The following is a 288,358-nucleotide window of genomic DNA, read 5'->3' on the forward strand; positions in this document are numbered from 1 at the left end:
TGCAATTGTTCTCATTAAATTTGTTATAACGCAGTGAAGCATTTAAAATACAAATGTATGCTACTTAAAAAAATAAGTTATTCTGCGTCCCTGTGTATGAGGATTCCAATACCACAGCAAGGCATAAATGTAACGCAATGAAGCATTTAAATAAATGTGTGCTACTATTGACTTTACTTTTTATGTTTTTGTGTATTCCTGTGTATGAGGATTCCAGTCCAATGTGTCGTTGTATGCAAAACCTGACATACAAATGTATTGTTTATCTCAAAATTAGCAAGCACTTTGCAATCAGTATTGCAAAGCACTTATTTTTCTGCTTAGTGGCAAGAAATATATTGTAGCGGACGGCTATGTGCAGGGGTTCTGGCGGTCAATGAAGAGACAGACAACAGGGTGCAGCGAAAGCAGTGAAACTGTTTGTTTTTTTTATCAAATCATTTTCACGCTGTTTTATTCAAAGGGCCTCTCTCTCTCAACTGTGTAATGTCTGTCTCGCTCTCTCTCGTGTTGCATGATGGGAGTGTGTGTTGGTGGAGTTGCTGAGTAAGCGTGAGCTGCTGTGAGGAAGGTCTGTTCTCTGGTTTACTGTTGCACTTTTCCGATTTAAAAACACTGGTTCTTTTATAGTTTATAGAAAAGAAAAGTATAGTATAGAAAAGTAACTATTTCAAATGTACCGTCTTTTGTTCGTAATGAAATGGTATAGAGGGAGTTAGCCAGGAATGGAAAGGTAATGTCAGGGATTAAGAGAATTCCCCGGGGCTGCAAAGCCCCGCAACTGAAGCACATTGTGTCGTTCTAAAGACAAGTTTACATGATACTGAACTGAATAACATCAATGAAGATCTTAATATATCATTAAAGTTCAAAATCGAAAATCATGAATACGTACTATTTGTTACTTCAGAATCCATGAGGTGTTTCAGGTGTGGAAGTGAAGGGCACGTAGTTAGGAAATGTCCGGAGCAGGAGGAGAAAGAGCGGGATGAAAATGGGGGAAGTAGCGAGGCTGAGCCGGGACCGCAGTTGCAGCCGAGGCCGAGGAGGAGAGCAGGCCAGGGAGGCAGTGGCAGTAACATCGGAAAAGGTGATGATGGCAATACCGACAATGTCAGGGAGGCAGAACTGCTCCAAGGTAAGGAGAATCAGGGGGCAAAGGCAGGGGATACTGCTGAAGCAGCGGGAGGGGAGGCGGCTGAAAGCAGCACTGAGGTACAGACTGGAAGGCGGACTGATGTACAGGCTGAGGCTGGGAAAGCAGAGACAGCTACAGACAAGCAAATGGAAGGTCCAGGCAGGATAGTGGAGAATGTGTCAGGGGAGGTGGAGATGGAAATGGAAGGGAAACATGTTGGGGAGTTTAAAATACCAGGGAAAAGAACACAAAAAAGCAATGAGGGGGTAGTGGCAAAAAAGCGGAGTATGGGAGGAATTCCAGGAAAAGACAATGAGAGCACTAGACAGGGAGTGACGAGCAGCAATGCTGGGAAACAGAGTAGCATAAGGGAGACAAGATTGACAACCCGCTGCTAGAGTGCTAGAGTGTAATCGCTGCTAGCACCGCTGAAGGAGAATCCTCATTTTCAGAAAGTGACGGTGAGGGTGGGTTCACACACTCCTATTGTGTCTGTGAAATATTTGCTAAAATGATAAAAGAGACAGGAAAGGAAATATTTAGCGATCAGGAAAAATGGAGACTGAAAAATGTAATAAGCAAATTAAAGTTAGGTCTCGAAAATAAAGATAGTAATGATGAGTAAAGCTTTTCCATTTCCTGTTTTCTTTGTTGTTTCCCTCTGTTTCTTTGTATTTTTTATTTTTTTAATGGGTGAATTTAAAATCAGGAGCCTAAATGTAAATGGCTGTAAAGACGCAAGGAAAAGAGCTGCTGTTTTTGAATTAATGAAACAAAAAAATATAAATGTTATATTTTTGCAAGAAACACATAGTGACAGAAATAATTGTATTGAATGGAAAAAGGAATGGAGTGGTGATGTGGTCTTAAGTCACGGGTCCTCTCTGAGCGCAGGGGTTGCTGTTTTATTTTCTGAACATTTTAAACCAATTTCCTTTACCGTTGATGAGAACGTAAAAGGACATCTGCTCGTAGTATGGGCAATAGTAGAGAATAAGACTCTTGTTTTTATTAATATTTATGCGCCCACCGACAGTAGGGAAAGATGACACCTTGGCAACTTGCCAACCAGAAGATTATCTTTTATTGGGAGGAGATTTTAACTGTACAGAAAATGATTAAAAAAAGACAGGAATCACATAGAGCCCCATGTACAATCTGCAAGAGAGCTGCACAGGGTAATAGAACAGTGTGAATTAGAGGATGTTTGGAGAAATATTAATAATAACAAAAGACAGTACACCTGGATAAAGGTCAGGGACAATGTACTCTCCCTAGCCAGATTAGACCATTTTTATTGTTTTAAACACCATTGTAGTAGGTTTAAATCCTGTTTTATTATCCCCACTGGCTTATCTGATCACTGTATGATAATATCAAGTGTATTAATTCCATTGGTAAAAACATGCAGTGCTTACTGGCATTTTAACACTTGTTTAATCAATGATATACATTTTTAAAATTGTTTTATTTATTTCTTTGGCAGCAGTGGAAGGAACAAAAGCTCAGTTTTAATTCCCTGAGATAGTGATGGGATGTGGGGAAAGTGCAGGTTCGCCAGTTCTGTCAGCAGTACACTATGAGTGTCACTAGGAGCATTAACGAGTCAATTAGAGTTTTGGAGATGGACATCCTAGAGCTTCAGCAGGCTCTGGAGTCCATACCAAATAGCAGGCTTGTTGAGGATCTCAAAAGAAAAAAAGCGTCACTTATTGACCTGCTGGACACAAAGGCACAGAGCATGTTAACAAGGTCAAGGTTTCAGAGTGTATCACAGGCGGATGCCCCAACCTGCTACTTCTTCAGCCTGGAGAAGAAACAGGGCCAGAGCAAACTGATCCACTGCCTGTGCACAGAGGATAGGAGAGAGCTGCAGGAGCTGGGGGAGATCCGCAGGAGGGCTGTGCAGTTTTATACGCAGCTCTTCTCCAGTGAGACAGGAGGAGATACAGCACACACTCACAGGTTCCACAGGTCCCTGAAGAGGAGAAGGAGGGGCTGGATAGAGAGCTTACACTGCAGGAGCTCTCCACCACCCTCAGTGTACTGAGTAATGGAAAAGCCCCTGGTATTGATGGCATCCCCACTGAATTTTATAGAGAATTCTGGGATGAGCTGGGGAAAGACCTGCTGGCCATATATAAAGAAAGTCTGGCCCAGGGAGAGCTGCCACTCAGCTGCAGGAGGGCAGTAGTAACGCTGCTGCCAAAAAAAGGGGACCTGTGTGAAATAATGAACTGGAGGCCTACGCCCTGTTGGGTGTGGATTACAAGTTGCTGTCAAGAGCTCTGGCGAATAGACTGAGGGAGGTTTTGGGGTCGGTGGTACACTCAGACCAGTCGTATTGTGTGCCCGGCAGGTCAATCTTTGACAACATATTTTTAATTTGTGATGGATTGGCAGTCTCAAAGCTCTTTGGTTTGAATATTGGTTTGATTTCACTGGACCAGGAAAAGGCTTTTGACCGGGTTGAACACCAGTATTTGTGGAGGACCATCGAGTCCTTCGGGTTCAGCTCTGTCTTTACAGCCATGATTTGGGTGCTCTACAGCGACATTTACAGTGTGCTAAAGATCAATGGTGGGCTGAGCGCCCTTTTTTCAGTACAGAGGGGTGTCAGGCAGGGCTACGCACTATCAGGCATGCTGTATTCATTGGCCATTGAACCCCTGCTTCATGAACTGCGCCGAGTGATCAGTGGACTGTCCTTACCACACTGCCCCAAACCTCCTGTCAGAGTGTCAGCATACGCTGATGACTTAGTAGTCATGGTGAAAGGGGAGCACGATGTCAGGGCACCCTTCGAGACTGTCAGAAAATATCTTCGGCTAAGGTGAACTGGAACAAGAGCTGTGCCCTGCTGCTGGGGCAGAGGGGGGGGGGGGGATGTGGACCACCAGCACTGCCGGTTTTGTTGGGTTTGTTTGGAGCAGGGGAGAATTTAAGTACCTGGGGGTGCACATGGGGGATAAGGCCAGTGGGAGGAGGAACGGAGGGGATGCTGGATGAAGTGAAAGGGCGGCTGGGTGGGTGGCGATGGCTGCTGCCACAATTATCGTACAGGGGAAGAGTGCTGGTGGCCAACAACCTGGTGGCTTCCACACTGTGGCAGCAGCTGGTGTGCTTGGAGCCGCCGCAAGGTCTGCTGGGGGAAGTACAGAAGGTCATCCTGGATTTTTTCTGGGACAGGCTGCACTGGCTGAGGAGAGGGGTGATACACCTGCCCAGGGAGAAAGGGGGCTAGGGCCTCATTGACATCACCAGTCGCGTGCCTGCTTTCCAATTACAGTCAGTCCAGAGGTTGCTGTATGGTCCTACTTCACTGCCATGGAGAACACTGGCCTGCGCCCTGCTTCATAAAGCTGGATAAAACTTTGTTCCTGATAAACAGTAGTGGGATGGATCTGTCAGTGCTGCCTCCTTTCTACAGCAGCATGCTGAAGGTTGGCGCCTGCTGAGGGCTGAGAGAGGGGAAGAACCCCTCAACCTGCACTGGCTCCTGGAAGAGCCAATAGTTCACAACCCTTGCCTGGACATTCAAAGTGGCAACTCCCCTGCCATTACACGTCTACTGATTAGAGCTCGCTTCACGAAACTACGGCATCTGCTGTGCATGCATTTCCTTGAATCCCTACTGCGTTCAGTTTGAGGATTAATCTTTTATGTGGGACTTTGTCAAAAGCTTTCAGGAAATCTAAATAAACCACGTCATATGCTTTGCAATTATCCATTGTCAATGTTGCATCCTCAAAAAAATTAAGCAGATTAGTTAGACACTATCTCCCTTTCCTAAAACCATGCTGACTGTCTCCCAGGATACTGTTACCATATAGGTAGGGGTCTACTTAAATCGCGGTAAATATACATATTTTTCACGGGTATGTTGCGGAATAAAATTAGGATTTCGCTGACATTTCGCAGACCTGTTTAAACATTAAATAAACCTAAGTAGACAGTATTTCAGAACACTATAAAGCCTAAAAATAGTGGTACTTGCTTCCTTACTAAAACAGAGTGCTGTCATTTGTTAAAGGCAAGCATGCAGCATCCCCCAGCAGTTGACTTGCCCATACATTGAGACTGCACGTTCTGCATCCACTGAATTGGTTGCACTTGGGCCAAGCACTTTCTGCAGTGCTTGGCCCCGGGACCTCGACTATGGGTGCACCTGCCACTTTGGATCGGGTGGTCGAGTTGGCGGAGCACTATCAGGCAGCGGAGCCGACGCCAAAAAGACTGCCTGGAAGGAGCGCAACTACTGGATCACACCCTCTACTGGCCCCAGAGAGGGCAAAGGGACTGGGGGGAAGGGGTAGACAGGTATTTGGATGGGGGGTGTCAGCGGAAGCTCCCGGCCTGGGAACTGGGGCAGGGTGGGGTTACCCACGGGCTGCTGCCACCTTACCGTCGAGCCAATTTGATGGTTCCAGTATTTCCACCTCTTGTTGAAGCATCGGGGCGAGATACCAGTACACAGAGGTGTTAGATATGCAGGGAGGTGGGCCACATCGCTCGGGATTGCCCCGTGATGGATTGTGTCCTCAGCCGACCAGGTAAGCATGTTCAATTACCTCAGTCACTTCAGCAAATGGGTTTTGTTATTCCGGTGTCCGGGGACGGTACAAAAACCCAGGCTCTCTTGGACTCAGGGTGTGGTCAGTCCTTAGTACAGGAGAGCCTAATCTCACCAGGGCATAAGCAAATATTGGGACGGTTGCATATTAAATGTATTCATGGGGATGTCCATTCTTTTCCCAAGGTTAGCATAACTGTGAAAATTGGCCCGCAGGTGCAGGTGGGGTTGTGTCCTCGATTGCTAGTACCAGTAGTTCTAGGACAGGACTGTGGGCAGTTCAAGAGTTGGTTGGCTGCCCTGACGGCCCTGTCCTCCCTATTGGCTAAGAAAGAGGAAGTGATTGGAGAGATCTTTCCCTTTCGTGACCCGGAGTGGTTTTGTCATAAATTTAAACCCGGTAAAACTAAACGGGAGCGCTGGGCTGCTAAGAATGAGGGCTGGCAGTGGAGGGGATCTGAGAAGTTTCAGGTGGGGGCGATTGGTGAAGAGTCTCGGGGGGAAGCCACGGAGCCAGTGCAGGGGTCTGGCTTGGCTGCCTCCGCTCAGGACCGACCTGATCCTGTGCTGGAAGCCATGGGAGCTGATTTTTTAGCTCGCTCCTGTGACTTGAGCAAGGGCGTGATGACTTACTGGGTAGGCTCTTTGACCAAGCAGCTAAGGTTAATGGTCGGGTGGTCGAGCCCAGACGCACCGCCACGTACCCTCACTTTGAAATCGCTCAAGATCTCCTTTACCGTATTGAGAAATTGCCCCAGACCGGGGAAGTGCATCACCAGTTGCACATTCCTCAACCCTTTAAGGAGGATTTGCTGCAGCTGGCTCATGCTATTCCCCTGTCTGGTCATTTGGGAAGGGATAAGACTAAAAAAAGGCTTGTGTCACGGGTCTACTGGATGGGGCTGGATGGTGACGTCAAACGTTTTTGCAAACGTTGTGGGGAGTGTCAGAAGGCCATTCCTAGAGCTGTCCCATGGGCTCCACTGGTGCCGTTGCCCCTAATGGAAGCTTCATTTTGAGTGTATTGGAACAGATTTGGTTGGGCCGCTCGAGAGGAGTGCAGCGGGATACACACACCTATTGGTCATTCTGGATTACGAGTCGGGATTCCCAAAGAAATACTAACCGACCAAGGCACCAGCTTTATGTCCCAACAAATCCGCGGAACATGTAAGCTTTTGGGAATTAAGACCATTAGGACCTCAGTGTTTCATCCTCAAACCGATGGTCTGGTGGAGCGTTTTAACAAGACCCTTAAGAACATGTTGCGTAGATTTATTGATAGTGATGTGAGTTACTGGGACCAGCTGATTCCTCCCCTTCTCTTTGCAATCAGAGAGGTACCCCAGGCTTCTACAGGATTTTCACCATTCAAATTGTTGTATGGGCGGAGACCCCGGGGTGTGCTTGATCTGGTCAGAGAGATGTGGGAGGAACAGTAGGATAATTCGACCAATAACGTCCGGTATGTGTTAGACCTGCGCAAACGTCTTGAGTCTGTTGGAAAGTGAGCGCATGACAATTTGCTGCAGGCTCAGCACAGACAGGAGACACAGTACAACCAAGGAGCTCGGTTATGCACATTTCAGCTGGGAGATAAGGTGCTTCTATTATTACCTAGTTCTGAGTCGAAACTTCAGGCTAAGTGGCAAGGACCTTTTGAGGTTACACGCCGGATTGGGATGGTGGATTATGAGATCTGGTTGCAGGAGAGAACTACAGGAGGCGTTGGTAGTGACGCAGGCAGATGACGTCACAGACCTGGGACCTGATCTTTCTGTGCTGGCGAAAATAGGGTCGGTACAGATTGCAGACAATCTGACACCAACACAGAAATGTCAGGCTCGGGCGCTGGTGACGGAATTTCCTGATGTGTTTTCTCCCGTCCCGGGGCTGACTCGAGTAGCCCATCATCACACTGAAGTTGAGCCGGGGGCGTCAGTTCACCAGAGGCCATACCGTATACCTGAACGTAAAAGACAGGTAATAAAAATGGAGATTGATGAGATGCTGAGACTGGGGGTAATAGAAGAGTCCCAAAGTGACTGGAACAGTCCTATTGTTTTAGTGGATAAGCTCGACGGGTCAACTCGGTTTTGCATTGGCTTCAGGTGAGTTAATGAAAAATCAAAGTTCGATGCTTATCCCATGCCCCGGGTAGATGAGTTGCTGGAGCGTTTAGGCACGGCTCATTTTGGGACGACACTGGATTTAACGAAGGGGTACTGGCAGATACCCCTGACCCCGGAATCCAGAGAGAGGACAGCATTTTCGACTCCCTTCGGGTTATACCAATTTACGACCATGCCTTTTGGGTTGCACGGAGCACCAGCCTCGTTCCAGCGGGTGATGGATCGCATTTTGCGGCCCCATCAGCAATACGCCACTGCTTACATAGATGACGTGGTTATCCACAGTGAGGATTGGCCGAGTCATCTGTGTAAGGTAGTGGCGGTGTTGCGATCTTTGCGGGAGGCTGGACTCACTGCTAACCCAAGGAAGTGTGCCATTGGGAAGAGTGAGTAGGAGTATTTGGGGTATCGAGTAGGAAGCAGCCAGATCAGACCGCTGATTGCTAAGGTGAAAGCCTTGGTTGACTGGCCGGTCCCTACGACTAAAACCCAGGTGCGCTCTTTCTTGGGTCTAGTGGGCTATTATAGGAAGTTCATTCCGAGCTTCGCCATATTCTCTACGCCTTTGACAGACCTCACCGGGAAGGCTGCCCCAAATACGGTTCAGTGGACAGAGCCGTGCCAGAGGGCCTTTCTCGCTTTGAAGTGAAGGTTGTGTAGCAAGCCAGTGCTGTGCAGTGCTGATTTCAGCAAGAGGTTCACCCTGCAGACGGATGCGTCAGTGTCAGGTCTCGGGGCAGTGTTGTCTCAGGAGGTGCGAGCACCCGGTCCTGTACATCAGCAGGAAGCTCCTTCCCCGTGAAAAAAAACTACAGTACCATCGAGAAGGAGTGTCTCGCGGTAAAATGGACAGTCGAGGCACTCCAGTACCACCTCCTGGGGCGACACTTCACCCTGGTGACAGATCATGCCCCCTTAGCGTGGCTTCACCGGATGAAAAATAACAATGCCAGAATCACCTGGTGGTACTTGGCCCTGCAGCCCTATGCTTTCAGGGTTGTCCACCAAGCAGGAAAGCTGCATCAAAATGCTGATTTTTTCTCTCTGGAAGGCATGGGGGTGTAGGATTTCGAATGGACCGGTGGGGCCATTCTGAGGGGGAGGATGTGTAACAGGGGAGACCTGAACTGGCCATCTGACGTCTGCACAATGCTGCAGGAAGAGGGCGGCAGTTCCATGGGATCTGCCTACCAGTCATGGCAGTGACACAGAGAGGTGGACACCCCATAAATTTAGTTAAATACCCCATCCCTATAAAACCTGTGGAAATGTGGCTTTAGCCTTAATTTATTAATAGGTTATTTAAGGCTCCAGCCACAAATATAAAAAGACCCACTCTGGTCTCATTAGGAAGAAGAACTTAGGAGAGAGCTACAGTGCCTTGCGAAAGTATTCGGCCCCCTTGAACTTTGCGACCTTTTGCCACATTTCAGGCTTCAAACATAAAGATATGAAACTGTAATTTTTTGTGAAGAATCAACAACAAGTGGGACATAATCATGAAGTGGAACGAAATTTATTGGATATTTCAAACTTTTTTAACAAATAAAAAACTGAAAAATTGGGCGTGCAAAATTATTCAGCCCCCTTAAGTTAATACTTTGTAGCGCCACCTTTTGCTGCGATTACAGCTGTAAGTCGCTTGGGGTATGTCTCTATCAGTTTTGCACATCGAGAGACTGAAATTTTTGCCCATTCCTCCTTGCAAAACAGCTCGAGCTCAGTGAGGTTGGATGGAGAGCATTTGTGAACAGCAGTTTTCAGTTCTTTCCACAGATTCTCGATTGGATTCAGGTCTGGACTTTGACTTGGCCATTCTAACACCTGGATATGTTTATTTGTGAACCATTCCATTGTAGATTTTGCTTTATGTTTTGGATCATTGTCTTGTTGGAAGACAAATCTCCGTCCCAGTCTCAGGTCTTTTGCAGACTCCATCAGGTTTTCTTCCAGAATGGTCCTGTATTTGGCTCCATCCATCTTCCCATCAATTTTAACCATCTTCCCTGTCCCTGCTGAAGAAAAGCAGGCCCAAACCATGATGCTGCCACCACCATGTTTGACAGTGGGGATGGTGTGTTCAGGGTGATGAGCTGTGTTGCTTTTACGCCAAACATAACGTTTTGCATTGTTGCCAAAAAGTTCGATTTTGGTTTCATCTGACCAGAGCACCTTCTTCCACATGTTTGGTGTGTCTCCCAGGTGGCTTGTGGCAAACTGTAAACGACACTTTTTATGGATATCTTTAAGAAATGGCTTTCTTCTTGCCACTCTTCCATAAAGGCCAGATTTGTGCAGTATACGACTGATTGTTGTCCTATGGACAGAGTCTCCCACCTCAGCTGTAGATCTCTGCAGTTCATCCAGAGTGATCATGGGCCTCTTGGCTGCATCTCTGATCAGTCTTCTCCTTGTATGAGCTGAAAGTTTAGAGGGACGGCCAGGTCTTGGTAGATTTGCAGTGGTCTGATACTCCTTCCATTTCAATATTATCACTTGCACAGTGCTCCTTGGGATGTTTAAAGCTTGGGAAATCTTTTTGTATCCAAATCCGGCTTTAAACTTCTCCACAACAGTATCTCGGACCTGCCTGGTGTGTTCCTTGTTCTTCATGATGCTCTCTGCACTTTAAACGGACCTCTGAGACTATCACAGTGCAGGTGCATTTATACGGAGACTTGATTACACACAGGTGGATTCTATTTATCATCATTAGTCATTTAGGTCAACATTGGATCATTCAGAGATCCTCACTGAACTTCTGGAGAGAGTTTGCTGCACTGAAAGTAAAGGGGCTGAATAATTTTGCACGCCCAATTTTTCAGTTTTTTATTTGTTAAAAAAGTTTGAAATATCCAATAAATTTCGTTCCACTTCATGATTGTTTCCCACTTGTTGTTGATTCTTCACAAAAAATTACAGTTTCATATCTTTATGTTTGAAGCCTGAAATGTGGCAAAAGGTCGCAAAGTTCAAGGGGGCCGAATACTTTCGCAAGGCACTGTATATAGAACGAGAGTGAATGCTACCCAAAACTGTGAAAGTCAAAGGTACTCATTGTATTTGTGATTACAGTTATTATCTGTCTGTTTTGTTTTGGCCCATGTGCCCTTTTCTTTGTGTGTTTTTTTTGTTTAAACTGTTTATTTTTTATTAATTTAATGAAACGCTGAGGTGCCAACGTGCCTCAGTTGCACTTTTTACTGGTCCGTGACATCATCCCAAACGCCACTCAAGCCCATTCTTTCACAGGCTACCACTGGTAACTTTGCATATTTTAAGTAGGGGATCAGTAAATCACTTGTGGCTCTCAAAAGTATTCACCCCCCTTGGACTTTTCCTCATTTTAATGTGTTACAACATGGAATCAAAATGGATTGAATTAGGAGTTTTTGCCACTGATCAACACAAAAAAAGTCCATAATGTCAAAGTGAAAAATAAAATCTACAAATTGTTCTAAATTAATTACAAATATAAAACAGAAAATAATTGATTGCATAAGCATTCACCCCCTTTGCTATGACACACCTAAATAAGCTCTGGTGCAACCAATTGTCTTTAGAAGTCACATAATTAGTTGAATGGAGTCCACCTGTGTGTAATTAAGGTGTTTCACATGATTTCAGGTTAAATACACCTGTCTCTGGGAGGTCCCACAGTTGGTTAGTACATTTCCTAACAAAAATTACATAATGAAGACGAAGGAACATTCAAAGCAAATCCGGAATAATGTTCTTCAAAAGCACCAATCGGGTAGGATATAAGAACATTTCCAAGGCATTGAATATCCCCCGGAGCACAGTAAAGTCCATTATTAAGAAATGGAGAGAGTATGGCACAACTATGAATCTGTCTAGAACAGGCCGTCCTCAAAAACTGAGTATCCGGGCAAGAAGGGCACTAGTCAGGGAGGCCACCAAGAGGCCTATGTCAACTCTAAGAAAGCCATTGTTGAAAAAAACTCACATCAAATCTCAGCTAGAGTTTGCCAGAAGGCATGTGAGAGACTCTGAGACCAAGTGGAAGAAGATTCTATGGTCTGATGAAACCAAAATAGAGGTTTTTGGCCTCAACGCTAAGCGCTATGTTTGGCGCAAGCCTAACACCGCACATCATCCTGAGAACACCATCCCTACCATGAAGCATGGTGGTGGCAGCATCATGCTATGGGGATGCTTCTCTGCGTCAGTGCCTGGAAAGCTCATGAAGATAGAGGGCAAAATGGATGCATCAAAGTACAGAGAAATCCTGGAGGAAAACCTGCTGAAGTCTGCAAGAGACCTGGGACTTGGGAGAAGATTCATTTTCCAGCAGGGCAATGACCCCAAACATACAGCCAAAGCCACACTGGAGTGGCTTAAAAACAAAAAGGTCAATGTCCTGGAGTGGCCCAGTCAAAGCCCGGACCTCAATCCAATTGAGAATATGTGGAAAGAGTTGAAAATTGCTGTTCACCAAAGGTCCCCATCCAACTTGACGGAGCTTGAGCAATTTTGCAAAGAAGAATGGGCAAAAATTGCAGTGTCCAGATGTGCAAAGCTACATTTGGGGGCTGATTCGTGAAAGTGATTTACAGTATGATTGTAAATCTCAAAAAACTACTCACTTCTAAATCTTTTGTAGTCATTTTTGTATTACTTTAGTATAAATACATGTTAATTTGGATTCATATGTTGTTTTTTTCTGACTTTATGTGAACAAAAAGACACAAATTCGCCCGTTTTCTCATTGGAAATAGGTAAATTTCAAAATATCACTGTCCTGCTCACAAAAGCAAAGTTTGTGGGGAATAATAGCCATTTTCTATACTTTTGAGGCATAAGCAATGAGGAAATAACACTTACTACCCAGGAACAAAAATTGTGTTACATAGTGTAATGAAGGAAGGTGTTGGCAGCATTACAGTCATTCATGGAGAGCCTGTAGTATGCGATAGTAGGTTTCACATTTGAGAGATGTATTTTTTTTTTTTTTTTGGGGGGGGGGGGGGTTGGGGCAGCAAGTCTTTTCATTCCCTTTAATTTGAGGGGACTCAACATGGTTCTTAGGAGTGAGCAGGGATATTGAGGAGTAGGGACACAGTGGGTAGAATGTGAATTAAGTGTTATTTTATGTAGTAGGACCTGGGGGCACATTGAAAAATAAAATAAACAGTGCTCTTCTCAGGGTGTTTTTAGAAATGATTATCTATGGTACTTCTTCGGAATACCACCCCTTCCCTGTTTTGTTCTTGTTGTGGTCCAATGAGAATGGTGTCGAAACAGCCTGTGTGTGTTGACCACAGTTATTCTTTACTCCCTTTAAAACAGCCTGGGCCGCACCGCACGAGCTGCAACTGTCTGTGTCATGTATAAAGCTAATGTTGTAATCAAAAACAGAATTCAAAATTAAACCAACTTTGCAAGTTTATTTCATGGCATTGCACTTGGTTGAATATTTTATAGGCAGTCCGTGTGCCCTGATATGGAGTATTTTACCATGCATATATCAGCCAAATCAATTAATATGACATGTAGTTTTCTAACTTGCTATTTATTAAATTATTTATACATTTATAATATAAACATGTATTCATTTCTACATTTATTTATTTATTTATTTAAAAATATTTATTTTCTAAATGTATTTATTACTCTGCGCATTTGTTTAAATCATTTATTTATTTCTACCAAATAAATTATTCCTTTATTTATTTTTAATTAAACAAGGAACTACAATTTATCAGAGATCAGAGATTTAGACAAGGAAGCTACATGCCACTCTTGTGTACAATTCCAATCTATGGTATCTACCAAACAAACAGGAAACTAGAAATTTTCAAACAGGAAATTGAAAATTTCTAGAATCACGCAGAACCTTCAGGTTTTCAGCGAAAGCTGGTCAGGCTTGGATGTAAGCTTAAAAAATGAACACATTTCAACACCTGCGCATTGGTGCAGCGGGCTAAGGTCGTGTGCTCTTCAAGGACATCATGTTGCAAGTTCAAACCATGGTATTTTTTTTTCTTTTCCTGCAATATGTGCTGTTTTAAAACATAAATAAATTGTTTAATATAAATGGTGTGGATATCAAACTGCTTGCATACCCTGGTTTGTTTTGACGTTGACCAACATGTGGAATCACATGATTGGTAGATGTCCAGTTATTTTCTGTTTGAATAGTCGCTACACACCCTTAAAAAGTAGACAGAAGAACAACAACAACTACAACAACAACAATTTTACCTTAGTTTGACGACTTATATCTCATTTTCTATAAGAGGTTGTCACAAAGACGGCCGGAGTGGGTGGCGTCAGACCAGAAACAGGAACACAAACGACAGAGATGTGGAGTTTGGTTAAGCTGAGCGCGTGATTGCGCTCAGCATTTAATAAACAGAAAATAAAAGGTTTTAAACACAAAAACACGGGACACGGCACTATATGCCAAAATAAAGAGACAAACAAAACAGACTAAACAGTGAACAGACAAACGGACAAACACGGTGAGTGAAAACACTAATTACTTTGCTTTGCTTTGCTTTCTTTTCTCCTCTCTCTCCCGTTCTCCACTCACCGAACACCAACCCCCAGTGAGTGAAAACATGCAGCTTTTATGCAGTTGTACCGAGATTCGATTGCTAGTCAATCATTCAATTGGAATCTCGGTACAACTGCACGTGAATTAATTAAAGTGCAATTCCCCGTGCTCACATATTACTTTTTACTTGCACGTGATGTGATGTGCCATCCCCGTGCCTAAATACAAATATACAATTTACACACACGTGAAACACAGACCGCTTATATCCCGTGTACCAATGCCTAAACACCAACATTTACACACAACACGTAACATATAACATACACAGGGGGGGCACTTTGCCACAGAGGTATATACATGTTTTTATACATTTGATGTAAGAAAGTTTCAGACACTTGATACTGGTACAGATGGTAATTCTAAGTGATTTAGTTTTGCCGCTGCAACATGGTAAAAACAGCTAAACTCTTTGAGCTGTATAGAGACTCGGTAGTTTTTCTAACTTGTACGAGGAACTACCGTTCCTCTCAATCTATAACAAAAATATTGTCAATGTAAAAAAACAAGTTAGAAGAACGCAACAGCCGTTTAAAGGGGTGATATCAAACACAAAAGCCCAAGTTAGGAGAAGCAATTGGGGCAACCTTGTCAAGCATCAAGCAAATAGGCACAATTGGAAAGGTGCTGGGGCCCAAGATTCACACAATTCTTGCTTCTAACTTGGCGCCTTCGCTCCATTTTATCGCTCCAATTGAAATGCTCTTTGTTGAAGTGAAGTGACTGAGACACACTCGCACACACTGAGGCTGTGTGTGTGTTTGTATGTCTCAGAGTGTGTGTCTCAGTGTGTGTGTTTGTATGTCTCAGTGTGTGTCTCAGTGTGTGTGTCTCAGTCACTGCAAGTCATACAAAGAGCATTTCAAGTGGAGCGAAGCGATCAAAAAAAGGCGCCAAATTAGAAGCAAGAATTATGTGAATGTTGGGCCCCAGCACCTTTCCAATTGTGCCTATTTGCTTGATGCTTGACAAGGTTGCCCCAATTGCTTCTCCTAACTTGGGCTTTTGTGTTTGATATCACCCCTTTGAAACGGTTGTTGCGTTTTTCTAACTTGTTTTTTTACATTTACAATGTTTTTGTTATAGATTGTAATACATTTCCAGCAAGGTGCTCTCTCAATGGTGTGTCACCAGACGATGTACCTCCTGAACTTAAACATTACATTTGTATGAAAATATCATCATACAAACCACAAAACCATTTCAAACCATTGTCTGTTTGCAAACCAAGCAGGGTGCATTTAATTCAAATGAGTTAGCACGAGCATTGAAGGAAACAATAGTTTACCTTCCACTTCCTCTAAAGGAAAACATTGATACTCTTGGAATTTCCACTAACCAAGATCAGAACTTGATAGTTCTTGTAATGGTGTTCCTACTAAAAATAAACAAATCTGTCAGGATTTGGTTAATCTTGATAAGATTTGATAAGTTTTACAATTTCTCAAGGGAATAATGTTTTATGAGGATATTAACATTGACTTACACATACAGATACCAATTGTGGATAACAAAGGAACTCACCATGAGCCAATGCTCGATCGAGTATAGGTATCCACAAGTGAAAATGTGTGTGAACAATACACAATTCATCCTCTTCATGGTAGAGATCCAACTGATGACAACACTGATCTCTGTCAAATGAAACTGAGTATATGGGAAAAGTCTCTCGAGGCTCGTTGTTTTCCAGATCTTTTTCCCATAGGAACTGGTGGACGCTTGGATGATAGAAGAATACAAATATCCGGAGTGGAATACAGAGCAGCTAGACTGAACTCTGGCATTCCTATATTCCGAAGGAACATGCAGTATCTAATGCATTTGCTATGGGACAGTGAACTATCCACACTTTTATATAGCACTGCTCATACATTAAAAACCAGTACAAACTATGTTAATCCCACTGTTGAGCAACTTTTGGAAAAAATTGTAGCTAAAGATCAGTCACTTGAAATTAATATTGGCTGTATTCGAGCTGACATGAGAGGTACAAAAGATTGCTGGTATAGGAGAAAGGATGAGGTCATGTGTATGCTGTGCAACCATGGCCCACTGATATGGTTTGTCACTCTAACAAACTAAATGATTCCCTCAAGTCAGCTAACAGCATGCTTGCAGAGCATAATCCAGATAGCACTAATCTGCTAAAAATAATATAATTGACACATACTACCCAAATAGATCAGATAAGATGGAAGAACTATGTTTCTATGATGTTGCACAATGGTATACATAGAGCAACAATGCAGAGGAAAACATATAAAAAATATCTTTAAGATTAAAAACTGTACTGGATGCCTTGTAAAGAAAAATAAGCCCTCATTAATCAACCATGCCAAACTATCTTTCAAGAATCCAGAAAATAATTATTTTATCTTGCTCTTCTTCTTCTCTTTAAGCCCTGGAGAGACGAATCATGTGAAATGTCTCTCGTGAAATATCCAATTCTACATTAAAAGATTATTTTGAAATGCTGACTAAAGAAATGCAACAGGAAAAAAATGCAGAAGAGGTAGCAAAAGAGACACCACAGGCAAGTCAAGAATCAAATGAAGCGGTACAATGTCCCTTGGGTGAACCTGTAACAGTTAATGAGGCAGAACTCGCCATGGATAATGTTATTGCTGCAAACGGAACAAGCTGCACACACTGATGACAATTTATCTGAGCTTGTCTACCAACTAATTGTTAATTCCTTCAAGCATGGTTTACACACACTCATGGGATTTGCAAATGTCGGGAATACACACCACTATTGCTTTACATTAGTGGACAGGCTGGAACAGACAAGAGTTTCTTGATAAAGGTTATATCATGATTTGTAAAACAAGAGGTAGAACAATCAGTAGCATCCAACAGGCCTAGCAGCTTATAATATTGGAAGCATGTGGCAGAGTGTCCCGTCCCTATATACATTTGTGCTGTTTTATTATTATTTTTACTATTATTGTTTGCGGCGCAGATATAAAGCCGCCGCCATTATCTGTTATTGTTTTGTATTTTTGATTTTAAAACCTCGTGAGGATGCGTGACTGATCAGCTACTGATTATTTAACTAGCTGACAGTCACGCATCCTTATTAAACTCGTGCAGACTATGGCCGAGGGGTAATAAGATCATTAATAGCTAGTTAACCCCTCGGCCAGAATATAAAAGCCTCCAGCTGTTTTTGTTCAGGGGAACAGGATTCGGAGTAGAGAACAAGAGCAGAGACAGGACGTAAAAAAAAGATAACAATTGCTAAGCGTGCTGGTTTAAACACCAGCACGAGACTTATTTGTTGTCAGTTTATTGTTTATTTGTTTGGCCAACGCACCTATTTGTTTGTGTAGTTTTGTGTTTGTTTAAATCGTTTATTTTCTATTATTTAATAAACAGGCTGAGCACCGTTGCGCTTCAGTTTTGCCCCGCCATTCCTTTTGCTGAGTCTGTGTTTTTGGTCTGACGTCACCCCTGCAAAGCCATCCTGTTCATAAGGCGTTAAATCGTTTACTAATGCTCCCAGTTGAGCATGGAAATAAAATAGAATTTTCCGATCTTGGTGGTGAAGTAGACCTTGTGGTTGGTCGGGTTCTTGTTGATTGATGAGGTAAGCATGGTTTCAAACTTAGTGCTTGCTTTCATTCATTTATGACTGCAAGAAGTGCGGAAATCATATGATGATGTTTTATTTGGTGGAAAAAAAACATAGTGTTTGGTGACCTGCTACAGTTAACTCCAGTAAAAGGACAACAAGCCTTTAAAACATTAGCAATCTCTGAGACAAAGACAACTATAGGTAGCATATGTAACAGGTTTAATACAGAGTTTAATTCTACCAGTTTAATTTCACCAAAAGTCAATTGTGATAATGAGGTTAACTGTTCTCACACCTTGTGGTGAGACAAAGGGAGTGGACAATGCCCTTTTAAATAGTTCCCGGTTTCGGGTTACCTCTTCCCAGTCACTGCTTGAATGGAAAGAGGGTAAGCATCATGACGTTTCCTCCAATCATAATCTTTAGTTTTATCGAGATAAAAGTACTCCAATAGTTTTGTAAACTAAAAATAACTTCTACCTGTAACGTTTTATTCCCATATAAGTGCGCTATATGTTTTTAATACATATATTTTTGTCGCATTTGTGATTAATGTAATTACACATGGTTGCTATGTATACTGTACGCTGTCCCCCGGGGGTTTGACCTAAGCTGAATTGCATATCGGGTGAATCTATTTTATTTTGTTTTAGGGATTTAAGGAAACGTACATTGCTGCCTGAAACTGAAATCTGTTTTTATTTTAACAGGTATGTTGTCCTCCCTTTTATCAGTTGTACATAATTGTTTTGAATGTTTTTATATTAGGGTTTAACGGTAGGATCTAGTAGACTACACAGCGATAGCATGTAAGCGGGGTTTTGTTCAATTTTGATTTTCTGCAAATGCATGTTATAATTGTACTGTCTACTGTGCCCAGTCACTGCTTGAATGGAAAGAGGGGATTTAAGGAAACGTACATTGCTGCCTGAAACTGAAATCTGTTTTTATTTTAACAGCAATAACCACAATAAACTGCCTGCCGTACCTGAATTGTCGTCCGTGTATGATAAGGATAGGGGGATAGAGTAGCAGAAGCGAGAATAATAAATTAAACACAACGCAGAGACATTCACATTACCGGAGCAAAAGTGAACCGGTTGCAGTGGTGCCGTGACTCTTTTTGGATCAACCAAATCTCGTGTGATCGCCGGTGGATTGCAACGCTGTCTGCTGCCTGTCTCCATGACAGTAAGGTATCCGGGTCACGGCACCACTGTAACTGGTTCACTTTTGCTCCGGTAATGTGAATGTCTCTGCATAGTTGTTTCTTTCTTCACCTCCCCCTCACTGAGGCTGTGTGTGTATGTGTGTTTGTATGTCTCAGAGTGTGTGTCTCAGTGTGTGTGTTTGTATGTCTCAGTGTGTGTCTCAGTGTATGTGTCTCAGTCGCTGCAAGTCATACAAAGAGCATTTCAAGTGGAGCGAAGCGATCAAAAAAAGGCGCCAAATTAGAAGCAAGAATTATGTGAATGTTGGGCCCCAGCACCTTTCCAATTGTGCCTATTTGCTTGATGCTTGACAAGCTTGCCCCAATTGCTTCTCCTAACTTGGGCTTTTGTGTTTGATATCACCCCTTTAAACGGCTGTTGCGTTTTTCTAACTTGTTTTTTTACATTTACAATGTTTTTGTTATAGATTGTAATACATTTCCAGCAAAGGTGCTCTCTCAATGGTGTGTTACCAGACGATGTACCTCCTGAACTTAAACATTACATTTGTATGAAAATATCATCATACAAACCACAAAACCATTTCAAACCATTGTCTGTTTGCAAACCAAGCAGGGTGCATTTAATTCAAATGAGTTAGCACGAGCATTGAAGGAAACAATAGTTTACCTTCCACTTCCTCTAAAGGAAAACATTGATACTCTTGGAATTTCCACTAACCAAGATCAGAACTTGATAGTTCTTGTAATGGTGTTCCTACTAAAAATAAACAAATCTGTCAGGATTTGGTTAATCTTGATAAGATTTGATAAGTTTTACAATTTCTCAAGGGAATAATGTTTTATGAGGATATTAACATTGACTTACACATACAGATACCAATTGTGGATAACAAAGGAACTCACCATGAGCCAATGCTCGATCGAGTATAGGTATCCACAAGTGAAAATGTGTGTGAACAATACACAATTCATCCTCTTCATGGTAGAGATCCAACTGATGACAACACTGATCTCTGTCAAATGAAACTGAGTATATGGGAAAAGTCTCTCGAGGCTCGTTGTTTTCCAGATCTTTTTCCCATAGGAACTGGTGGACGCTTGGATGATAGAAGAATACAAATATCCGGAGTGGAATACAGAGCAGCTAGACTGAACTCTGGCATTCCTATATTCCGAAGGAACATGCAGTATCTAATGCATTTGCTATGGGACAGTGAACTATCCACACTTTTATATAGCACTGCTCATACATTAAAAACCAGTACAAACTATGTTAATCCCACTGTTGAGCAACTTTTGGAAAAAATTGTAGCTAAAGATCAGTCACTTGAAATTAATATTGGCTGTATTCGAGCTGACATGAGAGGTACAAAAGATTGCTGGTATAGGAGAAAGGATGAGGTCATGTGTATGCTGTGCAACCATGGCCCACTGATATGGTTTGTCACTCTAACAAACTAAATGATTCCCTCAAGTCAGCTAACAGCATGCTTGCAGAGCATAATCCAGATAGCACTAATCTGCTAAAAATAATATAATTGACACATACTACCCAAATAGATCAGATAAGATGGAAGAACTATGTTTCTATGATGTTGCACAATGGTATACATAGAGCAACAATGCAGAGGAAAACATATAAAAAATATCTTTAAGATTAAAAACTGTACTGGATGCCTTGTAAAGAAAAATAAGCCCTCATTAATCAACCATGCCAAACTATCTTTCAAGAATCCAGAAAATAATTATTTTATCTTGCTCTTCTTCTTCTCTTTAAGCCCTGGAGAGACGAATCATGTGAAATGTCTCTCGTGAAATATCCAATTCTACATTAAAAGATTATTTTGAAATGCTGACTAAAGAAATGCAACAGGAAAAAAATGCAGAAGAGGTAGCAAAAGAGACACCACAGGCAAGTCAAGAATCAAATGAAGCGGTACAATGTCCCTTGGGTGAACCTGTAACAGTTAATGAGGCAGAACTCGCCATGGATAATGTTATTGCTGCAAACGGAACAAGCTGCACACACTGATGACAATTTATCTAAGCTTGTCTACCAACTAATTGTTAATTCCTTCAAGCATGGTTTACACACACTCATGGGATTTGCAAATGTCGGGAATACACACCACTATTGCTTTACATTAGTGGACAGGCTGGAACAGACAAGAGTTTCTTGATAAAGGTTATATCATGATTTGTAAAACAAGAGGTAGAACCATCAGTAGCATGCATTCTGTGTGCTCCAACAGGCCTAGCAGCTTATAATATTGGAAGCATGTGGCAGAGTGTCCCGTCCCTATATACATTTGTGTTGTTTTATTATTATTTTTATTATTATTGTTTGCGGCGCAGATATAAAGCCGCCGCCATTATCTGTTATTGTTTTGTATTTTTGATTTTAAAACCTTGTGAGGATGCGTGACTGATCAGCTACTGATTATTTAACTAGCTGACAGTCACTCATCCTTACTAAACTCGTGCAGACTATGGCCGAGGGGTAATAAAATCATTAATAGCTAGTTAACCCCTCGGCCAGAATATAAAAGCCTCCAGCTGTTTTTGTTCAGGGGAACAGGATTCGGAGTAGAGAACAAGAGCAGAGACAGGACGTAAAAAAAAGTTAACAATTGCTAAGCTTGCTGGTTTAAACACCAGCACGAGACTTATTTGTTGTCAGTTTATTGTTTATTTGTTTGGCCAACGCACCTATTTGTTTGTGTAGTTTTGTGTTTGTTTAAATCGTTTATTTTCTATTATTTAATAAACAGGCTGAGCGCCGTTGCGCTTCAGTTTTGCCCCGCCATTCCTTTTGCTGAGTCTGTGTTTTTGGTCTGACGTCACCCCTGCAAAGCCATCCTGTTCATAAGGCGTTAAATCGTTTACTAATGCTCCCAGTTGAGCATGGAAATAAAATAGAATTTTCCAATCTTGGTGGTGAAGTAGAACTTGTGGTTGGTCGGGTTCTTGTTGATTGATGAGGTAAGCATGGTTTCAAACTTAGTGCTTGCTTTCATTCATTTATGACTGCAAGAAGTGCGGAAATCATATGATGATATTTTATTTGGTGGAAAAAAACCATAGTGTTTGGTGACCTGCTACAGTTACAGTGCCTTGCGAAAGTATTCGGCCCCATGAACTTTGCGACCTTTTGCCACATTTCAGGCTTCAAACATAAAGATATGAAACTGTAATTTTTTGTGAAGAATCAACAACAAGTGGGACACAATCATGAAGTGGAACGAAATTTATTGGATATTTCAAACTTTTTTAACAAATAAAAAACTGAAAAATTGGGCGTGCAAAATTATTCAGCCCCTTTACTTTCAGTGCAGCAAACTCTCTCCAGAAGTTCAGTGAGGATCTCTGAATGATCCAATGTTGACCTAAATGACTAATGATGATAAATAGAATCCACCTGTGTGTAATCAAGTCTCCGTATAAATGCACCTGCACTGTGATAGTCTCAGAGGTCCGTTTAAAGCGCAGAGAGCATCATGAAGAACAAGGAACACACCAGGCAGGTCCGAGATACTGTTGTGGAGAAGTTTAAAGCCGGATTTGGATACAGAAAGATTTCCCAAGCTTTAAACATCCCAAGGAGCACTGTGCAAGCGATAATATTGAAATGGAAGGAGTATCAGACCACTGCAAATCTACCAAGACCTGGCCGTCCCTCTAAACTTTCAGCTCATACAAGGAGAAGACTGATCAGAGATGCAGCCAAGAGGCCCATGATCACTCTGGATGAACTGCAGAGATCTACAGCTGAGGTGGGAGACTCTGTCCATAGGACAACAATCAGTCGTATACTGCACAAATCTGGCCTTTATGGAAGAGTGGCAAGAAGAAAGCCATTTCTTAAAGATATCCATAAAAAGTGTCGTTTACAGTTTGCCACAAGCCACCTGGGAGACACACCAAACATGTGGAAGAAGGTGCTCTGGTCAGATGAAACCAAAATCGAACTTTTTGGCAACAATGCAAAACGTTATGTTTGGCGTAAAAGCAACACAGCTCATCACCCTGAACACACCATCCCCACTGTCAAACATGGTGGTGGCAGCATCATGGTTTGGGCCTGCTTTTCTTCAGCAGGGACAGGGAAGATGGTTAAAATTGATGGGAAGATGGATGGAGCCAAATACAGGATCATTCTGGAAGAAAACCTGATGGAGTCTGCAAAAGACCTGAGACTGGGATGGAGATTTGTCTTCCAACAAGACAATGATCCAAAACATAAAGCAAAATCTACAATGGAATGGTTCACAAATAAACATATCCAGGTGTTAGAATGGCCAAGTCAAAGTCCAGACCTGAATCCAATCGAGAATCTGTGGAAAGAACTGAAAACTGCTGTTCACAAATGCTCTCCATCCAACCTCACTGAGCTCGAGCTGTTTTGCAAGGAGGAATGGGCAAAACTTTCAGTCTCTCGATGTGCAAAACTGATAGAGACATACCCCAAGCGACTTACAGCTGTAATCGCAGCAAAAGGTGGCGCTACAAAGTATTAACTTAAGGGGGCTGAATAATTTTGCACGCCCAATTTTTCAGTTTTTTATTTGTTAAAAAAGTTTGAAATATCCAATAAATTTCGTTCCACTTCATGATTGTGTCCCACTTGTTATTGATTCTTCACAAAAAATTACAGTTTCATATCTTTATGTTTGAAGCCTGAAATGTGGCAAAAGGTCGCAAAGTTCAAGGGGGCCGAATACTTTCGCAAGGCACTGTAACTCCAGTAAAAGGACAACAAGCCTTTAAAACATTAGCAATCTCTGAGACAAAGACAACTATAGGTAGCATATGTAACAGGTTTAATACAGAGTTTAATTCTACCAGTTTAATTTCACCAAAAGTCAATTGTGATAATGAGGTTAACTGTTCTGACACCTTGTGGTGAGACAAAGGGAGTGGACAATGCCCTTTTAAATAGTTCCGGTTTCGGGTTACCTCTTCCCAGTCACTGCTTGAATGGAAAGAGGGTAAGCATCATGACGTTTCCTCCAATCATAATCTTTAGTTTTATCGAGATAAAAGTACTCCAATAGTTTTGTAATTTTAATAAACTAAAAATAACTTCTACCTGTAACGTTTTATTCCCATATAAGTGCGCTATATGTTTTTAATACATATATTTTTGTCGCATTTGTGATTAATGTAATTACACGTGGTTGCTATGTATACTGTACGCTGTCCCCCCGGGGATTTGACCTAAGCTGAATTGCATATCGGGTGAATCTATTTTATTTTGTTTTAGGGATTTAAGGAAACGTACATTGCTGCCTGAAACTGAAATCTGTTTTTATTTTAACAGGTATGTTGTCCTCCCTTTTATCAGTTGTACATAATTGTTTTGAATGTTTTTATATTAGGGTTTAACGGTAGGATCTAGTAGACTACACAGCGATAGCATGTAAGCGGGGTTTTGTTCAATTTTGATTTTCTGCAAATGCATGTTATAATTGTACTGTCTACTGTGCCCAGTCACTGCTTGAATGGAAAGAGGGGATTTAAGGAAACGTACATTGCTGCCTGAAACTGAAATCTGTTTTTATTTTAACAGCAATAACCACAATAAACTGCCTGCCGTACCTGAATTGTCGTCCGTGTATGATAAGGATAGGGGGACAGAGTAGCAGAAGCGAGAATAATAAATTAAACACAATGCAGAGACATTCACATTACCGGAGCAAAAGTGAACCGGTTGCAGTGGTGCCGTGACTCTTTTTGGATCAACCAAATCTCGTGTGATCGCCGGTGGATTGCAACGCTGTCTGCTGCCTGTCTCCATGACAGTAAGGTATCCGGGTCACGGCACCACTGTAACTGGTTCACTTTTGCTCTGGTAATGTGAATGTCTCTGCATAGTTGTTTCTTTCTTCACCTACCCCTCATTTATTTTACAATTTATCTGAACACACTTCAGTGTACTTACCTGTATATATCGTCATTTGCTATCTGATGCACCCCAGGATGTCGAGTGCTGGCAAAAAAAGGCCCACATCTCACTCCTCTTCACCTTCAAAGGTTGATTTTTTGATGGGTATTTGAGGGAAGTGTGGAGCATACATTGATCAGAGTCTATTGTACTCTGTTGTGCATTCTCCATCAGCATTAACTTTACATTCAAATCAATTAAGTAGAGCCCATTGAGAGTATGTATCCAAGATAGTGCAACATAACTCATCCCTTCTTTGAAGATTTTATCTCCAATATCAACTAGAGCAACATCCAAGCAACATCCTTGTGATTTGTGTATAATTACAGCATATGCTGCACACAGAGGGAATTGTTCTCGGACTACATATATTTCTTTGAAAAGCTGAAATTTCGCACGAGTCCTACTTATGTGTTGTACTGTTTCATTTCTATCAAATTTGACAACAATGTCTTGTATGCAGGTGCCACAAGAATCAAAGATAAAATCCAGAACTGTTTCCATCTCTCCATTAACAAGCAATATTCGACAGCAATGATCCGACGTAACATCACCCTACAATTAAATAACACACTCAGACAGTTTAAGTTCAATAAAACAGCATATTTATTCGGCTGGGTTGCATGTCAACAACACTTAACTAATAAGCACGGGCGCTATACAGCCATGTGTGTCGCTCTGTGCAAAACAAGGGTTTACAGTCCCAAAAACAATAAGACATTTAATTAACACATAACACAGACACGGTCACTTCTCCCGATAATGAGTGTAAAGTATTGTGTGCGGTGTAAACCATAAACATTTTAATGAAGTAGATTTACTAAGAAAAAGCATACGCACTCAAATGTGTAGGTGCAAAGTACAAAATTAAATCAGTATGAGAAAAACATTACTCACAATGCTTTGCTTGGATTCCATGTTAATGTAAGACTGAAATATTTACATTTAATTATCAGTTCAGATTTGGAGGACTGCACCTTTAAGTCTCGTTTTGGACTATTGTGTTTGCCAAAGAGAGACCGGTGAACAATAAAGTTAGAAAAACAGGATCTGACAAAAAGGGATTTTGACAGGAATGGCTGGCAGTGGTTAGTGTGATGACGTCACGGACCAGGAAGTAACTGAATCACAAACGATGGATGGGCGGATGAAGCTGAGTGCAATGGCACTCAGCGTATTTAATAACAAATAAAACAAAAGATTTAAACAAAACAACAAAACACAAAACAAAAGGGCACGAGGGCCAAACGAATAAACAAACAAACAAGTAAGTGTCGTGCTGGACAATCCAGCACGTTTTAGCAATTGTTTTTCGAATGTTGCTCGCTCTCTCCGCTCCCCGTACTCTCCTCTGTACACCCAACCTCAAGTGCAGAGAGCTGCAGGTTTATATACTCTGGCCGAGGGATTAACTAGTTGGTAATTATCTTATTATCCCTCGGCCAGAGTCTGCACGCGTTTGGTAAGGATGCATGACTGTCAGCTAGTTAAATAATCAGTAGCTGATCAGCCATGCATCCTCACGGGGTTTTTAAATATAAAATAATAAAAGATGCGGCGCTTTTACCCGCGCCGTAAACAAAAATACAAATAATAATACATAGGGGCGGGACACTCCGCCACAGGGATGCACAGGAAAAGCGAGAGAAAGAGAAGGAGCAGTAAGATATACTCCTTGCCTATACTTTTGTTTTGTGTAAACTACGCTGTGTTCTGATTGAGAAAATAAATAAAACCTTCATTATTGGAACCCTTCCATCACCCTGAATCAATACAAGTACATTACATTAACAACAACAACAGAATCCTGCAGCATGAAGCACATTTATCATAACTGTATTCAAACTGAGATGTTTTATTATTATTTCGATGTTTCCAGTGCTGAAAAAGGTTACACTACATTATATGCGGGCACATAGCAGAGCTGTAATGTGATTCGTTAATGTATTTTTTTTTGTATGAAATAGAAATAATTATGAAATTATTTTTATTTCTTAAGAATATTGTAAAAATCACGGTATTGGGCTAATTTCACGATTTCCGCACAGCCTGTGAAATTGCGATTTTCACAGGGCCTTACCCATATGTACTCTTATATATAGCCAGTTTTTAATTGTTCCAAGTATGGTTTGATATGCCTGCACCATAGCTATACAGAAAAACTAATGGCTAACTTGGTTAACCAGTTAACAATAATTTTGGCTGGAACATTTCAGTAATTTGGAGTGTTTAGAGTGAGAAATTAGTGTTGTGCACAGATATGAAATTGCTTGTATAAATGATTTACTTAACTTTTTCCCATTACTTTAACCATTTTATTGTTTACAAATGCTTTCACTGCAAATACATTTTTCATCCAACTTACTTAGTAATACACGGCAGATGGAAAGGCCTACGAAAGCCCTTTTGCCCTTTCAGGCTACCAAAGCCCTTTCCCTTTCAGGCTGAATTGTGCCCATATCCTTATCCTTTTGTCATTATCCTCCTCACAGTGTCCCCCAGGGTGGGATAGCAGATCTGGAAAATGCAAATAGGTTCACAAGAAACATCACAGTGGTCACAGTGAGAAGAATTCTCACTACAAATTGTGCAGGGGTTTAGTATGGTGTCATGAAGGCTATTTGGCCTTAATACTAGCATAGAGAAGGGGCCAATATTTGGAGAAATGTAAGCTCAATTGAAATAATGATTTGAACAACACGATCATGAAAGCAATGGTCCACCTGCAGTGGAGCCACAACGAAAGGCTTCATCATACAAACGCAGTTCTACCACAAAAAGTGCTGGTTCCTCAGCAGGTATGTTGGATATCAGAATTTGGATACTTACAATATCCATTTGGGGTCTTATATGTTACTGATGACTTGTTTGTGTAGATTTGACACAATAAAATGGATTACCATTTTCTTACGGTAGTCTTGTTTTGATGCTGCAGGATTTGATAGCACCTCTTCGGTATCCTCTACTAATATTCCCTTCACAGATGTCACCAACTTCCTCAGAAGCACGGATCTTTCCTAAAATTATGGTGTCGAACTTCATTAGCATTAAGTTGGAAATCTGTAAAATATGGTTTTCATGGTGTCCTTCAGTACATACTAAAATAACTACAAAAAAAGAGTTTAATCAAGAGCAAATGCAAATATTTATTTTTAACTTCTTTTAGTGCACTATATTATGCACCAGTGAAGGAAAATCATTTACATATTTTTATTTTTTATTTTATTTTATTTTATTTTTTAAACGGATAGAAATCTCACTGTCTGCCCCTGCCAACACAGAAAATATATTTGCCATCACACAAAATAATGTTTGAAAAATTAACCATTACATTATTCCTAAATGCGTTACATATATCACACCTAAAATATGGCAATGAGAAGCAGGAGTCATATATATACTTTCAATTAGTATATATAACTACACTTGTATGGCTGTACTTGATAAGGCCCTACCAAAGCAGCAGCACTTATGTGCTTTATACATATCTGAAGCTAGCTAAGTTGCACAGCATTTTACCTTCCACAGCATAGTCAGGTACCCATTTAACTGCTGGGTGAACAGAGGCACATGTGAAGCTAAGCAGACTTGCCCAAGGCGCGCTCTGCAACTGACAGCACTGGGACTCAAAGCCATAAGCCACTTCTCACTATTGCATTAGCACCCGTACAGCTGACAAAAGGTGGAAAATAACTTACTGTCATTTATATCCCTACCTTGCTGTCTGGCACTAGGCATGGTCATCCTTGGTGCTGAAGGCAAATATTGGACAAGTTTTATGCCATTATGTTTACAAAAATATAACAGTCACAGAAATTGACCTGTTTTAATGCAAAGAATAAAACACATACTGTTGGTATACTTGGGATGGCTTCTATGCTGGAGTGGAGATGGTGTCCTGCTCAACATTTGTGGGGATAGATAGAGATGCTGGAAATAAAATTTGGAAAAAAAATCAGTTGACAATTTTTTTGGGGGGGGTCTAGCAGCAGTATGAATATTGTATTGGCTCCACCACAGGTGGGGTTGGTAGAGGGGGATCTGGGTAACTTCCTCTCTTTGCCATTCTTTTCTTTGTACACTCCTCATCTGAGAAAGGAGTTGCAAATGCATAAATAAACTGCATATAAACAGGGATAAAGCTGAACAATTAGCTGTGAAGCCATCTGGGCTCCTAACTGTTAATTTTCAGTGACCCAGACCAACAGACAGGAACTGCAGAACCACAGGCGCCCTATCGCCCACAGGGGTCGCTGATGCGCGGTGAGCCGTGGATTCCCCTGCCGACCTAAGCCCTCCCTACCCGGGCAGCGCTCAGCCAATTGTGCGCCGCCCCCTAGGAACTCCCGGTCACGGTTGGCTGTGACATAGCCTGGATTCGAACCTGCGATCTCCAGGCTAGAGGGCACATCCTGCACTCCGCGCGGAGCGCCTTTACTGGACGCGCCACTCGGGAGCTCCCGTATTTTACTATGTTTGGAAAATCAGGCCCTAAGTGTTATAATTTACAAAGGGTTAAGATCCCTAACAGAAATCATAACCATAACTAACACATGAACTAATAAACAAAAAATGTGTAATGACATACTAAAGGCATAGGAGTATAGAATGACAGCTTCTATCTTAATTCCTGTCAGAAATCTTAAAACCCCTTGTACCATTACTTGTAAATAAACTAATAAAACAAAATAAAAGTGAAATGGCATGGAATGACAGCCATTTTCCATACAGCTCGGGAATACAGAAACAAATATTAATTATACATACGTATCCATCTTATATTTTAAAATTCCTAACAGAAATCTTAAGGTGTGAAGTTGTTATTCTGAAAGAAAAAAAAAACACAAGAATACATACATGGGAAACGTACAGAAAAAAATGATTCAATCCTTTAAAACATTTTAAAAAGTTGCAGTTTTTATATAAATTACGGCAGGGAACCAACTTACCTCAACTGCCACTGTTGCTGAGATGCCAACTTCTGAAAAGAGAAAATAGTAGCATGTGCCGAGCGAAGCGCGGTGGCCTTTTTTTTTTTTAAGGCCAGTGGCTGCTAGCCCCTAGAAATTAAAAGGTTCTTAGGCTCTGGCAAGCCAATGACCTAATTTTTGCTGTTCAATCTATACATTTTTCAATTTGGAATTCTATTTCTTCTGGATTTAAATATTAGCAATGAAGTGTTTTAGGATCTTGTAAGCGCTATCAAACCTGGACTGAAATATTCAACCTCAAAACTTTATAAAAATGACAACACCTCAAGAAAGATTTAACATAATGTTTACTACTCTGCAACTATCAAAACACACAAATGCTGTGTAGTATCCAATAATTCATTGTTTAAAGTGAGTTAAACCTCAAAACCAATTTGCACAAATATACAGTAATGGGAGTGTCATATTTTGCTTATTGCTGGTGTTTCTTCTTCCCTATGTGAGTGATACAGTCATGATGTCCACCATGTTTCACAGAGAAGTCTGTCCAGCAGTATTCACAGCAGACTTTGAGATTGAGACACTCGACTTCTTTTAATGAATGACCATTCTGTGGTAAATTCCTCTCGATATTTCTGACAAGCCAACCTCGATCTTTTACATGGAGGAGAGTGACATTTTTTGTTTGATTTGTGATTCCTATTTTAATAACTCATTAGTAAGGCTGGGATTTTGTCAGCAAAATTTTTACTAAAAATCACGGAGAAGTCACGGTAAATTAGTTCAAAATCACAGAGGAAGGGGGAAATATGTGTAAAGTCATGGGGATGAAAATTTAACTTTCTTTGTTTTGTTTTCTAAACAATATACAGTACCTAACAAACATAAAATTAGTCTGTCTATAGAAGTAGGAAAAAGGGAAAATAAATCTAAATATGTATTTATTTATTTATTATGGTTTTCACAACATCAGGTTCAAGTTTTAATCCTGTAAATCGGTAAGCTTCACAGCATATACAACTATAAACAACAATGTTCGTTTTACACAACATTTGGTGGGGTTTCTACAGGGCAGCAAACAGAAACTGTAAGTTTCACATACCTTTAAAAAATAACATTTCAAGTATAAAAAACAAAAAAAAAAACTATCTCTGTGCATCTTTTGCTTCTGCTGTTTGCAGTTATTTTACATATTATTCTGATACAACATGTTGTACATTTGGTGCCTTTCTGGAGTGCCGGTCATTCCGAAGTACATTTTTGTATGCAGAAAACGATTACAGCGAGAGTTGGGAATCTCGTTTCCATGTTTTTCCAGAACTGGTAAACGTCACATTTCATTTCACTGACAATTTCATAGTAAGCACGTGCTACACAGTTGTCTTCAAACAGCAGATGGCCTCAAACACTTCTTTCTCAACTGTGCTGAGATTCTAAACTTGATTTGGGTCAAAGACCCGACAGACATTGAAAAATGCAGCTGCAGGTTGACAAAATCAAGCAGTAGATTTGCACTGCATGTATGTTTCAATTTTTTCAGCACTGTCAAGTGTGAACGGCTACATTGCAAAGTAAGGCAACTGAGCTAGTTCAACATCATTAGATAAAACCGTGTTTTTGTTTTTTTATTTTATTTTTTAATTTTTTTTTGGTTAAGGTGGAATTTCAAGTTGTGTTGGTAAAGTTTAATGTTCTCTACTAACATCATGGAATCCGTGACCACTGTGACTTAATCCCAACCTTACTAAAAAACAACCAAGTAAACGTGCAATTGATAATGACATTTGCGCAGCTGTTTCTGAAGGACCCATAAACTGGTTACTAAGCAACCTGGCTCAGAGCTTTTAGCATGTCAGTTAAAATGCCACAATACCATATTATTTAAGAACCATTAATTCATTAAAAAAATTAAACAGGAAAACACACACATGGTATTATACCCCTTCGACGTAGCACCGTAGCAGAACCTCCAAAATAGTAGCTGCTACGGCCAAATCGTACCTGTTGACAGCTCTGCTGTTGATCTTCTTTGAGGGAGATTTTCAGGAGAGGCAGACACTCGAGCATTTGAAACACCTTGTGAATAGCAAGCTAATTTTGACAGTTGCATATTTAAACATCACTGGTGGTATTTGTATTTGTTTATTTATGTATTGTGAAAGATTTCATTGATTTTAAGGTTCGTAGCCCTTTTTAAGTAGACCCAGACACTAGAATTTGAAGTTTTGAAGCACTTACGTACAATTTTATTATTACAGAAATAAAATAAACAAGCAAAAACAAAACAAACACCTAACTCCCACTCTGAATACTTAGTAAACTTTTGTATATTCTTCCCTAAATGAGCACTGGGCTGGGTTGCGCCAGCTATGTGTAGGTTTGTCCATAAGTTAACACGTAAAGCCTTCACTAAGTTCTTAGTAGTTACTAGTTAGTTGATAACTAAGTGCTGTCCTATTTTTGTTTGCACCACACATACTTAAGGCAGAACTTAGCTAGTTTGTTACTAAGAGCAGAGACTCCAAGTCGATCACATGTTCCCTTTACAGTAACCAATCAGCACTGAGGATGTTGGAGCGTGGATGCTGGTGATCAAAACAACTCAACGTAATTAACTTGAATGTACAACCGACTAGTCATAGTGCCTGGCTTCAAACTGTTGTTATTAGTAGTATAGGCGACCGATTACAGGTACCGATAATATGCATATCATTTAGTTGGGAATGTTTTATATTAAAGATTAATTTAACTATTAAAATGAAATCAGTGCATTTTGAGTCGGGATACTGGCACTGCAGACTTTTCCCGTTCACACAGATAACACTGTAAAAAAGAGCTTACCTCTCCACTCAGCGTTGCATCTTATTTTATTTGTATTATTATTATTATTATTATTATTATTATTATTATTATTAATGTTGAATAACATTGTTTTCAATATTTACATATACTGTATATATTTTCCAAATGTATTCGAGTTTCAATAGAAACTGTTTAATAAAATACTGCTAATACTGCTACTTAATAAAATAATCTAAGGCTAATGAACATTACAATATATAGAAGTGTTTATTATAATGAGTTCTACATTTCAGTAAATGAAACTGCATCTGCATTACACCTATAGTGTAATGCAGTAAGCTTATAGTGATACCGGTCTGAGTCTGTGTTGTTACTTGTAGAAACTGTTTATGTGCTATTTGTTGAGAAAAATGACCATTAACCACTTTCTTAATGGATAACCTGAATCTCTTAGTAATTTCCCTTTAAATAGACATACTTCAAATGCATCCCACAGATTTGAATGCTTCAGAATAAAGCTGTCATGTTTGGATCCGGGCTACATTATAACACAATTTGAGATTAACAAATCTGCATTGCAAACAATTTGTGTATTCAAAGAGAAAACCCTCATGCAGAGAAGGTGTTTTTATTTTTATATGCGTCTGTGGCAAAGTTTTTGTTTTTAACACTAGAAGTACCGGAGATATACTCATACCTAGAAGCACCGCAGCAATCTTTTTGATGGCTGTTTTTTTTATTGAGTATGTTACATAAACATCTGAAAAACCGAAGCGCATATATATTTGTAAAATAAATATGTACATTTATTTTACAAATCAAAACAAGAAAATGTAAATAAACATCTGAACAGACATCGGTTTACAACATACATATTTATAAAACTGAAACGATAGCAATACATTTTTAACTTTTCAACAGCAATCGGTTTATTATCAGATGCGCAAAAGCAACTGAACAACGTAGATAAATAAACTCAGAAGAAAACATTTTACAGAAGCACACAGCACAAGTTTTTTCTTTTTTTTTGACAAAATGGTATTCCTTTACCTTGAGTCTAAGGCTGTTCACAATCAATACAGATAATGCACTTCTCCACGTCGCCTTTCTGCACAGGGCACAGCTGTTCGAAGTTTTATTTTTATTGCACTTGCCAACCTGGCATTGGCGTCTCTTGCGGCTCTCAGTGGGGTTGCCAGCTTCAGCTGTGTGTACACGCTTGGCAGTCTCCCTCTGTTCCAAATGCTTCTTGCGAAGTTCCTGTGCTAACTGTAAAATATATTCTCTCCTTGGTAAATTCTTCTCCGTGCATTCTTTGTAAAGTACCTAGGAGTTGATGGCTGCTAGGTCCAATACATTGTAAAACACCTGAACAGACCACCGTCGGGTGCCAGCTTTCACAGAATACTTCCGTGCCATCTGATCCAAAACATCAAATCCATATTTTCTTGCGTTGTAAAACTCCACGGTCTCTGGTATTTATTTTCACTAGTCCTGATGATAATTGACTGACCGAAACAGCACAGCTGGCAAGTAGGTGCCAGCTTTTGAAACGGCTGATTGAAAAACAATAGCCTGTCAGTCATTCACTCAGGCAGAGAGTAGAGACTAATCTAATTACAGCTAAACACATTGCGGACTAGTAAACAAAAATAATAAAGTAGAATACCGTTCTGTATAATCACAATACAATTGTTTTCTGTCTGGCCGTCAATGTGACTGCTCCCGGGGCTTTTATGTATAATGTAATATATCTCCTTTATTTCTGCACTCCTGAGTTTCATGCTTTGTGAGAATATTTAATACATATGGACATAAAGGTACACGAACGCACAGCCCCATATGTGTTACAGGACTGGAGAAAATTACATTTTAAAACCAAAAACCACCAAAATGACTGCCGCAGGTTAAATCTAATTGCCCGAATGACAAAACAGCATAATACTGCGACCATTACCATAAAGTGGTCGGGTACCCCTCCCCACGGAAGAACAAGCCACAACCTATTTTTTATTGAAGATTTATAGGTAAGAAGTTTGAAATGGATGGTTGTGGTGAGCGGAAATGGTGGCAGAACAGTTTTTTTCACACATCTTCAGGATGACTCCCCTTTTGAAAAAGAACACTCAGAGACCAAATTCCAATCATGTGTAATCTTGTGTACAGGGCCATTTACATTTGACAGAATGAGCTAACAGTTACACCACGTTATATACATAAATATGTGGATATGTATATACATACATATATCAATTAAAGAGCAGAGGGTAGTTTATGGTATAGTTTATTCTATATAGAGCCCATTTGTATGCGGTTTTTTTTACATTTTACATTTTAGTCCTACTAATAAACCCTAAGAAATTATGCCCCTTTTTAAAATTAAATTCAGTGTTAAAATTATATATATATATACTGTATATAAAATATATTGTCCTCATTTTATGCTTATTCTTTTAAACATTTCATTTACATTTTAAACAAACTAAATATTAACTAAAGCATCTTGCACATCAATTTATTCCTGCATAAACTACTCTTCAAAGATAAAATCAATTTGATAATAAAAAAAACTTTTTTGTATTAACTCCTTGTTCAAGCTGCCTGCACATTACTAATCTTCGTCACTTTCACTATCAATTACTTTGGTGTCATTGTGAGGGTTGAAACAGGCCTTGCAAGCACACAACTCTATACATGACAAGCCTGCTGCATTGCATGAACATTTGCTGTTCAGTGTGCAGTCATGGTCTGTGCAATACAGATGTGTAATTTCCCTCACTTCAATGGGAGCAGGTTCTCCTTCGAACATCTTTAGCTGCAGATGTCCCTCTTGATCTAATTCCCAACCGTGTCCAACAGGATCTGTAATGTCAAAGTTAGGTTCATGACTGTGACACCAGATCGCAGTCTGGTACTGAGCCCGAAGAACATGCTTAGCTCTTAAAATAAAGAAATCCCCTGGGCCGGATGAGATCCTCCCAATAGTACTCAAAGAAATGAAAGAAGTTATTTACAAACCGCTAACCAAGATCATGCAACAGTCTCTTGACACAGGGGTTGTACCGACAGACTGGAAAATAGCAAACGTAATACCGATCCACAAAAAGGGAGACAAAATCGAACCAGGTAACTACAGACCAATAAGCCTGACTTCTATTATATGTGAACTTATGGAAACTATAATAAGATCCAAAATAGAAAATTACCTATATGGTAACAATATCCTGGGAGACAGTCAGCATGGTTTTAGGAAAGGGAGATCGTGTCTAACTAACCTGCTTGACTTTTTTGAGGATGCAACATTGAAAATGGATAATTACAAAGCATACGACATGGTTTATTTAGATTTCCAGAAAGCTTTTGACAAAGTCCCACATAAAAGATTAATTCTCAAACTGAATGCAGTAGGAATTCAAGGAAATACATGCACATGGATTAGGGAGTGGTTAACATGTAGAAAACAGAAAGTACTGATTAGAGGAGAAACCTCAAAATGGAGCGAGGTAACCAGCGGTGTACCACAGGGATCAGTATTAGGTCATCTGCTATTCCTAATCTACATTAATGATTTAGATTCTGGTATAGTAAGCAAACTTGTTAAATTTGCAGACGACACAAAAATAGGAGGAGTGGCAAACACTGTTGCAGCAGCAAAGGTCATTCAAAATGATCTAGACAGCATTCAGAACTGGGCAGACACATGGCAAATGACATTTAATAGAGAAAAGTGTTGCATGCAGGCAAAAAAAATGTGCATTATAAATATCATATGGGAGATACTGAAATTGAAGAAGGGATCTATGAAAAAGACCTATGAGTTTATGTTGACTCAGTAATGTCTTCATCTAGACAATGTGGGGAAGCTATAAAAAAGGCCAACAAGATGCTCGGATATATTGTGAGAAGTGTTGAATGTAAATCAAGGGAAGTAATGTTAAAACTTTACAATGCATTAGTAAGACCTCACCTAGAATATTGTGTTCAGTTCTGGTCACCTTGTTACAAAAAGGATATTGCTGATCTAGAAAGAGTGCAAAGAAGAGCAACCAGAATTATCCCGGATTTAAAAGGCATGTCGTGTGCAGACAGGCTAAAAGAATTGAATCTATTCAGTCTTGAACAAAGAAGACTACGCGGCAATCTGATTCAAACATTCAAAATCCTAAAAGGTATAGACAATGTCGACCCAGGGGACTTCTTTGATCTGAAAAAAGAAACAAGGACCAGGGGTCACAAATGGAGATTAGATAAAGGGGCATTCAGAACAGAAAATAGGAGGCACTTTTTTACACAGAGAATTGTGAGGGTCTGGAACCAACTCCCCAGTAATGTTGTTGAAGCTGACACCCTGGGATCCTTCAAGAAGCTGCTTGATGAGATTCTGGGATCAATAAGCTACTAACAACCAAACGAGCAAGATGGGCTGAATGGCCTCCTCTCCTTTGTAAACTTTCTTATGTTCTTATGTTGCTTAAATGCTTTTTCAGTTGGTGGCAGCTGAGCAGCAGATATGTCAGTAGTTATTGACATGCTGTACCTTAGCTCATCAAGTGTGGTGCATTGTTTGCTATTTTGATCATACAGCATTAGCATAAACTGTCGGGCTGTGGAGAAAACATCATCATGTGAACAATTGGCAAACTCTGATAGTGCTTTAAGGGCATCTGCATTTTTAAGCAACTTTGTGAAAGCTGTGCGCTTCCCAATTTTGAAGAGAGCACTGGTGGTGTCACAACCTGTTAGAGCATGAACTGCAGGTAGGCATTTTGACACCACATTACCGAGGCTTGCTGCAATAGTGTGAATAGGAATAAACCTGTCCCGAGTGACAATTTTTCCAGAATGTCCAGCATGCATATATACCTCTTGTGCCAGTAGACCTTGACAGAAATACATCAGGCTGACCAAAACATCTGTGTCATCACACTGCACAATAACCCTGTAGTGGTCTTTGCTCAGGCTAATGGCATGTAGCACCATTCTGGTGTCGGACTCCTGTTGTGTAGAAAACATATTCTTCAGAGCAGCTCCACCGGAATATGTCAGGTGCATCACACGTTTTCCATCAGCAAATCCACCAGCAATCACAATGGATTTACCTTCTGGAAGATGTGCAGGAGCCTGGGAAGCAAGATACTTGCTTACAAACTCAGCAAGTGCAGCTTTGTTGGCAGAGCCCTTCAGGAACAACTTGTAGTTAGGCACAATTCTTACCCCGAAGATTTGGTGGCTAGGTGTTGTCTCACCAGCTCCTCGACGCTCACTTTCCATTCTTTTTATTGAATTCTCCTGGTCATACCTATCAAACACAACAGTGACAACATCATAGCAGCAATTTGCTGTGTCAAGGATCTGTAGTAGCCTGTTGAGGACTTTCTTTCCAATGTCATCAAATGTGTTGATGTAAGCCTCATTCATGGACTGCAATACTGCCATTCCGTTAACGATATATACACTAGAGCTGGTCTTATCCGTTGACATTGAAGGTAGCTGATGCAACTCCTCACAGACTGAGTCAAGCTTTTTGGCCATATCTGATTTAGTTGTCTTTCTCATTGAACCATCATCATTGAACAGTGATGGAGGTACTGCAGCAAGCTCATATGACAGCACTGTTTTCAAATTAATATTCCTTTGTTTGGCCACTGCAAACAGACGACGAAAAAGCACTTCAGAGTTTATCAGAAGCTTTTTCAGTTTGTCTGCAGGTATGAACTGAATGTTTTCATCTTTAATCGGGGCAGAATATCCCAGAAGCTTGCCGTTTTGCTGTCTTTCGTTAATCTTTTTTTTAATGAAGGTCTCCATTTGACGCTTTCCTTCTGCCAGTGAGGCTAGCAGACTTTTTTCAACTTCCTTTGTTGCAACCTGTCCTGTTACAATGTTGATTAGCTCAATGGGCACTGTATCCAGGTCAAATGGGTTTTGATACTGGCTCTGTATGGTGGTAATAATTTTTGCAACATCAGACTGATCTCTTGCTTTCTTAGAGCTATCATGGCCCCATTTTACTTCTGTGGAGGTGCTACACATTGATTTAATTGCTTCTGCATATTCTCCTGTTATGTGTCTTGTAAGCAATCATCGTGTAAGTGCTCCTTTTCTTAAGGTGAAGCCAATCACTCCTCTCTGACTTTTAGCCTCACGATTAATTGTTTGCTCCAGTGCTTGGTCAGTAGCAACACAGTTGAAGTTTTGCTTTTCAGATCGGCGAACAACAAAACCACGTGATTTCATCTGCTTGTAGACATTTGGCTGTTTAGCCTCTAGTTGTTTCATCTCTGATACATACACGTTTGTATATTTTGCATAGTTGTTTCTTCCTCCTGCAAAGAAGAATGGTATTGTTTCAACAACTGCATTGAGATGTAGGTCAAAGTCTGCCTCTCGTTCTGCTCTTAGCAATCTCAACATGATGTGAGCTGCTTCTATGAAGTTGTCCCAGAAAGCAAATGTAAATGACTGAGCTCTTCTTGCTGCTTGAAACTTCCCGATTGTATCAGCAACACCTGCAACTTTCACAGCATTGACAGCATTCTTGTTATGAAGGGTGTCCTGCAAGTCTTTTAATCTTTGTTCTGTATCAGAATCAAGTCAGTCAAGGCCATGTGCTTCAGACCATAACTTTGCTGAGGACAGATATAACTGAGAGAGTGCATCAAGTACCAATATGATTCCCCTCACTGACCTAGACAGTTGTTTGCCTTGAAGCATAAGATGTGCTGTTGACTGAGCATAGGTATCTGTTGCAGTAAGAAGGTGCCAGAGACCTCCATCTCCAAACAGTTTGCCAATGCTTGCAATGAATGCCATCAATAGGTGCATCCCTCCAAGTCTTTTGTCTGTGAACTTTTAACTCAATGACGCGGTCAAGACAAAAAGCTTCTGTCAAATTCTAAAATATATAAACAATAAACAATAATGATGAAAAAGCAATACAGTGGCGTGTATTGTCTTCTTTGTAATCTTTGTAATCCGCGGGTTGGTCCCACAAAAATACACAGTCTCGAATAGTACACAGTCCCGTTTCCCTATACACCCACACAAAACACAAACACGGGACATTGACTGGCATGTTTTGAACATGAAAAATGTAACAGTATGTTCCTGCATCTACAAATGTTAGCTATGCATAACACATTTGTTCAGCACCAGGTAAGAAAGCTTTATGATGCCAAGTCACCATCACTACTTGGCAGAATTTGAAGAAGTATAACGGAATTATGTCAGATACTAGAAAATTCATTAATACAGTGTCACGTATGACCCTAAAATCCTTCTTCCCTTGTACAAGTTGTGAGCGCCTTTTTGAGTAAAAGGTGTATGCAGCAGAAATGCATGGCTCTTTGATAGAACCAGTGCAGTGTCTTTGAGGTTTTCCCATTGATGATGGGAATGAGAATGTAAAAATGGGAGCCCAGCTAACAAGGTTTAAGTTTTTTGCAGGTATCAGGCTTTTAAAGACTGTCACCCACACCTGTGATGTGCACAAATGGATAAATGATCCTGTGGTGGCTTTGACAGACTCACTGAGAGCAGAACCTGACCCAAGACTGTCACTCGTGCTGGAAGTAGGACAATCTTTGGGATACAAATTGAACATTTGTGAAACTACAACAATGTTAAAATATTGTAATAACTGTACTGTGTTTTAAAGAATATAAAGCCAGCAGAAATACTATTGCAGCAAATTATGAGCAGGATAACAGGATTCTAACTAAGAAACGGGAGAGCAGGCATTGACCTAATGTGAGAAAAAAAGCATGTCTGTGTGCCAATGCTTATTAGTTCTTGGAAACTGTCCAGACTTAAGACATGGGCTTTCCTTATCTGAGACCTGCCGAAGATGTGGATCTCTTATCTGTAGAGATACCAGTCCGAGCAGTTTCTTAATTTGGTCCAATGTGGTGTATTACTTGTATAGCTATTAATTAGTTATTATAATGTACTATTTATTTATTTATTTATATTGAAAATGTGTTGTTTTTTAAATATTTTATGGACTAAGTGCACTTTAAGTATTTTTCTGAAACAAAAGTTGTTGAAATCTGAAATATATATTTTTTTATGTTTGCTGTTGCTCAGACATTATTCATATTCTAACATGGGTATGTACATAAGTATACAGACGATAACTAGCATGAATTAAAAACATTTTTACAGCAATCTATTAAAAAACTTGCAGGTTTTTTCTGCTTTTGTTTTGCTTTCTAGTTGGGTAAATTAAGATTGTACTTAATGTCAGAGTGTAACCCTTGGTATGTCCAGGTTTTACAGACTCTCTTTTCAGCTTTTCAAAAAGGTATCACACTGTATGCTTTAAAAGGATATATACATTAACTCACAAAACCCTGCCAATCACTTCTCAAAAAGGTATAAATGCGCACCTGTCACGATTTTTTTATAAAATCAAGACCAGACATGATATTAAAAGTGTAATCAGCATGGATGGGGTTAAATACCCCATCCCTGTAAAACCTGTGGGAATGTGGCTGGAGCCTTAATAAGGTAATTTATTAATATGTAATTAAGACTCCAGCCACAAATATAAAAAGACCCACTCCAGGCTCATTAGGGAGAGGAGCTTTTGGCCCATGTTTTTTTTGTTTAAACTGTTTATTTTTTATTAATTTAATAACATGCTGAGGTGCCAATGAGCCTCAGTTTCAACCCTGTACAAACTGTTTGTTTTGCACTTCTTCCTGGTCCGTGACATCACCTCACACGCCATTCAAGCCCATCCTTTCACATATGGTGTCCTGCGTGGGATAAACTCCTCCAGGAGCCGGACCAGGAAGAAGCAAAGTGTGTTTTTTTTTTCTTTCAAAAAGAGGGGGAGGCACGAGCATCCAGCGCCCAGACGGGGGATCACGATCGTCCAGCTCCCTTAATTTATTAATAGGTAATTAATTAATTATACATTGATAAATAAAAAGTACCTTTACAACATCTAATTATTTCAAATTTTATTTTACAAAAAAATGTGAGAAAACTGAGACATCATAGTCGATTTGGTTACGAATCCTTTTTCAAGGAGAACTTTCTCTGAAAAATTGGAGATTGTTAAAAAAGGGAGATATACACCACAGATCCCCGAGCTGACACAGGAAGGGAAAGGATATACTGGGCACTTTCAGAATTCAAATTATGAAAGGTATCTTTCAGGTGGCTTACAGGCAGCTGCCACTTAAAAAAGGAGGTGGGGGGAGACTCTGCTACCCCAGTCCATTTTGTCACGGCACGCCACTGGTCCCGCCCCTATGTATACGTGCGCTGTTTTATTATTATTTGTTAACCCCTCAGCCAGAATATAAAAGCCTGCAGCTGTCTTTGTTCAAGGGAAGAGGGTTCGGAGTAGAGAACAAGAGCAGAGACAGGAGGTAAAAAAAGATAATGATTACTAAGCGTGCTGGTTTAAACACCAGCACGAGACTTATTTGTTGTCATTTTATTGTTTATTTGTTTGGCCAACGCGCCTTTTGTTTTGTGTCTTTTGTGTTTGTTTAAATATTTTGTTTGTTTTATATTTAAACTACTTCCTGAGTCTGTGTTTCTGGTCTGACGTCACCCCGGCCGCCATCCTGTTCACATAACTTTACATATTTTAAGTAGGAGATCAGTAAATCACTTATGAGGACATTTCTTAAGAAAAATGAATTTTCAAGGGGATTTTTAAACTTTTGTGTCACATTCAGACTAGGTCAGTGTGGGTATACTTGTTTATAGAATGAAATCATTATTTATTTAGTATAATACTGTATACTTTAAGTAGATATTTGGTCTGATATGTGCTCTAAAGTTAAGTCATCTCAGTCGGCCCTCAAAATATTAGAATTCTTACAGTCCACAAAGGGTTAAAAGTGAGAAGTCAAAAAATTGCAAAGTCTGAGTGAGCCAAATATGAAAAAGCAGAACATATGTGCCACTCATGTTAGCAACTCTTTTACAAAGAACAGGTAATACACAAAAATGTTATGACAGATGTTGTGGGGCATATTCCCTGAATATGATAATACATGAACATGTATTAATGATATAACTGGACTAATTAATTAAACTGCTGTGTCTATGAAAAAAAAGCAAACTGCTCTGTCTTAGGAAAAAGAGCAAACTGCTGTGTCTTAAGAAAAAGGGCCCCTTGGTTCCTGGCAGACATACTGAACTATGTGACCTACTGTAGAGGACCGCCGCCTGAACTGGATTAGGCTGAGCAGACAGTTGAATTATGTACAGATAATTCACACGTGCAACAACAATCGTTTTGACGCAAGGAAGACATAAACTAGCGATGTCCCAGTGGAAAAGGACATTAAAACATCAAAGGACTGGGAGTTTAAAAAAAGGCAAGAAACACAAATGATCTCATGAAAGTGGCTATTTAGCAGAGTGAAAAAGACTATAAATATCCAAGCAAAACTAAACATTTCGCGCTCCACATCGAATGCTAAACAAGGTGCTGTCACTCTGATAAGCAAAGCTGCAACTCCGGGACTGCCTAAAAACTGAACCAAGATGGGACTCTGCCTGAAAACAGACCCAAGAAGGGGAAGCAAGCTGCAAGCGAGTCGATGACCACAAGCAACGAGACTGAGGCCCGGCTGGAGGACTGCCTTATAAAGGAAAAGCGACTGTTATCAGACAAACCAGTCTGGGTCTGTTGTACACTTAAAACCACAGTATCCAAAAGAAACTGTGCCCTACTACCTGCGTAGCTAAAAGATTCAGTAAAGAGGACAGAGCAGATGGGCACTGTTGTGGATCCTATACCGAGGACTGAAGACTTTGTTGCAGCTGTTTGTTGATTCTATCGAGAATTGAAAGCTTTGTTGCCGAGTTTGATCCAATGTAGGATTGAAGACGATTTTTCACTCTTGCTATCTGGTTACCCGAAGATGCACTGATAGGCTGATTAAAACATCGTTGTCATCTGAACAGTAAACAAGAAAGTTAACCGCTTTGGAGTATTTTTTTTTAATTATATTTCTCTAAGTGGCTGTTTTTGCCTAAGTGCAATGCACACAGGAAGGCTAAAGAATAATAAAAGCCTATCTACAAAAGAAAGATACATAGTTTGCGTTCCTTGCATTGTGCAGTAGTTCACAAGGTTTCTTTCCTCCCCTCACCAACTAAGTGTCCCGATTTTTCACTCTTGTTTATGTCTTTTGGTCTGTCTCTATCAGCAACATTACTATGAACAGACTTGCTATGGATCATCACTCACAGACAAAACGGATCTAACATACTTTCTTCTGAAACCTCATGTGTGGAAAGGTAGAATCTCACAGTTCTCATTTTTACTATTATATAGATTTCTCTATCAGTAACTTCTTCATCCAGAAAAGCTTCCTGGAAATCTAGGATGTCAGGTGTGAAACCCTCCTGTGATGAGTCAAAGGGGTTTCGGTCTGTAATTCAGCCTCCCGACAGTAGAAGGCATCAAGCTAACTCGGGGCTTCCCTTATCAAGTCTCGTGACCATGACGAAAGTCATCTTTATGAGGGGCGTCACCTTAGTGAGGGGCGGAATCCCGGTCACTCAAGTCAAGTGAGTTGTAAGGACTCTTGTCAGTTTGGAATTGGTGTTCCACTGACTACAGGGTCGGGGCTTTGCATACTAAAGGGAACGCGCTACTGTGTTCTGGGTTGGTCCTTGAAAACATAGGCGGGTTTATTGGGCTTGAGGGAGACACAGTGCAATTTGTTTTGGTTTTGGTTTTTGTCACGTTGTTTGGATTATACAATAACAGCTATCTTTTTTTATCCCTTTTATGATCGGGAAATCTTCAAGAGGACTGAGGACCCACTGACCCTCCATACTTTTTGTTATTTGTTCCAGCACCCCCTCCCTCACGCCATTTTTATTATTTTATCGTGTAACAAAAATAATAAACATATTTGGTTGCACGTAAATTCTGTCTGGACATTCCATTAATACTCACACGCATCACACCTCCCATTTCCCTTTGGAAAAAACTTCTCCAACAGAGTTTGTTTCTTTGTGTCTTTTACTGTCAACTTTGGATTCATGCGACTGCTGAAATTCCTTACTGCAATCCTGTCACTGAAGATGGGGACATATTTCTCCAAACTGTCATCATCCTTCGGTCTAATTGTTTCATTATCAATCTCTGAAAAAAAAAGTGTTTATATATCACACTTGTAGGACTCGAGTCTGGGACTTGGACTCAAGTCGCATTTTTCGTGACTCAGGCTCGGTCTCGAGTCACAGCAGCAAAAGACTCGGACTCAACCTTGTTTGACTCTGACTCGGACACGGACTCGAACATTTGGGCTCCGTGATTCAGAGGTATTTATGATGAGTCGTTTTTTTATCTTCTATTACACAAGAAATTCTACCTTTCCAGTCCTGCCTCCCCTAAAACTTCCACCAACAACTACATCTCCCAGAATACAATGTATTCAGTTACTAGGAAGCTCTGCACAATTAAAACCCACCCAACAAAAAAGTATCCAATCACTGGTTAGCCCTGTTGTCTTTGCAGCTAATCATAGTAAGAATAAGAAATTGGAAGCAAGTTAGGTTGTAGTGTAGACATACCCCCCCCCCCCCCCCCCCAGTCCAGCTACAAATTGCACCCCTGTTTAGTTTAGAGAAAGCCTGGGACACGTGCTTTCGACTTTAATGCCAATTGCGCTGGAAAGTTATCAATTACAACTTTTACAGCCAATACCCATCAACTTTAAAAACCCAAGGGGATTCAAAATGTTTGTATAAAACCAGTTTGGAGCAAATATAAATATACACATTGTCACAGAACTCATTGCTAAAACGTTTAAAACAATATTTAAGAAAAACGACTTACATTTTCATTTAGAAATTCCAAGATAAAAGTTCATCTGTTGTAGACAGTTCATCAACCAAACTAAATTTTCCCTCTGGTGCTAAACAAACTGCAAATCCCAGGATTCATGGGCTTTGCCACATGACGTCTATTGAGATAATGACTCCTGAGGATGCGCACACAGAAACTGTCACTCAAGTACCGGCTGCCATCTCAGTCTAAGAAGAAAGATATCTGCATTTGCTATCAGGGCTGGTTCATACTTCTGTCGCAGATGAATGCAATATCTTAGGCGCATACAGCTATAAAAGCTGTGTAGCTTCACTATTTGCTGTACGAAGGACGCATCATGTCGCAGCCATTTTGACTGCATAGCTATCGTCCATACTTTAAATACAGACTGCATTTGTGTAATTGGAAAAATTGCTGTGTTTGTACCTCTTATACAAGAGGTTTAAAAAAAATCAAAAGCGACACTGTTGGTACATCGGTGCTCTCAACCAACAGAGAACCCAAAAGGGAGAATTTTATACATTAATTAGAGAGATGCAGGTATGTGACAGTGAAATAACTTTTTAGACTAACAGGTGAAAGGTTTGATGATCTGTAACAGATCAACACAAAAATACACATGCGATGTCAGTGACGCCTGCAAAAAGACTTGCAGTCACACTGCACACAGCAACTGGCAATTCCCAGCAAAGTGTGGCCACAAGCTTCTAACTCCACTCTTTACTTCAGGGTTTTCTTGCTATTCACAAATCTATCATGCAGTTTTCTTCATCGGGCTTTACATTCTTTCTAGGCCTTTTCTATTTTTTTCTGATTTATACACACCAATGCTGGTTATATTATTTGGGCAGCTCTATATTCTTTAACTTAAGTGAGGGGTTATATAAATATATAAAAATGTGTAACAGGGGAGATCTGTGCTGACTATCTAGCACATGCGTGGTACTGCAGGAAGAGGACAGCAGCCTCGTAAGATCCATCTGTCAGTCATGGCAATGACATGGAGAGGTGGGGAAGAGGGTGTGTTGGATTTCCCTCTCTCTGAGTGGCTGAGAGGTGGGCCTTGGGGGATTGCTAAACCTTTAAATAACGCTCTGTTGTTCCCTCAGATCTGCCCCTCTAAGACGAGAAACGAGCCAGCGGAAGCGCTGCTGCCGGACCAAGCACAGCCACAGAGGACCAAAACAAAACAAAATAAAAAGAAAGAAAGATTATTTTTCGTAGTGGGGGAATACTTGGGCAGAACCCCGGAGAGTATCCGCCTAGTTACTGAGGGAACAAGTGAGTGTAGGATGGAGACCCAGGTCGTGCAGATAGCGATGGTCGGGGTGAAGCTGCAGAGTGCAGCACCTTTATTTTGTAGTTGTAGTTTCTCTTTTTTTCACCTTTTGTCATTCATTATTATTAATTTCCGTGCACCTGTGAGTGCAACAGCATTGTGAACTGTTTACCTGTGTTGGTATTCCTGTGGACCTGATTACCGTTGCCAGTATTCAGGCCACGGACAACAGCGCCCTCTGCGGGCTAAAATAAAACAGTGTGCCTGAGTGGCGTTACAAAAATGTGTTCCAGTGAATTGTCCACCACCCTTCCACAGAATGTTTACAAACTTCTTCTATTAAAAGTCTTGCTACATGATGGTTACCAGTGTATGACCATGCAGCAATAATGTTAAAATCTTTCAACATTATCTGACCCTATGCAATTTCAGGTCACAGACGTATGAGAAAAGGCTGTACGACTTTCCAAAGAACCCAGTAAAACCTATTGGGCAGGATTTTCAAAAGGTTGCAAATGATAACTCCAGTGTTAATCAACAAATCGGTATGTAGCATTGATTTTGGCATTTTCAAGCGGTCGTTATGAAATAATTGTGCTACTGTGATTTCCGAAATTACATGTTTTACGAAATAATGTTAATGTCTTAACCAGCAGTGCTTCTTGTGACTTTCTTTTGTTTGTGTGGGAATTTAAAAGCAAATCCGTGTTGTCATAATTTATCAGGAGTTAATCTGCACTTGGAAAAAGAGGGTTTTAATTAATGAAAGACTATAAAACTCACCTTGAAACAGAAATTTAACAGACCATGGCTGTCATGCCGATGATAGAGAGAGAGAGTGTGTACAGGAGTAGAGTTAATTTCTTACAGACTACCTAGATAATTCAATATTTGTAGTTATGAAAATATTTTAGTCTTTTCTATACTTGTGGTTATGAAGGAGATTTATTCACTTGTTTTAACCATTTGTAACCTTACAGAATGTTTGTTGCATTGCTAAAATGATATACCGTTATTTGCACCCAGTGTAATGTTAATACCAAGAAATTATCAATGCAACTGTATCTGAACTCTGTATAAATAATTATATGACAGCTGACCTCTAATGTAGATTTTATTGGAATTATACAAATAAAAACCTAAGAGTAAATAATGAAATCTTGGAATAGAATACGTCATATTAGATATTACAATAAAGTTTCCTTAGTTGATTGCAGATTTGCAATGCAGGCTTTTAACACCTGTGTCTGATCCACACAAGAATGAAGAACAGGGATCAAGGACACACAGATCCACTAGGAATGTGATCGAGATCATTGACTTGGATTTTGCCTAAATGTATTTAATGTTGTCAGACTCCCCCACACTGTATGTACAATGTACACTTTCAACTTTCACCACACGTCTGTATGCATATAAAATGTTCTTATAATACTGTAAGTGTTCGGTGGCTACTTCTAATCATGTTGAGTTTATTTATCACGGAGGCGAGCAAAGAGTACCAGAGAAAATGCTTGATTAGAGGAATTCACCAAACAATTAATTATAAACAAATTGTGTATTGAGTTAGGGAGTTCCGTCATAATTTTAAAAGCGTAATAAATATATAATGAAGTGTTACGTACATGGTATACATGTATAATAACTAACAACTTGTGGCAGGGAGAAAAAATCTCTACGCATAATTTTTTATATATTTATATTTTTTGGTGTTTATTGGTGATGGGGAAAATGTATTGTTTATGTATTGTTTATTTTTTTTTATAAAATGTAGTAGTTGCCATTTGCTTTTTTAAATTTTCTCCCCAATTTAGAATAGCCAATTATTTTTAGGCTCAGCTCACCGCTACCACCCCCGTGCTGACTCTGGAGTGGTGAAGATGACACGCTGTCCTCTGATGTGTGTGCCGTCAGCCGACCGCTTCTTTTCACACTGCAGATCCACCATGCAGCCACCTCAGACCTACAGCATCGGAGCACAACGCAGCTCTGGGTAGCTTACAGGCAAGCCCGCAGGCGCCCGGCCAGACCACAGGGGTCGCTGGTGTGTGGTGAGCCGAAGACACCCTGGCCGACCTAAATACGAAAGTGTTTGTTGTTGTGTATGGCAGCGTGGATGATATTAGAAACCCATTCACTAAAACTTGTGCAGAATGTGACCATCTCCGGACTGATTGATAATCCAGAGATGGTCACATGTATAAAAAGCCTGCAGCTTTCTGTGTTAAGTGGGTGTTTGGAGGAGGAACACGTGTATGAGAGAGCCGGGAGAAGGAAAGCAAAACGAAACTGAAAGTAAAAGTAAGACACTTGCTACGGCCCCAGCACCGTACTTGTTTAGTGGGTCGAGATTTGTTTTTGTTTAACCTTTTATTTTCGCTTTGTGAGCAGTGGTTTTTCGTTTAAATATTTGTTTTATTTTTGTTGTTAATAAACACAGTGCTGCAGTGCGCTTTTGCACCCAAATACTGCCTGTGTGTAGTGTCTGTCTCTGGCCTGACGTCACTGCCCCGGCTACCCTGTCACACAACTACAACCACAAATGACACAAATCGTACATACTAAAATACATACAAAAGTAGAAAATAAATTCCAACCAAGCCTACATCCAAAAAAAAAAGGTATTTTTTTTCTTTTTAACCAAAAAAAGATCGCAAAATGCACATTAAAAGTGTTGTATATAGTAAGCTGTGGCAAAATATCCCCACAAATTAGGGTAAATGACTAGTGAGGTTTCAGTTTTTTTTTTTATCAATTCCATCCGATTTCTACCCACGCCAGATAATTGTAAATCAGGGATCAAGGTGGTGGATTGAGTCAGAGCTGTATTTGAGCGGTGTTTTTTTTTTTGTATACACATAAGCCCAAAACGGAACTTAATGCTACCTTAAATTTGAATAATCTTAAATGGTTATAATCAATAAATTAGTTCATTTAATTTTTGACCTCTTACTTGCTTTGTTTTTTATTTTTTGTTCTTTTGTTTTGTTTTTTTCGGCTGTACGTTGTTGGAGTAAACGACTAAATTGAAACCTTGCTCGGCTGATAAGTGTTCCAAATGCTCAAAGGAAAAAAAAGGTTGATTAAACCTTCAATATCGCAAGCCTTTTTATACACAGATTTATACACACAGTTTAACAATGGCTACAGCAAAACCTCCGAACATTGACTAATTTCCTGACTTTGTTTCGGAGGTAGACGTTGAAACGGACAAAATGGTCGACATGAATGAGGCACTGCAAACAACTACGACATCACCTCTCTTGACTCCTTGTGAAAGCCCCAAAGCCAAAAGGAACAAAACTGAGGTAAACATTGAGGTTTCTAATGATGTTATACTCACTGCCATCCAATCGCTTTCGAAAAAATTTGACAAACAAGCAATTTGTTTGAATTCGTTCAAAAAACAGATAAGAGAAAACACTCTATCGATTGTAAATATTACCAAAACTGTTGATTTTCATGCGGTGGAAATTAAAGATAACAAAGAGAATGTGAAACAGCTTAAGAGTCAAATGCACTCTCTGCTAAAAGAAAATGCTGAGCTCAAAGCAGCTTGTTTAGAACTCAACCATTATAAGAGATGTTGGTGACTGAGACTAAACGGAATTCCAGAGAAAAGTGGAGAGAGCATCAGAGAGATGGTCATCAATATAATCAATACAAAATAATCCCTTACCCAGCTTCCAGGTTGCAGAATGTGGTCGACTCCGTTCACAGACTCAGTCCAAAAAACAATGGAGACAATCATCCAAGTCAGATTATAATCTAATTTACTTTGAGAATCTTCAGAGATGAGGTGTGGAGAGAATCTAAAGAGGCTATATTTTGCAAGGAGATGGGTATTCATTTTGCTGAAGACTTCCCATACGGAAGAAAAATATATGTTTAATATATTATTTAAAATATATTGAATGACAAAATAATATATTCAAATGTTAAGTGGATAATATATGTAAAAAAATATGAAATACATTTTTAATATATAGAAATTGGCCGGATTTCATATATGTAACAATACAATAACAATATATGAAAAATATGTAGTTTAATTATAGTTTTCATACTTTTATAATATATTAATCACATATGAAACATACATTTAAAATGTATGTATTATATAGTATGAATACATGGTATATTGCATGTTTTCATACTTTTACAATATATTTATAATATATTAACCACATATGAACCATACATTTAAAATGTATTTATTATATAGTATGAATACATGGTATCATGTCAAAAATATATGTTTAATACATGTTATTATATATATACACACATTAATAACATATATAGAAATAAATATTTCAATAAATGTATGATATCATAATTAAAATGTTGTGTTGGTAATGTATTTACTCATATATGGAAAAATGTGAATTTACATATGTAAACGTGTGATGCAGGAAAAGAGTAATACAAATTGATCACTTCACATGCAATAACAGTTTGCAAAGTTTTGTGGACTGCTACAGTAGTACGATAAATAAAATGCACCCATTTTATAAATTTATAAAACTTTATTGAACAGTTATCAGTTTGAGCCCTCATCTGAGCGACTGCAAAATCTTGTTTGCAATCTTGTTATAAACAGAGTTGGAGTTTCACTGAATTACTTAAAAAAAAAAAACATTACTTTCATCCCCTAATATTTCTCGGATATACACATGTACATTATCACTATAGATACAATAACACTACTGTAAATTAACACTATTTCTTACGGCAAGCCGAATCATCATTTAGAGATACCTTCAAATATTTGAATGTATCTCTAACTGGCAGTTTGGCCCTGTAGCTCGCCAAACAGACATATTGAAATATTTGAAGATATCTTAAAATAATTGAAAACCGTAGGAAACCATGGTAAAAGTAAGGTAAATCAATGGTAAAAGTGCAAAAACATTACAATAAAGTCAACAGGGAAAACTTTAATAAGGGATGTTTCATTTGTTTTCGAAATTAAACATCTAAATAAAATACAGGGGCAACCTAAAACAGAACTAGAACTACCGCACAGTTTATGACTTCTAAGCCCAGTACCAGTATCAGTTAGTATCATTAAAGCCTTGTGTATTTTTGTGTGCGTTTCTTTATTCCATACCTAAGTTCAGCTATTTTCCCATTAATTACAGAACCAAGCTGTGATTTGGTGGCAAGTGGAAATTTCATCAGAGTTGCAGCTGAAAAGGAAAAGAAAGTTTTTAAAAAATACATACTTGAGATATAACATTCAAAAGCACTATATGAATCACCATTTTTTGCAAGTTAAAAAAAAAACCAATTGTACACTCTTACTACTGACCAGCTCAGTTTGTTTCGATGTTTGAATGCTAAGAAACCCATTTTTATTTAGAACTAAATGCAATTCTTTAGTGTTTACCTATCCATATTCAATTGTCAACCAGTACAGTAGTGAGTGCAGGACAAAGCCTGTTCATAGCACCATACATTTATTTACAGACGGTCGTGGATTCAATCTCAGGTGGGGGACCCTTCTGTTGTACCTTTGAACAAGGTGCTATACCTAGATTGCTACAGTAATTATAGTATATACATATATATATATTATATATATATATATATATATATATATATATATATATATATATATGGGTAATTGCATGTAAAAATAATGTGATATAATTGTAACAATTGTAAGTTGCCCTGGATAAGGATGTCTGCTAAGAAATACATACATAATAACAAACATATTGAATTCAAAACTATTTTTAAGTGAAAATAGGCTCTATGGAAGAAAAATTATGGACATCTACAAAAAGAAGGTTTAAAAGCATTTAATTAATAACTCTTAAAAACACTCACCGTATATGGCATTCACTTTGTTGGGATCCAAGGCCTCTCTTCTTTCCCCATGTTTCTGTCGTTTGCCACTTCCACCACGTAAATTACTTTTTACTAAAGTTTCAATGTCAAACACAGAGAGCATAGCATTTCTCACAAATGAAGTGTAGGAAGTAGCCTTATTTGTTATTGTCCAAGCCAGCTGGTCTATATACACTCCACTTCCTGGATGAATTTCCACCTGTTTAAAGAAGAAATAAGTTTTATTTTTATAACAAATTAACCAAGAAAAAAACATAAATATGTGGCATTTTCTCAAAACCAGGATTCGGGTAATCCTCTAGCTTGTTCTTGATTCTAGGAAATTGTGTCCTTGCAAATATCATGACTTTATAAGCCTTGATTTAAAATTAATGCTATCTATGGCTCCTTTAAAAGTCTGTGCTTGTCAATAAGGTAAAATACACCACTGAGAATTGACCTTGAAGAGTCTGGTTTTGGGTGAGCATGTATGACCTCTACAGCATCAAGAACCCAGTTACAATAAAGCCGCTTTCACACTGTCACTGACACGGTGTCAAGCGGGTCGGCCGAGAGGTTTCAGACTGCAGTTTATCGACCCGGGTCAGGAGCGGCAACAACGCAATGTGCAGACTAAAAAAAAAAACGTCATTTCGCCTCGCTCGCAAGCTATAAAAAGGATAATGATTCACTGACATATACCACTGCCTGTAATACAACACACTGTTACCTTGTCAAGTTGTCTTCCATTTCCTTGTGATTGAGGAATTGAGGATATGGACACAGTTGATCCTGCAGACGACGCAGCATACCGTGGACTTCCACAAAGACAATTTGCCTCACTGTCAATAGAGTGGTCAGTAGGACCAGAGTTGTCCCTCTTTCCTAGCTCCTCAATTTTGTCCAATATCACAGGGATAGCTGCAATTATACAATATTCGGCTTTATGAAAACCTTTGCAATTCTCTGTTCTACTTCGTCTTTTCTTTTTCAAAATTTGGAAATCGGCAAGCTTTTTTTATACCCCCCCCCCCCCCCCCCCAATTAGAAATCACCAATTGTATGGACTAATCAAGTAAAGGCAGGTTCACAACGCAGTTGATGTTGATACCAAAACCAAAAACTTTTTTTTTTACTGATGTCTAAAATAACTTTGCGGAACTCAATAATACTGTACCATCAACAGCGTCCACTTGTAGCCTTCTGTGACAGATACTGCTTCCTACCTAGGGCCTAATTGCAAATTAAAACCCAGTATTAATGGCAGATTCCCTCAGGCGTAGAAGACTGTAACCTTGTGACAAACAAAAAAAGATACCATCAGCACCAGATTTGTAACTTATGATTAGTGGGTCAAAGTTTTGATTTGATCCTTGCATCAAACCTTAAAATAAATGTAGTATGTTGTTCAGTCTTAAAATTTAACAGAAATGTTAAATAGCAATGTTTACCTGGCACACTTGAGTGTCTTTGGTGTCACTGCTGGAGTCATCAGCATATCTGCTATTTTGAAATTTCTTTCTTTTCAAAGCTGGAGTCTCTTCTGCTCTTGTCATTGCATCATGCATTTGAACAAGTTCCAACTGTCTTTCTTAAAAATGAAACAGAAAGGATCATAATTAATCAATACTCAACAAGTTGTTTTCTTGTATTTCAAAAGTATTACATGTTAAAGTAACTAGGAAGATATTGGTTGTTTAAAATTTAAAAAATAATAATAACTTTACTACATTTATAATTTATGTAGTGTGCTTATTTTTTTCTAATTACTTCCAAATGAGTAATTTATACAGAGAATCTAACAGCAGTCACCTAAAATTCGGGATGCAGTACTACTACTAGGCCATAGCTATTGTTGCTGGCCTTTCTTCACTTCATGTGATACAGTAATTAACTTTTTTTTTCAACCTATGATTAAAATATGTATTTCCATTTTTTACTACTTACAAAGATCGTAATTGCTAATGCATCTCTATATCTCAAAGTTGTGGTAAATATGGTATACTAACCTCCCACTTTCTCCACTTCACAATCGAAAGCTTGCCATCCTTCACGTGGTCGTTTACTCCCTCTTCTCCACTCTGCGACATAATGGCGCTCATCTTCGTCGCCTTCTTCTTCAAAATCCTCTATATTAAATCCTTTAATCCACTCAGTAGGAATTACACTCAATTTACCGTCATCATCGCCATTTACCCACTTTACTAGTGCGAACATGCTTGCTCCGTCTCTCTGTGCACCTTCCCAACTGAAAGTCAGCACGAAACGTGTGATGATTTCACTTCCTGTCGGCCAAAAAATACGACGTCCAGATAAATACAAATAAATCGAATAAAAAAGAAATATGAAAACTCCGATCCCTTTTATGTTTCTAATTAATAATTTGGCTAGATAAATATATATTATTTTGTTTCCTTTAGTGTTTTGAAAGCGAATTTGTCAGACAACGGAACTGAAAGTAGGAGGAGCTGTGTGCGATGTCAAACACAGCAGCCAACGCACATGAGCTTCTGTAGTGTTAACATAATGTCTTTCTCATTGTTGGCTGCTTGTGATTTAAGTAATCCATGCAATGTACTTTTACACAGTTTTTTAGGCTGGCACGTGGGCTGTAAATTATGAGTGATTATAATAAAAACGATATCACCACAGCACAGCGTGGCTACAAACGCTACCTGGCTGACCAAATGGCTGTTCCAGGAAGAACACTTAGACGATGGAAAAGGATAAGGCAAGTAGCTTCACTAGTGTTTAATTTATTAAAGCTGTTCAGTCATAATACGATAGTATATATTCTAAACCTTTATTTTTATTTTATAGGAACAAGGAACAATCAAGTCAAGCAGAAACAACGGTGAGTAAAGTATTTCAACCTAGGCTGTACATAATATAGGCACAGTTAAAACCTGTTAAAATGATAGTAAAACAAGTGAAATAACGAGATCTACTATTTGTTTTGTAGAATAAATAGAAAGCACTACAAATGATTTAGGATTAATTCTGAAGGAAGTAGTTCATTTTCAAACGGCCGTGTTTGGTAGTTGATTGCACATTACTGTGTGGCTTATTCTGTGTATAATATTTTTTGTACTTTGTTAAATGCAATTGATTTACTGTTTATATGTGGGTGTGCGTCTGTAGGGTTCTTTAACACATGACGAGATTCGTACTGTAAGCAACATTGAAGATGATGACAGTCTAGAAACTGATGAAGACGTTGATGTACCAGAATCCAGTAATCTATCAGAAGAACGGGAACCTGAAATAACCCCAAATGAACAGGAGAATGCAGATCTTGAGTCAATTACCACGGTAAAGTGCTAGTAATTTTTGTTATTATGTGCTAATGTAGTATAATGTGTAATGCTATATAAAGTAATATATCTAATAGAAACTTTTTTTAAAATTTAAATTTTACCTTTTTGCTGTTTCTGTTAAAATAAATGTGACCATTTAAAGCTATAAACGTCTGTATACAGGCACAAATGCAGGAATATGTTAATCTAATAGTTGCTCATGAATTGTAATAATTTATCTGTTCAATAATATCATGTTTATTTTAGAGCTTTTACAAAACACTAAATAGAAACAATATAATTGCAGTACATGTATATTTGTAATACTATAAATGTAGATTTAATTATAGCCTTACCAAACGTTTAATTGTTAAAATACATAAATATGTTAATGAAAAAATAGGAATCAATCATGATAGCTTTGAAAATGAGTGTGATGGTGCTATGATATGAGACGAGTATGATGGCATAGTGTAATTTTCCCATTGCTTGGGGAGAGCCACAAACTGTATAGGATGTAAATGTGCATATTTTTCAATTACAGGAACAGGACATTGAGAATCCTGGCAGTGAACCTTTTCATTCTCTTGATGAATCTACACAAGAAAAGTACCTGCAAGAGGTTTGTGTATATTATTGTGTCTTACCCTATAGTACCCACTGCATAGTGTATTTTAAATCAGCATTCTTTTTAGTGGTAATGAAGGACACTTTCCTCTTTCTTCAAAAGAAAAGGATCATAGAAAGTTGGCTAAGGGTAAATTTGTTTTGGGTGTAATGTAGATTTAAAGATGTGGACTTGTATAAAAACACTGTACTGTAATCTCATTATAATAATGTAGCCTTACAGAACTGCACACAAATCCAAGATTGTAATGTGACTTTTTGTATTTCAGTACTGTGGATATAATTATGGGATGAATATGTGCATGATATAAAATACATTTCCTGAAATATATAATAAATAATAACACTTTCCCTGTTTCAGGATGACAAAGTGTATTCGTCTCAACAACAGAATGGCCTGCTGCTCATGGCATTGAAAATGAAGCACAAGCTTACCAAGGAAGCAGTCTCTGACATGCTGGACATTATTAATCTATTGGCTGGTAAAGGCACTGTACCACAATCTTGGTACCACTTAGAAAAACCGTTTGAAGGTTTAAAATATTTTGTAGAAATACATTATGTTTGCAATTTCTGTGAATCTTACTTAGGTAAAGAAACGCACTTACTGTGAGAAAGAATGGATAGAGCAAAGGAGTCTGAAAGAAGGAAACTTTTTCTTTCATTTGCCTTTACATGCACAGATCAAAGCATTTTTAGAGGACCCTGAATTGTCACAAAAGGTAGTAAGAAATAGACATGGCTTCCAGTCACAGACATTCTGTGACATAACATTGTTTATGCCAGCTGGTACACAGATAGTGACCAGGCATCCTGCATTCCTTTTGCTATGAAAATGTTCTTTCAGATCTTACACTGTATAGATAGGAACTCCCGTTCTCTCACCACGGCTAACTTGGTTCGAGGAACTACAGTTCCTTTCGATTTATGAAAAACGCCACAGGTACAATTGTAATAATGTTGTATATAAAAGGCAGTTGTTAAAATTCTTGTTAAATTTTAGCCTCTGCTTATACATGTTTCAAACTACCATGTGTTTTTTCTGTGCAATGTATTTGACCTACAAATGTACAATAAACAGTAAGAAAGTCTAATGTTTTTCATGTTGTTTTTTTAAAGCTATTATTTGCTTTTTTATTTTAATTTTTAAGTGATATGCAGTTAAAATTCTAGCTCTGGCCCACATGCAGTATAGTATGTAGTTTTTAACTGGCTACTAAGGTTTTTGAATTATTACTTTGTAATGTATAATGAAAATCCCATATTGCTTGGAAGATGCCATCACTACATAAGTTATTTTGAAGATGTGATTTACATCAGACTTTAATCGCAAAAGAACTTGACCAAACTCTTTGTTTCAGGGTGAGGTACAGTATTCCACTGAGAATTTTTAGAATTGATGTATTACACAGTACAACATGCATGTTGTTTCTCATACCCAGCATAACCAGTCAGCACAAAAGCATGCATACAAATCAATGTATTTGACCATATATTTTGTAAAAGGTATTTTGTCATATATGATGAATGCGTATGACAAATATATGGACATTAAAGCAATATATTTAAAATATACGAACCAGTACTTCAATATACATTTCCATGTATTATTAATATATGGTTCTTCCGTATGGGTTGTGCAAGTCAGAGAGAGATGCGCGACAAAAACTGTGGCCAATGATTGCTGAAGCAAGGAAGAGATGACAAAGATCTTGTTGTTTATTTTTTGCTTGTCTGCATATACGTTGGTATATGTATGTTTGTATATGAATGAATGTATACGTATGTACTTGGATAGGTTTGTGGTTATTCGTTTCTTAGTACTATTAAGAGTGATTTTTTATTGTGTTACCTTATTGTGTTACCTATTCAGGAATATAGTAAACCAAGTATTATCTTGTTGTAATGTGTTTTTTTTTGTTTTTGTTTTTGTTTTTTTAATTTATGGGCTAACTCATTCTGAATAAGGTTTAATTTACACAATATTGAAATTGTTGATCTTTACTATTGTTAGCTGTTTTATTAATGTTTAATAACTATCTTTCTCTATTATCTCTAAATACCAGGGGCCTTAGAAATAACACTAAGCGCAAAAGCTATTTTTCTCTTTTGTAAGGAACAGAAATCAAACTGCTTTTTTTAACAAGAAACTCATTCAACTGATGCTGAGTTGAAATTTTGGAAATCCCAATGGGGCTACCAAATATGATTTAGTCATGATACTTCTCATTCATCTGGAGCTGCTATATTGTTTAAAAATATATCTGATAACATTGTAAATAATAATGCTGATTGTGAAGGACATTGGGTGGCTATAGTTTTAAAGATGGAGGACAATAATTATATTTTGATTAATATTTACAGGTTCAATAATATAACAGAATAAACAACTACTTTCTACTCTTTGCTCCATAATTAAGGAATGGAAACTGCTTTACTCGACTGATAATGTATTATTAGCTGGTGACTTTAACACAGCTCCTGACAATTGGCTAGACCGTTTCCCAACAAAGCATGAATCACATTACCATAACCCATCCATCCTTGAGTTGTGTAATGAGCTAAGCTTGATAGACATATGGTGCCCTATTCATCCCTATATAAAGCAATATTCTTGGTTTAGTTCTAGCAACAATTCTCAAAAATCTTGTATAGATTATTGTCTGATTAAAATGCGTGTCTAATTGTTATACCACAGCCTCTCCATTATCAGACCACTCCTGCTTTTAGATCATTTTTTAGATCCTCATAGACATAAAAATGCATTTAAATCTTACTGGAAATTTAATTGTAACTTACTTAACTTTTCTGTAATCAAACTAGGGCTCTTATTAGGGAAATACACACAAAGGAAGAATCAATATATTATATAAAAAATGGGAAATGTTGAAATATCAGATCCATAACCTTTCTATTAAATTTGGTAAAAGAAAAAAAAAGAATTAGCTGAATTCAGACATATTAATCAATCCAATATTATTTCAGAAATAAACTTAATCTGCAACAAAAATGAACTTAATAATGAAGTTAGGTCCAAAGTAACAACACTGCAATCACAGTTAGACAAACTATATAAAAAATAAAGCCACATGGGGCTTTTATTCATTCTAAAGCAAAAAGGATTGAAAAGGATGAAAATATATATCTTTTTTAATTTAGAAAAGTAAAGGCAATGTAAAAAAGTCTATAACTACTGTCTTTATTAATAATCAAAAGATAAAAGTTAAATTGCTAGTGAAATTTAGAATTTTTACCAAAATCTATATAATTCCTCGTGTCTCAAAGTGATTTAGATATTTTTTTAATGCTATAGATTTTGCTATACCTCAAATTGATGAAGAATTTAAAAATATAACCGAATGTGATCTTAAAATCAATGAATTAGATATTTAAACAATTACCCAATGGCAAATCTCCAGGCCCTGACAGCTTAACTCCCGAATTTTATAAATGTTTTTGGTCAGATTTTAGGGATCTTTTGTTTTTAGCTTTCTGTGAATGCATTGAATTAAATTCTTTGTCGAGCACTATGAAACAAGGCCTCATAACTCTGTTTCCTAAACCTGGTAAAAACCCTTTATTTTTGGATAATTGGCATCCAGTTACATTATTATGTACTGATTATAAATTATTAGCACATGTGTTCGCAAATAGATTAAAAAAAGGTATTGCTAAAGTTACCAGTGAAACCCAATCAGCCTTCATGAAAGCAAGGCATATTCATAATCATGTATGTTTAGTATTAGATATGCTGGATTATAGTGATTTGATAGAGGATAATGGATTTATTCATTTTCTGGATTTCTTTAAAGCCTTTGATGCATTAGAACACCCATTTTTATTCAGAGCCCTAAAATCATTTGGATTTGGTGAGAAATGAATAAATAATAAAACTTGTGTACTCAGATATTAATAGTTCAGGAACATCCCCCAGATTTGAAATTTCAAGAGGAATAAGACAAGGTTGCTCAATCTCTCCTCTTATTTATAGTGGCTGCTGAGTTATTGGTAATTCTAATTAAAAACTCCCCTGATATACATGGGCTTAATGTCTTAGGTAAAATATTCATTATTAGTCAGTTTGCTGATGACACAGAGATTTTTCTTAAAAACGACACACAAGTGTCTTCTGTTGTTGACAAGATTGCTGTGTTCTCTAACTTCGGGCTTGAGTCTTAATTTAAGAATGTGAACTTATTCCTATTCCTAAATGTGAGATAGACAATATAGCCTCTATTGCAACCAAAAACAAAATTAAGTATCTGGGAATTACTATTACTAAAAACTCAAAAAAACTGAGAATTGTTGAATATTAATAATAGACTGGCAAAAACTAAATTAGCATTCAACTTTTGGTTACAGAGAGATACATCCATCTTTGGATGCATTCTGTTATCAAAAACAGAGGGGATAGCTAGATTACTATACCCATCTCAGTCGTTGTATGCTTCCCCTCAAAATATTAAGCGCATAAATTCTATCATCTTTAAATTTATATGGCGTAACAAAACCCACTATATAAGAAAGTCACAACTAGTAAAGAGTATTCAGAGGGTGGGCTCAAAGCCATTGACTTGGAATCCTTGATCGGGACCTTTAAGCTGAAATGGTTAAGGGCCTGCTTATGCAATAATGATTCTACGTGGTTTCATATTCCAAATCATTTATTCAGAGAATTGGGAGGTTTGGAATTTTTGCTTAGTTGTGACTATGATGTTGTAAGACTCCCAATAAAATTATCAAACTATTACAAACAAGCATTGCTATATTGGAAATTGATCTTTTCCCACAACTTAAATCCTCACAACTCAATGTTATGGAATAATAGAGTGATCAAAATAAACAAGAAATTGGTGTTTGAAAAAGAATGGTTTGATAGAAATGTTATATTTGTCAGAGATTTACTGGATGCACAAGGGATATATTGATTGTAAAATGATTTCATACAAGAATCCAACCTCTTAATTCCAAACAAACAACTCAGCAAAATAATTAAGGCCATTCCAAAGGCTCTAATACTCCTCATTAGAGGTTTATTGCAGTATTATGATATTAATCCTACTTAACCATCCTTATTGATTAATGGTTTACACTTTCTAAACAATAAATGTAATAACAAATGGATTTGTGATGCTCTAAATATGGCTGTATTTAATACATTTCAAATCCAAATGCAAGAATGACATCATAGATCAGTCAAGGCTTAGTAAATCAAGAACCTTCTGTTTAACTTGCCCAATTCCACCTAAAGCTAAAGAAACTCATTTTAAAATCATTAGCTCTATATATCCATCCAGTGAATTTCTTCAGAAAAGATTTAGTTTTGAAAATATCCCTTGTTTTTTTTGCTTATCTAATATTGATAATTGTAAATCAGCATTTTATATGTGAAGTGTTCTAAATAAATGTACATTCTACATGACAAAATGCAGAATTTTAAATGAAGTTTACAAATTATAGACAAAATTGATATTCCCATTATTTTTGTTATTTCGATTTGGCTGATAGTAGTTTCCATAACAACGAATTACGCTTCCATTAATTTTTTTTTATCTCGTTAACATGCATTTTGATTAACGAGTTCCCCTTATCTGGTCGTTGAGTGATGTACGTGACCTGAGAAATGCATTCAGTAACTACCTCATCGACTCAATTTCAAAAGCATTAACAGATTGATTTTATTAACATTTTTTTTTTGAAAATCACTTGCAACTAAAGCTGTCGTTACTATACTGCGAGTTTGATACAAAAACACTGTTTTTTGAAAATCCACCCCATTGGGTCTTATTTTAAAAGCATTTACTGCAGTATTTAATTAACTCCTATTTTTGCAAGTGGAAAAACTCTTAAATCATTTTACAAAACTAGAACCAAACAACTATTTTACGTATTTCAAGTTCACTTTTCTTTTTGTAACATTAACGTGAGTTTTTCATTTAAAAAAATTAGGAATTAATAAGATAATGGAAGAAACACTTTGAAAATATGTCCGATTATCTTTAAAAGGCAACAACATTCGTCAACATAACATGACACATCCTGGGGCATATTTTTGTCTTGTTTAAAGTGTGAAGAATATGCTGGTAGGTCTAGCATTTAGTATAAACAGACAGAAAATACATATTTGGTATAAATAAATAGATAAGAAGTTTTATTTTATATATTTTAACATTACAATTAAATTGTTTTGTCTACAACAAAACACCTTGATAAATAATAATTACAGTTAGAGTTCAACTGAAATATAGTTACATGGATCTAGAGTTTCCCCTATAGAATCATTAAAGTTGATTTATTTTGCAGAAAGCCATTTCCTGGGAAAAAAAGCCATTTCTAGCCAAGAACATTGTAACTAAACTTCTTAAACAAGGAAAATTATAGATCCATGTTTATTTTGCCAGTCCTTTAAAGATGTATCATAGTAAAAGCATAGCAAAGTGTAATAAGACATAATGAAAGCATGGTAAAGAATAGGTGAGCACTGTATAGCCCAATGAGGTATGGTAAAGCATATTAGAAACATGGCAAACCATTATACATTTATAGTGTAACAAAAAATTGTAATATTTAAACATTAATTAAGTCTTCTAAAAAAACAAAGGATGTACAACAGCTTCAGAAAGTAACTGAAATATTAATGAGGAATATTCATGATATTGAAAAGGCCCATGTGATAATGCTCTCTGTCTAAATACAGTAAATGTAGAGTAGGTGGAACTATCACAGTTGAATACATTTTAGTTAAATAACTTATGAGATTAAACAGTGCATTTTAATATAGGAGCAACTATGTAAAACTGCTGATAAATTTCATGGATTACATGATATAAATAACCAAAATGGACATTAAAAAACAGTCCTTAAAAAAACATTCCTAAAAATAGTCCTTAAAAGTTTTATGTATAGGTTAAGTTTTTATTTTATTATATGTTATATTATACAATAGTTTTTGAAAGCAGTGGTGACACGTGGGGGGGCGGAGGCAGGGGCGGGGGCGGGGGGCACGCCTGGTTCACGTGCCCCCCAGATTTCTGCCAGGCAGTGCTCTTAGCCACTGCGTTACAGGGAAAAAAGTGCTGAAAATATTTTTTTGGGTGGCCTCAATACGCTTCAATCAATACCGCTTTCAATTAGTATACACATGAACCGCCACTCACAACTGACCAAAGACATGCTTGCTGTCTGCCAAAGCGCGTTTCAAATTTATGTTTGTGATTGGGCTATTTACTATCATTCATGAGAGGTTCAATCTTGAACTCTTCTGATTGGACAATGCACACAGGTTTTACACTTTACAGTCCAAACAGACGCGCAACGTGACGTAACACTGAGTGAGAGACGTGAAGTATGGCCTGACAGCGGTAGGGGAAAGGAAAAATAATTTAAAAAATTGCTATTTGTTTTGGTTGTCCTAATTTGTCTAAACGGCAGAAAACTGTTGATGAACCATCTGAAGACAACAAGCTAGCAGCTACCACCGGCAGACCTGCGCCAGTCAAACGGTAATTAAATGAGTCAGGATTTGTGAGATTAAATAAAATGGTTTGCTTTGCTTTGAACAGAAAATGTTAGTTAATAAAAATTAACAACCATAAGTACAAATGAAATTATATATAGCTATGTAACAGATGTAACAGGGCCAGGAGCCCTGTACATAAAGAGGGGGCAGGGCAAAGCCCTGCCATAAAATATGTTTGTATGTGGAGGACAAGCGAGGTGCTGTCCGCCACGTTATTGTTTTGTTTTTATTTTGTTTGTTTATTTTAGAATGGGGTACCCCTCCACCCCTGTGCAATTATTTTTTTTTGTATTTGTTTTGTTGTATTATTATTATTATTATTATTATTATTATTATTATTATGATTTATTATTTGTATATATCGTGTTTTGTTATTGTTTTATTAAATGTGACGGTGAAGAGCCGTAGGTTTGTCTGCAGTCTAGTTTAAAAAACCTTGTGGAGAAGGTGGCCATCTCCCGAATTAATTAATTGTTTAATTTATTGCTAATCGGGAGATGGTCACCTGCATAAAAGCCTGCAGCTCTCTGCACTCGGGGTGGGTTGTTCGGAGGAGAGAACAGAGCGAGAGTAAGAATTAAAAAATAAATATATAGGAACAGTGAAGGCGATTGCCCAGCCTGACCTGTATGGTTTTTTGGTATTCGTGATTTGTTTTCGTTTATCTTTTTTATTTTGCTCTGTGAGCAGTGTGTTTTTTGTTAAACCTTTTATTTTTGTTATTTTTGAAAAATAAACAGCACCACAGCATCTTTTGTCCTGAAGTACTTACTGAGTTTATTTTCCTTCCTGCTTCTGGCATGACATCACCACTTCAGGCATCCCTGTCACAAGCTACATTTATTTATTATCATAATGTGAAATTGAAATCTGATGCGCATGTTAAAAGTTCAAGTCCTTTGCTTCGTATTTCCTTTTTTGTTTTTAATCAGAAGTGTTCTAAACTGAATCTTTTTTGTAACTATTTTGCACAACATTGTATTTGGTTATTGGATCTTCTGTTGCCAATTTCACCACTGATTACTCACCATAAAGTTACCATTGCCACTCCCTCCCGAAAAAAAAATCCTGGCTATGCCACTGCTGCCAGGGTTTATTATTTAAAAATAATATATTTGTAAGTGGGTAGAGAATATGTAAGTGCGCAGTTTATTTCAAACCTTAATAACATAACCAATTTAGACCATAAGATTTCATACTCTAATTATTAGACTCTAAGACCCTTCACTGTTATATTTGTTCTCGTGTGAGACTTTCACCTTTCCAGTCAGCGAAAATCTGTGCTAAAAACGGAGTGAATTTGATGTAGCCCTGTTAAAATGGCAAAAAGACAGCTACGTTTGGAGTTTTTCTACAACAACACTAAACCACCAATGCCAGAGACATAAACACAAACCGAACCTGACTCTTCTGTAGTTCAGAATGTTATGAACAGCATGAGAGTGTGACGATACTTCCATTTCAAATGCTTAGGTTAGTGCAGGTGCAGCTGTCGATAAGAGACCCTTGCCTGTAAAGTGTTGTTTGCAGCTCTCTTGATTGTGACAATCTGGCGTACAACTGTTTGTGATGAAAGATCTGGTAATGTTAGAAAGCTAGCTTAATGTTTACATAAAAATGGTTAAAATCGGGCATTGGGTTTGAGCATGTTAGTTTGTTTTTGTTTGTTTTTATTGGGGGGGGGGGGGGGGGGTTCTGCTGTGCCCCACCAGTTTTTCAAGCCACGAATTGCCACTGCTTAAAAGTGTGAAATAACAGGGTGTGCTAATCACAATTACACCAATTTACAAAGCTATTGTAGTAGTTTAACAGCACTGCTTTTTCACGGGTGTCATTTAATGAGCTTGCAGAAGGGGGAAAGGATATAAACGGCTCCTCTCCGAAACTCTTGTCTGAATCTAGGCATGGCCAGGGAGAAGAGGCACAGGTTGGTGAAGTTGCAGGAAATGATTAGCATGTTGGCCACAATGCGTGTGATGGCCACTGGGTGGGCGTAATTGTTGCGGTCAAAGTTTGACAGGTATCCCAACCGTTCCACCACTTTAATAATCATCTTGGGTGTGTTGTGGACAACAAAGGCAAAGGAAATAATAACCAGCAGGATTATTGCTCTCTTGCGCTTGGCCACTTCAGGATCCTCTTTCCCGTCACCCTTCAGTGCGCGCCGGGCAAGGCTGCTAAGGTAGACGAAATATGCAGTGAGGCTGTTAAAAAACACAACCAGTGCAAGGGGGAGAATGTTCCAGAATATGGTTTGGCTGTACTCGTATACCCCCAGGAATGAAACTGTGTCCAGATCTTTCCGTAGCGTACAGATCAGGCTGCTGTTGTAAGTCGAGTTGGATGGCTGCATTTTGTACATGAATGCAGCAGGCAAGGCAGCCACCAGGGAAACCATGTAGACACCTGTTATTACAATAGCAGTGGTCTTCACAGTGCAGTATCTAATCTTCAGCGAGCTGCAGCAGACCAATACATACCGGTCAAATGTAAATGCCACGGTCAGCCAGCTGACCGAGTAGACTGCAAAGAAGTAGACCCAATTGGCAATGCAACAAAATACATTTGGCCAGGTGATGAGACCATCAATGTTGAAGTAGAATATGTCCCGGAAGACAGTTATGCTCAGCACCAGAAGGATGTTGGCAACTGACATTGCATTGATGTAGTAGACGGTGGATTTGGATAGTTCCATGTTGCCCTTCCAGAACACAAAGATGGAGATCAAACTTACTGGTGAAAAAAGAAAAAATAGAATAATTATTACTGAGGTATTAAGTTGTTTAGTTATTAAGATAAACATGTGAAATGCCATGAGCCCCCGATAGTTCATTACTAAATCTGTTTATGAAAAGTAAAGCTGTGGGTGGATTCAGGAACCAATTTGAAACCATACTGGATCAGCCATATTAGATCACAGGTCAATTAAGTGGAGATAGACAAGACATAGTGAAGGAGACACTTATTCACACATAGATTGGTGAGGGTATGGAATGGGCTACCAAGCAATGTTGTTGAGACAGAAACACTTGGATCCTTTAACTCCTTTAATCTTTAGTTTTGTTATTATTTAATAAAATAGCTGAGCGCCGTTGCGCTTCAGCTTTGCCCCGCTACTTCCTGAGTCTGTGTTTCTGGTCTGACGTCACCCCTGCAAGCCACCTGATCACACTGTCTCTCCCTTTTCACTTTCCACTGTTGCTGTTAAATCCCATTTCTGATCACCAATGTAACATGGAAGTGAAAAACGAATCAGGACACAGGTATGCAGCAAAACAGCAGGGTCTTTATTTGCAGTACAGACAGCAAACAGGTTCAGACGATTGTCAGCACAGCACTCAGCAACATTCTTTACACCACCAACCTTGAGTAGCTGGCAGGCTGTCCTTAAATAGTTTTGCCTTATAAACAATCTTCCTTAAGATAAAGAAGTCAGACCAGCCAATCTTTATAAATCACAATGATGAACAGAATAACTCAGGTTGATTATAAACCTTAATATACAAAGGATCCAGTTTTCTTAAGACCATGGTAATAGATACTCTATAAAGTCACCATAGTCAATCAGAGGCAAAAATGTGTAAAATTTATGTTTTCTAGTTTGTTCTGAAAAACTTTGTCTATACAAATAAACCAATTTAAATTTTAGTTTTTTACTCCCATATATGTGTAATTTACTAGTTCAATGCAGGAACCTTCTAGAGTCTTCGACTTAAAGTTTGACATTTACTTTTATGTGGGCAGCAGTGAAGTAGTGGTTAGGGCTCTGGACTCTTGACCAGAGGGTCATAGGTTCAGTCCCAGGTGGGGGACACTGCTGCTGTACCCTTGAGCAAGGTACTTTGCCTAGATTGCTCCAGTAAAAACCCAACTGTATGAATGTGTAATTGTATGTAAAAATAATGTGATATCTTGAAACAATTGTAATTCGCCCTGGATAAGGGCGTCTGCTAAGAAATAAATAATAATTATAAAAAAAGAAAAATTGGGTGTTAAGACAAAGTTTCAAATCCCAAAAATCTTGATGAATGATACTGAAAGCTTCCTGCAAGTTTATATTAAGCTGGTCTAGCGAAGAGCCATTAGAATACAATACAATATCACCTGCATAACCATGTCATTTAGAATTTTCAATACTAACACAGGTTGTTAATGTACAGTGTAAACAAGACTCTCTGAAGTTAATGCATCTGCTTTTATACTTTGGGTTTAATTCATAAAAGAATTATTAAACCATCCGACCGCCTTTTCACCTATACCGATATCCAAAAAATCTTTGAGTCAGAAGCTCATGATCCACTGTGTCAAAAGCTTTAGAAAGGTCAATGAACAGGTGCACATACATAATTTTTCCCATAACTTTTAGGATTGCTGTCACTGTAGCATGGTAAGACCTAAAACCAGACTGCAGACAACCAGACAGTCAGACATCGATATGGGCGCTCCATCTCTTTTTCCGGACCTAGGCAAATATGCAACAATTTCAATAACGACGCCTACCTATCAAAAACATGTACATTTCTTCATATTTGCAGTTATTCTGGCAACGGCCATTCAAAGATCATCTGTCCAGTTTATAAATGATATATTTTTTTATTATTTCTTTTTAGGTTCAACACTGCTCATAGTATTCACCCCAATCAAGGTACCTGTGCTGGCTCAAGTCCTAAGTACCCACCCAGATCAACAGTTCGTCTCCTATCTGATCGACGGCTTGATTAACGGTCTTTTCACGCTCCCTGCTCAATGTTTCATCTCGAATAACCTCCATTCGGCCATCAACGAACCCTCCATCGTCAGTTCGCTAATCCAAGCAGAAGTCGGTAAAGGCTTTATGGTCGGTCCTTTTTCTGCTCCTCCTTTCACTAACTATCGACTTGTGCATCTTGTGTATCTCGATTACAACTGATAACAAAGTTAGTTTTATCCTTCACAATACTAAGTTAATCCACAAATTTAATTTGGTATGCTGCAATCAGCTCTGATTTAGCAGGTGTAGGTGTACTAACCTTAGTCCAATCAATTGGACTAAACCTGCTTAATCCACTATTTAGACACATTGTATCAACTAAATTTGGTACACTGCAATTCCCAGCATGTTTTTGCAAGTGCTGTGTATGGAATTGGTGACTGCACCTTTAAGTGTGTTTTGTTGCAATACGGGAAACAGCATGCTGCAGCTGAAAGCTAAATTTCGTGAGTTGCAGTTTTTGTACTGCAATAAAGTAAGCAGCATGTCATTTTTAAGCAGTAAAACTTAATGTCAATTACAGTCCCGGATATTTCTATGGTTTCTGCTTTCACTGTTCTTCACATGGTCAGTTTGACAAATAAACTGTTTTCCCTGCAACAGATGACCCTGCTTTAGTACTCACGCTACATTATTATTATTATTATTTATTTCTTAGCAGACGCCCTTATCCAGGGCGACTTATAGTCGTAAACAAATACATTTCAAGAATCACAGTGCAAGTAATAATACAATTAAGAGCAAGATAAATACAATGATGAATACAATGACTTTGGTTCAAGCAAGTACAAGTGTGACAAAATACAATTCAATAATACAGCAGATAAGTGTTAGTGATAGTTACATCAGGATATAATTAAATACAAAATACTACAGATTAAACACTTGGCAGATTATAGTACTCTGAAGTACAGGATTAAATGTAGTAAAATAGGGGGCAGATAAGAGCAAGTAAAGCGCATTTAAGGGAGGGTGATATGTGTCCCAGGGTAAAAACAGAGGAGTTCTACAGGTGCTTCCTGAAGAGGTGAGTCTGAGTCATGCTGTTTGTCATTATGATAACGTCTTAAATTGCCCTTGGCAGGAAAATAATAATAATGATTTGTAAACAAAACAAATATTAACACGTTATCCGCTCCCACAACACTACAAACACAAATCACCAGTCCGGTGCTCAAGGTGGGTGATTTTTTTCTAAATTTAGTGCTGTTTTATAGTTATTTATGTGGCGCTGTATTATATTTATTAATGTATTATTATTTTTAGTAGCATTAATATTATTATTCATTTTAAGATCAATTCTATGCAATGTCGGTATTAAACACAGGCAGAAATGAGGCTCAGTCCAAACAGAGCACCGAGCGCAGTGAGGTACCGGGATCGAGACAGTAACTTCACACAGGGCAAGATACTTTGTATTTATCTCTTTATGTACTGTATGGAGAGTTGGATGATTTAAAAAGCTACAATGTTAAAATGTATACGTGGAGATTTGGATGATTTAAAATGTAGCATCTTGACATATTAAGATTTATCGGTCGTTACATTGTAATTTGTCAGTTGGAGTAAAATGAAACATTCTTAACATTTTTACTTATTAAAGTAAATTTTTAAAAATTCTTAGACTGATAGATTAACGTTACTGACTTGGGGCTGTTTTACTATAATAGCCTACAGTTATTGTGTATAGAAATTGTATGTGTCATATTTTATTTAATCACAAACCCACCATTTAAAAAGAGGGTTATGTCATTTTTTGTGACTTTTTAATACACATGCCGTCACAAAAATTAATACCATGTTAATATATAAAGGTCAACCTTGCTTTTCCGTTGTAGTCATTTTCAGTATCTATGTGTGCTATTATAACTACCGGTACTGTAAAGTTTTGTAATATGGATGTACTGCTTGTAATTGTTTGTTTTGTTTTTCTAGGGAGTGAACAGCACTGCTGGACACATGCTGCGACTCTACTGTTGCTAGAACAGGTCCAGATTAACAAGGAGCAGTTCCACAAACCTACCCAAGCCAGAACAGAAGAAACGTGTCTGGGACTGAATTGCATTGAATATTCTTGCAGTAGGATGCAGTTTTGTAAGTTCAGTAGTATGTGACAAATGGCAAAATTTAAAAATAACTTACAAAACTGTATCTGACAACAATAATAAAACCGGGAGAGGGAAACAAATCTGTAATTGTGTAATTATGAAATTAACAGAATTTGTTAATAAAATTCATGTAATTGATACATTTATCATTTGCGTGTTTTTTTTTTTTAATAAATCTTAAAATACATAGAAAAACTGCATTTCCTTTACTTATATTCTTAGACAATACATTTTAAATACAAGTGTCTTAGAATAATCTGTATAATGTGAAATAATGTATAATGTGATATCTTGTAACAAGTTGCCTTGGATAAGGGTGTCTGCTAAAAAATAAATAATAATAGAAATAAACTTAGAAATAAATTGTACTACAGTAGTCTAGCTGTAAACAAAAGCAATTGTGTAGGCTTTTAATAAATAATTGTTTTATTAAAATTAAACTTCTAAAGCTACTTGTGATGGATTTGGGTTGTTACCACGGCTGAAGCAGGCAGGCGAGAGCCGAAATGGAGGCACAGAGACAGAGAGGCGGTTTGAACAAGCCGCACAGGCGCGTACAATACCAACAACAAGCGTATTAAAGCAAAAATAAACACATTTACAAACGAATCAAATATAAATATATACTAATACTAACATTTCTGGTTTTAGGAATTCAATACCAATGAGACCCTCATCTCGGGACATCACAAATACCAAAAAGCAAATAATTATTAGTCGCCATTTTAAAAGTCGCTCAGCGCTCTCGTGAAAAATTTTGCTTAGTGACAATTCGCTCTCTTTCACATCGCTCTCTTTCACATTCTTGCTTAGTGACAATTGGTTGAAACGCTAAATGCTAAATTGGCTGAACACTGGGCACGTTAAGTGAGCCGCTCAGAGTGAGAACGCTCAGCTCCACGAGAGTGCTGAGCGACTTTTAAAAATGGCGAATAATTATTTGCTTGTTTGTGTTTCTGAGGTGATGGTAGATAAATTAGCCCCGTGTGAAGTTACTGTCTCCTGCTGTACCTCGCTGAGTTTGGCGCTCTGTTTGGACTGAACCTCATATCTGGCTGTGTTTAATACCGACAATACCAACATTAATAATGAAAATTATGAATAATATTAATACTACAAGCCTAATAATACATTAATAACTATAAACAGCTCTACATTTAAAAAAAAAAATGAAATTAAATGATACCAATTCGAAAACAACAATTTTTAGCGTCTTATTTAGCCAATCAATACATAACTTCATAAGTCGAAACCAGTTCATCGTTCTTGACATACGTATTTGTCAATCCTGCCTGTCATCTCCACTTGTTTCCTGCAGGTGGCCATTCCATCCGCTCACTCTGATCACTAAAGAAAAATGCTCAAGAGCGCTCTGAGAGGCTCAGCGGGAGCGGAACTGAGCAAGTCGCTAAGTTGATTCTTTTACTGAGCCGCTCACTTACTTAACGCACCCAGTTGCTCCTCTTTCCTCTCGCGGGCATGTAGTCTCCATGGTTACCACAGTACAAAAGCTTGGTTAAGCCCTGTGCCTGAGGCCCCAGATCTGTATGGTTGCCTCTTGAAGCGCCTGAGAAACTATTTTAAATCTTTATATACAGTATATATATATATATATATATATATATATATATATATATATATATATACTGTACTGCACAGACAATGCATGAGATAAGCTTAGGAATGCGTGTGAGCATGAGATAGCATGCTAATGTCTGAGTCTCGCATCCAATGTGGAGACTTGACATGTCGATGAACATACAGATAAACTTACTTTCTACCTTCACTACTACTGTTCTATCTTTTTCTCTTCTTTCTACTAACTTTCTGTTTCATGAAATAAAAAGACTACCCTCAAACAATAAGCAGTTATAAATGTGTTGCTCTGTCTAATATTAAAGAGGACTTATGGATCAGCCTACTGCTGGCTCTCCTCGAGATTGGCACTCACATTAGATGCTAAATCACCTAATTCTGCAAATTGTTGCTCAATAACAGGAATAGCTGCCACAGGATCAATAATATCTGCCACAGGATGAGGAATATCATTTACTAACATTTCATGCGCACCACGATCACGATTCCCAAGTTGAAGTTGATGACGATGGTTGAGAAGGGCCGGGACGACTAAACAAATCAGTTATTTGAACACATTTTTGTGCTTCATCTTCTAGAATCTTCTGCTTTTTTTCTCAGCTCCGACTTTTCGTTTGTTTGATTTATCCATCTTTCTAGCAGGGAGTGCAGACCTACTAAATTTGATGTCTCTGCTTTTTTTTTTTTTTTTTAATGTCAACCCATGATGACCCAACATTCAGATTGACTTAGGATTAGGGAGAAGCCACACATGAGTGTGTGTGTATCGCCTTGTTTTTTAAATAAAGTTGCTGAGAGGGAAGTCCTCTCAATTTGTATTTAATTACATTATTTTAGGTGAGTTCTTAATGTAGTAAGTCATTTGAAGGCTTTTCTATTTGATTAATCTACACGTACATAATAGCGAAAGCAAAAAAAAAAAAGGTTTACTTTTTTTTCTTTTCTTCATGATCACTGGCCCACTAATGCACCGGCCCCTCTGGCATTTGCCTGAGCTGCCAGATGGCCAGTCCGGGCCTGGTTAGGCTTCACCTTTTTAAAACCATACTCTTCAACACTGAAATTCCCATTTCGGTATTTAGAGTTTGCGTTTGGCTAAAATAACTTCAAGTTTATTTATGATGAAAGGGAGCCTTCAGTCATTCATTGTATAGTGAGAAGCTTCTCATTTGAGTTTTTTTTCTTTTTTTTACTTTTAATCACCCTTGTTTATGTTGCTGAGTCCTAGTAATGAGTTGCACCTCCATTTTATTATTTTATTTTTTGGTAGTTCTAAAATGGTCTACCTGGCACCCCACTTATAGCAATTGTTAGAATTTGACACTAGTTACGGAGCATAAGCCATTTGTGGATATCTTAGGCCCAGAATCTGCCATTCCTACACTGTAAGATATGCCATTCCATATGTTACAACCCATATGTTATGTTTTGGGAGACTGCACGTTTGTACCCATTGCTTGTATTTCTGAACTATACTTGTGTGTGTGTGCATTATAATTCAGGCTATATTTTTTCACTGTAAAAAATTGCTTATTTCATGGCTTTTGACGGGCTAAAAATAGGTATTTCAAAATATTTTACAATTAAACATAGTATTTATTGAAGCTGAAAAAAACAAATGTTCCTAAATATTTAAATGCTTACCTGAAAAAAACTGTAAATACAAAATTTTAGAATATTTAGTTTATGTCTACCTTGTAAAGTAATAAAAACAAATGTTGTTTATTGTTCTAAAAGATCTTATCTAAAACAGGTCAAGAAGAAAAGTTTCCATTTCAACGTGTGTTATGTGTGCCCATGCAGTAATGTAATTACCGTTGATGTTGTCTTCAATTTGTAAATGTTAGAAAATGTACATTATTTCTATATAATTGATATTTAAGTTTCAGTTTAGTTTTCTTTTTTTAGTAAGCAAGCATGAATACATCAAGCACTTTTGCACTGAACCCTCCAAAATATCATACTGATTGAGGAAGACAGAGAAACAAGTCTATAGGCAAGACAAACAGTGAAGAATAGCTCACTAATTTCAAGAGCAAATTAAATATCTACAAATAAATAGAGGACAGAAACCACATGGGAAATACAAATTAATAGGATATTGGTGCAAGATATCAGAAAAAAAAAAAATATATATATATATATATATATATATAAAAAATATACAATAATTATTAGTTCAGGCAGTGGCAGAGAGAGGGAGAAAGTGCGTAAATACCTCTCTGGATCTCAAAAGAGAAAAAGGAGAGCAGAAGTTAATTAAATACTCAAAAGCCAGGAAAATATAATAATTTTGCGGCACAGAAAGCAAGTTCATTTCTGATGATGACAGTTAGTGAATTAAAGCTTCTGTAATAATTCTCAAAATTCATATCTTGCTACTTTTCATATACAGTACACCACATTTACCAAAATTACAAGAGGAAAACAACAGAAATGATACACTGAGGTTGAATTACCTGGGAGATCCACTGCTGCAAAGATCGGGTAGACAGTGCTTGGTATTGTTTGCACCCATGTCCCGCTCATCTTGGTCTGTCACGGTAGAGCTGGTCACCAATCTCTTCTTGTTTTACCAGAGTTGAGATTTAATTTCCAGGCTTGTTCTGTGCCTTCAGAGCTCTGATCCATGTGGGTTTATACAGTCCCTGAGCATTTAAATATCCGCTGTCATCACGGAGAGGAGTATAATTATGCAAACTTTGGTTTACAGTTTCTGAAGTTTTCCTTTTTTAACCATCCCCAGTTCATACAGTCATACATACACCATATCCCCCACCACACCTTCTCCTTAGTTTGTGTTTCACAAAACTGTAAGTAATAATCCCTGGCAATACAGAACAATGTGTATTGCACAGTGAAACCTCAGGGTTCAGTCCCAAAATAATAAACACAGTATAAAAACACACAGAACACAAACACGATCACAAGTCCAGAGTGAGTGCTAACGTGCAAGTGGTGAAATACAATTTATTAGTGAATAGTAGTGTAATGTTGTCCAGGTTAGTGCTGGCCTTTAGCGACAGCTCCTGTTTTTTTAATAGAAGGAGATAGAGAAAGAGTGATAGAGTCAAGAAAGACTGAGATGAAGAGATCAGGAGGGAGAGGAAGCAGAAGGAAAGTAGTGATCAGATTTAGAAAGGTTGAGTTTGAGGTGATGTGAATGTGTCCAAGTGTGCTGAGAGACAGTCTAAGATAGGGAAGAGATGTGGGAGTCAAAGGAAGGAAATGAGAGGAAGATCTGGGCATCATCAGCGTAGAGGTGATAGGAGAAGCCAAAAGAGGAGATGAGAGTACCTCACAAGCGGGTGTAGAGTGAGAACAGGAGGGGCCCCAGGACAGATCTGTGGGGCACACCTGTAGAAAGGAAGCGAGGAGAAGTGAGAGAGCCATGCCAGGAAACCTGGTAGGAACAGCTGGGGAGATTGGAGGAAAACCAGGCAAGAGCAGTATCTGAGATCCCCAGGTCAGAGAGAGCGAGAGAGAGAGAGAGAGAGAGGAGTATAGCATGATCGACAGTGTCAAAAGAAGAGGTCAAGGAGAATTAGAATGGAGGAGAGGGAGGCAGCACGAGCAGAAAGGAGAGTCAGTTACAAAGAGGAGGGAGGTTTCTGTGGAGTGCAGGACGGAATCCGGATTGAAGTGGGCCAAGCACAGAGTGCTCGGTGAGGAAGGATGCCAGCTGGCAGTGGACAGCTTGCTCTAGAGTTTGAGAGGTGAACTGGAGGAGACAGACAGGGCAATAGTTCTCTGCAGAAGAAGGATCAAGAGAGGATTTTTTAAGAAAGAGGGTGACACCAGCAGTTTTGAAGGCTGAGGTAAGCAGCCAGTGAGCAGAGAGGTGTTAATTAGGAATGAGATAAAAGGAAGAAGAGCGGGGACAAAGGATTGGAACAAGCGAATAGGAAGGGGATCCATGGCAGAAGTAGTTGGACTGGAGTCCAGGAGTAAGGAGCGAAGGTCAGAATCAGATAAAGGTGTGAAAGTTAAGAATGAGCCCCGCGGGACTCTCTTCCTAATGTCACGCTCTATGGGGTACACCCCACCCCTGTATTATTTTGTATTTTTATTATTATTTACTGTTGACATTTATGTGTGTTTTATTGTTGTAGTTTATTGTAGTTTGGCCAAGCTACATCTCGTGAGAATGCGTGGTCGGCAGCTAATGATTTATTGACAAATTGGCTGTCGACAACGTGTATGAGGATTCTCATGCAGAATGTGGTCGAGGGATAAACTAGGTAAGTGACAGTCAGTTAATCCCTTGACCACGATATAAAAACCAGCAGTGTTTGTTGACTGTGGTTGGTTGAGAGCAGAGCAACACAAGAGTAAGAGAGCTCTAAGAAGAAATAACAATTGCTACGTGTACTTTGTTTTATTTTGCAGCGTTCTATTTTGTTTGTTTGGCTACCATGACGTTTTATTTTGTCGAGTATTTTTGTGTTTCGTGATTGTTTTGTTATCTTTATTTTGCTCTGTGAGCTTTATCATTATGTTATTTATAAATAAAGAGCACAGTTGCGACTCACCCCCACAGTACTTGTGCCAGTGTCTTCCTGGTCTGACGTCACCATGTCAGACCAGGACGCCATCCTGTCCACAGGTGGTTGTTAGGGCAGTTTGATAGATTAATAGTAAGAGTGTTTGGCAAAGGTGAGGGTTGTCGAGAAGGATGAGAGAGGAAGCAGTAGTGGTCTAAATCCATCTTTGTGCAGCAGTGCGCAGCTCATTACGGGATGAGCATAGTGTAGAGGATAGCCACAAAGAATCTAGGATGAAGCCAATAGAATGAATTGAGCTGGAGAGATGAATGTTAAAATAGAAGAGAGGAAGAAGTCAAGCTTGTTAAGAAAGTGAGCAGGGGGACCAATAAGAAGCTGATGACAGGGAGAGTACAGAGAGAGTACAGTTCGATGGTGTGGAACTCAAAGGTGCTGACAGAGAGGGAGGAGAGAGCATCAAGAAAACTACATGGATTGAACCTGACCCACACCAATAAAATAAAATGCTACAATTTAGTTTTCCCTTGCTATAGTATACCAAGTAATACAGTAAAATAACAATTAACACAGGATTTATTTATTGGTATTGTTTTTAAGGCAATTTCCTGCCTTCATTAGTCTCTTTACATTTGTATTCTACAGCATTGCAGGATTAAGTTAAAAAAAGATCTTTACAGTGTTCAGCTTCCTATAGCAACATAATTCTTGAGACTGGAGTGACTAGCAAACCTTATTTCAACAGGAAAGTCTGTTTTTTTGACAGGATTGTTTATGTAACTGTATGTAAGAACAATTCAATAATTGATAATTTAATGTTTATCTGGGCTGATTAGTTCGCTTATTAATAATATTTAATTAACGTGTTACAAAGATTGAGGATTTACTATGAACACACATACACGCACATTATTATTATTATTATAACTACTTTGGGCAGCATTTGATTTTTTCAGTGTACCGATGACAATAACAAATTTAGTGAAAGCCTATTTTGGAGATTTGCAATTCAGTTTTTCAACTTCAGAATTCAGCACTACATGGCAATGCCTAGAGGTTGGAATAATGGCAGGATGCACCATTTCTCCACTGGCTTTTACCATGGCAATGGAAGTAATCATTAGGGCATCAAAATGGGTAGTAGGAGGAGAGCGCTTGGCTTCTGGAATGCGACTACCACCAATTCGAGCATACATGGATGACATGACAACCATGACTACAACAGTAGCCTGCACTAATCGATTATTGGGCAAATTAACCAATAACATTGAATGGGCACGAATGCAATTCAAGCCCACTAAATCAAGGAGCATCTCTATAATTAAAGGCAAAGTAGTAGATAAAACATTCTTCATTAATGGTGAGGCAATACCAACAGTGTCTGAGAAGCCAGTGAAGAGTCTTGGGAGATGGTACGACGGGGATCTAAAGGACACAGTTCGTGTGGGAGAAGTTAGACAACAAGCAGTGGAAGGGTTGAAGAGCATAGACAGCTGCGCTCTACCAGGTAAACTAAAACTCTGGTGCTTTCAGTTTGGTCTACTGCCGAGGTTGCTGTGGCCACTGACTGTGTACGAGGTTTCTTTGACAACAGTAGAGAAGCTGGAAGCTTTAATCAGTTCATACATCAGGAAATGGTTGGGAGTTCCACGCTGCCTCAGCAGAGTGGGACTTTATGGTAAAGGAATACTGCAGCTACCAGTCTCTGCTCTAACCGAGGAGTTTAAGTGCGCCAAGGTCAGACTGGAAATGACATTAGTAGAGTCACGCGATAAATGCGTAAGGGAGGCAGCACCTGTGTTGAAAACTGGAAGAAAGTGGGTGGCAAAGAAAGCTGTGGAAGATGCAAAGGCTGCCCTTCGAATTGGTGATATCATGGGGCAAGTTCAGCATGGAAGAGGGGGTCTTGGTTTCAGTTCAACTCCTCCTACATGGCACAAGGCAGCCCCAGCTCAAAGGAGGAAGCTGGTAGTCAACGAGGTGCAAAAGCAGGAGGAGAGGATGAGGTGTATAAAGGCCATTTCCCAGGCCAAGCAGGGAGAATGGATGAGATGGGAGAGTGTGGAACAATGCAAGATTGGCTGGCAAGACCTATGGTCAATGGAACAGAGCAGGATCAGTTTCCTCATCAGGTCAACATATGATGTTCTCCCATCACCACAGAACCTAAACCTCTGGGTAGGAGAGGATCCCTCATGTCCTTTGTGTTCATCACCTGCAACATTAAGGCACATTTTGACAGGATGTAAGGTGGCTCTTAGCCAAGGACGGTTTACTTGGCACCATGACCAGGTGCTGCGATGTTTGGCCTTAGCATTGGAAGACAAGCGTAACATGACCAATAAGTTGTCACCTGTTCCATCAAAACATTACACACAAAAGACAACATTCCTCCGCCCAGGAGAGCAACCACCAAGAAAAGGTGTTAAAACCAATCCTCGCCCAGGACAACTGGAAGCTGCTAGAGACTGGAAAATGCTGGCAGATGTTGGTCAACGGCTTATTTTTCCACCTGAGATTGCCACCACTAACCTTCGACCAGATATTGTCTTGTGGTCTGGATCAGCACGCCTTGTTCACCTGGTAGAGTTAACAGTGCCATGGGAGGATGCTGTAGATGAGGCGTATGAGAGGAAGAAACTGCGGTATGCTCAACTAGCCACTGAAGCAGAACAGCGAGGATGGAGAGTTCGGGTTTACCCAGTGGAAGTGGGTTGTCGAGGATTTGTGGCACACTCTACAACCCGGTTTCTCAGAGACGTCGGATTCAGTGGCCAAGAGTTGCGTCGCACAGTGAAGAACTTATCTGAAGCAGCAGAGAGGAGCAGCAACTGGCTGTGGTTGAGACGGAAAGATTCTGGCTGGGGACAGGTAAGTAAGCTGGGCTGAATTGAGTGGGGGACGGAGGGGGGTGATGCTGGGACGCCAGAATCACCGTCGAGCCCTCTTGAGGTGTCGTGGGCTAGTCGACGAAACACTGAGGATGGAAGGTGCCCACTTGAAAACCCCAGAGATGTACCCTACTTAGCTCAATCCAGACGGTTGTCATGCTGATGCGCTGGGGAGGCCGCACTTTGGTTGATCCCCGGAGCCAGCATCGCAGCCGTTGTGTGTGCTGATGCGCCAGGGAGGCAAAATAAGCTGATCCCTGGAGCCAGCATTACACTTCAGCCATTAACACCAGACAGAAGGATATCTACATCATCATATGGAAGGAAACGTAAATGGATGGAGACACATATGGATCACATTAGTTTACTGTAAAGCTACGTCTTAGTTGGTGCTTATCTTGGCGAGAGCCGAGTTCAAATCAGCATGAAGTTTTAACATCTACTCTCGTGTAATGGAAATCATGAAGATCTGGATACGTCCAGTGACTGCTGTGAATAGTGCAGCTGGCAACAAGGGAAAGACCTTGTGACAGCCTGGAGAGACAGCTGACAGGAGGAAAGAGACCCCATTGGGGCTGGTAAGGGTTAGCTACCCTTGTCGGCAGTATCCAGCTCTGTGTTTACAGGATGCTGGAGACACCTGCCCAAGGCTTCTAAGAAATTAAAGAGAAAAATACCCCTAGAGTCTGCGAGAGCGGGGGCGGAAGATGACTCAACGTTGGACAACACGGTTAACGACTTAGGAACGGAAACGAATATGAGTATGGAGAGTACTTCACAAAAGACTAGCTCAAGATCTGCAGTTAACAAAGACATGGAACTCCAGGTTTGTGTCTGCGGCTGGAGCAAGGCGACAACGGTCAGGGGTTTGAAGATTCATCAAGGGAGAATGAAATGCTTGAGAGAGAAGGGACAAGGGCCTCGCATTGATCAGTACTTCTTACGAAGTCAGTCAAGTCAGTCGAATGAAATCCAGCGACAGGAAGCAAACCACAGTTCGCAGGATATCAGCACCCCTGTCATAGATGTGAGGAGGACTTGCATGGACACAGTTAGTGATGAACCTAATGATCCTTGTGAACCCGGTCAGACAAACCAGCATAAGAGAGAAAAGAACCTCAACGGGCACAAGCCTGGAGTTAAATGGCCAAGAGCTTGTGAGAAAACTGCATGGGACACAGTAAACACAGATCTCTGCGTTGCATTGGAAAGATTAAGTGGAACAGTTGAAAAGAAGCTGGATAAATTTGGGGACATCATCTACGCATATGGAAGTGAGAGGTTTGGAGTTGAAAAAAGGAAGGAAAAAGTACAAACTATTCCTGGAAAGTCTAGACGGCAGCAGGAGATTGAACGCTTAGTTAGAGAAAGGAGACAGCTGAGGAACCAATGGAGAAGAGCAGAACAAAGTCAGAAGGAGGGACTCAATCTCTTACAAAGGGTCATAAAAGATAAACTTGCAACATTGCGCAGAGCTGAGCGCCTACGGAAACGCTACAAAAAGAAGGAGCGTGCGAGAGCTAACTTTTATAAAGACCCATTCAAATTTGTAAAGAAGTTATTCACCAGTGAGAAGAATGGCACACTAAAAGCATCTAAGGTTGAGCTGGAGAGATATTTGGAGGAAACACATACAGATTCAAAAAGGCAGGAGCCTATGTCAATTCCGTCAGACATCCCACCTATCAATCCACCAGAATACCAAATAGAGGACTGTGCACCTAAGTGGAAAGAAATAGAGCAAGCTGTGAAAAAAGCAAGGGCTTCATCATCTCCAGGGCCTAATGGAGTTCCGTACAGAGTGTACAAGAGTGCTTCAGGAGTTCTACGAATTCTGTGGAAATTGATGAAAGTGGCATGGGAAAAACAGGTTGTACCAAGAGCATGGCGCCGAGCAGGTGGAGTCTTTATACCTAAAGAAAAAGATTCTACAAGCATCAGTCAGTTTCGTCCCATTTCCCTATTAAACGTAGAAGGCAAGATTTTCTTCAGCATTATTGCTCAGAGATTGTCAGCTTACCTATTAAAGAACTGCTTCATTGACACTTCAATACAAAAAGCGGGCATTCCAGGTTTCCCAGGTTGCTTAGAACACATCAGTGTGATCTGGCAACAAATTCAATCAGCTAAAAAGGAGAGGAAGGAGCTCCATGTGACATTCCTGGATTTGGCTAATGCATATGGTTCAGTGCCACATGAACTACTTTGGGCAGCATTTGATTTTTTCAGTGTACCGATGACAATAACAAATTTAGTGAAAGCCTATTTTGGAGATTTGCAATTCAGTTTTTCAACTTCAGAATTCAGCACTACATGGCAATGCCTAGAGGTTGGAATAATGGCAGGATGCACCATTTCTCCACTGGCTTTTACCATGGCAATGGAAGTAATCATTAGGGCATCAAAATGGGTAGTAGGAGGAGAGCGCTTGGCTTCTGGAATGCGACTACCACCAATTCGAGCATACATGGATGACATGACAACCATGACTACAACAGTAGCCTGCACTAATCGATTATTGGGCAAATTAACCAATAACATTGAATGGGCACGAATGCAATTCAAGCCCACTAAATCAAGGAGCATCTCTATAATTAAAGGCAAAGTAGTAGATAAAACATTCTTCATTAATGGTGAGGCAATACCAACAGTGTCTGAGAAGCCAGTGAAGAGTCTTGGGAGATGGTACGACGGGGATCTAAAGGACACAGTTCGTGTGGGAGAAGTTAGACAACAAGCAGTGGAAGGGTTGAAGAGCATAGACAGCTGCGCTCTACCAGGTAAACTAAAACTCTGGTGCTTTCAGTTTGGTCTACTGCCGAGGTTGCTGTGGCCACTGACTGTGTACGAGGTTTCTTTGACAACAGTAGAGAAGCTGGAAGCTTTAATCAGTTCATACATCAGGAAATAGTTGGGAGTTCCACGCTGCCTCAGCAGAGTGGGACTTTATGGTAAAGGAATACTGCAGCTACCAGTCTCTGCTCTAACCGAGGAGTTTAAGTGCGCCAAGGTCAGACTGGAAATGACATTAGTAGAGTCACGCGATAAATGCGTAAGGGAGGCAGCACCTGTGTTGAAAACTGGAAGAAAGTGGGTGGCAAAGAAAGCTGTGGAAGATGCAAAGGCTGCCTTTCGAATTGGTGATATCATGGGGCAAGTTCAGCATGGAAGAGGGGGTCTTGGTTTCAGTTCAACTCCTCCTACATGGCACAAGGCAGCCCCAGCTCAAAGGAGGAAGCTGGTAGTCAACGAGGTGCAAAAGCAGGAGGAGAGGATGAGGTGTATAAAGGCCATTTCCCAGGCCAAGCAGGGAGAATGGATGAGATGGGAGAGTGTGGAACAACGCAAGATTGGCTGGCAAGACCTATGGTCAATGGAACAGAGCAGGATCAGTTTCCTCATCAGGTCAACATATGATGTTCTCCCATCACCACAGAACCTAAACCTCTGGGTAGGAGAGGATCCCTCATGTCCTTTGTGTTCATCACCTGCAACATTAAGGCATATTTTGACAGGATGTAAGGTGGCTCTTAGCCAAGGACGGTTTACTTGGCGCCATGACCAGGTGCTGCGATGTTTGGCCTTAGCATTGGAAGACAAGCGTAACATGACCAATAAGTTGTCACCTGTTCCATCAAAACATTACACACAAAAGACAACATTCCTCCGCCCAGGAGAGCAACCACCAAGAAAAGGTGTTAAAACCAATCCTCGCCCAGGACAACTGGAAGCTGCTAGAGACTGGAAAATGCTGGCAGATGTTGGTCAACGGCTTATTTTTCCACCTGAGATTGCCACCACTAACCTTCGACCAGATATTGTCTTGTGGTCTGGATCAGCACGCCTTGTTCACCTGGTAGAGTTAACAGTGCCATGGGAGGATGCTGTAGATGAGGCGTATGAGAGGAAGAAACTGCGGTATGCTCAACTAGCCACTGAAGCGGAACAGCGAGGATGGAGAGTTCGGGTTTACCCAGTGGAAGTGGGTTGTCGAGGATTTGTGGCACACTCTACAACCCGGTTTCTCAGAGACGTCGGATTCAGTGGCCAAGAGTTGCGTCGCACAGTGAAGAACTTATCTGAAGCAGCAGAGAGGAGCAGCAACTGGCTGTGGTTGAGACAGAAAGATTCTGGCTGGGGACAGGTAAGTAAGCTGGGCTGAGTTGAGTGGGGGACGGAGGGGGGTGATGCCAGAATCACCGTCGAGCCCTCTTGAGGTGTCGTGGGCTAGTCGACGAAACACTGAGGATGGAAGGTGCCCACTTGAAAACCCCAGAGATGTACCCTACTTAGCTCAATCCAGACGGTTGTCATGCTGATGCGCTGGGGAGGCCGCACTTTGGTTGATCCCCGGAGCCAGCATCACAGCCGTTGTGTGTGCTGATGCGCCAGGGAGGCAAAATAAGCTGATCCCTGGAGCCAGCATTACACTTCAGCCATTAACACCAGACAGAAGGATATCTACATCATCATATGGAAGGAAACGTAAATGGATGGAGACACATATGGATCACATTAGTTTACTGTAAAGCTACGTCTTAGTTGGTGCTTATCTTGGCGAGAGCCGAGTTCAAATCAGCATGAAGTTTTAACATCTACTCTCGTGTAATGGAAATCATTATTTATTTCTTAGCAGACGCCCTTATCCAGGGCGACTTACAATCACAAGCAAATACATTCAAGTGTTACAATACAAGTAATACAATAAGAGCAAGAAATACAATAATTTTTGTTCAAGTGTGACAAACCACAATTCAATAATACAGCAGATAATAGTGATAATTACATCAGGATATGATTAAATAGTGATAGTTACATCAGGATATGATTAAGTACAAAATACTACAGGTTAAACACTTGGCAGATTACAATATTCTGAAGTACAGGATTAAATGCAGTAAAATAGGGGGCAGAAAAGAGCAACATAAAGCACATTTAAATGAAGGGTGATAGTGTCCCAGGATACAACATAGGAGTTCTACAGGTGCTGTTTGAAGAGGTGAGTCTTAAGGAGGCGCCGGAATGTGGTCAGGGACTGGGCAGTCCTGACATCTGTAGGAAGGTCGTTCCACCACTGCGGAGCAAGGGTGGAGAAGGAGCGGGCTCGGGAAGCAGGGGAGCGTAGCGGAGGTAGAGCCAGTCTTCTAGTGCAGGCGGAGCGGAGAGGTCGAGTGGGGGTGTAGGGAGAGATGAGGGTCTGGAGGTAGCTGGGTGCAGTCTGGTCAAGGCATCTGTAGGCTAGTACAAGAGTCTTGAACTGGATGCGAGCGGTGATCGGGAGCCAGTGGAGCGAGCGGAGTAGTGGAGTAGCGTGGGCGAAGCGAGGCAGAGAGAACACCGGGCGGGCAGCAGAGTTCTGGATGAGCTGGAGCGGACGGGTGGCGGACGCAGGGAGGCCAGCCAGGAGGGAGTTGCAGTAGTCTAGGCGGGAGAGTACCAGGGCCTGGACCAGGAGCTGGGTAGCATAGTTGGTGAGGAAGGGTCGGATTCTTCGGATGTTGCTCAGGAAGAATCGGCAAGTGCGTGCCAGAGTGGAGATGTGCTGGGAATAAGAGAGGCAGGGGTCCAGGGTGACTCCAAGGTTCTTAGCGGAGGAAGAGGGAGAGAGTGTGGTAGATTCCAGAGGAACAGAGATAGAAAGATCAGAGGAGGGGGAGGAGGAGGGAAAGAAAAGGAGGTCAGATTTAGAGGTTGAGTTTTAGGTGATGCGAGTGCATCCAGGAGTAAATAGCAGACAGACAGGTAGAGATACGGGAGGAGATGGTGGAGTCAGAGGTGGGGAAGGAGAGGAAAATCTGAGCATCATCAGCATAGAAATGGTATGAGAAACCATAGGATGCGATGAGGGGGCCCAGGGAGCGGGTGTAGAGAGAGAACAGGAGAGGACCCAAGACTGACCCTTGGGGGACTCCAGTTAAGAGTGGGTGAGGTGTTGAGGTTGCTCCACGCCAGGTTACCTGGTAAGTGCGGTTGGAGAGGTAGGAGGAGAACCAGGCCAGAGCAGTGCCAGAGATCCCCAGGTCAGCAAGAGATGATAGTAGAATAGAGTGATCAACAGTGTCAAAGGCAGCAGAGAGGTCGAGGAGAATTAGGACAGAGGAGAGAGAGGCAGCTCGGGCACACTTAAGTGAGTTGGTGACAGACAGGAGGGCGGTTTCAGTGGAGTGAGCAGAGCGGAAGCCAGATTGGAGAGGGTCAAGCAGAGAGTGGTTGGACAGGAAAGCAGAGAGCTGGCGGTGTACAGTCCGCTCGAGGGTTTTGGAGAGGAAGGGTAGGAGGGAGACAGGACGGTAGCTCTGGAGGGAGGTGGGGTCGAGGGTAGGTTTTTTGAGGAGAGGAGTGATAGAGGCTTTTTTGAAGGCAGAGGGAAAGATACCAGAAAGTAGAGAGGTGTTGAGGCGGGAGGAGATGAAGGGGAGTAGAGCAGGAGCAGCAGCTTGAAAGAGGTGAGTGGGGAGGGGGTCCAAGGCACCCGTGGTGGGTTTGTGACCCTGGAGCAGGGAGGAGAGTCTGAGAGGGGCAAGAAGGTGGAGAAGGAGGGCGAGACAGAGAAAAAGAGATGAAATAGTGATCAGAGAGGTCCAGGGGGGTGACAGAGAGGGTGGAGGGGCAGCAGGCCCTGGAGAAGGTGAGGTCCAGTTGACGGCCAGCTTTGTGGGTAGGAGGGGACGGAGAGAGACAGAAGTCGAAGGAGTGAAGGAGAGGGAGGAATCCAGCAGAGTGGCTGGGGTTGGAGAGATGGATCTTGAAGTCACCCAACAGGACAGTCGGGGTAGACAGAGAGGGGAGGGAGACACAAGGAATGTTTAATCATTAGTAGTATTAAACAGAAATCAGAAAAGTTAGAAAGTAAATCTCTTATACCTTGCTCACACACACACACACACACACACACACACACATGCACGCACCCAGCTTAACTGAAATGATGCAGACAATCTTAGAATATATCACATTAAGTTTATTAATGGTATATAGATTAAGTATATAGCAAGTTTACTTTTAAAGAAATTCTTCATACAACAATGTGAGGTAGATTACTTATAGTTACTTCATCAAGTTTCATTAAAAGTTATTTCACACGCAAAGTGTGCAAACTAACAATTAATGAAAGGAAAATGCAACTGGAATTATACTCAACGGTTCCTTGAAGCTTAGACTTTTGGTCCGCTGGTTTGGAAACTCAGTCTGTTGAAGTGTCCAGTACAAAAAGCTCTCATCTCACAACAAAATCTTCAATCCCACGTTGGATCAAACTTGGCAACAAAGCTTTCAATTCTCGAAAGAATCAACAAACAGCTGTAACAAAGTCTTCAGTCCTCGGTATAGGATCCACAACAGCGCCTGTCCGCTCTGTCCTCTTCGCTGACTGGTTTGTCTGATAACAGTCACTGTAAGTTTTACAGCGGTCCTCCAGCCGGGCCTCAGTCTCGTTGCTTGTGGTCATCGACTTGCTTGCAGCTTGCTTCCCCTTCTTGGGTCTGTTTTCAGGCAGAGTACCGTCTTGGTTCAGTTTTTAGGCAGAGTCCCGGAGTTGCAGCTTTGCTTAACAGAGTGACAGCACCTTGTTTAGCATTTGATGTGGAGCACAAAATGTTCAGTTTGGATATTTATAATCTTTTCATCTGCTAAATAGCCACTTTCATGAGGTCATGTGTGTATCTTGCCTCTTTAAACTCACAGTCCTTTGATGTTTTAATGTCCTTTTCCACGGGACATCACTAGTTTATGTCTTCCTTGCATCAAAACGATTGTTGTTGCACGTGTGAATTATCTGTACATAATTCAACTGTCAGCCTAATCCAGTTCAGGCGCCGGTCCTCTAATCAGTAGGTCACATAGTTTGGTTATTATTATTATTATTGACACAGGCGCACAGAGGAGTGGTGTGGATTTGTTTTGAGAATGGATCCCGAGGTCGCGGTGCTCTTCTTGTTTGTATTTGTTTTTCACATGTTGCTGAATGCAAATAGAAACCAACGACGTACTGAATATGAAAAGAGAAAAAGAAAATTACTGAGAGAGAAGCATCCAGCGACAGATATACTCTGAAGAAGACGTGAGCTGAGGTTCTGTAATTTTCAAATCTTCCTTTATTATTATTATTTTTTTTTTATTTATTTTTTTTAACAACAAAAAGCTCAATCGTGACGTGTCCTTTCCAAGACAGTTTAGTCTATTCCTTTTATAAAACCATAAACAAGCAACTTAAAAAGTTTTGTCATCATTACATATGTAATTCTTGCACTTGTAACTTTGATGATGTTTAGTTTTGATTACTAAAACAACTGTATGAGCGACATACATCACTGATAGAGTTCATTAGCAAGTCCACAATAAATAATCGCCACGTTATTCTGGTTCAATACGCCTTGAACTTCGAGCTCCTAAATTAAAATGTTGTTTTTGCACAGAAGTCTAAAGATACTATATAACACTGTAAAATAAATAATAATAATAATAATAATAATAATAATAATAATATTAAGAAGAATAATAATAATAATAATAATAATAATAATAATAATAATATTAATAATAATAATAATAATAATAATAATAAGACTACGTCATTTTTTTCTATTTTAGTTTTTTGCATTTGTTTCTGCGAACCCCCTAACCTAATAAAAATTGCCTTTTTTTCAGATGTTTCTGCGCTTCTGTTATCGACAGAAATGAGCTACATTATGGTTGCATATTCGATCTGCTGATTGGTGGGAGAGAGTAGCGAGCAATTTCACAGATGCCCAATAGCAGCATAACTTCCGGATATCCAGAGAAAGTTTCCAGAAGACGGTGGCAATGTCTATATGGAAATTAGCAACCAATGCAGACTACAGAAGTGTGGGCCACCTGTTTGGGGCTGCTACCAGCATAGTTTGCCACTGCGCTCATGAATTTTATTAGACAGTTCTACAAACTCTGCTACCAGAACACCTGCAAATCCCTACAGCAGAACACCTTGCTGAAATGAAAGAGTACTTTGAGCAGCAATGGGGAGTACCAGTGTGTTGGTGCAATTGATGGCAGCCATATCCCCATAACAGCCCCAAAAGAGTACCACCATGACTACTTTAACCGTAAAGGTTGGCACTCAATTATATTACAAGCAGTAGTGGATGGCAAAGGACTGTCTTGTGTGTGGGATGTCCAGGTAGTGAGCATGATGCGAGAGTGCTGAGACAGTCTGCACTATGGACTATAGCAAGCAGTGGCCGTCTCTTTGGAGACACTACAAGAAATATTTGTGGACACGACATAGGATACTTTATAATTGGGGATCCTGCCTATCTTTTACAGAAGTGGCTGATGAAGCCGTTCTCTGACTCTGGCAGGCTGACTGAACACCAGCGGCAATACAACCTCAAAATCAGTCGGGCAAGATCAGTAGTCAAAAATGCCTTTGGAAGGTTAAAGAGTAGATGGAGGTGTTCGATGAAACGGAATGATTGTGTTGTACATTTTATAAAGAAAATGGTTTTGGCATGCTGTGTGCTTCACAACCTTTGTGAAAAACTACAGTGATGAATGAGCAGCTACCTTGGAACTGGAACAGCCTGTGCATGCTATACCACAAAGGGTTGGGACAGAAGGTGGAGAAGTCCGAGGTGCTCTTGTTCAGTTCTTTAACAAGTGGCAAAGCTTAAAGAATGTTGTAATATGTAAACTCACTTTCATTCTGTGTTGGACAGCACATCGATTCCAGAAGACAAGTCGCGAGTTCAACATATCATTGCAGGTCTGTGACCAAGAACTGAGTCCATTATATCATAATATTTACTTTTTTTGCGGTCTGACCCATTTTTATTGTTATGATCTTTTACTTTTTTGTAATCCTGTTTTAATTTTTTTTTTTTTCACGACACTGTTTTGCGCTGCGGTTTAGTCCCACATTACTCAATTCCAAAGAAATCTTTTGGTTGACTTTATCATTTCGGACAGAAGATTACAGCTCTTGTTGTACAGTGGAATCTGCTCATAGAGTCACAAGTGCCTGTGTTTCTTCAACTTCCCATGACTTTTCTCTCCTCCGCATTGATGTTAGCCGCCATTGTTGACATGTTAACCGCCTTCACTGCAGACTGACACGACAACGTACGAGTTAACCCCGCCCCCATCCTTGCTCAGCACCGAGCCAGTACCAGATAGCTTGCCAGGCCAGAGTTTCACGGTCCCGGCTCTGCTCGACTCGACAAAATGACAAGTGTGAAACTAGCTGTACCAGCTCGGCTCAGGTGTGCAAGTGTGAAAAGGCTATTAGTGAATTGGAAAAAGGTAACCTTGTTCATTGTAAAGTGTACCGGCAGGAACAGAAGCAGGTCTTGGACCTACAGTTACCATGGGAGAGATCTATAGGGATGCCCTCCTATAGCGCTTGTGGCAAACCGACACAGTCCTAAGACTGATGGAAGCCTACTGTCAGAGCCCTGACAGTCTTCGCAATGGCACTGCAAGCAGAGATCAGGGTGGCGCACAGCCCGACCTGAAGCAGAGCTATGCCCAGCAGCACGGGGTACAAGGCCGCTGTACAATATGTGTAAGTAGTAAATACTATAAGCACGTAACAATAAAAAACACATTCATTAGTGTAATTACACAAACGAATAAGCAGATATAAGTAACTTGATACTTATCTGTCTGTAGTCTCTCCTGCTGAGGTTGGATGAAAGGAAAAATGATGTCGATGTCTGTGTCTGCAGTCCACTTATACCCTCGGGGGCGGGCACGACTGCGTCACAGGCTCGGACATGCAGCGTTGATATATCTTATTCAGGGTCTTTAGGATAAATATCCATTAAGTAATGATTATATTTGATAGAGAACAATCCACTATCATATTTTGTCAGCTCTGTGAATGGAGTCTCTGTTTTAGCATAGAAAGTAGCTTCTTGGTCTGTGAAAAGTTAGTAGCAGGAATACCACAATATGTGGCATATAACTTTTATTAATTGGGGTCCATTAACACAAATAACCCCTTATTTTCATATTTGAACTACCACATAAATGTGCACATTAAATGCCAGGGAGCTTAACAGTAAATAAAACATTTGCGAAGGGGAGGAGCACTCATTGACTCGATGCAGACTTGGTTGGCACTGCCATCCTGAGCTGGTGCCAGTGTAGGAGGAGGTGGGAAATCGAAGATGTTCAAGCTAGTGGGCACAATTGATTTGATACAGAATTACTAAAATGATATAAACATAAGGCTGCCAATAGAGATGATGTCAGACTGCACTCATCCAAATTCTGTTACCACTACGAACCATGAAGCCAGAGACAAGAAGCCATCTTCTGAAGGGAGAGGAAGGCATCCTCTGCTTTGCATGCCAGGATTTGCATTTTGGGCAAAAAAAAATACAACTTCATGTGTGTGTTGCTTCAATTAAAACCAAAAAGTGCCATGTACAGATTTAACCACCTTGTTTTCTTGAAAACTGGTCATGCACCTCATCTGTTTTGAGAGTACAGCCGAGACAGAACCAACTATGTTTATGTACAAAATCTTTTTTTAAATTTGTTATTACATTTACAGTATTAGTGTTTGCAATATTGTCACTGATCCCTCTTTTGTTCTTTTGAAGATCTTTCAGTTTGTTTATTTTTTGTATTTCAATTTGGAATATGCAGATACATGAAAACTTGCTGCTGCTTCCTGGTATCACTTTGTGTACTATTGTCTAAACTCATTCCAGTGGTCAAGCTGCTATTTGGCCATTTGAACTACAACAAAGACAACAGCTTATCTTTGTATAATGTTTTGTATTTAAATATTGACATTAAAAATCTAAGTGCTAAACGATTCTCAGCTCAATAAAAGGTGTCAATATAATGAAGCTGATGAGATGGATTTCAAAGCATCCCTAATAAAAGTTTACCACGGTCAATTAGTACAGTTATTTTGCAGCATGCCTTCCAGTGGTTGTAATATGAATTTAATTTGCCATAGATTACCATGGCTTGCCATGTTTTTAAAAAGAAGATATGTGATTTACAATACCTCTGTGGGCTTTACCATGTTTTCACTATGCCTTATTAGACTTTCTATGCTTTTACTATGTTAAACTTGCAAGGGTATCGCTGGCTCTTTGTAATATAATTATGTAACAACTTAGGACAAGTAAGCAACTTCTTCTTCTCTACATTTTCTCTTGTGTTTCTTTGTTCTGTTCTGTATCCCCCTGTTGCTTTCAGTTGTTTACTTGTCTATCCACCATGAGCCAAGTTCAAATCCACCTTGAGCAGCTGTCACTAGTCACCCCTGACTTGGGTCACCACAGCAGAAATCCAGCTGTTCTCTGCACCTCCAACAGGAAAGTCCCAGACTCTTCCAAATCCCTGTCCACCAAGTGAAACCGAGCAGAAGAGCTTCCTGGCCTGCCCTCACCAAGGATGCCACCTCTATATGCCATGTACCAAGTTTTCCTCTTAATTTCCATAGAGCATTGAAGTACACACTCCAAGTGTGCAGGGTTAAAAAAGGGTCAATTTTTTTATCAGTAAATGTATAGGCACGTATCTGAAGTAGGGGAATATATCGGTATTTAACTTGATAGCAGAGCTGATGTTAATTGTGTGTGTTTGTGTTTTCTATTTTTATCGAGCATCAATCGCTGGTTTTGGCATGCTGTGTGCTTCACAACCTTTGTGAAAAACTGCAATGATGAATGAGCAGCTACCTTGGAACTGGAACTGGAACAGCCTGTGCATGCTATACCACAAAGGGTTGGGACAGAAGGTGGAGAAGTCCGAGGTGCTCTTGTTCAGTTCTTTAACACTGTGTGATAGTGGCCAGGGCCATAATTATAGCTCTACCTCCAAGTAGTGTAAATTTACACAGTTAAAAAAAAAAAAAGTTCCTGAAAATAACCTTACCCACAAGAGTTTAAATGGTAACTAATGTTTTTTTATTTATTTATTTATTTTTGTTGTGTTACATGTTCCCATTTGTTGCGACAACTGTTTAAGTAAGGTTTGTGTATTGTTTTAATTTTTTTTTTACATTTTGACCATTTTTTTTAAACTAGTTACCCTTTCAGATGTTCCTAATCAGTAAGATTGTCAATTAAGAATGTTGTTTGTGTGTTAGTAAAGGTTTTTGTTAAGTTATGCTATTCTCATAACAGAAAATCTGCAGGATAGTGCAGAATTTTAAGTATAACTATTAATTTGGTTTAAGAGTTTAATATCTTGTTTTGTATTATTAAAAGGATTTTAAAATACTTTGTGTATTTCATCCAGAAGTGATATAAAATAGGTAGTAAAAAAAATCATGATCTATGTCTATCAATTTTTTAAAATTGAAATTACGAGTTAAATCAGTGCCTCTTTCACGCTACAATATATTCAATAAACTGGCTTGCCTTGTTTTTAATACATAAAACTTCAACTATATACAAAAATATGCATTGGGCTTTAAATGTGTACAAAATAAGACATATTAGACTTAAATGTGTGCAAAAGAACTCTGAAAAACAATTCTTAACTCCATATGAAAAACATGGGGCTAATAGTTTTTTTATACACCGAAATAAAATAATTAAATATTGAACTGCACTGTCGAGTTGCATCGTCATCTGGTTTTTCACTTCAACTAAGCTCTCAGTCACTTTATGTAATTATTTGGTTGTCCAAATGAAGAAATAAATTTGATCCATTTCATACAGTGGTTCCCAACCATGGTCCTGGAGGACCACTGTGTCTGCTGGTTTTTGCTCCAACTGAGTTGTCAGCTACTAAATCGAATACTTATCTAAGCTACCTCCACCTGTTAAGAGTTGAAACATTTGAAAATGTGTAAATCAGTACATTACTTTAATGAAGTGTTCAATTCTGTAATTGTGAGCTCAGCTGAAACAAAATCTAGCAGATGCAGTGGTCCTCCAGGATCAGGATTGGGAACCACTGATTTAGTACATGGAGAGGTTCAGTTAAAATGAACACCAGAAGACACTTCAGCTTGTGAGGACTTTGGTTTCACAAACTCTGAACTTAATCCAATGCAGGTTCTGAAGCGGTGGCTGTAGCCTCACACTCCCTCTGCTCTCTATCCAAATTGAGATGCCTTTCCCTGAATTTCCGGTCAGCATTTCGATTAAGCAGCTGTCATCTGACTCCTGAAGGCACCATTCCAACTCCTGGACAGAACTGGACATCTCTGACTGCTTCCGCTTTCTGCCAGGAAACAAAGATACAGACAAACTTGTAAAGATGTAAACATTTCCAAACAGCCAAACAAAGATGCTAGCTCAATTAAACAAATCTGTAAGTATTTCCAAGTGATTTTTAGACAGTTTTTTACCCTGCCTAGACCTGCTAATCACACTATTCGAGTGGGAGGGAGGGTTGGTGCAGGCACAGTTGAAGAAGCTGCAGAAGAGCCTTCAATCTTAGTGCAGGAGTCATCCAGGACTGATGCATAATCCTCTGAAAAGACAAAATGAAGGGCTTAAACTATCATAAACACAAGCGAAAAGTTAAAACAGTTCACATTCTACACCTTTAGTATTTTTTCAAATTAATGTGCTCCAGTATGCCTGCAGTTTGAAATATAAGAATGATTATACAGAATATTGTCGTGTTTGATGTGCCTTATTCAGCAGGGAAGAGAGTGGTGTGTACCTTAATGGAACAAAATAATTTAATTTCATATTATTAAAGTTATATTAATTACTACCAGCTGCCAGTGGGCAGCTGGTGTAGTCCCCCTACTGGACTACTATGACTACGACTACTTTTTAGCACCTAGAATTCTTTTCCAGCTGGCTTTTGACAGCTGGTGTGTTTCCCAAATGTGCCTCACATAGGACTAATAATAATAATAATAATAGTTACAGATAGTTGTGGCAATGTGCCCCGCCCGTGTGTATTTTTGTGTTTTATGTTGTATGTTGCGTGTGTTAATGTTGGTGTATTGTAGTTGGTACATGGGATATAATGTGGGTAATGAGTGTTTAAAATGTATAATTGTATTTAGGCACAGGGATTGCACTTCACTTCACGTGCATTTAAAGTATTTAATATGTGAGCACGGGGTTGCACAGAATTAGTTCACGTGCTGGGATTCAAGTGAATAATTAATTAGTAATTGAATCCCGGCACAGCAGTATATATAGATGCACAAAGCACTCACTCGGGGTTGTGTGTTCTCTGAGTGGAGAACAGGTGTGGAGAAGGAGAAAATAATAGTAAAATAAAGTAAATATAAGTTGTTTAGACTCACCGTGTTTGTTTGTCTGTTCATCCACCGTTTGTTTAAGTTTTAGTCTGTTTTGTTTGTCTATTTATTTTGCCTGACGTCATCCCTACAGCTAGCCTGTCACATAGTATTTCAGTAAACACTTCAGAAAAAACAGATTTAAATTAGGCCTATTAAAAACAAAATCTAAACGTAACATTCAAAAATAAATTTATCTTTACAACTTGTTTTCATACATGTTAATATTAAAAAAGAAATACTGTATTGAATGTGATTTTCACATACTTTGCACATTTCCAATATATATATATTTTTCTGTTAAGGACTGGTTTATAAAAAAAAACACAATAAAATATGCTCAATTACTGATCACTTTATTCATTAGAAAAATATGGAATGCAAATAATGAAACAGCAGTAGATCTTGCAGTTAACACACTGTAAGTTTTTGTGTCTCTGTTTTAAATGATACCTGTCAGCGTTAAACAATTTAAAGGAGAAATACTTTTAAAACTTAAAAAAAAATAAAAAGTGGCAAAGCTTAAAGAATGTTGTAATATGTAAACTCACTTTCATTCTGTGTTGGACAGCACATCGATTCCAGAAGACAAGTCGCGAGTTCAACATATCATTGCAGGTCTGTGACCAAGAACTGAGTCTATTATATCATAATATTTACTTTTTTTTGCGGTCTGACCCATTTTTATTGTTATGATCTTTTACTTTTTTGTAATCCTGTTTTATTTATTTATTTTTTTCACGACACTGTTTTGCGCTGCGGTTTAGTCCCACATTACTCAATTCCAAAGAAATCTTTTGGTTGACTTTATCATTTTGGACAGAAGATTACAGCTCTTGTTGTACAGTGGAATCTGCTCATAGAGTCACAAGTGCCTGTGTTTCTTCAACTTCCCATGACTTTTCTCTCCTCCGCATTGATGTTAGCTGCCATTGTTGACATGTTAACCGCCTTCACTGCAGACTGACACGACAACGTACGAGTTAACCCCGCCCCCATCCTTGCTCAGCACCGAGCCAGTACCAGATAGCTTGCCAGGCCAGAGTTTCACGGTCCCGGCTCTGCTCGACTCGACAAAATGACAAGTGTGAAACTAGCTGTACCAGCTCGGCTCAGGTGTGCAAGTGTGAAAAGGCTATTAGTGAATTGGAAAAAGGTAACCTTGTTCATTGTAAAGTGTACCGGCAGGAACAGAAGCAGGTCTTGGACCTACAGTTACCATGGGAGAGATCTATAGGGATGCCCTCCTATAGCGCTTGTGGCAAACCGACACAGTCCTAAGACTGATGGAAGCCTACTGTCAGAGCCCTGACAGTCTTCGCAATGGCACTGCAAGCAGAGATCAGGGTGGCGCACAGCCCGACCTGAAGCAGAGCTATGCCCAGCAGCACGGGGTACAAGGCCGCTGTACAATATGTGTAAGTAGTAAATACTATAAGCACGTAACAATAAAAAACACATTCATTAGTGTAATTACACAAACGAATAAGCAGATATAAGTAACTTGATACTTATCTGTCTGTAGTCTCTCCTGCTGAGGTTGGATGAAAGGAAAAATGATGTCGATGTCTGTGTCTGCAGTCCACTTATACCCTCGGGGGCGGGCACGACTGCGTCACAGGCTCGGACATGCAGCGTTGATATATCTTATTCAGGGTCTTTAGGATAAATATCCATTAAGTAATGATTATATTTGATAGAGAACAATCCACTATTATATTTTGTCAGCTCTGTGAACGGAGTCTCTGTTTTAGCATAGAAAGTAGCTTCTTGGTCTGTGAAAAGTTAGTAGCAGGAATACCACAATATGTGGCATATAACTTTTATTAATTGGGGTCCATTAACACAAATAACCCCTTATTTTCATATTTGAACTACCACATAAATATGCACGTTAAATGCCAGGGAGCTTAACAGTAAATAAAACATTTGCGAAGGGGAGGAGCCAGAGACAAGAAGCCATCTTCTGAAGGGAGAGGAAGGCATCCTCTGCTTTGCATGCCAGGATTTGCATTTTGGGCAAAAAAAAATACAACTTCATGTGTGTGTTGCTTCAGTTAAAACCAAAAAGTGCCATGTACAGATTTAACCACCTTGTTTTCTTGAAAACTGGTCATGCACCTCATCTGTTTTGAGAGTACAGCCGAGACAGGACCAACTATGTTTATGTACAAAATCTTTTTTTAAATTTGTTATTACATTTACAGTATTAGTGTTTGCAATATTGTCACTGATCCCTCTTTTGTTCTTTTGAAGATCTTTCAGTTTGTTTATCTTTTGTATTTCAATTTGGAATATGCAGATACATGAAAACTTGCTGCTGCTTCCTGGTATCACTTTGTGTACTATTGTCTAAACTCATTCCAGTGGTCAAGCTGCTATTTGGCCATTTGAACTACAACAAAGACAACAGCTTATCTTTGTATAATGTTTTGTATTTAAATATTGACATTAAAAATCTAAGTGCTAAACGATTCTCAGCTCAATAAAAGGTGTCAATATAATGAAGCTGATGAGATGGATTTCAAAGCATCCCTAATAAAAGTTTACCACGGTCAATTAGTACAGTTATTTTGCAGCATGCCTTCCAGTGGTTGTAATATGAATTTAATTTGCCATAGATTACCATGGCTTGCCATGTTTTTAAAAAGAAGATATGTGATTTACAATACCTCTGTGGGCTTTACCATGTTTTCACTATGCCTTATTAGACTTTCTATGCTTTTACTATGTTAAACTTGCAAGGGTATCGCTGGCTCTTTGTAATATAATTATGTAACAACTTAGGACAAGTAAGCAACTTCTTCTTCTCTACATTTTCTCTTGTGTTTCTTTGTTCTGTTCTGTATCCCCTGTTGCTTTCAGTTGTTTACTTGTCTATCCACCATGAGCCAAGTTCAAATCCACCTTGAGCAGCTGTCACTAGTCACCCCTGACTTGGGTCACCACAGCAGAAATCCAGCTGTTCTCTGCACCTCCAACAGGAAAGTCCCAGACTCTTCCAAATCCCTGTCCACCAAGTGAAACCGAGCAGAAGAGCTTCCTGGCCTGCCCTCACCAAGGATGCCACCTCTATATGCCATGTACCAAGTTTTCCTCTTAATTTCCATAGAGCATTGAAGTACACACTCCAAGTGTGCAGGGTTAAAAAAGGGTCAATTTTTTTATCAGTAAATGTATAGGCACGTATCTGAAGTAGGGGAATATATCGGTATTTAACTTGATAGCAGAGCTGATGTTAATTGTGTGTGTTTGTGTTTTCTATTTTTATCGAGCATCAATCGCTGGTTTTGGCATGCTGTGTGCTTCACAACCTTTGTGAAAAACTACAATGATGAATGAGCAGCTACCTTGGAACTGGAACTGGAACAGCCTGTGCATGCTATACCACAAAGGGTTGGGACAGAAGGTGGAGAAGTCCGAGGTGCTCTTGTTCAGTTCTTTAACACTGTGTGATAGTGGCCAGGGCCATAATTATAGCTCTACCTCCAAGTAGTGTAAATTTACACAGTTAAAAAAAAAAAAAGTTCCTGAAAATAACCTTACCCACAAGAGTTTAAATGGTAACTAATGTTTTTTTATTTATTTATTTATTTTTGTTGTGTTACATGTTCCCATTTGTTGCGACAACTGTTTAAGTAAGGTTTGTGTATTGTTTTAATTTTTTTTAAACTAGTTACCCTTTCAGATGTTCCTAATCAGTAAGATTGTCAATTAAGAATGTTGTTTGTGTGTTAGTAAAGGTTTTTGTTAAGTTATGCTATTCTCATAACAGAAAATCTGCAGGATAGTGCAGAATTTTAAGTATAACTATTAATTTGGTTTAAGAGTTTAATATCTTGTTTTGTATTATTAAAAGGATTTTAAAATACTTTGTGTATTTCATCCAGAAGTGATATAAAATAGGTAGTAAAAAAAATCATGATCTATGTCTATCAATTTTTTAAAATTGAAATTACGAGTTAAATCAGTGCCTCTTTCACGCTACAATATATTCAATAAACTGGCTTGCCTTGTTTTTAATACATAAAACTTCAACTATATACAAAAATATGCATTGGGCTTTAAATGTGTACAAAATAAGACATATTAGACTTAAATGTGTGCAAAAGAACTCTGAAAAACAATTCTTAACTCCATATGAAAAACATGGGGCTAATAGTTTTTTTATACACCGAAATAAAATAATTAAATATTGAACTGCACTGTCGAGTTGCATCGTCATCTGGTTTTTCACTTCAACTAAGCTCTCAGTCACTTTATGTAATTATTTGGTTGTCCAAATGAAGAAATAAATTTGATCCATTTCATACAGTGGTTCCCAACCATGGTCCTGGAGGACCACTGTGTCTGCTGGTTTTTGCTCCAACTGAGTTGTCAGCTACTAAATCGAATACTTATCTAAGCTACCTCCACCTGTTAAGAGTTGAAACATTTGAAAATGTGTAAATCAGTACATTACTTTAATGAAGTGTTCAATTCTGTAATTGTGAGCTCAGCTGAAACAAAATCTAGCAGATGCAGTGGTCCTCCAGGATCAGGATTGGGAACCACTGATTTAGTACATGGAGAGGTTCAGTTAAAATGAACACCAGAAGACACTTCAGCTTGTGAGGACTTTGGTTTCACAAACTCTGAACTTAATCCAATGCAGGTTCTGAAGCGGTGGCTGTAGCCTCACACTCCCTCTGCTCTCTATCCAAATTGAGATGCCTTTCCCTGAATTTCCGGTCAGCATTTCGATTAAGCAGCTGTCATCTGACTCCTGAAGGCACCATTCCAACTCCTGGACAGAACTGGACATCTCTGACTGCTTCCGCTTTCTGCCAGGAAACAAAGATACAGACAAACTTGTAAAGATGTAAACATTTCCAAACAGCCAAACAAAGATGCTAGCTCAATTAAACAAATCTGTAAGTATTTCCAAGTGATTTTTAGACAGTTTTTTACCCTGCCTAGACCTGCTAATCACACTATTCGAGTGGGAGGGAGGGTTGGTGCAGGCACAGTTGAAGAAGCTGCAGAAGAGCCTTCAATCTTAGTGCAGGAGTCATCCAGGACTGATGCATAATCCTCTGAAAAGACAAAATGAAGGGCTTAAACTATCATAAACACAAGCGAAAAGTTAAAACAGTTCACATTCTACACCTTTAGTATTTTTTCAAATTTATGTGCTCCAGTATGCCTGCAGTTTGAAATATAAGAATGATTATACAGAATATTGTCGTGTTTGATGTGCCTTATTCAGCAGGGAAGAGAGTGGTGTATACCTTAATGGAACAAAATAATTTAATTTCATATTATTAAAGTTATATTAATTACTACCAGCTGCCAGTGGGCAGCTGGTGTAGTCCCCCTACTGGACTACTATGACTACGACTACTTTTTAGCACCTAGAATTCTTTTCCAGCTGGTGTGTTCCCCAAATGTGCCTCACATAGGACTAATAATAATAATAATAATAATAGTTACAGATAGTTGTGGCAATGTGCCCCGCCCGTGTGTATTTTTGTGTTTTATGTTGTATGTTGCGTGTGTTAATGTTGGTGTATTGTAGTTGGTACATGGGATATAATGTGGGTAATGAGTGTTTAAAATGTATAATTGTATTTAGGCACAGGGATTGCACTTCACTTCACGTGCATTTAAAGTATTTAATATGTGAGCACGGGGTTGCACAGAATTAGTTCACGTGCTGGGATTCAAGTGAATAATTAATTAGTAATTGAATCCCGGCACAGCAGTATATATAGATGCACAAAGCACTCACTCGGGGTTGTGTGTTCTCTGAGTGGAGAACAGGTGTGGAGAAGGAGAAAATAATAGTAAAATAAAGTAAATATAAGTTGTTTAGACTCACCGTGTTTGTTTGTCTGTTCATCCACCGTTTGTTTAAGTTTTAGTCTGTTTTGTTTGTCTATTTATTTTGCCTGACGTCATCCCTACAGCTAGCCTGTCACATAGTATTTCAGTAAACACTTCAGAAAAAACAGATTTAAATTAGGCCTATTAAAAACAAAATCTAAACGTAACATTCAAAAATAAATTTATCTTTACAACTTGTTTTCATACATGTTAATATTAAAAAAAGAAATACTGTATTGAATGTGATTTTCACATACTTTGCACATTTCCAATATATATATATTTTTCTGTTAAGGACCGGTTTATAAAAAAAAACACAATAAAATATGCGCAATTACTGATCACTTTATTCATTAGAAAAATATGGAATGCAAATAATGAAACAGCAGTAGATGTTGCAGTTAACACACTGTAAGTTTTTGTGTCTCTGTTTTAAATGATACCTGTCAGCGTTAAACAATTTAAAGGAGAAATACTTTTAAAACTTAAAAAAAATAAAAAGTGGCAAAGCTTAAAGAATGTTGTAATATGTAAACTCACTTTCATTCTGTGTTGGACAGCACATCGATTCCAGAAGACAAGTCGCGAGTTCAACATATCATTGCAGGTCTGTGACCAAGAACTGAGTCCATTATATCATAATATTTACTTTTTTTGCGGTCTGACCCATTTTTATTGTTATGATCTTTTACTTTTTTGTAATCCTGTTTTAATTTTTTTTTTTTTTCACAACACTGTTTTGCGCTGCGGTTTAGTCCCACATTACTCAATTCCAAAGAAATCTTTTGGTTGACTTTATCATTTTGGACAGAAGATTACAGCTCTTGTTGTACAGTGGAATCTGCTCATAGAGTCACAAGTGCCTGTGTTTCTTCAACTTCCCATGACTTTTCTCTCCTCCGCATTGATGTTAGCCGCCATTGTTGACATGTTAACCGCCTTCACTGCAGACTGACACGACAACGTACGAGTTAACCCCGCCCCCATCCTTGCTCAGCACCGAGCCAGTACCAGATAGCTTGCCAGGCCAGAGTTTCACGGTCCCGGCTCTGCTCGACTCGACAAAATGACAAGTGTGAAACTAGCTGTACCAGCTCGGCTCAGGTGTGCAAGTGTGAAAAGGCTATTAGTGAATTGGAAAAAGGTAACCTTGTTCATTGTAAAGTGTACCGGCAGGAACAGAAGCAGGTCTTGGACCTACAGTTACCATGGGAGAGATCTATAGGGATGCCCTCCTATAGCGCTTGTGGCAAACCGACACAGTCCTAAGACTGATGGAAGCCTACTGTCAGAGCCCTTACAGTCTTCGCAATGGCACTGCAAGCAGAGATCAGGGTGGCGCACAGCCCGACCTGAAGCAGAGCTATGCCCAGCAGCACGGGGTACAAGGCCGCTGTACAATATGTGTAAGTAGTAAATACTAAAAGCACGTAACAATAAAAAACACATTCATTAGTGTAATTACACAAACGAATAAGCAGATATAAGTAACTTGATTCTTATCTGTCTGTAGTCTCTCCTGCTGAGGTTGGATGAAAGGAAAAATGATGTTGATGTCTGTGTCTGCAGTCCACTTATACCCTCGGGGGCGGGCACGACTGCGTCACAGGCTCGGACATGCAGCGTTGATATATCTTATTCAGGGTCTTTAGGATAAATATCCATTAAGTAATGATTATATTTGATAGAGAACAATCCACTATTATATTTTGTCAGCTCTGTGAATGGAGTCTCTGTTTTAGCATAGAAAGTAGCTTCTTGGTCTGTGAAAAGTTAGTAGCAGGAATACCACAATATGTGGCATATAACTTTTATTAATTGGGGTCCATTAACACAAATAACCCCTTATTTTCATATTTGAACTACCACATAAATGTGCACATTAAATGCCAGGGAGCTTAGCAGTAAATAAAACATTTGCGAAGGGGAGGAGCACTCATTGACTCGATGCAGACTTGGTTGGCACTGCCATCCTGAGCTGGTGCCAGTGTAGGAGGAGGGGGGAACTCGAAGATGTTCAAGCTAGTGGGCACAGTTGATTTGATACAGAATTACTAAAATGATATAAACATAAGGCTGCCAACAGAGATGATGTCAGACTGCACTCATCCAAATTCTGTTACCACTACGAACCATGAAGCCAGAGACAAGAAGCCATCGTCTGAAGGGAAAGGAAGGCATCCTCTGCTTTGCATGCCAGGATTTGCATTTTGGGCAAAAAAAAATACAACTTCATGTGTGTGTTGCTTCAATTAAAACCAAAAAGTGCCATGTACAGATTTAACCACCTTGTTTTCTTGAAAACTGGTCATGCACCTCATCTGTTTTGAGAGTACAGCCAAGACAGAACCAACTATGTTTATGTACAAAATCTTTTTTAAAATTTGTTATTACATTTACAGTATTAGTGTTTGCAATATTGTCACTGATCCCTCTTTTGTTCTTTTGAAGATCTTTCAGTTTGTTTATTTTTTGTATTTAAATTTGGAATATGCAGATACATGAAAACTTGCTGCTGCTTCCTGGTATCACTTTGTGTACTATTGTCTAAACTCATTCCAGTGGTCAAGCTGCTATTTGGCCATTTGAACTACAACAAAGACAACAGCTTATCTTTTTATAATGTTTTGTATTTAAATATTGACATTAAAAATCTAAGTGCTAAACGATTCTCAGCTCAATAAAAGGTGTCAATATAATGAAGCTGATGAGATGGATTTCAAAGCATCCCTAATAAAAGTTTACCACGGTCAATTAGTACAGTTATTTTGCAGCATGCCTTCCAGTGGTTGTAATATGAATGTAATTTGCCATAGATTACCATGGCTTGCCATGTTTTTAAAAAGAAGATATGTGATTTACAATACCTCTGTGGGCTTTACCATGTTTTCACTATGCTTTTACTATGTTAAACTTGCAAGGGTATCGCTGGCTCTTTGTAATATAATTATGTAACAACTTAGGACAAGTAAGCAACTTCTTCTTCTCTACATTTTCTCTTGTGTTTCTTTGTTCTGTTCTGTATCCCCCTGTTGCTTTCAGTTGTTTACTTGTCTATCCACCATGAGCCAAGTTCAAATCCACCTCGAGCAGCTGTCACTAGTCACCCCTGACTTGGGTCACCACAGCAGAAATCCAGCTGTTCTCTGCACCTCCAACAGGAAAGTCCCAGACTCTTCCAGATCCCTGTCCACCAAGTGAAACCGAGCAGAAGAGCTTCCTGGCCTGCCCTCACCAAGGATGCCACCTCTATATGCCATGTACCAAGTTTTTCTCTTAATTTCCATAGAGCATTGAAGTACACACTCCAGGTGTGCAGGGTTAAAAAAGGGTCAATTTTTTATCAGTAAATGTATAGGCACGTGTCTGAAGTAGGGGAATATATCGGTATTTAACTTGATAGCAGAGCTGATGTTAATTGTGTGTGTTTGTGTTTTCTATTTTTATCGAGCATCAATCGCTGTTTTCACTAGGCTTTGTTTTCACTGTAAAGAGATTTATTTTTGTTGTCACTGATTGTGTTTTGGGATTTATATTGTTGCGTTATTTTGTTTTCTTTCGATTGTTTGTTTGTTTTGTTTTTGATTTTATATATATATATATATTTCTCGAAGTTGCTGCTCACTTCACATTGACCCCATGAGAATGTTGGATAACCAGTTTAGTTTTTGTACTGACGCTAACGATTTTCTATGTTGCTTTACTACACTGACTGTTACGTGTCTCCACTAACTGGTTAATATCATTAAGCACTGATTGGACTCTGAGGTTTCGTTGCACTATGATAAATGTGCATTTGAATATCTAGTCTGCCTATTAGGCAGCTAATACTACTATGCATTAATGGCACTTTGACTTTGCTGCTATACATATTTAAATGAGACTATTGATTAGTGTATAAATATTGCACCTTGCTATTTTCCACATGAGACTTTGCTGCTATACATAATGAAATAATTGATCTATGTACAATTATTGCATTTTGTTTTGCACATTGAAGTTGCTTTCTCCTACTAGGTTTGGATCTTTAAGAGTATTAATAACTGTAAGTGATTGGGCCTTCTGCACTTTAGTTATAGCTGAGCTGTTGGTGTCGTAAAGGAACTATTGATTATTATTTGATATTGGATTTTTCAGATGTTACACCAACCTAGTTGTCTCTCTTTGAGTGGATAGCACTGCTTGTGTTTAACTATTTTAATTATTGTCTCCCAAGTTGCCTTAATACATCAATCTAACTGATATTACTGTAATTGTTTTGTTTGAATTACACTGTGTAACAATTTTTTTTTTTTTTTTTTGGTTCCTGGGTAGTAAGTGTTATTTCCTAATTGCTTATGCCTCAAAAGTATAGAAAATGGCTATTATTCCCCACAAACTTTGCTTTTGTGACCAGGACAGTGATATTTTGAAATCTACCTATTTTCCAGAACATTCCAGATAGATTCAGTGCTGAGTAAACTCAGAGTAACTTCTAGAACTTTCTAGTAATATAAATAGTAGTATAAATACAGGGGCCTTAAGCCCACCAGTTCAGTTTAGTTCCAGCTGCCTAAGTGGATACATATCTGCATTTTTCTGAGATGGCATCAAGGTCATAGGAGACTTCAAAATGGTGGCATTCCTGATGGGTCTCCAAGGCGGTTTTACCAAGTTTCCCTGCTATCTTTGCCTTTGGGACAGCAGGGACACCAAGGCGCACTACCACAGGCGGGACTGGCCACAGTGGACCGAGTTCTCTGTGGGGAGGAACAACGTCAAGTGGGAGCCACTGGTGGACCCCCGGAAGGTGCTGATGCCACCACTGCACATCAAATTGGGCCTTATGAAACAATTTGTCAGAGCTCTAGATAAGGAGTCGGCAGCCTTCAAGTACCTTCAAGACTTCTTCCCTAAGCTGTCCGAGGCAAAGGTCAAAGCCGGTGTCTTCGTCGGACCACAGATAAAGAAGATCCTGGAGTGCAATGAATTCCCCAAGAAGCTCACTAGTAAGGAGAAAGCGGCTTGGAACAGCATTGTTGCAGTGGTTTGGGGCTTCCTGGGCAATCACAAGGCCGAAGACTATGTGGAGCTGGTTGAGACACTTTTTATGTTTTCCTTTCAAAAGTGGAGTCCTCCTGGGTCTTTTTCCATGGAGCCCACTTTCGCTCAAAAAGCGATGGATGGTGCGATCAGAAACTGACGTACCTTCACCTTGGAGTTCAGCTTGTATCTCTTTGGCAGTTATCCTTGATTCTTTTTCTACCATTCGCACTACCTTCTGTTCAATCTGGGGTCGATTTTCCTCTTGCGGCCGCGCCCAGGGAGGTTGGCTACAGTTCCATGGACCTTAAACTTCATAATAATATTTGCAACTGTTGTCACAGGAACATCACGCTGCTTGGAGATGGTCTTGTAGCCTTTACCTTGACCATGTTTGTCTATTATTTTCTTTCTGATCTCCTCAGACAACTCTCTCCTTTGCTTTCTCTGGTCCATGTTCAGTGTGGTGCACACAATGATACCAAATAGCACAGTGACTACTTTTCTCCATTTAAATAGGCTGAATGACTGATTACAAGATTGGAGACATGTGTGATACTAATTAAAGAAACTAATTAGTTTGAAATATCACTATAATCCAATTATTTATTATCTTTTCTAAGGGGTACCAACAAATGTGTCCAGGCCATTTTAGAATATCTTTGTAGAATAAGCAATAATTCAACTCTTTTCACGGCTTCTTTGCTTTATTCTATGACATACCAAAAGCATGCAAGTGTACATGATAAAATAGCTTTTAATTTCATCACTTTTCAGGAGGAATGAAGCATTATTTCAATGAGCTGTAAGGGTACCAACAAATTTGAGCACGTCTGTTTATATATATATATATATATATATATATATATATAGTAACACAGAAAGGGCTCTGCATGTAAATAGTTGGGTGATGTTTGTGTTTTGGTGGTGGTTGGCAGGGACGGGGTTAATTCCTCTCCTTGCCAAAAACATGTGAGAATGTGGCTGTTCCCAAACTAGGTAATTGGTGTTGATTGGGAACAGCCACAAACTATAAAAGAGAGCTTACAGCTCCATTAAAGAGAGAGATCACCAGGGAGCTGGGATAAGAAGTGTTTGGCTGTTTAAAAAAAGGTAAACTGTTTTGTGACAGTGTGTGTTGACAGGTAAACGGCTTAGCCATCCTGTGTGTTAGTCAGGGACCTGTTATATGTAACGCAGCCTCTCTGTCGTCGGCTTGTTTGCCCTTTAAAAACACAGACCCAGACACAGAACTGCACAATGAAGCACTTTCGTGCACTTTTATTACAAAATAAACAAACAAAACAAAAACCTAGCTCAGACGTAGAGCCTACCTTCACTTAACAGGTCCCTGACTAACACACAGGACGGCTAAGCCGTTTACCTGTCAACACACACTTTCACACACTTTTTTTAAACAGCCAAACTCTTCTTATCCCAGCTCCCTGATGATCTCTCTCTCTCTCTAATAAAGCTGTAAGCTCTCTTTTATAGTCTGTGGCTGTTCCCAATTAACACCAATTACCTAGTTTGGGAACAGCCACATTCTCACATGTTTTTGGCAGGGAGAGGAATTAACCCCGTCCCTGCCAACCACCACCAAAACACAAACATCACCCAACTATTTACATGCAGAGCCCTTTCTGTGTTACAATATATATTAGTGACAAACAAAGAGGTCGGTCTAAACTTGTGCAGATTAAAGCAGGAGAGACACGTACAAATATGCTAACACACAACAAAGTTCAGTGTAAAACAGGGTAGCACTTGGTTTATTCCACAGTTCGAAAAGCAGGTCAGTAAACAGGCAAGGGTCAGGTACACGTAGCAGGTTATCCACACAAAACAGTCCAGGTCAAAACTCACAGGTACCAGTAACTCAGTCTCGCACAGGTTTTCTCTCTTTCCTTCTCGCAGCACAATGCTGTCTCCTACTCCTTCACCATCTGAATGGGGCTGTCCCTTTTTGTATCATTCAAACGCCCCATCATTGTGACATCATTTCCTTACAGGGGGCTGTCTGGGAAATGCAGTCTCCCTGGGTCGGCAGTTCAAGTCGGGTAGTCAAACAATCCACGGTCGGTAATCACAGGGAAACAGGTATTAACAGGCACTTAAGTTTCTTTCCACTCACTCTCCTCCAGCACAAAGCTATCTCCTTATTCCTTCACCAACCTGTTGTGGACTGTACCTTTTTATGCTGATTCATCCTTAATTCTCACATAATTTCCCACCATGAGGTGGTCTGGGAAATTAAGTTTCCCTTGGGTCGACCATCTTACTTCCGGTAATGTGCCAGCAAACTTGCCCTCACATACCTCCCATTAATGACTCTACCCCTAGCGTTCTCCCCGGTACGCCCGAGAAGACCTGGCGGTTCCTGTGTACAAACACCTTCACCTCGTGTTTCTGTCAAGGGGTTAGTGTTTCCACTACCTTCACCTCAGGTGTGTGCAAAACTAGTATCACGACATCACCTCGAATCCAGGACCGCGCAGACATCACCGCGAGGGACATTACAGCGACTGTACATAACAGTGCTGCAACATTACCGCGACAGACATTACAGTGACTGCACATAACAGTGCTACGACAGCTAATAAGACTTAGCAGTGTCAGTGAGACTTGTGTTGCACAATTGTAAAGCAGTTGCATACCAGGTTTGAAGATCTCTTGCAGATTGAAACGCAGCCCCCCATCCCATTTCTCATAGCATCCATTTCTCAAGGAAGAAATAAACAGTGGTTGTTACCACTATTTTGGCCCCAAAACTGCCTTTGGTGTGTTTCTTTTGTCTGCCGCCACCACAATATGTATCGTGTGTGTGTGTGTGTGTGTGTGTATGTGTGTGTGTGTATACAGGGTCGTCCAAAGTTTACAAACCCTAATTTATGGAAGTGTAACACCCTACAATTAATGCTGAATACATGTATATAGTACATTCCTATAAACACCCCTATTTATTTATGATAAATATATGTAGATGGTTGTGGTCGTGTGGTGACGTCAGTTCAGCTTCTTACAGTTACGTACTGCTTTGTTTGTGTTGTGCTCTTGTAGCCCTGAATAAATATATAAGAAATACAAAAAAATCACCATTTAATGTGTGTAACAGAAGCATACATTGGGATACCTTTGACAAACAACTGTGAATATCGGCCAATTGCAATATATGCCGAGACCTTGAGGGTAGGAGACTCACTCAAATAAAGATATGAATGCACAATTAAATAATAATAAAAGCTTCTGCTTGGTACTCAGATACAGGGGAATGGGGAAGAACACCAAGTCTCACGCTATCACTGGAAGAATAGGATCTTGCTTCTTTGACAATTCATAAATATTAGCGGATGTAAATATCACTGTGATGTGTTTCTGGGTATACGCATATATTAGTGGTGGTAGATTATGCAACGCGATACCCAGAGGCAGTTCCATTGAGGTCCACTAGTGCTGCTGCAATAGCCACAGAGTTAGTGCAGATTATGGCTAGAGTAGGGATCCCCAAGGAGTTTTTTGACTGATCATGGAACCAACTTTTTGTCTAAAACGTTACAGCAAGTATATAAAATATTAAATACGTCCCATCAGGACATCTGTTTATCATCCACAGACAGATGGTTTGGTGGAGCGATTTAATCAGACCTTGAAGCAGATGCTGAGACGTTTTGTAACTTGAGCAAAAACATTGGACATCGTTTCTTCCCTACCTCCTTTTTGCAGTGAGACAGTTGCTGCAGAGTTCGACAGGGTTCTCCCCCTTCAAGCTCTTGCATGGCCGACAGCCTTGCGGCATCCTCGATCTGTTTAGAGAGGGGTGGGAAGAGCACAAAGGCTCGTGCAAAAATGTAGCGACGCATGTGCTCCTACTAAGAGATTGCCTGGATTTGGTTGGTCATTTGGCCCAGGACAACCTCAAATCGGCTCAGCACCGGCAACAGCAGCATTACAATAAAAATGCAAGAATTCAAACCTTTCGACCAGGAGACAAGGTAATGCTGCTGCTTCCCTCCTCAGAATCGAAATTATGTGCTAAATGGCAGTGGCCATATGAAGTGATTCGGGCTATAGGAAAGGTCAATTATGAAATTAGACAGCCCGATCGCCGTAATGAACGTGAAATAAGGGAGACCTTATTATAGCCCCAGACAATGTAGAGGATGATTTAGGCCACTGTCCAGAGACCCCTAGCACTAAAATCATTTTGATGGGGGAACAATTGGTTCCAGATCAGGAAAGGGAACTGCGTAAGCTTATTGAGGAGTTCAGCAATGTTTTTTCTGACTTGCCCGGCAGGACTAACTTGGCTGAATATGACATTATCTCTCCCTCAGGCGTCACAGTACAAGAGAGACCTTACTGGATCCCGGAAAGTCGACGAAGCAGCATTTGCAAAGAGGTATGGGACATGCTCGAACTTGGGGTGATTGAGCCTTCCAGGAGCGAGTGGTGCAGTCCTATTGTCATAGTGGCCAAGAAAGGCAGCACCAACCGCTTCTGTGTGGACTTCAGGAAGGTAAACTCTATTACCAAGTTTGATGCATACCCTATGCTTCGGGTGGATGAAATTCTAGATAGACTGGGAAAGGGTAAGTTTATCTCTACACTGGACTTGAAAAAGGGATACTGGCAGATCCCCTTGACCCGCAGTTCTAGAGGGAAACGTATTTTCAACTCCAGAAGGGCTGTTCCACTTTAAATCATGCTGTTTGGGCTACATGGTGCGCCGCTGCCTTTCAGAGACTGATGGACCAGGTTTTATGTCCACCATATGCAGCAGCGTATATTGATGACATGGTCATTTACAGCTCCACCTGGCAAGAGCATTTGGCTGGGGTTACAGCCGTCCTTCAGTCTTTAAGGGTAGCCCAGCTGACAGCTAACTTGAGAAAATGTGCATTTGCCAAAACAGTATCTGGCGTTGCAGCCCTTCATGTACCACATGGTTCATTGTGCGGGAAACGACCACCAAAATGGGGAGGGGGAGTAATGGGAATTCAGCCGAGTGTTCCTTCAGCTCCACTATGAGCGGTGGAATATGTGACAGAAATACAATGATTCTTGGTAGTAAATCTTCCTCCCAACCTGTGAGGGCGCTAAGCAGCGAGAACAGAGTACATTGGACGGGCTGGCCTGACAGTTCTTTCCCAGGGTTCAAGGAAAGTCGGCCAGCTAGAAAGGGGGTGGTACTCTGTTGTAATAACTCATTGACCCAGAAGGGAAACGATGTGGCAGTCGCGGATTGGAGGGGCGGCTGCACTCATTTACCAAGGGGTCATGTGGGTTTTATGGGAAGGCATAAAAAGGGGACGGAGAGACACAATCTGTTCCTTCGCTTTAGTTTGTGATTTGAACCTGCAGGGACCCGTGAGAGACCCAGTGATAAATCATGAGTGTTTTGTTTGTTTTGTCTATAACTGTCTTGTTTGTTATTATTAGACGGCGTGGGCAATGTGCTCCGCCCCTGAGTTCATTTGTGTGTTCTATGTTGCGTGTGGTGTGTTAATGTTGGTGTATTGTAGTTGGTACACGGGATATAATGTGGGTAATGAGCACGAGTATTTAAAATGTATAATTGTATTTAGGCACAGGGATTGCACTTCACGTGCATTTAAAGTATTTCATAGTATGTGAGCACGGGGTTGCACAAATTGGTTCACTTGCTGGGATTCAAGTGAATAATTAGTAATTGAATCCCGGCACAACAATATATATAGATGCACGTTTTACTCACTTGGGGTTGTGTGTTTGAGTGGAGAACAGGTGTGGAGAGGAGGTTAAAACTATTAAAAAGAAACTAAAGAAAATAACAACTGCTACTACGTGCTGGAGAACCAGCACGGTACCTGTTTTGTGTTTAGCGTTCGTCCACCCTGTTTGTTAGCGTCTATTCGTTTTGTTTGTCTGTTTATTTTGGCCTCAAGTGCCGTATGCTATTTTCTGTTTAAACCTTTTTATTTTACAATAAACGCACTGAGCGCCGCCGCACCTCAGTTTCACCTGCCAGTACTGCCTGTCTGTACTCCTTTCTGGTCTGATGTCACCCCTAGAGCTAGCCTGTTCACAGACAGCTAACATGTTCCCGGAGCTGTTGCCAAGGGCCAGCACAAAACCCGGAACAGCACTTCACTTTTGTCACGCATAAACTTGTATCACCCACCATGAGCACTACAGCACGCACCCAAGACCTGGTGACCGTGTTTGTACATTGTGAGAAAGATACGTGTGTTTATTATTTGGGACTGCAACCTGTTTATTTATTCCAGTGCATTACATGTTGTGTATTGCTTGGAGTTATTGTTTGGTCACCAGACCAGGATTATGATTAAAAACCCTTTCCAACTGGATTACAACTCTCTGACGGTTAATTACGCACTGCATCACTCCTGCACCTGTACACAATCAAACACTTTGCCAGAATATAGCATGATCACTCAGTTGAACTGTTTGCCCAGTTCTGTCAAACATTTCATCTTTTAAATATTTGCTGCACAAGACACTATTTTGTGGGCTCCCAGAGGTTTTTTTTTATCATAAGTCTGTCGACGGATAGCAATTCTCCATTGACTTCTTCTGAACGGGTGATTCAGAAACCTAAGAATTGTAAGGATTTTGAAACTTGCTTCCCTGACCTTGCAGCTCTTTAGCTTGACACGTGGCCCAAAATACACCCATGTGTAGCAAGTGCAGCTGTGACCTTGGCGGGATGATAAAACCGTTGTGTCTGCTTAGAAAAATGTTTATATACAAACCTATTAAAACTGGTTCTAAAATCACTTACTTTTGTTAAGTGCTTGCTATAACTTTAGGTAAGTGACATGGAACACATAACAACACACTATACAATTGGAACACTTTTTCTGATAACCACACACCTTGTGTGGGACAGTGTACACTAGGTTTTTCCAGTTAAATTGCACAAGCTCTTATTTCATCAGCCATCTGTTCTTTTCCATTATACAACCCATTACTTATGCTTCTCATTTAAATGATGAAGGAAGTTAGAAATCAATGAAACTGTCTGTAAACATTGTGTGATTTTCTTGTTTAATGTAAACTCTGAATCAACGCAGGGTTAATGAACTCTTAAAATCAAGCTGGACATAGCTGGTGCACATCAGTAGTTTGCAATCAACAGCCTTATCGTTTGACCTTGTGATGCGTGGGTACAAAGCTTTGTCGTCTGTAAGCATTGAGCAAAACTCATAGCATTGTTCTTAAATGTGACTTCTTGTTATCTGGGTTTCTGCTGACATTGATAAAGTGAAGAAAAAATGCAAATATGCTTTGTCTCACACCATGCATCATGCTAGCGAAAGAAGACCAAATTTGTTCAAGGAAATTACATAAGCTAGCTGTATATCAGTGCTGTATGAAGGTATTTAACTGGGCAGAACATCAGTGGCTGATAAGAAGTATACAAAACAACATGGAGGCAGACTGCAAAAAAATGGAACATTTATTGTTCAGGTTCACAGTAAAAACAAGACATAGACCTGAAGTATTCTGAAAGTTTTAGTTGTTGTTACTTTTTTTATATAAGATGTTCAATAGTGATAGGATTTACTTGAGGTAACACCAGACTTTACATAATAGTACAGTCAATGACACAGCGTCACACACACACAACCCGATAACCTTCACAGTCTAGGCTATGCCTTGCTGCAAAGGTTCTTAGTCATTCGGTCGGCTGACACCCTTTTAAACATACACAAATAAACAAAAAAGAATACTGACTCTACTGTGTTTGTTTTGGGACACAAAGAACAAAAAAGGTGTGTTCTCCCAGCTCAGGAACTCCATACAACATAGCCAGTCTTGTTTCTTCACTGTAGGCTTTTTAAAAGCCGAGCAATAGACAGAGTGCGTCGGATCTCCGTGGCAAACAGATCAGCCGCAATTTAACATGATGCAATACCTGTCAACTTATGAAAACACGAGAACCAGAGGTCTCCTTTTTCAGACTTACTGCACAACTTTCTCTGAACAAATCAATATAATAATTCATACATATACAGTAAATAATATTTTATTCTTAACTTGTAGCCTATTAGAATCTGATATAGCCTACATCAATATTGTAACGACCCTGGCGATGGCAGCATCCTGGACATTGTGTTTGTCTTGTTTGTTACGTCCTGTTTAAGGTTCCATGTATTGTGAGGGTACGGGGCACGCCGTTGGTGTGTGTCTGCGTGAGTGCATGCGTGTGTGTGCAGTGGGCGGTTCCCCCAGAGGCTATAAGTAGGAGGGGGGGGAAGCCGCGAGCGGGAGAATGCGTGTGAATGTCTGACTGGAGAGCGATTACGAGAGACAGAGTACCGGCTGAGAGAGTGCTTGTCGGTGAGTCTGCGGTGTAAAAGAGAGAGAGACAGCTATTTGTTATTTTGGCGTGAACCCCGGCCCAAACGGGGTTTCGTTGTGTTATTAAAGAAATTCAAAAAATAAAAGTACGTGGAACCTCATCTGGTCTCTCCCGAGTCTGTCTCATCCCCATAGCACAGAACGCTACATTGGTGTTTCAGAAGTGGGATTTACAGCGCCTGTCACGAGGGGTGAAACAGAAGCAAGAGGGAGAAGATGGCGGACGCGAGAGAGATGAGAGAAGACGAGCTGCGAGCCAGACTGGAGGAGCTGGTCGCTGAGCTGTGGGTCAGGAGCTACCCGAGAATGGGCGCTGCATGGGGAGGAGAGAACATGGAGCGAGGGAGGAGCAAGAACCCTTGGGCGAAAGAGGAAAGAGGGATCAAGATGGCGGAGCTGGGAGACAGACAGACTGCTCCGCAGGCTGAGGGGCACTGCGCCATCGTCATCGAGGGAGAAGGAGATTCTTCGGCCGCCGCAAGGACCTCATCAGCCACAGAGATAGGAGGAGCGCAAGTGCGCGTCAAGGAGGAGGCAGCGTCACCATCGGACACGCCCGCCCTGCAGCAGAATGTCAACAAGGGGGTTTATTACAGCCGTTTGCAGTACAACGGTAAGGCCGATTGGCGAGACTTTGTAAAGCAGTTTGAAATGATGGCAATGGTAAACAACTGGACAGACAGAGAGAAAGCCAGTAATTTAATTGCTTGTTTAGAAGAAGAGGCTTTACATTGTTTAACCACCGTCGATCTAAATGGCTGTAGTAGCTATGGGACATTGGTTGCTGAACTGAGCGTGTGTCTGACAAGAGAGCGTGATGTTAAGCCCCGATATGGGCCCCGTGCCGATCACGGGAGAGAGAATATGCGGTGTGGGGGGAACATGTTGCCAGGGGCGAGCCGGCAGCCAGTGAAAGCAGGCCGATATGACGGTAGATCGCCGTGGGAGGCGTACCACGTCAAATTCAGGATGGCAGCGCTCACTAATGACTGGGGGCCGACGGAGAAAGCAGGACAGTTGGCGGCTGCATTAGAGGGAGAAGCGCTGCAGGTTCTGCTGGACTTGGGCCCAGACGAGGTGGGCCAATACGAGGTGTTAACCGCAGCTCTCGAACGCCGTTTTGGGAGAGTGGAGCCCGCAGTCGGGTTGCGCCTGCAGCTGGCCAACCGCACTAGAGCTCCCGGAGAGAAACTGGGCGTACTGGCTGCTGATGTCCGGTACCTGGCCCGGAGGGGGTACCCAATGTTCCCGCCAGCCACCCAGGAGGACCTGGCTGTCGAGGCCTTTGTTCGCGGACTGACCCCGACCGCTCTACGTCAGCAGGTCCGGTTTGCTGCCCCAACCTCCCTAGAGCTTGCCGTGGCTCACGCCGAACGAGTCGAGGCGGTGCTCGAGGAGGGGGAGCGGGACCATGCCCCTGGGAGCGAGAGTGGTCAGCAGAAGAGGCGGCCTGACCACACACCACCTAGAGCTCGCATGGCCCAAGCAGAAGAAGAGGAGGCCCCGTACCGCACCATTGACCCCACCTGGCCCCCGGAGCTTACCACCCTCATCAGGGCGGCGATCACCCAGCCAGCTCGGACTCCTGAAACCCCCCCACAGCTGTGCTGGGGCTGTGGACAGCCTGGCCACCTACGGCGCCACTGCCCAGCAGCAGCTGCTGCACCACCACCACACCTGACACAGCAACCGCAGGGAAACGCGAAGGGGCCCGCATAGACGGGACGACGCGTGCCCCCAGTCCAGTCCCATTAATCGCGGACCACCCAGCTGCAGCGGCCGCCACCAGTACTAACCCGTGTAGCCGACAGAGCAGGGCGTCACCCCTCACGGAAACAGCCGACCACAGACAGTGCCAGCCAGCTATAGCGGTAGGAAGGACCACTGCCGGGGACTTCTGCCATGTCCCCGTCCGCATTGAGGGGGTCCCGTGCACTGCTCTCGTGGACACTGGCTCCACGGTGACTCTCATCCGCCCCGATGTGCTCCCTGCAGGGGTCCGGCTGGAGCCCACCACCGTGCAGTTGCGCACTGTGACTGGAGAGCTAGCCCCCATGCAAGGAAAGGGCAACCTTGCTATTGAAGTGGCTGGACGGACAGTACACCACCCTGTCTGGGTAGCAGCTGTACAGGACCCCTGCATACTGGGCCTGGACTTCCTGCGCTACACAGGCGGACAGCTAAACCTCCGGACCGGGACACTGCACATACAGGGGAGCCCGGCTTTAGCTTTAGCCTCACCCCTTGGACCGCTGGGTCGGAGTCGGGACCCCTTCGCACGACAGTTTCGGGATCTGCCGAGGACACAACGGACCGCCGCCATGAGACGGGAGACCTCAGCACACCCCCGGGCTCCATCATGCGCCAGTCTCATCAGGGACAATACAGCGTCTCGACGGCCCCCACTCCGGAAGGAGCTACTGCTTGCACAGCCGCCTTCAGGTGCCAGCGCTCGCCAGCCAACATGGCCACTCTCAGGCCGCAACGCTCGCCAGCCAACACGCCCACCCTCAGGCCGCAATGCTCGCCAGCATGTACAGCCGCCCTCCTGCAGTTCTAGCGTGGCCCAGGGGAATGCAGCTCTCCCCCAGGCAGCCCCGCCACCCTGCCCGGCGCCGCCAACCGCTACCCAAGGGCTGCGGGAGGATACCGCCATGCCACGCCCTACTGTCAGGAGTAATTCAGCGTCCCCAGCAATCTCCCCTCCGCCACCAGTCTCCCCTGAAGACCCAGCTCTCAGCGCAGTGCATGCAGTTTGGCTCAGGAGCTGCGAAGGGCTTTGCACAGAAGAGCGTCGCCAGCTGTGGGAACTGGTGTATGAGTATCGCCACAGTTTCGCTACCGCCTCGGATGACGTGGGGCGGACACACCTGGTGCAGCACCAGATCGAGACGGGAACCGCCCGCCCCATTAAGCAGCGCCCTCGCCGCCAACCACTCGCCCTCCAGGAAGCCACAGAGCAGGTGCTGGAGGAGATGAAGGCAGCGGGGATCATTGAGCCGTCCGACAGCCCCTGGACCTCGCCGGTAGTCATGGTGCGGAAGAAGGACGGCAAGTGGCGCTTCTGCGTCGATTACCGGCGAGTGAACGATGTGACGGAGAAGGACTCCTACCCCCTTCCCCGCATCGATGAGTCCCTGGACTTGGTGGCCGGCTCTAGATGGTTCTCTTCGCTGGACCTCCGCAGCGGCTACTGGCAGGTTGCGCTGGATCCCTCTGCACGGCCGAAGACTGCCTTCTCCACTGGACGGGGTCTGTGGCAGTTTACTGTGATGCCGTTCGGACTTTGCAACGCCCCCGCAACGTTCGAGCGGCTCATGGAAAAGGTGCTGGCCGGAGTACCCCCCTCGGAGTGCCTGGTCTACCTGGATGACCTGCTAGTCCACGGAGGGACCTTCCAGGACGCCCTGGCCTCCCTGCATGAGGTGCTCCGGCGAGTGAGGAAAGCGGGGCTAAAACTGCACTCTGAAAAGTGCCAGCTGATGCGCCAGGAGGTCTCGTTCCTCGGGCACCGAGTGGGAGCAGAGGGGATCCAGACAGAGGTGGACAAGGTCACCGCAGTGAGGGACTGGCCTATTCCCGTCAACCCCCGGCAGGTTAGAAGCTTCCTAGGGCTTGCGTCCTACTACCGCAGGTTTGTGCAGGGCTTTGCCACCATCGCTGCCCCCCTGCACCGCCTCCTGAGGAAAGACGAGCCCTTTGAGTGGACCCCGGCGTGCCAGGAGGCGTTCGCCTCCCTGCAACATGCGCTGTGCCAGTCCCCGGTGCTGGCTCCCCCGGATGTCCGTTCTCCCTTCCTGCTGGACACGGATGCAAGCAACGAGGGGATCGGGGCTGTCTTATCCCAGCCGGGTCCAGAAGGGGAGCATGTGGTGGCGTATTTTAGCCGGTCGCTCAGCAAGGCAGAGCGCCGGTATTGCGTCACCCGACGGGAGCTGCTTGCGGTGGTGGAGGGGGTCCGCCACTTCCGCCACTATCTCTGCGGGCTCCCCTTCACCATTCGCACAGACCACGCTGCCCTGCAGTGGCTCCTGACGTTCCGGGAGCCCGTTGGATCGAGCAGCTCCAGGCGTTTCAGTACCGGATCCAACACCGGGCTGGTGAGAAGCACGCCAATGCGGACGCGCTGTCCCGTCGTCCCTGTGCCCGGGAGGGATGCGCCCATTGCAGCAGAAAGGAGGAGAGGGAAGCAGAGCTGTCCCGCCGGGGGGAAGAGCAATGCCGGGTGGCAGTATCGGCTGAGAGGGTGGATTGGAGAGCCCATCAGGACCGAGACCCGGACCTCCGCCCCATACTACATTGGCTAGAGGAGCAGCGAAGGCCTCCCTGGGAGGAGGTGGCCCCTTTTTCCACCGCCACTCGGGGGCTGTGGGCTCAGTGGAGCGGGTTGGCCTTGCGTGACAGAGTCCTTCAGCGGCAGTGGAAGGTGCCCGCCACGGGGGAGGTGAGGTGGCAGGTGGTTGTCCCGGGGGCGATGCGCCAGGAGGTGCTAGAGGCCCATCATGGGACCCCAGGCACTGGTCATTTTGGAGTGACGAAGACCCTGAGGCGGCTCCGCCAGTCGTTCTACTGGGGGCAGTGCAGGCGAGACGTGGAGGACCACTGCCGACGCTGTGACATCTGCACTGCCCGGAAAGGACCCCAGGGCCGGTCGCACGCCCCACTCCAGCAGTACCAGGTCGGGGGGCCTATGGAGAGGGTTGCCGTGGACGTACTAGGCCCTTTTCCACGCTCCGAGAGGGGGAACCGGTTCGTTCTGGTGGCCCTCGATTACTTCACTAAGTGGCCAGAGGCGTACGCTTTGCCAGACCAGGAGGCAGAGACGGTCGCTGAAGCACTGCTGGAGGGGTTCTTCAGCCGGTTCGGGGTCCCTCAAGAGTTGCATTCCGACCAAGGGCGCAACTTTGAGTCCCGGGTCTTTGCCGGGATGTGCCGGCGCCTGGGCATCAAGAAGACGCGGACCACCCCTCTGCACCCTCAGAGCGACGGACTGGTGGAGAGGTTCAACCGCACGCTGGCCGTACAGCTGGCTGTCACCACCGCCACCCACCAGCGGGACTGGGACACCCACCTGCCTGTCGTGCTGTTGGCCTGCCGCTCTGCTGTCCAGGATTCCACCGCCTGCACCCCTGCCCTGCTCATGCTGGGGCGTGAGCTGCGCACTCCTGCGGAGCTAGCTTTTGGTCGTCCCCCAGATGCCCCCAGTGTACCCCCGGGCCCTGAGTATGCCAGGAGACTACAGGACCGACTGGAATCAGCCCACAGCTTCGCCAGGGACCAGTTGCAGGCTGCTGGGGTACGGCAGAAGCGGAACTATGACCTCCGAGTACGGGGGCGCCACTTCACCGCCGGGGAGCTCGTGTGGGTCTTCAGCCCCAAGAGACAGCGGGGCCGTTGCCCCAAATTGGACAGCCACTGGCTTGGTCCTTGCCATGTCCTGGAGAGGATCGGGGACGTGGCCTACCGGGTGCAGCTACCTCACAGAGGACGCAAGGTAGTGCTGCACCGGGATCGGCTGGCCCCCTACCTGGGACAACACCCAGCACCATCCGACCCAGCAGCTTCTGACAGTCCTCTCCTGCCCCCTCCTGATCCACCCCGCCCTAACAGTCCCCCCACCCCCAGGGCTGAGGGTTCCTCCCCCGACGGTTCAGTTTCCCTGTCCCCTGTGGCTGACAGGAGCCCGTCCTCCACGCAGGGCTCCCGCCCGCAAAGACAGCATCGCCTCCCGGGTCGTTTTCGAGACTTTGTTCTTCCCTCGGGGACGAGGGACTAAGGGGGGGGCTGTGTAACGACCCTGGCGATGGCAGCATCCTGGACATTGTGTTTGTCTTGTTTGTTACGTCCTGTTTAAGGTTCCATGTATTGTGAGGGTACGGGGCACGCCGTTGGTGTGTGTCTGCGTGAGTGCATGCGTGTGTGTGCAGTGGGCGGTTCCCCCAGAGGCTATAAGTAGGAGGGGGGGGAAGCCGCGAGCGGGAGAATGCGTGTGAATGTCTGACTGGAGAGCGATTACGAGAGACAGAGTACCGGCTGAGAGAGTGCTTGTCGGTGAGTCTGCGGTGTAAAAGAGAGAGAGACAGCTATTTGTTATTTTGGCGTGAACCCCGGCCCAAACAGGGTTTCGTTGTGTTATTAAAGAAATTCAAAAAATAAAAGTACGTGGAACCTCATCTGGTCTCTCCCGAGTCTGTCTCATCCCCATAGCACAGAACGCTACAATATTATAAAGTAGCCTAAGACATGTTCGCAGGTCGGATGGGGAAAATAATAATAAATAAATAAAGGTGAAGATTGGCCCTGGTCCTCCTCACAAACTTCACCCATTGCCTGCATCGTACGGGCTGTTTAGGAAACTCGTGGAGAGATACCAATGGCCCTGCTGTGTTGGAGCAGCCATATATTACACACCTATTCACCATAGTATCTCTCCCCTGGGTGCGTTGTGTTTTGGACTTTTCATAGAGGTGTCAACTTGGTTGTTTTTTATACACTTAGCGTTAAAACCTATACATTAAAACTACACAGATATTGACCTACCAACAGTACTATACAGGTGAATTCTGAAAAAAAAAGAAAAATCATTACACCCCCACCTTTAAGGATAAATCAAACCTCTTACAGAATATTCAAACATTTCACATTAAAACTGAACATATCGTAGATTATTGTTGTTGTTTTTATCAATTCACTTTCAAACTATTAACTCTCAATAGGGCACGTGTGTGTGTTTCAATTGTCTATATTGTGTTGTAAGCAGAAAAAAAACGTGTAATACAATTACCGCTTGAACCGTTCATTCTCTAAAACATTTCTACAGATACCAGTAAGCAAACACTATTATTTATAAATAACTTAAGAATAGTTCTAGTAGTAGTATTTCTTTAGTTTTACCCGTGAAAGGGGGTCCCCCTCCTCAACAAGTTTTCATTGGGTACTTCTGAGCAGTTTACAACTGCACAATATACACAGGCATGTAGGACATCAGATAATAAACGCTATAAAACAATGTATATCAACTGGAAAGAGAACAGACGTGTTTAATTAATATAACAAAAAATAAATGGAAAAACCCTCAAAGAAACTAGTCTACTTAGTTTACATAGACTTGTCGCCAAAATTAAACTTTAACAACTCGATAATTTCAGCAAAAACAAAATATATTACTTATACATAGTAAAACGACGTAAATGGTTTGTATTTTGTGAGGCATAACACACTGCTAATCGTTAGAAAATACATAATAATAATATGCAAAAATAGCTGTGAAGTGGCTTGAAACGCTGCACTTATACCTAGGCAAGATGGCGTCCCTATTTACACACCAAAATGAAGTAATGACCTATTTCAGCCTTCTATATCTATAGGTAAACCTCTGCTAAAAGAATCCCTCAAGTGCGTCATTGGGTGCGTTCGCGATGCGTAGGCTGTGTTCACGTAAGCATATTTTCCTAATGCTGTGCAGATTTTGTGCAAAACCTGTCCAAGTTCACCATCTGAGTGAACTCATCCGAAAAATACGTCACCAGGTCACGCATCTCCTGACAGGTACTGCGCTGGAGCAGCCACGGCTTCAAACAACAGAGCAGCGGTAGCTGACAAAGAAGTGTGTCTGCAAGCAAAACCGATCCTCACTGTATGTGCTACTGCCACCTAGGCAGGAGGCGTGAATAACACAGAAAAGTACTGGTATAAATTACCACTATTATATAACTCAGTGGTTTTGAACCCTGGTCTAGGAGTACCCAATATACTCTGTGCCTCTGCTGGTTTTTGTTCCAACCGAGCTGCTCTCAATTACTTCATTCAACCCTTAACTAATAATTTCCCTAATCAGGGCCTTAAAATTATTTAAACAAGTTGGGGTTTCAAGTTAAGTATAACATTGTATAAGGAACTTGTGTCACCCAACGTTGTTTAAGCTGAACTATTCAAACAGTCAAATTAAGTAAATTATTAGTTAACTTAAGGGTACGGAACTTCTATCGCATCCACCTCTTCTGCAATACAAATCACAACTAAATCGGCTTCCATGTTTGTTCTCTCTGCTTTGCAGCTAACCTCCAAATCATGTCCAAACTCTGGCTACATAGACCATGACGCCAGACGCAGACTCCCGTCTGCAATCTAGCCGTCAAAAAAGTATCGTGAACGCAGCCAATGGGTGCGTTCACGGAGATCATTCCGCGCAGATTCTGTGCAGAATCCGACCAATTTAGCCAATGATGTTCTAAGAATGATCTTTGTGAACGCACCCATTGGCTAAATTGGTCAGATTACGCACATAATATGCGCAGAATGATCTCCGTGAACTCACCCTCTGTCAAACATTGCAAACTGCCTGAACTCCTCAGAAAATAATGATATCAGGTCACGCAGCTACGGGCTTCAGAGGCTGCACAGCAGCGCAGCTTTGCGAGGGATACTGCGCTGGAGCAGTCACGGCTTCAAAACAACAGGAGCACTAAGCGTGCAAGAGGGGTGCAGAGAACGACATGATGCTATTAGGGAACATGTAGTGCCACCTAGGATGGGATGTGAATAACACAGAAAAGGAGCTTGTACAAATTACAACTACGTATTGTGAATGACGTTCTATGCTTTTGAATTAAAGTTTAAAACGGGACTAGTAAAACTGTTGCATACTGTAACTGTAACTTAAACTTAACTAAACGGATTCATCTTAAACAGTCTTGAGGTTCCTCAAATAACTCTTCGCATAATTTATTTTCCATTCTAATGATGGAACTGTATTGGATCAGAGAACACTATATATATACATTAATTTCCAAAACAACTGCCAGATGTAAGCAGGGTACATTGCTATAGTTACGTTTATTATATATATATAAGCTTTGCAGCCGGCGAAAAAGGTCTTCAAAACATTGGAAGAGCGCCACTAGCCAGTGCAAGAGGGGCGTAGAGAACCACATGCAGGATTAGTGATCGTGGTAGCGCCACCTAGAGTGGGGGTGTGAATAACACAGAAAAATAGCTTGTATAAATGACAACTATTGTATTGTGAATGACAAATACCAGTACATATTTTCTGCTTTTGCATTTCATTTTCAAACGGCACTAGTACAAGTATGGAGGATATTCCATGCCAAAAAAATAAATAAATAAATGAATAAGTAAATAAATACATGCCCATGTATTTATTTCAACATTTATTTATTCATTCATTTATTTATTCATTTATTTATTTATTTCAACATGTATTTATTTATTCCTGTATGTATTTATTTATTTATAAGTTTGGCATGGACTATTCTCCATATAAAACTGATGTACATAACTTTAATTGCTTAAACAAATTAATAATAAAATGTGGTCTTGGGGTTACTGAAATAAGTCTTTGCATAATTTATTTACCAGTCTAGTTATGATGGAGCTGTATGGGAACAGTGAAAAAAAAAAAAAAAACACTTAGTCTTCTGCAATCAGAAAATCAATCAAGTCGGTCTCCCTGTTTGCTCAGTCGACTGTGATGGGAAACCTCCCAAAGCTGTCCTAGCTCTGGCTACGCAGACCGTGACGTCAGGCGCAGACTTTTTAGGAGTAACGTGAACGCAGCCACGTGTGTGTGGTGCAGTCGTCAATCGTCATCTGTAAGCGACTGGTAGTATTTTAAAGATGGCTGAACCACAGTAAGTGTGATATAAAGTTACGTTTTAATCAAACTCCATCCTCAGCATAATGTTTAATATTTGGAGAGTTAACAATAAACCGTGGTATTAGTGCGACAGAGTGATATTTTCATATTTATATTTATTAAAGGAAACACTTTTTTCACAGCGAACGGGCTTGGTAGCTTTTATGTCTCCCATGCTGTAACAGTTAACATGGGGAGATCTGCAGCCGTCTCCCTGCGTACTGTACAGACAGCTTTAGTAATAGAAACACTTACATTTGTGGTGACATTGATGTGTATTCACGGTTGTAGATGGTGTTTTGCATGTAGTACCGTATAGATAAGAAATGTGTAATAATGTAAATCAACAGGATTTTAAAATGTACATACAAACCGAAGGAGTTGCTTAATTTACTAGTTTGTCTAGTGGTGCGTTTGGTAGTAAGAAGCTCATATGTGGTGCTAGTAAGTATTATTGACTAGCATTGAGGCTATAGTTGTGTTTATGTTTTCTAACATTACGCTCTGTAGTGACTGCAGTGAGAGGTCTAAATTAACAAAGCAGAATGTGTGATAGTTCAGTACACATGAGAAACAATTAGGCCTACAACATTGGACAAATGCATTCTTGAGTGGTCATTCATGCCTCTGTTTTGGAAGACACAGATCGTTACTGTGTATATCGACGCCAGTTTAAACATGACCTGTAGGTTATAGGTGGTCTTCTGTCAAAGCCATGTAATGTAATGGGCTTGGATAACGCGTTTCTTTTTTTTCTCAGTGTTTCACAAAAAGTGTATTTAATTACATACTCTTCCCCTCCCCAGAGTAAAGAAGAAGATCAATTTGGTCCCAGAGAACCTCCTCAAGAAGAGGAAAGCCTACCAGGCCATTAAGGCCAATCAGGCCAAGCAGGCACTACAAGAAAAGAAAAAGGTAATTGCCTAACATGTTAACACCTGGGCTCTCTGTACCAATAATGTTCATTAACGAGTAATGGTCCTGGCATTCATTCAAAAATTTCTTGAAATGTATTTGACAAACATGTTTGTGTTTTAGTAGTAAAACTTTATAACATGCCATGAAATTCTTCAATAGGTAAAATAAATGTCAAGTATTTCACTACACATATGGATCAGTGACTTTGCAGTGCTGCTGTGGGGGAAAACTACAACAAAACATATTTACCAATTTGAAGGATGCTGGTGTTTTTCCTGCATTTTGCATTCTACTGTTTTGCATTCTAGCCTGCTTGGCCCCCCAAAAAAGGGTTTGAGGAAAATACATGCATGTGGATCATTAAACACAATCTAAATATACCAAGCATCAAAAAAAACTTAACACATTTATTTTTGAAAAAAATAAGGTATATAAATGATGGACATTGACAAAATGTTTTTGGTTTCTTTTTTAATCACTGGATCCTTCATCCTTGACCATGACACGCTTGAGTGACTATGAAGCATATGCACTTAATCACCTAATTAGTGAGACAGTTGATTGGACACTGGATATGGAGTGACTTCAGCTGTTGAATTGCAAGCTTGAATTACAGCAATAAAGGAAATCACAGAAAAAAAAAACAATATATCGGTCAAGAGAGCAGTGCCTTCTTGCAATCGGCATGTTGGAGGCTGGACTTGGAGACCAAGAGTCACAACACCTGCCCAAATCGACAGATCATTTTGCAGCATCTTCATGATGTCAAGTTGTTAATCGGCAAATAAAAAGTCACTGCACCTGCTCTAAAACAGAGTTTGTCATTTTTCGATCACTGTGAATTTTATCCAAATATAAGGGATATGTTTCTTTTGATGCTCAGTATACAAATGTATCCACATTTGCAGTGTTTATTACATGAATTTATGTTTTCTAATATTTAAGTTGACTGAAGATGGCCCTTTATGTTACAATGTACAACTATGGCCAAAAGATTTGCATCACATATAATTTTAGGATTGAGACATAATAAAATAAAACTGTTTCAACATAATTTAGATCTTATTTAACACCATGAAACTACAAAATGATATTGCAAAAGTCTATCGGAAGCCTTAATAGTAGTACAGTATTTCATGTTGGCTTTTAAAATGTCACATTTTTCAATATTTGTCATTTTTTTCCTAAAGTATATGGAAAGCTACAAGGCGGTATGTAATTCAATATGTTAACCTAACAATATTCAGCAGGTTTCATTCGACTTTATGAAGCAAAATTAGTTCATTCTATAGGGTGATGCAAAATATTTGGCCTTAGCTGACCCTGTCCTGCACTTTCTTCAAACATTGTGTCTGTTTCTTATCTTTAGCTTCAACGAGGAAAACCACTCCAGTTTAAGCGCTTGGAGAACTTCCTTTGGGAGAGCCGGCGGAAACACAGAGATGAAACTCGACTGAACCGAGCAGCACACAGACCAAACCAGGAGATACTGCCCATCAAACCAAAGCTGGTATTTGCCATCAGAATACGACAGTAAGCGCTAACAAATAATGTGCTATTTATTTTGAAATGACGGAAAGCTTAAACCCATGACAAGGCCACTAGGTCTCTCACTGTTCTTTGGTTAAAAGGAAAAAAGACAATACATCTGGAAAGCTGGTCATCCAATTGTGATGGAACTTGGGTATTCATTAGCACTGCTTATTCATGAAACCTGGTTTGTGATGAATACATGGCTTAGGAACCGTCACCTGCGTGTTTCATGAACTTTGCATGCCGTTACATTAAGAAATTCTTGGACAGCGTATGTCTATTTGTGTAATTCATGGTTCCCCACTAGATGTATTATTTCTAGATTGTTAATGGGTAGGTATAGTCGCAGACAGAAGTATCGACACCCTACACTTTATTACAAGGTAATTCAAGAAAACGTTAAATACAAGCATTTATTATTTATTTATTATTTATTTCTTAGCAGACGTCCTTATCCAGGGCGACTTACAATTGTTACAAGATATCACATTATTTATATATCACATTCTTTTTTTACATACAATTACCCATTTATACAGTTGGGTTTTTTACTGGAGCAATCTAGGTAAAGTACCTTGCTCAAGAGTACAACAGCAGTGTACCCCATCAGGGATTGAACCCACGACCCTCCAGTCAAGAGTCCAGAGCCCTAACCACTACTCCACACTGCTGCCCCATTTAGTGAACATTAGCCATTAATTAATGAGACCAAAATACAAATTTCTTTTAGTTTAACATTGTGTCTAACTAACCTGATTGATTTTTTTTTTGAGGTTGCAACATCGACAATGGGTAATTGCAGAGCATATGACACGGTTTATTCAGGTTTCCAGAAAGCTTTTGATTAAGTCCTGCATAAAAGATTAATTCTGAAACAGAACACAGTAGGGATTCAAGGAAATGCATGCACATGGATTAGGGCGTGGTTGACATGAAGAAAACAAAGTACTGATTAGAGGAGATACCTCAAAATGGAGCGAGGTAACCAGTGGTGTACCAGAGGGATCAGTATTAGGTCCTCTGCTGTTTCTAATCTACATTAGTGACTTCTGGTATAGTAAGCAAACTTGTTAAATTTGCAGACAACACAAATATAGGAGGAGTGGCAAAGGTCATTCAAAATGCTCTAGACAGGATTCAGAACAAATGGCAAATGACATTTTAATAGAGAAGTGTAAGGCACTGCATGCAGGCAATAAAAATGTGCATTATAAATACTGGTATGGGAGATGCTGAAATTGAAAGAGAAATCTATGAAAAAGATCTAAGAGTTTATGTTTACCCAAATGTCTTCATCCTAAACAATGTGGGAAAGTTATAAAAAAGGCCAACAAAATGCCCAGATGATATGTAGTGAAAACTTGAATTTAAATCAAGGGAAGTAATGTTAAAACTTTACAATGCATTAGTAAGACCTCATCTAAAATATTATGTTCAGTTCTGGTCACCTCGCTACAAAAAGGATATAGGATATGCTCTAGAAAGAGTGCAAAGAAGAGCAACCAGAATTATTCCTGGTTTAAGATATGTCGTATGCAGACAGGCTAAAAGAATTGAATCAGTTCAGTCTCGAACAAAGACGACTACGCGGTGATCTGATTCAAGCATTCAAAATTCTGAAAGGTATAGACAGTGTCGACCCAGGGGACTTCTTCGACCTGAAAAAAGAAACAAGGACCAGGGGTCACAAATGGAGATTTGATAAATGGGCATTCAGACTAGAAAGTAGGAGGCACGTTTTTACACAGAGGATTGTGGGAGTCTGGAACCAACTCCCCAGTAATGTTGTTGAAGCTGATACCCTGGGATCCTTCAAGAAGCTGCTTGATGAGATTCTGGGATCAATAAGCTACTAACAACCAAATGATCAAGATGGGCCAAATGGCCTCCTGTCTTTTGTAATCTTTCTTATGTTCTTATGTAAAGCAGGGGTAAAAATACTTTGTCACCAACGAATATTTTTAACTGAAGTATTTGTTTTTTGATAAAGATTTGTTAAGTTTACTAGAAATTGTGTATTTTGTTTATTAAAAAGCTTAGTCTAGTAAAAGCTTGTCCTTAATCTGTTACCTGGAATTATTGTGCAAGTGTAGTGTGCCAATACTTTTGTCTGCAACTGTAAATAAAGCCTTTCTGCCAAATTTGCATTTGTTCCAATCAGTAATTTAGCATGTTGTCAGTGTTTTATTTATATACGTTTTTGGGGTTTAGCTCTTCCATATAAGACTGTTCCTTGTGTGGTTAGATCCAGTGTGTTGTGGATTCAAATCTCAGAGGCTCTGTATATTTTGGATTAAAATGGAAGATGGTGCCAGGATCCTGGAATAGAATTCCAAATAGGCTGCTGAGACCCTCTTCATGTGATCAAGTGGTGATTGTTCACCCCTGTGAAACCAGTAGTATTTGATCTATTGATAACAATATTTTATTTTTATATATATATATATATATATATATATATATATATTAATTACACAGCTCTGGAAAAAATTAAGAGACCACTGCAAAATTATCAGTTTCTCTGGTTGTACTATTTATAGGTATGTGTTTGGGTAAAATTAACATTTTTGTTTTATTCTATAAACTACTGACAACATTTCTCCCAAATTCCAAATAAAAATATTGTCATTTAGAGCATTTATTTGCAGAAAATGACACCTGGTCAAAATAACAAAAAAGATGCAGTGTTGTCAGACCTCGAATAATGCAAAGAAAACAAGTTCATATTCATTTTTAAACAACACAATACTAATGTTTTAACTTAGGAAGAGTTCAGAAATCAATATTTGGGGGAATAACCCTGATTTTCAAGCACAGCTTTCATGTGTCTTGGCACATGATTTCTGAACTCTTCCTAAGTTAAAACATTAGTTATGTGTTGTTTAAAAATGAATATGAACTTATTTTCTTTGCATTATTCGAGGTCTGACAACACTGCATCTTTTTTGTTATTTATAATATAATATAATATGTATATATAATATATATATATATATATATATATAATATTATATATTTATATAATATATATATAATATATACACACACACACTTCAGTTTGTGATATTGTTACTAATGTTGTTGAATGTTTGTATAGGATCAAAGGGATCAGCCCCAAGGTGCGCAAGGTCATCCAGATGCTGAGACTGAGAAAGATCTTCAGCGGCTGCTTCGTCAAACTGAACAAGACATCCCTTCGCATGCTGCAGGCTGTTGAGCCCTATGTGGCCTGGGGGTGAGTGTGAGGGATCGGGGGGGGGGGTTGGTGAGGGGGCAGACACGAAAAATTACCTGACCGCATACTAAATCGCCCAAAATGTTTATAAACAAACAAAACATTTACTGTAGTGAAATATCTGTGTGACAAACTTCAGGCATAACAAACCAATCAAAATGTATTTCACTAAAGCCGCTAACCAATAGACCTGAGTTTTTGGACGCAGTGCAACATTTCAGTATCTATGGTTGCAGTGTTACTCAAGATTACCGTAGACCACGGCATCAAAGCGCAGTTCTTTACCAGAGGGGTTTCTGCAAGACTCGGAACGCTTACTGATCAAAAAGAAATACGGTAGAAGCCGTTTTTATAGAAAATGTTGATGGAATGAATGCCAGAGAAATATCTGCTGAATTACGAACTTCCTCACACTGATATGAAGATTCTGAAGTAGATGAACGTTTGGTTTTCAGTAGATGTTAGTTATGTGAAATAAGCCTTGGTTAAATAGACTCGTGTATAAGGATAGTACATTGTCCAATTGTTTAGTGTAGGATAATGTGTTACGCTTACGATATTGCATCAGACTTTGCTGTTAGTGTTACCCTTTATTTTATTTTTGTTTATTTTACATTATTGGTTCCTTTTTCATTTTGCCATTTATGAATTTGGTCCAATGTAGTATATTACTCGTATAGCTATTAATTAGTTATTATAATGTAGTAGTAATTTTTTATATCAAACGTGTTTTTAAAATATTTTATGAACAAAGGGCACTAAGTATTTTTTTGAAATAAGTTGTTGATCTGATTTTTGTTTTTGTTTTTGCTCAGACATTATTCATATTCTAACATGTATGTACATAAGTATACAGACGATATTTGTTATGAATAGGACTTCTTTTTTTGGTGTTTATTAATTGTACTTTTTTGTGCTTATTTTGAGCTATTTTCGAGTTTTCAAATCTTTATTTTCGGGGCTTAAGTTTGATATACTGTATGAAATTAGTGTTTTTGGTTACTTTCCAAAATGCTTGAAGGTTTTTTTTTCTGTCAAAATATGTATAGTAACTCAACAGTACTTGCACACTTAAGTTGTACCTTCTTTCCTATGGTCACAGCCACATTCTTCTGGGGTTTTGTGTGTAGGCATTTTTTTACATTTCACCACAATTCTTTTTTAAATCCTCTGTACTGTAACTAGTACAGCTTTAAATCCTGCTAACAAGCCTCCATTCCTGAGTGTAATCTCGTAGAAATGTAGGAATGTGCTGTCGCTCAGTAGTTGGGGTGGGTTAAAAGTATTCAGAATGAATCAATGATAGTCAAGTTAGGAAGATGGGACATTGCCCGCAGCACTGGGAAATGTATTTATTATTGTTTTTGTAGTAGGTTTTATTTTTTAATTGGAAAAGGGTAAAGTCAAAGTGAATTGATTAACCATTTCCATATTTTTCCGGCTATAAACCAATTTCATTTTTTTTGTATCGGGGCGGGTGGTGTTTTTATCGTGTTATCGTTTAAAAATATTTTTAAAGCAATTAAAAGTGCATGTTTTTTCTACTTTTGTTTTGCTTTCTAGATTTTACTTAATATCAGAGTGTAACCCTTGGTATATCCAGGTTCTACAGACAAAAAGGTATCACACTCTATGCTTTAAATGGATATATACATGAACTCTCAGAAGTAGGGTTACTGATTTTCCACGATCACGGACGGAATCACAAAATTAGGCATTGGGAACGGAATTGGCATTTTGGGAATATATGTATATAACACGCAGTCTTTTACCTCTGTTATTCTCCTATAGAGAATAATGGATTGCTTTGAAAACTACACTACCCAGAAGCCCAGCGATGACACTTGTATAAAACGTTTGTGTGTTTATTTGGATCATTGGATAACGAGAAAACAGGTGGTTTTGTGGGCATTACGCTGATGGACTGTCTGTCTCTGCTGCGGCGCTGCCTGTGTTCTGTGTGAGTTGAGTTGTTTAAAAAAGCAACTAGCTGTTTTGTGAGTTCTGTTCTGTGGAATAATTTTGGAGTTGTATATACAGAAAAGTGAAAAGTACCTAAACGATTGTCAACCCCACCGGGGGGGTAAAAAACTTAATTGATTTTATGTATTCATTTATTTAGTTATCGCAAATCCGTTACTCCGTCACCCGCTCAACACAAGGAAACCACACGGTGGTTGAGGTGAAACCTTTAGTTTTATAACTTTTATTATTTCTAATTTGTTGTTAACTCCTTAATAAGACTACGTACTCCAGAGTGATTTTTAGTTTCTTTACTCCTGTTGCTATATCATGGTAACTACTGTAGTAAGAAAATTGTGAAAATTGTAGATTCAACAATAAGTGGACAAATAAATACTTATTTATTTTACCAACTGTACCGAATGCAAAGCCAGTGTGTTTATTGTGCAATGAATGTGTGTCAGTAATTAAGGAATACAATATGAAAAGGCATTTTGAAACCAAACAAGGAGCTTTTGGAAATACGTATCCAGAGGGCACAGTAGTTAGAAGCTCAAAAGTAGAAGCGCTGATCTCTTTGTATATTATACTATTAATATGCCACATACATTTTAAAATGTTTGTAATGATAATCTCTTAAATTCTCACACTGTTCTATTATTAAAGTACTATTCAAAATGTGCAAGTCTTGTTCAATATATGAACATTAAGTTATGTAATATTTATTATTGCTTAAATGTGCAGAGTAAAATACTCTGGCCTGCCTACTCCAAACCTTTTTTTCTAAACTGGCCCCCTTAAATTAAAAAAAAAAAAAAAAAAAAAAAAACACTAGTTGAAGAGCCCTGCTCTAACTAAGGCAACTCTATCTGTCCAGGGTATATGAGAAACACATGCAAGCAGATATCAGCAAGAACAGCATAAACCAGTCTGCATTTTTTGCAGATTAAACTACAGATGGGGGAGAGAGAAGTGTCCTGAACATTGTATTTAATTTGTAATTTGTTTTAAATTGTATATTTTTGTAATAATGCCCCTCGTTTTGACTAGTCTGTATATTGTAATGCCAGCAAAATAAAACACCTTTTATTTGTTGACTGACCTACAGTACATTGTTACTTGTGTACTGCTTTAAGAAATATTTTTCCTGAAAACTGCATTATCTCGGACTTGAATACAACAAAAAAAAATGATTTCAATAGATTAATGTAAAAATGTTATTTATGTTCAAATTACGTTAATTCTTAATAAATTGGTAAAAACGGAATTGGTCATTTTGAAAAACGGAATTTGCCAATCCCAAGAATGGAAAATCAGGAGCCCTAAATAAGCTAAAACCCTGCCAATCACTTCTTAAAAAGGTAAAAACGCACACCTCTCAAACTATTTTGTATAAAATCAAGACCGTACATGATATTAAAACAATCTTCAGATTCTAGTTCCTGTGCTGTGTGGCTACCACTGGTAACTACATATTTTAAATAAGAGATCAATAAATCACACTTAAGAGGACATTTCTAAAGAAGAATTCATTTAAGTGGATTTTTTTAAACTTTTGTGTCACATTGGAACTGGGTCAGTGTGTATATACTTGATCCTATAATTAAATCATTATTTAGTAATCTGCAGAGTAACAGCTTTTTAGAAATTTATCATACTGTATACTTTAAGTAGATATTTGGTCTGATACATGCTCTAAAGTTAAGTCATCTCAGTCGGCCCTCAAAATATTAGAATTCTCACAGTCCGCAAAGGGTTAAGGAAGTGAAACCGAGCAACCAGTAGAGTAAAAAAACAGTTTTCAACTAGTCTGGGAAATAGGATAAAGGAAAGTACACTAACCTAGGAGTACAATATTGTATGGTTTTAGTTAAAAGAAGAGGCTAAAATCTTGTAACACTAAGGCTACGTACACACACACTGCAGTTGTCTCGACAACCATATTTACAAACGGCACTCGCTGCGGTTGTTTACTGTACACACACACACCTTTCATTACTGAAGTGAGTACACCTCCTGTTTAAACACACTACAGAACTTGGGCCATTATTACATGCTGATCATGAGGTTTTGTGTAGCGACATGGAGGATGTGTTTTTTTATGCTTTTGGAAGAAAGTACTGTACTTAATCGATCGAGAGCTCAAGCACAGCTGTGCTCTTTTCTGCAAAACAAGCGGAGGCATTTGGGCGATTCTGACCAGAAGGCTGGTGGGAATAACTTGAGTGGTTTCCAAATGATTGGAATAAAAATGTACGCTGGGGGGATTCCCCCCTATGCTGCAGCCAATGGAGGGGGATTCCAAAATTTTAGGGGGGAATGGCAAAAGAAAAGGCGCTCTTGCATAACAATGTATATATATATAATATATATAATATAATATTTTTTACTGCATCATCATTCACACTGGTGTTGCTTTAATAAAACAAATCATTTACTCAAAACGAGCATATTTTACATTTTTACATTAAACACAAAAAGAAAGAAATGTTTGTTTTAAAACAGTGCTGTACGCTTTACAACCAATAATAATGCTGAATAAGGGTTGCAGTTTCCCCGATTCCCTGATTTCCCTTTTTAATTAATTTGAATTCCCCTTTGAACAATGTGAGTTTTGAGAGTATTTTGTTCAATGTCTTGTTTAGAACGGCAAAGAAAAACAATCAGTATTTTAAATTACTCTTGTCAAGAATTGTGTGCGGAAATCATGGAATTTTGTAAATAAGTCTGGAAATGTGTTTTTTCAAAAGATGTATGAACTCTTTCAAAATGAACATTTCAAATATGCACTGTACTTAGTATATGTATCTTTTTGTCGCCCCACAGTTATCCAAATCTGAAGTCTGTTCGAGAGCTGATCCTGAAGAGAGGACAGGCAAAAATTGACAAGAGGAGAGTCCCTCTGACTGATAACACACTCATTGAGCAGCACATGGGTAAGGAGAGAACGGATTAATAGGGATGTGCATTTTAGTACATTTTTATGAACGTTTAAATGCTATGCAGTGTCAGCAATGGTATATCTTTAAAAAGCACACATTTTGTTACATACATTGCCATTTTACCCCCATTTCCCAGTTACTTTGAAAAAAATGTAGAGGGTATGAAAGCTGCACAATTGCAGACCTACTAACCTCTACGCAGTTTGCGTATCCGCTACGCATTTTGAGTTGGTAATACGCAGGTACGCTTTTATCAGAGATGATACGCAATAATACGTAATCCATATTTCGCTCATCGTCTATGATGTTGCCTGTAGTTGGAGAAAGTGTTGCATCTAACGTCAGGGCAAGCAAGATAGATTAACCAATCAGGTTTTGAGTTTAGTTACGTGATAGAATAACCAATCGGCTTTTGAGTTTAGTTGACGATCCAACCAAACAGTTATCGTGGGTTGACTGACAAATTCCTACCACCCAGTTTCTTTGTATAGTCACAGACATTCTACTGTAGCCTATCGGGCTTTGTTGAGCTGACTCGCTTGTGTTTCAACTGCCAGTTTCGGACACACTGGAGAGAGTGTGAAGTACTGTGACTTTGTGAGGAAATGATTTATTTCAAACTGGCTACGGTACCTTTGTTTTTTAATTAATGCATTAGTTATGCATTCATTTTTGTCTGGGGGGAAAAAACCCACTTGCGTTTAAAAAAAAAAAAAAAAAAAAAAAAAAAAATGTGCTCGGTTTATATAACTGCATGGCATGAAAAGAAAAAAAGAAAATACAGCTGAATGAGGATTTTACGAGAATGGCAAACATTTATTAATAATATAGTACAATATTTAAGTTTTAATATTCTGTTTTTGGCTCTGTCCCGTTTTTTTACAAACGCCTGTTACCATACAGGGATGTCAGTAAAATTCGATTTTATAAAAATGAGCACTGCATTAACATTGTTAATGTGGTTAAGGTACGTAAAGCTTCTGTTTACTTTGCAAGTAGCGTACAATTACATTGTAGATAAATGCAGTTTCATTGTGCTTTAAACAAGCCATAAACGGCTGGTTTGTGATTTTTTTATTGTTCAGTAAGATCATTAATGTAACATTATGGATTTTGTTAATGGTAAAATATTTTTTTTATGTAAGGACTGGGAATAATCAACCCGCATAAATGTAATCCTGTTTAACTGTATAGCTAAATATTTATGAAAAAAAAGGCCACACAACCAATAATAATAACGTAATATCAGAACTACCAATATATGCTTACTGATATTAACTTTTTATGAAGCGCTCACTACAAACGAATGGGTCCAGTCTTTTTCTTTTTTTTATTCTCTTTTAATCGCTGAAATCCATTTTACCCTCCTGTCTGGATCAGCAGGAATCCTGTAGAAGGAAACTTTATATTTCTGTCCAGAACAAAAGAATCGGGCATTACTGTAATGTTACCGCGCTAGGCATTTTGGTCGTCTTCCACAGTAATGTTGACTGTGAAAGAGTGTTCAGCTTGGTGACCAATAACAAAACCCAACACAGAGCCATCCTGAGCACAGACATGCTAAGTGTGTCTTACACAAACCTTTAGTGAGACCTTGCTCAGGAAAGCCAAGTCAGCCACTTATGAAGCTAAACATTGAAGATCTGAAAGTGCAGTTTGACCTGTTGGATTCCTTTCTGTTCCAAACAACTCACTTTGTGGATAGCTATTACATTTGGTGCTGACTCAGTGACTATTTACACGTTTTTTTCCCTTTTTTGAAAGTGCTTTGTTTCTCTGTTTTAGAAGCTTATACATTTCAATTTGTTATGTTTTGACAGTAAGTAAAATACAAACATACTACAAAAATGGCTATTTTCTGTACTTGAAATAATTTTCAGTTGGTATAAATTAAAAAGGTTTCATCTATACTAAGGTAAACACAATTAAATTTAAACTGAAACAATCATAGCTAATCATTTTTTTTTACTGGAAAATTCATACTCAAAACTCATCAGTGTAGCATTTAGCTGTTTTTATACCCTAAAACAATTCTGGGGGGAAGCCCCCCGGACCCCCTGAGATGTCCGCGTGAAAGAGTGTTATTCAAAAAAGAAAAAGAAAAAAAAAAGTCAAGTTTGGCAGGTCTGCAAACCTTTAGTGACACCTTGCTAAGGAAAGCCAAGTCAGCCACCTATAAAGCTAAACATTTCAAGATCTGGAAGTGCAGTTTGACCTGTTGGATTCCTTTCTGTTCCAAACAACTCACTTTGTGGATAGCTATTACATTTGGTGCTGACTCAGTGACTATTTACAAGTTTTTTTTCCCTTTTTTAAAAGTGCTTTGTTTCTCTGTTTTTAGAAGCTTATACATTTCAATGTGTTATGTTTTGACAGTAAGTAAAATACAAACATACTACAAAAATGGCTATTTTCTGTACTTGAAATAATTTTCAGTTGGTATAAATTAAAAAGGTTTCATCTATACTAAGGTGAACACAATTAAATTTAAACTGAAACAATCATAGCTAATCATTAATTTTTTGTACTGAAAAATTCATACTCAAAACTCACCAGAGTGTAGCATTTAGCTGCTTTATACCCTAAAACAATTCTGTGGGAAATCCCCCGGACCCCCCCCCTCCCCCCGAGATGTCTGCGTGAAAGAGTGCTACTCAAAAAAAAAAAAAAAAAAAAGGCAAAATCAGTTTGTGGAGCCTGCGCAGACCATTTAAACAAATACTTAGAGAAAATGTTTTTACCTGTGTTATTTGTGTTTCTCTCTCTCCGCCCCCCCCCCAAAAAAAGATTTTGAAGTGTACTATTTAGAAGAAAAAATACATGAAAACTAGGAAACCAAACAATACAACATTACTTGATTTTATTTTCAAATGAAAGGAATACAAATGTTCATATATAAAAAAAATGCCAAAAATAAATAAATAAAAAATAAATAAATAAATATTAATAAATGAAAGATTTTTTGTTTTCAATAAATAACGTGAACAACAAATATGAACATATAAATAGTCAAGAGGCAATGCAGGTGTTGCCAAAGCACTACTGTAGGTCATCCCTATATTTGTCACCTATCGTGTGCCACACTTTGAAACAGTTACAAGTGGACTTCTGTTTTGGTCATTTTTGTAGCACAGGTAATGGTTTCTTCTCAGTTCAGCAAGCTCAGGAATATGGTCCGCATGGAAGGACAAAGATGGTGGTGTTGGTCTGTCCAGGTTGAGACGAGGGGCATACAGTGGCACATCAGCCTCTTTCAATGCCCCCCAGCTGACATGCCAGTTCCTCTGAATTCCAGCTGTGCATATCTGGAAATTCTCATAACATTTTTATTTGGTGGGTTTTTGGCTTGCCACTGTTGAAATAAAATGTAGCTGTTCATTAATGCAGTATCGATAAAATGAAAGAGCAAAGTGTAACACCACTTCAAGGACTTTATACGCACGTTGTCAACACCCCCATGTTCTGTTTATAATCGCGTGTTGCCGGTGGTTGCTTAACATCTTTGACAGCCCATTTCCTATTCTTGACATGTCTCTGAATTGTGACAGCATCTCTTGCCTTGTGCAATGTGGAAAGGATTGTGATAGTGCGGGTATCCTTACACTGCGTGGCCAGGATGTTTCCTCCTTCAGTACGATGCCACCTCATATCTCCATGTGTTGCCTTCTTGTCCCATGTTTGTTGTCCTTCAAGAATCTTGGAAACTCTCCTGTTGGGACAAGTCCTCCAAACCAAAAATCCACATTCTCTCAGTTCAGCTAGAAGAGATGTGGATGTGTAGTAATTGTCAAACCAAAGATAGTAACCTTGGTTCACCAGTGATTGTAACATATGTACGTCCCTCTTTACTTCCAGTGTACATATTAAAGTCATAAGTGTAGCCCATGTTGGAGCAGGCCATCACCCATAGCTTGAAGCCCCAATGTGTTGGTTTGTCCCGGATTTACTGCCTTTTCCCAGATCTTCCCATGGACTTCACCATCTGCTCGTCAATAGACAGGTTCCTCTTTGGTTGGTGAAGTGCTTGGCATGTGGTCTTCATGTGATCCAGCAGGTAACTCAACTTATGCAATCTGTCACTGCACTCCTCTTCATCTGGATGCACTATATGAAGCATTGCAAAGAATGCCTAGAAGCACTTTCTGTACATGCAAGCATGTGCCAAGAGCACGTTTATAGAGGTTCTGTGCTCCACTATTTGGAGACACGTGGCAATGGAGTTACACCCATATATATCCGTGTGTGTGTGTGTGTGTCTTCCACTGCCACATCGACCCATGCTTCATGTGCATCACCATAACGATGTGATGCCATGCATATGCATTGGTGTACTCGCAGATCTTTGAGTACTGCACTGGTGATTAAAAGCATGACGAAATATCTTTCGTTTGCCATTGATCCACATGGCAGAACTGACGGGATGAAGAGGTCTAAATGGTATCTGCTCAGGCACAGAAAGCGTCATCATGTGAAAAACTAGCAAGGAATGTAAATAACAAAGTATTAATACTATGTGACCCACCTAATCCTACAAATACATAACCTATTACCAATAAAGGGCATAACATTGCTATCATTTAACATACAGTATAAGCATAAACTCTGTTACTGTAGCTGCAGGAAATTTCCACTGAAACTGTCCATTTTTTCAAATGACCAGGACCAGAAAGTTGTATTAGAGAAAAAAAAAATGTCCCTACTAAGATGTCACGATAAAACTTTTGTAAATAGCTTGGTGAATTGTTGGTTACGACTACAACACACATTCAATCTACCAAATAAAACAAAAAGACAGCATTGTGCTATAAATCCTAATGCGAAGAAAAAAAAATAAACTGCTTCGATGCCAGGGGAAAAAATGCAAGAAATACTATGTATTGTTGACCACAATATCCAAAATACTGGATCAAAAGTTTTAGCAAGTATGTGAACTTGTTATGCAAGTATATAGTAGTATGAAAAAAATGTATAGCTGCATGTAAATAAAAACCCCATGTCGGCTGCAGGAACTCCACTGACTATAACCAGAAATGTTTGGGATATTATTATTTGAGAAAAACAATTTAAAAAATAAATAAATAAATAAATAGTTTCCCTACTAATATGTACAATACTGCATGAAAAAGTCTGTTGCAAAGGACGAGAATATATATATACATACACACACACACACACACAGTGCCGTGAAAGTATTTGCCCCTTGTCTGATTTTCTGCATTTCTGCATATTTTGGACACTGAATGTTATCAGATCTTCAACCAAAACCTAATATTAGATAAAGGGACCCTGAGTGAACAAATAACACAAACATTTGATACATATTCCATTTATTTATTAAAGAAAGTTTGCGACACCCAATGCCGCCGTGTGAAAAAGTAATCGAGCCCTTAGACTCTAACTGGTTACGCCACCTTTAGCAGCAATAACTGCAACCAAACGCTTCCTGTGGTTATTGATTAGTCTCTCACAGCGCCATGGAGGAATTTTGGCCCACTCCTCCATGCAGAACTGCTTCAACTCAGTGACATTTGTGGGTTTGAGAATGAACTGCTCGTTTCAGGTCCTGCCACAACATCTCAATGGGGTTTAGGTCTGGACTTTGATTAGGCCATTCCAAAACTTTACATTTCTTGTTCTTCAACCATTCTGATGTAGACTTGCTTGTGTGTTTCGGATCATTGTCTTGCTGCATGACCCAGCTGCACTTCAGCTTCAGCTCATGAACAAATGGCCTGACATTCTTCTGTATAATTCTCTGATACAGAGCAGAATTCTTGGTTCCTTCAATGATGGCAAGGTGTCCAGGTCCTGATGCAGCAAAGCATCCCCAAACCATGACACTACCACCACCATGCTTGACCGTTGGCATGAGGTTCTTGCTGTGGAATGCAGTGTTTGGTTTTCGCCAGACATAACGGGGCCCATGTCGGCCAAAAAGTTCCACTTTTGACTCATCTGTCCATAGAACATTGTTCCAGAACTCTTGAGGATCATCCAGGTGCTTTTTGGCAAACTTGAGACAAGCATTCATGTTCTTCTTAGTGAGCAATGGTTTCCGCCTTGCTTCTCTGCCATGAATCCAATTTTTCCCCAGTGTCTTTCTGATGGTGGAGTCATGAACACTAACCTTAGCCGAGGCAAGAGAGGCCTGCAGATCCCTGGATGTTGTTCTAGGGTTCTTTGTGACTTCCTGGACGATTTTACGCCTTGCTCTTGGAGAGATTTTGGCAGGACGGCCACTCCTGGGAAGATTCACTGCTGTCCCAAACTTTCTCCATTTGGACAATATGGCTCTGACTGTGGTTCGGTGGAGCCCCAGAGCCTTAGAAATGGCTTTGTAACCCTTTCCAGACTGATAGGCATCAACAACTTTTTTCTGGAGGTCTTCAGGAATTTCATTTGTTCGTGGCATGATGTGCTTCTAAAACTTGTGTGCTGATAACTTCACTCTGATGGTAAGGGCCAAAGTTAGTCAGATTTATATTGGGCAGGGCTGGCCCAAGTCAGGCCTGGTTGTTAACCAAAGTACTCAAACAGCTGACCCCAATTATCCCTTTAATTGGGTTGAGTTAACTAGGGGGGGCAATAACTTTTTCATACCTGAAGATTGCATGTTTGATTACCCTGCACGCCAAACAAATGAGAGAAGCACCAAACTTTGGTGTCATTTTTTCTCTGACTCCCTCTGTATACTACTACAACACATAAAAAAAATCTGACCAAATACAATGTGAAAAATGTGCAAAAATGCAGAAAATCAGACGGGGCAAATACTTTTTCACGGCACTGTGTGTGTGTGTGTGTATATATATATATATATGTATATATATAATATATATACCCTCGCTATAACAAACCTGTTGGGGTGCAAGCCTTTTGTTCGTTATATTGTCTCCCCAGCACATCAGCACACACAACAGCTGCGATGCTGGCTCCGGGGATCAACCACAGTGCGGTCTCCCCAGCGCATCAGCATCACAACCGTCTGCATTGAGCTAAGTAGGGTACATCACTGGGATCTTCAAGTGGGCAATTTCCATCCTCGGTGTTTTGTCGACTAGCCCACGACACCTCAAGAGGGCTCAGCGGTGATTCTGGCGTTCCAGCATCACCTCCCTCTGTCCCCCACTCGACTCAGCCCAGCTTACTTACCCGTATGTCAGCGTTTCTTTCTTTGCTATTGTGCTTGAGATCCCCAACCAGAATCTTTCCGTCTCAACCACAGCCAGTTGCTGCTCCTCTCTGCTGCTTCAGATAAGTTCTTCACTGTGCGACGCAACTCTTGGCCACTGAATCTGACGTCTCTGAGAAACCGGGTTGTAGAGTGTGCCACAAATTCTCGACAACCCACCTCCACTGGGTAAACCCAGACTCTCCATCCTCGCTGTTCTGCTTCAGTGGCTAGTTGAGCATACCGCAGTTTCTTCCTCTCGTACACCTCATCTACAGCATCCTCCCATGGCACTATTAAGTCTACCAGGTGAACAAGGCATGCTGATCCAGACCACAAGACAATATCTGGTCGATGGTTAGTGGTGGCAATCTCAGGTGGAAAAATAAGCCGTTGACCAACATCTGGCAGCATTTTCCAGTCTCTAACAGCATCCAGTTGTCCTGGGCGAGGCTTGGTTTTAACACCTTTTCTTGGTGGTTGCTGTTGGGGTGCAAGACTTTTTTGTTCGTTATATCGAGGGGTTTGTTATAGCGAAAGGACAACCAAAATGAATGATAAACTGTTGGATCAAGTTAATGAGATGAGATTGTGAATAAAAGTAGAATTACATGTACCTGTTCGTCTCATATATGCAGTATTCTGCCTTTGCTTTATCCTATTTGTTAAAGAATTAAAACACAGTACAAAAAGCAAAATCCCGAATTGAAGATCAATTATTTGTTTATTTAGCAGACGCCTTTATCCAAGGCGACTTACAGAGACTAGGGGGTGTGAACTATGCATCAGCTGCAGAGTCAGTTACTACTACTACGTCTCGCCCGAAAGACGGAGCACAAGGAGGTTTAGTGACTTGCTCAGGGTCACACAATGAGTCAGTGGTTGAGGTGGGATTTGAACCGGGGACCTTCTGGTTACAAGCCCTTTTCTTTAACCACTGGACCACACAGCCAATCTGACATGAATTGTTTCAAAATGCACCAAATCTTAATCCAAAATGCAACAATCCCAAACTGATCTTTTATTCCAAATCAACCCGACATTAAAAGTTATTTTAATCAGTTTTGCTTTGCGGCATGGTTGCTGAACAAGCCAAAAAACAAAGTGCTTTTTGACAACTTTTATCTAGGACAGAGAGATGCCTGCGTCACACTTTTCTTTTTTTTTCCCAAACGATCAATATAGGTTCCAGTTATAGCGAGGGTGTACTGTGTGTGTGTGCACATACATTGGTTCTTTTTTTTTTTTTACTGTTACAAAACCTACCTTGATGCGCTGCACATCAAAGAACTCCAAGTAGAAGGCGTGTCTTCGTCGGACGATTCCTCTGTAGTTTTAGTTATTATTATTATTATTATTATTATTTATTTCTTAGCAGACGCCCTTAGCCAGGGCGACTTACAATTGTTACAAGATATCACATTATACATTATTTCACATTATACAGATATCACATTATTTTACATACAATTCCCCATTTATACAGTTGGGTTTTTACTGGAGCAATCTAGGTAAAGTACCTTGCTCAAGGGTACAACAGCAGTGTCCCCCACTGGGGATTGAACCCACAACCCTCCGGTCAAGAGTCCAGAGCCCTAACCACTACTCCACACATCAAGAACATTTTCTGCTGGATCCATATCCCCAGCATGTTCAAGAAACAATCCTTCAGCATCTTCATAACTTTCAATCTTCTTTCTTTGGGCAACTCGCTCCTCAGTTGTCTGTCTCCACACTCCACATGTTCAGATTACTTCAGCTACTTTCTGCACTTTCAGGTTACATTTCATTGGTGTATACTCACTGAAAAGCCTCCTTGTGTTGTGATAGGTAGTCTGTGGTTCATGAATAATAATAAAAAAAGCTGTCAATCATCTGTGTTTCTGCATCGATTGAAATCATAGCGTGCCATAAGCAAAAGGTTAAACCATATCTACATACACACACACACACACACTCTTTATATTACATTCTGATGTATACTGACAGCCCTGGCTAGTATTTTCTAAGCAAAAAAAACCCTAAATAAGCAAATACCATTTTAACACCGCAAAGACTTAACTACACAGTTTAAAATAAATAAATAAACACGTACACAACTATATATTTAAATGTCCTCTTCAATCAAACAATGGTTGTAATTAAAGTTGTCAGTGGAGATAGAACTACAGTGCTCCCCCTTTATAACTCTGTAGTTGGGAGCCATAGTTAAGACACCGTGCTATTTTTGTTATGCCTTTATAACAAGACTACTAGTGTTAGTATAATGGCCTTGTAACCTGTTACGTAGTATAAAGGGCTGCCTTATAAAGCGGGATCGCTGTATATAAATATTCAAATGGAGTAATGTTTTTAGAAGTTTGTTTCTTAAAGGTTCATTTTATAAAACATTTAAAAACAGGAACCTCTTCCATTTTGTTTTTTTTTTGTTTCGTTTTTTTATATATGAACTTTGCCCAAAATGATGTGGTTATTAAAATATATATACTTTTTTTTTTTTTAAATAAATAAGATGAACATGATCAAGCTCTTGAGCATTACAATTTCAGAGTACTTGAATCCAACAGCACTGTCCTCTATTGTACATAAACATCCCAAACATGAAGTCCTATTTTCAAATGCCAATCTAACACACAATAAAGTAATATATTAAGTAATTAATATGTTTGCCGCCTTGTGTAGTTCATTGTATATGGTCAAGTATTCCTAAATAATTTAACGTATTCACACAAGCTTTAAATTAAATTGTTAAAAAGAGATGCCTGTACTACCTGTTTTGAAGTGTGTCTCGGAGGTCCTTTACTTTAGGGCAGTAGTTCCAACATACAAACAAAAATTGTACCAAACATTAAATGGCCGTTCGGTCCAAAATCAAACAGTTTCAAGTGAAAAAAGCCTTCTGCCTATGGGAAGATTGGGGAGTGGGGTTCACGAGTCGTCTGTGGTAATCGCAGCTTTTCAAAGCCAAGTCTGGAAATGCAGTGGCCACTTGTCTTAAAAACAAACAGATTACATTTGGATTTTATTGTATATCAATGTGAATTGTACAATCCAAAGAATTATGTTTTGTGAGATTTATATAATATTACGATATTAGTATGATTAATACGACAGGTTTCATATGTATTGACTTTAGAGTTCTGCAAACATAAAACCCTAAACCCCTTCCATTTTTATAATATCCACCATTAAGGCTGCCACGCACCAGACGCGATGCGATTCTTTTATTTGGCGAGATACTTTCGCAGCGACATGACCATACATACCAGAGGTGATGTGACAGGTCTGAAAACTCCTAGATTTATACAACTGTTAAAAATTGCTATTGACAATACCTGTGATCAAGTCTGGTACATATTCGTCAACATGATGTTGAAATTATGAATCTTCTCTGACGGTATTTCAACACATGTCAATATATCCATACATCCTATATATTTTGCGTTGCTCCGTGTCGCTCCCGCATCACCTGTCTCATCGCCTGTGGTGTGAAAGATACTAATCAAAAGTATAGGTTCTGTTAATTTTGTCGCATCCCATCTGGTGGGGTGCAGCCTTTACTTTGGCACCAACACAGTCCGATACACAACAGACTACTCCATATAATAAATTACTAAAACTAATACATCAAAAAAAGTATGCATTTGGTGAAAATTGTCACCTGACTGGTTATATGTCTAGCATATTAAATGTCTGACCACTTCTTTTAGAGTTTAAACATAAAAAAAAAAAAAAATTAATTTAGTTTTTCATACTGTGAATTTTATTGTATGGGATTTTATTTAGGTTGTGTAGTTTTATAAGATCACCAAGTCTTTTGGGGCCAAGAATGATAATACAGTTAGATGACGCTCACCTCATTACAAATTCTACTTTGTACTATATTAGTAAGGAGCCAAGGACCCTGCTAACTGGCCAGTGTTTAGATCAAGCACCATTAGGTCAAATGTTAAATGAAAAAAGAAAGTCCTAGTTACCCAAATGGTTTAGTTGGTGCTACAACTTCTTTCAAAGGATATTTTTCATAGTACAAACCCTGATTTGTTGTGCAGTTTGAACTACAGTTGTATTCTGGATGATTTACAGACAGTAACCACTGGGTGATCCAGGTTCTTTACAATCTCATCATTAGTTTTTACATATTTGCTGTACCTCCCCTTCCTCTATTATGGAATATGTTAATATCCCAGATTTCTCTCTTGCAGGGAAGCATGGAATAATCTGCTTAGAGGATCTAATCCACGAGATCCACTCTGTGGGGAAACGCTTTCCTGTAGCCAACAACTTCCTGTGGCCCTTCCCCCTGTCAGTGGCTCGGCACGCAGCACGAGACAAGGCAGGGTTCCTGCGGGATATTGGAGAGCCAGGGCCCAGGGGCGAAGACATTAACAGGATCATCAGGCAGCTCAACTGAGGAGGGAAGGCAGATGATCTGAATAATCACTTCAAAATCTCACTAGCTTGGATAACAGCTTCCCTGAGGGGCAAGATTACATGCGCCATCTTGGATTTTGAGAAATGGACAATGACTCTTAGATGTAATCTATAGCTGAAAAAAATGCCTAGTGTTTGGCCCATTTAACACATTTCCAAATCATTTGAATGTGTACTTTGAATGATTTTTGTCATGCACAGTGTTTGATATTGAACAGTATTGCTCTTTCTACTGTATGAAAATAAATGTCAAATTTATAATACAAAAATTACTAGGTCAGAAGGGTATGTTTTTTGAACAAGTATATTATGGCAAGTGCTTACGCAGTGAAACTTTGATTTATTCCCTTATTCAAGACTTTCCACATTACAGACCACATCTTTTCAGTGTAGGAAAGATTGAGTGGATATAATTAGTTTTAAGGTAAGTGGTACTTGCAAGGTAGTAGGGGGCACTGATCTCATTATGCGCATAGCGCCAAGGATATTAAATACACCACAGCAGTAGCACAATCTGAGAGCTAAATGTAGTGAATGGCAGTTATTTTTACTGAAGTCAAGTAAGCTGCAGTACATTTAATTCCCTGAAATATTGATTTATTTATCAGCAGTACACTTCCTAATTAGTCGCAAGTATTTCTATGCATTCGGTTTTCACCTTTCCGGTCAGTTTGAGAAATAAACAGCTGACCCTGCTTTAGTGCAAAACTCACGCTACATTACTGTTTTTCGTTAGTGTAACATCATTATCATGCTTGCTTTTTTGGCTGAAGAGGTGTTATCAGCTCATAATCTAACTAGGGAATCTGCTGCGCAATTAAATCATTGAACTCCTCTAAAAATGTTGCGGGTACTAAAGAAGATGGAACAGACAAAAATATATGTGAGACTCAACGTTATTTAGGCACTCTATGATTTGACTGGCAAAAGATTTTATTGAGTACACAATCTTTTTTCAGCTTGGTACAGTAACCTTTTCACTTCCTTTTTTGGTTTAACCCTTTGCGGCCCATTTATTCAGCGCCTGTCAGGCACGTCGGGTCTAATTTATTTTCACACTAGCTGTTTATTTTACACACTGTTTAAAAGTAATTTTATTCACAGCAAAACAGGTTTAAAAGACACTCAGTACTACATCTTCAGCCCTGCCCCACGCCTTGTTCACTGTATTTATCACATATCTCTTCATAGTAGTGCATACTGATAAATCATCTCCTGATCACTTGATTTATCACCAAACTCCTCAATAATGCTACCCAAGTCATTATTTTATTGCTATAACATCTCAAAAAGCTTGGCAAATGTCCACGATTTTCTTTGTCCATGTTATGAGCTTCTCTCGGCCATTGAAAGCTTTTCTCTGCATTTTCAGGAGAAAAACCGACTAGGGACCTCCATTAAACTACTGGTAAATATGTTAATTAAGAAGCTTAACCTACATAGGATTTAACATTGAGTTAATGTTGTTAGGCCAATGTTAGCATAAAGATTAACCAACATTGGATAAGTGTTGGTATTTAACATTGAGCCAATGTACTGTCTGATATTAGGCCAACGTGGGGCAAATGTTGGTATTAAACATTGGGCCAGTGTTGTTGGGCCAACATTGGGCCGATGAGTAAAATTATGTTGGGCCAACGTACTGTCTGACATCGGGCCAAGGTAGGGCCAATGTTAGCATGTTTACTGGGAATTTGCATATCTTTTAATCAATCAAAATGCTCATGGACAAAGACAGTCCTGCCCTATGAGGACAGTAAATCGGTGAGCAACGTCTTGCAAACTGTACCACACAATTAAAGTATGAAAACTCATAATTATTATTTGTATTGTGTAGACGAGAGATTTCTCAAGACGTTTTGCATTGCTTTAGTGCCCCGTCTGTGCAATTTTGTGTTGGTGCGGCTTTCACCCTCCCCTTCTAGATCTGTGTGCTTCATGTAGCCTGCTCTTTCATGCCATGTTACTGAAAAAACTTCAGCAACTCCGGCAACTTTCATTCAAATTAGGTTGCTTTTAAGGTGGTCCACATGTAAAGCATCCTTAATTTGTGTATAAAACAGGTGGAAAATCTGAAATGACAGTTTTTCAAAATAAAATTTTGAATCACTTAAGAAAAAATGTAAGCACGAAGTTTCAGTAAACATTTGTGAACAAATTCTGAACTCCGACACTTTAATGAATAGAGGCTAAAGCGACATGTTTCGTAATAGATTTGTATCTCTTACAGGAAATGGTTAAAGCTTTAGGGCAATACGATTTACATACCTGTATTAACTATTGAAATGACGTCACCCACTGGTTTATTACAGCTGTCATTTCCATATGAAAAACGTATTGCCCCAAGATAATTTCATATTTTCCAAGGCGTTCTTTACATAGAAAGGACATCCATAATTAACTATACAGGTGCGGGTGAGGGCAGGTGTGTAAAACGCACTGGTGCAAAACATTCTTTATTTTAGATATGTGTCCACACATATATAAAAAAATGAAATGACCTTTGAAATACGTTCTTCATACATGAATGACAGTGACAACTTGGTGACGTCATTATAATACTTAACAGATATAAATCATTTGCATTGCTCTAAACATGTATGTACTTTTTCGAAGAGACATTTTGTCTATGGTGTATAAATGATCAATTTTTATACAGACGCTTTTTATTGATTTGATGTTCAAACAGCAGTGCTGTCAACAGGAGTTCAGAGCTCCGCCTGTTCCAGACTCAGGTCGTATGTAGAATAGCGAAATTTCGTTTTTTTAAAGTCGAATTTTCTGTCATGGCCCTATGGCTCTTCCGTAGCTGCGCCTGCACGTGACGTGAGAAAGCAAGGAAGCGTTCGAAAGAGACCTGAAGGGCGAGGGATGCAAGATATTTCACAACACCTGTACATGGGTAGTGGCTGCGTTCTAGTAGCGCAGGATGTTCGCATCAAGTGACGTGGGTCTGCGCGCAAAACCTGTCCCAGTAAGGCAAACTGCTTGCCGCAGCCGCAACTGACAACAGAGGTCACGCATGCTCTGGGCGGGGAGCCTGCGCATACGCTGCAGATTGCTGCGCTGAAGCAGGCCCGTACTATAAACAATAGAGGAGTGCAAGAGGGGCTTTGAGAGCCACGTGCAGGATTAGTGAACGGGATACCGCCACCTAGTATGAGGGTGTGAAATACATGTGAAAACAGATTGTATAAATTACAACTCATTATTGTAAATGACATATATGTGCATATAGTATGCGTTTGCATTTAATTCTCGAACGTAACTAGTAAAACCGATGTACATAACTTAAATTGCTTGAACAGACCTATAATAAAATAATAATAATGATCCGGACAACTGTAGCAATGCAGGATTTGTTGTCTGTCCAGTTCGTTTGTCTTGTCTGTCTTATTTTGTCCTGCTGCTGTCCAGGCTATTTGTTGCTGCGGCCCCACAGGAATCCCCTGTTTCTTTTATTTTCAAATAAACCTGTATTAGGAATTAACACTGCTTCACAGACATGACAATGTTACAGTATATATGTATGTGTTTATTTATGCAGGTATTTCCAATACAGTTTGTAGAGCAGGTTACATTGCTCTAGTTTATTAAATGACATGTATAGTGTTCCTGTTCTTATTGCTGCCTATTGATTAAACTACAAAGAGACCTCAAATGATGCCCTTACCAGTTAACTGTTGGTTTGGAATGTATTTGGTGTAATTTACACATACATACACATATAAAATATGTGCTAATGTTGTAAGCTAAATGTCACTTTCAGAACAGATATGAAAGTACATAAGCTTTCTCCTGTGAAAGTAGTTATCCATAGTTATCACATTTAATAATATACCTGAATGGTTAAAGTGTGATAATGCCACATTGTTGACCTGAGTGATTCATTCAACCCACCTGTGTGTATAAAAGCTATGGTAGTGGCAGCCACTACCCTGGTGATGGCGTGGCAACTATTACATTGCTGGTTACACCTGCAGAAAAGGAAAGAATTCAGTCAAGTACGAAATATTGATACTGATAATAAACTAAACCCCATTTATTAATTATTATTTATTTCTTAGCAGACGCCCTTATCCAGGGCGACTTACAATTGTTACAAGATATCACATTATACATTATTTCACATTATACAGATATCACATTATTTTTACATACAATTACCCATTTATACAGTTGGGTTTTTACTGGAGCAATCTAGGTAAAGTACCTTGCTCAAGGGTACAACAGCAGTGTCCCCCAGTGGGGATTGAACCCACACCCCTCCGGTCAAGAGTCCAGAGCCCTAACCACTACTCCACACTGCTGCACTAATGCATTATTGAAACTTACATTATGTGTATCAGTGATGTTGTGCGTTCATGTTTGGTTTGGCACTATAACTACTACAACAAATATGTTCTTGAAGACATCCGAAAGCTGTTATAAGGCAACATGATTAAATGTTTTACAGAGAGCATCTGTCATCTTCACAACCCTATAATACAATAACTACAACAACCTTTTGTTCTTGTGCATTTGCATTGGTATTTGTTTAAACACCTTTTACCAGACATGTTAGCTCCTCTTGATACAATACATATTCTGATTTAATGTAATGCCACAGTTATATATCAACTAATCTTTGCTCATCCTATTTCATGCAGATCTTGAATATGTCAGTAGGCTTTTCAATGATGTACTGAAGAGCCAGAGCAGAGTGCAACCAAAAGGTGAGTTATGTGTGTGCATGTTTCTAAACTGTATTGTAGGGAGAGTTCACTTGTGTTTGTTCATAATCCCCTTTCATAACCTAAATGTCTGGAAATGTATTTAAAGTATGTTGCTGACATAATAGTGGATGGTACATCTCCAACAGACTTCTGTGGTGTCTATGGTAATAAAACGTCCTACTGTGCTTCAGGTCTTACAACTACTATGAGGACATGCATTGTTCTAGACAAGAAAGTATATCAGGTATACCTAAAGATGGGTAACATTATATTCATGACATTGGAGTAAATGTCGTGTGTTTCCTCCTACTTTAGCAAATGAGCCTACATGCAGTACCCAGGTTCCGAACACTGCTCCACCATTGGAAGGTACTGCCATTCTAATTACATTTGCAGAAATGCCACATTCTTATAGGGGATAAACCATGAACATGTCAATCTGAATACAAGATAAAAGCACTGAACTCTTGCCCTTGATCCATTCCATTCCTGGACTTCATTCCAATATGTTCTAAATGGGTCTATTGCCTCTGAACAGGTTCAGTGCACTAGTTTAGAACCTGTGCTGTGTTTAAAACAACAACAGGACTGGATCCTGTGGGCCACCAGAGGTGAGTGGCCCAATCTAATTTCTGCTTTACTTCATATTGTCCAGTTATGTGTGCATGTTTAATCGTCAGTATGTTTCAGTCACCCAGAGTTTGATCCCAAAACAACATTGCTATTGATTGAGCTGACTCAACAGACCTGGGAACTGTATAAGAAGAACAAAACCCAGTTCTACCAGACTGTCAGTATGAAATTCCTGGCACATGGGTACACCTTCTCTGTGGAAAGGATCTGAAGGAAATGGAACAAAATGCTTGTGACGTAGAAGCGGACCAAGGACAAATACAGAGAGACGGGTGAAGGAAGAATTACGTGGGAGTACTTCGAGGTACACAAGTTACGTTGTAAATGTCACTATATTATCACTAACTGCAGTACATCCACAACAAATGTAATGATTCGACAATTCCGATATGCTTTATTGTACTGCAGCATTATTCACAACAATTCATGTTTTATGATGCATATAAAGGGAGCATGCTGAAGATGCAGTGTACAGCAAATGTGTAGAACCTGCTCAAATGTATGTCCACATCTAACCAGACTCCAAGTTTCAATCAAGCTTAGCTCCTTGTTTAAATACTAAATATTCTTAAGCTCAGGTTGACCGATGCTTGGTGATGGTATTTATTCTAAATGTACAATGAACCTTACAGATTCAGAGTATGTTTGAATGCCCATTTCTACTGTCACCTCTTCAGGCCCTTGATGATCTCCTGTCTGAAACAGTGGGTGCACCACCTGCATCAGGATCCATCGTCTCCACACCAGTTTCCCACAGACACAGACCCACCTCAAGCACCACCTCACAGAACACTTTCTCCAGCACCATGCACACCCTGTCCCTGTGTGGACACCCACACAGACCCTTCACCCATCACACCAGTCACATCGCACCTCAAAGCAGGGGGGAAAAGGAAGAAGAAATCAGATCCTACACAGTCATTTCTGCACAGTTATGAGCAACGTGCACTGAGGCGCACTAAAGTACTTGAGAGGCTTGTCATCAAACGGACAAATGCTAGAGAACAAAGGCTACAGAATCAGGAGAGAAGAGAGAGAAGAGGAAATGTTGGCCTGTTTAAAGGACATCTCTTGTACACTTCATGAGATGTCCCGGAAACAGGACCACATTATCTCACTGTTGGAAAACAGACCTTAATATGTTGTATATAAATCAATATTTAATTTGGAATTCATTTCTGTATGTTTGTATTGTTTATGCACCTCCATCAGTCTGAGTAGGGTATGTCTGTATTTACGTAATTACCCATGACAACCAAAATGCATGATAAATGTTAGAAGGCTGGACAATGGAATATAAACTCTTTACAGAATCTTTGAAACAGATTCTGACCGACAAGGTCCTTTTTAAACAAAATCCACCCAATAAAATGGAAAACCAAGGTAAACACACATGTACACATATAGAGGCTAGTGTCAAAACTATTGTGATCTCTATGAAATCAGGATGATGAACATAGGAAAATACACAAATGAAAGAAGATATTGTACTGAACAAATTATAATGATTCACAAATACAATCTCTTTTGACAATGCCACAGTTGTCATTTTGTCGAATGTCTGGTTGTTCACAGACATGTCAATCAGGATCTAAGGCATCCTCTACACACACATTCCCTGGTGCCTCTAAGCACATATTGTGGAGGATGCAGCATGCTGTGACAGTTGTGCTGAGGTTCTGTAATGAATGCATGTGTAGTCCATTAAGTCTCCTAAACCTAGACTTTAACAATCCAAATGCTCTTTCGATTACTATTCTGGCTGTTGAGAGCTTCTGGTTGTATCTCTTTTGCTGAGCTGTCAAGTGGCCATTGTCACGGAATGGGATCATCAGGTGTTGGGACAGAGGGTATGCAGCATCTCCAATAATGTGCAGCTCGCCAGGAAGAAGGGACTGTGGATTGTCTTGGAGAATGCTGTACACTTCTGTCATCCTGTAAACACATGCCTTATGCCAGCTTCCAGGATGGCCAACATTTACATGGGTGAAGCGTGCACTACTATCAAAGAAAGCGGTGAGGTTGATGGAATAAAACTGCTTCCTGTTGTAGTACATGTCAGGGTTTGGAACATGTTGTGGTTTTACTGAGGATATATGACACCCATCGACTGCACAGTGTTGCAGGGAAACCAGCCCTCTGGAAACCCTGTTCAGCTTCACGAATGGCATGACCTGTGGGCCAGGAAATCTTGTGGGAGAGGTGCATTGTAATGAGTGAACACACCTCATGCAGATATGAACATATTACAGATTTACTTGAATTAAACCTATTTGCTATGCCTCTGTACGATTCCTGATTTGACAATGTCCACAGCGCAGCAAGCACTGTATTATGGAATGCCCATTTTCTGCCTTGAACATCTGTGTAGAAGGGCTGCAACTGTCCCATCAGCTCCTGTAGAATAGTTATATGTTTAAAGGGAATCATGTCCCTTACTCTGAAGTCAATTGCAACACATCTGTTAATATGAATACCTACCTGAACTTGTACTGGAGTAAGTCAAAAATTACTTTGGAAGTCACTTATGGTATAGTGAGGCACCACTTCAGCAACATAATTTCTGATCTTTGAAACAACCCTATAAGTAGAACAACATGGATTACATTATATATGTGTATGAATTGGAATATATATGTATATGAAGTAACAGAACATGCATAACTATATTACAAGGAATATGATGGCAATTTACAAACATTGAACATATTACATTATGCTTGTAATGGTGCAATTAACTCCAGGCTGCATATAATAGAATACCATCAATGACAGTTAGGACACACACACTTTGCTTTGAAATGTTAAATGTTTAATCGCAATGTGTTATGAGAATGTGTCTACATGACACCTAACATATGTCTTTGGGGATACACATTTTGGAATACTACCTTTTACACTACAGCTACTCCCGTTTCATACCCTACACTTGTTTCCTATTACCCCTTACTCACCGCTCTCTTTCACCACACTGCTTCTTATCTACAGTCCCTTCTCTTTCCTTATATCCACTCTCACCCTTTCCGTTCCTCTGCTGCTGGTCGATTGGTTGTGCAGCAGGTGTCCAGCTGCTCGTGCCCCTCAGTGGTAGAATGAGCTACCAGTGACCATAAGGACTACGCAAAATCTTACCATCTTTAGATGATTCTTTACGATGCATCTGTTTAGAATACACTTGTAGACCTTTTTAATCATCTTCTATATTCAATGTGAGGTATGTTGATGTATTTTCTAATGTTATTACCCTTATCCTATAATGTATGTGTAGAGCACTGTATGTTAGTCTTTGTTTTTACCATGTAAGTTGACTTGGATAATGGGCATCAGATATTTATTTATTATTATTATTATTATTTATTTCTTAGCAGACGCCCTTATCCAGGGCGACTTACAATTGTTACAAGATATTACATTATTTTTTACACATTATTTTTACATACAATTACCCATGTATACAGTTGGGTTTTTACTGGAGCAATCTAGGTAAAGTACCTTGCTCAAGAGTACAGCAGCAGTGTCCTCTATCTGGGATTGAACCCACGACCCTCCGGTCAAGAGTCCAGAGCCCTAACCACTGCTCCACACTGCTGCTGACATAATCATAAAGCAGAACAGTAACTGGTGGTTTCACAGAACCTGATCAGCACTAATCTGGAACTACTCAATGTTGATTAGCATTGTGTATTTCCAGTTTCCAAAGAAGGAAATACACCACACAGAAGCCAGATATATAGAAAATATTTTAATCAAGAATGTCAGTGAACTAATAGTATCACTGGATACACTAGTTTGGTTACTGGACTCCATCACCTTATACAATTATATTTTGCTATACTTTTCTGTTACATTTTGTTTCTCCTTATAGTAAATACAATCATTATGGGACATATATGTATTTGTTTAAAATGTAGCATTTAATTAATTGCATTAAGGCTTTGGCTAATAAAATACTGACAACTAATGCAAAATGTATTTCTGCTGTCTATCGTTTTCAATGTACCTTTTCTGAGGTTGCTGTAATTGTTGAAGGTGGTGGAGCACGAAGGGAACCTCAATTGCTTCTATCTGTTGTGCAATGGCAAAATCAATGAAGTTGGTCGCCACGTTTGCTCAGTCGACTGTGCTGTGAAACCTCTTAAATCTGTCCTAGCTCCGTCTACGCAGACGGTGACGTCAGAGGCAGACTCCCGCATGCGAACGCAGGGTTTTTAGGAGTTACTAGAACGCAGCCAGTTTGTCGGCTGAATAATAGGCGATATGTGTCTGTTTTCAGCTCTCCACTCTATACTAAAAGCACAGCAACATTTACAATGACGATATAATTTTTTTAATTTTTTTTATTATCTCTATCTCTAGTTCACATTGCACCCCCATTTATTGAGTTTAAATCCTTAGATTTTTCATACATTGCAAAAGACTAATGGAACACACATATTGGCATTTTATACACATTTTATTGAGGGCGTAATTTGTGATATTTTTAAGAAAATGAAATTATTTTTGCGCAGATGAAAAAGTATTTAAAAACCAATCTCCATATTATATTACAGTACTATACCTAAGCAATTTGTATGTATGTTACTGTTCAATATATGTACAATTGCCTTCCACAAGTGACTTTTACCGGAAGTTGCTTATTGTTGCCAGCAATTGTTGCTAGCTTCACACAGCAGAATATGAACTAAACTACCCTCAACATATTAACTTCTGAGTCAGGTTACCTTGTAATATAGTTAATTTCCTATGTGCAAAAGGCCGGAGTCCAGTTGTTCACATTGACGATTAGCAAGCGAACCAGACTCGGTGCGTTTGCTAACGGACCTCTTTAGGTGGACCTCGGTACGGTTTGTTTCCCAAGCGGACTGCGGTACCGAACCCTCTAAACGGACCATGTGTGAACACAGCCTTAGATTCTGCGTTAAAAATTAACTAGTATTTGTATACAGTAATTAGGTATTCTCTCTGTCTTGTTAAATGCTGTCTGCTCTCTCGCATTCCTTTCCCTCCCTGCTTCAGAGCTGGAGCCTCTCAGTCTGTATTCGAATAACAGCACTCAGTTGAAACCGCACACTCGTCCCCCCCACCAGTTTAATTGGGGCGTGTCTCTTCTGGAATACTGGTTAAAAAAAATGGTGCCACCGATACTGAAAATTTTTGGTTAAATCATACTCCACCCCTATTTTCTGATGTAATCTCAATGCGACGTACGGAAGCGTGGAGGTCCATGTGTTAAAAAGTGCAAGCAAGGTTGTCAGAGAGAGCGAGTAACATCGACGGAGAATAGTGGTGGTACATTTTCCTGAGAAACCGCACATCGCAGGTGAGTGAAGGATACCGACATTGCGGATGAAAAACATTGCATATATCAGGGCAGAACAGTATAGAGGGCACAGCATGGTGAGACGGTGATTCATATATTTTATCAGTATGACAACTGTATTTTAACAGAGGCATAAGATGCCAGCGCTTGAGTATTTTGATCTGCAAAGCAGGTTTAACGATACAGACTACAGCTGTGACATGTTTGTATTTTTTATGTGGTTGATGTAAGCGACTTGACAGCATATTTGTTGATTTTCCAAAAATAAATATTCTACACTTGTTTCCCTTTTAAAGGCGTTTTGGTACTACAGTAATAAAAATAGTTAAAGGCATGTATGACTAATTTGCTTCTGCACCAACTAGACCCTAGTGTTAAGCTTTTTTTATAACTGTTATTGAATGTTAGCAGTGTAGCTGTACACCGTTTTTAACAGCCACGGCTGCACTCGAAAACTGATCATACTGGATCCCATGGACCTTACAATGATGGACCTAGTCAATTAACTTAATATCTGTGGATGTACTCTGGCGGTGTGTGTGAAACCATACATTTCACATAAGATGCTGCTGTCTGCAGAAATGTTTTTTTTTTATTTTTGCATTCTATTTTTTGTGTTTATTGAAATTTGTGATTTTCACTGTAATTACTACTTTCAATGACAAACACACATTTTAGATTTTTTATTTATCGTTAGTGTGTCAGTAAATGTTTGATTTCTCACATTCATTCATTCATTCACTAACTGCAATCAACTGAACTGTGCCGTTTACTTACACATTCACAGCCAAACACATCTATTAACAGATGTGTAGATCTCGCTTTAGTTATTGGAAGGGTACTGAACAAAAAACATTTTTGATTAGGGGTGGAACAAATCGGTGCCTTTGTCAACACTAATTCGTGTGGGATTGCCAGTCATGTGTGCATTATGAGTACATAACTGGCATATAAAAGATGCAGTTTAACAATGAAATACCATCAAAGGCTTTGAGTTACTGGAAAGTACTAAAATCTGTATTTAACTTTTAATGTTATCTTATTAGCTGACAGTCAGGAACTGTGGAGTTGATATACAGTTTATGCACTAATTGAAATGTTTGTGGCTTTGTAGGCTTTGTTGTCCACTGAGAGAGATTGTAATCATAAGCTGCATTAAAGGTTCCTAACTTCAAATGTGTATTTGCTTGTGTGTATGAAAAAAGGAAGGTGTTTTAATGTATTTCAGATACTTCTGGGATCATGTGAATGCATTAAATAACTCTTGATTCAAAAGCAAGGCTGACAGCACTATCTAGGTACAAGTGTTTAGGAATTGAGTAGGTACATATGGATTCCTTCTGTTTCTGTTTGTTGCCACACAATTACTTTATTATATCTCTGTGACTATTTGCTTTACAAACTTTAAAATGGTATAACATATCCGTAAGCAATTTATTGGGTTCGTGTGACCTTGCCCTTGACCTATACAATTTCTGTCTTTGTTGTAGGGTTTACTGCTCTATCTCCAAAAACATCTGATTGGATTTCTATCAAACTGGCGAGTAATTAACCTGATAGTTGTGGGGTGCAGGAATGAATCACAAGAAACTAGGCAAAAACCATGTCTCTCTAGTTAATAATGTACATAACGGTTTCAGGTTTGGAACAATGGACCACATTTGGAAATATATAATTAATTAACAACAATGTGTATTTGTCATAAGCAACGTTTTTTAAAATTTACAGGCCCGCTCATTTCATTGACATTTCTACTGATAGAAATGTTTTCTAATCTCACTTATACAATTTGAAAATGTATAATTATTTTAGATTAAAATGGCTGTTCTACATATTTAAGCCCTCTAATTTTCTTTTTTTTCTGAATTCCAAGGTTTTTATAGCATTTCACACTAAACCCTCCCTCCCAGTCTCCGTGCTCCACTCGACTTGTCATTGCTTAGACATATTTTTTCAAAGCAGGGTATCTGTGATGTAGGGGTACTGATTTTCCATTCTGGGGAATAACAAAATTCCTTTTTTCAAAAATTACTAAGTCTGTTTTTTCATACTTTTTATTTTAGCAATATATTGATAAATTAAACATGGCATTTGAACATAAATATAATGTTGATAGTTAAAATAAGTACATTATTAAAAAAAAAAAACAAAAAAAAAAACATTTTAAATAATCTCCAATTATTTTACCCCCGATTCTCCCAATTTGGAATGCCCTATTATTATTATTATTATTATTTCTCCATCACTGCGGCGATTCCACACACAGCTCAGGGACCTGAGGCTCGATGGGTGTCCTCCGATCCCACGAGCCAATCGGCGTCTTTTTTACACCCAGGAACTCGAGAGGGGATGTCCGCAGGCTTCTGGCCTCTGGAGGACAAAGACCAGCCCAGCAACTCTCCACCCCCAAGCTCACTTGGCGTCTGAGGGAGTCGCCGCAGAGCGGTGATGTAAAACTGTCTAAAGGCTTTCACAAACCAGATGCGATGCGATTTTTACTGGGGCGACACGACAAATTCGCTGCTAAAACACAGTGCACAGCAGAAGTGATCACAAACATGATGCGACAACTGGAAATTTGCCAAATCTTTCAGAAAGTATGATTACTAACAAACGCAATAGAAAATGGCTGATCGAGAAGAGGAAGAGCTCTTATTATTACTGCTGTTATTCCGCAGACGTCAAAAGCGCCAGATTTGGGTGCACGGCATCCTAAGAAAAAGATCAGCTATAGGTGAATTCCATAGATTAGTCCAAGAATTAAAATTAGATGGTGCCAGATTCAGACTGTACTTTCGTATGTCGACAATCCAATTTGAAGACCTGTTGCAGATTGTTGGCCTGCACTTAACCAAAAATAATTGTTTTGACTCTTGTCAAAGGTCAGGAAAATTAGATACTGCAAGTATGATCTTCTCCTCCATTTTGAATGAAAGTGAAACACGTGGTTTGAAATCAAGCCCTGACATGAAGCTGTTTTCTGATTGCTCAGTTGTGTAGTTGTCGCATGACGAATTTGCAAAAATAGGTTCTATTTTTTTTTTTCATTGCTCGCATTGGAATTCGTGTTGCCTTTGGTGTGAAGGGTGCTATTGAAAAGCATAGGTTTTATTGATTTTCTCACGTTGCTGTTCGCGTCGTGTCTGGTGTGTAAGGGCCTAAGCCGGATCCCACCCCACCAACCCTGGGAGCGCCAAAGCCAATGCAGTGCTCCCCCAGAGTCCCCAGCGAAGACCGGCTTCATCACACAACCAGGATTCAAACTTTCATTCAGGCTCTCCACTTTTTATCATTTTATTGATAATTAAACATGACATTTGAACATACATGTAATGTTGCTAGTTAAAATAAGTAAATTAATAAATATTAATACTTTTTTTTTTTCTTTTTAAAGCAAAGATTTTCAATCAGGCTTGTTGCAGTAATAGTAAGTAAAGCACCTGAAAACATGTCGTAATGCTTATAAACATCACTTGGCTCATTGCTGGCATTAAAATAAGCAGGAAAACAAATGTCCAGCCCTCTTGTGAGAGAATCATATTTATAGTCTTCCACTGGCACTGTAGTTTAGTCTACAAATTAAGGTGTTTTAAAAAGACCTGTTTAGCTTATTGGTGGCATTATAATAACAGTATGAAACAGTTTAGTAACAGTCCGGCAATGTCACGTGAGAGTATCCTATTTACAGTACTCAACAAATGTAGTTTAGTGTTTTACTGGCATTACAATAACCAGGATAACATATTAACCTATTATTGACTGACACGTTGCTCTACACAGGCTCTCTGCTGGGTATCACCCGACTGTAATTTAAATAGCTCCCCTTTTAATGTAAACGCTGAACTATTTTGAAACAAACGGTGTGTATTGTAGTGACTACATACTTTACACAGTAAAACGATCAATTTCCTTTAAGGAATGTATAACTAGAAAAATAGCTTTGAGCTTGTTTCTTCGTCAGATAATATAATTTAATTGAGAAACGGTCATGGTTTAACATTGCTAATTATAGCTATATTAATTGCCAGTAGAGTCTTAAGTTTTTCAGCATCGATGAATGCAGTGCTTTGTATTTGTCGTCGTCTTTTTTTGCTATCTTGTTCTCTACGTATTTACAACTGACAATATGATCTTAATGTTATTGACTCGTACATGATCATTGAATCATGACAGCAACACATTGAATGACGGCAACATTTGCAGAATAGTATCCTACCATCCTCCTATAGATAGCAGACAATGTTTTATCTGTCTTTTACTGAAACTTTGCATTTTTTTTCCATTGGTGCAGCCGCCATGTTGAGTTTAAGCAGACACACGTAAGTGAAGTCGCATGATGAATTAACTCAACTTGGCTGGGTGTAGTGCAAAAAAAAATAAAAAATCTGAAAACTGCAGTTGCAAGGTGAAAAAGACAACACTGCAAAATTCCATTCCCCAAAAGCCTAATTCCGTTCCCAATGCCTAATTTCCACAATTCCGTGATCACAGAAAATCAGTAGCCCTACAAATGTTGTCCACTCTAGATTTTGTTATGACAATGTCTATACACTGTCTGGGCACTTTATTAGGACCACAATGTAGCATTGACTCCACTGGGTGCTAGAAGGTTTATCGAGGGATGTTAATCCACTCAGTTGTTAATATTTCATGCCAACGTGATGACAAATTAGTTGTTCAAAATCATCCCTAACATGACAATTGGATTGAGATCTGGGGATTGTGGTGACCATGTCTGTTATGCTCCTCAAACCATGTGTGCACAATTCTGATACGGTGGATGGGAGCACTTCTCTTGAAAGTAGCCGTCATCATCAGTGTACAAGTGCTTAAGTAAGAAACAGCATTCGTTCGGCCTTTCTGAGTAATCAAGGGACCCAGTGTATCCCAGGAAAGCATGCCCCATACCAAAAAATCAGTGTCCAGGAAGTCTTCGGGATTAGCTTTTAGACTCTATAGACTTTTTATTTTGTTTTAAAAACTTTTCTAAGAGTAGCAAATAATGCTGTATCCCAGTCAGCAAGGGTGTTGTTTGCTGTTGTTCTTTGTTTAATTATATACTGAGAGAGAATGTTTTTTATGCCTGAGTGTAACACTGTGTAGGAAGGGTTTTGGCTACAGAGCCCAGCAGTGTAAATCTATTGTAGTGGGGTCAATCTATAATCATATGTAAGTAACCTGTTGGTTGCCTGGAGACCATAAAATACTCCTGTTACAAGGAAATACTATGGCATATGCTATATATATATATATATATATATATATATATATATATATATATATATATATATATATATATATATATATATTACATACACAGTGGAACTCTGTTTGTCTGTGTGCTTCGGGAAACAGGTCCATGGATAAATGAGGTGTCATTGCGTGTGACTAGAATGCATTAATAAAATACAGAAACAAGTAATGTAAACCAAATTAGCATTTACTGGAGATGTGCAATACAATATATTACAAAGACAAGAATGTTTTAAAATTAGTTTACTTTGACAATGATACTCTTAGCAAAATCTTCAAAATATGCGATACACCTCCAACCCTGTTTCTGTTACCAAAAACAGAAAAAAAAATATATACTACAAAAAAAAATACTACAAAGCGTCATGATCATAAGACATCAGAGCTCACAATTATCCTGTAATCAAAGTCATGTGGCTAGTAGCAGCTAGAATATCACAAGGTATTCTATTATTGTTAATCTATTCCACGCATTAATATTAAATAATGGTAGCTAAGTGTTTTCTGGGATTTCAAACTAAAAATACAATTCTATAAAACAAATTTAACTTTAAAACTCAATAAAAAAGCCTGTTGTGTGATTTAAAGTGGTTAAATTTCAACAAAATACGCACCAACAGAATTTTTTTTTTTAATAATAACCTCTTTCAGACGATTAGGACTATTTGTCCTAAAGAATCAAGCTTTTGGCTTGATTCTTTAGTGATGTTTGACCATTCTTCAATGCAAAATTGTTCCAGTTCATTCATATTCCGAGGATTTTTCTTGTGCACAGCCTTCTCCAACTCGTACCAAAGATTCTCAATCCGATTTACATTGGGTCTTTGACTAGGCCATTCCAGGACCTTGATTTGATTTAAGCAATAATGAATGACAGGCAGAGCATTTCCTGGCCGTTAATCCAGCCGGGGGCATTAACGGCCAGGAAGTGTCCTGCCTAGAGGTCATTATTACTATTATTAACCGTCTTTATGGTTTTAACAGCAATGACATTTAAGCGATAGAGCCCGTCCATGTGGGCTCTACCGTGTGGTAGATGACCGCGACTGGAGTTATGCGTCACGAGCAGTAGGCTATGCTGTGGAATCCATTTAATCATGTATTGGAACTAAATTTCCTGAGCCATTAGAGAAAAAACAGCTCCATAGAAGGATATTACCACCTCAATGCTTGACAGTAGGTATGGTGTTCTTTTCTTTGTATGCCTCACCAGACTTTCTCCAAACGTAACGACTATCGGCGTGACCATGTAGCTCGATTTTTGATTCATCACTCCACAAACCTTTGACCAGAACTCATATCCATCATTCAAATGCCATTTTGCAAACTTTAAGCAGTTGTCCTTGTGGCATTTCACTAAGAGTGGCTTTTTCCTTGGCCTACGACCATTTAGACCTTCACCATGCAATACTCGACCTATGGTTGAAATGGAAACCCCAGTCTCACTTGGAGCCAATTCACTTTGATTATCTTTGGCAGTCAATCTCGGACTGTTATTAACCTTACTATTCTTCTTCTACTTGTTGGTGAAAGAACCTTCTTTTTTCCAGACTGAGGGAGCATTGTGACAGTACCATAAGTCTTGTACCAGCTTTATGACAATAAATTTTCAGCCTGTCTTCAGATAGCTGTTAACTTTTTCCCATAATGACAGCAATGTAGAACTTATCTTTTCCCTCTGGACACTTTATCACTCTTCCTTAATGCGCTTTACTTGCTCTTACCTGCTCCCTATTTGAACAAAAGTTATTGTATTCTTGCTCTTATTGTATTACTTGTATTGTAACACTTGAAATGTATTTGCTTACGATTGTAAGTCGCCCTGGATAAGGGCGTCTGCTAAGAAATAAATAATAATAATAATAATAATATTTTATTGCATTTAATCCTATACTTTAGAGTACTGTAATCTTCTTCCATGGAGCCCACTTTCGCTCAAAAAGCGACGGATGGTGCGATCAGAAACTGACGTACCTTCACCTTGGTCCATGTTCAGTGTGGTGCACACAATGATACCAAACAGCACAGTGACTACTTTTCTCCATTTTAAATAGGCTGAATGACTGATTACAAGATTGGAGACATGTGTGATACTAATTAAAGAAACTAATTAGTTTGAAATATCACTATAATCCAATTATTTATTATCTTTTCTAAGGGGTACCAACAAATGTGTCCAGGCCATTTTAGAATATCTTTGTAGAATAAGCAATAATTCATCTCTTTTCATAGCTTCTTTGCTTTATTCTATGACATACCAAAGGCATGCAAGTATACATGATAAAATAGCTTTTAATTTCACCACTTTTCAGGAGGAATGGAGCATTATTTCAATGAGCTGTAAGGGTACCAACAAATTTGAGCACGTCTGTATATTTATCAATTAACAAAATGCAAAGTGAGTGAACAGAAGAAAAATCTACATCAAATCAATATTTGGTGTGACCACCCTTTGCCTTTGGGGTCGTTGTCATGCTGCAGAATAAATTTGGGGCCAATCAGATGCCTCCCTGATGGTACTGCATGATGGATAAGTATCTGCCTGTACTTCTCAGCATTGAGGAGACCATTAATTCTGACCAAATCCCCAACTCCATTTGCAGAAATGCAGCCCCAAACTTGCAAGGAACCTCCACCATGCTTCACTGTTGCCTGCAGACACTCATTCGTGTACCGCTCTCCAGCCCTTCAGGCGAACAAACTGCCTTCTGCTACAGCCAAATATTTCAAATTTTGACTCATCAGTCCAGAGCACCTGCTGCCATTTTTCTGCACCCCAGTTCCTGTGTTTTCGTGCATAGTTGAGTCGCTTGGCCTTGTTTCCACGTCGGAGGTATGGCTTTTTGGCCGCAAGTCTTCCATGAAGGCCACTTCTGACCAGACTTCTCCGGACAGTAGATGGGTGTACCAGGGTCTCACTGTTTTCTGCCAATTCTGAGCTGATGGCACTGCTGGACATCTTCCGATTGCGAAGGGAAGTAAGCATGATGTGTCTTTCATCTGCTGCAGTAAGTTTCCTTGGCCGACCACTGCGTCTACGGTCCTCAACGTTGCCCGTTTCTTTGTGCTTCTTCAAAAGAGCTTGGACAGCACATCTGGAAACCCCTGTCTGCCTTGAAATTTCTGCCTGGGAGAGACCTTGCTGATGCAGTATAACTACCTTGTGTCTTGTTGCTGTGCTCAGTCTTGCCATGGTGTATGACTTTTGACAGTAAACTGTCTTCAGCAACCTCACCTTGTTAGCTGAGTTTGGCTGTTCCTCACCCAGTTTTATTCCTCCTACACAGCTGTTTCTGTTTCATTTAATGATTGTGTTTCAACCTACATATTGAATTGATGATCATTAGCACCTGTTTGGTATAATTGTTTAATCATACACCTGACTATATGCCTACAAAATCCCTGACTTTGTGCAAGTGTACCTAGAAGAATTGATGCTGTTTTGAAGGCAAAGGGTGGTCACACCAAATATGGATTTGATTTAGATTTTTCTTCTGTTCACTCACTTTGCATTTAGTTAATTGATAAATATAATCTATTAACATGTCTATTTTTGAACGCATTCTTACTTTACAGCATTTTTTCACACCTGCCTAAAACTTTTGCACGGTACTGTGTGTATATATTTAAGTCCCCCCTGAATTCAAGTCACACCCCCAAATACGGACACCAAAAAAAATAAAAAAGACCCTGAATGCAAGTCACATTTAACTCGTAATGAAAAAAACACAATAATTAACGGTTAAATTGCTTTAATTTCTAGGTGCCAGCAGGGAACATTGTATTGCTGTACATTAAAGCACCAGAGTACGTCTTTGAGTATTGAACGACAGTCATTGCAGTTTATGGTAGCTGGGAAAGGGTAAATTCCCTTGATCTTTATTTCAGTCTGCCTTTATTGTCCTCGTTTGTTTCATTTGGCCAATGTGACTCTGTCACGTTCACAAGCAAAATTAGTGCAAGACAGAAATGTGTTGTTCATTTTAAGTTTGAGTTAGGACTTTGGAGTAACAAGTACTTTACTGGTAATATTATAGTATTGCATAGCCTTTCGATTGCATCTCCGATGCCGCAGTTTCTGTTTTCTTCAGCAAACACAATTACTTTTCTTTCAAAAGCTGCATTAAAAAATGTTCCTGAAGTTCGCTGTGTAGCCATTTTAATATACCGGTACTGTACCGAGAGTAATATCTGTAGTGGGCAGTACTGTGTACAGTTGGTCTTGTTCAAGCGCACCAGAATAATTCACATGCGCAAATGTAAATTGGTACCCTCACTAAAAACCTTGAATCCAAGTCGCTCCCATAAGTCATATCACGATTGTTAGTCAGGCTCTGTCGTCACTAGTTTGTAAATGTGTGAATCTCTTTGTTAATAAGCAAATGGTGGCTCTGTTTTTATTGCCACGCAACATTTCTAGGATTCACCAGAAATACCAACTCTCTCTTACGCCACCTGTATTTATTATTATTATTATTTGTTTATTTAGCAGACACCTTTATCCAAGGCGACTTAGAGACTAGGGTGTGTGAACTATGCATCAGCTGCAGAGTCACTTACAACTACGTCTCACCCGAAAGACAGAGCACAAGGAGGTTAAGTGACTTGCTCAGGGTCACACAATGAGTCAGTGGCTAAGGTGGAATTTGAACCGGGGACCTCCTGGTTACAAGCCATGTTCTTTAACCACTGGACCATTCAAGAAAGAAAATAATTATTAAAGAAGAAAAAAAAAAAAAGATTGGTGTGTCTTTTGTCAGCTCTGCACAGGATAATAAACCAAGGAGGGGGTCTATTAGAGCCTGTGGCAAAGCGGTTAATAGTGTTCAGGTGATTAAAGAACAGACAGACAATTGTAATCCAGGTGAAAAAGTTTGTTTTTATTTGTTTTGTCCAGTGCCTGATGGTGAAACAAACAGTAAATAATAATGCTGGTAAGTAATACAACGGCTTGTATAACTTATGTTTATAATCCCCAAGCTGGTCCCGAAATAATAGTCCTGTTATTGTATCCCCACATTAAACACAAAACACATACACAAGTCCCTTTAGTGCATGAATTAGTGATTGTGGTACAATACAAGTTACTGTGAAACAAGTGAAGTGCTGTTCCGGGTTTGTGCTGGCCTCCGGTGACAGCTCCGGTGACAGCTCCAGTACGTGTTAGCTGTCTAGTGAATACAAGTAACAAACAGACAGTACAAAACAAAACACTCACGCTTATCTCCCCAACAAACACAGGTCCTTCTGGGTCACTTTATAATAACCAAAACGAAGGAACAGATAACATTGCCTCGACCCCTATTTATACCGTCACTCATGACCCCTTGGTAAACGATTGCAGCTGCTTTTTATGATCTGCAGCTGCCACATTATTTCCCCTCCGGGTCAATGAGTTAGTGTACCGAAGCTCCGTCTCTTTTCTACATGACCGACTTCCTTTTAACCCTCGGAACAAAGTGTCAGGCCAAGCAGTCCAGAGTACTCTGTTCCCGTTGCTTAGCGCCCTCACAGGTCGAGAGGGAGATTTACCACCAAGAATCATTGTCTTTCTGTCGCAAGCCCCTCTTGCAAAACTTGTAAGAGCAAAGATTTGCGATCTTGGATCTTATGTGAGTTTCAATCTTAACGGTTACATCCAGTTGTAAGGTGGCTTTACTCAAAGTGCTACTCAACACTAATGTTTAAAACATACTCTTAACTTACTGTTACTGTCTGTTGGGCTCTTACCATTCAAGTATCCTGGGTAATTAATCAACTGTGGAATTAAGTCAAACAGTTACCTTTAGGTTTTTTTTAACCAGTATCAGTATTTGTCATGTCAGCAACACCATGGGGTTTTGTCTGTAAATGTTTGTGAAAATTAAGCCACTTTTAATTAGGAATTTAATTTCTGGCAGAATGGGGGCATAAATAATCATGTAAGAACATGGGAATAAAGAGATCTTAAATGTCATATCCAGGTGGCCTTTGCAGTTACATCGAAACTGCTGTGAGATTTATTTTCTCAGCCAGTAAACCTCATGCCTATACTTGTCGAGCAAGGTATTAATGTAAAGTGCTTTTCTATTGAATTTGAAGGCAGGGGGCTGCGTGTTTTGTAGGCAACCCTACATACAGTATGGTAATGAACTGGCAACCGGATAATTGAGGCCTCTGTAATGTCGAGCTGGTGACTCTCTTATAGTTGCAGCCAGTGCACACTGCAACACAGCATTGTCAAATCCAGGTTGATCTTATTCATTCTTTTGAAGCATTTGCAGGTACTGGATAATTTAGAACCCATCCTCTGCTGCTTCTTGTTGTGTGTGTGTGTGTGTGTGTGTGTGTGTGTGTGTGTGTGTGTGTTTTTTTAAAATTTGGAATCCAATTGTGTTTTTTACTCCATTTTCTCCCCAATTTGAAATGCCCAATTTTAAGCCTGGCTCTCTGCCGCAACCCCTGCGCTGACTCTGGAGGGACGAAGACGAACACACGTGTGTGCCGTCAGCCGTCCACTTCTTTTCACTCTGCAGGCCCGCTATGCAGCTACAAAGCTACAGCATTGCAGGACCACACAGCTCTGGGCCGCTTGCAGGCAGACCCATAGGTGCCTGGCCAGCCTACAGGGGTCGCAGGTGCACAGTGAGCCGAGGACACCCTGACTAACCTAGGCCCTCCCCACCCCGGGTGGCGCTCGGCTAATTGTGCATCTCCAGGCTATAGGGCGCATTCTTTACTTGATGCGCCTGTTTGTTCTATAAAAACCCTTGCTAAGTTACATCTGGGTGAGTTGTGTTTTATTTTATTTTTTTAATACCCATTTTTTTAATACCCATTTTGAACTCTGATATTGAAATCTGAAAGGACAAGGTGTGGAATGCTGTTAGCATCCTCCGTTTGAAAACATCCCAGAAATATATGTACAGTACACAGCAGCTAAATGAGGCGCGCTTAATGGGAACACTTTTAATGGGAACCGATTTTCCTCTATTAAAAATGTGTAAGTCAACTTCAGTTTGTAAAATAAATAAATAAAATAATTGCTTTAGTGGGACAACTGCTGGGCTTCTCACTAGTGTTGTGCTTTGTCTGTACACTGAAAGTTGAACAGCAGTTTCAGCAAAAGTTGTACTGTACCGCAGTTTCAGTACAAAAATGTCTCCGCAGAGAAACAAAATGTCACTTGCTGACAGAGTAAAGGTTCTGGAAGCTCTGCAGAACTCCACATCGTCTCTGTCCACCACTGCTGCTCAATTTCACATCTCCAAAAGCCAGGCAGGGAGGATAAGCAAAAACAGAGATGCTATTCTGGGTGAGTGGCAGTCAAACGCAAATCTCATAATCAAAAGGAAACGCAAGGGGAAAGACAGTAATGTAGACAACATACTTTTTATTTGGTTTCAGCAGGCTGTTGTCAAAGGAATGCATATATCAGGGCCAATGCTTAAATCAAAAGCTTGGGACCTCGCTGCACAGATGGGGCACACAGAGTTTTAACCAAAAGATGGCTGTCTTTCTCGCTGGAAGACCAGAAACAGGATGCTGATTCATTATCAGCACAGAACTGGTTAACTGAGATCCTCCAAGGACTAATCGGTAATTACACTGCAGACAACATTTTTACTGCAGATGAGACTGGTCTGTTCTATAGGGGCTACCCTGATCGTGGGCATGCCGTGCGGGTTCAGGAGCTCGCTGGACTGCACTTCGGTTCTCTGCTGTGGCAATGCGTCCGGCTCTGAGAAAAGAAGTGCTTGTTATAGGCAAGAGTAAGAGACCTCGTTGCCTACCTAAGAACCTAAAAGTCCACCCTGTCACCTACACAAGCTGCTGTAACACTTGGATGACATTTTCATCAAGAGTGGGTGCTAGAATTGGAAAGTGAGCTTAGATGTAGCCGCAGCAAGATTTTGCTGCTGGTGGATAACTGTAGCACGCATTCACATAAGCTCTCAAGAAAGCTTAACTACATTAAGCTACAATTTTTCCCACCCAACACAACAAAAATATTGCAGCCCAAAGCAGGAGTTACTTTTGGTGTTGATACACACGTAACAGTCTGAAATCCAGCCATCCTTTGCCCTTGATGATGTACTGCTCCCACCATATATGGACACAGCCGCTTTCAACACTTATGTAGACATGGACCAGAACGAGCCCACTGTCAGCCAACTCACTGATGCTGAAGTCAGCGCCGTTACGAAGGCAGCAGGAGAAGACATGTCAGGCGATGAATCATGTGTCATACAGGATGAAATAGTACACAATCTGCCCACCTCCTAGGCATTGGCAGGGCTACATACAGCCATGGTGTGGTGCCAGCAAAGAGGGCAGGTGTCCTGCTTGGGAGCACTTGTTGGATATCCAAAGTGAAATCTACCAACAATATGTCCAAAAGGCAAAGCAGCGCAGTATCACGCAATGGGGGGACAGAGACGATGTGGAGTTCTGACTAATTCTAAGCAAGAGCAGCCACCTCTGCAAGCCCAAAAAATATCCACGTTACACAAAGTGCACCAGAAACACCAAGTGAGCTTTTCCCAGAAAGTGATGTCCTCTGCAGTGCGCTTGGAATTAACTGCAGTACCACTGGAAGATTTTGAGTTTAACCTGGGACATGAGGAGTATACCACACTTTAATTGTGAGACGGCACTTAATGTAAATATGTTCAGTAAACACAATTTATAGCACTGAAGTAAGACTTAATTAGCAGTAAATGTGTTTTTTTTGGCTTTAAATACTTATTCTTGTGTGTTTCTGTGTGCTTTATCTGCTGTACAAATTGACTTATCCGACTTCTCGTGTTGTTTTACTGCACTTCTCTTTACTGAGACGCCTGCTCAAGCGGGATGGTTGTTCACCCCCCTGGGGTGTCTCACTTGAGCAGCTTCGAGTGTGTGTGTGTGTGTGTCTAACATTTTTTATATATATACAGTACTGTGCAAAAGTTTTAGGCAGGTGTGAAAAAATGCTGTAAAGTAAGAATGCTTTCAAAAATAGACATGTTAATAGTTTATATTTATCAATTAACAAAATGCAAAGTGAGTGAACAGAAGAAATCTACATCAAATCAATATTTGGCGTGACCACCCTTTGCCTTCAAAACAGCATCAATTCTTCTAGGTACACTTGCACACAGTTTTTGAAGGAACTCGGCAGGTAGGTTGGCCCAAACATCTTGGAGAACTAACCACAGTTCTTCTGTGGATTTAGGCAGCCTCAGTTGCTTCTGTCTCTTCATGTAATCCCAGACAGACTCGATGATGTTGAGATCAGGGCTCTGTGGGGGCCATACCATCACTTCCAGGACTCCTTGTTCTTCTTTATGCTGAAGATAGTTCTTAATGACTTTCGCTGTATGTTTGGGGTCGTTGTCATGCTGCAGAATAAATTTGGGGCCAATCAGATGCCTCCCTGATGGTATTGCATGATGGATAAGTATCTGCCTGTACTACTCAGCATTGAGTAGACCATTAATTCTGACCAAATCCCCAACTCCATTTGCAGAAATGCAGCCCCAAACTTGCAAGGAACCTCCACCATGCTTCACTGTTGCCTGCAGACACTCATTCGTGTACCGCTCTCCAGCCCTTTGGCGAACAAACTGCCTTCTGCTACAGCCAAATATTTCAAATTTTGACTCATCAGTCCAGAGCACCTCCTACCATTTTTCTGCACCCCAGTTCCTGTGTTTTCGTGCATAGTTGAGTCGCTTGGCCTTGTTTCCATGTCGGAGGTATGGCTTTTTGGCTGCAAGTTTTCCATGGCCACTTCTGACCAGACTTCTCCGGACAGTAGATGGGTGTACCAGGGTCCCACTGTTTTCTGCCAATTCTGAGCTGATGGCACTGTTGGACATCTTCCGATTGCAAAGGGAAGTAAGCATGATGTGTTTTTCATCTAAAAGATGAAAGTAAATTTGCTGCGTCTACGGTTCTCAACGTTGCCCGTTTCTTTGTGCTTCTTCAAAAGAGCTTGGACAGCACATCTGGAAACCCCTGTCTGCCTTGAAATTTCTGCCTGGGAGAGACCTTGCTGATGTAGTATAACTACCTTGTGTCTTGTTGTTGTGCTCAGTCTTGCCATGGTGTATGACTTTTGATAGTAAACTGTCTTCAGCAACCTCACCTTGTTAGCGGAGTTTGGCTGTTCCTCACCCAGTTTTATTCCTCCTACACAGCTGTTTCTGTTTCAGTTAATGATTGTGTTTCAACCTACATATTGAATTGATGATCATTAGCACCTGTTTAGTATAATTGTTTAATCGTACACCTGACTATATGCCTACAAAATCCCTGACTTTGTGCAAGTGTACCTAGAAGAATTGATGCTGTTTTGAAGGCAAAGGGTGGTCACACCAAATATGGATTTGATGTAGATTTTTCTTCTGTTCACTCACTTTGCATTTAGTTAATTGATAAATATAATCTATTAACATGTCTATTTTTGAAAGCATTCTTACTTTACAGCATTTTTTCACACCTGCCTAAAACTTTTGCACAGTACTGTATATATATATCTATTAGACAGAGTCCGTGTTAAACAGCAGTCGTGAAACAGATTCCGGGAGCACAGCACCAGCTAACTTTTTAAATTTGTAAAGTAATGGATATAGGAAGTGCTGAAAAGGAAGCCTAACTTTAGAAGCATTGAAATTAGAAAGCTAATTTAGCTTTATGTTTAATATAAAGACATACTAAATGCTAAGCAGAACAATGCAGTGACTGAGAAAACAGCGTGGAAGTAGGTTTGTTAACCATGGACTGCAGTTCAATGTAAAACATCTTCTGTTGACTTTCTGTGAATGGATGGAGTAACATCAACATTTGCACTGATCATTAAAAGTATAACCAGGAATGTTCCTTGTTTTTAATTATTTACAGGTTATTGAATAAACCAAGTAACTTGAACAAAGAAATCTCATCTTGGACATTGTTTGTACACTTCGTGAACCCGGCCGGCTACTCTGAAGAGTGAACTTTAGCAGCTTACACTTTGTATGCTGTCAGCTGTAGTACACATATGTATTTTGCCTTTTATTCTTTATTCTTTATTTCAGTTACTTGAATACTCAAAAATGTTGGCCCCCGTGTAGTCAAATGGGAAACTATTCGGAATTCCCATCCCTATTTATTTATTTATTTATTTATTTATTTATAGATATAGATAGGAACTGTCAAGCGTTTAAAAAAACCCAAAACAAAAAAAAAAATGCAAATACAATTTATTATATTATTCTTTATTTCTTAGCAGACGCCCTTACCCAGGGTGACTTACAGTTGTATACAAAATAAAATACATATCAAGAATTACAGTATAACTGAGAGCAAGATACAACATACAATGACTTCAGTCCTGATAAGAGCAAATACAAAAGACAGTATGATCTGATATCAGGGCAATTCAAGAGCAGATAAGTGTTGATAGTTACATCAGGGTTAGATAGGAGTGCAAGTGAAATACAGAAGTGCATTTAAGGCAGAGTTGCTATATGTTCCAGAATGGAAGAGTTGAGTTTTATAGGTGTTGTCTGAAGAAGTGTGTTTTGAGGTGGCGCCGGAATGTGGTCGGGGACTGGGCAGTCCTGACATCCATAGGAAGGTCGTTCCACTACTGCAGGGCGAGGGTGGAGAAGTAGCAGGCTCTGGAGGCAGTGGAGCATAGAGGACGTACAGCCAGTCTTCTAGTGTAAGCGGAGCAGAGAGGTCGGGTGGGGGTGTAGGGAGAACATAAGAAAGTTTACAAACGAGAGGAGGCCATTCAGCCCATCTTGCTTGTTTGGTTGTTAGTAGCTTATTGATCCCAGATTCTCATCAAGCAGCTTCTTGAAGGATCCCAGGGTGTCGGCTTCAACAACATTACTGGGGAGTTGGTTCCAGACCCTCACAATTCTCTGTGTAAAAAAGTGCCTCCTATTTTCTGTTCTGAATGCCCCTTTATCTAATCTCCATTTGTGACCCCTGGTCCCTGTTTCTTTTTTCAGGTCAAAAAAGTCCCCTGGGTCGACATTGTCTATACCTTTTAGGATTTTGAATGCTTGAATCACATCACCGTGTAGTCTTCTTTGTTCAAGACTGAATAGATTCATTTCTTTTAGCCTGTCTGCATACGACATGCCTTTTAAATCCGGGATAATTCTGGTTGCTCTTTTTTGCACTTTTTCTAGAGCAGCAATATCCTTTTTGTAACGGGGTGACCAGAACTGAAAACAATATTCTAGGTGAGGTCTTACTAATGCATTGTAAAGTTTTAACATTACTTCCCTTGATTTAAAATCAACACTTCTCACAATATATCCGAGCATCTTGTTGGCCTTGTTATAGCTTCCCCACATTGTCTAGATGAAGACATTTGAGTCAACATAAACTCCTAGGTCTTTTTCATAGATTCCTTCTTCAATTTCAGTATCTCCCATACCAGTATTTATAATGCACATTTGTATTGCCTGCATGCAGTACCTTACACTTATCTCTATTAAATGTCATTTGCCATGTGTCTGCCCAGTTCTGAATGCTGTCTAGAGCATTTTGAATGACCTTTGCCACTCCTCCTATATTTGTGTTGTCTGCAAATTTAACAAGTTTGCTTACTATACCAGAAGTCACTAATGTAGATTAGAAACAGCAGAGGACCTAATACTGATCCCTGTGGTACTCCACTGGTTACCTCGCTCCATTTTGAGGTTTCTCTCTAACCACTCCCTAATCCATGTGCATGCATTTCCTTGAATCCCTACTGCGTTCTGTTTGAGAATTAATCTTTTATGCATGACTTTGTCAAAAGCTTTCTGGAAATCTAAATAAACCATGTTGTATGCTTTGCAATTATCCATTGTCGATGTTGCATCCTCAAAAAAATCAAGCAGGTTAGTTAGACACCATCTCCCTTTCCTAAAACCATGCTGACTGTCTCCCAGGATATTGTTACCATATAGGTAATTTTCTATTTTAGATCTTATTATAGTTTCCATAAGTTTCCATATAATAGAAGTCAGGCTTATTGGACTGTAGTTACCTGGCTTGGTTTTGTCTCCCTTTTTGTGGATCGGTATTACGTGTGCAATTTTCCAGTCTGTCGGTACAACCCCTGTGTCAAGAGACTGTTACATGATCTTGGTTAGCTGTTTGTAAATAACTTCTTTCATTTCTTTGAGTACTATTGGGAGGATCTCATCCGGCCCAGGGGATTTGTTTATTTTAAGAGCTCCTAGTCCCTTTAACACTTCTGCCTCTGTTATGATAAAGTTATTTAAAACTGGATAGGAACAGGTCAACATGTGGGGCATGTTGTCCGTGTCCTCCTTTGTAAAAACCTGTGAAAAGTAATCATTTAATATATTTGCTATTTTTTTTTTCTTCGTCTATGATTTTGCCATTTGTGTCTCTTAGACATTTAACCTCCTCTTTGAATGTTCTCTTGCTATTATAATATTGGAAAAACATTTTGGAATTGGTTTTAGCCCCCTTAGCAATATTGATTTCTATCTCTCTCTTGGCCTTTCTAACTTCCTTTTTGACTTGTGTTTGCAGTTCCAAGTACTCTTTCTGTGTACTTTGTTTTTGGTCCCTTTTAAACGCTCTGTAAAGTGCCTTTTTTGCTGAATATTTTTTTTAATTGGTCTATTAAACCATTTTGGCCATTTTGTTTTAGATTTAGATTTGTCTGCTTTTGGGATGTAATTGTTTTGCGCCTCTAGTACTACGTTTTTAAAAAACACCTTTTTCTGAGATGAAGGTCTGGAGGTAGCTGGGTGCAGTCTGGTCAAGGCATTGGTAGGCAAGTACGTGAGTCTTGAACTGGATGCGAGCGGTGATCGGGAGCCAGTGGAGTGAGCAAAGCAGTGGAGTAGCGTGGGAGAAGCGAGGCAGAGAGAACACCAGGCGAGTAGCGGAGTTCTGGATGAGCTGGAGTGGACGGGTGGCGGACGCAGGGAGGCCAGCCAGGAGGGAGTTGCAGCAGTCTAGGTGGGAGAGTACCTGGGCCTGCACCAGGAGCTGGGTGGCGTAGTTGGTGAGGAAGGGTCGGATTCTTTGTATGTTGCTTAGGAAGAATCAGCAAGTGCGTGCTAGAGTGGAGATGTGCTGGGAGTAGGAGAGGCAGGGGTCCAGGGTTCAGCATAGAAATGGTATGAGAAACCGTAGGATGCGATGAGGGGCCCCAGGGAGCGGGTGTATAGAGAGAACAGGAGAAGACCCAAGACTGATCCCTGGGGGACTTCTGTTGAGAGAGGGTGAGGTGTGGAGGTTGAGCCGCACCAGGTTACCTGGTAGGTGCGGTCGGAGAGGTAGGAGGAGAACCAGGCCAGAGCAGTGCCAGAGATTCCCAGGTCAGCGAGAGAGGTTAGGAGAATAGAGTGATTCGACAGTGCCAAAGGCAGCAGAGAGATCAAGGAGAATTAGGATTACTGCATCCATTACTGCAACAATAATACTACAATTATTGTATCCATCTCATTTGTTTGTTTTATTAATTAATTTCTTGTTGTTGTTGGTGTTGTTGTTTAGTGCTGGAACAAATATCCGAATATTCAAACGAATATTTTTTGACATGTATTCGGATACAAAAATGAGATGTTCGTATTCGCTAGAAATTAGAAAAATACCTTGCACTTATTTACCGCCTCCCCAGAAATTCCGTGACAGTTTAAAAAATGGCCAATGAAAAAGAGCTCTGTGTTATATGTGAGATTAATATATATTGAAAAAAAAAAAAACCACAGGATCAACACAGCAGTTCTTGAGCCTCTATTTAAAAGTTTTAGACAGCAAAAAGTAAACAAACGGGAGTATGCGCACGCGCACACATAGTGATCTCTACGGAAGGCCATCTGGGTCAGAATCTCATGGGATAGAATAAAAGGCAAGCACCCCATTCTGAAATGCCTTGCTTAAACAGTGCCCAACTTGCTGGAACTGTTGTGTAGTCATAGATTGTATATATTATATATTTTGTGTTGCAGCTTTCTGTTCTGTGACACAAGAACCAAAATGGTGAGTTTTTTTTCCCCTTCATTTTACAAAGCCATTTCCATGTTTAATTTATTTGAAGTGTTTAAAGTCAAATTTCAGTTTTCGTTTGCTTGTTCAGCTACAAAAAGGTACAAGTAAACAAAGTTATTAAGAAAACATATCGGTGGCCATTGTTTACTGTGAAAAAATGGCAAGGAATGAAAAGATAAAAAAAAGTGCTTTGGTACTCATTGTTCTGTAGTTAATTGACTGGGGTAAAGTTAGGCCTATACAATTTATTCTTTACTCATGGGATATTTTTCTACTTTTAATGTGTTACATATTGTAATGTCTTTCTGTAAAATAAAGGCACATACACAGGGGCCACACCCCCTGCCCTTGCTGCTGTGCTGTCTCTGCCTGCGTTCTGAGCAATATAATGGCTTTTATTACTTTTTGAAAATGAACGAATATCCGAAAGAATATTTAAATTATGATAGAATATCCGAACATGAAAATCCTGTGTTGCAATTCCGGACACTTTTCCCAATCCCAGGATTTCAGTATTTTTATTTATTTTTTATCCCGGATTCAATTTTTGTAATAATAATAATATTGTGCTTTTGCTTTTATTAATTACAGGCAAAGGAGTTCTTCAACGAATTAATTAATAATGAAAAAAACACATGCAGGCATTCAAGTAAAAATAAGTCATGTCGCTCCAGCTCCAGCGCAAAACAAGTGAGTAAATACTACACATTTTTAAAAGAAGCAACATCATACAATGACAATCTTTTGAGTTTTTTTTTTTTTTTTTTTTTTTAGCACACAAACTGCAGTTAAATATGTAAATTAGCCATGTGTGCGCTCAACACTCTCTCACAACGCTGGCTGAGTGTTTATAGAGTTAACCTTGCCCAACAGAAAGTAAACGTACACCAGTATGGCTGTGGTTTTATTTGAAAGGAGATTCAGCATTGTTTGATTTTTCTCGCATACCCCCTGACGAGAGCTTGCGTACCCAGCGGAGAGTTGAGACAGAATTCAGAGAAGGTAGCAGTTTCATAAGAGTGCAATGCTATGGAGTCATTTCAAAGTTGTATTAAAAATAAGTAAATCTATAGCTTTACAAACCTGCTACCAACCACCTGATTAAGTAGCTTTTTAAAAAATAAATACATTGCTAAACCATTACATGTAAAATAGTTTAAAGGTTTTTGTAATTTTCATTATATTAAATATTCTTCCTAGAGCTGGCAGTCAAATTTAACTGTAGATAAAGGCAATGTAATAGTATTTTTGCATTAATTTAAATACGTTTCTTACTGTGTGTGACAGAGTTTGTGAATTAAAAGGATATGTGGATTTGTGTACTCTGTATATATTTTTGCTTTGTTTAGAGTTATGTATTTTTGTTTTTTAATTTTTATTTGTATGTGCGTGACTTCCACAGTTTAGAGTTTTCAGGACCTTGCGTGACTCCCTAGAAATTGTTATGACAAAAGAAGAAAAAAAATAGCTGTCCAAAACGTGTTGCCCCTCACACAAATCTTGTTGTCCCAGGGCATCTGGCGACATGAATGGCACACCCCTGCATAATCTGTAGAATAGTAAAAAGGTTTTTTTTTCTTGATACATTTTTCATTTAATATCAGGCTTATTCTGTCTGTATGCTTACGGGGAAAAGAAGGTATTCCTCCCCGGGGCCATGCTTGTGAAAAGGCTTGAATTGCAGTCATGTCCTCCAACTCCTTGACTGGTATTCATTTTAAACAACATGACATTAACATACAATTGTGCGTTTCTTTTAAATCACAGTATTGAACAAGAATAAATATGGTAGGGGTAATACATCAGATGTAATTTGTGATGGCCCTGTCCAGTCCTCCAAGGTTCTGAGGCTGACAATGTGTTTACTTTGCAAGAGCAGGGTGATACATTATCATTTTAATGTTGAAACTGCATCCAATGCATCGGAGTAAGGGAGAACTTGCACGCAATAATAGTAAACTTATTTTGTTATCATATCAGACCTACAGATTTGAGTGTCAGGTTCACCAGCAATGTTGCTCAACAGGTTACGAAAACTGGACTTTGAATCCCAGTAAACGTTAATGTATAAAAAGGCATGGTTAAAACTGCAATATCCTTTTTTCTTATTAGTAAGATATTGTTTGGGCTCTGTTTTATTTATTTTTTTTAAATCACAGTTTGGCCTTATTACTACTTGTTTCCGTTATACATATTACTGTTTAATTGAGGTGCCAAGTATTTTTTATTTTAACCAAATATTTAGTTAAGTTAGCTAAAGTTTAAAAATGTACACCAATTAGAAAATATAACAATGAATACCTTCTGTCATGGACCTGTTTCCAGTTTGCCAGTGGCTGTTACAGTATTTATTCTTATTGCATATTCACTTGAATTTTGTAACAGTTGTCTGCAATGGTATCTGGTGCCAAGTAATTATAGTAAAACAACAGATTTAACTTAAGTAAAAATTATTATTGTAGTTCAGATATAACATTATAGATAGAAGTAAAAATAAAAATGTTACGTAGTTTGGCTTTCTGTACACCATCAGAAGACGTTGTTTGTTTATTTACAACCCCTAGATGTCTTTATTTACAGGGCACACACTTCGATATATGTGCAATTCTTATCTTAACTGCTGTTCAGTTTTGGGGAGTGAAAACACACCATTGCCCGATGTAGCCCTTCTCTAATTGGAATATAAATATTTTTCTTTTTCATGGAATCTGCAGATCAGCTGTAAACTTTGCCCTTTGTCAGTCTTGTTTGCAGTACTAAATTACAGAAGGCAGCCATGTTCTGACAGCTGTGGCATGTAGCACTTCCCTGAACTCAAACCACACTGTAACACACTGGGACGCTGGTGTATAAAGCAAGGCCAGATTCACTAACCAGCGCAGCAACTCTCATGCACATCAGTTACCAATGAACACCAAGTTCAAAACAGCAAAGAATCTGTTAAGTTCTCTGTGCGTATGATAAGTAGATGTAAAAGTATTTATTCTAGATACATATATAGATTGAGTTACCTATTTATTTATTAAAAACAATAATAAAGTTTCCTACCCCTTTTTAAAATGTATCAACTGTTCAGTAATGTGTTAATATGGTAAATAGGTCTCTGTTGCATTTTATTACTCAACTTCATGAAGAATCATTGTGTTCCCATAACAGCATTGATCCAGCTAGTGTATCTGCATGATGGTGTATGTGTTGAGAAAGACAGGGATGGTATAATAAACAACTTGTATTCTTGTTTAAAATAAAAGAAATTAGTTTGGGTTTGAAACGCCTAGTGAAATACAGTACCACTACAGTAACTTAAATTATTTTCTTTGCAGCCCAATGCTTTGCATGACAGCTAAGCAACCCACAACAGTCTACCAGTCGGGGGGGTCCTGCCAGCAGTAGACCTTGTGTGAACCCAATGGGCTTGTGTTTGGTCCTGTGGAGATTAGACTTTTTGTTGTTGTTTTAGCATTCCCCTGTGGGTGGTGCTGTGGTCCGGCAGCTATGGCACAGATGTACTTCTCCACCCTGGACTATGTGATCTTTGCTCTGTTGCTTGTGCTCTCCTCGGGTATAGGGCTGTTCTATGCCTTTACTGGGGGGCGCCAGCGCACTACACAAGAGTTCCTATTGGCTGACCGCAGTATGAGCTGCCTGCCAGTGGCACTCTCGCTCCTCGCCACCTTCCAGTCAGCCGTGGCCATCCTGGGTGTCCCTGCCGAGATCTACACCTATGGTACACAGTACTGGTTCCTAGGCATCTCCTACATCCTGGGGCTGCTCATCCCTGCGCACATCTTCATACCCATCTTCTACCGACTCAGGCTCACCAGCACATACCAGGTAACCATGCCATTTTTCTTGTGTGTGTGTGTGTCTTCTGAGAGATGTAATTGGACTGTCTGTGCAGCAACAAGATATAGATATGTTTGTTTAAGCTTTCTACTAGGTCTACTTTGTTTATTCACATGCTGTCTGTTTGCATATGCCTTGTGTGACTGCTACTCAAACTCATGAACCAGGAGAGGTGATTGTCTTTGCTATAGAGCTGGACGCATAATCCTGTCTCTTTGTGGTCCTGTGGCACGGGTTACTCAGGGGTTAACCATGTCTATCTCTTTTTCTCTCCACAGTATCTAGAGTTGCGGTTCAACAAAACTGCTCGAATTTTAGGGACTATTACCTTTATATTCCAGATGGTGAGTTCACAATCAATTTAATGCTGTTTTCATAATCTCTATGCTGTTTTCATAATCTCCCATACCTTAAAATCCTCTCCTTGATATTCTACCCCACCTCTCCAATTTGTTTCAGTAAATGTAAAGACAGCATCCCTGCAAAGACGGCATCTTGCATCTTGTGCTAATAAATTGATATTAACTAGAATGACTTGTGCAACTAGGAAGAGTTACATGTCTTAATTTCTCTGTTGGTTGCACAAGAGATCTCATATAATATTTAAGTTGTAGGCCTATTTCTTATTCAGTCCCAATGAGGCCATTGATTCAGATTCTGAACCTGAACAGACTCCAGCTCAAGCCAGGTAGTACATTAGGAAAGGGAAGGGGAACACATACAATCAGGGCATGAAGTTAAGGTCATGAAGGGTAAGGCAATGTTGTCTTCGTTGGGCGTGAAAATTCAGGGGCACCAAGGCAGTTCTAGGGGGTAAAAAGGCAAAATATAAATCCAACCCAAGGGCACCAAGGCGATTTCATACTCATTCATAAAACAACAAAAAATAAATACAGAGAGCCTATTATGTTGATTAAATTAATTCAAACAAACACAAATCAATGCTTTCTGAGTGATTCACACACTAATTGTTAGAAAAATAAAATAGGTCACTTTTCCATTGTAAAAACAAAATGGTATAAAAAAAATCAAATTTAAAAACAACAAACTTTTATAATGAAAAAATACAAAGGGTAATTTGGCAAAAAAAAAAAAATTGAGGGTATTTTTTTTTTTTTTTATTTTTTTATTAAACTGGGTCACACACCACTGACTAATACATAGATTAGATTAGATTAGAGGTTTAGACACAGCCTTAGTGATACAACAGCACCAATAAGCGATGTCAGTGAAGGGAAAGTTTAAAAAAAAACCAGGCAAACTGGTTGAAGATTTACCGATGGCTGGAGTTTGATAACGATAGTGGTCAAATGAGTTGTTCGAGCTGCAGTGTCTGTGCAACTGTAGTTTGCTAACCGCTGTTACAAAACCTGTACAAAACCTGTACAAACAACGCGTCTTTGGCGAAAAAAAACCCAGAAACTTTGTCAGGCAACGGCGAGTGCTCTGCATCACAGTGATGAACAGCTAGGTATACATAATGTTAGATGTTTACATTTGAGAGACGTTATATAGTTTCACAGTTCTGAAAATGTACAATTGCAAAATGGCGCACTGCTGGACTGGAAAAAAAAAAAAAAAGGTATGCTGTTTTTAAGCATACACATTCTAACCCCTTTCTGAAAGCACATGTTTTACTAGTTAAAAAGCAGAACTAGGTGAAGTAGTGAGAATATATTACACAAAAATAAATGAAAACAGAAATCGATACCCTTCTCAAGATTGTGTTTCGTTCATGTTATCTCTCCTACTCGTTTCATAACACAAGGAGCTGCTACTTGAACCATGTCATGGCTATTTACTCAGTTTTTCTTTCTGGTGTAAGAATTTAAGCAAAACTAATAATTATCTACCTGTTGTGTGTTTATTTTTAGCATTTTACAAACAGCAACAGTCATTGAAATGTCTATATAAATTAGCAATTTATATATACATTTTAAGTATTGCAATTTTAAGCCCGTTCTCGCACAATTCAATTTAACTGTCTAATCTCGTCCTTTCTGCAGTACTGGACAACTGTAAGTTCACGCAATATTATTATTATTACTATTGTAGGGGACAAATTGTTGTGCACCCATTGCTTACCAGCTCTTGTTCCTTCTTTCTTGTAAAACGTTTTTTAGCTAACATGGTGCTCACAGACGGAAAAATCACAGTGACGCTGCCCGTCTTTCTCATAGCTTTGTGCTGGGAGGTGCACAGTAAAAAGAATGGCAGCAATAATACATTGTGATAATGAGTCATTTTCTCACAGAACAAGATTAGGCAGAGAACAGGTCAGCTGATGCTGAGCATGTTTGTGAATGGGTTGTAGATCAGATGTGCTGGTGCTGAGGGACACCGGCGGGAATGCCCACTGTCCACATTTCTCCTGCGCTTGCGTGGGTATGGAGTATTTGCGTTAAGTTTATTTTTTCTCTTCCTCTTCTAGCTTTCAGCTAGTAATTTTCCTTCTGGATTTTACTTTTTTCCTCTGACTGTATCTGTCTTTTCCCTTACACTCTTGTGTCTTTTTCCACTTCACTGTCTGGTGGCAGGGATCTGTTTTTCCTGTGTGTCAATAGATTGGACACACCAATCCACCATTCCAGCTCAGTGACCAGGTAAAGCTTCTTACATCCTCCTTGAGAACAACAGAAAGATCCAGTAGCTGTAGAGGACGAGGTGGCAGAGTCGTTAAGGTGATACCTGCTACTCCATTGTGCTCTGAGCTGGGCTCCACCATGGCTTCCCTGAGGGAGCGGTCTATAACTCTGGGCATTTCAGGAAACTTTGACAATGTCATAGTTAGAGAAGCTAATTTGTTTTTGCCATAGCCTCATGGACAGAGAGTTTCTGTACTTTCTGTACTTGTTCTAAAACATAATGATGGATATGGTGGATATACTGCATGGGAAACTCACCTGTTGATGCAAATGAAGCTGTAACTCAATTTGTTCAAAGTATTCAGGACATCCGAGCATCTGTTAGAACACACATTTGTGACGTTATTCTCTCTCAGGCAAAGGAACGGTTTGGCTTCAGAAAGCACCTTGACTCTGCAGAGCTGTTGCAGAGTGACCGTTTTGATGAATATCAGGTAGCTTTCCCGGATGGTGTACTAGAGGAAATAGTTCAAGCATTATCCAATGCTTAATAAGACTTCCTTACATATTGACTTAAAATCAGATAAAAAGGCCAAAAATGCATTAACCCTTTGCGGTCCATTTATTCATCGCCTGTCAGACGCTTCAGGTCCAATTTATTTTCACACGTGCTGTTTATTTTACACACGCTGGTTAAATGTAATTTTATTCATAGTAAAACCTGTTTAAAAGGCACTGTATATCAGCAGGACACTCAGTACTGCATCTCCAGCCCACTCCACCCCAACCCCCCCCACCTCACATATCTCTTCATAGTAGTGCATACTGATAAATCATCCCCTGATCACTCATTTTGTCACCAAACTCCTCAATAATGCTATCCAAGTTTTATTATTTTATTACTATAACATCTCAAAAAGCTTGGCAAAAGTCTGTGATATTCTTTGAGCGCTGGATGCGGAAGAAGCTATTTTGTTTGTTTATGTCTGTGGTGAAGGGACTATGCATATTGCTCAGATCCGCCTCCTTTTTTTCTCTCTGCTTCTATCGGACCCACTTGGCCATTTGAAAGCTTTTCTTGGCTTTTTCCAGCGAAAAAAACGACTAGAGACCTTTGCTTGACGTCTTTTTGATGATATCGGAAAGGAAAAATTGTAACGTCGGACCTGGTCCGACATAGGACCGCAGAGGGTTAAGTATGCTAGAACTGATGATCTATAACAACTTAGACAGAACGTCTCCAGAGATTACAAAACTACTGAAGATAGTTATTACCACTCCGATGACTACAGCAGAGTCAGAAAGATGTTTCTCAACACTGAAGCAGATAAAACCTTCTTGAGAAACAGTATGAAAACCGAACGATTTAAAAGCTTTAGCCATGTTCTCAATTGAAAAAGACATGATGGCTGACGTTCCTAATTTTAATAATAAAGTAATCGAAAAATTTGCCACGATAGAACATCACAGAGCAAACTTTTTGTATCGCTTCCAACAAGAAACGGATCCACTGAACAGTGCTTCTACCACTGAGGTTGGCCCCCCGGACCCCACACCCCCACCTGCATCTGATGTGTAAACACCCAAACTTTTTTGCCACTACTGTCAAAACCATTAAAGATCATATTGCCAGTTATAAACACATTAGCTCCCTGGGTCGTGGAGCTTAAATTGGTACGGCTACCAACACCCGGCTACCTTTGGGAATACAGGATGAACAGCCCACACATTGAAAGCGGTTTAACACCAATGACGGACATATCCGCACACTGAGAACTGGTTAGGCTAGTTTTTTCTTCTTTTTTTTTTTTACAAAAGATAAAATCCATGCTCTATGCCATGCCGTAGAACATCCTTTCAGAAGGGGTATCTATATTCTTAGAGAAAAAAAAACACAGTAAGTTTGTACTTTTTCTAGACTTTGGGTCTGAACGCTTACATCTGTTTGGGGAAAATTCAGGATGGCACCTCCACCACCATCATCAAGGCAGTCCTCCCAGGAGACCGCTTCCAATAGATCTGTAGTAGGGCCACTTCCATCTCCACATACACAAGGACTGCAGTAATATCTCTGTTCTCCATCGGGGCCTGTCAATACCAGCTCGAGGGCTTTCCTTTGTACTCACCATGTGTAAAGGAAGTAACATTCACGAGACATGGACATACATCAATTAGACGTCTTTGAGGGCTATTTCTCTCAAACAAAAAAGGATGGTAAAATCTGGACACAGTAAGAAGACTTCACTTTTTTTTCCAGGACAGAGGCTTATTGGTCTACAGGGAAATATCACCTCTCTCTACAGCATAAATTTAACAAAAGTATAACGATTTGCAACAGAAAATGATATGTAAAATTGTAATATTCCAGAATAGGTTGTGAGGCCTTACTATTGTCATGCAAATTCTGGCAAAGTGGTAACGTATTTTTAATATCTATCAACTATGTAATTTATGGTGGGGACACAGTCGTGGAATTTTGCCTTCGAATTCATGTGCATCAATGTTTGTTTGCTTCTCTGCACTTAAGAATAATATTACTCCATACCTCTGTTTTCACATCCCACTACTAGTTTTCTCTTGTTGATCAACCAATGAACACTGACACAAAGCGAAATGGGCGGAGATTTGTGACGCATGCCAAAATGATATCCTAATCAGAATGAAAGCTCAGCCAATCAACATGCAGTAATTATAGTGATGTTAATGCTGGCCAATAGCAGCTAACAGGAGCACTATGAGGAATCCTGTGTGAATGAAAGCTGGAAAGCAGTGCCGATTTTAAGAAAAGGTTAATTAAGAGACGAGTTGCTGGAGAGCTGCTGGGGGTCTGCTGTGGCCGCACAAATTCCGCATTTGAGAAACGTTGTCCTAGGGTGTATTCCATATAGGAGACTTATCAACCATCAGCTGTCAAGCCTCTTCTAGATAAGGGCTAGTCCAACAGCAGTTATTTCAGCAATTTCTCATTGGTAAGAAGCAAAACTACAGGTGACACGCATAGGGGTGTCTCCTTTCTTCTTTTAACTATCTTCCCAGTTTCTCGCCGCATCCAAGCCTTCTTTGGGAGCCACAACAGGAACCAGAAGGTGGCGACTTTCAGGGAGCAGACTTATCGGAGGCGTAGTTACCACAGTGAACACCTTCACTTTCAGCAGTCTGCTGTGCGCTGAAAACACTTTGCCCAGTTTAAAACTATGGGAAACTTCAATCAGCAATACAAAGGACATCACAATCCAGACAACCTACTTGATGGACTCGACAATCGCATCCCGGATATACTCGGCACAGAGGGTACCCAACGAGTAACAGATCCACCAGATGTGCTTCAGGGCCTATTCAACTACTAGTTTACAAGAGTAGACCTATTTGCACAGCAGAAGAACTCCAGCTGCTAATTTATTTGCTGCTGCTTTCAGTGGAGAGCAGCCAGAGTAATGGACGGCCAGTCTATTTCATTGTCTACTGGCCTAATGTATGCATACTCGCCCCTGCTACTATGCCAACAGTGCTCAGGTAAGTATGCTGAGACAAAGCCAGTCTCGTCCTATAGCTTGTAACGGTTAAAGTAAACCCACACTAAACAAGTTACCCCTACTACACCCTATCCTAAGCCAGGGAACAATCACAACTACAAAATTGAGCATAGAGCAATTTGACCCCCATAAAAGAAAAGGAAAGAAAGCAAACTTGATATTGCACTGTAACATTTATTGCAATTTAAACACATGGGTAAACAATCTGCACATTCTTTACTTTATTGACCCTGACCGCTAAATATGACATACATTTTATTCTCTGCAATCACTGCAAGTTCACAGGGAAATAAGTCATAACTTTTATATACGTGCAATGTTATTATATGTTATTTTTAAAAAGAATTACCACATTGAATGTGATTTTCAGAAATTTTGCACATTTCCAATATATGTGTTTGTTTTTTTTTTCTCCCTGTTAAGGACTGGTTTGTAAAGGAACCACAAAATAATGTGTGCAGTTATGATCATTTTATTCATTAGAAATAAATATATGGAATACAATTAATGAAACAGTAGATCTTGCAGTTAACACACTATGTTTTTTTTATTATTATTATTATTATTTTCTCTGTTTTAATGATACCTGTCAGCATTAAACAATTTAAAAGAGAAATACTTTTACAAAAAATTGCAGGTCTGTGACCAAGAACTGCATCCGGTTTTGTCCCGTATTTCTCAATTCCTGTGAAGTGTTTTGGTAGATTTTATCATTTCGGACAGTACGAGTTAACCCCGCCCCCATCCTTGCTCAGCACCGAGCCAGTACCAGATAGCTGTCCCGGCTCTGCTCAGCTCAACAAAATGACAAGTGTGAAACTAGCCGGCTCGGCTCGGGTGTACAAGTGTGAAAAGGCTATCGCTGTGACTGTGGCTTGGTGTGTCTTTGCCTTTTTTCTCTTGCTTGCCCCCAGCCGCTCACATTTAAAGGCAAGCCAATATAAAAATTTAAAGGGACAGAACAGACAGAACAGCCTTGAATAGTGCTCCTGTACAGTTATTCATAATTAATCTAGAGCTGCTGCTGCATTTCTTAACAGGGTGTTGTGTTAATTTAGTTTGACAGTTCGTTTATTAACATACACTTGCCTATTGCTTTTCTCCTACTTATTCTGTTCATTTCACATGTTGATGCACGTGCGTCATGACAAGTAATAAATAAATATTTATTTATTCATTGATTTCATACTGTGTCTGGTGGTCAGCTCAATCTTGCAGAACACTTTGCTTGCTTTCCAAGGGATGCTGTCTTAGCCAGAGACTACCGTACAGTATATACGTTCATTGTATGGAACAGCTGTCTGGGCATCAACAGCCAGACAGCTTGGTTACGTGCACATATCGAGACGATCAAGTTCACTTACACAATTTGCAGTGTGAAGGCAAACAAACTCTGGTGTGATTACAGTGGTGAAGGACCCAGACCTGAATTTGAATTCACTTGGAGGCAAACTGCAGTTCGTTTGAACTTTTCTGGTGTGAAACCTATCTAAGCAAAACGGCAACATTTTAGTTAGTTTTCAAGTGAATTCTAAATCGGATCTTTATAAAAGAACTAGGTATGAAAGGGCCCTTAATGTAACTGCAAAAAAGGCTCAATGTTAGTGTGTAGATTTGTCACCAGAACCACCAATTCTCCAAAATCAATATTGCATTATAGCAACAAAGAAATGTACTTGCTAGTTAGTGGTGCACAAAATTACTGTTCAGATAAGCACTACACTACACAGTTGAGGGTCATTGGTGTTGATTGAGCTAAATTACCATTACAAGTGAAGAAACAGCTGCTTGGATTTGTGATGATTGCTGCTTCTCTTAGAATCCACAGAAATCAAGCAATGGTAAGTTAACCCAACCAACACCAATTACCCTCATCTGTGAAGAGCTTATCCGAGTAATAGAATAATAGTTTTCATGTAGCTCTATTGCTAGTAAAGGATTTATTCACTCCATGTTAAATCACTTGTTACAGTATTTTTTAAGTGACTAGACTGACTGGGATTCTGATGAAATTAATATTAATGTATATTGTGCCAAATACTTTTTTAAATTGAGAATATTTTTGTCTCCAAAGACAGCAAGTAATTTTTAGAACCGATATTTTAATGGTAAAAACTCTTTTCAAGATTTGTGTACCCTTTTTTTTTCTTTTTCCTGTGTTGGAAAGTTTCGATATGAAGCCTGAGCACCCCTCTTTTGAGAGTCTTATTTTACAATAGGTCCATGATCAAAAAGAAGTTCACCAAGTAATGCAAGAAAAGATGTATGATGGGATTGCTCTGTCAGGTGTTCTCAAACTGTGAGGCACACCTCTTTTGTTTTGTTAAAGATGCAGTTCTCTGGTGCTGCAACATACAGAGTTCTTAGAGTGATTCAAACATTAAGCAGGCACCAGAGGCTAATACGTCACCAGCTGGATTAGGTCTCTGTTTTAACCCCACTGTATAAGATGTAATGCAGAGCGGCACAGAAACGTAAGCGCTAAGCCTATAAAACTTACTACAGACAATTAGTAGATTCCCAGAACTACTCGAAACAAACGCCACCCTCGGAAAGCAGCCACACATACACATGCATTCATGCCAGTGTTAAATTGTATTCCTTTGCATTAAAAATTATATTGTAATGCATGATTCTAACAGGCTATATACATCTTCAGTTTTAAAAGTATGTTACATTTTATTTAGTTTCTTACCCAAGGGAAGTCCACTATCACAAACTTTAAGAACCCGCACTCTCCATGAATTTTGAATTTAAATCTGACTTTGTCTCTGTTGACCCTTACAGGTGATATATACGGGTGTAGTACTCTATGCCCCTGCACTGGCTCTCAATGCAGGTAAGGTATTTATGGGAACCAAATGCATGTCTTTCTGTCTGTCCTAAAACTATTTCTCACTTCTACAGTATATCATATACATCTGACAGGTCCTTTTTTCATCTCCAGCATGGTATATCCCAGAGGGAAATTTTATAACTGTCTAAGTACTAGTTATATATATATATATATATATATATATATATATATATATATATATATATATATATATATATATAATATAATATAATATCTCAAAAGTAGATTTACAAGAGCATTAACAACTAAATACTTATTGTGTTTATTTTGTTTAACTTGCAGTTACTGGCTTGGATCTTTGGGGTTCAGTGTTAGCAATTGGCCTGGTCTGTACTGTGTATACAGCACTGGTATGTACTCCTAACTGTACACCTATATTACCCGTCATCAAAAATATTTTCTACACTGGGTATACTTACTTGGCACCAGATACTATTGCAAGCAACTGTTACAAAATCACATTACTAAAGAAGTCACCACATTTTACTGATGTTCAGTTGGCATGTATTATAACAAAAAATAACCTTATCTGTTGGCACTATAGCATCTTGCAACATCAGCACATCATTATGTTGCAGTCAGTGCCAGTGGTAGGCTTTCTTTCTGTTAAAGAGTTTCCAGTTTCTGGTTCATGTTCTTAAAGCAGAGGGGATAGAAAACTTTCAAAGGCACACTAATGTTACCTTTTCTTCAAAGGCACATGTTACATTTTCTTTTTTGTCTGATTATGTGCGTCTCATTTTTTGCCCTATGCTCTCAAGTTTTCATGCATGTCATGGAGTTAAGGCATAGTTGCAAGGTAAAGGTGAAGTTGCTGTAAAATAGTGATGGGTGGGTGGCTGGCTGATTAGGCATTTATGGTTGTAGTCAAAAGTTAACATACCCCAGTGGAAATCTATCATTTTTATACATTTCTTAAAGAATTTTAGGGAAAATCTTCTGTAGCAAAAGTTTTGCTTTTGTGGATGAGGGAAAAAAGTTACAAGAAATAGATGTCTACAGTAAAACTCCAAAAATGCTAATTCAAAAGTATTTATAACCTTTGATTCTATGATAGTATTGTCTACAATGTGCTTGAAATTTCAATATGATAATGCAGAACCTAATTCTAGAAAAGCCTAGAAAATGCTGTATTCTAGGTTAATATTCTTAGAGTATAAAAGGGTTAGGCATAGGATGATTGCTGTCATTACCAATAAGTCAATATGGGGAAAAAGTAAAGAGCTATCTGAACACCTTAGGCAGAAAATTAGTTATTGTCATAAAGCTGGAGAAGGATACAAGATTTCCAAGCATTCGAATATCCCAATTTCTGTTGTTTCTATTATCAAGAAGTACTGTCACAACGCTCCCTCTGGAAGAAAGAGGTTCTTTCACCAAGAACAAGTAGAAGAATTGTGAGGAAGGTTAATAACAATCTGAGACTGGCTGCCAAAGATATTCAAAGTGATTTGGCTGCAAGTGAGACTGGGGTTTCCATTTCAACCATTTTGAGTATTGCATGGTGAAAGTCTAAATGGTCGCAGGCCAAGGAAAAAGCCACTCTTAGGAAAACATTACAAGGACAATTGCCTAATGTTTGCAAAAGGTTCTGGTCAAAGGTTTAGTGGAGGTATGAAACAAAAATCGAGCTATTTGGTCACACTGATAGTCGTTACATTTGGAGAAAGTCTGGTGAAGCATACAAAGAAAAGCCATACCTGTTGTCAAGCATGGAGGTGTTACTATCCTTCTATGGAGCTGTTTTCCTCTATTGGCACAGGAAATTTAGTTCCAATACATGGTAAAATGGATTCCATAGCATACAAAAAGATATTGCCCATTCATCTGAAACCCACCACTACAAAATTTGGTTTAAAGCGCAACTGGACGGTTCTGGAATGGCCTAGTCAAAGTCCTGATCTCTAAATCCGATTGAGAATCTTTGGTAATCTTTGAACTGGAACAATTTTGCGTTTGAAGAATGGTCAAAAATCACTAAAGAATCATGCCAAAAGCTCATTGACAAATATCCGAATTGTTTGAAAGAGGTTATTATTGCTAAAGGTGCCTCAACTAGCTATTCATTTCATTTTTCTTGTCAGGGTATAAATGCTTTTGATTGAGCATTTTTTGAGTTTTGCTAAAAAAATTGCTGAAATAAATAATTGTATACATCTATTTCTTGTAACACTTTTTTTTCCCTCATCCACAAAAGCAAAACTTTTGCTACAAAAGATTTTTCCTAGAATTATGTGTTTTCGACAAATTTCGAGAAATTATAAATTTCCATTGGGGTTTGTAAACTTGACTACAACTGAAAGTCTTTAAACATGTATACTGCAAAAGATCAGAGTAATTTCAGCTTTACCTTGTAAATTGTTAACGACTGTCAGTTAATTAACGGGGTCAGGGAGCTGTTACATGCTTTGCATAATCATAAGTTTCCCAATGTGTTCTTTATACAGACACAAGCTATACAAAACTCAGACTATTGTTGTTTTTTAAATTATGATGTTTCCTATCTCTTAAGTAATGTGATACTGGAGTCAAATAATATATGTAATAAATATGACCAAGTACCATTGTCTGCTGCTGCGGAACTGTTCATTAGGGCCTAATGGTCCAGGTGTCTCCATTGTTCTCTTTTGAAATGTTTAGAATTTTGCTAAAATGGTTTTCTTAGACAATTTTTCTTTTGCTGTTAAAAGATTTATGAAATGAATGCCATTTACACTTACCGTACTTTTAGGACATATTTCCAGTGTTTACTCCAGTCTTTAATTAACTCTTGTTACTTTTACAAAAATAGAACTGAACAAAAAGTTATGTATTTCAAGTTCTCTTCAGCACGCGTAGTGTTTTGTTTCTCATTTTATAACATTAACATTATTTTTTATTATTCTTTAAAAAAAATTTGAGTTAAAGAATATAGGAAACGCTTTGAAAATATGGCCCTTATGTTTCTTGCAAGTTGATAACAAGTGTTTTATTCCTTTCAGAATTAGTCTTTTCTCTAAATTCTGTTTTTACAACCTTGCTTATTTTATTGGTGGTGTTTTGGTTATACTAAAAAAGCACTTTATTTTCAATATCAAATATGAAGCATGCATTGTTTTTTGGGAACAAAAGATGCAGTGCAGGTGTAAGTCATGCCACCATTTGTCTCTCCCTCTCTCTGCAGGGTGGTCTGAAAGCTGTAATCTGGACGGATGTGTTCCAGACAGTGGTCATGTTTGCAGGACAGCTGGCAGTTATAGTGGTGGGGGCATTGCGAGTGGGTGGGATGGGGCAGGTCTGGAGAATAGCACAGGAAGGAGGCCGCATCTCTGGATTCGAGTAAGTAACAAAAAACACACATACTTAGTGAATTGTTGGAAATGTAGGATTCATTATTACCTGCAGGGCATATGAAGGTGTAAAACTACATACAGTACAGAAGACATGTACGTGTGTGTGGATCTAGGTCATGGTGATTTACTTTTTCATGTTACACAAGGGAGCCCTGCAAATAACAACAATGGCCTCCATGTTTCTGTAGTGGTGCACACTTAACAGCATTGAATAACTGTCAGTTGCACTGACTCTTTTATTCTTAATGATTTTATTTTTTGTATATTTTTGGAAAAAGTGGAGTACTGAAAAGTAAACTATATTATAACTGTATTTTGTACAGCTTTCTATACATCATTATATCCCACAGCAAATGCAGTGTTTGTATTATGTCAGAGTTTAGCATACTTCTAGAGAAGCACAAATCAAACCGTGATAAAACTTAGTTATCACATTCTTCTGCATAAGTTATTGTAAGATTCAGAATATGGGGATGTAGGGGGTGCCTATCTGTCTTTCCATGTGAATGTCACACTTACATTATTACAAACTGTGATACCGTACAATAGATTTTGTCATGGTGGTTTACTTTTTCATGATGCCGATATACTTGTTTCTTCTGTTATGCCTCCCTGTGTGAAGGGAAGGCATTTATGTTACTGTTAGTTTTAACATGTCTGTATTTTCCTCTCCACAGCTTCAATCCAGATCCTTTTGAGCGACACACTTTCTGGACCCTGTCCTTCGGAGGAATCTTTGTGATGTTGGCCCTGTATGGAGTGAACCAGGCACAGGTGCAGAGATATCTGAGTGCACGCACTGAGAGAGAGGCCATCATGTGAGTTTTAGATACATCTAGGGAACCGGTGTGTACATTACCACAATTTATTGAGAGTATCTGGACATCTTAATCTACCTGTACAAAGCTGCCACCACCAAAATATCAACGTCTAATGCATTGAGTTATAGGGTGTCTCCTTAAGTGTATTTTTTTTAATTGAAAGTTTGAAAATGACAGGTTTAGTCTTAATTTTATATTTACGTAGTGGCAGTATTTAGATCCACCACTGTTTAGATCAATTTAATTGACAACAGTCTTTACAGCTGGGACACAGCTATATTCTATTGATTTATTTTCATCAAGCTCCATTACATATGTTCTGCAGTTTCAATGCAACATATAATCTTTCACATACACATTTTACTTAATAATCAACCATTTGATGTGATATGCTATGCCCTCATTAACCTCCCTCTCCCCCTCCCTCTCTGTAGATCATGTTACGTGGTGTTTCCCTGTCAGCAGATTGTTCTGGCTCTGGGCTGTTTGATGGGCCTGGTGATGTATGCATATTATCAAGAGGACAATCCGCTGGTCAACGGTTATGTCAAAACCACAGACCAGGTCAGTTTGGTCACAGAAGGTTGAACAACAAATTGAAAAATAAATAGACAGAAATATAAACTTTGAGTATATGCAGCATATTGGTGTATTTTTTTTTTTTTTTATAAAACGGATTGTTAGAATGCTGCATGCTGATTTGGTCCATCAGTGTTCCATGCTGTTACAATATCCAGCACAATGTCACGATTAGGAACTAATTAGGAACTAAAGCAAATCACTGCACCTGTGTTAACAACGTATCAATACGTCACCAAAATCAAAGCACCTGTCAAAATACCTGTTGTCATGGAAGATACGAAAGACATCAAGGTGTATTGTCATGTCTTCCAGTTTATATTAATTTCCACTACGAACCAGTTCGCTATTTTAAACAAGACGCTGTTTTGGTATTTTATTTGTAGTACATACCAGTCATTTTCTGTAACTTTCGGTCAGATCCAGTTGTCAGATATTCAGTTTTATTTCCCTAATTTTAGTTGGTGTCAGCTGTCGTTTTGTGAAACTGACTCTTCATTAACTTTTAACTGTGGATAATCTTATGTTTTTCGACAGTATTTACATGACTACACACAATGTCTTAACCATCGGACTCTGTTTTGTTCACTGTCTCTCTTCTCCTTTACTGCACCACACACTGTCTCTCTTTACAGGTAAAAAAAAAAAAAAAGGTAACGTGCTAGAAAAAAAAATACTTGAAATGCAGTTAATACCACAAAACAAACAAATTGGTCTGTTAACTCTTAAATGACTGGATTTCTGAAAAAAAAAAATACAATTTAACTTTAATTAATAATCTTCATCCCAACAAAGCACCTTAAACTCTTGTGCTGTTTGGTATACGCTACAAAGAGCCAATGGGAGTGAATTACCCAGCAACAATGTTACCTAGAATATGCAGGAAGACAGGCACCGCCACAGAAAAAAAATTGTTCATAGGGACTATTTTCTGTTGTGGAAGGTTATACATCAAAATGTTAATAAATCTTTAGAAACTATACAGATTTCTCCTTTCTTTTGTATAAAACGTTTATAAATCTGTTTTATAAAAGCAATTAGGCACTTGAGGGCATGGGTTGTGCTTGATATTGTCACTTCTTGGTTGGTTGCTGGCAATCGACTGCGTCTCGTGCTTAACAACCCACCAAGAAGTGACAGTATCCAGCACAAGCCCATGCCTTCTCGTGCCTTATTGCTTTATTAAAAGGGTGTCTCGTCTGTTTGTCCATTTCCTCCCAGATGGTGCTGTACTTTGTGATGGATATTTTGAAGGACCTGCCTGGACTTCCAGGGCTCTTTGTGGCCTGCTTGTTTAGTGGAGCTCTCAGGTACTCTGTCTGTGTGTGTGTGTTTTTCCATGTGCAACCATGCTCTTTTCCCTTCTGGAGTCTAATGTTTAAAAAGATCTTTCCCGAAAATAGTTACTTCTATTACCACTAGGAAAAATGAAAAGTGCAAATAACTAGCCCAGCCCTCACGGTACGGCTAGTTTAGTCTGGTCATTTTGTCGAGCAGAGCCGGAACTGTGAAACTCTGGCCTCGCAAGATGTCTGGTACTGGCTCGGTGCTGAGCAAGGCTGGGGGCGGGGTTAACCCGTACTGTCCGAAATGATAAAGTCTACCAAAAGATTTCACAGGAATATATGGGACTAAACCGCAGCGCGAAACAGTGTTATGAAAATAAAAAAAATAAAACAGGATTACAAAAAAACTAAAGATCATATCAGACCGCAAAAAAAGTAAATATTATGATTTAATGGACTCGCTTCTTGGTCACAGACTTGCAACGATATGTTGAATTTGGCGACTTGTCTTCTGGAATCGATGTGCTGTCCAACACAGAATGAAAGTGAGTTTACATATTACAACATTCTTTACGGTTTGCCACTTTTTTTTTTTTAAAGTATTCCTTTAAATTATTTAACGCCGACAGGTATTTAAAACGGAGACAAAAAAAGTGTGTTAACTGCAAGATCAACTGTTGTTTCATTACTTGTATTCCATATATTACTATAATAATAATAATAATAATAATAATAATAATAATCATATATTTTTTATAATTAATAGTGATCAGTAATTGCACATATTTTGTGGTTCCTTTATAAACCAGTCCTTAACAGAAAAAAATAATTAAGATACATAAATTGGAAATGTGCATCTGAAAGTCGCATTCAATATGGTCATTTAAAAAAAAATACCATAACATTGTGTATAAAAACAAGTTGAAAAGAAATATCTTTAAATATGTTTCGTTTAGATTTTGTTTTTAATAGGCCTACTTTTAAATCTATTTTTCTGAAGTGTTTACTGAGAATTTTTCAAATACTATCTGTAACTTTAAGTTATTATTATTATTATTATTATTATTATTATTATTATTAGTAGTAGTAGTAGTAGTCCTATTTAAGGTCCGTTTGAAGGGACTACACCAGCTGTCCATAGACAGCTGGACAAAAATACTAATTAGCACCCTTTATGGGTGCTAAAAAAGACAAACCTTAACTGATTTAACGAAAAAACCGGTCAAAAAGGACTGTAAATTAAATAAGCAAAACCAAAGGGGAGGTGGTACAGAGCACGCCCCCTAGAGCCCACTGGTCGACAAAGGTGGTCATGTCGCCAGCAGACATCGCGTGGGCGTGCTCCAACTTAACCCGGGATCGGACGAGGGCCCTGAACATGGCCCCACAGTCAAAGAGACCCTCCCCGATCATCTTACGCTTCCTGGTCTTGTAGATGGCTAGTCTAGCAAGAGCCAGAAGCAGATTCACAAGGAGGTCTCTTTTTTTAGTGGAGCCATGAACAGGGTGCCCGAAAATGAGGAGGGTGGGTGAAAAATGCAGCCAGAACTGCAGCAACAGATTCCTCAGCAGCAGGAAAAACGGCTGCAGCCTGGCGCAAAGAAAATGAATGTGACTTACCGTCTCGGACTGACCGCAGAAAGGGCATGCGGCGTCCGAGTCGGTAAAGTGACGCAGGATCTCTCCTGACGCGAGCGCTCCGTGCAGGACCCTCCACCCCAAGTCCCCAGCTCCCATGGAGACCAGCGGGGAGTACAGGGCCTCCCACTGGGGACCGACGCCCTCCGGTGGTTGGAGGGTCTCCCGCCAAGCGGTGTCTCGGCGGGAGACGAGGGCGAGGAAGTGGAGGGTGTGGAGCATCATCGCGTACAGGGCCCTCCTTGACGCCGATCGGAGGGGCGTCGAGGAGAACTGCGAGATCCTGCTCAGGTTGTTCTCGAGGGAAGGCCGAGGGGGGGCTCGGGCCTTGGGTTCGATCAGCAGGACCGGAGAGCCGGGGGTAGGTGGGGGGATGGAAGATGGCTCCCCGGTCCTGAGAACTCCCTCGAAATACCTGACAGAGTCTGGGTGCAACGCTGCTTTGCACTCCCGGATCGCGCCGCAGAGACCCAGTGCTTTCCGGCCCAGAAGAAGTCCGTCAGCTTCCTCTGGACCCTGGACACAAACTCAGGGGGCGGGCTCAGGACGGTGAGTCGATGCCAAAGCATCGACGCCACCAGTTGGTTAATCACTAAAGCCCGTCCCCTGAAGGAAAGCAGTTTTAGCAGACCCGACCACGACCTCAGCCTAGCAGCCACCTTGTCCTCCAACTCCACCCAGTTGGCGCGACAGGGAGGGAGTCCACCCGCCAGGGACCCACCAGTAACCCGGAGCACTTGTCCCAGTTGATCCTGGCAGAGGAAGCGGCAGAGTAGACGCTCTGGCAGCTCTGCATCCTCTCCAGGTCAACCGGGTCGGAAGCTACCAGGAGCACGTCGTCGGCGTAGGCCGACAGGACCACCCTCGTGTCCGACGCGCCGAGCGCCAACCCCGTGAGCCTCCTGCGAAGGAGGCAGAGGAAGGGCTCGATGCACAGCGCGTACAGTTGTCCGGACAGAGGGCAGCCCTGACGCACTCCTCTCCTAAACGCGAGGGGCGCGGTCAGGGACCAATTGACCTTCACGAGGCACTCGGCAGAGGCGTAGAGCATCCGGAACAGGCCGACGAAACGCGGCCCGAATCCGAATGCTCGCAGGGTTCCGAAGAGATACTCGTGATCCACCCGGTCGAACGCATTCTCCTGATCCAGCGACAGGAAGGCGACCGCAGTAGTGCAGGAGGTCCTGAACCAGGAAGATATTATCAAAGATCGTCCGGTTCGGGACGTGTAGGACTGGTCGGGGTGGATCACGTCTGCCAGCACGGACTTGAGCCGCAGGGAGGCGGCCTGGGCCACGATTTTATAGTCCGTGCATAGCAGCGAGACCGGGCGCCAGTTCTTCAGGCAGCGGAGATCCCCTTTCTTGGGCAGGAGCGTGATGACCGCCCGCCTCATCGAAAGGGGCATTTCCCCGGTCTCGTAGGCTTCCGCCAGGACCCGCGCAAAGGCAGGCCCCAGCAAGTCCCAAAACTTCTTGTAGAACTCCACGGTCAGCCCGTCCATGCCCGGCGATTTGTTATAGGGCATCTGACCGAGGGCGTCGGAGAGCTCGGCCAGGGTCAGCTGGCCCTCGAACTCGTCCCGGACGCCCTCGCCGATCGTGGGAAGCCCATCCCACAGAAGCCTGCACGCGTCGGAGTCGACGGGATCCGGAGAGAAGAGGGCAGAGTAGAAAGCCCTGGCCCTCTCGTTCACGCTCTCCGGATCCGTCAGAAGGGAGCCGTCGTCCGCCAGGAAGCAGGTGATGTTCTTGCGGTCTCCCTTCTTTTTCTCCAACGCGTAGAAGTGGTGTGTGCCGCAGTCCATCTCCCGGAGGAACTGGACACGCGAGCGCACAAACGCCCCCCGGGACCGCTGGAGCTGCAGGTCCCGCAGGGTGCACTTCTTCTCCTCGTATGCGCTCTGCTCGAGCTGGTCCCCGCGAGCCAGGCGGCTCTCCAGATCGAGCAGCTCCCTTTCCAGCTGCTCGATCCGCGAGTCCCTCCGCCTGCTCGCACCCCTCGTGTACTCCTGACAGAGGACCTTGATCTGCGCTTTCCCCACGTCCCACCACTGACGCCAGGTGGGGAAGCGAGATCGCCTGCCGTGCCAGACCGTCCAAAAGTCCCGGAAAGACCGCTCAAAGCGCTCGTCCTCCAACAGGCTGTTGTTAAAGTGCCAGTAGGCTGAGGAATGCCTAGCTGGCACCACGGCCACCGTCACGGCCACAAGGTTGTGGTCCGTGAACGGCGCCGGCCTGATGTCGGAGGAGCGAACGCAATGAGCGTGGTTCTGCGATACGTAGAACCTGTCGATCCGGGACTGAGACACCCGCCCCTCCCTCACCCGGGTGAAGGTGAAGGCCGAGGCGTCCGGGTGTTGCCACCGCCAGATGTCGACCAGAGAGAGCCGATCAGCTCTCTCAGGGCGGCCGACGAGAGCGGGTAGGGCTTGCGCCCCACCCGGTCCGCGGCCTCGAGGGTGCAGTTGAAATCCCCCCTGAGAACCATGAGCTCGTCGGCGCCGATGGTGTTCAGGTGGGCCGACATCCGGCGGAAAAACTGGACCCTCGCCGGACCCGTGGACGGGGCGTACGCGTTCACCAGGTGAACGGTAGCGTCCCCGTCCCGGGAGCCCGAGGCAACTCTTGTTCTAAGAGGGGTAGTTGGTCCTCCCCCTCCGGCCCCTCGGCCGGGGTCGCCTGCATGGGCTCCGCGTTGCTTTGGCCTCTCGGTGGGGGCCTCTTCCATGGGCTCCGCTGCCTTTGCGGAGCCCCAGACCGCCTCGGGGGGTGGTTCCTTCTCCCCCTCTGTGGCAGCCGGGGCCCTCGTCGCCGGTAGAGGGGGGGACGCCGAGGCGGTCTCTTTCTTTTTTGGGGGCCCTCTATCGCCCCCCCGGGGACCATCAGCAAGAGGCCGAGACGTGTGCACGCAAGTGGGAAGACGCGCCTGCGCCTTTCTCTTTCCCCTGAGGCTGCCAGAGGCTGTCCCCTGCCCTGCCACGGCGACGGGGAGCACACCTCCGGCAGCACTTCTCTCATCATCGTACCCAGGGATGTGGTGCTTCATTTTACGAGCGGCTTTGCCGCCCTGCCTTGCGGGGGGTGCCGTCGAGGGAGTCCCTTTGTCTGGGACTCCCCCTGACCCACCACCAGATGGTGCGGCGGCGGGCTTCGTCTCCCCCCGCTTGGCCTCCCCGGTGGACCTGGCCGCCACCTTCTTGCGGCGGGCGACCAAGGTCCACTCGGCGGCCTTCTCCTCCCGCGCGCTTTCGGGAGGCGCGGAGGGTCCGGCCGCCTCGGGGGCCCTCTCTCCCTTTCCCCCCCCAGATGTTACCGGGAGGGGGGCGGGTTCTTTTTTGCCCCCCTTCTCTGCGGGCCTCTTGGAGGGCCCCGGGGGCGAGGTGGACTCAGAGGGGCGCGGTGCTTGCGCGGATGGCTTGGCGCTTTTCTGGAGCTTGGGGCACCTCTTTTTTTGGTGCCCCAGCTCCTTGCAGTGAAAGCACCGCACCTCCTCCGAGGAATAAAAAATGACGTAATTGGTCCCCTCAAACAAGTTTTTTTTTTTTTTTTTCACAACACTTTTGCGCTGCGGTTTAGTCCCATATTTCTAAATTCCTGTGAAATCTTTTGGTAGACTTTATCATTTCGGACAGTACGACCCCGGGATCCATTCTCAAAACAAATCCACACCACTCCTCTGTGTGCCTATGTCTACTAAATTTGACGTCACATTCCACAGTAGTGCTAACACACCCGAGCCGCACTGGGTGGACTCGGCTTGGCTCGGTTCGGCTCGGGTGTGCTAGTGTGAAAAGGCTATTGTACTAGCTTGCTCTTTCATGGTCTAGTTGTTTGAGTGAGTCCATGTCCTGAATTTGGTATGGTTTAGAGCAGTGATTCTCTGTAACACCTTTAATGAATTGGGCCTGCCATTTCCAAATCTCTAAAAACTTTCTTAACCTTGTATGAGGAACTCCACACACAAGTTGAACTCCCAGTCTCCACGTTGCTTGGTCAGGAGGAACAAGCTGATCTCTTACCCAGAGATCATTGATGTAATCTTTTTTTTGGTGCCAAGCCCCCGTGCATCCTCTAAAAGAGCCCACTTCATATGCTAATCAATTGTCCAAATTTCTCCTCTGTTAGCTTGGATGCGGAGGAAGTATAGGCGTTTGTGTTTTCATTTATTGTTTTGTCAAAGAGATTATATATATATATATATATATATATATATATATATATATATATATATATATATATATATATATATATATATATATATATATATGGATGAAGGCTATATTTGCATCCTGAGTCATTCGAAAGAAAAGGCATAGTATCACAAGTAGTGACGTGAACATTGCATATTCGTCTAGAAGATTATATGAACACAAAAAAGCATACCCCATTGAAACACCTTTTCCTTTTAAATATGTACATTTTTTTGCAGTTCATTATCTACCCAGTTTAATTCACCGTTCCTGAATTATCAAAAATAAAATTATCGTTAAAAAACGGGTGTTCATTATAAGAAGGGTTCGTTATAGTGAAGTTAGCCTGTATGTATGTGTGTGTGTGTGTGTGTCTGTGTGTGTATCTATCTATCTATCTATCTATCTATCTATCTATCTACACACAGTCTAACTTCGCTATAACAAACCCTTCTTATAACAAACCCCCCTTTTTTTTTTAACAATCTAAGCAGCAAGAACCGTTTTTTTTTTTTCAGTGGAAATTAGCCCTATTAGAAAGATCACTTTAGTTTAACACCAGTGACGGACGTATCCACACACTGAGATCTGGTTACGATAGAGTTGTTTTTTTTTTTTTTTTACAAAAGATTAAATCCATGCTCTATGCCATGCTGTAGAACATCCTTTCAGAAGGAGTCCATTAGAGGTATGTGTATTCTTAAAATAAAAAATAAAACAACTTTAAGTTTGTACTTTACTTTTTACTAGACTTTGGGTCTGAACGCTTACATCTGTTTGGGGAAAATTCAAGATGGCACCCCCCCCACCATCATGAAATTAGTCCTACCAGGAGACCAGTTTCCAATAGATCTGTAGGTGGCAACTTTCAGAGAGCAGACTTATCAGAGGCATAGTTACCACAACGAACACTTTCACTTTCAGCAATCTGCCATTCGCTGAAAACACTTTGCCCAGTTTAAAACAATGGGAAACTTCAATCAACAATACAAAGGACATCACAATCCACACAACCTACTTGCTGGACTCGACAATAGCATCCCAAATATACTCGGCACAGAGGGTACCCCACGAGTAACAGATCCATCCGATGTGCTACAGGGCCTATTCAGCTACTAGTCAATTATGTTTAAGAGTAGACCTTTTTCGCATAGCAGAGCACCAGCTGTCACTTTAATTGCTCCAGTTTTCAGCTGGGAGCAACCATGTCACACAATCCAGTCCATTCCTTTGTCTACTGGCCTATGGAGGCATACTTGCGCCTGACAATAGGCCAACAACACTCGAATAGTAAATTGAGTTAAATCGTGTCTCCTCACTGGCCCTAAATGTTCTAGATCTCTGAGATCCTGGAAATAGAGCAGTGATCTGCTGTCCAGAACAATAGAAAGATGTTTTCCACAAATCTTTGCTGTTGATTTTAGCTGCCTGAAGATTGAAGGGCAACTACTGAAGAACTAAGGCTTATCTGAACAAGTACAAACCCTACTTGCTCAACAAAAAAGGGAAACCTTCCATTTTCAGGTCCATACAGACGAATGAAAATAAGTTGTCCTCTGATGCGATCCCAAATCTGTACATGACTTGGATTCTCTCTATCTACATTTATCATCATATCTCAGCCACCTGTTTCACAGAGGTTCTATCTACCCTCCTTCAATGTTAACATCGATGCAATCTCCAACATGCTACCTGGCTGGGAATGTCACACAGTAGGGTGTCTAGAGCTGTTTGGTAGGGCTACCACCTAAACCCCCCATGGAAACACATCGTCCCTCAATGGAGGCAATGGAGGTCCATGGTTTGGACCCTGGCTACAGGTAAAGAAAATGGTCTACTTGGGAAAACTGCATTTCTAGTGACTGAACTCAGTACAGGGATCACAAAACTAGGGAAAACTGACAGACAGATTCAAATGGGATCTCATCCTGCATCTTCTGTTTTGGAAGGAAACCATCTTTAGGATCTGTCAAAAGGTAGGATCTGTCAAAAGGTAAGGTATGGTTAACAGGGGCAAAACTAAAATGTGCCCAATGCAGGACATCTGCCATGCTACTACATGGGCCTCCTCGAGACCTTTATTAGCGTTATAACTTGAATGTGTCTTACTTTCAGCCTACTTGTATGTATTCAGTGTCTTCCTCTACTCCTACCAACCACTCTCTTGTCTTAATCATTTGATATGGTTAACTTGTGTATGGAGTTCATCATACAAGGTAAAAAGACGAAGATTACCTGTAATATGGTTTCTTCGTAGGATGATGAACTCCACACACCCATATCCCACCCCTTATTTTTTTTCATTTGGATACGACGTGGGCTCTTATAGAGGATGTACATGTTCAAAATTGGGATGATCCTTTGTTTAGTACAGCGGACAGTAGTAATGATAGTCTGCAGGTTAGTTTTAATTGCAGTGAATCGATCGCTTCAACATAGTCTGCAGGTAGCCCCACTCACTGCCATTTTCCATACACAAATTTTAGCCAGGTGGTTTGTACTTTTTTCCATGTATTTGTTCGTTGCAGTTGGTACGAAGATAGGACAGAGCTGGGGATGATCCGCAGACAGCACTTTACTATAGAACTAATGACTAAATTCAAGATCGTTGCGATTGTCTATATATGACTTTTGTTTTTATATTTATGTTGCCGTGTTAAGCATGTTTATCTTTTTTTTTTAATAATGTTGTTTTTTTTTTTTTTTTCCAGTACTATTTCCTCAGCGTTTAACTCCCTAGCAACGGTTACTATGGAGGATCTGATCAAGCCATACTTCACAGCTATGACAGAGTCTAGAGCCACTCTGCTGTCCAAGGGGCTAGGTTTGTGTCTGCTAGGCTGCTTTCTTCCTTAATCAAGGGTGGTGTTTATTCTGAGGAACACATCCCTAGGTTCCCAGTATAAAGGTCTGATAACTATACATTTTTTACCTTTGTGACTTGTGCTGGCACCCTAAACACACATGGTGAGCAGCTGTCTCTCACATTCCCTGAATATTTCTCTATCACCCTCTCTAGCTTTGGCTTATGGAATCATCTGTTTGGCAATGGCCTACATCGCATCTCAAATGGGTTCAGTGCTGCAGGTAAGGGGCGGGGTTCAAAGAAGGGGCCTGGCTGTTGTGGGTGATGACTGGGAATGGTTTTATAGATGCTGGATAGGTCTGATGGAGATATTTACTTAATGTGAATAGAAATAGCTTGATGGTTATTTTGCAGCGCTTTGGTGGAGCTATTATTAGGTGTACTTTAGGTCTAGTCGGGGGCCGGTGTGTGGTACATGAATAACTTGCATGTTTGAGTGGGAATTGAGAGGTTTAGCTCGTTACTCTCTTTGGGGGCAAATCTTCTTCATAGAAATCTTGAAAATGGATATATTGACAAAAATAATGTTGGGAACACCGTGGCATAGCAATGTAAAGCATTTATATTTGTATATTTGTTATTTCCTCAAACATCTTCAGGGTAGACATGGAAACAGCAAATCATGAACTACTAGCATTTGATATCTACGGAATAGGAAAGCACTTCTAAATGGTTCTTCATTTCCTTCCTTCCGTCCACAGGCAGCTTTAAGTATCTTTGGGATGGTTGGGGGGCCTCTGCTCGGTATCTTCTGTCTTGGAATCTTCTTCCCTTGGGCCAACTCGACTGTGAGTATCAAGCCTCTTATCCCCTACTGGGGACTAAAGATAGATAGCATGCTATATTTGTATATGTGAATGTAGATCATTGTGATTTGTAATGCTTTTTTTATTTTCATCCATGATGGGGGAAGTATGTTACTGACATGTTTTTTATTGCTTTTAAGTTCTGTTTTAAGTTGTTTGTGATACTTTGTGCTTTGGAAAGCAATTTAGATACAGTGAATTCTCGTTAAAACAAACTCAGATCAGATACATTTTCTGATTGTACAAATTTTCGGCAAAATTTAGCAGTCGCTTATTGTAAATTACTTATAATAATACGAATTAAATTAACATAAATTTCCTGTTCCTGCAAATGATTTTGGAGCCCTCCCAGGAAAGAAAACGTGAATAAATCTAAACACCCTAGATCAAAAACCTGAGTGTAAAGGATATTGGGAAATGTATAAACTTGCATTCACATTAGCACCTCTGTATTGTATTTTAGTCCTGTTAGTGGATTACAGAGCCTATGATTCATTTAGAGTTCCCATAGTGTGCACGCAAAAACGTGCACTACACTTGCAGTCAAAAATGGAGGTGTGAAAGCGGTGGATAGTGCACCACTATACAAGAAAAAAAGATGTTGCAGATTTCAACATTCTCACTTTGTGGTTGACACTTTGTCAACCATTCTAAAAAAAACAGGACACAATAATGCAGGCTTATGAAAACTGGATGCAAGTTGTCAATGTTACTGATTTGCTCAATACCCTGATGTTGAGGATGCCTTGCTTTTGTGGTTTAAAAATATCTGTGTTTAGAATAGGACATGCAGATTTCAAGTGCAGTTCATTTGCAATGTATACTGTGTGTTTTCCTTGGACGTTGTTAACCCGCTTTCACCTGTCTGGCAGGGAGCCATCACTGGCTTGCTAACAGGCCTGGTCATGGCTTTTTGGATTGGAATCGGAAGCTTTGTATCTCGTAGCTCCATCCCTCTCCTTCCAGTAAATGGCACTGCTTTCCCTGATGTAGGAAACATGACAACTGCTGCTATGACTACACTTCTCACTTCGGCAACAACCAAAGCACGGTAAGATACAAAACTATTTTGACATAAATTAAAGCGAAATACTTTTTAAAATGATATAATCCGCAATAAATAACCTGTATAAGTATATTATGCATTATACCATATTCCTTTGAATTTTTAAGATGCGCTTTTTGAACTGTTTTTTGCTTCATAAAAATAGCCTACATCTTAAGTTTGAGTACAGTAGTTATGCGTGTATTAACCCTTAGCGGTCCATTTATTCAGCGCGTCTCAGGCGCGTCAGGTCCAATTTATTTTCACAGGTCCAGTTTATTTTAAACGCGCTGTTTAAAAGTATTTTTTTTTTTTCACAGTAAAACAGGTTTAAAAAGCACTGCATATCAACAGGACAATCAGTACTGCATCTCCAGCCCCGCCCCACCCCTTGGTCGCTATATTTTTCACATACCTCGTAATAGTAGTAGATACCAATAAATCAGCTCCTGATCACTCGTTTTATCACCAAACTCCTCAATAATGCGATCCAAGTCATTATTTTATTACTATAACATCTTAAAAAAAAGCTCTGCAAATGTCTGTGATATTCTTTGAGCGCTGGATGCAGAAGCAGCTATCTTGTTTGTTTATGCCCGTGTTATCTATGTGGTGTTGGGGCTATCTGTATTCATGAGATATGCCCCTCTTATTTTTTTTTCGGCTTCTCTCGGCTCCTATCGGTCTCACTCAGCCATTGAATGGTTTTCTCAGCTTTTTCCAGGGAGGAAAAATGACTAGAGACCTGTTTTTTACGTCTTTTTTGATGATGTCGGACAGGGTCCGACATTGGTCTGGAAAGGGAAAACTGCAATGTCGGACCAGGTCCGACATAGGACCACAAAGGGTTACAATAGGCAACAAAAGGTCTGACTACCCCAAGTACACAAACAACAACGTGACTGACTGCCGAGAAAAGATGAACCAAAACGTTACTGCCCGATCTCAAATCATCCATGACATACAGGCAGCCATTTTCAAAGAAGTGTCATTAGCCTCCTGAGGAATTCAAAGGGAAGCTTTTACAATTTGAGCGTTTCTAACAGACACTACCAGCTTGGACAGATCGGAAATGCTGATCAGACCCCCATATTTTTCATCAAGCAATACCACAGTTCAAAAACTGGGAGAAAAACACGTGTGAGTAATCACGACTGGAAATGAGAAGCAGCACATAACTGTAATGCTCTATGTGATAGCAGACGGTCGCAAACTGCCTCCATATGCGTAATTGAGGTTTTATCTTTGTAAATGCTTATTTATTTGATGATTTATTTTTTCCTGAAATTGAGAGTAGGAAATTTGGGCTGCATTTTAAATTCGAAAGAATACGGTAATTCCACAAAAATGTAATAAGTATTAAGAAATTAACTTCTGTGGACAACCATATTAAGATCTCCTGCTTGACCAAGAATCCTGTGTTTATATAAATAAAATAAATACAAACTAACCTTCCCATTTCTGCAGCACAACTGGGCTGAAGAGGTTTTACTCTTTGTCATACATGTGGTACAGCGCACACAACTCTGCCACTGTGGTCATCGTGGGACTGATTGTCAGCTTCATCACAGGTGAGAATCCAGTCTCTACACCCAGCCTTATGGATCCTTCCTATTTCTTTTATCATCAGTTAATCTTGTCTCTTAATTAGTAGGCTACTAACACCTACAGTGGTTTGCAGAAGTATTCACCCCCTACCAATAATGTCACATTTTGTTGAATTACAAATAAGGTGTGCACAGTTTTTCAAACAAACTTTTTTCTTTGTTTTATTCAAAGCTGTAGTGGTTAAACTGAACACTGTTATATGAGGAGGAGGTTAAATGTCAGCAAAACTTGCAAAGAAAATGTACAAAATGAAATTTACTGGTTGCAGAAGTATTCAGCCCCTTAAGTCAGTACTTGGTGGAAGCACCTTTTGCAGCAATTACTGCTATGAGTCTTTTTGGATAGGACTCTAGCTTTGCACAGTAGGATGGTGACATTTTTGCCCATTCTTCACGGGAAAATTGTTCCAGTTCTGATAAGTTTGTTGGGGATCATCGATGGACTGCAATCTTCAAGTCTCGCCATAAATTTTCGATTGGATTCAAGTCAGGACTTGGACTGGGCTACTCAAGAACATTATTTCTCTTCTTGTTCAACCACTCCAGTGTGGTTTTGGCTTTGTGCTTCGGGTCATTGTCCTGCTGAAATGTGAATTTCCTCCCCAGTTTCGGAGTCTTGACTGACTCAAACAGATTTTCCTCGAGGATTCACCTGTACTTTGCACCATCCATTCTCCCCTCTATCCTGACAAGCTTCCAAGTCCCTGCTGAAGTAAAGCATCCCCATAATATGATGCTGCCACCACCATCCTTGACAGTTGGGATGGTGTTGACTGGGTGATGTGCAGTGTTGGGCTTGCGCCAGACGTAACTCTTGGAATTTAGACCGAAAAGTTAAATTATTGTCTTGTCTGACCACAAAACCTTTTTCCACAAGTCTGCAGTATCTTCTACATGCTTTTTCGCAAACTCCATACGTGCTTTAAGATGAGGTTTTTTGAGTAATGGCTTCTTTCTTGCCACCCATCCATACAGGCCAGCTTTGTGTAGGGACCGGCTTATTGTTGATGTGTGAACACTGACTCCCATCTCAGACACAGAACTTTTGCAGATCTCTCAAGGTCATTGTTGGCTTCAGAGTGACATCCCGAACCAGTATCCTGCTTGCCCGGCTGCTCAGTTTGGGTGGGCGACCTGATTTTGGGTAGTGTCTGGGTGGTATGATACATCTTCCACTTCTTAATGATGGACTTCACTGTGCTGAGAGGGATAATCGGCGCCTTTTGAAATTTTCTTGTACCCTTCTCCTGCTCTGTGCCTCTCTACCACTTTATCCCTGACTTGTTTCGAAAGCTCCTTGGTCTTCATGGTTGCTTTGTTGGATCATTATGTGAGTTGCAGCTTGAAAGTCTTTATATACCTGATGGAAATTATCTAAGTTAAACTGTTTTGAGTACACACAGGCTGAAACAATTTCACTAATTTTGTGACCTTTTCAAACAAATCATTTGCACCTGAGCTGATTTAGTGCTGCAGTAGCAAAGGGGTTGAATACTTATGCAACAGATTAATCTGTTTTTCTCTGTAAATCATACTTTTATTCTATATGCATTTTTTTTAACCTTATCAATGAGGCGTATTTTGTGTAGGTTCTACATGTAAAGTCTAATTTGAAAGCGTCGTGGAGTACACTCAGGTGCCAACAAAATATGAAAACTTTGCACGTGGGTGAATACTTCTGCAAACCACTGTACATACAGCATTCATATAGCATCTATCCAAGATGCTGATTGATCCCTGGATTTCATCTAGTCACCTCTTAATCGATCCCAAAGACCCGAAAACGGTACACAGGACCACAGGAATACCAATACTGGTAAACAGTAAAAACACTGGTGCACTCACAGGTGCTCAAAATAATAATGAAAACAAAAGGCGAAATGAAAAGGGAAAATAAAACACAGTAATACAACTACAAAATAAAGGAGCTGCTTACGCAGTGCCCCCACTGCCGCTAAGCCGGTCAGTACGGGCCTCCGACCTACGCTCAGCTATTTCTATACACTGGGGTGGTCAGAGTTCCCTGTATACCTACACATGACCCCTCGGGTACGTAATTACTTATTTTACTTTGTAAATTATTTTAAGGCAGGCTGTCTCCCTCAGCCAAGCTTGCCTGGTCCTTGTTTACACTGGCGTCTTCTGCCAGCGTCACTGTATATACCCAAACACGGCCACCCAAATGCACAACCAAGCACAGTTCTTTTGAGCCGAACAATCTCCCAAGCCCCACCTCTCAGCCACTCAGAGAGAGGGAAAGCCAACGCACCCTCTCTCACCACCTCTCCGTGTCATCGCCATGACTGACAGGTGGATCTTAAGAGACTGCTGCCCTTTTCCTGCAGTACCACGCATGTGCCAGATAGTCAGTCCAGATCTCCCCTGTTTCAGACTCCTATTAAGTTACCTGTCTTAATTTTATTTTATTTTTTTATTTCTTAGCAGACACCCTTATCCAGGGCAACTTACAATTGTTACAAGATATCACATTATTTTTACTGACAATTACATTATTTTTTTACACATTATTATTTTTACATAAAATTACCCATTTATACAGTTGGGTTTTTACTGGAGCAATCTATGTAAAGTACCTTGCTCAAGGGTACAGCAGCAGTGTCCCCCCACCTGGGATTGAACCCACAACCCTCCAGTCAAGAGTCCAGAGCCCGAACCACTACTCCACACTGCTGTTTTAACCAGTTGTGTATCCATGTGCATGTACTACCCTGGATTCCCAAGAATATGAGCTTTAGTATTTGTCTTTCATGCCACATTGTTGTTCTTTGAGAAGATCCTTGAGGTTTTTTATGCATTTTATATGTTAACATTGTGTGATTGCTGATGCTGCCTTTTACGGAGCCTTTTTGGAAACATTTCCAGTCTGGATTTCTTCTGTATTCTGAAGAGAGAATACAAAGGCTGAACTGTGTGTTTCTGCACAGGTCCAATGAAACCAAAGGATGTGAATCCCCGCACCATCTTCCCTGTGCTGCGCTCCCTGCTCTTCTTTCTGCCCGAGAGATATAGAGATAAGCTGTGCTTTAGAGTCCCACTGGACAAGAGGGTAAGGATTAAGAAGCGCATGTTCAAATACTGTGTTGATATAGATGAAGCTTTTTCATCAACCAACAATAGGGAAAATGTAGACTTACTCTGCCTTTCCAGAACCTTCGCAAGCACCAACTAGTTGACCTAGAAAAGTGAATAAATTCCAAGGAGTTGTATAATTGTTACAAAACAGTATATTTACAAATAGAGCACCAGACATTAACAATTGCTTTACATATATATTTATTTTAAAGGTGAGTAGTCAACTATTTTTACCTTGACTATTCGATTCAAAACGGTCGTCGTTATTCTGTTATATTTGTATTTCTTTACAATTACTGTTGCCCCCTTTTTTATCACCTTTATTGTACGGCAATTTTGCAGGACCTGCAGGTACTATAATCAATGGCTATGTTGTTTTAGAATGCTAAAGTGATGCAATAATAACAAGGAAGAAATCAAATTTCCTGTCTTTTAAACTTTATTTGTGAATCTATATGAAAATTATTGCTGTAGGTGTTATGTCAGTTACTGTGCTTTTGTTGTTCCTTTTTTTATCATAATTAATAGTTTTTATTCACTGCAGGATGATGAGCGCTGTACCCATCAGTACATGATGGCACAGAAGAACTGTAATGGTGGTCCCATGACTGGTGACATGGAGAACATTGCTCCTGCTCCTCTGGGAGAGGTAGACCCAGAGAGCTCGCCTCAGATACATCGCAACATTCATGTAGTTCATGAGACGTCTCTGTGAGGCATTTACAACTGGAGACACCCAGCGTTGCCCGCAGAGAAGCCCACAAAAATGGCCCAGAGCTTCTCCGGATAGACAGCCTGTGGAGTCAGTAGAGTCCCAACATTTCTTTGGCCTCTCACTGTGGGGGGAAAAAAAATAGCCAGGTGTCCTTCAACTCCATGTTCTGCTGCAATGTGTCTGTGTATCACAGAAACTTATGAAATGGTTAAACCAAGACTGTTGGACAAAAATAAAAGCATAAAAGTTTACGCCAACCAAGTATTGATTAAAGTAAAAAAAAAAAAAAAAAAAAAAACACCAAAAACATATATATATATATATATATATATATATATATATATATATATATATATATATATATATATATATATATATATATATATATATATAATCAATTCCTTGTGATATATACACAGTCTGCCAATACTTAAGAGTGGTATACTGTAGTCTCGTTCTTAGGGAATGTGTTGGAATCACTGTGCAACCACTTCTAAGGATAATTGTGGTTGGGTTTAAATTTGAATTGATGTGTTAAGAGTTTAGATGATCTGAAACTCTAAACCCCTCCCTCCTGTCTTGAAAAGAAGATCTCGTTTAGGATATAGTGTTATTTAAAAATAATTGTTATTATAGAAAGACATATTTTGCTGAAAGAAAGTCATATATGCTGTTAAGTGCACAGTATGTTGAGGGAGGCGGTAAAGATTTGTGTTTGTTTTTCAGTCTGAAAATGTCAATCTCTTGGTTTTTTTTTTGTTTTTTTTATTACGGACTATTTTAACGTGTTGGAGATACTTGAGATTTCCTTATGCACTAAAACATTAGAAAAAGACATAGATGAACACAGAAGAAGGTCTCCACTGGGAAATGAGGTGAGCAGAAGGGTGCTCTGTCTAGTGACCAACTTCCCTTGGTTCCATACTTGAAGGTGAATCTCAACTGAAACATGCAATCCAAACTGAACAGATCCCAGTCATTTGTTCAAGTTATTTATTGTACAATCAGTTATTTCTTTAAACTCTCGAGAGTGCCTCCTACTAGACAAAGAATATTGTTGTGATTTAATATTTTAAAGACGTGATTATGTTCTGCAAAAGTAGGACACATTGGGGATAGTTTTTCAAAGCGTTTTGCGTTCTTAAATTAAGTACCTGATTTGTATATGTGTAGTGTAGTTCCATTTAATTGGCTGTTTTTGCAATTTGAAAAACAAAGTGTAAAGCTTTTCAACAGAACATGCAATATCAGCAATTCTGGGATACTTGTGGTTGGGATTACATTGTAATTGTTTTGTTAAACTAAAACTGATTTTAGTGTTTATAGCTAACATAATATCCTAAGTCACACCTGTTGTGTACTTCACTTGTGTTATACAGGATTACCAATGTTAAGTTTTTAAAGAAATGCACATAATAGCATGGATTTTCATTTTAAACTACAATAAGTTAGATGACTTTTTTTTGCACAAGCCTTGTTCTTCAGTCATTTCACCTAGAGAGTGGATTTGTCATCCTCCCCTTTAAAGGCTTCTTTTCTGTCATAAACCATTCTATTGACTGGCATGCCTTGAGCCATTAACATGCATTGACCCAGAAGACCCGGCCATGGTGAAATGACCTCAGAAGTGCAAGTGTACCCGATTTCCTGGGAGTGAGGCATAGAAAATGAGAACTAACTTTTTATCCTAGTGTAGTACCAGATATCGTATCCTGTTTTAAAATGAGAATACATGTTTACTAAAGCCTGTGTTTCTTTTAGAGCAGCATGTTTAAGACCTATTTAACTAATGGAAGTGCAAAACATTTATGGAAATATTTTGTTTAATACAATTACTTCAAATTGAAAAAAACAAAGTTTTGTTATTTGTCTAACGATAGCTGTCATAATTAAAATGTAATCCCGTGCCTCTAATTAACCACTTCTAAATATTTTATGCTGGAATTTGTTGATTTTATGTGGCTCAGAACGTTCATAAATCCCAGGAAACTGTAAGGAACAATTGCTTCTGTTGGTGATTAGTGCATTGTTGGTGGGTGACATGATTGTGTATTTAGTTCAGAGAACTGGTATCCATAAATCAACAAATAAACATGTTCACCTATAATATGCAGAGAAACAAAAAATCGAAGTAGAATGTCTGTTTAGAAGGTCTTGAATACATTTCTACTTTGACTACATTACAGACACCAGTCTGGCTGTTATGGGCCTGTACCACTACGTCAAGTAAGTTGACCTTTTTATGGTTATCACTGCCTCAGAAGCCATTGCATCAGTGCAAAACTTAACATAAAAGCAGTTTAACAACTTAAAGTATTACCGAACAGGCTGTAGGGTTTAAAATGCAACACTCTACTTTCCCTACCTTTCTGCTTTGTTGTACGTATTCCTGCAATATCCTTTTCAGCATAATTGCAGTTGTTTTGGTATTTTATTAGCATCCCTCAGTTTTCATCAATCAGTTTTGAGCAGTTATTTTTGTTTCAAGTCAGTTATGGATCGGGTCTTCCTGTCAAAATGTCTTCTGAATTCGCAACATCGGCAGTTCAGCTCAACCTGTTCAATCAGAAACATTTCATTGGTTCCTGACTCTTCTCCCAAAGGTAGCATTTTGATAGGTCCATCTGGCCTACTTGCTCGCTGTAGATTTCACTGCCCAGTTTATAGTGTTCTGTGCTACAATGTCTTATACACATTTTGAGTACAAACATAAATGTTGATTTGGTTGAAGGTATGACCGCTGTACACCTTGCATCTTTGATATAACTGGGTTGGGGTCTGTAAATAGTATGTTGACAAGCCCTCTACAATGACATGCATATTCATGAACCTGTGCCGGAGCGAGCAAATAGGTCAGATGGACCAATCAAAATGCTAAACTTTGGGAGAGGTGTCAAGAACCAATTAAATGTTTCTTATTGAACAGGTTGGATTGAAGCTGCCAATGTTGTGATCCCCAAAGACAATTTGACGGGAAGACTCGACTGCATAACTGATGTGAAACGAAAATATCTGCTTAAAACTGATTTATGACCAGGGATACAGTAATATAAATATCAAAACAATCAGGATTATGTTGAAAAAGATATTGCAGGAATATGTGAAACAAAGCAGGAAACTAGGGAAAGTAATGTGTTTTAAACCCTACAGCCTGTTCAGTAAGACTTTAATCTTTATGAGCAACACCTGGAATTGCTGTGTGTGTGTGTGTGTGTGTGCGTGTTTGTAATTGCTTGTTTAGTGTTAAGTGACGGATGATTTGTTAAGCGAGTTAAATATGTGTGTTGTGTTTAGGTGTAACCAGATATCTTGACCTCAGCACCCTTATAAATAAAGCAAGAAAACACTCATTTGCTGTTGAAGTGTTTTGATAAAATATTTTTAGGTTCATATAGGGGGTAGTATATGTGGCAGATCTTCCTAATTAATAGGGTACACATGTGTATGTATGTGTGTTTCAAATGAAGCACTCCTGCAAAGTGAACATCAGTTTTCTATTAAATATCTTTCATATACATTATCTGATTGCTATTTAGACCATAGTTGTCTTTTTGTGTATGTGTATCAGTCCTCTGTTTTTACAGTAGGCGAGATTGTATGTACTTATACTATACTATGTAGTGTGCACATTTATTAGAACACACCATTGCTTCTGTTTTGATTTGTTATGCATATGAAATCAAATCACTGTAACTGAAAAACTTGGAAAATCTGCAAGATAGGCAAATTAGTGATTGTCTAATGCAATTGATGACTTTTAGTAGACCACACATGCAATTAATTAAAAATAGTAAGAGAAAGGGAACACACAGCCACAAATGATAACATGCATGAGACTTTTTAGAAGTTGTTTTAAGGTGCTTAATTAATTAAAGCACAATGTGGTGTAAGATTTTCACACATGGGTGCCTAATGTTTCTACATCACCGGTTTACTGACCAGTAGGTATATAAAGGATATAAATGACAAAGCTTGAGGTGTTCTTATAAATTTGCACACTACTTTGTGCTACTGTGCCTATTCTTTCAGTTGTGTGTGTGTGTGTGTGTGTGTGTGTGTGTGTGTGTGTGTGTTTACTCCTGTGTTGTATACTGGTTTCTGTGAATCTAGTATTATTGATGAAGTCAGTGTATTTGCAGTGCTATTGACATTTAGACATCCAACAAACTGTCCAATCGGTTGGTTTTTTTTCCCTCCAAAATGCTGTTTTTTCCAGTAATGGTAACCGGGCAAAGTTCCTGCCTGATTTGAGATGACAAGCTAGAAATTCAGCATTCTTTCTCACTGCCTATCTGAAAAAAATAAATATTAAACTACAGTACCCCTCAAACCTGTACTAACATGTTCTGCTTCTTCAATACTAGTTAATATATGGCAATTTCTAGAAATAAAAGCAATTCATCGTTATTTTTCGCACTGACAATTCCTTCAAAAAAAGAAACTTAAAATACAAGGCTTCTGTTTAAGAATGTTTGATCTTGCAGATATCTGTGTTTAAGTCTTTTGACGTGAGAGATTATAGCTTTGAGGGTTTGATTTGATCAGATTCATCTTGTGCTACACACCTGACTGCCAGCTCCTCCAATCTTGTGGGGGATAAAAGATTGATTGGGATTCTGCTGTTCAATTAAATGGTGTATTGTTTGCTGTATTTATCAAATCCAAAATGTACAATTGCCAAAATAGAGTTTTTGATTTTGCCGCCTTTAATTACTGCCAAACATTAGCAGGGCTTCCAGATCATTTTTAGGTTTCTATATAATTCAATAAATCCATGGTAACGCTTTTTTTAATGCACTGAGGTAAATTATAGAACACAAGAGATGTTCATGATCTGGGAGACCTGCTATAGCCTGAAAGAGCCTTTGGCTGGGTGAAGTCCTCCTGGAAATATCTACATGATGTCACAAGGGCTAGGTATTTCCAGTCACTAAATTCTGAAGTATCCTGTATTTCCAAGGCAAGTCTGAAACACATAATCTCTAGATTAAGTCATAACCATGTACCAGTTTTATAGAGCTTGCCTACCTTGCTACCTTTCCATAAAACTAATCTTTTGGACACACATCCCCTACATCATCACTGCCTAACCCTAAGCCCAGCCGTGGCTCTGCATAGGTAACCTCAGGGTTAACTTCTCTGCATATCATACAATCTGCTGCTGTTTTATGTCCAGCAGCCAAACAAAATGACTAGTTCAGTATATTCCAACACTTTTTTACTCTATACAGAACTGCTGTGCAGCTGTGAAGTAACACATTATTTATGGTATGGAGAATTAATTTGTAATAAACAATACAGCTATTAAGCGAGTGAAAGAAGTAACACATCAATATGTTAAACTTGTTGGTCATGTCTATTTTTCATGGCCAGTATAGCTGATATCATGTAAGGACAACTTCATGTGCTTTAAAATAAATCAGAATTCAACAATGATACCCAGTGTTGAGAAACGTATTTTCCTAAGTCGACACTAACACAAAGTTAGAAAAGTTGATGTAAATGGTCTATCTAGAATCTAAAATTTAGAGGAAATCCTAGTTATCCAGTATGGGTTAGTGTTGGTACCCACTCCCCTTTTTCCAGGAACGATGCTCCTTCATATGCCTTTTTTTGTCAGTGTAGCATTGAATTGGCTTGTGTAGTGATGCTCCTTACTTTGATTGGTACCAGAGATCATTCCATGATTTGTAATTTAATCAGAATGTAAATTAAAAGAATATTGATTGTTTTCTGTGCTCTTGTCTGTTTTATTTACTTTATTTGTGCTTTGTATTATTTGTACCTTACCATGAATACACACAGTATTATTATTTATTTATTAGCAGACACCCTTAACCAGGTCGACATAAGCTCCTTTCACACTGGTATGATCTACCCTGGTCAGAACCTACCTGGGCAGGACCTGGTGTCATGCGGGTCGGAGGTATGACACAGGCCCGGTTTTTGGGATGGAACCGCATAACAGCCTCGTGTTTTGATTGGTCCATGTCTGTCACATGAATATGTCGTCACACGAGTGGGAACGCTCACAGTTATTTTTAACATTGCGATCAGAGAGGAGAAAGTGAGAGATCTCCTTTCCACAACCTTTCAATTAAAATATAATGTGGTATTTTGCTGTACTAATATAACAAACTGTGTGATTATATGAATCATCATGTTATGCACGAATGTAAGAATTGGCTTTCTGTAGTGGTGTACTTTTTTCTTTCAAATCAAATACAGTGAACTCAAATGTATTTGGACAGTGACACATTTTTGTTGTTTTGGCTCTGTATTCCAGCACTTTGGATTTGAAATGATACAATGACTATGGGGTTAAAGTGCAGACTGTCAGCTGTAATTTGAGGGTATTTTCATCCATATCGGATGAACAGTTTAGAAATTACAGCACGTTTTGTACATAGTCCCCCCATTTTAGGGTACCAAAAGTATTTGGACAGATTAATACCATGTACAATAAAGTAGTCATGTTTAGTACTTGGTCGCATATCCTTTGCATGCAATGATTGCCTGAAGTCTGCAACAGTCTGCACTTTAACCCCATAGTCATTGTATCATTTCAAATCCAAAGTGCTGGAATACAGGGCCAAAACAACAAAAAATGTGTCACTGTCCAAATACTTTTGAGTTCACTGTGTATCTGTAATCGTTTGCACGACATATTTTAATATCAAATATATATCTTCCACACTATTACATTTTTGTTACAGGATACATTAGTTTATCTCTAATATAATCACAGTTTTACATATAAACTTCCCCTGTTGTCATTTACGTCCTAAATTCTGGTCCGCTTTGCTTTTCAGATAACATCCCAAATTCCGGGCCGCTCTGATAATGTCCCAATTTCTGGGCCGCTCTGGTTTTCAGAGAACGTCCCAAATTCTGCATTTTCGAATTCATCCCAGTTTTTGGGATATTCTGCTTAGCTGACAGCCGAGTTTCTTAGTCATGCATGCACAGTTTACCATAAACTAGATCGTGAATTTGTGAAGAAAAAAAGCGTATTTCTTATTACAATGAAGAAACTACATTGCACTGAAATAGATATATGAAAATTAAAGCAGTCGTTTTCCTTTATTAAAGGCTAATATTTAAAAACTTTTGAGAAGGAACATGATATTCCAAAAAAAAGGACATCTCATTTGCTTATGTAATGTCCATCAATATATAGTAATGCTTAGGGGTTTAAGAGACCAGTGCCCTTCAACAACTTCAAATAAATCTTATTGTATTGTATTAGTCAACATTTCCCTTATCTATTCGTGATAGTTTATACTGTAAGCCAGGGGTTTTCAACCTTTTTTTGTAACAGTAACCCTTTACAATATTCGCTCAACTGAACGGTACCTCAGTTGCAATAAAATGGAGAATAATCTGATAACACCCCCACCCCCCCAGTTTTATTTAATTAATAATTTAAAGTTTGAGTGACAAGTATTTGGATGCAAGTATTTGGTAATCTCTTTGGAAACAGTCGTATTCGCTTTCTATTCTGCAAAGTTAGTATAAATAATACAAAATAGTGTGCACTGCAAATGTTTTCTTTACATTAACATTTCCCATCTCCGCATAATTGTGTGATTTTAAAATGTTTACCTCAAGACTATAATAACTACTAACAATGATAAACGTTTTTATTAAAGCCAAGATAAAAAAATATCCAAAGGGATTCAGTATAATTTTTTGTCGCTTTGCACACCTTTGTTTTGCAAGTAAGCAAAGTATCCATTTCATCAAACACCGAAAACAAATTCAACCCGCCGCTATTGCTGTTACTAAAATGCAGCCGCACCTAATAAATAAAACAAAAAATGTCAAAGTATGAGTATAATGATAAATAATTATATTTACTGTTGTTATTTATACTGTATTTCTAAAGAATGCAGAAAGATTGCGCTTCCCAGATTAGGAGGCTTGGTGGTCCAGTGGTTAAGGTTAGGAGCACACCTATTTTTTTATTTTTATTTTTTTTAACTTTGACAGCCTTTTGATGACCTTTTTAAAAGTGTTGGCCTTTTATAAAAATGACGGCCTTTTGTAAAAGTGGTGGCCTTTTGATACCCAGCATACACTGCAATACCCAGCAGAGTTATACACTGATATTCTGATAACACAGCAATTTAAATGAAGTTCATAAGTGGTTGTGTTCCTCAAATACACAATAAAAGTGATATTTATAGGGTATACAGTTATACAGTGATACAGTGGTTTCAGCCATCTAAGGACAGGTAATGCATGGGAACCAAATAAGCTAGACACTCGAGCTTCTGGATTCATTATCTGCATGTCCCACAGGTACTCTGTAGAGCCTCCTAGGACATTCACAGCTTGTTTGACACCCTTTTGTAGTTGCCAGTTTCTGCATATAAAGCAAAATGCTGTTTGTCAGTCTCTTTTTTTTCTTATAAATTAGTCTTTGCAGGAATCATTCTTAAAACACTTGAATCAGTTAGGGACTACCAGTCTGACACTAGAGCCCTTTAAATCGAGTTCCTACATCATTCTATGGCGGAAAAAAACTGAAAAAGGGACGTTTTCAAGTACACTGCAATATGTAGTGATTTGCGTCCATCTAAGACAGTGGTGCACAACTTTTTTGCTGGCAGTACCACATTGACAATCCAAATGACTTCTGAGGGCCACTAATAAAACGTGTTTTTTTTGGTTTTTTGTGTTTATATGTGTTTGATAGCATAATTTGCTTGAAATCACTTTTACAGCCTTTATCAGTCCTGGAGAAATTATTCACTGCTTTACAAATTAAAACAACTATGTTCTGGTACCTAAGTGGACTGTGGGAATTGTTTATTGTGCACAAGCAATCTACAATTATTATTTTTCCCCGAATATTTTTTTTTAGAAAAAGCAAAAACCTGGGCTGTTAGTGAGAACTTATGACTGGATGGAAAACACTGATAACTTAAGCAGGTGATACTTACCAGTGGATGCTTTCTCTGGATTAAGGTTTTATTTTCGACATTGCCAGACGCATAACTGCTTCAAGATTATCATCCGTAATCTGATTCCGTTGTTTTGATTTGTTTTGTTGAGACTCGGCAGAGAAAAGGCATACTCGCAAATGAACGTACTGCCAAAAAGACAAGCAAACTTCAGCTCTGTCGCAGATTCGGAAACTTTTCAGAATCAAGGTAACTGTAGAAATTGAGCAGATTTACTTTGCGGTACTTTGATGCTCGGTGTATATATACTGTATATACACCGAGCATCAAAATAAACTTAGCACTATTATAACACATTATTTTTGAAAAAAATAAGGTATATAAATGATGCACATTGACTAAATGTTTTTGGTTTCTTTTTAATCACTCGATCATTCATCCTTGACCATGACACGCTTGAGTGACTATGACTGAAGCATATGCACTTAATCACCTAATTAGTGAGGCAGTTGATTGAACAGTGGATATGGAGTGATTTCAGCTGTTGAATTGCAAGCTAAATAAAATCAATAAAGAAAATCACAGAAAAAAAAACAATATGCATTTTGGAGACTAGACTAGGGCAGCGTACTGTGGCTCATCGTTTTAGGTGCTCGCAGCCAGCAATTTAAAACTTGGCAAGACGGTATAACCAGACAACAGGACTATACAAACAGGACTGAGACATTATTGTTGGAAATATTACTCATGGTATATTGCAGACTGTGTTGTATGTATATCTATTTCTTTTCCTTTTATTGTTTTTGTTTGCTAATCTGCGCAGTAGTCCTTGTAGTAAATGCATCAAATGACAATCAGTGTCTTTCTGTCTTGCCTTGAGAGCTATTGTTTCTTTGAATCAATCAAAATACGTCAGTTATTTTTAGTTACTGTATAGATGTACATTTGGTTTTTCATAGCCTATAAAAATTAATTTCAATCAACCCTGCTTGGTGAATTGTGCTCTCGGGTCCCTGGAAATGTTCTCATTATGCTGCAGACGACACAAAAATAGGAGGAGTGGCAAACACTGTTGCAACAGCAAAGGTCATTCAAAATGATCTAGACAGCATTCAGAACTGGGCAGACACATGGCAAATTACATTTAATAGAGAAAAGTGTAAGGTACTGCACGCAGGCAATAAAAATGTGCATTGTAAATATCATATGGGAGATTGTGGCAAAGTGGTTAATACTGTACAGGTGCAGGTGATTAAAGAACAGACAGACAGACAGTTGTAATCCAGGTGAAAAGGTTTGTTTTATTTGTTTTTGTCCAGTGCCTGACGGCGAAACAAACAGTAAACAATAATGAAGGTAAGTAATACAGCAGCGTATATTACTTAATATATAATCCCCGGGTTTGCCCTGCAAATGATAGTCCTGTTTTTATTATACACCCACACAAAACACAAAACACATACACAAGTCTGTTAGTGCGTGAATTAGTGCTAGTGGTGTAAAATACAGTTTACAGTGATAGGAGTGCAGTGCTGTTCCGGGTTTGTGCTGGCCTCTGGCAACAGCTCCGGAACGTATTAGCTGGCTAGTGAATACAAACAAACAAATAGACAGAACAAGAGAAACACTCATAATTTTCACCAAAAAAACACCGGTCCTTTCAGGTCACATCTTAATAACCAAAAACGAAGGAACTGATTACGAGTCGCCACCCCCTTTTTATGCTCTTACGCATGACCCCTTGGTAAACGAATGCAGCTGCCTTTACAATCAGCGGCTGCTACATTGTTTACCAGCCGGGTCAATACGTTCTTGCACCGGAGTCTCGCCTTCTTCCAGACTGGCCGACTTCCCGACCCAGGAAAGAACTGTCAGTCCAGCCCGTCAGAATAACTCTGTCCTCACTGCTTAGCGCCCTCACAGGTCGGGAGGGAGATTTACCACCAAGATTCATTATATTCTAGATAGACTTATGCCGAACCCTGGGAATAAATTATTGGGCCATCCAGTCCAGGGTACTGTTCTCTTTATACAGCGCCCTCAAAGGTTGGGAAGGAGATCTAGCACCAAGAATCATTTGATCTCTGTCACATATCCCACAGCTCAGAGTGGAGCCGAAGGAACACTCAGCTGAATCTATCTTTCCCATTACTCCCCCCTCCCGGGAAAAATAATCCGCATTTTGATGGTCTTTCCCTGCATGGTGTACCATATGGTACATGAAGGGCTGCAATGCCAGATACCACCGAGTTATCCGGGCATTGCTGTCCTTCATTGTGCTTAACCACTTGAGTGGGGCGCTGTCAGTGACAAGATCAAATGAATGTCCCAGCAGGTAATATCATAAGGAGTGAGTATCCCATTTAATGGCCAAAAATTCTTTTTTTGACTACGGAGTAGTTGCGCTCCTGAGGTAGCATTTTTTTGCTGAGATACAGTATCGGCTGTTCTACTCCGTCTACCTTTTGGGATAAGACCGCACCCAAACCTACATCCGATGCATCGGTGTGGAGGGTGAATCTGTTGGTGAAATCTGGTGTGATGAGAGTTGGGGCCTGGCAGAGTCTTCGCTTAACAGTATCAAACGCCCCCTGCCACTCAGCTGACCACTTAATTAAATTTGGAATACTCTTTTTGGTGAAGTCTACTAAAGGGTTAACCACTGTGGCATACTCTGGGATAAAGTGGCGGTAATAACCGGCTAATCCCAGTAGTGACCTCACCTGAGTCTTGGTTTTGGGGATTGTTGCATCTACCAAAGTCTGGATTTTGGTGACAACGGGTTTCACCCTTCCATTCCCCATTAAAAATCCCAAATATTTAGTTTCTGATTTTGCAAACGCACATTTTCGCAAGTTAGCTGTCAGCCGGGGTACCCTTAGAGATTGAAGGACGGCTGCAATCCTAGCCAAGTGCTGTCGCCAGGTGGAGCTGTAAATGACCACGTCATCAATATACGCTTCTGCATATTCATGATGTGGGTGTAAAACCTGGTCCATCAGTCTCTAAAAGGCAGCGGGCGCACCATGTAGCCCAAACTGCATGGTTTTAAAGTGAAACAGCCCTTCTGGTGTTGAAAATGCGGTTTTCTCTCTTGAACTGCAGGTTAAGGGGATCTGCCAGTACCCCTTTGTCAAGTCCAGAGTAGAGATAGACTTCGCCTTTCCCAGTCTATCTAGAAGTTCGTCGACCTGAGACATAGGGTTCGCATCGAACTTGGCAATAGCGTTTACCTTCCGGAAGTCCACACAAAAGCGGTTGGTGTCGTCTTTCTTGGCTACTATGACAATAGTAACCACTCGCTCCTGGAAGGTTCAATCACCCCAAGTTCTAGCATGTCTCATACCTCTTTGCGAACACCACTTCGTCGACTTTCTGGGATCCGGTAAGGTCTCTCCCGCACGGTGACACCTAGTGGAGAGATAATGTCATATTCAAACAAGTTAGTTCTGCTGGGCAAGTCAGAAAAAACATTGCTGAGCTCCTCAATAAGCTTATGCAGCTCCCTTTGCTGATCTGGAACCAGTTGTTCCCCCATCGAAATGATTTTAGTGCTAGGGGTCTCTGGACAGGGGCCTAAATCATCCTCTATATTGCCTGAGGCTATAAATAAGACCTCCCTTGCCTGCCAGGGCTTTAATAAATTTACATGATAAATTTCACGTTCATTACAGCAATCGGGGCTGTCCAATTTTACAATTCACCTTCCCTATAGCATGAATCACTTCATATGGCCCCTGCCATTTAGCACACAATTTCGATTCTGATGAGGGAAGTAACAGCATTACCTTGTCTCCTGGTCGAAAGGTTCGAATTAGTGCGTTTTTGTTGTAATGCTGCTATTGTCGGTGCTAAGCCGATCTGAGGTTGTCCTGGGGCAAACGACCGACCAAATCTAGGCGATCTCTTAGTAGGAGCTTCACTACATTTTTGGACGAGCCTTTCTGCTCTTCCCACTCCTCTCTCAACAGATCGAGAATGCCACGAGGCTGTCGGCCATACAAGAGCTCGAAGGGGGAGAACCCTGTCGAACTCTGCGGCACCTCTCTCACTGCAAAAAGGAGGTAGGGAAGGAGAGTTGCCCAATGGTTTTGCTCTTGCATTACAAACCATCTCAGCATCGACTTCAAGGTCTGATTAAAACGTTCCACCAAACCGTCCGTCTGTGGATGATAAACAGACGTCCTGATGGGACGTATTTTTTATATTTTATTTACCTGCTGTAATGTGTTAGACAGAAAATTGGCTCCATGATCAGTCAAGATCTCTTTGGGGATCCCTACTCTAGCCATAATCTGTACTAACTCGGTGGCTATTGCAGCGACACTAGTGGACCTCAATGGAACTGCCTCTGGATATTGCATTGCATAATCTACCACTACTAATATATGCATATACTAAGAGTCAGAAGGTAGCAAAGGCCCCCCTATGTCCATTGAAATGCATTCAAAAGGAGTGGAAATAATCGGCAGTGGAACCAAAGGGGCGGGGCGCACTCGACCCGGCGCTACTCGCTGGCAGTCTGGGCATGTGGCTACATATTTCAACACATCAGTATGAAGACCTACCCAATAGAATTGAGACAATATCTGCTCCCTTGTCTTGTCAGCTCCGAGGTGCCCCGCAAAAGGGATATCATGCGCCAGCCTCATGACCTCGGTCCGACAAGACGGAGAACCAATAATTGTGTTGGAGGCTTTCCTGTGCCCGCGGCTAGATTTACCCTATATAGTAATTGTCCCGTGATACTAAAGTATGGATATACTAGCGCCCCAGCGCCATAAACATCCTTACCTTCAGTAGACCGGACCTGCCCCCAAGCGTGCACTAGTGACGGGTCATTATGTTGGTCCCACACTATGTCCGCGCTTAAGTACCACATGTCCAGTATATTGAGAGGGGCCGGAGTAGCATCTGCCCTGGATGGCCCAGTAACCTCGCCCTCTCAGTCACACTGCGTTCCAACTCCTTTTGACTGGAGTTTGTTACCATTCAAGCACTCTCCCACCAGACCCCAGCCTTGTTTCAGTGATGCTCCCTCCCATTTTGCACTCCTTCTCTCTTTATTTGTTTTTCTAGCATGGAAAATAGGAGAAAACATTTCGGCTTGAAAAGGAAACACATCACCAATTCGTTCCTTTTTCTTTTTTTCTGCCATGTTTACGTGTGCGGCTGAGACTGCCATTTTTGCATTAATTCTTTACGTTTTGGCCAGTCTCGGCCCAGAATAACTGGATGTGGCAACCTTTCCGCCACCCCTACTACCAGGTGACGTTTTATCGGTCCTACCAATAAATATACTTTTAGTGTGGGGTATGCCGCCGTGTCTCCATGGATACAGGAGATGGCCACCTGACCTTGTGGCCGCCATGACACATCGCCCAAGAGAGCTGTTCTAATTAAGGTTTGTTCACATCCTGTGTCCACTAATGCGTGGGTTTTCACATTGCCTAAACCACATCAATCATACAAGGCCCCCCCGACCATTCTCCCCGCGCTTACCTATCTCAGGTGCCCAATTACACAAGACCACGTCACACTCCATGGCAGCGGGCATGACCTGGCCAGATGTCCATGTTGGTTGCACCTAAAACACGATGGGGGTCCTATTGCTGGTAGGGCATCAGGGCAGGGGCAGCACCTCTACCCCAGCTGGGGGCCAACTGAAGAGGAGGCAAGGAGGTCCATTGGGGTCGGCGGTCTCGGGGGTCTGGGTCCCGGGACTGATGGTAGGGGTGGTGTTGGAGGAGAGAGAGGTAGGGGTCGGTTGCTCCGAGGGGCGGGAACCAACAGTATCCCAATCCGGGCGGAGACCAGGGAGTCCTCGTAATCCTCCGCCAGTTTTATGACGGCTTCCAGGGTGTCGGGGTTGTGGCGCCTTATCTAGGCCTGGATATTGGTGCCGACCACATGGCAGAATTGCTCCACCAATGCTTCCCCCATTTCCAGGTTGGTTGGTCTTCTCGGGGGTCAGCTAGTGGACCATGTGGTCACACAACCACTCCGCAACCACCCTGGGGCATGTCTCCAGGGATCTTCGGTACTCCCTGAACTGAGGTGTGTTTCCGTGACCCTGTACTGCAGGTTTGGACATGCCAGGTCCTTGGCTAATCCCTCCACCATCAGAGCCTTAACTAAGGCTGCAATGGTGGAGTCCACTGGGGCAAAACCCGCTAGGCCATTTGTCTGCGCCTTCTAGGGAGGCAAGCAGTGCGGCCTGCCTCGGCATGCTTGGGGCTGAGGCTGATCCCAGGAGAAGCGTACCTCCTACATAAAGTCCAGGAAAGCTGGGAACTTGTGAGTGCGAGGAGCCGTCATCTGTGTACAAAACATGGACCGGTGTGGTTCTGTCGCTGGCGTCCAGGGGACCCAGGTATGCTGCAACTCGCCCCATCAATGCCGATGTTGAGTCCGACAGTGGAGGAGCTCTAGTTTCCGAGACGGCCTCAAAACTAGGTTCCTCCTCGGCGGGGGGCTAGGGTTCCCTTCCTATCTACCTATCAGAGAAGGAGGCCCTGTCCCAGTAGGCTGCTATGGAGAGCGTGTCCTCCTGTGCACCCTGATCTCCCCTAGGGGAGGGAGGGTGGGGCGGCTGGGACGGCATCAGGGCTGGGGCCGTGGCCGAGGCTGCAGGCGCCTGCGAAGACAGGATTTCTAAAACTTGGACCATCTGGACTTTGTGGTCCATGATGTCCCTAACCTGCCGAGAGCGCTTCGCCCTTCTCGCCTGCGGAGATGGGGAGCGGCTACAGGGGGCCTGTGTGCTAGGAATGTCCAGCAGGGGTTCCTAAGACAATTCCTTGGGAGGGGGTTCTGGGGCTCAGAGCCACTGACAGTCCAGTCACAGATGACGCAGAACTTGCACTCCTGGCCCTCTCCAGCTGGTTCTCCTTGACTCGGGGTCTGAACCCCACGCAAATACTGCAGGCCACCTCCGTCTCGAGGGCGAGGGTGGCATGCTGTACGCCCAAGCACTGCGCACAGAGGGTGTACTTGTCCTCCTGCGGGATCTTAGCCTTGCAAGAGGTACAGGGGTGGAACCCCGCCTTACTCAACAGTAGCTCTGCATTCTGCATCGTCTGCGAAAACAGTGTGCACTGAACACCGCTGTGACTGCACACTGTGTGCACCGTGCGTACTGAGCACCGTGTGCACCAAGTACCATGGGCACTACGTGCACCATGTACTGTGCAGCATCGTAGGTTCGTTCGGTCATGCTGTAGCGGTGGGTACCGAGCACCGTGTGCACCGAGCATACCAAGTATCGTGCGGCACCATGGGTCCATGCTGTGGGGCTGTAGCGGTGGGTACCATGTGCAATGTAAGCACCGTGTGCACCGTGCGTACCGAGCACAGTGTGCGTTATGTGCACCGTGACCGTGCAGCACTGTGTCCGTGCACAGGCACTGTAGTGCTGGGCGCCGTGTGCAGTGAGCACCGTGCGCACCTAGATACTTAGTACCAAGGGCTATGCGTGTGCCGCGGTACCGAAGCACTGGGCAGATGTGCAACGGTGCCTACCCTAACTGCGCGGTCACACACCTGGTCAGCGTGCAGTGTACACCAGGGAGACACAAGGCCGAAGCTGCGGTGGGCGAGTTGGAAACTAACAGCGAAAACCACGGTAGAAAGTAAAGAGGAGAGAGCACACTGTTTGTTTACAAGGCCCGACTCACCGAGGGTGGGCCTACACAGCCGGCGAGGTCTACTCAACAGCGGGGATGTGGCAAGGCCTAGCCCCATGGAGGAAACACGGCTGAAAAGTCACTCGACAGCGGGGATGCGGCAAGGCCTAGCCCTGTAGAGGAACTGTGCTCTCTCAAGGAAGAAATAGACAACCACTCGCAAGGGTGACTGCACAGGCAGTCACTCACACACAACAGACAGATAAGAAAGAGCGGCCTAACACGCAACCTAGTTTCTGGTACCGTACTCTACCGACCCAGTTCTACTGTCACCAAACCAGTACTGAATTGATCCGGTACCGCCCCAGTTACAACCCGCTACCGACTAGTGCTTATATCCCGGTCCAGTGCAAAAGACAGTCTTGTGCGGGTCTTGACCAACCCCATTGCTGACTTTAAGCAGATTGAGGCAGTGCCTGTACATTGCTTACTGCACACTGCATTTCTACTTGCATCATGCCTGGGTTTTATCCCTGCGAGACATGCAAGGCCAGTCTGCCTGTTGAGGACAAGCACCTGCTCTGTCTGTCAAAAGTGAACTAGCAGGCTGTAGGCAGAAACCTGGCTGCGCTGTTAGACGCCCGTAGGTGTCTTTGGCTTTCCCAGGCATGTGTGCCTGACGGGGACAAAACACTGCTATTGGACACCCCAATCACTCCAGGACATATTTTTTGTCCCGCGGTGGTCGAGATGCTGCAGCGCTCTCACCGCCCGTGGGAATCCACGTAGGAGCTGGTTCACCTGCTCCCCAAGCGACCACCTCCAGTGCGCAAACCAGCGGCAAACTGGTGCCCAAGGCCCCAGCAATCTCATAGAACGGCACAACCGGCTGCGCCTGCTGCCAGAGGTGGTCAGAAACGGCCCGTGGCTGCTCGCCGCAGAGACTTTAATAGGTCCCACCACTCGGCACAGAGATAAAAGCCTCAGGCTGAGCCACGAGCCAAGCAGCAGCACTAGGAGTTTGCTACTACAGGCACAGGGCACTTCTCAGGGAGCCACCTGGAGTATTGGCGTTAGTGCAACATGGACATCAGAGTACTCAGTTATCCGGACTACTGACTAATTTGTGCTCAGTATCCAGCACAGGCAGACCCACATGGAACGTGTCACTTCAATGGCTCGGCCTTACGGTGAATCATGCGAAGAGTCAGCCCACGCCTTCTCAGACAACCTCTTATCTAGGAATGTGCTTGGACTCCAGACCCATGCTGTCCACTCTGTCGGACAGCAGAGTGCAGAGAATAGCCACTTGTTTAGAGCTCTTTCAGCTCAACAGAGCGCTCATGGTAGTGATGTTCCAGAAACTTCTGGGCTTGATGGCAGCAGCTTCTCAGACCCTACCTTTGGGTCTCCTGCACATGCGCCCCCTGTAAGCCTGGCTCAACAGCATGTTTTTTTCAGCCCGCATTGAACCACGACATCACTGTCAAAAGGCACTCTCAAACAGCCTGCCCATCTGCACCTCGGCGTGGCGTTGGGCAGTGTCACCAAGAACACGTCCAGCCTGGGCTGGGGCAATGTGTAGAATGGCGGGGGGGGGGGCGCAGGGGGTGTGCCTCCCTGGAATCAACCCACTGTCCCCTCTGACTCTCCATAATAGGAGGCAGGGACCCGCTGGGAGTAGATGCCTTGGCACACCAGTGGCCGAGGCAATTGTTATATGCCTTCCCACCACTCGCCTTGCTCCCGCGGTGTCTGGAGAAAATCAGACAGGACCAGGCCAAGGTGCTAGTAGCCCTTATTGGCCCAGGAAACTCTGGTTTGAAACCTGATGCAGCTCCTGAGCGGCCAGCCGTGAAGACTGACCAAACGGCAAGAGATATTCAGTCAGGACCCGGGGACCTTAGTGCATCTCGATCCATTATTATTATTATTATTTATTTCTTAGCAGACGCCCTTATCCAGGGCGACTTACAATCGTAAGCAAATACATTTCAAATGGAGCCTACGGCTCTGGGTCTGGCCCCTGAACGGCTGCATTTAAGCCGTGTGCGGTTTTCTAATCAGTCATCGACACCCTGCAAAATGCCAGAGCAGCGTCCACGCATTCCCAGTATGGGTACAAGTGGGGTGTGTTTCAGACATTGAGCCTGCCTCAGGGTTTTGACCCCACAATCTGTACCATGGCAGTTGCAGGACATTAAAGGTCTACATTAAAGGTCTATCTGGCAGCTATTTCAGCTTGCCATTTTAAAATTGACTCAGTCTCCCCAGGAACTCATTTCCTGGAGGGGCAATTTTTGAAAGGAGCTCAGCTGCTTCGGTCAGCTATGAAGGATATTGTTCCTCTCTGGAGAATTAATGTGGTGCTTGAAGTACTAATGAAGCCTCAATTTGAGCCTTGGCATTCAGCTGAGCTGAAATTGTCATCACTCAAAGCGGCTTTCTTGCTTGCAATCACCTCCACTAAGTCAGTGAGTGAGATGCAAGCACTTTCAATTGTGAAACCATGCTTAATTTTTGCAGAATCCAAGACAAAGGTTACACTTCAAACCAATCCTGCTTTTTTTGCCAAAAAATTGCAGCATTTCATGTGAAAAGTCTGTGGAATTGGAGGCTTTCCATCCACATCCAGCTCCGTACACTCTACTCTGTGTGGGCACTAGCATATTATGTTGACAGGAGACAAAGTTGGAGGCAGTCTTAACAGTTTTTTTGTCTGTTATGGGGCAAAGTCCCATGGTCAAGCCCTGTCTAAACAGAGGCTATCTAAATGGATAACATACACAGTCAGGACTGCCTAGGAGTGAGCCAACTTGCCCCCTCCAGAAAAGCTCACTGCCCATTCCAGGGGCATGGCAACTTCATGGCCTTTATTCCAGGGTGCATCTGTCACTGACATTTGCAATGCAGCGATGTGGGCTACTACCCAAACCTTTACAAGGTAATATAGACTGAATGTCATCCACAAAACCCTGGCTTTGGAACTAAGAGCATTGAGGACAGTTTCTGGGTCGACCCTTACAACATAACATAGAGGTGAGTTTCTCCCTAGCTACTTGTTACTGGGGTTTCATATGGCATCGCTCAAGGTAGTCTTCGGCTTAGCCTTGTAGCATTCCAGTCGTTATGCAATATTGCCCTTGCGACAGCTTTGGTACACTCACCCATAAGGTAACGGTAACTGAGACACGGCCGGGAAGGAAAATCCCAAAAGGAAAAGAACACAAAGAAAGAGAATAGGGGTAGCGGGGAAAACCGTGGGCAGACCCCATCAGTATTTTTAGCAGGCTGAGGGAGCAACAAGAGTAGGACGGAGACACGGGCCGTGCGTGTAGCGACGGTCGGGGTGAAGCTGCCGAGTGCAGCACCTTTTATTTGTAGTTTTGATTACTGTGTTTTATTTTCCTTTTTTCTTTTGCCTTTTGTTTATTTTTTTTGTTTAGCACCTGCGAGTGTGCCTGCACCTGTATTCTGTACCACCTCTGGTATTACTGTGGTCCTGTCTACCATCGTTGGTAGGCAGACCACGGTCAACAGCGCCCTCTGCGGGCTGAAAAGTGGAACTACCCTCCATTAATAAAACTGGGCACCTGTGCGGTGTTTCGAATTCACCTTTGTCTCCCTTGTGTCAGTGAATTACCCACCACCCACACATATCTTCAGAAGAAACTCATTGCAATGGTTATCAAAACCATTCCTCATGCAGATTTGCATTCATCTTAGTTCAAGTGTGTTGATCACTTCTAGGAACTAGCAACTTAAACAGTCTGCTATGTAGCCCGTAGCTTTCTGGGCACACAGAATTGAGCTTTATTGGAATTTGTATGTCATGGTTATGGTGCAGTTGAATTCCATATTGCCTTGCATAATGTATTCAACAACTTTGAGTCAATTTAAATTAAACAATTTAAACAGCAAACTGACAGTATGATGGGTGTAGTAATGTACTGTAGTAATGTTTGTAAATGTGTGTGAAAAGGGGTTGTGGGTATCCATTGACAGACAGAGAGACACAGGAGAGCTGACGCTGCATTACTGCAAAGACGCCCAGGTTTATTTACAATATACAGTATATATTGTAACAAAGGCCATCGGCCAAGGCTCGTTTGTACCCTTTAAAATCACATTTGTTGTGAGGGATTGGTTAAAGAAAACGAGGAAAATGTGAAAAGACAACGTAAACCAACTGGATGTTAAACAAAGAAATGAATGTATAGTGTTTGGGATCAAAATTAAGTTTGGTTATAGAATACACTTTGTAAATAATAACTATGTATTAAATAAGGGAAAGTAAAAAATAAATTGGACCATGAATTGGGGCATTTGGACCATGGGGAAGCTACTGGAGTCAGGGAGCAATTTCAAATAAAGCCAAGTGGATATTTAAATTAAACAGGAATGAAGCCCTATATCAAAGAAAGCAAGATGCAAATCACTGTATACCGCTTGTATTAATACATCATCCTACAAATACAAAAAAATCAACACATTATTCAAAAGAATTTTGCATTTTGTAAGAGGATCCAGCTATATTAGTATCTTTTAAAGAACCTCCATTAATATCATACAGGACAGACAAAAGCATTCAAGAATATTTGGTCCACAGCTCTGATTTTCAAACTCGGCACTTCGGAACCTTTTGGAATGAACATTCTACCATGAAGCCCCACTTGGCCTTATTTGAAATTAATTCTTAAAAACAAACAACTCACTGGACTGGCTGGATTTTAGTTGATGAAGGACTTTTATGTCTGCAACATCCTAAATACTTTTACTATTACTTTAAATGTATTGTAATGCCAGATGCACCTGCACCTGCACTCAGTAGCCAAAATGGGCACTGACCAAATTAAGTATGTGGGCAGAACAATGATTTATTTAACAGAATGTAGAAGGAGTATGGGGAAAGGGGAAGATAGGGAGTATAAAAGAACTGCAATTTATTAACAAGTAATTATCTTCTTGGAACAGACTGAAAATAAATGAAGAGACAAAGGAATGAATAGAGCAGGATAGATTGTTATATAAAAATGGCGGGGGGGGGGGGGATCCCAACCTAGTTTATTAATGCCAGTCTCCAACACTTATTCTGGGGAGGGAAAATAAAATAAATAAAATGAAGGGAGTAGGAAAAAGGGGGGCACCAGGATGGGGTCCTTATCTAGAATAGTGACAGAGTAATATGGAGAAAAACCACTCACTCAAACACACACACACACCTATAATATCTGAAGAGATAAATATCCCTAAAGTAACAATATAAAAGGAAAGAATAATTGTTTTCTAGGAAATAGAAAATGTATATCCCTAGCCTTTAAATAAACCTAAATATTCTACCCACTAAATAAACTCTTAAACTATGAAATTATCGAAAACTGAACTGATCTCTAGTCTTTAAAGGGAAGGTTCTTGCTTTAGCCAGCAGGTGGCAGCATGCTCCACACACACACACACACACACACACACACACACACACACACACACACACACACACACACACACACACACACACACACACATCTAGGTGCTCATTATCCTGCCCTTGCCGCTGTCACACGTCTCCCAGTCCTCCAAGGATGGCCCCAAACGTTTTTACTTGCACTGCCGAGTACAGTTACAGAAATATTGATGGTTTAACTGATGGTTCCACAGTGTGGAAACAGTACCGTTAGCTCCGGCTTGGGAAAACGTTTGTTGTCCTGCTTCTATCCCTCATAGTGTCTATGGCCCCACAGGATCACAGAAGAGAAACAGACCCGATGACGTCAGTCCTCCAGCGGTGAGTGTTGGCACTCTAGTTGTGCTCCTTGTTACAGTCAGTGTAGCAGTCCCTCCCCTTCAGGCTGAAGTTAATGGGTCAGTAAGCAGTCCCTCACCAAACTGGAACAGACAACCAAAAGAAAACAAGGTATCAGGAACTTTAGTCCCGGTGTCTTGGGGAATAAGTAGATGGGAAAAGGTGGATCGTCGTCTAGAATTTAAAGGGGAGGTTCCATTGTTTCTAAGATTTACGCCGACTAGTACTACGTCTGGGGAATTAGTAGATTGAGCCCAGGGAATAAGTTGAACGGATATATTAACTAAAAATAAATCATTTAAAATGAACTTTGTAACTAGGATGTTAATTTTTCGTCTTTTAAACAGTGATAGTTAACACTAGGCCTACTGGCAAAATAATAACAGACCTTGAAATACTACAATATTATTGTATGATTGTATGTCATTAGAATATATAACTAAAACATTTTAATTTTGATTAAAGATTGACAACATTTTGACATGTAAAACCTTTTAATATACAGTAAATAAATCTTTGCGATCACACATCAACTACATCTGATTAACAATGACATTTTCACATGCAGAAAAAAAGCTGACAAGCGTTTGACACTAGGCCTAGTATAAAGAGAGACATACAGTGCCTTGCGAAAGTATTCGGCCCCCTTGAACTTTGCGACCTTTTGCCACATTTCAGGCTTCAAACATAAAGATATGAAACTGTAATTTTTTGTGAAGAATCAACAACAAGTGGGACACAATCATGAAGTGGAACGAAATTTATTGGATATTTCAAACTTTTTTAACAAATAAAAAACTGAAAAATTGGGCGTGCAAAATTATTCAGCCCCCTTAAGTTAATACTTTGTAGCGCCACCTTTTGCTGCGATTACAGCTGTAAGTCGCTTGGGGTATGTCTCTATCAGTTTTGCACATCGAGAGACTGAAATTTTTGCCCATTCCTCCTTGCAAAACAGCTCGAGCTCAGTGAGGTTGGATGGAGAGCATTTGTGAACAGCAGTTTTCAGTTCTTTCCACAGATTCTCGATTGGATTCAGGTCTGGACTTTGACTTGGCCATTCTAACACCTGGATATGTTTATTTGTGAACCATTCCATTGTAGATTTTGCTTTATGTTTTGGATCATTGTCTTGTTGGAAGACAAATCTCCGTCCCAGTCTCAGGTCTTTTGCAGACTCCATCAGGTTTTCTTCCAGAATGGTCCTGTATTTGGCTCCATCCATCTTCCCATCAATTTTAACCATCTTCCCTGTCCCTGCTGAAGAAAAGCAGGCCCAAACCATGATGCTGCCACCACCATGTTTGACAGTGGGGATGGTGTGTTCAGGGTGATGAGCTGTGTTGCGTTTACGCCAAACATAACGTTTTGCATTGTTGCCAAAAAGTTCGATTTTGGTTTCATCTGACCAGAGCACCTTCTTCCACATGTTTGGTGTGTCTCCCAGGTGGCTTGTGGCAAACTGTAAACGACACTTTTTATGGATATCTTTAAGAAATGGCTTTCTTCTTGCCACTCTTCCATAAAGGCCAGATTTGTGCAGTATACGACTGATTGTTGTCCTATGGACAGAGTCTCCCACCTCAGCTGTAGATCTCTGCAGTTCATCCAGAGTGATCATGGGCCTCTTGGCTGCATCTCTGATCAGTCTTCTCCTTGTATGAGCTGAAAGTTTAGAGGGACGGCCAGGTCTTGGTAGATTTGCAGTGGTCTGATACTCCTTCCATTTCAATATTATCGCTTGCAAGGTGCTCCTTGGGATGTTTAAAGCTTGGGAAATCTTTTTGTATCCAAATCCGGCTTTAAACTTCTCCACAACAGTATCTCGGACCTGCCTGGTGTGTTCCTTGTTCTTCATGATGCTCTCTGCGCTTTAAACGGACCTCTGAGACTATCACAGTGCAGGTGCATTTATACGGAGACTTGATTACACACATGTGGATTCTATTTATCATCATTAGTCATTCAGGTCAACATTGGATCATTCAGAGATCCTCACTGAACTTCTGGAGAGAGTTTGCTGCACTGAAAGTAAAGGGGCTGAATAATTTTGCACGCCCAATTCTTCAGTTTTTTATTTGTTAAAAAAGTTTGAAATATCCAATAAATTTCGTTCCACTTCATGATTGTGTCCCACTTGTTGTTGATTCTTCACAAAAAATTACAGTTTCATATCTTTATGTTTGAAGCCTGAAATGTGGCAAAAGGTCGCAAAGTTCAAGGGGGCCGAATACTTTCGCAAGGCACTGTAAGTTACAGTATAACTGAACACTTTGCATCGCACATATATTTTACAGACCAAAAATAAATAAATAAAAAAGAAAGTGGTGTTTGAACACATGACCATACGATCTGGCAAATGACCAGACAGAAAATGTTGATTCATGTAGTTAACCTCCCCTTTAATCAAGCTGCTGCCACGCCTTCCTTTTGCCTTACTGCGCTGGTGCGATCCACTTTCCCCCAGTCTACTAATTCCCTACGACACCGGTTTTGTGACGATAGGAGAGGATTTCTAAACTAGTACACAGACTGGAAAGGGGACAATCGACTCGCAAGAGTTTGTCTTCACCCCAATCCTTATCAAACCAGTTCAGCAGACCAATACTACCGCTGCTAGTTACTGTACCCTGTTACAATTTATACTGACAACCAGCTGACTCCGTTTTAGCTGGTATTTTAAACAATAATATTGCCGACCTGACGAGCTGACCAACTCTCCCCAAGTCCAACCGTGCTCTCTCAAATGTTAGCAAACTTAAAACATAATAAAAACCATCTCCTCACGCGCAACCCTGTTTGTGGTGTTAATTTAATAACCCTGGTAAGCACATATATGTTAAAACCTCGTAGCGACTTGATTTTCGCTACATGGCTCCCCCTTTTGAAGAAGATGCGCCCTTGCGTCAGCGGCTCAATCCCCTAATGGTTTGTGTGTCACTTGTGACAGATATACAATGATTCTTGGTAGTAAATCTCCCTCCCGACCTGTGAGGGCGCTAAGCAGTGAGAACAGAGTTCCCTGGACGGGCTGGCCTGACAGTTCTTTCCCAGGGTTCAAGGGAAGTCAGCCAGCTAGAAAGGGGGAAGAACTCAGTTGCATTAACACATTGACCCAGAAGGGAAACGACGTGGCAGCCGCAGATTGGAGGGGCGGCTACACTCGTTTACCAAGTGGTCATGTGTGACGGTATAAAAGGGGACAGAGAGACGCAATCTGTTCCTTCGCTTTGGTTTTTTATTGAACCTGAAAGGACCCGTGAGAAACCCAGTGATAAAAAGTACTGTGAGTATTTTGTTTTGTTTGTCTATAATTGTTTGTTTGTTATTATTAGACGGCTAACACGTTCCGGAGCTGTCGCCAAGGGCCAGCACAAAACCCGGAACAGCACTTCACTTTTGTCACGGATATACTTGTATCGCCCACCATGAGCACTACAGCACGCACCCAGGACCTGGTGACTGTGTTTTGTACATTGTGGGAAAGATACGTGTGTTTATTATTTGGGACTGCAACACGTTTATTTACATCCAGTGCATTACACATTGTTGTGTATTGCCTGGAGTTATTGTTTGGTCTCCAGACCAGGATTATAATTAATAAAACCCCTTTCCAACTGGATTACAATTTTCTGTTAATTGCGCACTGCATCACTCCTGCACCTGTACACAATCAACTACTTTGCCACACACTCCCCAATTAAATGGAGATACTCTTCCCAGTCTTTAGGGCATTGTCTCTTTCTTTGTGGCCTTTGGGACTTCGGTGAAGCTGAGAGGCCGGTCGCCCTTCTCCCAAAATTCTCATCAGCCCTATATTCTATTGGTACTGCCAAGGCTTCTACACATTGGTCAGCTACAGGGAACCCTCAAAGGTGGCAGAAGCTGAAGTGTCCCAACAAATTGCTTCAGGGGAATCAGTACTTTTTTCATATCTGTAGGTAATGGAGTACTTGTCCTTCTTGGTTCCAAACCATCCCCATGTGGCATTCAATAGCTGTGTTCCAGAGGTGCTGCACAGTTGTTGCTCCCTGGATGACTGATTGGGCCTGTTACGAGGTGTGGTTCTCTGCATTGTAACTTCCAGGAAGTTCACTCCTAGCTGGGACCCTCTTTCCAAACTGTCCAGGGAACCGCTTAGACTCAAAGTAAGGCTTTAAGCAATCATGATGGATGGGAGTAGTTTTTGTACATTATGGTCCAGGAGCATGTTTACATGGTCATGTAGAGATCTTTCGACAGTATATGGTCCCCTCGAAGGATACTGTAGCTTAGGAGACAATGCACCCAGACTTTTTCTCCAACGGCATAGGGCCCACGCCAGGGTTGGTCCCTTTGTCATTTTTATCTTTGTGTCACCGTGCGATTGTTTTGTGTAGCTAATTTTCTCCCAAGCTTTATCTCCCTGACATAGTCAGAATGTCATCGGTATTGCCACTGGGGAGTTCCCCATTCTGTGTCTACTTGAAGCCTAGCTTTCCTTCCAAAAAGCAGCTCATGTGGTGACATTCCTGTCGATTCCTGTGGGCTACTTTGGAATGTTAGCAAGGTATAAGGGAGTTGTCTGTCCCAGTCATGCTGTGAATCTTTCACTCGCATGGCCAACATCTGCCTTAAAGTGTGGTTATGTCTCTTGACCAAGCAGTCTGATTGAGGGTGATAGGGGGAGGTCCATGTTTTCCGGACTCCTAGAGTAAGGCACATCTATTTTAAACAGTGTTGCCTTGAACTGGCGCCCCTGGTCAGAATGAAGTGACTCCAGAACACCAAACCTGCTGACACACTGTTCAACCAATGTCCGTACGATAGTCTTGGCTTTGATGTCAGGAATAACAAAAGCTTCAGTCCATTTGATGTAGTTAACCACAATCATTATATAGCGATTCCCTTCATGGGTTACAGGGAGCTCTCCATACAGGTCCACTGCAACACGTTCAAAAGGTTGTGAGACATGATGGGTCATCATTGGTGCTCTGTCTCTATGGTTGGGATTTTTCCGGCTACCACAGATTCTGCATCTGAGACACCAGTCTTTTACATCCTGACGCCAACCTGGCCACCAATACCTTTCCTGAACCTTCCTCAATGTTTTTCCTGTGCCTAAGTGGCCACCTTCAGGTCCTCCATGGAGCCTCTCAAATATCTCTGTGACAATTTTTGCTGGAACCACAATTTGTAGCTCCACCTGCTGACAATGTTTTGTGGGGGTTTTGTGACAGATCAGCCTCTGACAAAGTTGCAGTTCTTTCCAGTTGTTGATGTATGGTAGGGCAATGGGATCATCCCTTGCAAGTGCAGCCAGAGGTTCGGTCTCGCTTCGATCCAGTCCACCCTTGACGATGCAAAGTATTGACTCTTCAGCCTGAGCCACTCGCATGCGTTTCACCCCACTGTCTTCTGGGAGAACCCACACAGCACAGACATCTATGCTATCCTGTTGCACTAAAGGAGACATCGCATCAGCGTTTTGATGTTTTGTTCCTGCCCAGTGCATAATGTCAAAGTCAAACTGTCCAAGCTGTTCTACCCATCGTGTTGACCTTCAGGGTTCTTAAAATTTTTTAGCATCTGACCCATGGTCAGTTCTCAACACAAACTTCTTTCCCAACAGCTAATGACGGAAATAGGTTGTGAATACCACCACTGCTAGAAGTTCTCTCCTAGTCACAGAGTAATTGCGTTCAGCCGAAGACAAAGTCCTGCTAGCATAAGATATGTCTTTTTCTTCTCCTCCCTTGCACTGTGAGAGATGCCAGATACCACCAAGTTATCCAGGCATTGCTGTCCTTCATTGTGCTTAACCACTTGAGTGGGGCGTGGTCAGTGACAAGATCAAATGAATGTCCCAGCAGGTAGTATCGTAAAGAGTGAGTAGCCCATTTCTCCCACCAGACCCCAGCCTTGTCTCATTAATGCTCCTTCCCACTTTCTAATCCGCTTCTTTTTATTAGTTTTTCTAGGACAAAAGAGGGGGGAAACATTTCAGTTTGAAAAGGAAAATTATCACCAATTATTTCCTTTTCTTGATTTTCTGCCACGTTTACGTGTGCGGTCGAGTCTGCCATTAATTTGACCAATTCTTCATAATTTGGCCAGCCTTTCTGCCACCTACTGCCAACTACTGATGGCATTTTATTGGTCCTACTGATAAATATACTTTTAAAGTGGGGTATGTCGCCATATCTCCATGGACACAGGAGATTGCCACCAGGCCTCGTGGCTGCCATGACACACCGCCCAAGAAAGCTGCCTTCATTAAGGTCTGCCCACACCCGATGTCTACTAATACGTGGGTTTTCACCTTTCCTAAAACCACATTAACAATACAAGCCCCCTCCGGACCATTTTCCCCTCGTTTACCCGCTTCTGATGCCCAATTTCACGTCGCCACTTTACACTCCATTGCCGATGGGCATGACCTGGTCTGGTGTCCCGGTTGGTTGCATCTAAAACAGGAAGGGCGGAAGGAGGTAACATTGGTTACATATCTGTCCCATTGCTGGTATGGCAACCGGGCAGTTGCAGCAGCTCTACCTCAGCTGGGGTCAACATTGACCTCCATGTAGAGGAGGCAAGGTTGCTCCTTGGGGCCGGAGATCTAGAAGGTCTCGGTCCTGGTGTTGTGGGTGGATCAGAGAGAAGAGGTGGTGTACGGCTGCTCCGATGGTCGGAGCAGGCTGGTGTGAGCAGTCTGGTGTTGGTTGAGACCAGGGAGTCCTCGAAATCCTCAGCCAGTGTTACTGCTGCTTCCAGGGTGGCGGGGTTGTGGCGCCGTATCCACACCTGTGTTTCGGCACCGACCACATGGCAGAATTGCTCCCCTGCTTTGCCGATATGGAGACCAGTTTTCTGGGCGGGGCTTAACCAGTGCACCATGTGGTCACACAACTGCTGCTCACAGGTCGGGAAGGAGATCTAACCACCAAGAATCATTCAATCTCTGTCACAATCATACAATAAATACATACAGTAGTTTAATTATATTGTTAAACTACATAAAATACATAAATCACATTTCATCATGCATTAAGTTTGAGAATTATAATGCTTAAACTACAGTAAAAGAAACAATCACAATGTATCATACAATAAATATAAGAAGTTTGCTCATTTGGCGCGCTGCATCAGTAACCCTGGCCATAATTGTTTTGTTTTTTTGTTGCAGTTGCACACAGTGGCAGCCATTACCGGTGTACCGTCATTTTTTTCAACTGTGCTATATTTACTTACATAAAACATATCTACTGTTTTTACATTTTGTAAAATAACTATTTAAAAGTATAGTATCATTTTTTTCTTTTATAGAAAGATTTCTGTGGTGAAATTTATCATGTACATTTATTAAACCCCTGGCAGGCAAGGGAGGCCTTATTTATAGCCCCAGGTGAAGTAAAGGATGATTTAGGCCCCTGTCTAGAGACCCCTACTTTAAAAAAAGGAATATCCACAAATGTACTCTACATATCAGAGGCATAATTTATTTTGAGAAGTTTGTTTTTTGAGAATTTACAACCTGCTTTTCCCCACTGTATGAAGAGGGGTAACATATTCTGACACCACAGTACCCCATCAGAATTTAAACCTGCATTTTGCCATAGTTTGAAGATTAAAATACTATTAAAAAAAATGCATCAAACAAAGAATACATAGTTTGAGATACAAGTATGTAACAGTGAAATATATTTTAGGTATTTATGACAAGGGAAAGATTTGACAATCAAAACAGAGGTTTGACAATCAAAACTATTGCATTAAGTTCAATGCAAAAATACACGTGTTGCCCCCAGTGACACCTGCAGTAAGATACATGCGAAAAGTTGTACATCTTTTTAGAAAAGACATAAGCTGAAAGGGCTCAGATTATGTAATTCCGACCTATCTAAGGCTCGCAGACCCCCGACCCCGAATGTGAAGTATGAAGGATTGTGGCCATTTCTCCATTTAGTACAGGAGATGACGGTCAGCAAAATGCCACGAGCATCAGGCTAACGATCCCTTCCTCCCCGTGTGTCCCGCTGACACATCCATAGCTGACCACAATTACATTTGATCCTCCATGGGACAGACTTACTATTTTTGATCAGCTTCCTGGTCCCAGAGCCAACCATGAACGGCAGATAATAATGACTACGGTTAGCACTGCTCAGTCACTTGGGGGCGGGGCCGTGCTTACAAATCAAACTGACTGGCTTTCCAAAGTGCCACTCAGCTCTGTTAGGGGGTGGTCAAAAAAAAAAAAAGCAGATAGCTGCTCACTAGGCGTGCCAACAAATACGTGCCATAGGTCTGACATCGCTGGTCTAGACTCTAGAACCGTGGTGTCCAATACGTTCGCCACTCGCCACATGTGGTGAATCAGCCACAGACATGTGGCGAATTGATGCTCTTCATCAGTTATATTTTTAAGGGCGAAACCTGGTGATCTGGCGAGTCTAGTTTTGCCTGGGCCAATGTAGTTTCGCCAAGGGCTTCTGGGCGAACTTCAAAAAGACGACTGGGTGAAGTTTCTGGGTGAACTTCAAAAAGACGACTGGGTGAAACCCGTTTTTTCAACAGTTTTCAATGAATTTCGGGGCTAGCCCGCGTGAGTCTAGTTTCGCCCAACGCTTCAACATCGATGCTGGGTGAATCTTGTTTTGCCTATGCCATGTTGATCATAAAGTTATTTTTCCTGAGACAAGATCAAGGTTGAGAACTTATGACCTGGTTGATGAAGACCATCATTAGGGTCCATCTCCATTTAGGACATTGTCTATTGGCATGGTCTCACAATAGATTACGTGCACCTGGTTTGTTTGGGGGTTATACAGAATTTATTGAATGTATGGATGAAAAGGCCACTGATGTGCAGATTAACAGCTGTACAAATGATTTGCTATCAAACATGCTAGTCAAGCTAAGAGATTGCTTTCCATGTTAATTTTCACGTAAGCCTCGCACTTTAACACAAATTGGGCAATGGAAAGCTACAGAATTTTGACAGTTTCTGCTCTACATAGGTCATGTTGATCTCCACAACATATTAAATGATGTTGTGTATAATAATTTCATTATTTTGTTTGTTGGTATATAAATATACTAGCAAGTCCAGCTCTGTATGTGAACTATTGTAGCTATGCACATGATTTACTGGTGTTATTTGTGGAACATGCAGCTAAATTATATGGCAGAGCAATACTGGTGTACAATGTGCATGGACTAGTTCATCTGGCAGAAGATGTTAGGAAATTTGGCTGCTTAGATTCTACATCTTCTTTTCCATATGAGAATTATCTAAAGAATCTGAAGAAACTTGTCCTTATACCATATTTTCCATTGCAACAGGTAATGTGTCTGAGAGGACACGGGTGTGTTGTGAGACTGCTCTGGATTGTACAGTTCCAAAAAGTTTTAGACAGGAGAGCTCCTGTGGTCTAGTGCCAAAAGACATGGCCAATAGTATTCAATACAAACAGTTCTCTGGAAATATATATTTTGAAGGTAACACATGGAGATAATTGTGTTCAGGTTGGAGATAATATTGCATTAGTTAGTAATATTCTGAGTTACAAAAGTATATATAGTTTTTGAGAGATTTCTTTATAAGGCTGCCTTTTTCTCTTGTCCTTGGATTCATGCCATCTTGCTATGTTTATGGTCTCTGACAGTTCAGCGTACAGAAAAGCCATCATCCTGGTCTTCACAAAAGATAAGTCAAATACTGTATAAAACAGGTACAATTATACTTTAATTAAAATACACACAATGCAGTGATTCTCTTTAGTAGTGTCCCACAGTATTGTTAAATGCACAATGTATGTGAGTTTAAATTCAGATACACCATCATTAATATTATGTTTTTTGCCCATACTCTGTCTTCCCCCTCCCTACAGTGCAAACAAGTCTCTGTGACCTAATTATAAGACTTGGAAAAAAATATTGTTTACAACTATTTACATAATTCTATTATATATGAACATGGGACAACCAAATTCCAGGTTTTCATACTTGGTTAAGGGACTTTAAAATCCACAAGGCAATGATAATGAGTTAGTCTATAGTAAGGAATATGCTTACACTAAAAGTATGCACCATAAACATTAAACCTTTTAAATAAACCTTTTCTGAACTGTAACTATACATGAGCCCTGCAGCAGCAGAGTAGGCTAAACATAATGGATACCACAGTATGAAGGTACTTTGGAAAAAAAAGGTGTTAAAACCAATCCTTGCCCAGGACAACTGGAAGCTGCTAGAGACTGGAAAATGCTGGCAGATGTTGGTCAACGGCTTATTTTTCCACCTGAGATTGCCACCACTAACCTTCGACCAGATATTGTCTTGTGGTCTGGATCAGCATGCCTTGTTCACCTGGTAGACTTAATAGTGCCATGGGAGGATGCTGTAGATGAGGCGTATGAGAGGAAGAAACTGCGGTATGCTCAACTAGCCACTGAAGAGGAACAGCGAGGATGGAGAGTCCAGGTTTACCCAGTGGAGGTGGGTTGTCGAGGATTTGTGGCACACTCTACAACCCGGTTTCTCAGAGACGTCGGATTCTGTGGCCAAGAGTTGCGTCGCACAGTGAAGAACTTATCTGAAGCAGCAGAGAGGAGCAGCAACTGGCTGTGGTTGAGACGGAAAGATTCTGGCTGTGGATCTCAAGCACAATAGAAAGAAAGAAACGCTGATGTACAGGTAAGCTGGGCTGAGTTGAGTGGGGGACGGAGGGGGGTGATGCTGGGACGCCAGAATCACCGTTGAGCCCTCTTGAGGTGTCGTGGGCTAGTCGACGAAACACTGAGGATGGAAGGTGCCCACTTGAAGATCCCAGAGATGTACCCTACTTAGCTCAATCCAGCCGCAGCCGTTGTGTGTGCTGATGTGCCAGGGAGGCAAAATAAGCTGATCCCTGGAGCCAGCATTACACTTCAGCCATTAACACCAGACAGAAGGATATCTACATCATCATATGGAAGGAAACGTAAATGGATGGAGACACATATGGATCACATTAGTTTACTGTAAAGCTACGTCTTAGTTGGTGCTTATCTTGGCGAGAGCCGAGTTCAAATCAGCATGAAGTTTTAACATCTACTCTCATGTCATGGAAATAAGAACATAAGAAGGTTTACAAACGAGAGGAGGCCATTCGGCCCGTCTTGCTCGTTTGGTTGTTAGTAGCTTATTGATCCCAGAATCTCATCAAACAGCTTCTTGAAGGATCCCATGGTGTCAGCTTCAACAACATTACTGGGGAGTTGGTTTCAGACCCTCACAATTCTCTGTGTAAAAAAGTGCCTCCTATTTTCTGTTCTGAATGCTCCTTTATCTAATCTCCATTTGTGACCCCTGGTCCTTGTTTCTTTTTTCAGGTCGAAAAAGTCCCCCGAGTCGACATTGTCAATACCTTTTAGGATTTTGAATGCTTGAATCAGATCACCGCATAGTCTTCTTTGTTCAAGACTGAATAGATTCAATTCTTTTAGACTGTCTGCATACGACATGCCTTTTAAACCCGGGATAATTCTGGTCACTCTTCTTTGCACTCTTTCTAGAGCAGCAATATCCTTTTTGTAACGAGGTGACCAGAACTGAACACAATATTCCAGATGAGGTCTTACTAATGCATTGTAGAGTTTTAACATTGTTTCCCTTGATTTAAATTCAACACTTCTCACAATATATCCGAGCATCTTGTTGGCCTTTTTTATAGTTTCCCCACATTGTCTAGATGAAGACATTTCTGAGTCAACATATAGGTCTTTTTCATAGATCCCTTCTTCAATTTCAGTATCTCCCATATGATATTTATAATGCACATTTTTATTGCCTGCGTGAAATACTTTTCTCTATTAAATGTCATTTGCCACGTGTCTGCCCAGTTCTGAATGCTGTCTAGATCCTTTTGAATGACCTTTGCTGCTTATGGCAAAGTGGTAATTAGTACAACAACAACAACAACAACATTTCATTTATATAGCACCCTTCATAACAAGTATCCCAGGGCACTTCACAGAGGAGAAAAAAAGAGAGTTATACAAAAGCCAAATCAAATAAGTATGTCTTAAGACGAGTGTATAGCATGTGTGGTGCGGAGGCAGTAATCCCAAGAACAAACAGACAACAAAGTACGGGTGAAATGGTTGGTTTAATGATTGTTAATCCAATGGTCTGATGACCAGCCAGCAAATAATAATGAGCTGGCAATAAATACACAACAATGTGTATTGCACAGTAGTAAAAAGGGTTGCAGTCCCGTAAACAATAAGCACAGTACTAACACACACAATTAGACACACACACAATCACAAGTCCAACGTGAGTGCTCTCAGTGCTTGTGGTGAACTACAATATAATATGTGCTATAGTTGTGAAAAAGGTGCTGACAACAATGTTAATCGTGACTGTAGTGTAGTGATGATCCGGTTTTGTGCGGCCCTTGGCGACAGCTCCGGATTCGTGTTTAGCCGTCTAGTGCTATATAACAAAAACACAGACAGTTACGAAACAGACACAAACAAACAAACAAAACACTCACAAACTCTTTTTTTTTTAGTTTGGGAAATCTCCCGGTCCTTCCAGTTCCTCGTATTTCTTAAACCCAAGGGAAGGAAAAGATTTACAATTCTCCGGCCCCTTTATGCTATCATGCATGACCCCTTGGTAAACGATTGCAGCTGACTCTATTGCCTGCAGCTGCTACCTTGTTTACCTTCCAGGTCAATACGTTCCTGCAACAGAGTCTCGCCTTCTTCCAGGCTGACCGACTTCCCGACCCAGGAAATAAACTGTCAGGCCAGCCCATCCAAAGCCTTTCCCTTTCGCTACTTAGCGCCCTCACAGGTCGGGAGGGAGATTTACAATCAGAACTCATTATATTTCTGTCACACTGCTGCAACAGTGTTTGCCACTCCTCCTATTTTTGTGTCATCTGCAAATTTAAGTTTGCTTACTATACCAGAATCTAAATCATTAAGGTAGATTAGGAATAGCAGAGGACCTAATACTGATCCCTATGGTACACCACTGGTTAACTCACTCCATTTTGAAGTTTCTCCTCTAATCAGTACTTTCTGTTTTCTACATGTTAACCACTCCCTAATCCATGTGCATGCATTTCCCTATTGCGTTTGGTTTGAACTTATGCGGGAAATCTAAATAAACCATGTTGTATGCTTTGCAATTATCCATTGTCGATGTTGCATCCTCAAAAAAATCAAGCAGGTTAGTTAGACACTGTCTATCTCCCAGGATATTGTTACCATATAGGTAATTTTCCATTTTGGATCTTATTATAGTTTCCATAAGTTTACATATAATAGAAGTCAGGCTTATTGGTCTGTAGTTAAATAAGTTATTTTAAGAGCTCTGTAGCAGGGTGGTAGAAAGCCCTGCTGTTTAAATGTATTGTTTATTTATTTTTAGAACGGGGTCTCCCCCTCCGCCCCTGTGTTATTTTATATTTTTGCATTATGATTTATTTATTTAAATGATGATGAAAGCCATGTGTTTTGGTGTATGATTTATTTGTTGTATGTGTATTATTATTATCGTCATGCTTTATAAATATAGCGGCGGAGCCGTGCGTTTTGTTATTGTTTTTGTTTCAACATGTTCTGGCAGAGGCGAGGTTGGGTGCTCGTCCTTTGCCAGGAATAATTAATAAACCTTGTGTAAAGAAGGTGGCCATCTCCCGAATTAATTGGGTGATTAATTTGTTGCTAAATCGGGAGATGGTCACCTGCATATAAACCTGCAGCGCTCTCAGGATGAGATGAGGAGAGAGAGAGAGAGAGAGAGAGAGAGAGAGAGAGAGAGAGAGAGAGTAAAGTGTAAGAGTAAAATTAAAAACCTTATAGGAACCGTGAAGGCTACTGCCCAGCCGGACCTTAAGGGTTGTTTTGTGTTCGTGATTTTGTTTTTGTTTAAATCATTTGTTTTGCTCTGTGAGCAGTGTTTTCTATTTGAACCTTTTATTTATTTTTGTATTTAAATAAACGACCCTGCAGCGCCTTTTGGAACTGCAGTACTGCCTCTTTGTTTTTGTTCCTGCTGCTGGCCTGACATCACCACTCGTCCATCCCTGTCACAAGCTCCTAGTCCCTTTAACTCTGTTATGCTAAAGTTATTTAAAACTGGATAGGAACAGGTCAACATGTGGGGCATATTGTCCGTATCCTCTTTTGTAAAAACTCATTTACTAATCATTTACTTTTCACAAGTTTCATTTGTATTTGTTAGTTGTTATACATGCATATAATGTGCAAGGTCTACTTTGTAATTACTCAGTACTTTTCTGATCTTCCATAGATTCTTATGAAAAAGCACACCGCAAACTACCAGTGTGACATCTCATGTGATATTTTGACAGATTTAGAAAAACCAAAGAAAAGAAAAAGAATGTAAGTTCTTTTCAAGTATTTATTTACGGAATTAAGTAGAATAAATGTACAGAATTGCAGTATGATAGGCCTAGTGTATAAAAGTTATTTTGATATTTGTGGTAATGCATACAAGTGAAATCTATTTGATCTTGTTAATTTTTATTTTTGTCTATTAAGTGCAAATAAAAGGTTTCAGGATTCTGATTTTGATAAAGATGACACCATTTCCAAAGCAGCAAAAAACAGCAAGCGGGCAGAAGTAGACCTCCCGTCTTGTCTTAAAGCACCACTACTGACCGAGTTTCCAACTCTGGATCAGCCAAACATTACACATCAGCCAGCATCGCAAGTCATTCAATGAGATATACTGGCTGCCACTTCTGCAGGTAGCAATCCTGCACAATCCTCAAGTTCCATCCTCAACATCACTTCAGGTGGGTCTTTTACAGGTAACATTTCAAGAAAATTCAATTTAACAATTTAATTAAATGTAATATAGCCTACTGAAATATATTTTAACTTGATTATGTTCATCATATGCATTTTAAATTTTATATAAACATTCCCTATTCATGTTTCAATGATGTATTTTGTGAATGTACTGTAATTTTCAAAATACATAACAGAACATTTGATGATTAAAGGCTTTGTATTATGAAATATACATACTGTGCATTACATGTCTCTGTGGTTTATTGTATTTAAACAATTACTTTGAATTCTTAATCTGGCTATTTTAGCATCTGATCCATTTAGATTTCATCTAATCTGTTTTTATTTATTTGTGCTGCCAAGAGCTGTATATTGGAAGAACGAGAAGTGATTAAGGCACAGGTCACTCACAGCACATACCTCTTAAACTGCTTGATGAAGCAGACCACTCACTCGTGTTAATACAGTGAAGGTACCTGATGGAATGGAAATTCCACTGGAAGACATGGCAGCTCTGGATAACTTGGAGGTGACACTGTGTGACAACAATGTTTTGAAGACTCAGCTAGTAAGATGTATTTATTTATTTATTTCTCCAAATATTTATATTATCTTGAAATAGTAAGACAAATATGTATAGTCAAATCTGTGTGATTCCATTGTGCAACTGAGGTTTTTGGAATTTGTGCAGCATAAATTTACACATAAGGCATGCATTGTTTTGAATTCTATAAGGTGTGTATGAGTGTTGAAAACCCCACATACTGGCAAAGAATTATGACACAATTAAGAATTCCTATACAATTTAATAATAATAATAATAATAATAATAATAATAATAATAATAATAATAATAATAATAATAACATTTCTTCTTAAGTTATTTGTTAAAAAAATGTCTTTAGCCTATGAACACAAACTGTGCTTTAAGGGGATGGATCTTAGTTTAAAATAATATGTCCTTGTGGCAAAGTGGTGAGTGAATACAGGCGAGTGCAGTGCAGAGCGGATACAAAACAGACAGACAATGATTTCCAGGTGCAAGGGTGTTTATTGATTTAATTAACAATGTCCAGAACCTTATGTCGAACACCTGTAAATAATAATGATGGAGTGATACAGCGGCGTGTATCACTCGGTATTTGTAAATCCCCGGGTTTGACCCGCAACCAAAAGTCCAGTTTTATACACCAACACTAAACACAAACCACAAACACAGTTCCTAGTGATAGTGAATAAGTGCAAGTGGTGTATTACCGTTCTCCGTGAAATGCAGGGGTGAAAGTGATGTCCGGGTTTATGCTGGCTTTTGCTACAGCTCCGGATCATGTTATTAGTCTAGTTTAAAACAAACAGACAGTTATAACAAACACTAACAGACAAAACAAACTCACGGTTTACAGGACGGTAACACAGGCTCCTTGTAGGTTGTCTCTAACCATTTACCAAGGAACAGATCACGTACGCTATGTCCCCTATTTATATCCTCGCTCATGACCCCTAAGTTAACGAGCGTATCCGCTCCTCCAATCTTCGGATGCCACACCGTTTACCGTCGGGGTCATTGAGTTTGGATACCGTAGCTCCATCCCTTTCCTAAATTACCTACTTCCACCTACCCTACGGAATAAATTGTCATGCCATTTAATTAAGGGTACTCTGTTCCTCTTACACCATGCTCTCACAGGTCGGGAGGGAGATCTAACACCAAGAATCATTCGATCTCTGTCACAGTCCTATACACAAATCTGCAACATTAGAATGAACAGAAATACTGAGGGCTTCATTTACTGCAGGGGCGATGCAGATTATTACAGGTGATAATGGCAATGTTTTGTGCACATTTAATATGAAACATGATCGTGCGTGATGATGTGTTTCATCCTTTAGTAAATGAGGCCCTTAGTAGGAGCACATTATTTTCCATGGTTTGCTATAGAGCACTTGGTCATAATTAGTGGTACACCCTAACAATGGTGGAATTTCCATGAGTGTTTTTTTTAGCTTGAGACATTTGCTTGAGAAAAATGTCTTGTGTAAAATGCTTTTTTGGGTTTCCATTCACTCAGTTTATTTTACTCGAGTAAACTGGGCTTTTCACCCGACGTCATGCAAATGAATGGGAAAGGTGGGGGGTGATATGTAAATTAGCTATGCGTAATGTACTAGTGCTGTTTTTGAAGATTACTTTTGGGAAAATGTGGTTTCCATGCGCAGAGAACTGGTACACGAGTGAATCTAAGCTGCCATAATAAAGCAAAATACCTTGTGCCTGGTTGGTTAATAATGTGTTTTACTGCTCTTGCTGAAATTGTTTTTTAAATGTCATTAGTGGGGTGTCATGTCATTAGTGGTGAATACTGTTTCAACAAATTTATCTTACTACTCATTTATTTAAAATTAACTGAGAGGTATAAAATGAAACTGACCAACACAGGTATTGCAGATCACCATGGCTGAAAACCGACAAAGACGTTCGATTCTAAAGTTCTGTGCCAGACATCTTAAATGCAGTGTTGCCAATTTAGCGAATTTGTCGCTAGATTTGGCGACTTTTTAGACATGACGGCGATGTTATTAATGTGAATGCGACAGAGAGCTAATTTAGCTACTTTAAATAAAATCTGGTGATAATCTAGCGACTTTCTGTTTCAAACAGAATATACTTATCTAAAACATAATACTTGAATAAAGATAACGCCATACAACTTCCTTCTGTTTCTATAGGTTATAGCAACTGTCAATTTGGTACAGACAATGCATCGGTAATGATAGGGAGAAACAATGGTGTATATGCAAAACTAAAATCTGAAATTCCTCACCTTGTTCTTGTGCGTTGTGTGTGTCACAGTTTGATTCTGGCAGTGTCGCGAGCTTATGAACAATGCCTCCCTAAGTTTTTGGATTTCATAGTGAAGGAAACTTACAACTGGTTCTCTCAAAGTGCAGGAAGGCAAATAACCTACAAGAAACTATTCGCTGCAATTAATGACGGAGAAGAGCCACAGAAGATACTGCAGGCGTGTGCCACCAGGTGGATCTGTAGAGCCAGCAGTAAGGCGAATCCTTCAACAGTGGCTTGAACTGAAAACTCTGTTTGCCGTTGCACGAGAGAATGAGCGCTGTTACATGGCAGACCAACTCTACCGCCTGTACTGTGATCCACAAAGTCGTGCATTCTTGATATTTGTGAAAAATGTGCTATCGCAGGTGCAGGCTGTCAACAAAACATTCCAGGGAAACAACGTTGATCCAACAAAGTTAATTGACGGACTAATCAGGCTTGTAACATCACTTGGATGCAGTGTAACACTTCCAACTGCACAGGTTGATTACCTCAAAGGTGATATCCGCCAACACCTGGATCCTCGTCCCCAACTTGGATACGAGGCCGAGAAGGCTATCAGGGAAGATGCTGTGCCAGAAGCAGCGAAAGCGGGGATACGAGGGCGCTGTGTTGATTTCACAGTGAAACTGCTGGAGGAGATCCGGAATCGTCTGCCCGACAATATAGAAATGTTGCGGCAGATGTCTGCATTATCTGTAGGTGAAGCACTTTGCCATACAAAGAAACCCATAACAGAGCTGGCAGAAATGTTCATGACATCCCCTGAAGAAATCAACCAAATTGAGATTCAGTGGTGTAACATACATCACATCCAGTGGGAACATGTGGATAACACTGAGGAATTCTGGTGTGAAGTAGAATCCTACAGAGATGCTACAGGTGACAAACCATTCAAAGAACTTTGTAATCTGGCACTGACCATCCTTACTCTGCCACACAGCAATGCACAAGTGGAGCGCATGTTCAGTCTATTAAATGTAGTTAAAACTAAATTAAGAAATCGTCTGTCGCTCCTAACTGTGAACTCAATTTTGCACATCCGATACGGACTTCAAACTGCAGGCAAGAAATGCTACCATTACTCCCTGCCTTCCAGCATGCTCAGAATAATTGGCACAATGGAATCCTACTCCTCAGAAAGCAAGCAGACCGTCCCTCTTCCCCCGAACGGCACCTCCTTGCTCGTTCCTGCAGGTAGGACTGTTTCAATTTTTTTTTATTTGTCCCTAGCTTGTGGTACTGTGCTCTCTATTACTCTTTCTGTGAGGGCATCAACCACTTGTTGGTACACATGCTTGTTGTGCTGTTTCAGGCGATCGAGCTGGCTCAACACATCCAAGTCACTAACTATACTTATTAATCCCCGGGTTTCCTTCTCACTCCAGCGATATTGAGTGGAGGGTGGACACGTGTTGTCTTTGGACATAGCTGGGATCAAAAGCATGGGAATTCAGTTTCAGGCATTTAGTAAGCAGCTCTCTTGCTCATTGTGTTTAACTTTAGTGTAGTTTTTACAGGAAGGGTATTCTCAAACAGCTTTAACACAACAAGGGCATAACACAGTTCATGGTACGTGGTTTTATACAGAACTGTAAACCCACAAGAGATATACAACATGACAGGCCAGACACAGCAAAAAACAATAATAAAAAAAGCTGCCCGCATTTATCATTAAGGTGAACTACACCATTGCTAACCATAAAACTGCACATCAGCCATTACTTTCTGCCATCTTGGAATCCACAGTAACAACTGACCTGCTCCCTTGCAATATTTATAGTGATGTCACTTAAGGATAAACAAGCTCATTTACATTTACATGTGAAATGCGGGTTTCCGTGTGAAACTGGGTGTGGATGTTCCCATGTTTTTTTTTACAAATAAATGGAATAAAGTAAATGAGATTTACCCTATCCTCTCTCTTTGGCTGTTTTTTTCGACCACAAACCTGATTTACATGAATAATTCTCCCAAACGTTCACGTGCATCGCCATTTCACATGGCCCATATGTTCATATGGCCCTCTGGGCATCTTGTTATCAGTATTAGTGTGATTGAACCATACTATAAATCAGAATATTTATATAGCAAACATTAAAAAGCTTCTTTAAACCAGAATAGAAAGATTATCTTGTGAGCAAAAAGGTCTCAATGGCACTATAGTTTTCCATTTGGGTATGAGTGGAGGCATGGATGTTTCAGAAACAACATAGCGCATTCTGAAGAAAGTATTATCTAACAGACTGGCTTGGCAGCAGAACTGGGCAGGAAAAGGAATGAAACGTGCCTTTGGATGTTTAGAACTGAATATGTGTATGTGTATTTTAGTTTACTTTGAAGCTTGATTGATTGTTCATTTGTTTTTTTATTTTTTAAACCAAACTTTCATTTAGGGATGTATGATAGTGGCAAACAATACATTTATCCAGTGAAGGGTTTCAATTAGATTTGTGAAAGTTGTGTTATACAGTACATTCATATTAGTGTTTATAATTATTATTTCGGGTTTTATTAATTGTATTTTCCGGTGCTTATTTTTGACTATTTTCGTTTTTTTCGGGGCTTTCGTTTTTGATATACTGTATGAAATTAGTGTTTTTGGTTACTTTCCAAAATGTTTGAGCGTTTTTTTGTTTTTTTCTGTCAAAATATGTATAGTAACTCGACAGTACTTGCACACTTAAGTTGTATCTTCTTTCCTTTGCTGTCTTCCACAACGATATCCCTATGGTCACGGACACATTCTTCTGGGGTTTTTGTGTGTAGGCATTTTTGTACATTTCGCCACAATTCTGTTTTAAATTCTCTGTATCTTAACTGTAATACATCCTGCTAACAAGCCTCCATCCTGATTGTAATCTCATTTTAAATCTCGCAAGCGGAGTCTCCAATAGAAATGTAGCAATGTGCTGTCATTTAGTAGTTGGGACGGGTTTAAAGTATTGAGAACGAATCAATGATAGATGCAAGTCAGGAAGGCGGGACATTGCCCAGCAGCACTGGGAAATGTATTTATTATTATTTTTGTAGTAGGTATTATTTTTTAATGGGAAAAGAGTAAAGTCAACGTGAGTAGATTAACCATTTCCACAGTTTTCCCAGTTTTATTGGCTATCCACTGATTTCATTTTTTTTTTATCGGGGGTGTTTTATCGGGTTTTATCGGTTAAAACCGAAAATCAGAAGACCTATTTATAATCCTTTTAATTTAATTGCAGATGAGGGTGGAAGAAAGGAGAGGGAACAACGCAAATATATTGTAAAAATATGCAACCACATAGATAGAAATGTTTTGTTTTGATTTTATTCTATTTTATTTTAATTTAACACTTCCAAAGTTATATTTTTGAAATGTCCATTACGATTAAAGTTTGTTTATACATTATCAGGACTTTCCAGAACAATGTTTAGCTGAAAGAAATGGTACTTTAATTTTGCTTTTCCATACCTGTGTTGTCTTTTGCTAGGAATGCACCTTTTAGAATCTGACAGTTACTTTTAGAAAATCAGTAACTTTTGTTTTGGAGCAAAACGTTTTGAAAATCACCCTTTTAATTTGCTGTTTGTTTTACAAATGTGCCTAAAATGAACATTATTTGTGTTTCTATGAAATAATGCCAGAAAGGGATGAATAAATAATTATTCAACACTAGATTGGCATTTTTATTTTTCCAGTTTGTCATCAAAATTGCTAGTATGATGCAGTTTACCACAAATTTACAGTAAATCTACCTTTTTTGTTCATGGACTGATACTTTCAGGCCATGTAAGAACTGGATGTTAAACAATGATATTGGCCCAATATAATCCCAAATATCACGGGATTATGTTTTTTCCATGGTCCTACATACACTGCAATATTAAACTGCAGTTAACAAGATTCATTCATATTGGGCCACTGCACAACAGGATATTGATGATTAATTAGTGTTGGCCATAGAGTTCTGCCACATGGTTAGTGTGATGGTTTAGTATTTTTGGGCTAACAAGAATAAACTGTACAATGGGACGTAAGACCATGGATGGAGGTACAGTGTTGATCCAATAGTGTGATATTCTACCCTTGTCTGTTAGGGAAGCTGGGACCATTACAGTGTTTAAGTCCAGACTGAAAACATACCTTTATAGAACGGCTTTCTTATCGTAGTAGTCTTAATGTTGTTTTTTTTTTGCTATGTTTTTAAATGTATTTTAAATGTATTGAGTTGTTAAATGTATTTTAAATGTATTATGTTTTTAAATGTGTTTTAAATGTATTGTGTACTTTAATTTTTTTATATGTATTGTACAGTGCTTTGTGATACTTTTGTATGAAAAGCGCTATATAAATGAAATTAATAAAATACATTATTGCACCATCGTTAGCTTTCAACAATGGTTTATTGTTGCTGGGCCAACATTGGGCTGATGAGCTAAATTACATTGGGACATGATTGGCAGTGTGGTGTTGGTCCAACAGTGTTTTATGTCATTGAACCAGGGTTGGCTTTCAACGCTGTTTCAGTGTTATTGGGCCAACGTCAGGCCGATGAGAAAAAGAGATGACAATGTGATCAGAGAGGTCCAGAAGGGTGACAGAGAGGGTGGAGGGGCATTAGGCCCTGGAGCAGGATTATCATAACCCTGGTAACCTGAAATAGAAATGTAAACATTACCACATGGGCGTTTATCTCCTAAAGACCCCAAAACCTGAATATTCTATACCAAAGCTGCTCGGCCGAGCCTGTGACACAGTCATGTCCGCCCCCGAGGGTATAAAGGAACTGCTGCAAGCATGGACGCAGCAACCTAGGAGGTTAATAGTTACATTTCTATTTCAGGGAACCAGGGTTATGATAATAACCTAATGTTCCCTTTCAAGTATGAAATGTAACCATTACCGCATGGGTAAGTGTACCAAAGCTGTTGCAAAGGGCAATATTGCAGAACGACTGGAATGCTACAAGGCTAAGCTGAGAGGGTGCCTTGTGCTGTACCAAATGGAACTCCAGTAACATGTAGCTAGGGCTAAAAAATTGAGGGAGAACTCACCTCTATGCCTGTGTTGTAAGGGTCGACTCAAAAGCTGCCCTTAACACAGTTCCAGAGCCAGTAAATATGTGGCAGGGCAGAGCCCTGCTAGGGAATGTATGATTATGATTTGAAAAAGAATGGTTTATTGTTATGATTTAAATGTATTGGTATAGTTTATTGTAGTTTGGCAGGGGCGATGTTTGCATCGTGTCTCTGTCCGACTACATCACGTGAGAATGTGTGGTCAGCAGCTAATGCTTTATTACAAATTGGCTGTCGACCACGCATGTTAATCTCGTGCAGAATGCAGCCATCTCCGGATTGAATGATTGCTAATTAGGAGATGTTTTTTGTTTTTTGATTTGTTTTTGTTTAAACTTTTATTTTGGCTCGATGAGCTGTGTTTTGTGAAAAAGTCCTTTTGATTTTTTTTATTTGAATAAATACACGCTCAGTGCTTGTCTTTGTCAGCTCCCTGGTCTGGGGATGTCACCCACTTAGCCGTCCTGTCACACAGGGTTTTGAGGAAACACGACATTTAGTCTGTAGAACCTAGTGAAGGTATGGGGAGTAGCCCACACCGCTGCACTGCATATGTCTTTGACAGATGCACCCTGGAATAAAGCCCATGAAGTTGCTGTGCCCCTGGTGGAATGGGCAGTGAGCTTCTCTGGAAGGGGCAAGTTGGCTAGCTCATAGGCAGTCCTGACTGTATCTGCTATCCAGATATATATATATATATATATATATATATATATATATATATATATATATATATATATATATATATATATATATATATATATACAGTCACCTCCAAAATTATTGGCACCCTTGATAAAGATGAGCAAAAAAGGCTGCATAAAATAAACAACACAGGTAATGAGCTCTATTTTATTCTCAAATATATGGGAAAACCATATTCTTTAATTCAAATACAATTGTTCAGAGAAAAAGCAATTGTATTACAATAAGTAATAAAATGTTTTCTCAAAAAGATAGGTGTCAGAGTTATTGGCACCCCTAAAGATTCTTATAAATAAAATCAAACAAAATTAATTGTGCATTAACATTCTACTTCTTTAAGTTCATCTCAGTCTTAAGGAACTGTACTGTGGCCTTCCATGGCTTCCTGTTTCACTGGGGTATAAAAATGAGGTAACACGCATATGAAATCCATTTGTCATCAATCACCATTGGGAAAGGCAAAGAACTCACAAATGAAAAGAGACAAATGGTTGTTGACCTTCATAAATCAAGCAATGGGTAAAAAACAATAACTAAAAAACTAAATATACCACTTACCACTATTAGCCCTTTACGGTCCTAGACGAAAATAGAGCTCTTTGGCCACGCACAGCAGCGGATGCGTGTGCAGAAAAGAATGTCATACCTACTGTAAAATATGGTGGTGGATCTTTGATGTTATGGGGCTGTTTTGCTTCCACTGGTCCTGGGGCCCTTGTTAAGGTCAACGGCATCATAACTTCTGCCAGGAGGCTGAAACTTGGCTGCAAGTGGATCTTCCAGCAAGACAATGACCCCAAGCACACAACAAAATCCACAAAGAAATGGTTAATTGACCACAAAATCAACATTTTGCAATGGCCATCTCAGTCTCTGGACTTGAACCCCATTGAAAACCTGTGGTTTCAATTGAGGAGGGCAGTCCATAAGCGCAGACCGAAGGATATCAAGGATCTGGAAAGATTCTGTATGGAGGAATGGTCTAAGATCCCTCCCAATGTGTTCTCCAATCTCATTAAACATTATAGAAAAAGACCCACTGCCGTTATCCTTGCAAGGGGAGGGTGCACAAAGTACTGAAAACAAGGGTGCCAATAATTGTGACACTTCATGTTTTTTTGGAAATAAATTTATAATTTGAGAAATGTGTAATTTTGGTTGATTCCATTGAATCATTAATAAAGTCAAATATATTCCACATGTTGGAAAATTACAATATAGCTCAGTACTGGTATTATTTATTTTATACAGTCTTTTTTGCTCATCTTTATCCACTCGTTTCTTGATATTTATAAATATCAAGAAACGAGTGGATATAAGTAGATACTATTTCATGAACTGAAGTTATCAGGGATGTTTTTTTTCCTTATTACTAAGGATAATGGAATGAATAAGTATTATGTTATTTATAAATATTTATTTTGAGAAAATAATCGAGAGTAGTGTCCATTATTGCTTATAAAGACCCTGAGAATTAACATGTATTATGTCATTGCAATCACTCAGGTGAAACAATGTCTTGTAATTTGCCCAAATATCAATATGTTTCAACAAAACTTTCAAGAAGTATTGTAATCCCTCAGGTCATAGAAAAACATGTTTTTATACATGTATCTCTAAGCAGAACACATTATAAAAAATACTTAACATTTAAAATAAATTAAAAAAGTGAAAAGTTTGCATAGTTTCTGAAGTACTTTATAATGTTCCCCAGAGTGGTCTGAAAGAAAGGACACCATTTCCAAGATGTACTGTAAAAAAAATATTTTTTGTGAAATTTTATAGGAAGAGAGTTAAATACAGCCAAAAAACGCCTGGTCCTAGGGGAGCATCCCACTGAAAAATGCTTGGCCCTGAAAGGGTTAAAAATAGAGGGGGATTTCCCCTCATCAAACAGGTCCTGCAAAAATTGCAGGATAAATGCCATGGGACAAGTCATGGGGTAGAACCCACAAGGCAGACACCACGTCTAAAAGACGCCCTACTTGTCCCAGATGGCTCAAATGCAACTGTTCAGGGGCCAGACCCAGAGATGCAGGCTCGATGGGTCCGGATGCCATAAGGTCCCCCATGCCTGACTGAGCAGGTTGTGGCGCTTGGGCAGTGTCCACGGCTGGCCACAGGAGCTGCATCAGGCTTGAAAACCAGAGTCTCCAGGGCCAATAAGGGGCTACTAGGAGCATACAGGATACTTTAGAATTTAGTGAATGGAAATACCAAACCCTGGTGACATCATGTAGACACATCCCAAGTGACTTCACTGTTGGGTAACACAGACAAAGGCTCTTTCAGGCTATAGCAAGTCTCCCAGATCATGAAGATCTCTTGTGTTCTATAATTTACTTCAGTGCATTAAAAAAAGGTTACCATGGATTTATTGAATTACATAGAAACCTAAAAATGATTTGGAAGCCCTGCTAATGTTTATCAGTAATTAACAATGGCAAAATCAAAAACTCTATCTATTTTGGCAATTGTACATTTTGGATCTGATAAAAACAGCAAACAATACACCATTTAATTGAACAGCAGAATCCCAATCAATCTTTTATGCCCCACAAGACTGGAGGAGATGGCGGTGTGTAGCACAAGATGAATCTGATCAAATCAAACCACCCTCAAACCCATAATCCCTCACATCGAAAGATTGAAACACGGGCCCAGCGGCTAAACGACATCGGAGCAGTTGGCTCTCAGTTTGCCAGGGTCAGACAAGAATATACGCAGCTAAGGTTTGTAGCATTTTTATTTATTTATTTTAATTTAGTAGTCGCCAATTGATTTTTACCCTGTTTTTCTCCCAATTTGAAATAGCCAATCTGTTATTTTAGGCTCAGCTCACCACTACCATCCCCGCACTGACTCAGGAGCGGCGAAGATGAACACACGCTGTCCTCCAAAACGTGTGCCGTCAGCCAACTGCTTTTCTTCACTCTGCAGGCCCGCCATGCAGCCACCTCAGAGCTACAGCGTCGGAGGACAACACATCTCTGGGCAGCTTACAGGCAAGCCCGCAGGTGCCTGGCCAGTCTACAGGGGTCGCTGGTGCGCGGTGAGCCGAGGACACCCTGGTAGTGGGCGATGTGGGAGCTCTCGTCCACGGTCGACAATGGAACAGCCTGGACTCAAACTGGCGACCTCCAGGCTATAGGGCGCATCCTGCGCTCAACACGGAGCGCCTTTACTGGATGCGCTACTCTGGAGCCCCTGTAGCATTTTATTTTACAACTGTTTTTCATTTTATGTAAATACATTGTAACAAAGTTGGACATTGTCTAAAATATGACCGCCAATAGTCAGGGCCTGTTTTACTTATTTTTTGCCATTTTAAAGCTTTAAACTAAAGAAACGCTGCATGGGCATTGATGATGTGGCGCATTTCAGCATAAACTAATGATTTCAAAGTGTTTAAATACATGCATAACGATTATTTTGTTCAGTTCATTATCCTTTAGCTTGTACTTGTGAAAATGTTCGTGTTCCTTTCCTTCAGCAGAAGCTTAAACCCTTCCGCTTCAGAATTGCCAAGACAGATCCAGACTGATGCCTTTCCACATGGCTGGGTCAACACACGCAAGGAAATTATTAACCTAGTAACTCCAGATGCGTAAAATAAAAAATAAAAAAAAGTTTCAAAATGTTCACTTAATGCATAAATGGTCTTCCATTATTTGTTTATTTATTTATTTGGTGGGTTTATCATATCTGCTGAGGCCCTTTTGATGCTCTGTGTTACAAGAATTTTGTGATTTTGGTAGTCAGCTGTTTTATCATATGTTCCATTGAAGATACCCCAGGCAAACTATATATTTTTATTTTGTCACTGTTTGAAGTTATCATTGGGGACAAGTTTTTGTGGATTTTTAGTCATGTGACCACCAGAATACAGCTATTATTGTATGCAAAATGTATTATACCTACATCTTCCTTAGTCCCTAAATGTAAGATTTTAGAGACTTTAAGCTGCTCGGTTTGCCTATGTCGTTATGTAAATTGTTTTATTTGGGGGTATTACATGCTCCGATTGATACCAGGCCACTTTGACTTTTCCACTTCGAATTATGCAGCCCATGGTGTATATTACTGTGTCAAATTGGTGAGTGATTACAGGTGTGTGCAGTGCAGAGTGGATACAAAACAGACAGACAATGATTTCCAGGTGCAAGGGTGTTTATTGATTTATTAACAATGTCCAGAGCCTTATGGCAAACACCTGTAAATAATAATGATGGAGTGATACAGCGGCGTGTATCACTCGGTAATTGTAATCCCCGGGTTTGACCTGTAATCAAAAAGTCCAGTTCTATTATACCCAGACGAAACACAAAACACAAACACAGTTAACAGTGAGTGATATTAGTGCTCGTGGTGCAAAGACAGTTCTCGGTGAACAAAGGCAAAGTGTTGGTGTACGGGTTTGATGCTGGTGGAATAGCGACAGCTCCGGATCGTGTTAGTAGCAGTTTTTACTTCAACAGACAAACAAAACACAACGCTCACGTTTTTGGTATCACAGGGTTCTCCTTCTAGGTTTGATCTAACCATTTACAAAGGAACAGATTACTTTGCTGGGCCCCTATTTTATACCCTCCCTCATGACCCCTTGGTTAACGAGCGCATCCGCTTCAACAATCCGCGGATGCCACGCCATTTCCCGTCGGGGTCGTTGAGTTCAGGTACCGTAGCACCATTCCTTTTCTAGCCAGCCAACTTCCACCTACCCACGGGAATAAATTGTCATGACTTTTAGTCCAGGGTACTCTGTTCCCTTTACCTAGTGCCCTCACAGGTCGGGATGGAGATCTAACACCAGCCCTTTTTAAATGTAGGAACTGGAGTGAAAAAGAAAAAGAAAACAGGAGGAAGGAAAAGGAAAAGGAAAAGGAAGATGTAAACCAGACGTAAAAAAGAAAGGGGTGGCTGAATGGAATGGGATTGAAAACAAACGGAATATGAGAGAGATTGAACTGAGATACAGTAAGGGAGTATAAATAAAGCCGGGGAAGTAACTCGTGGAGCAGAGGAGCTGAGGGAGTGAGACGAGTTGAAGCAAGACGGAACTAAACGAGACAGCAAAGTATCTTGTTTTTCCTGCAGCTGGATGGTGACAGTGTGTAGCAGCTCGAGAGTTACACAGTCCTGTGGTGTGCTGCACTGGGGGCTGATGAACGTGAGGGAAAGTAGTGTGGCACTTTCCCCCTCGAAAGCTAAGTTCTATTTTATTTTGTCTTTCTTTTGTATCTCTATCGTTTTATTTATCTGGTTGTTTTCCATTTTTAGAGATATATATATATATATATATATATATATATAACGTGTTTTGTATTGTATGCTGAGTGAATGACTGTAGAAGCTGTGTATTTTATGTAGGCCCTGAACAATTTCTTTTAACCATACCACTTTCTTTTCATTATTTTAACTGTAGTTTTAATAAATTGTTTGGATTGATTGCACCGTGTAACAAATTATTTTTTTTTTGGTTCCTGGGTAGCAAGTGTTATTTCCTAATTGCTTATGCCTCAAAAGTATAGAAAATGGCTATTATTCCCCACAAACTTTGCTTTTGTAACCAGGACAGTGATATTTTGAAATTTACCTATTTCCAGTGAGAAAACGGGCAAATTTGTGTCTTTTCGTTCATATAAAGTCAGATAAAAACAACATATGAATCCAAATTAACATGTATTTATACTAAAGTAATACAAAAATGACTACAAAAGATTTAGAAGTGAGTAGTTTTTCGAGAATTACGATTATACTGTAAATCACTTTCACAAATCAGCCCCCAAATGTAGTCTCCCATCATGTTCTCGTTATACTGTTCTTCATTGACAGCTCATCCAGGAGCCTCAAAGCCGTGCTGCTCCATAATGGTAACAAGTACCCGTCTCTTCCCCTGGCTCACTCGGTGCACCTCAAAGAGGATTACAACAGCATCAAGACCTTGCTGGACGCCTTGAAGTATGATGAGTACGGCTGGGACCCCCGGAAGGTGCTGATGCCACCACTGCACATCAAATTGGGCCTTATGAAACAATTTGTCAGAGCTCTAGATAAGGAGTCGGCAGCCTTCAAGTACCTTCAAGACTTCTTCCCTAAGCTGTCTGTGGCAAAGGTCAAAGCCGGTGTCTTCATCGGACCACACATAAAGAAGATCCTGGAGTGCAATGAATTCCCCAAGAAGCTCACTAGTAAGGAGAAAGCGGCTTGGAACAGTTTTTTCGCAGTGGTTCGGGGCTTCCTGGGCAATCACAAGGCCGAAAACTATGTGGAGCTGGTTGAGACTCTGGTAAAGAACTACGGCACAATGGGCTGTAGGATGTCCCTCAAAGTCCATATCCTTGATGCTCATCTTGATAAATTCAAGGAGAACATGGGAGCGTACTCGGAGGAGCAAGGCGAGCGCTTCCACCAGGATATACTGGACTTTGAACGCCGCTACCAAGGACAGTATAACGAGATCATGATGGGAGACTACATTTGGGGGCTGATTCGTGAAAGTGATTTACAGTATAATCGTAAATCTCGAAAAACTACTCACTTCTAAATCTTTTGTAGTCATTTTTGTATTACTTTAGTATAAATACATGTTAATTTGGATTCATATGTTGTTTTTTTCTGACTTTATGTGAACGAAAAGACACAAATTTGCCCGTTTTCTCATTGGAAATAGGTAAATTTCAAAATATCACTGTCCTGGTCACAAAAGAAAAGTTTGTGGGGAATAATAGCCATTTTCTATACTTTTGAGGCATAAGCAATTAGGAAATAACACTTGCTACCCAGGAACAAAAATTGTGTTACATAGTGTTGCCAAAGTTGGTTCTTTGGTATATACTGCTGCCATGTTCTGAATACTCGAGAGAGTTGTACCAGACCTAAGATATTATTATTATTATTCTTTGTTTTCTTTTTGTTCTTTTGATAACCTGGCGGTAGCTGCGGTCTGCTTGAACTGCACGTGATCTGAAGTATAGAAACCCAGAGCCAGACAAAGGACTGACAACTGGAAGCTGGAGTTAAGTTATGCTGTGTTTATGTGATGTTTGACCCTGTAATTGCATGGTGTGTTTTATCATTGATGTAAATAGAATAAACTTTGTACATTTGTATTACTGTTTCCCCCGTCCTGTGTAATGGTTTTTGAGCTGTCTGTGAAGGGTGTACACCTGGGAATTAGAACTTGTTCAGAATTAACAGAATTACTTAATTGGATTTCTAGTGTCCATAAATCACTAGGTGGTGTAGACACGACTACAGAGCGGGTGGGTCACTGCTGTGACGTCCACGTGATTGACAGTAGCCCAGAGGGACAGCGTGTGATATACTGTAGCGTGTATATATATATTAAATGGACGACGATACAATGAAAGCAACAATTACAATCAATTTTTATATCCTAAAAGGGTTAGAGGGGTGGGGACGGTAAACAAATAAAATTAGATCAAATATAAAATTCTAAAAACTAAATAGTCAAAAAATGATATTTTACATAAGCGGATCAATTGAAAATTAGCTGAACTCGCTTCTTTCCAACACCAACTGAACCGGACTCGACACAGTTTGAGATACAGTTCTCCGCATATAGGAACACTTCCTAAGAGAACACTTTTGCCTAAGGAAACACCCTTGTGGTGAAACTGATTTTTCCCATTGTATATGCTCCGGCTAAAGGAACAGGAACTTTGCTTAAAATGGATACAGTACTGTTCTGTAAAAAAGCAACTTGTCAGCAACTTGAGAAAAAATAAATGAAGCCCATAGAGTATCATGTGCCTCCCCACACACGTGAGTCGACATGACAACCTCAGTAGTAGGAGGGTCTTTCTGTATTGTCACTTCTAAGCTAATCGACAAATCTAATATGGCCGCCGACCCATGTGACCAATCGACTTCTGTTGAACAAATCTAAATCTAGGGCATAAGGGTAGTTGTGCCCCAAGTTTCACATCTCTACCATAAGCGGTTTCAGAGAAGATTTTTTTTTTTTTTCTTCAAAATTCTTGAAAAAATCCATTATGGCTGCTAAACCATGTGAACGATGACCTTCGTTTTCATTCTGACACAACTTCACAAAGGCCTCTACCACCCTACCAAGTTTCGTGAGTTTACATGCAACGGTTTTCATTTTATGCAACTTTTAAGGTTTTCTCGGCAGAAAAAAAACCCCTAACAACCACAATAGGCTTCCCATGACCACATACTATCTGTAAAAGCTTCTAGAACAGGGGTGGGCAATTCCGGTCCTGTAGGGCCGGTGTCCCTCCTGGCTTTTGTCCCAACTTTACCGTAAATTGTTTAATTAGACCAATAATTGGTAATAATTGGTCCAATTAAGTAATTTAGGGCTAATTTGTAACAAAAGCCAGGAGGGACACCGGCCCTCCAGGACAGGAATTGCCCAGCCCTGTTCTAGATGATCGATCCCGAGTGAAAAAATGGCAATCCAGTGTTTTTAATTAGGACGTAACTCTTACATTATCAGCACTGAGCGAGTGTTTTTGAAGACGTAACAGATATGTTAGGCATATATGTACTGACAATTATTTACCAGAGATGTACTTATTTTTTTAAACACTGTGTTAGTTGTTTTACTATACTTACATCTCTGGTTAAAGCCACCCTGTGTAGCTTCCTTCTGTTTCAGGCAATATAGCTTTGTAAATTGAACCTCTGCACTTTAAACTGTTTTGTATTTTGTTAATGCTTCACATTTCTGCCCTTTTAAAACTTTTTTTTAAAATTTTAAGTAAACAAATGGAAAAAAAGTAGTTCCCCAAGCTTATTTTATTTTTATAAAATAAAAATATAACAAAAACTTTGTACCAATTTATTTTATTTTTTTTACCATTTTGTGGTAACATTTCGTTTTATTCTTATAAAATAAAGAATATAACATGTTGTGTCTGCTTTACTAAAATAGACCACTAGATGGCACTGGATCTTTACTCCAGTTGCCTGGGATGTAAGATGCGGATTGAAAATAAAGTTTGTCCGAGTTCACCCTTTTACTTTCTACTTCTGAGTTTACTGCTTTGTCCTTCAACACCACATAACAAAAACTTTATGCCATTGTTTTATTTACTTTTTTACTGTAACAATTCATTTTCTTAAGATCAGAATTGCTTTTACTACAATACTTTGCGATGGGCCTGGAAAGGGAGGGAGGGGAGACTTCTGGTGCACAATACCTGATCCTGATTGATTAAAAAATGGGACGGGGGCACAACCCAAATGCTGAATTCTCATTGGTTTAAAATTAACATGGTGATATCTCATATAGCCCTATACTACTTACAATATCCTTTTTTTTTTTTTTTTTTTTTTTTTTTTAGCATTTTCTGCATCTTTCTGACAAAGCTTCTTTGCTCTTTATGCTCTGCACAACCCGACTTGTTCCTTGTAGCGGATTCAACATATTTTAATTTTTTAAAATATTGAATTTTTACCATCCATTGGTTAGTATAACATGCCAGCAGAGCAATCACATGGCCTTAACACTGACCTATTGCCAGAGTGCTCGCTCTGTGTCCCGCCTACAGATAGACAATCTTTTGGCTCTGATTTGTGAATTTGTGTTTTGATTGACAGTCCGCCAATACTACCTTGTTATGATTTATTTTTCTAATCCCAGTAGTTTAGATGGCCCCTGTATATGTCTTATGTTTAGCCTTTAAAGTGGGCTCAGAAAAAGAAAAAAAGAAATGGACTTAGGGCTGGTGGTCCCCCCCAAAAGCTGGGCCTGGATGCAGTTGCATCGCTTGCACCCCCCTGACGCTGGCTCTGCCTGCCACTGTAAGTCCCCTCTCAAACGTGGTGTTTGCGGCGCCTTCCAACTTCAGGAAGAATACCGCCTTTCCATACATTTTGGAGGCTGCCACGATGGCCGACCCTGTGCCTCCTGGTGTCTGCAGCCACTTGTGCCCATCTTTTTGGGCCCTGTGGAACTTGTCCACTCATGATGGTTATTTTATTTTTATTTATTTATTTATTTATTTATTGTACCAAAACGTATCCTAGAAAGAAAGTGTTCTAACTGGATTGAAACAGAGTAGTGTGTAGCTGCCACCACCTTTGATACTCCGAGAATGTCGGACAAAATAAACCCAGGAAGAGATAGAATGAATTATGATAGCTAAGGAACAGAGTGAAGCACCAGGAAAACAGCTATATTAAAAAGGTACTTTACTTAAAAACACAAAGCTGGACATTCAATCAAGTAATACAGGGGGAACGACTGTGTAGCAGTGGTTACAATACTCAGGATTCTCTAGAACTGTCTGCCATTGCCCAACAGCTTCCATCCTGTACCAAAAAGTCAGTTTCTTCAATTAAGGTGAATTTGTTCCATGGAAAGTGAGTTTCTATCTCAAGGTAAAAACATGATGCAAAGATTTCTTGAAAGGTGTTATCCACGGAATTGATTAAAAGAGGCACATGATGGAGCTTTGAAGACTGACAGATGTACACTACTAAAAACAAAATCTAAGGATGTAACGAAACAATCTAGGATTGCATGTGTTACTACATATAGTCCTGCATCTATGACAATTAAGGATATAATTTTGAAACATTGGAACATTATTGCTTCAGATAGTTTGTTACCGATAGTTTAAAACGCTGCCATTGTTTTGTTTTAAAAGAAATACAAATCAAAAAGATCTTTTAGCAAGCACAGATCACTATAAGCCTTAACCTACCTGCCACTTTGGTGTCCTACCTGGGAACTATTGTTGTCATAAGTGTGCACAATGTAACAATATTTACAAAACTGACACCTTCCCGCACCCTCATACAGGTATACAAATTAAAGTTAGAGGTGTAATCAATTGCAGTACCCAAAGTGTGATTATATATATATATATATATATATATATATATATATATATATATATATATATATATATATATATATATTGTCCATGTGGATATGTAGGAAAAACTAGCAGAACTTTAAAAAACACGAGTATCGGACTTGAGTGATATTGGATGGATAGACATGACCTCCGTGGTTGCTAAACATTTTTGAGTATAAGCACAATATTGTCTCCTTGAAATTCTGCAGGATAGAAGGAATTAATAGACTTAGGAGGGGAGGGAATGTAGATAAGCTGCTATTACAAAGGGAGTGCTTCTGGATACATTATTTGGAGACTGAAAATCCTGTTAATCATGAGTGTATATGACGGGAGATTTGTACATCTGTTTGTTACCTCTGATGAAGACAGTTTGACTGTTGAAACGTTAGGTTGTTTTTCAGCTTTTTCTTTTTAATTACTTTTATGTCCGGGAACCAAAAAAAAAATAAGCCGTTGTTTGTGGTTGATGAATGGGAAAGTGCAGTGTTTTCTCTGCTATATATAATCTTCAGACAGGAAATAGAATTGACTTGGGAAGAGTGCTCAAGTCAAGGAAGTCATGTGCAGAGATCTGTGATTTTTATTGGAACTAAAATGAAGAAAATATTAGTAAACCATATAATAGAGAAAGACCTTAAATTTAGTGTGCTTGTCGATGAATGTACAACAGTTAGTTGTCAGTGTTAATTTTATGTGTTAGATGTACATTTAATGAGAAACCAGCTACAGTATTTTTTGATTTTGTATAATCAGAAGACACTACTTCCAATGCAATTACACAAGAGCTTCTAAAATGTCTCCTTCACTTTTTTTCCTGAGGTGTGGCACTGTTGTAATCATAGAGTGGAGCTTGCTGTGGCGACACTAATAAAATAGATGTTTGGAATAAATCATTTTCAAAGCTTAAATGGACAAGCTGTATGCTCTTTACCATGCTTCACCAAAAACCAACATGCATTGCATTTCTGGGCAAACAACTTGGCAATCATCTTCTTTACAATTGGCAGCGTTCTTAGCATCCGGTGGGTTGCATCCACTGATCGCACTGTCAGAGCTGTTTGGCTTCTTTATCCTGCCTTGCATGCTCACTTCATTGCAGCTGCAGCAGACCAAAGCAGAGACAGCAAAGAAAATAGCAAATACAGATAGAGTGACTGACAGCAGCGGCATTTGTAAAAAAAACTTAGGATTGATGAGAAATAACTTATGCAGTGGATATTTACTTAATTTAGTTATCTGGGGAATTAATCCAAACTACTAAGTTTGTTTTAACTTGTATTCCAATTATTACACCCAAATAAAAATAATCGCAATAGGAATATACACAATTGACTCTATAGTGTAATACCCATTGAGTTTAGATCCATCAATCCTGGTGAAAATTTAACATCGATACAATATTAGACTGGATTATTAATTAGTACAGTGAGTAGTAACAGATCATAAACAAACGCAGACACTGGTTTAAAAATATAACTACATCAATGTATTTATAGCACAGGCTAACAACATAAAATAGAGAATTCCTAAATACTAGAGGTCAAACTAGCTTAATGTGAGAAGAAAGGATATTTAACAGTCAGTATTGTGTATCAAACCTGAATTCATACCATACATTTACATAAGTCAGAAATGGTTTCATATAACCTTTGAATTCAGAATATGTAATAACTTAGATTAATATACATTTCAACAAACATTTAGATAAGGAATCATATGCTTAATCTATGCGCCAACTGAAGTAATATGAAAAGTAGAGTTTATATTTAATAGTTACGTGACAAGGTTCCCAGTGCTGCAAGCAGCAGGGTTGTAGCTCGATGTCTTGTGGTGACATCAGCAGTGGAAAGTTCAAACAGAACCACAATCTTGCAAGCAGGTACAGGATACATTGGTTGATGCACAGTCATGTGGAGATACAAGACCACAAGTACCCAATTCTTATGGGTCTCGGAAGGTGCACTCAATTACTTGAGTGGAGAAACGGCAGTTTCTAGAACAAAGTACTTGATCTTGCTCACATTTCTTTTGGAGATGGACATCTTTAATGGTGTCGAACAGCAGGCAGGCAGGCAGGCAGTCTTTCAAGTATACATGTAGACAGGCAAGTGGCTTAGAAGATCGTATCCGATGGTTTCCGTAGCAACGGGTACTTTACTCATGCTGTGACATAGATTTCTTCTTCATAGAATGTTGGCAGTGAAGGAACAGCAAGTTCCTTGAAGTTATCAAATCTTGGATGGATAAGAGAGAACCTCCAAGATAGAACTGGAAGGGAGCATGTCTAGATGGAAGAGAATATGTAGAAAATAAGTGTAATGCATTTAGGATAACCAATCGGAGAAGCTGTTGGCAACCTCTTAGGATTGGTTAATTTAATAAAGAGGATGAACGTACCTCCATCGGACTCTGTTTGGTGGATTTCAAATAAGATGGTATTTATGACATACCATAAAACTACATCTCCATTAGCATTCTTACAAGCATTAATTAAAACCCAAAACTCATAGTAAGAGAACTCTTTCCGCGTATCTTGGAATTATACAGGTTTTAGGTTCTATATTCATTCTAAACATGATATTGATGCTGCTGCCTCTATTCTTACTGCCTGTATCTCTGATATAAAAAGTTGGATGTCGCAAAATTTTTTACACCTAAATTGTAATAAGACTGAGGTTATGCTGTTAGGTACTTCCCATCAGCTACGTAAAACCAATGCTGTAAACCTGTCAGTTGATGGTACCATGCTTGAGTTCAGATCTTGCATTGGCTGCCTGTTAGGTTTCAAGTGGATTTTAAAATCCTTCTCCTGACCTACAAGGCTCTCCATGGGCTGGCTCCACTTTTTGTCAGATCCTTTAACCTTTTACACACGCACTCTCAACCTCTGTTTCACCGATCTTAGACTGTTGTGTGTCCCTTCTGCTCGCCTGTCCTCTTTCGGCGACATGGCCTTCTGTTGCTATGCCCCAAAACTCCAAAAAGTTTTTAAATCTAGCTTAAAAACTAACTTTTTTTAGAAAGGCATTTTTATGATTCTTTTTCCTTGTTTCTGTTTTTGTTGAATTTATCTTTGTTCTGTGAAACGCTCTGAGACAATTGCTTTTAAGAGCACTATATAAAAGGGCGCTATAAAGTAAATAAAGCTGATGCTGAGCGCAGCAACTCGCTGTATAATTTGTCCTGTCCCATCGGAGGCGTTCTCTTTCGGAAGACAAACTATTTCAATCTTGGAATTTAGTAAGACTTTATGTTAAAAAAAAATGCCATTGTTTTCTACTTTTTTATTTATTTATTTTTTACTTATGCTAGTATTTTGATATCCAGTATGAGAGAACTCAATACAACTGCACAATACTTTGTACATACTTGTACAGATACCGTATAATTTTGTATAATTTTGATTTTTCTGTGCATAATTCCCTGGGGTGTATTTCTTTACGTAAACATATGCAAGTTAAGTGGTTAATATCATCATATCATCACACTTAAGTGAGTTGGCTGAACTGTCACTGAAACTCCAGCATGACTCCATGAGGCTCATATGTTGGTGTGTCGCAAGATCAAAGTTTCTGAAGCACTGGGCAGTGGAAGAGCAGCATAATTCACAAGGTTCGTTACTGAAGCAGTAAAGAAATTGGAATTTCAGGTTGTTGCTCTTCACAAAGGAAGAAAAGGAGATGTGGAAATCAACAGCAAACTATCTTTTCTAAAATTGGCAAATCATATTAATGACAACACTAGAGTTGCGAGCAACTATACGGCTTCCAAGAAGTTATCGTAAAGTTTAAGCGCATTGGTTATTATGGATGAGACGTTATCATCACAACTGTGTTAACTGTGTTAATTTTGGCACAAATATTGGTTAGTAGCCAATTTAAATTGTATTTGGATGCACACAAAATTCTAAATAGTATGCAGTCATATACTTTGAAAATAATGCATATAAAGAGGCTAACATTGTTCTAAATTGGAAATCGCTCTGTCTGAGTTTGTGTGTGTGTGTGTGTGTGTGTGAGAGAGCGTGTGGTGACCTATTCTTCATTTTGCAATATAAAAAAGTCTACAGCATTGTAACAGGGCGAGCAGCCCTGTACATTGTTTATTTATTTTTAGATCGGGGTCTCCCCCTCCGCCCCTGTGCAGAGTGTTTTGTATTATTTATTTAGTTTTATTGTATTATATTTATGACGGCGTAGCGCCGTGTTTTGTTTATTTTTAAAACATGTCCTGGCAGAGGCGAGATCGGTGCTCGTCCTCTGCCAGGTGTAATGAAAAAAACTCGTGCAGAAGGTGGCCATCTCCCGAATTAAGTGATTAATTTAGTTGCTAATCGGGAGATGGTCACCTGAATATAAAAAAGCCTGCAGCTCTCCAGTTCAGGGTAGGTGTCAGAAGGAGAGAGTGTGTGAGAGTAGACGGAGTTATTTAAAAACGAAACTAAATCATAGCATACAGGAACAGTGACAGCGACTGCCCAGCCTGACCTGTATGGTTTATTTATTTTGGATTTTGTGTTCGTGATTTGTTTTTGTTTAACTATTTATTTTGCTCTGTGAGCGAGTGTTTTCTGTTTGAATATTTTATTTATTTTTTTGGATTCATTAAATAAAACGGCGCCCGCGCCACTGCACAATACCTTTTTGTTGTTGTGGTCCCTTCTTCTGCCGTGACGTCAGACCCTCGTCCATTCCTGTCACACGTGGTGTCCTGCGTGGGATCGCAGCGCCTCCAGGACGCAGGCAGAAGAGGGTACTGCAGGTTTTTTCGTTTTTTTTCGTTTTTGTGTGTGGAGAAAAGGAGAGTGAAGGGGAGGAAGGAAGATGGGAGGAAGAAGGAGGATGAGGAGACAGCAGCAGCTGCAACAGCGGCCACCAGGGGTTGTTGTGGTGAATGAGTGGTGCCCTGGTTGTGGGGAGTTTGGGCACACTGTGGCCATCTGCCCCACCCAATACCAGGGAGAGGAGTGGATGACCCAGATCGACTGGGTCTACCAGGAGCGAGAGGGGAGAGAGCAGAAGGTGAGGAGAAGGAGGCAGAGAGGGAACACGGACCTGGAAAGGGAGGAGCCCAAACGTCCTGCGCCTAAAAGGGAGGAGCCCGAACGTCCTGCGCCTAAAAGGGAGGAGCCCGAACGTCCTGCGCCTGAGTGGGAGGAGCCCGAACGTCCACAGCCCAAGAGGGGGGAGTCGGTGCGTCCACGGCCCGAGAGGGGGGAGTCGGTGCGTCCACGGCCCGAGAGGGGGGAGTTGGTGCGTCCACGGCCCGAGAGGGGGGAGTTGGTGCGTCCACGGCCCGAGAGGGGGGAGTCGGTGCGTCCACGGCCCGAGAGGGGGGAGTCGGTGCGTCCACGGCCCGAGAGGGGGGAGTCGGTGCGTCCACGGCCCGAGAGGGGGGAGTCGGTGCGTCCACGGCCCGAGAGGGGGGAGTCGGTGCGTCCACGGCCCAAGAAGGGGAAGGTCGAAGGTCCACAGCCCAGGTACCTGCCAGCAGAGGGGGAATACCTGCTGGTGCCGCCTCCATCTCCATGGGAGGACTGTGAGTCGCTCCCACCTCCGCCAGCAGAGGGAGAATACCTGCTGGTGCTACCTCCGTCTCCGTGGGAGGACTGTGAGCCGCTCCCACCTCCGCCAGCAGAGGGAGCATTCCTGCTGGTTCCACCTCCACCGCCCTGGGAGGACTGTGAGTCGCTCCCACCTCCGCCTGCAGAGGGAGAATACCTGCTGGTGCTACCTCCGTCTCCGTGGGAGGACTGTGAGCCGCTCCCACCTCCACCAGCAGAGGGAGCATACCTGCTGGTGCTACCTCCGTCTCCGTGGGAGGACTGTGAGCCGCTCCCACCTCCACCAGCAGAGGGAGCATACCTGCTGGTTCCACCTCCACCGCCATGGGAGAACGACGTGTCGCTCCCACCACCAGCAGAGGGAGAATACCTGCTGGTGCCACCTCCGTCTCCGTGGGAGGACGACATGTCGCTCCCACCACCACCTCCACCAGCAGAGGGAGCATGCCTGCTGGTTCCGCTTCCACCACTGCCAGCAGAGGGAACATGCCTGCTGGTTTCCCTGTTGCAGCCAGAAGGGGAGGCGCCCCTGCCGCCTTGGCTGCCAGAAGGGGAGGAGCCGCCTTGGCTGCCAGAAGGGGAGGAGCCGCCTTGGCTGCCAGAAGGGGAGGAGCCGCCTTGGCTGCCAGAAGGGGAGGAGCCGCCTTGGCTGCCAGAAGGGGAGGAGCCCCTGCCGCCTTCGCAGCCTGAAGGGGAGGAAGCCCTGCCGCCTTCGCAGCCTGAAGGGGAGGAAGCCCTGCCGCCTTGGCCGCCTGAAGGGGAGGAAGCCCTGCCGCCTTGGCCGCCTGAAGGGGAGGAAGCCCTGCCGCCTTGGCCGCCTGAAGGGGAGGAAGCCCTGCCGCCTTGGCCGCCTGAAGGGGAGGAAGCCCTGCCGCCTTGGCCGCCTGAAGGGGAGGAAGCCCTGCCGCCTTGGCCGCCAGAAGAGGAGGAGCCCCTGCCGCCTTTAATGTCAAGAGGAGAGGAGCAGGAGCTACCTCAACCTCCTCCACCACCACCATTGGGAGAAGTGGAGCTCCTGCTGCCGCCTTCATGGCCAGGGGCTCCCCTCCCGCCGTCGGCATCGCCTAGGGTCGCCTGTGTCTCCCTTGCATCTCCTAGGGTTGCTGCCGGTCCTGCGTCGCCTCCCGAGGGTCCGCTGCCGTCGCCTCCCGAGGGTCCGCTGCCGTCGCCTCCCGAGGGTCCGCTGCCGTCGCCTCCCGAGGGTCCGCTGCCGTCGCCTCCCGAGGGTCCGCTGCCGTCGCCTCCCGAGGGTCCGCTGCCGTCGCCTGGGGTCGCCAGGGATCCTGCTTCACCTGGGGTCCCTACACTGTGGTCGGAGCCCCACGGAGGGGAGCTGCCGGCCATCAAGAAAGGGGGGGAGGTCAGGAGACCAGCTCCCCCAGCCGCACTTTCGCGGCCGGAGGTCATGTGGTCGGAGCCCCACGGAGGGGAACTGCTGGCCATGAAGAGGAGGGGGAAGGTCAGGAGACCAGCTCCCCCAGCCGCAATTTCGCGGCAGGACAGAGTGTGGAGGGAGCCCCAGAAGAGGGAGCTGCCGGCCACAAAGAATTGGGGGGTGCTGGAGATTCCACCATGGCCACCCCCCAGAAGCAACTTGCTTCCCCCTCTCCGAGGACATTGAGACTGAGGGGGGAGGTGGCCGTTGGGGCCATGTGTGCTTCGCACAAGGAGGGGGATATGTAACAGGGCGAGCAGCCCTGTACATTGTTTATTTATTTTTAGATCGGGTCTCCCCCTCCGCCCCTGTGCAGAGTGTTTTGTATTATTTATTTAGTTTTATTGTATTATATTTATGACGGCGTAGCGCCGTGTTTTGTTTATTTTTAAAACATGTCCTGGCAGAGGCGAGATCGGTGCTCGTCCTCTGCCAGGTGTAATGAAAAAAACTCGTGCAGAAGGTGGCCATCTCCCGAATTAAGTGATTAATTTAGTTGCTAATCGGGAGATGGTCACCTGAATATAAAAAGCCTGCAGCTCTCCAGTTCAGGGTAGGTGTCAGAAGGAGAGAGTGTGTGAGAGTAGACTGAGTTATTTAAAAACGAAACTAAATCATAGCATACAGGAACAGTGACAGCGACTGCCCAGCCTGACCTGTATGGTTTATTTATTTTGGATTTTGTGTTCGTGATTTGTTTTTGTTTAACTATTTATTTTGCTCTGTGAGCGAGTGTTTTCTGTTTGAATATTTTATTTATTTTTTTGGATTCATTAAATAAAACGGCGCCCGCGCCACTGCACAATACCTTTTTGTTGTTGTGGTCCCTTCTTCTGCCGTGACGTCAGACCCTCGTCCATTCCTGCCACAAGCATTTATTGGTTTTTGTATATTTTAATGCCACTCATTTAATGTGCATTCTTTTTAAAGCAATAGAAAATGATAATAGTGTAACGATTAACTATCAGGGGTGCCTGGAAAATACACAATTCACCATATGTAATTGTCAGCAAACTGCTACTAGGACATAACGTGCACGATTCATGAGTAACACCACTCGAATCCTCTGCCGAGGAATTATAAACAGGACAGAGGAGAGAAGAAGCTGGAACAGAACCCAGAGAGACAGTACAAATTGAGCAGTTATTGTGCTCTGCAGGTAATAGACCTTTTGGAGAGTTGGCTCAAATACAGAACAAATTGTTTCATAATAAATCACATCCAAAGTTATATTACAGCACTCAATAGTTAACCATCTGGCCCAACAAACATAATATCCGGCTGAATCAAAAATATCATATTGCACACTTGATAAACTCATTATAGTTTGCATATAAATAGTAGTTATTGCACATCAATAGTAGCCCAGTTATATTGCACACCTTAATCATGTATATTACATATAAGCTAGTTATATTGCACACCTTGGTTAATCATGAATATTGTGATCATTGAAAAAAAAAAAAAAACCCATACGTCTTTTAAATACACTGGCTGATTCGTTGCCATTCGTTGAGGATTTGCGATTGTGGTTTTATCAGTTTAGTCTTAAATATAACTATGAATGTAGTTATGAAATAAAAAATTAAAAAGACGCAGTATCAGTACAGTATACCCATTCACTTGAATTCCGTATGTAGATACTACTGAATCGGAGACTATTTATAAATTATATTCATGGTAGCTTTAATAAAAAGTTTGTTCATAAGTTTTACAAACTGTGTATAACTTATTTCGAGACTTAATTTTCCCATTGACTTGTCAACCCATTGTGGAGGTAGGTTTATACTAGAAACACTTTAAAACACACACATAACCAAATGAATATCATATTAAACATAATTTTTATATTAATAAGAATAGTCTGTCAGCCTACCTCCTGTGAAATATTTTGTACATAGTGCACTCATGTCCACGATTGATTCAGTTTAAAAAAAAAAGTTCTTAGTTTACAGTATGTATCTTTGTATAATGTACTGTGTGTACGTCTAAATTAACATAATCCTTTCCACTGTAATTAATGTAATCTGCTAGATACCAGGAAAAAATGGCTGCTTTAAAAAAATAACCGTATTAACCATAATTTATATATTGATGTGAAGACTGTCACAGTAGATCCTGTAGCTGCTACAGCACTTTAAAATATATATATATATATATATATATATATATATATATATATATATATATATATATATATATATACATATACATGTCCGCTTTTTAGTCTCCATGAATAACTATGCAATCTTTACAGTTACAGTGCTATTTCATAGAGCAAGCGATTCTGAACAGTTCTGTGTATACATTTCATTACCAAAAATAAACTATTTCAATGAAAGATACGGCCCCAAAATTACAAGAAGAATGCACTAATTCGAACCTTTCGACCAGGAGACAAGGTAATGCTACTGCTTCCCTCCTCAAAATTCAAGTTATGTGCTAAATGGCAGGAGTCATATGAAGTGATTCGGGCTATAGGAAAGGTGAATTATGAAATTAGACAGCCCGATCGCCGTAATGAACGTGAAATTTATCATGTCAATTTATTAGAGTCCAGAGACTCCTAGCACAAAAATCATTCCGATGGGGGAACAATTGGTTCCAGACCAGCAACGGGAGCTGTGTAAGCTTATTGAGGAATTCAGCGATGTTTTTTCTGACTTGGCCGGCAGAACTAATTTGGTTGAATATGACATTATCTCTCCACTAGGTGTCATCGTGCGGGAGAGACCTTACAGGATCCCAGAAAGTCGACGAAGTGGCGTTCGCAAAGAGGTACATGGGGACATGCTCGAGCTTGGGGTGATTGAACCTTCCAGGAGCGAGTGGTGCAGTCCTATTGTCATAGTGGCTAAGAAAGACGGCACCAACCGCTTCTGCGTGGATTTCAGGAAGGTAAACGCTATTGCCAAGATCGATGCGTACCCTATGCCTCGGGTCGACGAACTTTTAGACAGACTGGGTAAGGTGAGGTTTATCTCCACTTTGGACCTGACAAAGGGATACTGGCAGATCCCTTTAACCCGCTGTTCTAGAGAGAAAACCGCAGTTCTAGAGAGAACCGCATTTTCAACACCAGAGGGGCTGTTTCACTTTAAAACCATGCCGTTTGGGCTACATGGTGCACCTGCTGCCTTTCAGAGACTGATGGATCAGGTTTTACGCCCACATCATGAATATGCAGCAGCGTATATTGATGACGTGGTCATTTACAGCTCCACCTGGTGAGAGCATTTGGCTAGGATTGCAGCCGTCCTTCAGTCTCTAAGGGTAGCTCGGCTGACAGCTAACTTGAGAAAATGTGCGTTTGCCAAGACAGAGACTCAATATTTGGGATTTTTAATGGGAAATGGAAGGGTGAGACCTGTAGTCACTAAAATCTAGGCTTTGGTTGATGCAGCGATCCCCAAAACCAAGACTCGGGTAAGGTCACCCTTGACATTCTGTACGGTGAAAGTGAGGTGATCTCGCTATGCAGGAGATTTCATCTGCCAGAAAAACATATTGTTGGAAGATTCAGAAAGTACAAGGACAATAGAGGAAAGAAGGTCCCAGCAGACCTTGTAGGGCTCATCAAAACACTAGAGACTGTAGCAGTTTCCACAGCCGAGTGTGAGAGAGGCTTCAGCTCAATGAATAACATTCTCACGGCTGAGTGTGAGAGAGACTTCAGTTCAATGGGTAACACTCTCACACCAATTAGAAACTCTCTTAGTGTCCCAAGAGTCAGTCATCTTCTCTTCCTGATTTGTAATGGTCCACCATTAACTCAGTTTCAGTCATTGAGTTCTGTCAGAGCTTGGTTGTTGCAGGGGAAAAAGGATTGCAGAACACAAAGCTTGCAAGGAGAGGGAGCAACAGACATGACAATTTGAACTGACTGGCAAGTGTACAGTTCTATAACACACACTGCCTGGCACTTTGTTACATTTGTTTTAATTATTCATTTGTATGTCTTAAATGTTAAAAAGAACAACTTGGGATTCAATTCACACCTTCAAACTGCAATCTGAAAATGGTATTTTAGATTGCCATGTTTAACAAGTGAAAAATGTTAAGCATTTTGATCAGCTAAATTTGTATAAAGAATAATTTTTCTATATTAAAGTAGAAATTTAAAACAATTATTATTTTACATTTTTCCTAATTGGCATATTTACTATGTTACCTTTTAAACTTTTCATTGCTTTGTATTAAAGGGATGTTGTAAAAAAGTACCTCTGAATCTTCTCTTATAAGCATCACAAACCTTAAGCTGGGGTGTCTTGACCACAAGCATTTTCACTTCACTCAACAATAAACATCCACCTAGGGTTCCCCCAATTCATATATCCAGTGGTGGTATTCCAATTCCACCACTGGATATATGTTACTACATTTTATTGTCCTGAAGCACGTAAGCAGCATAGAGGATTCCTATGTTGTGCAATAGGCCAGTAAGAAATTTGAAACGTGCACAGTTACTTTTAATTGTAATTATAGTTTCCTTTGGTTTAAATAAATTACTCATCAGGATATAACATTGTAATTATACTGTGTATTAATACAAATTAGTAAAATGGAAGAGCATTGTTTATTTCTATTTTTTTTGTATATTTTCGTTGTTACTGTTAGTAACACTGGATTGATTGTACAGTCAGCACTCCACATCTGACCGTATAAAATTAACATCAGTGACAGTTAAAAGTGTGAGATGCATATCTGATTATTTCACTTTGGCCCGTTCCAACCCTTGTCTGTTGACAGGGAAAACAAAAAGATACAATGTCAAAAATGCATAGCTGAAAGGACTGTGTTTTAAAATAAGTAGGCTTCTATTTAGATGTACTGTAGTTGGTTTTGTTGGTATAGTACTTTATTTCCAACAGAAGTATTTTAATTCAGAATAATATGATTCTGAAAATATCACTTGCCAAAAGAGACCACATGTCGACTGTAATACAGTACCTACTTTTTAATCCGGTACGTATTGTAGCAGTATGTAAAATTCCCCATTAACGACTCAACAACAAAACAAAATCAAAATGTTACCCATGCACAGAACTGCGTAAAATGTAAAAGGCAATGCAATTTAGAAAAAAAAAAAAGTTTCTAGAATCATAGTGCTCGATAAGGCCTTAATGTCACTTCACTTGAAAATACACAAACGTAACTAAAAAAATAAATCGCAGTATCTAAAACTGTTTAATGATTAACTGTTTTACATTACAGTAGCTAACTTTTGTTTTTGCTGTCAGGTTGAACTGGAGGAAGCACTGTATAACTGCACAATAAAGACTGATTTGGCATGCGAGAAAAAAAAAGAATGCGGGCTGTGACAGATAATCAAATAAATTGTAACGTTAAAGAGATGGGCTTTGTATTAGAAAACTGGCGACGGAGTCGGAAATCATGTGTGACGGGTAAGTGCATTAATTTGTTACATATATATATAATGGGAATTATTTGCTTCTTAATACAAGGACGTTACAACGTGACCGATGTGTATCTGAGTGTCATGTATCCGAGTGCTGACTGTATTGTTGTTTTTTCTTTTTGCTGCTCTCCTAGATGTTGAATAAAAGCATGGAGTAAAATGTACAGCCATTTTATTGTGTTTTTATTTATTTTATTTTTCCCAGATGTCCAATTAATTTCTAGTTCCAAGACTCCAGCTTGTGTCGGTGTGAGCTATCCTGATGGTTTGTTGGCTGTTAGCCTTAAAACAAAAAAGTACACAACGCAGAGCATCAGTCATTAACAGCAGCGTGCAAAGCGGGCCGGAGCGTTTTGCAGTGTGTGTGTGAAAGAGGGGCTGAGCAGCTACATGTGGTGCAGTGATTAGAGAGCTTCTACACAAACAACAGTTAAATACAAAATAAAAACAAAATACGGGAAATAAAAAGTTCCCTTTTTAATCTAAAATCCTGTGAGTCCTGAATCACACATCTGCTCAGTACTGTATTGAATTGTTTACATCATGTGGATATGTTTGTTGTCCTCAGCATTATTCAAATGCTGGGGACAAAGTAGAATGTACAGATCAGTAAACAGTACATTTCTAATAAGATAGTGGAAACCCTTAAGCAACTAATGCATGTCAAAGAAAATATTAAAGGAAGGTTGGTGTTTCTTATGCTTTTCACTTAAACCCGGAAATTAGGGCATCAGGGCTTGTTAATTCCTGCCACCTGGACATAGATGCCAATTCCCGGACTATCTGGGTCAAATCCAGACAGTTGGCAACCCTAGACTCCCCCTGAACTGTAAAAATCACCAGTGCAGGGGTACACACACAACACGACAAACAATACAAACAAATTATTATTTTTTTAACTATTTTGTATTTATTTATTTATTTTTTTATAAATTTAGTAGTCGGAAATAATTTTTTGTTGTTGTTTTTTCTCCCCAATTTAGTAGTGTCCAATTATTTTGTTTAGCTCAGCTCACCGCTACCACACCCACGCTGACTCGGGAGTGGCGAAGACGAGCACATGCTGTCCTCTGAAGCGTGTGCCGTCAGCCAACCACTTTTTTACACACTGCAGACTCACCATGCAGCCACCCAGAGTTACAGCATCGGAGGACAACGCAGCTCTGGGCAGCTTACAAGCAAGCCCGCAGGCACCCAGCCAGACCACATGGGTTGCTGGTGCGTGGTGAGCCGAGGACACCCTGGCCGACCTAACCCTCCCTCCCCCCGGGCGACACTTGGCCAATTGTGCGCCACCCCCTGGGAGCTCCCGTCCTTGGTTCGGCAAAGGAATAGCCTGGTCTTGAACCAGCGACCTCCAGGCTATGGGGCACATCTTGCACTCTACGCGACTGCTTTTACTGGATGCGCCACTCGGGAGCCCTTCTGTATTTTTTTTTTTAACAAATAAATACACAAAAAGAAACACACACATTTCTAAAATCAATAGAGCAGGGGCACAAACAAACACAAGACAAAAAACACCTGCACTGCAATAGTTAGCAGTACAGGGGCACACACAAACTCAAGAAAAACAAAGATTTCTGTTTTTATTTTTCTCTCTCCCTTCCCATAAAAACAAATGGCAAGACAAAGGGATTTCGAGAGAAAAATAACTAAATATAAAAAAGAGGAAAGAAAGAAAGAGGGGCAGAACAAACACATTTATGTGTTCTGACTGCCCACACTAAAGCACAGGCCTGTCTGAATTGCCTGCCCCTCCCCCACTCTGCACATAGCATTTATGGAGGTTTAAAAACAAATTTGATTTTTAAACAAAAACTAAAAACAGTTTTTGTATAAAAAACTGAATATATAATAACAAATACCTTTCAGATAAAGAAAATATATAAATACATTTCAAAAAAGAAAATGGAGAAATTCCTTCTGCACTTACAGAAAAGCACAAGTGCACGGAGAGAACGAACTGTGTTTTTCTTTAAAACAAATTAATAAAAAAAAGTGTAAACAAAAAAGGTGCACTACTACTTTAGAACAATGACAAAAATACAAGATTTAGTCTGCATTCCCACTGGGTCCATTTCAAACAGACTAGGTCTGGTTTGTTTAGTTTGAAACAATGTATCAATGTGCTTGCTGTTCAGGACCCAGTTCGTTTGTGTTCACAATGCAGTTTGCAAGAGCACGTGGTTTGTTTATATGGTCAGTGAACCGGATGTTTACAATATCCTGCAAGGTATCTTGAAAAATGGCAGCTACTGAAGTATTGCACCAGTTTTTAATAGCATGTTTAGATTCTTACGTATTGCTGTGGAAGAAGGCAGGGGAACGGAGGGAGCACTTCTCTAATTTAATAAATACATTTGTTGAATGACGTGCATTAGGAGAATAGTGCGGTATTAAGTTACTTATTGTAGGCATTGAGAAAAGACTGCATTCTCTTTTATATTGTCGTCTCAAAACATGTTAAATGTACAAAAAGCCAGATTTAAAAAATAGATCAGTTATTAGTATTGCCATTTTACGGAGCCTGGGAAGGGACGTGAGAGAAAAAAAATATATATAACGTCTACACGTCTTACTATCTCGTGGCCTAAAAATGAAGGCTGTTTTTTCTCTACTTTCCTCAGAACGTGATAAATTATGCACAAAATGTTATCTCCGTGAAGCTAGCAACAATTTCAGTTCCGGCGTAACTTCCGGTGAATGCTACTACTGCATCTCAATGTCGGAACCGGCTTTTTAATCCCAAAATAAGTCTCTCCATCCTGTCGCTCTCATATAAGGGTTGGAAGAGACAGTAAAAGCAGCAGCAAGAAGCTACATTAATAAATTGCTTGTCATTCATTATTAATTTAATTATTAATAATATTATTAATCACCAAGGTCTAGCTACTTTATACCAGGTAATTATTTTTAAAAAGTTCTCCTGTATTATTAATATATTATTATTGTTTAAATTACTGTAACCTAAAAATGCAAAAACAAGACGATAAACGATCATTTATTAGGCTAAAAATATATTAACAGAGAACAAGACTTTCACTTCAACACCAGGTAATTTATAAGAATAATTTGGGAATCACTGCCTTAAACAATGTAATAATAATCTTTATTTGTATAGTGCAATCAATGTGTAATACAGCTCAAAGTGCTTTTCAAGCAGAATACAGTACGAGTAAAATACAGAAACAAAAAGTACAGTTATTAAAAGCAGCCCAAAGCACTTTGTAAGCAGATTACAGAATAAAATACAGAAATAGAAAAAAGTACTATTACATTTTTAAAAAAAACTGTATAATAAAAATGTTTTTAAACAAGATTTAAAAATAACATGGGTCCTTTGTTATTAAAAGTGCATTGACTTAAATAATCTCATTAAAAAGAAAATAATGTAGAAACTTATTGTATTGTAAGCAATGGATTCTGCATTATATGGCAGTGGTTCACGCCACAGACCAAGAAAGTGATCCACATCACTCACTGGGTACCAGCACAAAACCATTTTTGCTGGTGATGCTGGAGCAAATAAAAAGGTACTTTTCTTTTTAGTATTGATGTTTTTTTAAACCATCTCATTCAAGTTTGTACCTTTAATGACTGCTGGTGTATACTCCCATACTAATGGAAATAAGTTGTGTCTTATAGGATTCTGTTAACACATACTAAGGTATGTTGTGAATGAGTATAAACATACAGTATAGCTGTTCAAATGAAAACACAAAAATAATCTGTGACTTGCATACCTTCATAAATGATTAGCTATGTGTATATATCTCTTTTTAGTTTGTGATGGTATTTGGCAACTCGCATCACAGAAGCCTGGCTGATGATTTTTTGACAACGCCACTCGGCAACCTGAGATTTGGTTTTAGTTCCACTCCTGGTGCCTGTGCAACAATATTGAAGAAGGAAATTCTGAGAGAAACCTTACCTGAAAAAACAGATTTAGTGGTTATTTTAGCCCCTGGTAATAACCTCACCAAGAGCAACACTATCGAGCAAGCTGGCAAAGAATTTGCTACCCTTATCCACTTGGCACAGCATAGGTGGTAATGTAATGTAACAACTACAATTGTTGCTGGGGGGTTCAGAATATAGAGTTGGTTGTGCAAAATTTATGTCACTGCTATTGTTGCTGGGGTTTTAGTAGTGCCCGGGCACTGAAAACATAACATTTTGGCTAGTAGGTTGTGTATTTCAGCCATTCCTGAAAAAATTAGGATTGTAACTCAGTAAAAGGGGGTTAAATGTAATTATTTCACTCAAAAAAAATAATTAACAATTGTAACTGAAAACAATAGGGATTTTTTATTCCTTTTATGTTATTGTAATCCTGTTTAAGATCCTTGTTGGTAGGTGGTAGTATTAGATTTTCCGACCCTGCTTACCGTTGACCTTGGCCTTCAAGATCTGTTGCGTCAGGGATACCATTACTGTGCAGCCTGAATGAAGGTCCGATTCCTCTCAATATCTGAACACTTCCCCGTCACATGCTCAGATCTGTGGTGTACTAATGGTGTACAACTCAGTGATGACTGTGGCATGCCTCTCCTTGCACAGCTCATGTGGTGTGCATCTTACCAACAACTCTTTGCTGCACAAGAGACTAAACCAGCAACAACAGGTTTGCAGAGCAAGAAACCTGGCCTCACTCCACATGTGGTTGTGAGAGGGTCAGCACCAGTAATCAGCAGCTCTGATCCTTTCGAGTGGGCAGAGGTGAAGCACGGTACTAACCAAGAAGGCAGCGGAGGAGCTATTCTTGGAGATGACTCTAAGTATTAAAACTTAATTTGTGTTGTTTTAATTTGATGTTCTTTGGCATTAGACAATAAAAAATGCAAAACAATCTGAGCGATCATCAGTTCGATGCTATTATCTGAATTACATTTCCTCAATTTGTAGCTGCATTACGGGCAGCAGTGTGGAGTAGTGGTTAGGGCTCTGGACTCTTGACTAGAGGGTTGTGGGTTCAATCCCAGGTGGGGGACACTGCTGCTGTACCCTTGAGCAAGGTACCTTACCTAGATTGCTCCAGTAAAAACCCAACTGTATAAATGGGTAAAAATAATGTGTAAAAAAAATAATGTAATTGTATGTAAAAATAATGTGATATCTTGTAACAATTGTAAGTCGTCTGCTAAGAAATAATAATAATTACATTACATTAATGTGGATTGTATTATATTAAAAAAAAATTCATTTAATTTTAGGGCTTGAGTGGTGGTGGTGGTGGTGTGTACCATGTCCACGAGTCTTCGGTGCTGTGCTACCCAAAGGCGTATGGAGTGGTTTGGAGTGAGAGGCTAGGGTCAGGAGCTGTTACTGAGAAGGCAGGGAAGCGAAAGGGGAAAACATTAAAGCTAAGTAGATCACGTATCAGTGAGGCAGTAACAGCTAGGCAGCAAGACCAGAGTGCAGGTGAGGTGAGGGTGAGGAAAGGTCCTAAAACAGCAGAGGTGTCAGAGAGACAGCAAGGTGAGGTAAGGGTGAAATGTCTAATAAGGAAGCAGGGATGATTACAGGTGAGGTGATGGAGAAGGAGGTAGGTAGGACTACAGCTCAGGTGAAAGAGGGAGGTAAGACTACAGGTGTGAAGCACAGAAGTAAGACTACAGGTGTAGGGAAGGAGGGAGATAGGACTACAGGTGTGAAGGAGGGAGGTAGGACTGCAGGTGTGGTGAAGGAGGGAAGGAGGACTACAGGTGTGAAGGAGGGAGGGAGGACTACAGGTGTGGTGAAGGAGGGAGGTAGGACTACAGGTGTAGGGAAGGAGGGAGGTAGGACTGCAGGTGTGGTGAAGGAGGCAGGTAGGACTGCATGTGTGGTGAAGGAGGGAGGGAGGACTACAGGTGTGGTGAAGGAGGGAGGGAGGACTACAGGTGTGGTGAAGGAGGGAGGGAGGACTACAGGTGTAGGGAAGGAGGGAGGTAGGACTACAGGTGTGAAGGAGGGAGGTAGGACTGCAGGTGTGATGAATGCACTAAATATTACACTGAATATTACTAAACTTAAGGGAGGAAGTCCAAACACAAAAAAACATAAAGGGAAAAAAATCAAATACATTAGATTATACAGTAAATGCCATTCATGATGTTAAACAAAGCAATAAAAACAAAAAACAAAACACATTTCAGTTTTGGGGGGAGGTTGCTGAGTTACTTAATTGGCCTCACACACGCCCCAATGCAGCCAAAAGAAGTAATTTACTTCTTTATAATATTTGGAAACAAAACAGGAACAACATACACCGACTGGTAGAACAAATTAATTATTTAAAAACGGGATTAACAAATTCAAACACAGAGACACTAGTACATTGTATAAAAGAATATAGTGAAGAACCAGGTAAGTCATTTGGGGGAGTAAAAAGGAAACTAATAGAAAATGTTAAATATGATAAACAGTGGGCCACAGAACATTATTCTAAGAAAACAAAAACTTTCAGTATTTGTAAATCCCCAAATAAAAGGAAAAGGCCTATGGTAGCCTGCGGTATCTGCCATGAATGGTACCATTTTGAATGTGTTGGCATTCCCAATCATAGTGGTGCAGATATTGACTCCATGGGCTTTGTCTGTAACTCAGACACATGCCAGCTAAAGGTACTACCAGTACAACAGGGTTTTACATTTACAGGTAAAAAAAACAGACTACCCTGTAACACTACTAAATAAAACTGTTAATGTATGTTCTTCATTTACACAAGGAACACAAACAGACAATCTGTGTCTTCCACTTGATTTCTTTAAAAACATAAGTGAAACAAATTTGAATGTGGATACACAACAGATGACACCAACATGTGCGCAATATACTGTGGAATCTGTGGAGGATTCTTCAACTGAAGAAAATGTTTTTAGTCAAGATACTTTACATTGTAATTTATCACAAAAAGCAACATTTGGCGATTTTACATGTTCAGCTACATCCCATCAATGGCAGATTGGTCTCGGCTCCTTGAGTTAAAATGTGGGAGATCTTTCCAGAAATATTCATGGGAAAGCACATTTGCAAATAAAATGAAAGATTCCAATCCTTACTGTGTCATAGCATTTAAAAACCATTGTTTCAGTACATCTGTAAAAAAACATTTAAAAAAAAAACATTTTTTTTAAAATAAATGGATATTGTGCTCATGAAACTTGCACACTCACATTTGAAATTATTTTAGAGCAGCACAACAGCATTGATTTTAAAGTGTCATATGCTGGTAAAATAGCAGGGACGTAAATCTGGCACAACCAACCCC

The 288,358-nt window shown here is 40.4% G+C and overlaps 3 protein-coding genes, 5 long non-coding RNA genes and 1 pseudogene across 10 annotated transcripts; 4 read left to right on the top strand and 5 right to left on the bottom strand.

Annotated features, from left to right (window-relative positions):
* Positions 1 to 51,306: 51,306 nt before the first annotated feature.
* On the bottom strand, positions 51,307 to 55,278 carry LOC117972224 (uncharacterized). The gene is made up of 6 exons (XR_004663368.2): positions 54,789 to 55,278; positions 54,231 to 54,370; positions 53,957 to 54,073; positions 53,510 to 53,700; positions 52,780 to 52,999; positions 51,307 to 52,136 (listed from the first exon to the last, which is right to left on the bottom strand). It is a non-coding gene; the product is annotated as an uncharacterized LOC117972224 (long non-coding RNA).
* On the top strand, positions 55,267 to 58,255 carry LOC131737140 (uncharacterized). The gene is made up of 5 exons (XM_059024322.1): positions 55,267 to 55,510; positions 55,600 to 55,633; positions 55,921 to 56,091; positions 56,620 to 56,697; positions 57,064 to 58,255. The coding sequence occupies exons 1-5, from the start codon at positions 55,398 to 55,400 to the stop codon at positions 57,313 to 57,315; spliced, it is 648 nt and encodes a 215-aa protein (XP_058880305.1). The 5' UTR covers positions 55,267 to 55,397; the 3' UTR covers positions 57,316 to 58,255.
* Positions 58,256 to 92,967: 34,712 nt separating this feature from the next.
* Positions 92,968 to 95,920, bottom strand: LOC131737141 (uncharacterized). Its single transcript, XR_009328714.1, has 3 exons — positions 95,834 to 95,920; positions 94,368 to 94,492; positions 92,968 to 94,240 (listed from the first exon to the last, which is right to left on the bottom strand). It is a non-coding gene; the product is annotated as an uncharacterized LOC131737141 (long non-coding RNA).
* A 3,076-nt stretch (positions 95,921 to 98,996) lies between these two features.
* On the bottom strand, positions 98,997 to 102,078 carry LOC131737142 (uncharacterized). The gene is made up of 3 exons (XR_009328715.1): positions 101,688 to 102,078; positions 100,233 to 100,357; positions 98,997 to 100,105 (listed from the first exon to the last, which is right to left on the bottom strand). It is a non-coding gene; the product is annotated as an uncharacterized LOC131737142 (long non-coding RNA).
* Positions 102,079 to 114,749: 12,671 nt separating this feature from the next.
* Positions 114,750 to 120,706, top strand: LOC131737223 (uncharacterized; annotated as a pseudogene).
* Positions 120,707 to 124,076: 3,370 nt separating this feature from the next.
* Positions 124,077 to 146,652, top strand: rpl7l1 (ribosomal protein L7-like 1). Its single transcript, XM_034003760.3, has 6 exons — positions 124,077 to 124,183; positions 124,995 to 125,103; positions 126,476 to 126,639; positions 129,737 to 129,874; positions 134,663 to 134,772; positions 146,155 to 146,652. The coding sequence occupies exons 1-6, from the start codon at positions 124,170 to 124,172 to the stop codon at positions 146,361 to 146,363; spliced, it is 744 nt and encodes a 247-aa protein (XP_033859651.1). The 5' UTR covers positions 124,077 to 124,169; the 3' UTR covers positions 146,364 to 146,652.
* Positions 146,653 to 153,611: 6,959 nt separating this feature from the next.
* LOC131737143 (uncharacterized) lies at positions 153,612 to 156,889 on the bottom strand. Its single transcript, XR_009328716.1, has 3 exons — positions 155,732 to 156,889; positions 154,213 to 154,312; positions 153,612 to 154,128 (listed from the first exon to the last, which is right to left on the bottom strand). It is a non-coding gene; the product is annotated as an uncharacterized LOC131737143 (long non-coding RNA).
* Positions 156,873 to 217,818, top strand: slc5a6a (solute carrier family 5 member 6a). 3 transcript variants are annotated; one of them, XM_034003931.3, is made up of 18 exons: positions 156,873 to 157,051; positions 177,247 to 177,277; positions 177,878 to 177,976; positions 180,610 to 181,120; positions 181,411 to 181,476; positions 190,038 to 190,089; positions 190,390 to 190,457; positions 193,271 to 193,425; positions 194,117 to 194,257; positions 194,695 to 194,824; positions 196,061 to 196,149; positions 204,667 to 204,779; positions 204,975 to 205,042; positions 205,523 to 205,609; positions 206,500 to 206,678; positions 208,140 to 208,243; positions 211,225 to 211,346; positions 211,917 to 217,818. In XM_034003931.3, the coding sequence occupies exons 4-18, from the start codon at positions 180,782 to 180,784 to the stop codon at positions 212,085 to 212,087; spliced, it is 1,884 nt and encodes a 627-aa protein (XP_033859822.1). In that variant the 5' UTR covers positions 156,873 to 157,051; positions 177,247 to 177,277; positions 177,878 to 177,976; positions 180,610 to 180,781; the 3' UTR covers positions 212,088 to 217,818. The 3 variants fall into 3 exon arrangements, with proteins under 3 accessions (XP_033859822.1, XP_033859820.1, XP_033859819.1); XM_034003929.3 differs by lacking the exon at positions 177,247 to 177,277; XM_034003928.3 differs by lacking the exons at positions 177,247 to 177,277; positions 177,878 to 177,976.
* A 52,331-nt stretch (positions 217,819 to 270,149) lies between these two features.
* On the bottom strand, positions 270,150 to 273,450 carry LOC117402371 (uncharacterized). The gene is made up of 2 exons (XR_009328807.1): positions 273,326 to 273,450; positions 270,150 to 270,970 (listed from the first exon to the last, which is right to left on the bottom strand). It is a non-coding gene; the product is annotated as an uncharacterized LOC117402371 (long non-coding RNA).
* Between the last annotated feature and the right edge of the window lie 14,908 nt (positions 273,451 to 288,358).

This window comes from Acipenser ruthenus, chromosome 5 (genome assembly GCF_902713425.1).
Source record: "Acipenser ruthenus chromosome 5, fAciRut3.2 maternal haplotype, whole genome shotgun sequence".
In the NCBI taxonomy this organism is placed as follows: Eukaryota; Metazoa; Chordata; class Actinopteri; order Acipenseriformes; family Acipenseridae; genus Acipenser; species Acipenser ruthenus.

Bases quoted from the DNA above. Each gene is read 5' to 3' on its own strand.
- rpl7l1 (XM_034003760.3), top strand. The intron at 129,875-134,662 runs GTGAGTGTGAGG...GTCGCCCCACAG, and splicing joins GAGCCCTATGTGGCCTGGGG to TTATCCAAATCTGAAGTCTG. The intron at 134,773-146,154 runs GTAAGGAGAGAA...TCTCTCTTGCAG, and splicing joins ACTCATTGAGCAGCACATGG to GGAAGCATGGAATAATCTGC.
- LOC131737140 (XM_059024322.1), top strand. From the start codon at position 55,398: ATGAGTGATTATAATAAAAACGATATCACCACAGCACAGCGTGGCTAC. The intron at 55,511-55,599 runs GCAAGTAGCTTC...TTTATTTTATAG, and splicing joins AGACGATGGAAAAGGATAAG to GAACAAGGAACAATCAAGTC. The intron at 56,092-56,619 runs GTAAAGTGCTAG...TTTCAATTACAG, and splicing joins ATCTTGAGTCAATTACCACG to GAACAGGACATTGAGAATCC.
- slc5a6a (XM_034003931.3), top strand. From the start codon at position 180,782: ATGGCACAGATGTACTTCTCCACCCTGGACTATGTGATCTTTGCTCTG. The intron at 181,477-190,037 runs GTGAGTTCACAA...TGACCCTTACAG, and splicing joins TTACCTTTATATTCCAGATG to GTGATATATACGGGTGTAGT. The intron at 211,347-211,916 runs GTAAGGATTAAG...TATTCACTGCAG, and splicing joins GAGTCCCACTGGACAAGAGG to GATGATGAGCGCTGTACCCA.